This window comes from Pimephales promelas, chromosome 8 (genome assembly GCF_988280905.1).
Source record: "Pimephales promelas chromosome 8, fPimPro1.hap1.1, whole genome shotgun sequence".
NCBI lineage: Eukaryota > Metazoa > Chordata > Actinopteri > Cypriniformes > Leuciscidae > Pimephales > Pimephales promelas.
The window spans coordinates 9,248,626-9,520,211 of NC_142776.1; the positions used below are offsets into that span (position 1 = coordinate 9,248,626).

The window sequence follows — 271,586 nt, forward strand, 5'->3', positions numbered from 1 at the left end:
TGCAAATGACTTCCAGTCTATAATGGACTGACTCTGCTGCTCTGTAAGTGTCAGCACTATCCTCAATGGAAGACTGTAACAGAACTTCATCAGGAATATCTCTCCAATTATATGCTGCACATTCACACATACACAGTGTGTATTAGCTCTTTTGGAAGCAGAGACAAGCAGGACGTGGCTATTTTGAGTCCTTTTGCTGAACATACCCTGGGAAAAAAGATTTAATGTGTTTCAATATAGATATTCTTTTCAATTTTATGCCAAAAAAAGAGTTATAAGGAGAAACATCTTAAAGTGCCCTTATTAAGCTATTTTAAAGGTTCCTAATTTTGTTTCAGAGGTTTCCTACAATAGTTTTACATGCATTCCAGGTTAAAAAACACTTTAATTTTCTCATAATATACATTGCATATCACCTCAATTTTCAAAGAGTCTGAAAATGGTTCGCTTGAAGATTCAGTCTCTCTAAACCATAGATATCTATATAAAGGCTATGTCTCACGGTGGAGTATTTATCGTCATCACCGGCGGCCATCTTGTCACAGACAGGCTTTCTGGTGGGCTCTGTGGTATCTGATGTAAGAAATACTCTTTTCTCGTTGAAATCTTGACGGATTTATAAACGGTTTGGTTTCTTACAAACGTTATTAACGTGGCTATAATTCTGGACAATTATTTATTTATACTCTTATTATTCATAAGTATGCAGTATCATAACTACATCTCTGCCGTTTATAACAAACCAGACCGTTTGAAAATCGGTAGAAAATTGAGCAAGTTACGGTGATTTAAAAAGTACATGCACCATTAAAACAATGTTACCAGTGAGCGAGCTGCCTGTGACAAGATGGCCGCCAGGTGCTGACGTCGACCTCCATTGGCCAGTAGCGCGGACGAGATATCTAGCCTTTATATAGATATCTATGCTATAAACCCCTCGTATTAGAGACCCTACAATGCTCTCATTGGTCAGACGGCCCAGTCTGTTGTGATTAGTCTACCGCTCACAGTGTGTGTCGGAAATTAAACACCTATTACGTTTCTGAATTTCTGCTCTGAAGGCTTTCTCAGCGTTTGACGTCGTTTTTTTACCCATATCAATTCAATTGCCAGTCCCCATCCTTTTAAAGTGCATTCAAATGGTGCTTTTCCACTACACAGTACCAGCTCGACTCGACTCGGCTCGGCTCGCCTTTCTTTGGTTTTCCACTGTGGAAAAGCTGTACCTGTACCTGCTTTCGGGTACCTTTTTTTGTATCACATCCGGCGAGGTTCCGAGCGAGCTAAGGCGAGCTGAGCCGGTCCTAAAATGTGACGTGAAAACAATGCCGACTGCTGATTGGTCAGAGAGAATCGTCACCATTCACTGCGTCATCATAGGACGGCGCCAGATGAAGTATCCAGAATATCCCCGCCATTTTTAAATAGTTTGGCCAGAGATAGTTACTAAACTTACTACTAATTATGGCAACTCGGAAGAATACGCCGTGGTCAAACGAGGAGGTGCAGACTTTCCTTTGTTTGGTTGCCGAAGAGAGCATCCAGCGAGAGCTTGACAGGGCAATGAGGAACGAAAGGCGTCACTATGACGACCGGGTACTATTTGTGGCGGGACTGTCTGCAATGGAAAACGGAGCGAAAAGCGAGCCGAGTCGAGCTGGTACTGTTAATGGAAAAGCGCCAAAAGTGGATTTGCAGCACTGAAAACAGCATCTTCTCAACCAAACTCTTCCAGGCCTCAGCTTCAACTACAGTGTTTGGGGGCAGGGCGAAGCAGGGCAGCCAGTGAAAACCATAAGTGGGCGTTATGCAAATTTATTACATTGTTACGTGGGTATGGTTGGCGGTTTAATCCCTGGTTCCACCTGACCAAGTGTCGAGGTGTCCATGAGCAAGACACCTAACCCCAGCTGCTCCCGACAAGCTGGATGGCGCCTTGTATGGCTGACACCGCCGTCGGTGTATGAATGAGTGTGTGAATGGGTGAATGTGAGGCAATATGTAAAGCGCTTTGGTGGCCATTAGGCCATAATGCAGTCCATTTACCATTTACCATTTAAGATGTAGGTGTCTTTGTTTCCACAGTATTTTCAATTTTGACATTTTTCAGTCAAAACGTTGTTGTCTATCAGTCATACACTGGAGGCTAAGGGGGTCCACCAAAAAGCATGCACAGAGAAGTCAAAATTAAACATGATTTAATGACTCGTAAATGTAAGTACACATTGATGGCCTAAGACACGAAACGAGCGGTTTTTGTGAGAAAACGAACAGTATTTATATCGTTTTTACCTCGTGTAATCACAGTGACGTCCAAGTGATCTGAATCCGTTGTGCAATGTCCAACTGAACCTACGCCGGAAGTGATCGCTTGCGTGTGACGTCACTCAATATTTACACGGAGACTTCGGAAGTTTTACCTTTTACAAAACATATTTAGATATACCGAAATCGTCTTCCATTGCGGTTTCCCGTATATCTAAATATGTTTAGTGAAAGCTAAAACTTCCGAAATCTCTGTATAAACAAAGAGTGATGTAGGCGCGCAAGCGATCACTTCCGGCGCATGCGCAGACCGAAGCGCCCGTGCCGTCAGATCATTTTGTCATGGCTATGATTACAAGAGTTAAAAACGATATAAATACTGTTCGTTTTTTCACACAAACCGCTCGTTTCGTGTCTTAGGCCATCAATGTGTACTTACATTCACGAGTCATTAAATCATGTTTCATTTTGACTTCTCTGTGCATGCTTTTTGGTGGACCCCCAGTGTATGACTGATAGACAACAAAGGTTTGACTGAAAAATGTCAAAATTGAAAATACTGTGGAAGCAAAGACACCTACATCTTGGATGCCCTTGAGGTAAGCTAAAACATATCAAAAATTAATTTCAAAGTGAACTATCCCTTTAACTAAATCCATAACATGATCCTATAATGGGAATCCATAACAGGTTCTATACATATGATGAGCCTGCCAGAACTCTTTAATATAGAACCTATATCCTTCTAAGACTGCATTCTAGTTTAGACTATTATGTTTTCGAATCCAAGCGCACCATTGGTATTCTCTGTTTGTAGTAAAGTATCAGGTTAGTGTAGAACAGGCTTAAGGGTGTCCGCGCCAAGGACGATCCAATACACATGCAAACACCAACGGCATGCTCAGAGCAAACATCAGACACAACATGCACTTGTCTAAACGCTGCAAAAGCACATCCTGACTGTTAGCGTAGCTGCAGCACAACTGCTTCACGCCATACGAGGTTTTCCTTCAAGAAGCTTGCTTCTATGCCTTAATGAGCCACAGAAATAATTACACCGCTGGAGGAGGACTGGCGGAGCATAATGACATGTGATGAAACGTGTCCAGAGACAGCTTCTAATGATGTCAATGGTGTGAATGACATATAACAATTGGAATAATTCGAAAGGAATTTTACCACCACCGGCACTGTCACTAAAAACGCCCTCTCTGACTCTTGAAAGTCTGACTATTTGTTTACAAAATAGATTCATCGGCACAGTGGGAAGCTAATGACAGGTTGGGAAGGTCCAATCAGTAACTGCTATTCCTCTCATGTAATAATCACTAGATGGCAGAGTTCGTCAGAGCGATGCTTTTAAAAGCCCTGACATTAAACATTCTTGTCCCCAGAGATTATTAGAAAGAGAAGCCTGTACCAACAGATAAATATGGCCATCCGACTTGCCTTTTAACTTCCAATAAATAAATCTGAAGCATCTCACACATTTGTGGTTTTAGATCATGTCTTAGCAGAACTGCTCTCAGATATTAAGCAAATTGCTCACCATGATTTTGCCAAGTTAGATAACATTCCTGGATTGATCCTGGAACAACATTCCTGTCAGAAAATGAAGTCCCTAAAATCAGAGGACAATAACAGGTGAATAACACTGGTGTAGAAGCACCTAACTCTAATTGTAAGCCTAAACGTGTCCCTCAAATCTGATTGGTTGATTGGAATGATGTTCCAGGAACAACAAAGATATTGATCCAGGAACATGTTGTACTTAGTGAAATCATGATCGCCGTTACATAAAGATATATTATTTTAAAATGAAAAATATAACTATTCATACTGACAATATACACAACCTGCCTGGTATCCGTGTTAAAATGAAAGACACATTTTAAAATATGCACATGCTTTTAAAGAAAATGGCAATTTTGTTCATAAAAGGAAGATATTACCTTACATCAACGCACAAATTCAAATGTTATTGCCAGATGAGTCATTTCAACATCTACCTGATCAAAATCATTGTAAGGCTGAGCCAATTACATAGATACTTAGCAATCGTTTCAGATTCCTCTTTTGCAATTGTTTCTATCTCTCCTGAGTCTGTCCATATGTCACATTTTTGTACTCTTCCATAGAGCTTATAATCATAATATGAAGAGACGAATATAAATGTCATTGCCAAGAGGAATCGTGCATCATCACGAGGTAAAAAGTGATTTTTCAAAAACGAGTACGTTAATACTATTTTGTTTTTTTCTACTTCACAATGTCATATTTAATTCAATGTTACTTACTGTTTGTAAGTTTGTGAAAATTGTTTCTACAGCAATTTTTAGCTATATTTTTTACTTATAACTGATAAACATCATAAGCTTAAGAATGTATTAAAATAAATTTTGCGTTGTTGTTTTTTTTAATCCTTCAATCGTTTCAGATTTCTCTTTTGGCTCGTTTCAGTCTTTTCTAAATCTCTCCATATGGCAAATTTCTGTACTCTTCCATCTGTAGCTTTTATTCATTATTATGTTACATTACAACTATGAATGCTATTGCCAGATGAGTCATGCATTATACAATGTAAAGAAAAACATGTAAATAAAACAAAGATTATTCAAGTACAATTTACAAGAAAATGCTATTTCCATTTTTCATACTTGCCATTTAATAAAGTTAACATTATTCGACCACATTACTTAAAAATGAACTAACAATAAAAACACTTATTGCAGCATTTATTAATCTTAGTTAACAGGAATCTCAACATTTACTAATACATTTTAAGATCAAAAGTTGAATTAGTTATCGAACTACATTAATGAATGTAAGAATATAGCTAATGTAGTTAACTAATGCTAACAAATGAAACCTTATTGTAAAGTTAGTGAAATTTACTAGGAATTTCTGAGTGAAAATGGTTTCTACTCCAAATAGGTATGATATTTAACATCAACATAAGGTTGAGCTTCTATTAAAATACCCTGACAGTTTGCTTTTTTCATTGGTGAATCTCTCCATGCGTATGACAAATTTCTGTATACTCTTCCATCTGTAGCTTGTTCTACCCATAGCCACCCACACTACTTCTCTCTCTTTCTCTTTTTGCCTCCATCCCCCTCCACCACTGAGGGAAGCAAGCGCTCAGTGAAAGCATTTGAAGAGAGCGCATTTCAATGTGCACAGTAACACCCAGACAGGAATAGCACTATGTCCTGAGAGCTCTCTCTCTCTCTCTCTCTCTCTCTCTCTCTCTCTCTCTCTCTCGGATAGGTCTGATGATTCATATACACATATGGTGATACAGGACAGAGAGGACATGTAAAATAGTACTGCTCAAAACAAAAGGCCCTTGTTTGACGGACTCACTCCATGAGGTGCATTGTGGGATGTGTGTACGTTGCACAGACCCTGTTTACCTGGCTGTTGATTAAAAGGCCAGGTTTGAGAGGATCTAAGCACCCTCTATGATCGATTCTTCCTCCCACCGCTGAATACTTCACAAAAGGGGCTTTTAGGACTTAATTCACCTGATATCTAAGAGCTTTGATGCCTGTAAGTGCATGTTCAAGACACATTTAACCCTGAAAGAGCATGAAATACATGACTAAGATGTGGTGATTTCAAAGCAAAATGAATATAGTTGAAGGACCACTAAATATATATATATATATAGTGTGTAAACAGAAGTATATTAAAAAGATTATCTATAACTGCCACGTTGCAGACACCCACATGGCGTCTAATGGAAATATTGCTCCCATATATTTCCATGGTAATCCTGCTGTTCTATATCCATGTGTTTACATGGACAACACTCATTCCTGAGGGTATGTGTGGTTTCATTAATAATGGATTTCCATTTTAATGTTAAACCCAACTGTGAGCCACAGCATAGTACTTCGAATTGAACCACATTGGGTTGATTGGGTTGTTTAGCTTGATTTTTTGATTAAAATGTGTGAAACGGATCTTGCATAATCAACATGGCTGTAATTATTACACTGTTCCTGCATTACATGTTCCCACAACAGTATAGAGAACAGCCAGTGGGACAGATTTCAAGAGCAACTCTGCCCTCTGCTGCATGTGTGACTGCAGACTAAAAAAAATCGACTCAATTCTGTTTCCAACTAATTATAGTCTTTAGTCATTGGATGCAAATCCATTTAAAAAATAATGAACAACATATTTAATACCTCAAAGCCAAATAAAATAGTACTAATTCAACTAACTAATGCGCCAAGCCATTTCAACATGTGTTCTGACCTAACCAGCATCTAATTTTTAATTACCAGTTAGGGATCTATTAATGATTAGTATTTTTTTTCACTTTCAAATACACTACAAGTGTTGATTAAATAGTTGCAATCACTATTCCAATAAGACAAATGACAATTCCACTGATTCTAATTCCAGTTTTACTATAATGTTATTTTGGGTAAAATTAACTATTCCAATTGTAACACTTTAAAAAAAAAAAAAAAAAGGAAAAGAAAAGATTGCTGCCTTAAAGTCCCCCTGTGGTGAAAAATCAAGCTTTTAATGTTTATGTCTGTGGCGTTTTAATGTGCTTAAAGACAAACCATGTGCAAATTAATAAGTCAACACCATTGCTGAGTATTTTCCCCTTAAAACTGCAGTGAACCAAAGACAGTCTCAAAAACGCAGGTTTGAAGTCACTAGTGTTTCTGACGTCACAAACTACCTTGTAACCAATCATTTCAACATGTGATCGTCAACGAGTGGATCTCTCAGCTGGTGCGAGTGAGTGGAGGTGGGGCTAATTTGCATATTCATAGGACAGCGTAGGCTATAGTAAATGAGCAATGAAGATTTTTTCCAAAGAAAAAAACGTTTAAATGTCATTTTGATTATCAAATATGAGTTTTAATGGATACAGTTATTGACAACAGGGGATTTTTAAGCACCATCAACTTGGATGTTAAAGTCATTAGCCTACAAGTTAAACTATTATCCAAAAATGGTCAAATCTTGAATAACAAAGTTGAACACTAATTTTACAATCTATTCCAGCTTTAGTATTACATGTACGAGAGGGTATTATACAAAATTTCTGTCCCAATTTTTACCAGTAACATTTAGTTATACTAATTGCTTTTTTACTCTTAAAGTCAGAATGTTTTTTTTTTATAGTTTAGTAGTTCAGTTAAAAATCTTACTAACATTAAAAATGTAATAAAAATGCAATATACATCCTTTTGAATATAGTTACAAGTTATAAAAGAGTAGTATAATTATTAGCTTCCAGTTACACTTGGATTACATAACCCATAATGTCTGAATTACATTCATACAATTTACATCATTTGCATTTTGTTCCCATAGTAACAATATAATAGTTAGCTGTCACTACTGGCAAAGTGACTAGTTGCAAAGACATAACTAGTATTAAGTGAATAAGTATTGATTAAATCAATTAACATTCCTCGCTATTTGGAATTAATATAGTTAACTTACTGACAATTAAAAACACAAGCATCTACTAGAAATATTCACCTAATATTTCTGTATGCTTCGTGATTTTAAATGTGGCTGGTAACGGTTAACTTTTCAACTAGTTCATACCGACCTCGGCATCGTTTTCGGATTGTGTCAAAGGGGGCGCAATACGAACGAAAAGCCCTGTAAACACTGAACTTCTCAGGAGACATACCCCTGTCCTCTACACACCAGAGTCCCCAATTACCTCCACAACAGGTCCGAGAACAACCATCCTCTCTACTGCATGTCGGCCCACAAATTCTGTCAAGATCTTGTTTGCTCTTGTGACTTTACAGAACTGAAGGAAACTTCAGCCAGTGTTTTCGTACGCACCTGCTCCTCTCTTCCAGGGGAGACCGGCGAGTAGCCTAGTTCAGAATGAATTCAACAGTTTTCAACGACACGGAGAGTGCTTTGTTTGCCAACAGAAGCAGCGAGAGTTTTCTGTCGTGCTGCAACATGTCTTCAGTGGTAACGGACAGCGGGTTTGTGTCCACGACGCTGGACGAGCGCAGCGTGTTCATCATGCGCGCGGTGCAGATCGCGGTGATGTGCGTGCTCGCGCTCACCGTGGTCTTCGGCATCTTCTTTTTAGGCTGTAACCTGCTTATTAAGTCCGAGGGCATGATCAACTTTCTGGTCACTGACAGAAGACCGTCAAAGGATGTCGAAGCGGTCATCGTTGGATCGTACTAGTGCGTAAAAGTTTGATGGTCAGATGGGACGCAACAAGCTTTGGTAATGTGCGAAACTATCCGTGTTGTCCTCCTGAAACGAAGAGAGGTTCTTCCCTGACGGTAGAAGAAACTGGCACATTGCATTTATGTTTCAGTCTTTACTTTTTTCTCTGGTAAAACTTGAGTGAAAGTGTGCCGTGAGACCTGGTGACTGAAATTAATATATTTTTTAATATTTCTCTAACATGGACAATTTGGCCCACGTTATGGAGCATGATTCATGTGATTATTAATCTTTATAGAACAAACCGCTGTTTTCAGACTGCTAATGTATGTGAACAATGCATGTATTTTGAGTAACAAGTTTGATAACAAATAATAATAATTATTGTGTGTAAAAAAGCACTTCTTAATGCTGGATATTAACGTCTATTTTGTGCAGCATTCAGTGACAGATGTATTTGTTCTACTACAGTATGTTCTCCAATTATTTGCTTTCCAGCAAAACTGATTTACGTTGTGTTTTATGGGTGAATACTGAAATATGTTGAATTAAAAAAAACAAAACTTATGGAACTTTATTACAGTGGCATAAATATGAAACTGATAAATGTAATGCGTCACTGTGAACTCAAAAGTTTTTTTTCTAATGATAATTATATAAAAGACAAGAACAAAACAACTGATTCATTATTACATTGTTGTAATTTTCTGCTGAAGCAAATAAAACTATGAGTGTGTGTCATCAGATGGAGAGGGGAATATGGACTAATGTTTATAGCCTTTGGCAAATAATCTTGTACAAATCAAAAAAATAAATAAATCAATAGCGGTATATCCACCATGGAATAATATGTGATCCAAGGGTCTGAGATCACTAATGTCAATACTTCACTCTCAGAAAAAAAGGTAAAAGCTGTCACTGGGGCGGTACCTTTTCAAAAGGTACACTTTTATACCTAAAGGGTGCATATTGGTACCTTCATGGTACATATTTGGTACCAATATGCACCCTTTAGGTACAAAAGTGTACATATTTGGTACCAATATGCACCGTTTAGGTACAAAAGTGTACCTTTTGGTATCATTAAGGTACCAATATATACCAATAATAACCATTAGGGTATGCACCCTTTATGTACAAAATTGTACCTTTCGAAAAGGTATACCGCCCCAGTGACAGCTTTTGTACCTTTTTTTCGTTCCAATGTGTTCCAATTTCGTTCATCCTTAACCCTTTGATGCGCAAGCTATGGATACCCCTTCTAATGCGCAACATGGGTCTAAAAAGACCCGTATTCATTTCCTATGGTATTTCAGTGATGGCTGAGTGTTTTCTTTGCTGAATCTTTAAAATATATGTATTTTATCATTTGTTATTCCAGGTTTTCATTAAATATCTTGTTTTTGATTTCCACAAATCATTGGGTTTATGTTTCCTTTCTTACTTTATAAACAAACACAGTTTTTGTATTTCTACATCAATTTTACATACATGGGTCTAAAAAGACCCGTATTCATTTCCTATGTTATTTAATGCATGGCTGGACTTTTCTTTTATTTTTATCTTTTGAGATCAATTTATTTAAGCATTTAATATTCCATTATCTATACATTTCATGTTTATAAATATTAAAAAATATATTTTTTTCAATTACCAAAAATATTTTTTTTTCATTTTTTTTCTAGGTTTTGTGTTACAATATCAAATGTACTTATCAAGCATAATAAAAAAAAAAGAATAAAGACAACATTTTGTTAAATTAATCATCTTAGAAGTAATTTAGACAACACATTTAACACTTGAAATGTTTATTTGCCACTTTGTCTCGCATAGCATTCACCATTCACATATCACAGATAACTGATAACTGATAACACTGAAATTGAACTGTGGTGTAGTGTAACTGTATTGAATTGTGGTGAATGTGATAAAAAGAAAAGAAAATAAAACAGAAAAAATAAAATCACACTGGTACAGCGGCATCTCAAATTGCCATCTTAGTGCTTACATGCCTCACAAATGACAACTACATGTTTGTGCTCCTTGCACACAGGCCTGGTGCTCTGGGAACACCAGTTGCTGACTTTTCTGTCTTTAGCAGAGCTGGGCATCATTTCAATCATAGAATGATTTCAGTATAAGAATCATTTCAGCATATGAATGATTATGAACTGTTAGGCCTACTAAATGTAAATAAGCTTTAAAAAACAATCTTTTTTTTTAGTGTATAGTTAACATTAGCTAGCTAGAATATGTCAACAGCTAGCTAGCTAATAGTATTGGACATGTTTCTCCTTCTCACAAGTAATTTCTCACTAGGATTACAAGGTCAAGGTAACCATAGCCTAATATTGAGATATTATGTTGTAATCTTTTACAATATATAAAAAAAAATGTCTGTGGTTAAAATAAAATAAGATTAATAATAATTTTTGACCCATGTATGTAAAATTGATGTAGAAATAAATAAAATAAAAACCTAACATAATGATTTGTGGAAATTAAAAACAAGATATTTAATGAATACCTGGAATAAGAAATGATTAAAAAAAACACATATATTTTAAAGATTCAGCAAAGAAACACTCAGCCATCACTGAAATACCATAGGAAATGAATACGGTCTTTTTAGACCCATGTATGTAAAATTGATGTAGAAATACAAAAACTGTGTTTGTTTATAAAGTAAGAAAGGAAATATAAACCCAATGATTTGTGGAAATCAAAAACAAGATATTTAATGAATACCTGGAATAACAAATGATAAAATACATATATTTTAAAGATTCAGCAAAGAAAACACTCAGCCATCACTGAAATACCATAGGAAATGAATACGGGTCTTTTTAGACCCATGTTGCGCATTAGAGGGGTTGCTAAACAAAAACTATTTTTATTAAAAAAGTAAGAAAGGAAAAATAAAAATAAGGATTTGTGATGATCAAAAACAAGTTAATTGAGGAATACCTGGAATACTGAATGATGAAATTATTTTCTTGCAAAGATATAGAAAATGAAAACTGAGTCGGGTCTATTTAGACCCATGTTGTGCATCAAAGGGTTAAATATATATATATATATATTCATATTAGTAAAATAAAATAATTTAAAATAAGAGAAACAATCTAATTAATAAATTAATCTTAAATATGCATATTAATTTTACACTGAGGTTCTTTAAAAGTTTTCTATATCCTAAAACTTGATCCAAAACAAAACTATTTAAAAAAAATAAATAATCCCAGATATGTAATGCAGTCTGACTTCTGGTCCCTATAGATGCAGACCACACCTCAGTAATACTGCATGCTAACAAGACAATACCTTTCTTTCAAATATATTAATAAAATATCAAATATATAATATCTTACTAACTTTTGAAAAAAAAAAAAAAAACCCTAAAGAATGCATCTGAACTCTTAAGCAACTTGCAGCACAACTCATCATTTACTTAACTTAAACTAAGATGACAATCAGTTTACTTACACGGCACACATCTGTTAACAGTAGATCACCCCATTACCTGAACCTTCTCTGTCCAGAGCAGCGTTTGTATACCGTAGGCATATTTTCACTCCTCTACACACATAAGTGCGTCAAACAGCTGTGCAAATGATAAACACCAGAATGCAAAAAGTGTCCTGAATGGGGCCAGCACTCACTTTATGAGTTTTTACAGAACTCTCATATGAACTAGGAGTTGAAAACTCTCCTTGCCTGTGTTTGCAGAGATGCTGAGCTGCTATAATGGCCTCTCCTTTTGGGGGGGGGGGGGGGGGGGGGGTGCTGAATTCTCTGCAGAATTTGTATGTCCGGTGGGTGGGGTGTGGGGGCAGTTTCAACAAATTTAAAATGTAATATTAAACCAGTGCTGCAGGAATTGGGCTATACAGTATTTGTGCATTTTAATTTCAAAAGTTACTATAAAAAACATTAAAAGATTGGTTGAAAACTGTATGCAATGTGTTATTTTAATTATATTATATTTTTAACATTTTGAATCCATTTTATTTTTTAGATTTGATGCTAATTTTATTTATGAGCTTTGTATTTTGTTTTATTTTTTTAACAATTATTTTACATTTTATTTATTTCCAGTGAATAATTTTAATCCTCTAGCTTAAGCAACATTTCTCATTTAAGTTTTTCGACAAATTTTTATTATTTTATTTATTTAAAATAACAGAAATGTTTAGTCTTAGCTTTAATTAATGACAATAACCCTATTTAGTATTTAATATCTTCTAAATATTAGGGGTGAATGTAAGGCTATATATATATATATATATATATATATATATATATATATAAAAGGCTATTATATATATATATATATATATATATATATATATATATATATATATATATAGACAGCCTAAAACAGGAAATATTATGTGGAGTCTAAACTTACGGCTCTGATTCTAAAATTTGGTTCCACGGAGCTCTTCATGGGGAATCAAACCATGGGTAACATCAGATATTTTTATCTCATTCTAGCCAGTATCCAAGCAACACACACAATCTCTGTTTTCATTCAGCTTGTCCAACTCCATATCCAACACAAAGCCAAAACGAGGCAGATTCTAGGCTATTGTTGATTGGAAAAAAAACAAACAAAAAAATGTGTGCTCTCTCTCTTTGTTTGGTTTGGTTTTGTGATGGCGGAGTTCATGGTGCAAAGACTGAGATGATTGCATTAAAGAAGTCAGGTCTAATGCCATCACCAGATCAGTGGGTAAAGAAAGACAGATGGAAAACACTAAGCGAGGGGGGGAAAGGCCAAACACTGAGCTGGCCCATTAACTGCCTTGATGGATTTGCAGACTAAAACTTGGAAGAGCGTCTGCTGGCTTAATTCGTTCCATGGATTTGTCACCTTATACAAAGCAAGCCAAATTGACTGATATTAAAATTTTCAGCTCGTGCTGTGTTGTCGACGTTGATTTGTCGATTTTTTCCTCTCAGATCTTTGCTTTCTTAGCCAAAGCTATTTTTCTTATTCACTCATCTTTTCCTGTCCTTTATTACAAATAGAGAAAGTGTTATTACTACTATTTTATACTATAATCACACATTTATTGAGGGGACATTATATAAAAGCAGTGTTATTTTAGTGTTATTAAAGGTTTAATTATATAAGCTGCTGCTATAATTAATTAAGTAAACCTAAACTGGGCTCTATGAGTTCAGTGATTCAGGTCAAATAATGATTATGTTAAAACATAAGCAACACCATCAGATCACCTTTTCTATTCGTTCATCTGACTGTTATAACTCACATATTTTAATAAATTAAGGGTCAAGAGCCCAACTAAAAACACACTGATCTCCATAATGGTGACTTTAATGAAGAGTTTCTCCTTCAGTGATTCTGCTTGTTAACATCAGGTGTCTTCAATGATGGCAATAAAAAAAAAAAGTTCTTAATTCATCTTTGACATCAGTCTGGAATTCCGATATTTTTGTTTAGAACAATGTGTAAATTTTACTCCTTTTAAATGGTCAAGTAATTCATTTGGTTAATTATAACTCAATTCTAATTTGTTAAATTTAATTAATAATATTGATTGTAATCTGTTGCCTCAATTTTATTGATTAGATTTTACATATTCAGTCGTATTCATTTTTGCCAGTTTTTTTATTATCCTTTTTTCAAATATTTCCCTTTAGGTTTAAGTTATTTTTATTTCAGTTTTAGTTTTTACTTTAGTTAATAATTTTAATACTTCAACTTATTTCAGGAAACATTTCTAAGAACAATGATATATTAATAATAAAATGATAACCCTGAATAGAATTTAAATCACTGAATATTTCCCAGTGGCCTGTAAACAAATTCAAACATTTGTCAACAGTCTTGCATGCGAACATCAGATAATTCACCATTTTACATAAGCATATCAATAATAATCAACCACCGATATGTTTGTGATGGCATGCTTGCAATTCCATGAGTTTAACCAGGGCTGAAACTACACCTATCCTTTTTTTGCAGGTTTTTTTTTTTTTTGTCCCCGTATGAGCATCAGACAGATCAGGAGTCAATTTTGTTAGATACACATACCGAGCCATGGGTGTAATTTTTATTCCGTAGAATGATTACATGTCTTGCTGCCCTTTCACGAAAACTAGCCTTGAGGTGACAAGTAAAAAGGCGTCAAAGTAAATGCTTTCATATTGACTGTCACTCACATTCACGTCTGCACTCTGAACAGCAGTGCCCTTAGGCCTTAACTGCGATCTTTAGAAGCGCTCACCCGCAAATACAAAACAGACGTTTCTATTAGGTTCATGTCTATGATTTTATTTAGAGGCCTTTTCGCCATTTTACGAGAAAGGATATAGACAAGCACACATAACTGCTAGAATGAAAATTGAAAAACAAATCAGAGAAAGAACAATTTATTATTTAAACTGCAAATTTATTGCTTTTTGCATAAATAAATTCTTCCAATATTCATTTTGCTAAAATTATTTGACACAATATCTCACATATGCAATGAATATTCCAGTGTTGTTTTTACATCCCTGATTATTTAAATGGAAGACAAGCAAGCAAGCAAACCAGTCAACCTCCAAGTAATGTGGTTTCAGGGTGGAATATTGTGCATTGTTTGTAGCACTTGCACTGCACGGCTGAAGGAGATTGGGATGGTTTACTTATGACAGACTGTCACCTCAACAGAAACAGCATTAAGAGAGACACATTATTACAAAGTTATGCGAGAACATGTTTCGTAAATCTAAAAAAAATAAAAAAAAACGCACACGGAAAGAGTGTGGTCAGGCATGCACACACAAAAAAAATCTCTCTTTTACTTTAAAATACCCGACTAAGGTGCAACAGGTCTTGAAGTGGATAAACTACTTCTGGAAATGAATTTAAACAAACAAGAATTAAAGGGATAGTTTAACACCGGAAAACGAATGAAGATCTTTTTATCAGATTAAATCTTTTTGAGCTTTACATCCCTCCGTAGACCGCTATGCAACACAGTTTGACGCTTCAAAAATTTCATAAAGTGATCATATGACAAATCTATATGAATTGAGCGGTTTAGTTCACAATTTTCTGAAGAGATGAACAATTATATGATGAACAGATTGAATTTAGAGGCTTATATTTATACACCCTAAACAATGCTAGGTTGTCTGAACCCAAATTAGGGGAAAATATGGACAAACCCAAAAGTTCGGTTAAAAAAGTAATTTCACATTTTAACCCAACTTAAAGGGTTAGTTCACCCAACAATTAAAATTCTGTCCCTATTTACTCACACTCATGTTGTTCCAAACCTCTATGTGTTTATTTGTTCTGCTGAACACAAAGGAGGATATTTGGAAGAATGTTTTAATCAAACAAATCTCATTCCCCATTGACTAACATGGTGTGTATTTTTCATGGTAGGCAATGGGGAATGAGATCTGTTTGATTAAAACATTCTTCCAAATATCTTCCTTTGTGTTCAGCAGAACAAATAAACACATGGAGGTTTGGAACAACATGAGGGTGAGTAAATACTGACAGAATTTTCATTTTTGGGTGAACGAACCCTTTAAAACTTTCACTTTCAACTGTACATTTTTTAATTGCATTTTTAACCCAACATTTGGGTTTGTACATATTTTACCCAAATGTGGGTACAAACAACCCAGCATTTTTTAGAGTGTATAAACATTCATCAACTCACACATCTGTTGTGGTAAACTGAAATTCAAGCATGTTCGCTTCCCGTGCGAAAACTAATGAGATTCATTCTCATGTTACGCTGCACGTTTGAGCTTCTGCAAGAGGTTTGTTCTCGCGCATCAAGCAGGGTCAGTTAAGCTTCGGTATATGTTTGCTGATCAATGTGTATCTGTACATAAAAGCCTAAATTAAATATTTTCATCATATAAAGCGATCAAGTCTCTTCAGAAAATTTGGACTAAATTTTGAAGCGTCAAAGTGGTAGTTGTGTCGCTGTCAACGGAGGGATGGAAAGCTCTCAGGTTTCATCAAAAAGATCTTCATTTGTGTTCCAAAGTTGATCGAAAGTCTTACAGGTTTGAAACCACATGAGGGCGAGTAATTAATGACAGAATTTTCATTTTTGGGTAAACGATCCATTAAAGGGTTGGTTCACCCAAAAATGAAAAAAAAAAAAGTTTTCAATTACTCACCCTTATGTTGTTCCAACACCATAAGACTTTCGTTCATCTTCAAAACAAAATGAAAACCTTTTAAAAGGAAATCTGAGAATTCAGTCTCTCCATTAAGTCCTTTTAAAAAGTTCAAAAAGAGATTGTAAAACTAGTCCATATGAATTGAGGCGGTTTAGTCAATTTTCTGAAAAGACTCAACCGCTTTATATGGATGGGACAGAAATGGAGGGACAGTAAGCTCTCAGATTTCATTAAAACATCTTCATTTCAAAGAGGAAGGAAAATCGTAAGGGTTTTGGAACGACATGAGGGTGAGTAATTGAAGACAGAATTTTCATTTTTGGGCGTAAATGTACTAAAATGGAGATAGAAATGTCCTGTAAATGAAAACAAATTATCAGAGCCACATACACTCAGAGAGGCGCGGTATATTAATACTCCATATATACAAGTCACAGATCAGTGCATTGGAGCTAGCTGAAAAGAGTCGCTACAGGGCCTGCTAATTCAATGAAGAAGAAAAAAGTAATCATGGCCTGGCAGAGTCTGCATCAAATAATTAAAGTCATAAATTAAATCAACTTCTACACTCTCTGACCTTCTCCCAGGCTCTCAACAAAGCCTCAACACGGTCACTCTCCATCAACCCCAAAACAGCTATTGTATTAATGATTTCCCCCATTAAAACCCTCAATAGAGCAGCAACTTCCAGCTTTAATAAAGCATGACAGCAAAGGGACTCTAGTCTTTGCTAAGAGGAGGTCATAAAATGCCCATTCGATTTATTTAGAAAGATTTAAATGGCATCTACTGTATGTTGTGTTGTCCCACTGAATGAATGACATCAAACGGGCAAAAAGATTTAATGCACTGCTATTATAATGGTAAAAAGCTGCTGCAACAGGATTCTGTAATAAAAGCCTTTTATCAGACAAAATATCTGGGTAACAAAGAGACCCTGACATCCCTAATGTTATTTTACTGAAATATAGTCCATTAAGAAAAATTTGTTATGCGTTTATTGAATGTGTCAAATTAACATATTAAAATATGAGAAAAGCTCAAAAAAAAAAAAAGAGAGCAAAACATTTCGCTGGCTGCAGTATAGCTCAAAAACCCTGCACACTCCTATGTAATAGAATGGGACTTGAACCAAACTTAAAAAAAAAAAAAAAAAAAAAATCCTAATTACACTTCAAATACATTTTTTCCAAAGATGGTTTCTTATCACACTGATGAATCAAGTGTTTGTGTTTTTAAGTTAGGTTTTTTGATGGTATTAAAAATGGGTGTAACGTTATGATTGACAGATGTGCTTGCGATTAAAATTAAAAGGGAGCGATTAAAATTAAATTTACCCCATGATTTACTCACCCTCAAGCCATCCTAGGTGTGTATGACGAGTTAATAATAATAAATGTCCTGGCTCATCCAAGCTTGATAATGGCAGTGGATTGCAACCAACAGATTGAAGCTCAAAAAAAGTGTCCATCTTTTTTTCTTTTTTACAGTCTTTTCTACATGCCTACATCATACTGTTTTATTCAGTGTCTAAACGACTGAGAAATTTAAATTTCATACATTTTTAAACTAGTATTTAGTTTGCTTTTAGCTGTAGTTATATTATATTAGTAACATTATTTCACAGTCCCTCCAGCTATTAAACTTGGACAGTTGAAGTCTCCGCAGTTGAGCAGTAGTTGAGGTGCATCAGGTGAGATACCATATAAAAGTGACAGTAGCCACTATTCCATTGAGTATTGCCATACTGTAGCCCATGTGGAAAGAGTGTCCGGTCATTCTTCTGCAGAAACAAAAAAACACCCAAATGGCATTAGTCCACATCATGACTATAACAAAAATCTTAATTGTTGCTTATTGTCTAGGGCTGTGAAACGATTAATCGCGATTAATCGCATCCAAAATAAAAGTTTGTGTTTACATAATACAGTGATGTGAATAAGTTTGGACACCCATGCTAAAGTTGCCTAAAAAGAGGAATAAAAAAAAAAAAAAACATCTTTTGGATATTGATCTTAATGCCTTAATTACAAAAATGAGGAAAACTCCAACCTTTAAGGACACAAATTTTCTTTGTGAATGAATAATGGATCATAAATAAATAAATGTTTTTCCTTAAAATACAGGGTGCATAAGTCAGGACACCCCTATGTTAATTTCCCATAGAGTCAGGCAGATTTTTATTTTGAAAGCCAGTTATTTCATGGATCCAGGATAATATGCATCCTGATAAAGTTCCCTTGGCCTTTGGAATTAAAATATCCCCACATCATCACACACCATTCACCATGCCTTGAGATTGGCATGGTTTTACTTCAGTTAGCCTATAGCTGGTTTGATTTGCATTGAAAGATGATCTTATGGAAAGTACCCCATGCCAATCTCTAGGTGTGGTGGAAGGTGTGTGATGATGTGGGTCTATTTTAATTCCAAAGGCCAAGGGAACTTTATCAGGATGCATATTATCCTGGATCCATGAAATAACTGGCTTTTAAAAATAAAAATCTGCCTGACTCTATGGGAATTTAACATAGGGGTGTCCTGACTTATGCACCCTGTATTTTAAGGAAAAACATTTATTTATTTATGATACATTATTCATTTACAAAAAAAAAAAAATAAAAAAAAAAATTGTGTCCTTAAAGGTTGGAGTTTCTCATTTTTCTAATTAAGGCATTTAGATCAATATCCAAAAGATGATTTTTAAAGTTGAGTTTTAAAACTAAACATGTCCCTATAACCTTACCCGTATCCCGTCTCAAGCAGCGTGTTTTGCAATACAACTTGAACACAGTAAGTACACAAGCACATATTTTTTATTATATATAATATATGATATATATATATATATATATATATATATATATATGTGTGTGTGTGTGTGTGTGTGTGCTTTTTATCACAAAACTACTATTTACTTATACACAGAATCTCTGAAGCAACATGTAGACATAAATCAACACTCTACTTATCATAACAATAATCATAATCTAAATTATTTATAATTGTTTAGCTACATGATGTATACCCCTTTTTACTTTACCACTCAATCGATCTGCTACCCTCGAGAGGTGTGTGACTAATGCAGGAAGTTGAAAAGCACACGGAACAAACAAAACTGAGGACCATGTATGGAACATGGACAATTGATCATATCAACTGGCCATTACTCTACTCTAGTAAGTGCAGAGGCCCATAAAAATCCCATTATGAGGCATCAAGATGTCCCATGTTAACCACTCCCATGAGTTCTCTTTAATGGCTGATTCAAACATGTTTAGAGTAGAAAATCTACTGCAAGCCAAACTGGCCAACAATAATGTAATGGCCAAGTATAGTTCAGGCTGTAAAATGCCATGCCATACCAAGTCCACATTATATAATTTATTATTAAAAGAAAATAATAATGATATATTAAGAAAGAATGTTACTTTCTACTTGATGGCTACACAACATGACATGTCCTTAAATTGAACATTTCTTGAAAAAGCCCAAATTATTAGCCCATGTGGCATATCTGAGGCACAAGCATTTTTAAAAAGATTTTTTGCCCCCAACCCAAATAGAAATCTCATATTCTCAATAGTAAAAATACGTAAGCAATAAGGTACGAGAGGCTGTGCTGTATCGTGAATAGTAACGGCTGTTGGGCCTGTAACCCCTTCAGCCGTTACTTATTCACGATACAGCACTTGCCTCGAGTACCTTATTGCTTTTATAAAACGGTTGCCACACAATATTAAAGTAAAATCAATGTATTAGTGCAACTTTCTTGAAATAAAATCACTAAAAGCCTTCTTTCCGCTAGCAAAAAATAGTCCCTGAGCGTGAACAGCAACAACGTTCCAATGTGTAAAATGCATGAAAGCTCAAATAAAAACAACATAGAACCACAGTGTTGCGCAGCGGTCAATATAACCGTTGGGTGAAGCGGTCATAGCCATGTTTTATCGTGAATAAAGCACAGCTCTTGACCAATCAGAATCAAGGATTCGAACTAACCGTTTTATAAATATAAATATAATATTGTACACAATCATATGGGTTTTCACTGCTCTTGGTTATTTCTGAATCACATCAGCTTTATTAAATGACTGTGACGTTAATTTTCATTGTAACAATTCTAAACCAGGCATATCACTTGTTGCTCATAGGCCTGTATCAGCTTGTGTCTGTTAAATCTTTTTTTTTTTTTTTAATCAGGAAACATTAAGTTTTATCTATCCGAAAGACACAACAGACTCAATGACACACTTTGGACAGACGGCAGCCTTGACATGGAACATTAGGGAGCCAGACACTTCCCAACATATCAATAGGAAAAACAGATTGGGGGCCATCCATTCAGATAATTTACGGATGTGGGATCTAATCAGGGAACGACTCGACTAAAAATCCAAAGCACTGAAAGAGACTAAACTAATTTCTTTTAGTTAATTCACCACATCAATTGTTGTGGCGTGAACTCCCTGAACCTAACCTACAACGGAGGCAGGAAATGCAAAGCTTATCTGCTGAAGACCGAGCCACCAACTGTGACCAAATGCACCAAATGATTCAAAGGCTGCGTTTCTTTGGAAACAAAGTGATGAGAGCATTATACTAATACGTGTGTGCATATCTGGAAACAACCGAGGAAAGCTTCCATTATCATCCAAGTCATTTGAGGATAATCCTAGGGGCTAATTGCTACAGCAGTGCTGCGACATACAGTGAAAATTGACATGGAGAATGCCAATGGGTCAGGGTCTGTGTCTATTACTGCTGTTGAACTGGAGCTATGCAAGCATGAAGGAACAAGCAGACCCAGTCACAGTTCTGTGAGGGTCAGTCAATACCACCCCATCCGGGGCTAGCTGGTCGATAGCCTGTTTGCGTTTTGAGCCGGCTGTGCAAGTTGGGTTTAGGAAAGAAATCGTCAGAGCACTGCTGTGTGATTAGATAACCCACTCGCTCGGCGATGAAGTGACCCTGGGTTTTATCGCCAAGCCTCCAGACACGATCAATAACGTTCCTCCCAAACAGCCAATCAGAAGCTGGCTTATAAATTCATAAATTGGAACACAGCCTTAAACTCATTTGCAAACACAAAGTTAGCAAAAGGAGACACATTTAGCTGGCTTCAAATGGGGGTCCCTGTCTTTTCATCATCTCAAATGAATAAGCTCAGAGGTGCCATCCAGCATGAATTAAGCATAGTTGAAAAACAACTTCAAAGAGCTCTGCAACAAACTTTGTTCCATAATGAGTTAAGTTTTAGTTCACTACTCAATATTCAAAATATTTGATTTTATCATTTGAGTGTCCTCTGAAGACTTTCAAAGCTTAGGTCTTCAAATGACTGGCTCATTAAACCCTAATTTAGGTCATTTCGAAGTATATCGGCAACAGCTTATCACAGCATTCCCACTCTACACGTGCTTCCTCCTACCTCGTGTACACAAAGCTCCTGGTAGTAAATGTCAGAAGTACTAAGGTCACTGGAAATAAAACTGAATTCATAGTCTGATTGGCTAACAGCAATTCCTCACATCTGACAAACATTTCCTTATATATGCAGTGGGTAAACCACTGAGAAAGTATGACTAATGCTATACATCTTCATGCACCAACGCTCATTTTTACCATGTCATTTTTGGCTTATTTACTAGCCATAGGGATGAATGAGATTCTGTGGTTTTACCAGATCCACTGTGTGCACCCAGCTTCATTTGCCAAGATTACAGATGATGCCAACAATGCATGGACTAACAAGACTGACATTAAATTGTCCTTATTTTGCAATCACTATGATCACAAGATGTATTAATTGCCTTAATAATGCATTGAATGCATGAATTTTGAATGTCTAGCTGCAAATATGGCTTGTGTCATCTTAACAAAAAAAGAAAAAAAAAAGAATAGTAAGCAAATTTTGCATGATGACGCGCGGATTCATGGGAGTTGTCGTCCTCACCTCAACAGCCGATGGAAAGCAATCCGACAGGATTCGCAATTAACCATTAACAATTCATCACTTAAAGCGTCTTTCGAGTTTCAATGGTTTTTTCACAAGTAAAACCAGAAATCGAGGGCATGACACAGGCCGTTGCACTGGATAAAATTGCTGATTTCTCTGGAATTTAACTGTTTTTAAACATTCGGGACAATGAAAGTACACAAGTCAACAAAATACATCACATTTTTAATATTTGAATCCAAAAATATTCCATATTGTGCCTTTAAGGGGCAGTGACATTACCAAACCTTTGGCGAAGGTCCACTGTACATTGACTTCTGTGAGCTGTGATTTATACAGCGCTACACCATTGATAGATCTGTTTAGTGATAGATCTGTTTACTCCAAATGGTCTAAATAGGGATGCACCGATATGAAAATTTTGGGCGATAAACTTAAATCCAAATTTTTACCTAATTTTGAGAGCCTGATTACAAAAACAAAAGTCTCACAATTAAATCCATGTCCATGTTATAGTGTTGTATAGCCGATATGACAGATTTGCGCTGCACATGTTGTACCGAACCGTATTTTCATTTTTTGAAGAGATTTCAATCCTATTTCAAGAAATTCAAAAACCAACAGTGCTCAACAAGTGTCTCAGCTGAAGGGAATAATACATTATTTATCGGCTTTACTATATCGGCCACATTTTCTTACCAGGCCGATAACGATAACATTAAAAATGAACATGTATTGGCCGATATTGATATGCTAGCCGATATATCGTGCATCCCTAGGTTTAAAATACCAAAAAAAGTGCTGTATGATAGCATTCTCATTCCTCTCATATGCAGTCGCTTGACTGGTGTGTGCAACCTTGGCAGTACACAAGCTGCATGATGCCATTTCTTAATTATGTTGTAGCTGATTACTCAAGAGGAAAATAACATCCTATCTAGGGATGCATCAATATTAAAAGCTTATGATTATTTTCATGGCATGACAGATAACTAATAAATGGTCCAAATTAAAATTAAGTACAATTTCTCTCTCTGTCTCAATAAATAAATAAATAAATACTAAGACCTAAAATAAATCATTTTAAATGTCAAAAGTGAACACACAACATTATAACATACACAATAATATTGAATACTAGGGGAAAAAAGCTCCATAAAGCCTTGCTTTGGTGCTCTGAAGTGTAGGTCTGACTGAGTTGGTTGTGTCATTCTTTCTGTGGTTAACACTTCCTGTTAACAGCTCAGATGTAAGTAAAAAAGGGGACACAGTCACGAAGGTTTGCCTTACCATTAGTGAATTAATGTACAAAAAAGAGGTTTGGAGTTGGGATATTTCACCCAAAAATGTACAATTCTGTCATAATTTACTCACCCTTATGTCCAAATCCATTAGACTTTCGTTTATCTTTAAAACACAAAGATATTTTATGCCTTTGTATTCGTCTGAAAAGTGACAGCAGCCTAATATTCCTGCTGCTGTGTTATCTGTCATTAAATGTTAATTAAAACTACAAAAAACAAAGAAATCACGCCCTGCTCTTCACTGAATAATGTATTTGTAACTTTAATAATCATTGACCTTTATATAATGTGTACAGTGAAGATTATATGCAGTGTTATTACATTTGAAAAGGGGTGAATTTGACAAGCTACAATAAATGATCTGGGTGGTATTTTGAGCTGAAATTTCACAGACACATTCTGGGGACACCATACATTTATATTACATCTTGTGAAAATGGGCATAATATGTCACCTTTAAGAATAATAAAGGTTTTACCGCTTCAGAAAGCAAGCAAACTAAAAGTCAATGAGTTTGGAAAGAGCAATACTAAAAAGTCCAGGCAAATTCCCCCCCCTCCTCTCTTCTCTAAGAGCATTAGAAGTTGGGGTAAAGGACATTTAGACATTTGATGGGGCTTTGAGCCACACGAAATCCCTACAGACCAATTCTTGGACAGTTTTTGAATGTTCCGCTTGGTGCAAGTATTCAGGTCTGAAGATGGAAAGCAATTACAGGAAAATTGCTTTTCTGTTCTCCTCTGCGCTCTGTGCTCTCACACGGGTGAGTCGAACCAGCACAAAGTGATAGGAACCATTTTCTATTTTACCAGCTGACAAGCTTCTAAGGCACAGACAGCTAAAAACAAAATAGGAAAAATGGGTGAATAACCTCAGACCGGAGGAACAGCCTCGATAACATGTTCCTATAACTACTCTCTTGGAGTATTACACTACTGAACAGAACTGGCCACGAAAAAACAGACACTTGAAGAGACAATCAGTCATCAGGCCGTCTGAAATAAATGAATAGTGCTCACAGGATCAGTAGGATGCCGGTTGCAGATGCTTGGACAGTAAATTAACTCTCTAGCATGAGTCTAGACTATTAGGCTAAAATTACCAAATGATTACTTCTACTTGGAATTGGAGTTTGTCTTGTTGAAGTGAACTTTTGATTTCCAAGAAGTTTCTTCTGAATTCATTAGTGTGGATACTGTAAGAAATTATAGTCTGCCTAGAAAGTGCTCATACCCAAAATGGCTTAAAAGGGGGGTTGATTGCAATTTCACTTTTTTCATTTTAAATAGTGTGTAATGTTGATGTTGGTGCATGAACAGTATCTGCAAAGTTGCAGCGCTGAAAGTTCAGCATAAGCAGAGATATCATCTTTTAAAAATCAGGTAGTTCAATGCCTACAAAAACGACTCGATTGGGACTACAACAGGTTTTAGACGTCACTAACCCATACATTTGCATCAACCCTCCCTACGAAATATGCAAAAAAGGGCATGGCCATATTTCTGCGGTTCGTCGAGTGTGTTATGTTCTGCCAGCTCAGGTCTTCTGTGTTCAGGCTTCCCACGGACGTTGTAGTTCGTCAACAATGGATACAATTTATTTTTGATTAGTTCCTGAAAATGACGATCGTAATTTAGCTCTCTGAGCTGCGCATTTACGGAAGACAGCGGAAGACACGAATTCAATGGCGGATTCAACAAGAAACTGTTACTAAAACATGAAGCAGTTCCAACTTGCACTGGCTTTATAGCCACTTACGTAGTTATGCTATTTCGTGACAACGACAAACATTTTGGACCTGAATTTGTATATGTACTAATTTTGTAAATGTATTTTTCATGTGTATATATATATATATATATACACACACATACACACACATATATACTGTATATATGAGGTTATTTTTCGATTTGATCAAGAATGTAAACCAATGCCAACGCTGTTTGTGTATATAGTAGCCAGTTAGTTCGATGCTATTTTGTGTAAGACAAACGTGTATAAAAGTTAAAAAAATATAGGCAAAATACCATTCAGAAACGTTTTGTAAGAGCCGTGTGTGGTGAGGTTCTGCTTGGCTCTCTTCATCGCCGCTTTCTGGGTCTGATTCTGGCTCTGATACTGCAGTATCGACACCATTATTTACATTTGACAACACCACATGCAACTTCGCCCGTAAAGGTAATGGGCGTGAATTTTCCAGGCAAAGTGCACTACAATTTAGCCAATTACAACAACGGCCCAAACTAACCAATCTGAGCCCACTGCCCGTTTCTGAGGGAGTGGTTTCATAGAATCAGGAAGTCAACCGGTCGTTCAAATGACAAGAGGAGAAAGCGGCTTACAATTAAGGTGAAATTTATGAAAAGTAAGACATTTTAAAAAAGAAAAACGATGAATTCATGTTATATTGCACCCCATTAACACAATCATGCAAAGAAAAAAAGCAGTAAACCACCCCTTTAGTTATCATAGAGACAGTTTGCTCTGGTCTCACTAATATGAGAATATTACCACCGGTCTGGAATGGTATTTAATCAGTAATAGCGAGAGCAGCAGAACGACATCAAGAACCACCCTGTGACAAAGAGATTGTTTGTGATTACCAATAAAGACAGATGTCTTTCTGAGTATAATTCTTTCACCCGACCCCTTTGGTGATCACACCTGCAGCAACATCAATGATGTGGGAACGGAAGGAAATCACTTCAATTGTTGTCCTTAATTTACATTTAAAATGAAACCTTGTTTACAAAATGAGAGGGATGACTAGTGTAGAAACAGCAAAAAATGTTTGAGCCTGTATTGTTCGGGGTTCATTCCAACTCAGTTGAACCCAAGGTGCTTTGTGTACTTTGTCATTGCTATCATCCTCATCGTTTATTTTCTTACAAGCCCCACAAAAAATACACTAATCCCCCTCCCCATCTGCTGCTTATGAACAGTAAAAAACTTAGCGCCATTTATGGAATATCAGTTTGAATTATTTGGAAAAGGGAAGTTATGCGTTTCCTGAAACTGGCGGTTTGCCACCCAGACATTCAATAACACTGTTTTCATATAAAGGCCATTTCACACCAAGTATGATAACGCAATAAAGATATAGTTCTAAAAATCCTTCTAAATATAAAAGAATACCAGAGTCCACACCAAAACTATAACGATTAAGGCACAGAGGAACTACATTGTTGGAATCACTTTTTAGGAATTTTTTCCCCCCCATGCAATTGATGAACGACAACAACATTGACAGCCAATCAGAATCCATTTTGCTTTAAAGAGCACGAGCATTTAAAGCAGTAGACGACAAACCAGCAGCGCATGCTTAAAATAAACAGAGCGTTAACGTTTGTTGGTGTGGAAACTAATATGGTTATGGATATCTTTAGTTATCGTTCTTGATGTGAATGGGCCTTAAAGGTCTCTCCTACTGGTTTCATATCAGCTTCCAAGGAACCATAAGGTCACATCTAATCAGTTAACAAATTCAAGTGAGCTTTACAGGTAACCAAGCAAATATCTAATGACTACTATTGGACCATCACATACAATCTATGGAATAAATCTATGGTGCCATCAAAAATCAATCACATGGGGATATCTTATACAGGAACTAACCCAAACATTAAATTCAGCCTTAATTGTCAGGTTTCAGGCAGAGCCAACCTTTTAACACAATGGCATAGTCTATTATAGCCGCCACAAAATCAAAATTTACCCCATTTACTTTGTTAGCGCACATTACTAGTCTTGAGAACAATTAATCTGTGCATGTTAATACAGAGGAGAATAAAATGTTTGTCGTGGTAATCTTTAATCAAAATCTGAAAATTTGTTTCCAAATGGCGTTCCTTCTCAGACGGCTTGGGTTGAATATCCTTTACCACTTCCGTGTAACTGTCAGTCTGCTATGAACGAAGGATGGAGAGGAGGTGTGCTAAAGTAAAACCCTGTCCTCTATTCCATATTCTGTGCCACTTGAAGAAAAAAAAATTAAAATAAAAAAAATCACAAAATAAAGTAAAGTCAGTTGCAACTTCTAGGGGACTTTAAAGCATGATCATGGAGCAGCTTCCTGTGGTGTAAAACTATTTTCTGAAGCTATTTTAACTATTTATCCTCTGAATAAAACTTGTCCATTATATAACATCTAATTAATAAAAAAAATGATTTAAAAGTGGAGAAATAAGGAAATAGTGCCTAAAATGTACCATATAGTCATAATATTATATAATAATTATTATATCTTATTATATCATAATAATATCATTTTATCTTGACCTTGAAAAAAATACCCAAGGTATTGTTTTACATCCATATATTGGGAACAGAAGCATACAAAGAAATATGATTGTGCTTTAGTTTAGACTTTAGAGAATATGGCCTGGTGGTGATTTCCTTGGACAATAATTATGATAAACAGGCTCACTTGAGTTTGGCTGAAGAAAGAGGAGTTGGAGGAAACATTCCTGGCTCAAATGAGTCAAAGTAGGTTAGGGTCCAGGAGAAACTGCAACACAGAACTCCAGCCACAGAAGACAGGACCAAAATACTCCAAAAACCTGCAGGAAAAAAGTAGCCTATGTTACCAAAGCTTACACGCGCCTAATATCGTTTTTTTTAGTTTTTTTATATTATGTAACGTTATTTCACTATGTGCAATTTAAACATACCCAGGAGTCTTACTTCTGATCCATCTTCAATGGTTATCCTCTCAGCTCTTAAATCTACAGATCAGATAATTATTAATTATCCATATGCTGTTTAGGTATTGCACATACTGTAACTGCAAGAGAAGAATTCCAAAAAGCAGATATGAACATGTTTACCTTTTAATACGATGTACAAAAATGAGATCAGCACAGCGATAAACGAGACGATGACTATGCTGCATAGCACAGAGAATATACGAGCGGGCCACAGGTGTGTGTCTTTCCAGTACCGCTGGCGTACGGGGAGCCGCCCAGGAGCTGCCCTGCCGTTCACGTTGCTCTCAGGTGAAGCTTCATTTACTTCACCCAAAGGGGTTCTTCTTCTTCCAGTTAATGCGGTATTATCTTCATCTTCAGAATAAATGTCTAAAGACGGGATATCTTTATCTCTGGAAGACCGTAGCATGGTCGTCAGGAGAAACGTTTCTAAAGTTGAAATTGTTGGTTCGTGAGTCACATCCTGCCTCCTAGTTTGCGCGTTTCCGTTTCCTAGACAACACGGAAAACTGGCTATGTACCTAACTTACTTTTCATATTATTAATTACACTCGGTTTGTGTAACGTATAAATGTAATGTGCGTTTTATACAGGTCAACTACAAAAACATTTGATTTGAAGGGGATTTCGATTAAGACAATGTGTATTATTTTAAAAATTTTCAAATGTTATGGAGTTTCAAAACATCGCGGTTTGTGCTTCCGTATTTGTGAAGCACCGCCTTTTTTTTGTCGTGTTGTCCAATCGTAATTGACAATCCATGCTATACGACCATACGATTGGATGTAATGAACGTCATTCAAGAAAATAACCCAACTCACACATCGTGAATCTTTAGCAAAGGATAGGTGTTAATCCTGGTCTGCTTGACTATGATATTTAAAACGTCTTGCTTTATTGCTTCCAGACTCCAGTGTTCTGTTTTATTTGCAAACAAATGTTTAATAGTTGACAGCTATTGCAAAATCATTACAGCAAGGCGAAGCTGTAACTCCTGTACAGCCCAAAATAATCTGAAAGATTTAACACACCTGAAGGCATAATAAGGTCTTTATCTGAAGAGATAACGAGGAAGATCTTTGTTAAACTGATTACTGAAATATTACTTTCACGAACAAACATAAAATTCTTGGCTCGTTTAGACTACTTATAAAAAATAACTGCTGGAAACAGCTATAAATATTTCAAGTTAATTGCCATAGACATTTTTCTTTCAGTAATATTCTGCTATAATAAGCAAAGCCAGTTCATTTTAGATAAATATGTTAAATCAGGGTTTTCAAAGTGGGGCTTTAAGGGGTCCGTAGAAATGTTTAGAGAAAAATTGCATCAAAAATTATAATTCAATTAATATAAGCAAACAAATTAGCAAATAATGCACACATCTATGCAATAATTTACTAACAACATTTTCCAAATAATATTGACATATTTATCATTTTTAATTTTCACAATATAAATAAGAATTAGACCTTTACAGAAGAAACTAAATAGATGGGGTTTTTTTTTTTAATTTTCAGAAAGTGGCCCCTTGCATAACGATGATTATAATATTATATTGGGGGTCGTGGCATCTTAAAGATTGAAAACCCCTGTGCTAAAATATTTATAACTTGACTGCTCTTTTCTGCTAATTTTCAGCAACTATCTATTGTATGCATCATTTCTTGTTTTTTAGTTCTTTCATGGAACACTTTTTCTAAACTCTAAAAGTTTCTGACAGTTGGGAGGTCTGCCCACACGTTCTCCGTAGCGTGAGGAGCTGCCAACTCTGATCTTTCTCCTCTTTACTTCTGCATCATGGCCCGGTCCCCAACATTTTCTGATGTCCATTAACCAGAAGACAGTAGGTATCCCACTGTGACCTGGTGGAACTGTCGAATTGAAGTAATTGAAAATGAGATATATTGCATTATCTAATGTTCTTTATGTACATTACTTTTTTAAATATAGAATAGGAAAGCAGCACATATTTGAAAATAAGGGTCTAAGTTTCAGTGTTAAAGTATTTTGAAGAATTTCATTACTGGCTACATTCTTAAAAATAGTTTTATTTTGAATTCATTGAAATGTGCTGGAGGAGTCTTTACAGAGTGCTGGACTCTTGCGTCGTCAATACAAGATCTTGACCAAAAAAATAATGCACCTCTTGATGTAAATAAATGTCGTGATGTTATTATTTCCATCAAGAGGTGCATCAAATATTGGTCAAGCTCCTGTATTGACAATGCAAGAATCCAGCACTCTTGTAAAGACTTCTCCAAGATTTTCAATGAAGTTAAAGGGATAGTTCACTTTGAAATAATTTTTTAGCTTACCTCAAGGGCATCCAAGATGTAGGCGTCTTAGTTTCCACAGTAGTTTCAATTTTGATATTTTTAGGTCAAACCGTTCATGTCTATCAGTCATATTATGAAGGTCTATGGTCACCACCTCAAAGAGCATGCACAGCAAGTCCAAATTAAACATGATTTAATGACTCGTAAATGTAAGTACACATTGATGGCTTAAGACACGAAACGAGTAGTTTGTTTGAGAAAACAAACAGTTTTTATATCGGTTTTACCAAGTGATCTGAGGACGCGGGCACTTTGTGGCTGTGGTAGCAAGAGGTAAATACTACAAATACTGTTCGTTTTCTCACACAAACCGCTCGTTTCGTGTCTTAGGCCTTCAATGTGTACTTACAATTACGAGTCATTAAACCATGTTTAATTTGGACTTCTCTGTGCATGCTCTTTGAGGTGGTGACCATAGACCTCAATTATATGACTAATAGACAGGAACAGTTTGACCTAAAAATATCAAAATTGAAAATACTGCCGAAACAAAGACACCTACATCTTGGATGCCCTTGAGGTAAGCTAAAACATATCAAAAATGTATTTCAAAGTGAACTATCCCTTTAAGATCTGGACTCAGAGGTGCCAATGCATGTGTGAAAATGATTCTTCATGCAAACCATTCTTTCACAACCTGAGCCTGATAAATCTTGACAATTTCATCCTGGAATATGGCCATGATGCATCTTCTTACATGGTTGTTTAAGAAATGAAAAGCTACACACTCCATGAATTAGGGTTAGAAGAGCTGTTGCCAAACATAATATGCTAGAAACAATCACTGCAATAATGATCAAAAAATAGACCCATTTAAATCCATACAGCCACTCTTTTTCTTTCTTTTTTTTTTTTGGTCGGGCAGTGTTTGTATCACATAACGAAATAGTACTGACATTTTGAGAATTATTTGCATTTTAATTATTGCACACCACAGCAAAGGGTTAATTTTAGTATAAAACCTAAATTTACTCCACATAAATATACTATGATTGTTGACTTTTTCGACAGTGAGCTAAACATCATTTATGGGTTCTTGTTCAAATAAATCAGTAACTGTAATCTGGCCATGTTCCACCGGCCAGGCGACACAAGGGGTTGCTACCACCTTGTGGCAGAATTAGGTTAGGACTGCCCACAACACATTTTATTTTCAAGAAGCTCCATTATCCAGATAAAATTAGCAAGAATTCATGTGAACATTTCACGTCAACCACACAAAAGAACCCGTTTTTTAACGGTGCTGGTGTCTTTGCTTTATTTGCACACAACCACTGATTCCAGTTAAAGAGATCAAAGTAGAAAAACGTTATATGTGCCACTAGTGTCAGTTCAAGCTTTCAAGTGTTACGTGCAACCACAGACATTTACCATATGCAACAATAGTGATGAGAGAGAGCAATTCAGGTCACAGAGTAAGTTGATTCACTGTCTTTACCATCGAATTAAATAATACTGTCATACTAAACAACATAAAAAGTTAATACCATTCCAGTGATATTGCAGGACAAGTTGGTTTGTTTCAACAATATGTACAGCACCACAATGGATGAACAATGTAAAAAATAAGAGGCTCAATTTTGTAGCAAAATATCTGTACATTTAAAAAAAAAAAGACTTTTGTCCAATGATATGTCTTTTCTTTTTTCTTTTTTTTAAAAAAAAACAGCAAACTTTTTTTTTTTCACAGCTCACAAATGCCACATGAGATAAAATCAGTAGGAGAGCAGGTCTGTGATGAAAAATGAGATGTATTGTACATAAAATGTCAAACTGGTTGTGGATGTTTGGTAGTAAACATTTTCTCGACGTTTCATGGGTTTTTAGTCAGTAAAGAAATGCTTCCTCAACAGCAGTTAGAAGTTCTCCTTCGTGTTCTTCATCCACTTTTTTTAAAAAGATCAAAAGTTCAGTCCTAAGATGATCCAGGTTCAATGCTAAAAAAATCAAATAAAAATAAAAAGTGCATCTTGTACATCTTCCCCTCAGAAAAAGCTGCTTAGCTTGGAGTTTTTAAAACAAGAGGTAAAAAAAGACACAAATGGGCCAATCCAGAGTCTTTTCGCCATTTCTGCCGCTCCTTGTATGTAATACACAAATGTCTCAAAGTAAAACAGAGCGAAACAAAATACCGCACTTCCTCATCTTCCTTCACAATGTCCATTTGTAGAACCTTCAATATTTGACTGTAGGTCTGACACATGGCATCCAACCTTACTTTCTTTAAAAGAGATTCCAGGTTCCAGGTAAGCAGAAGTATTTAATGTCACATCCCTCCATTGTCCTAAGTGTGCTCTTATTTCAGTAGTGTCATTGGCCCACCCTCTGTCCTCAAACGCTGGCTAGCAGGTGGTGATCTCCATGTTGCGTAGCTGAAGGTGCTGAACCTCCATGTTCCTTCTCCCACTCCTCCTCAGGGCATCGGCCCGTCGGAAGGGTTGACTGCGCAGGTCTGAAGACAAACAGGTAAACCGTTATACACTGAACACAACTAGAGTCTGGGCCTGCAGATATGGATGAGACGGGTGCAAAACAGACAGGTAAGTGGATGTTTGGTTAGTTTTAGATCAATTTAGTAGGAATGAACAATATACCGGTACCATAACGCTTATTTTCCGGTGTTAAAGTTTTGTTTTTTTATTGATATTGATTGATGATAGATAAAATGGCTGATATCGAAACATATTGAGCATACTTGTATTATTTTAAAATTTACAGACCCAAATTCTAAATTTATTTAGACAAAAATGTGATGGAATTTTCTAATGTTGGCAATTTATTAGTATCAGTTGATATTGGATATAATGGCCAATATTGAATATTTAATTGTCCATACTCATTCCCCTAATTTTACATGATAGTTATGATAAATAAAATGAACTAACTATGAGCAATACATTTATGAATCTTTGTTAATGTTATTCAATAAAAATAGTACTAAATGTTAACAAATCCAACTTTTCATGTTTATCAATGTATTAGTAAATCAAGATGAATAAATCCTGTAGAGATTGTTCTTTCTTAGTTCATGTTAACTTAAGTAGCTAACTAATGTTAACTAATTAAACCTCATTGTAATGTGTTACTGTCTATCTTTACAAAATACTAATAATTTAATAATACCGTTTAATGCTATCTTTAGCAAATAAACATTTTAAATAATATTCATTCTTTATACTGTATATTTTAATGTTGTGGTGTGCCTTGAAGGATTTAAAATTACAGATTTTAGTTTCATTATTTTTACATTTATTTAAACAAAATAGAATATATTATTTTAATATTGGCATTTAATGGTTTCCACCATTTATTGGAATCGGTTAATATTGGATATAATAGCCAATATTAAATATTTAACTGCTATTTTAATTTTACGATAATTTTACATAATTTTACAACACTGTTAAATGTAATCTTTAGCAAATATTAAAAATATTATATAAAATATTAAATATATTAAAATTAAAAATATTAAATATTCATTCTTCATACTGTACATTATAATGTGATGCCGAAATTGGCTTGGAGCATTTAAAATGACCGATTTCACAATTTGGACATTTTCTTTCTCACGCAATTCTGACTTTACAACACAAGTTTATTTCACATTAAAAAGTCAGAATTGCGAGATAAGTCGCAATTGCGAAAGTCAATTTCGGCATCATATTATAAATGTACAGTATGAATATTCAGTATGGGTAATGTACAGTATGAATAACGAATATTCATTTTAATTTTTTATTCTGTGTCGGAAGCTTCCATAGTTATCAACATCCATAGTGCATCCATAGTGCATCCCTACAATTGAGATCTTTCTGTTAAGTCATGATATGTTCCAGGAAGTTTCCAAGACAAAAGTTGTTCAAAATTGTATTACAACTACTCAATGGGAGGGGACATTTTTAAAATCTGTGACAACTTAAATAGTGTACAGAAAACAAAATGCCAAATGGAGGAAGTATTAAAGGCAGGCAGGCAAGCATGCATTTTGGTCCTACTACTATGTACTAACATTGAAATGAATCACTTGATACAATGTGCTCATTGTGTACATATGTTTTAACATTGTATTTTAGGGATGCACCGATATGAAAATTTTGGCCGATACCGATAACCAATAATTCTTTATATTTAAAAGCCGATAACCGATATATCGGCCGATAAATTTAAATCCAAATTTTATCTAATTTTGAGAGCCTGATTACAAAAACAAAAGTCTCACAATTAAATCCATGTCTCAAGCGCACGATTATAATGACGTTCTCATTATAGTGTTGTATAGCCGATATGACAGATTTGCGCTGCACATGTTGTACCGAATCGTATTTTAATTTTTAAAAATCTCTTTTTCAAGAAAATCAAAATCATAAACAGTGCTCAACAAGTGTCTCGGCTGAAGGGAATAATACATTATTTATCGGCTTTAATATGTCGCCCACATTTTCTTACAAGGCCGATTACGATAACATTAAAAATGAACATATGTCGGCCGATACCGATATGCTGGCCGATATATCGTGCATCCCTACTGTACTTATTTAAAAACAATACCTGCATGTAATTGCAGCTGTAATTAATTTATAATTTATATACACAGTTGACCTGGCCCTTTCACATTAACCGACCCTTAAACCTAACCGTACCACCAAACCTATCCAATAGCAGCAACATTTTTGCTCTACAGTAAATTACAGTAAAATGTTGCACTACAATATGGACAATAATTACATTGTACCCAACAATTTTTTTTTTTTAAATGAAAGTACATAGTAGTTAAAGACACCTAATATAAAGTGTGACTGAATTTAATACCCAAATACACCCAGATAAATAGTAAACGAATGAAGAAATAGACAGAAAGAAGGATGGCTATGAGATGAGCGAATAAGAGACGGACTTAAAGGCACCTTGCTGAGGGGAGAGAATTTAGTTTAGTAATGGAAGTCCTCGGAAAGGGCGGGATCACAGAAGAACCGCGAGCCACGTTTGGCTGATCGTGCGGTAAAGGGGACGGTCTTCAGCACTGCAGCAAAATAATAGCCAATCACAACATAGAAACACCAAAAGCAAGAAGCTCTAAAAAAAGCACAGAATCAGACAGAAACTTCAAGCCTAAAGCTAAACAGTTTGGCGTCTACTGCTACAGTACGTCTACTGTTACTATCAAAAAGAGCAAGACCAATACACACTTAGGGAAACAGATTCATTCATCATACGCACAATCAAAGCGTACTTACCCGTAATGATGTCCTCAATGGCTCCGTCTTTGCCTTCGTAGACGAGGCGGCTATCTTTGCCTTGCCTCTTCCTTAACTCTGTGATCAGCTCCTGCTGTTGCCGCTTGCCCTTGTGAGATGGCGACTGGTGATTGAGAAAGTTAATAAGGCAAAGAATATGCAGTCATAGCACACAGCTTTACTGTAATAATCCCACTTAACAATAGAGTGCCGGCGTCACTCTGTAGGCCAAAACGCGGAAGTGAGTTAGCATTTTACCGCTACCGGTTCCCTCACTCTAAAGTCTATGGGATTTTTTAATGGGTTTTTGCTAAATCGCCTGAAATAAGGTCTGTGGTGAACAAAGCCTCGAAATATTTTCACGTTTTGATCTATGACATAGAACACTCAGTTATAACCAGCTTGTGTTTTTTTAAACTTTATTGTGTCTGCTTGTGTTTTTTAAAAACTTTATAAAGGCTTCAAAATTTATAAATTTTGGATTAACTTGAAAAGATTATCTTGATGGACAAAACGTGTAAGGGTCACAGCCATTTTTTGCGATTTTCCAAATGCCTATGGGGTCGATCGAGGGAACCCATGCGCCGGTAGCTTCCGAGTTGTCCCGCAAAGTGACGTCATCACTTCGGCACTCTATATTCCTTTAACATATACATTAGGGCTTACTAGTAAAGCCAAAGTTCATTTTTCATTCATACGCTAGGGTCTGTGTGATGTGAATTTCGTCATCAGCACAGCATTTCCATACAGCCTGATTTTTTTTTTTTTTGCGCTAATTTGTTTGTCCACAAGGTGGCAACAGTGCCCTGGGTATTCACAAGGTAGTCAAAGAAAAAACTAAAATGGAAAACGCGACAGAAACGCGTGCAAGCTACAACAATAATTAATGGATTGAATTCAACTCAAGCTTAAAAGATCATAAAGATGTGCGTATGGGTTTTAACTTGTGGCGAGATATATAAAACATTCTGTTGACAGAGTGCAAGTTGTCATAATGCACATATGACAACTGCCTGTGTACATATACATACGAGGGGTGTAACAATACCCTTATGTCACGATTCGATACATATCACGATACTGAACGCGCGATACGATATTATTGCGATACTCAAAGACATTTGATAAAAGGTTAAAGCTACACTGTGTGATTTTTACCCCCATCTAGCGGTGAATAGGTATATGACCATCCAGTTAATATTAGTTTCTGTTCCTCTCAATTCTGATTTCGTTTGAACTCCTACGGTGGCCAATGTAGTCCAAGATTAACATGGCTTCCAGACTCAGTTCGACCTCGTCCATGAGTGTAAACGTAAACGCAAAAGGCGAAGCTTGAATTAACGGGTATGTCCCTCTTTGGCTAATGTACTTTCAAGATGGAGGGGCAACATGGCGACCGACATTAGAACCCCTTACCCGCATGTATTTTCAATGGCATATTATACACTTACGAGAATACTTTATTACTTGAACAAAGTAACTATACATTAATGAGCACATATATTTTTGAAAGACCTAAGTGTTTTTAGCTAAGAATAAACTAAAAGAGTTACACAGTGTAGCTTTAACAAAGAATGTACTGTTGATTAAAATGCTAACTTTGGTTTAAATGAAAAAGCGTGGACTTGGTGCTTGTAACCCAAGGACAACGGTGACACCAGAATAACAATATTTATAATTCTGAAGCTGAAATTACAAAATTATTTTAGACGAATATTCATGCACTTTTATGACTAGATATATTTTAAATAATGTTGGACACTTTTTACTGGTCAAGTTACATAAGTAATTTGGTATTATCAAATATTCCATTGAACATTATAATAAACATTATATATAGTAGTCTACGATACATTGTCACTATCCACGATACGTATTATTGCATTTTTGTATTGCAATATATTTGTATGGCATGATATATTGTTACACCCCTAATACATGCGTGTCAAAGTTTAAAGCTATGCGAGTATGCGTACAACAGTGCATGTGCACAGTACACTTTGGGCTAATAGCTCTCATTGATGACTTCAACATGACACCTGTTGATGATCTTGCTCCTCCATCAAGGCCTCCTGTTCCAGAAGTTTCTCCATCATCAGCTGCTCCTGCCTCTTCCTTTGCTCATTCTCTTCATTCGCTTGCTGAAAAAAAAGACACAAATTAGATCTGGGCCCTGTGTGAACCAGAAGGAAGTTGGTGCACTGATAGTTAAAGGTCTCACCCTATAGGACTTGATGAAGCGAACAAACACGGGGAAGAACACAGAGGGTGGCATGGTCTTTGGGCTCTCCCCAAAGAACTTGACAACATCGTCATAAGCATCCTGTAAAAGTTACATAATCATGTGGATCCATTTCATTATCCATATCAAACCAACAACCTTACCGTTCCCAGCGCAGATTTTTTTTATTAACCCACAACACCCTATAGAAAGGTTCTTTTATTCCCCTACCTGTGCAATTCTAGCATCATCCAGAAGCTTCTTAAGCCTGGCCTCATTGTGATGGATGAAATCTTTGAGCAGGGAGTTGTGGCCATGCATGCTGAACTCTCTTCTGGTCAGATCCAAACCTCTCTGTAGCTCCTTCACATCCAAGAGAACATTCTCCAGAGAGACTGCAACATGGGATTAATGAGATCCACACTCGACAAACAAACTTACAGACGCTTAATAAGACAACAATTTTTTTTCTTTTTTTTTTTTCTGTATAGTAAGACCTGCATTTATTTTAGTATATTTATATGATAGTATTTAAGATTTTGAATTAGCTTTCATTTTTATACTTTTGGTTTTAATTTTAATTTAATTTATTTCAATTTGTTGTCAAGGCAATTTTATTTATTTTCAATTAATTATTTAGTTTTTTAATAGCTCAGTTTTAATTAGCAACAAGGCTGATTTAGAAGTATAATTACCCTTTTAATTAGTATATTTCAAATATATTTTAAAGGGTTAGTTCACCCAAAAATTTAAATTCTGTCAGTATTTACTCACCCTCATGTTGTTCCAAACCTTTGAATTAGCTTTCATTTTTATACTTTTGGTTTTAATTTTAATTAAAATTAATTTATTTCAATTTGTTGTCAAGGCAATTTTATTTATTTTTCAATTAATTATTTAGTTTTTTAATAGCTCAGTTTTAATTAGCAACAAGGCTGATTTAGAAGTATAATTACCCTTTTTAATTAGTATTTTTCAAATTTATTTTAAAGGTTAGTTCACCCAAAAATGAAAATTCTGTCAGTATTTACTCACCCTCATGTTGTTCCAAACCTCTATGTGTTTATTTTTTCTGCTGAACACAAAGGAAGATATTTGGAAGAATGTTTTAATAAAACAGATCTCATTCCCCATTGACTACCATAGCATGTATTTTTTCCTACTCTGGTAGTCAATGGGGAATGAGATCTGTTCGATTAAATCATTCTTCCAAATATCTTCCTTTGTGTTCAGCAGAACAAATAAACACATGGAGGTTTGGAACAACACAAGGACAGAATTTTCATTTTTGGGTGAACTAACCCTTTAAAGGGGAGAATGACGCTTACCTGCAGCAGCTTTCTCGATATAGTGCAGCTCATTGTAGAAAACGCTCACAACTGGATATTTCTCCTTCACCACATTGGCTATGTAGTGCAAAAGCGTCAGTTTCCTGTCAGTGGACTTAGTCTCCAACAGCTGAAGGCAAGATACATTACAGCATTATAATTATACTGAATAAAGTTTCAGAAAAAAAAGGGCTATGAGATGTAATAAGTTACCAGATCCAAGCTCTGAAGTTTAAAGCCATAAACAGCTCCTCTCTTACTACTGTTCATATAATTCCCCAGGGCCAAAATGATCTGAGATGAGAGAGATCACGTACTTAATTACAAGTAACACTGTAAAATGGCAAGAGACTCTGTGATGTTCAAGTTTTAGTGGCTTACTTCAAGGATTTTCTTTAACTTCTGTGATGATTTTATGGATACGGATGCTGCTATGATAGCATGAAGTTGCTGTGGGAAAAACAGTGACAGCAAAAGACAAATTTATAAATGCATTTCAGATTATCAGAATCATTTTAGATATTGAAAACAGTGACGCATCATTCAGTTTCACCATTTTTTGTTCCACTATTTCTCTATCCACTTTACCGGTGTGAGCATTTGCAGGCTATCACTGTAGTTGCCCATGAAGGCCATGATGGTCATCCGCTGTGGCAGCCTTTCGATCTTGCTGAAGAGCATCATGAACCGGTCCTCATCAGTGAGCCCGTCCATTGGCCGTCGCTCCCGCTCATACTGGCGGAGCACCTTCACCTCAGCTTCAGTGGGCATGAACCGCATCATACACTCCACGAAATCCACAGGCAATGTACGTAGGTCAAACCTGAGTGGATGAGAAACTGATCAGGGGTGCGTTTCCCGAAAGCATCGTTAGCCAACTATGGTCGCAAGTTCCGTCGTTATCAGCATAGTTCGACGATTCGGTGTTTCCCGAAACCATCGTTCCAACGAACATTCGCAAACAGCATCGCAAAGTTGGGTGGTTTGAACTAGAGCCCGACCGATAAAGGATTTTGAAGGCCGATACCGATACAAATATTTTTGGGTTTTAAAATCCGATATTCCGATATATCGGCCGATATATTTTTTTCTCAGAAACGCGCAACAAAACATTAACAGATTTCCCTAACATAGTTATTTGTAGTTATTTATAGTTTTTATAGTTAGTTTTAACTAAAATAATATGATAAAGCATTTTACAAAGAAACTTGTTTCTTTTATTGTCACAACAGAACAGAGAAACATGAAAATATATTAAAGTTCTGATAAAACGCAATAAAATAATAATTAGTCCCTACATTGCCTTTTAATCAGCAGTTGCTGCCTGCCTTCTAAAACCTACGAAGATAGCACGAGATACGTTTGATACTTTTTGTATCAACTCTATGTCTAAATGTTCACTCCTCGCAAGTCGAACTTACATTTTACAATGCAGGGACAGTAACTAGAGATATGCTAGTTATAAATACAGCAATCATTACTTTATTTAGGCAGAAAAAGTTCATTGTGGTTTCCAAGCTCATTAATGTTAACGTTAGCGGTCTTCCACTGATGATAGTTGCATTAGCTAGCTTTGTGGTTAGCTAGTCTATGATGAGCCATAATTTAGCAATGGATAACGTCATACTGCAAATTGTAAAACATACATTTTCAATATAACAGGCCAAGGAGAGATGATTGAAGCGTTTTTCGTCCGTTTTTATTTTATTTTTGAAATATTCATTTATCAGCCATTATAACTGCCGATACCGATAGTTTGGAAAATGCCTAATATCGGCCGATAATATCGGCCGGCCGATATATCGGTCTGGCTCTAGTTTGAACGACAGCTCTCGACCTGTGGTTAGAAGCATCGTTTCTATATTGCATGACATTTGGAGGTAATAAATCCTTATCTTGAGCATAATGAGCAAGCTGGCATTCAGTACAACCGGTGTCTTTTATTTAGAATACATACAAATGGAATTTACGTCTTTTAGTTTGTCAAAAGATTTGGAGTAACGTGTTCGAAGAGTGCGCATGTGCGAACGCGCTCCACTATGTAAGAACGAGCCAAATATTGAGTCTGGTAATAAAGCAAAACAACTCAGAACAATTAGAAATAGTCCTCAGATGACATGTCTGTAATTTATATAAAACAAATCTAGCGTTAATTGGATCTCAAACAGTTTCATTAAAAGCAGTTATTACTCCACCACGTGCGAAACCAACGTGGTTGAACGATACTTTGCGACAGTGGGTTTCGGGAAACAGCCGTGACTAGCTAGTTGATTTTTCCAACGATGCATCGTACTATGGTAGTGAAGCAGTGAACTACGTCGTTGTACGGGAAAAGCAGTATTCAAAAAAACAAATCCCCCAAACCCCAAAAACAATTACCTGTTGTATATAACTGGTTTAAGTTGCTAACCAAGTTTGAGATTAATTTGAGCTAACCCAGGTTTTTCTGGCTCGATAAGGCTAATTGGTTTGTAGCAGGTTTCAGCACCATTGTAATTTACGCTACACGGCTAACCTTTTCCAAAGTAGGTTTTATTCTGGGTTAGAGATCGCAGACCAAAACTGGACCAATCAGCTGTGAGTAAAGCGACATGTATCTGATGCAATTAAGCCACTCCCCCTTATCTCTGTATCTGCTCCAAATTAAATCAGTCGAATTAAATTGCCCATGTTTTGCTTCTAATTATTTATTATATTATGTGAATTGTAATTATGTAAGCACGCTATAAACAGAATGTGTATTCTTTTAAGCTTACATAAATTATAAGGCCTATTTGTTTGATTCACTTTCATTGATCTAGTCAGATATTTTCTTTCAGCTGGCTTCTCAAACTTTCGCTGCAGCAGCATTGTTTATTCCTGCCTTGTAAATGTATTTAATTTCATGATATTTTTCTTAATGATCTCTTAATCTCACCACAGAAGTGAATTGGGCCAGCTCTCTCGGGAGAAGTGAATCAAACTGACGCTCTCCATGTTTTGTGTGATTGGCTTTCAGGTGCACGTGCTTCAGGGTTAAATCGCAAACTCTGGATTAAACCTGAGTTGACAGAGAACGCTTATATTGAGTGTTGTTAACCCGTTGAACCTGATCCAAACGAGGCTGAACAAACTCTAAACTTACTCTGAAACTCAGAGTTTGTGCAACAGGCATTAAATCAAACCACCAAACCAAACACAGCTGATATAAGATGAACTGTGGAATGAACAGAATCAGAACTGACTGCCGTTCTATTAAGCAGATAAAGACGAACAATCCCGCAGTTGTAAACACCATCTCACCGAGAATATGGTTCATCTTTATCTTGAGATTTGAGGCAAAGGGGAACTTACGTCTGGATTGCTTTGCAGATCTCCTCCGGGCTCTTCCCTGCCTTGCGGAGTGTGATGGCGAGGTTTTTGGCTCTGTTAGCCTCCAGAAGAGATACTTTATTGGGGCCCTTTTGAGGAGCCTTCTGCTTTTGCATCGTCATATCAAGAGCAGGGCCCTGGGCTTTGGTCTTAAACATTTCCTCAAACTCATCTACGTTCAAATCCTACAAAGCAAAGCATTCTATTAAAGAGCAATCGACAGCACTCCTTGAACTCAACAGTTTTGTGTTGGATGAACCCACCAAAAATGCAAACCTTATGAAAGTTTACTGTAAGTACGTTCCCTGATTCACTGAGCCAGTTAATAAATTTAAATAAAAATGCTTCAATCTTTTATCAAAATGCACTTGCTCCGCCTCTAAAATGGCTCCTGGCTCTGTCTGGTATGAAATTCTTGTTTTACAAAATAAAATCCCATCCTACATTTTATTTCTCCTTAAACCTACTGTTTCACTTGGAAATTCATCCGATTATTGAAGTACAACAAGTTGCGAAAGAGTTGAAACTAAACTGAGCATCTACCTATTATTTAAAAGTAACTCAAACAGAAACATGATGCATGTGATGAAGTGGTATAATACACGCAGAGTTGATAGAGATCACACTTTGTCCAGGTAAAGTGCTGTAGACAAATACCTCCAGGATCCTCTCATCATCGATTTCATTGAAGACTGTGCCGTTGATCTGATTTGGTTTGAGAGCCACCCAATTGAACACCGGCAAGCGGAACTTGGTTTTGATTGGCTTTTTAATTTTCACAGCTGCCAAAGAAGAAAAGAGGCCTGTGACTACCCAAGCATCTACTAACTACTCAATAAGATTAAAAATGAGCGCAATCACAAGAATGGATGATAACATGTTAAGCAAAGACACAACACACAATATGACTTGGGATGCAGCGAAATGAAAATTCAGGGCCGAAACCGAAAATTTTGGACGCACTTGCCCGAAAAACGAAACTGAAAATGTATTTCTTATTTTAAAGCTGCAGTCAGACGTTTTTCCTCTTTGTCGCCATCTCTGTTCGAAATCTGCAATTGCAGTCATTCACTATCAACTTTACGCAAGTTCGTCAACACCCTCGACACGACACAGCGTGGATGAACACAATGTTTGAGGAGAGGCTGTCAGTCACCGCGCCGGAGTGGATACTGGCATTCAGAATCACAGATTATTCTTTTTGGAAAGTATTGACCAACATAATAAACTTCACTGGATATTGTCATCTGAACTAGTAAGAAACATCCACTTTTGTTTTGGTTCTGACATTGCAGTAAATCACGCAGATTACATCTAACAATCGCTTTATCATCGCTGTGAAAAAAAAAATCGCTTTATCACACATAACCATGCAAATTATACTTTCTTCTCAAATTGTTAATGTTAACAACGTCAGCATTAAAAACATTATTACAAGCTTACTGCTTTGAATCGAGCAACGGCAAGCAGAGCGTTTTGAACACTGACTGGTTATGTATTTTGGATCATTTTTAACCCCAAAAAAAGCTACGGATTGCAGCTTTAAACAATTTTTTTGTATAATTGGATTATTGTCACACTTTTAAATGAATTGCAATCATTTGACTGAAACTACAAGTCAATAAAATAAAATAATTTATTTAAAGGTACAAAATTGAAAGAAGCCTTATATTAAAATAGCCCTATATATCAATATTAATATAAATATTTTATATATATATATATATATATATATATATATATATATATAAAAATAAAATGTAATATTAAAATATATATATATATATATATATATATATATTTAATATTAATATCAATATATTCATATTAAATATCAATATATTCACATATGAATATATTATTCTTAATTCAGTTCTATGCAACATAATCAGATTTTTGACCAATTATCAAAATAAAGTATAGTCCAACAGAGCTATTATTATCATCAGAGCATGTGAACAGATACCAGGGAGCGGATCAGTGAACAAGACGGTAGCGTCATTTTACCAGCGTTGCCCAGCATGTTACAGCATATTATTACTGGGCTACTGCAAACAGAAAGAAATGTATTACAAATTCATGTCGGCACGTTAATTGAGCAAACTTTGTGAGCGTGATCGGTACATGAGTTTGGGCCGTAATCGACAGAGCAGATTGCGCAGCGCAGACACGGAGTGGAACATTGCAGTACATGAGATCCAGGGGGCGGAGTTGGATCCAGATCTAAGGGGTGGAGATGGGTAGGATTAGGGGTGGGGTTAGGGATCAGGGGGCGCAGATGGGTAGGTTTAGGATCCAACTCCTCTACCCTGGATTTCGTGTTCTGCAGTGAGGACCATCTCGAACACTGAGCAGAGAGCACAGCACACAAACACACACGGAAAGTACAAAACATGCTGAGCACTGAACACGGAGGAACGGGGCGGCATATTTAATTTCATATTTTCTCTTTTTGCCAAAAAACCGGAAAGGCCGAAATTTCGGTGCATCCCTAAATACCACTATATCATGACAGCAAATGGTGGCTATGACAAATTTCAGGAAACCTACAGAAGAGCTTGATTGGTCCATCTTTGAGGGCATGAGAAAAAGAGAGTGGATAAAAACAAATGTTTAGAGAATTGTAAATGACAAAAGTCTAGAAAGAGAAAGAGTGCTAAGAAGTGATAAACAAAAATCCACAAAAGATTGGACAATTACACTACCAGTCAAAAGTTTAGAATAATTAAGATTTTTTTATAAATAAAGTATTTTTTAAAGAAGTCTCTAATGCTCACCAAGTCTCATTTGTTTGATCAAAAATACAGTAAAAATAATAAGTTACTGTGAAATATTAATACCATTTAAAATAACAGTGTCCTATTTGGTTCCTATGATGGTAAAGGTGAATTTTCAGCATCAACTCGATCCTTCAGAAATCATTTTAACATGCTGATTAGTTCTAAATTATTATTGGCTCAATTATTATTAAACAGAACACTTTACAATAAGGTTCCATTTGTTAACATTCATAAACTACATACGAATTTAACATGTACTAACAATGAAAAATAGTTATAAATCCTTTATTTATCTCAGTTACTATTATTTTAACATTTACTAATACATTATTAAAATCAAAAGTTTTATCCGTCAATATTATTTAATGAACCTGAGCAGACAAACTAATAATGAACAGTTGTGTTTTTACCTTAACCAAAATTAATAGATACTGTAACATATGTATTGCCCATTGTTAGTTAAAGCACTATCTAATGTTTTAACAAAAAATAAAATTCAAAGCAGACAACAAAAAAAAAAAGAAACACTCACGCACACATACACACATACCTGTCAATCCAGAGTTGAATATGACAGTGGGAGTGCCGCAGCCTGGGAGAGGAGGAGCACAAGGAGGGGGAGGTGGAGGTAAGGGAGCAGAGATCTCGATCGAATGCCCAGGAGGTGGTGGTGGAGGAGGAGGAGGAGGAGGAGGTGGTGGCGGTGCGAGAGCTGCTGATGACTCATTAGAAACTACAGGAAAAGAAGAGACAGTGTTGGCCACTAACAATAAAATAATGAACTGAGGATAACAAGCTTGAGCACGCTTCTGTAACAAAGAATTACTAATTAGAAGAGATTGAATTATAATCGGTTTGGATATTTACACGTTTCTACTCAACGTGTCTTTAATCAAGTGCGCCCTCAAACTAACAATGTTTGCTGGCACAGTCATTATGCAGCTCTGTTGAATCACTGGCTGCAAACACATTGCTCAGTAATATAGTCGGAGCTTTCAACCAAGGAGGACACAACATTAATTGTTCATAAACATAGACTATAAAAAAAGAAAGACGACGTGCGGCAAGTCCACGTTTTGGCTTCACTTTTCAGGATGTGCGTGGCACGCTTGTCCATGAACAATTCATCAAAAAAAATTGGCCTAAGAAAGTGTTTTATTATTATTATTATTATGTTTATATTGTTACTTTTATATAAATGCATATTTATATGGATGCATTAAACTGACCAAAAGTGACATTAAACATAATTCCACCAAATATTGTTTTCTTAACTTTTCTGAAATTTAAATATTACTACTGTGTTTTTTAAGTTTAATATGAACTTTTCTTTGCATTACCTGAGAACTAAAAACATTGCATCTTTTTCATTTTGACCAATTGACATAAATAATTCTTTAAAATTACTATTTTCTTTGGAATTTGGAAGAAATGTCATCAGTAGTTTATTGAATGAATCAAAAATGTTCATTTTAATCAAATACACACCTATGAATAGTAAGTCCAAAGAAACTGACCATTTTGCAGTTGTCTGATGTTTTTCAAGAGCTTTGTTTATATGGTTGTAGCAAAAAAAAAAAAAATAAATAAAAAAAAAAAGCGGTAACACTTTTAAAGTGGTAACAGGGTCCAATTCTTCTCACTATTAACTACTTGCATTTTACTAGGATACTGGCTGTTTATTAGTTCTTATAAAGCACATACCCTAATCCTAAACTTAACTATTGCTTATTAATAGTTAATAATGTAGTTAAGAGTTTATTGAGGCAAAAGTCATTGTTGGTTAATAGTGAGAACTGGACCCTAATCTTAAGTGTGACCAAAAAGCATTCAGAAATTGCATATCAGTTATTGGACACATCAATACAAAAAACGGTCGATCTCTGTTTAATAGTCATTTAAACATTAAGTTCTCAGGAACCGTAAATTTAAGCAACACCGCTGTTTTAACACAGGACCTTTGACCATTAAGGACTTCAGATACACAAACGGTAAACAAAGCAAAGCTTTCTTACCATTTTGAATATCAATCGTGCTGAATCACTTTTTTCATTCTAGTCCTCTCATGTTATTATGAAAATATATCATACATTCAAATGCACAGGTATGATGATGTAAAATTATAACCGCCTTCTGTCTGAAATCACTTTCGATCACTCGCTTTCATCACTTTCGCTTTTATTCTTGTGTCGTTCGCCAATTAGAGTTCTCTCTCTCACCGAGGGCCCAACGTCGATTTAACATGGTGAATCGGCCTAAAAAAAAACTCAGGAGGCATCTGACTAGCAGTGTTGGGCAAGTTACTTTTGAAAAAGTAATTAGTTACAGTTACTAGTTACTAGTTACTTCTTCCAAAAAGTAACTTAATTAGTTACTCATTTAGAAATTTTAAAAATAACTATTACGTTACTTTCAAGTAAAATTAAATTTGAAATGCTCAAATCCCACCTCTATTAACGGAACTTAAAATACATGTGCATGTTCAATTATATTTGATAAATATTATAATGGAATGGACACTTAATACAATACATTATTAACAGAAACATGAAACATTGTACACACATCTAAAAAAAAATGTTGCTGTGGGACAAAGTGAGACTAGCCTCCAATCAAATGCCATGTATGTAGATATTATGTATAGTGGATCAATGCAAATAACACAATAGATGTGTTGGAACTTTTGAACTGGGCAAAATTAAATTAAGCTTGTTAAGCAATATACCAATTAGAGAAGGCTACTTTTGGATTATTTGGGCTCGTCACTATACCTGTCTCTCGTTGACTGACTGGCTTGTATTGTTCCTTGTGTGTCCTGTACGGTCCGACTATAAATTATGATGGGTCGTTCGCAGTTCATGATCGTTAGCAGATGATGGGTCGTTTGCGAATAAGCTTTAGTAATGATGGATCGACTCGTTTGCGAATGAGCTTTTGATGGGTCGTTCGCGATTCGCGAATGACGTTCACCTCTTTTAGGTGAACGTCGGGAGCTGGCTCGCATATCTGAAGAGCCGACTCTATTTTTTACAAATGTAGCCTATAGAAATTGAATAATTATGTAATAAAAACTGAAATATTATAGTCAAAGTCATTTAAAGAGCCGTTTGTGAGCCAAAAGAGCCGTCTCTTTTCAGTGAGCTGAGTCAAAAGAGCCGAATGCCCATCACTCCTATGCGTGTTTTCGAACACCCGCCCAACTCTACCTCTGATTGGCTTACAGTGACATTTTACTCTACCTCAGCCAATCGTCAGCATTTATGCGCTTGTCTCGTGCTCTGCCCACTAACCAAGGAAGAACATTAAAAAAAGTATTTGCCTCTCGCTCAGAGATCAAGTTGGTCTGATGAAAAAAAAACCCCAGCTTCATCAGTTATAGTAACGCGCCGCATTTTTTGGCAGTAATGGTAACGGCGTTATTAAGATGAGAAGAGTAATCAATTAGATTACTCTTTACTGGCTAGACTGAGCCAATGGTGCAGAACACTAAAAAATAAATACTGGCACGAAGGCCGACTGTCGGCTTGGTGTGTCTCGGTCTTTAGGCTACACCATCCCCATTTAAAGGCAATTTTGGCATTCACATTGGGCAAGACTCATATTAATTATCTTTAGTTGAAGAAAGATGTGCTCTGAACTATTACTCACCAGAAGAACATGCCATTGGAGGTGGTGGAGGGGGAGGAGGAGGGGGTGTAGCCATTGCTCGAAGGGTGCCTGTCTGGGAGGTGCTGCCAGAGCTGTATGTTGCACAGGCTCCGGCCAGGGCCATGGCATCAGGGCAGGGAGAGAGAGCCATGGGCTGAGGAGGTGAAGGCAGCGGAGACACGTCTCCTTCCCCATCTCCCTCACCCCTCACCTGGATCTGGAGACTGCCTCTGCGCTCAAGCTCATTGATTTTCTTCTCTAGCGTGGACTGCCTCTGAATGGTCTCGTCCTTCTCACGAACGATCTGCCGGAGCGTGTGAACTTGTGAGCTGGCGTCCCGGTACACAGTCTGGATTGCATGTGCACACATACACACAAACAGTGTGTTAATTAAGTGAGACAAAAAATGTGTTAAAGGAGTAGTTCACTTTTGAAAAAACTTTTGCTGATAATTTACTCACCCCCATGTCATCCAAAATGTTCATGTCTTTCTTTCTTCAGTCGAAAAGAAATTAAGGTTTTTGATGAAAACATTGCAGGATTTTTCTCCATATAAAGGACTTCAGTGGGAACCAAATGGTTCAAGGTCGAAAAGACAGTTTCAGTGCAAACTGTTCAATGGGCTTTAAACGATTCCAGACGTTGAATAAGGGTCTTATCAAGCGAAACGATCGCTCGTTTTATCAATAAATAACAAAGTTTAAGTTTTATAAGCTCAAACGCTTGCCTTGCTCTGTTCTGTAACACACTCCTGTTCGAACTCGTTCATCAAAATGAACAAATCTTTTTCCGAGTCATTTGGTTCATTCGATGAAAGAAACGAACGAATTGATTTGGAAAAAGATTTGTTCATTTTGTTGAACGAGTTCGAACAGGAGAGTCACGAACGTGCATCACAGAACAGAGCAAGGCGAGCGTTTGATCTTATAAAACTTAAAGTTTGTTATTTAAAAAAACATGAGCGATCATTTTGCTTGATAAGACCCTTATTTATCGTCTGGAATCGTTTAAAGCCCTTTGAACAAGTTTGCAGTTTGTATTGAAAGTTTTTTTGGGAACTTGAACCGTTTGGTGCCCAGTAAAGTTCATTATATGGAGAAAAATCCTGGAACGTTTTCATTAAAAACCTTAATTTCTTTTCGACTGAAGAAAGAAACACATGGACATCTTGGATGACATGGGGGTGAGTAAATTATCAGCAAAAGTTTTTTTTATATCCATTATACATAATTACGTCAAATTGTTCAAAGTAACTACTACAGATCTATATTTATGGAATTTAGATGAGTTTGGCTGCTGTGTTGTTTTGCTATTGGTCACCAAAACTAAAACTATATATATAAAAAAAATGTTTTACTCAAATTAAAGCTGAAATAAAATAGAATATAAATTTTAGATGACAAACTTCAAACTTACTACTAAATTAAACTAAAATTAAATAGAATATTTAAAAAAACACTAAAAATGACAAAATTACTAAAACGTGAAAAATGAAAAACTAAAACTAAAAGGTTATTAACATGAACGAACAATGAACAATACATTTGCTACAAATTCATCTTTGTTAATATTAGTTAATAAAAATGTTCATTATCTAATGATAACAAATACAACCTTTGATTTAAAAACGTATTAGTAAATGTTGAAATTAATATGAATAAATGCTGAAGTAGTAGTTCATTCTTAGTTCATGTTAACTAAGGTAGCTAATGAATGTTAACTGATGAACCTTATTGTAAAATGTTACCAAAATTATAATAGTCCATAAATAATACTGATCTAACAGTGACTTGCACTAAACAAATGGTTTAAATTGACAGCCCTGTTCATCTAATTGGTTCATATTATTCAAGTAAAACGTAGTATCATGTTCACAGGTTGTTATAAACCATTTGATGAGATCCAAACTGGTGGTGTGATACTGACCCGGACGGCATCCAACTCCTTGTTCTTCTGCATCAACTGCTTCTCAAGCTCCACGATTTTAGACATGGCCTCATTCTCGGTTTCTAAGAGTTTGTCGCCCATCTTCCATCATGAAAAAGAGACAGAATGAGCTAGAGGAAAGATGCTTCAGCATTCAGACTAAAGTTAGAAGACTTAAATACCAAAAAATATGTGAATGAAGATTCAGTTCTGGAAAAGACAAACAGAAAAGGGTGGTGGTTGTGCTTTCGCTCACATGTGAGAGATTCTCCTCCAGTTCCTCCACACGTTCAAGGGCAGCGTTTTTGGTCTCTGCGTCTTCTAGAAGCGTCCCCACATCAAACAGGTTATCCAAGTACGCCTGGATCTGTACTTTGAGTTTATCACTTTCAGTGTGCTTCAGCCTCTGTGCACAAAAACACACCCCAGATACATGAGTTTCTAAATAAGCGTGAAGAGAATATACTTGAGCACTTTGATTAGTTTTATACCTCTAGATAGTCATCCAAAGCAAGCTTGGTGAAGTCGTACTGGAGGTGAACTCGGAAGTTCATGTCCTCTACTGAGTGCACCACAATATTGATGAACTGCATGCACGCCACCTGAGTCACAAACAGGGAATGATGATGAGATATGACATCAGTAATGGCGAGAGCATGAAAGTTTAAAAGGCACTCCAGAGGACAGAGAAAGGACTCCGTAATATAGACCCACCATGAAATCAATATTGTTGTCTTCATTTTTGAAGTGCTCCATCAATTTCTCAAACCTTTGAGATTCGGAGCAAACCTGAGAAACACAAAACACAAGTTATATTTTATAAAACACAGGAAACAGTGCATTTGAAATTCTGACAGTTCACTAGCTTTGTTTTAAATAGTTTAGCAGAAGTTCCTTCGTAAACCCTATGATTAATTACATCTATAATGTTCATTTTATAATGATCACAGTTATTTCCCATTGTTTTTATTGGGAAAATGCACCTATTGAAGCTCAACAACTGAAATAAATCCATGAGTGAATTACGGTCAATCATATTTTAAAGCAAACTCCAGCAGAGGACTACAAACCAACAGCAAAAGTAAGATTAGATCCATAAAAAGTGGCGATTGTTGTATTGATTATTGCAGATTTTCATATTGCCTTTCCTGTGCTGTTTGTGAATCTGTTTATTTTGGCTTCAGCCAAACCTGAATAATTAAACATTATTTTGTTTTCTTTAAATGAAACGGAATGCATTAACTACATAAAATGCATCAGATTAAGTGATTAAATATTTTATAAAAAAAATATATGGAACTCATACATTATGGTAGAATATCCTTTCTTACCTCTTTGAAATGATCAAAAGCAGCTAGGATAATCTCATGTCCACCTCTGACCAAACACACAGCAGCTAGCAACTCCAGGACCAGGGCTTTGGTCCTGCACAATGAAGACAAAAGGACATTTACATCAAGAAACCAGACCCGCACAAAATACTTGCTACAAACTCTGATTAAAACATTCCAAATACAACCAATCAAGAAATCTCCAAGGGGCAGGCCAAGTGATCCTATTGGTTTTACGGTTGGCAAATTACATCGGAATTAACCCACCAATACAAGGGACTATTCATAGACGTTTCATTTAACGGCTTTGAAGGATTGTGTATCACAGTCTTTGGGAACAGTCTCAGTTTCAAACTGTTATCTCTTATTGACCTTAATCAGCACAAATGACAGACAATTCATCTATTTATAGCTAAAGTTTCCAAAGAACACCCCTTCCAAAAAAAGTATTTGATCAAATGTAATGGATGAAAGCCTTGACAGATAAGAGGGTTCTCATCAACCATTTGAGAGGTTTAAACACAGAAACTGGAGAAATGTTTGAGGGCAATGATGAAGTCTTTAATATACTGGTTAATAGAAACCAGTATTCTGGTGTGTGTGTGTGTGTGTGTGTGTATGTGGTGTTACCTGGGATTTTTGTTGTTAAGGCTCAGAGCAATTTCATTGACAGCATGGGGGTGGGACATGACCATGTTGAAACCATACTTCGGACATAGAGTGTGTGATATAGACAAGGGAAAAACAAAAAGAGATTCAAATAAGTTTGAAAAACCAGCTGAACAAAATTAAATACTTTCATAATCTGCTTACCTGGTAGTTCATAATAGCTCTGAGACACATGATGCAGACATGAACGTCATCTTTTTTACAAACCAAACGGGAGTTCTTCAGAGTTCTGCGACTGGGCAAAGTATTAGACCTGAGATTGCAATAAAACGTTAATGGCTGTCTTGTAAAAAAAATATTTTCCAATTTACAGAGTGAACACAAATGTGTTTGTTTGTGCGCGTCTACCTTAAGGAGTGGCGTGTGGACCGTGGAATGCTGCTGCCGCTAACCGGTGATGGTAGATTACTGTCACCATGGAGATCTTCTATAGACCTGCTCCAGGGGGTATCTACGGAAATCTCACCTGTGGTGCTCTCTGTTACGTCTCCATCAAACCTGAGAGAGAATAAGAGTGTTGTTTAAAGCATAAACCATACACAAACTATGTGTCATTTTGGTTTCTCAAAAGTTCTACAAAACATTATATCCTCTTAACTTGTCGTTGAGAAAGAATGCTTAAAGGAATTATTTGTTACCTGTCGAGGTAACAAATGACTTTTACTTCGAAATTTGTTGCATTCCACTGCTTAAATCACTTGAAGGGGGCATAGGAAAACAACAATGGGCCTAAAATTGAACCTTGAAGCATACCATACTTTACAATTGTTTTGGCAGTTGTTCTTTTACGTACACACACAGGGTCTCAATCTGACAGGTATGAACTGAACTAAACTAAACCAGGCCTGTCTATTGGCGCTTTTCCACTGCATGGTACGGTTCGGTTCGGTTCGGTATGGCACGCTTTGGCGCTTTTCTGCTGCATGGTATGGAATGGTATGGCTTGCTTCGGCTCGCTTTAAATGGTACCTGGTCTGTTGAGGTTCCAAGCGTACCGGTACTAAAATGTGACGTGAAACACTGCAGATCACTGATTGGTCAGACAGAATCGTCACTACCAGCGTCATTGTATTTGCGACCAATAGACATCGACAAGAGAAACCAAACCCGCTAGAAAATAGCCAGTAACAGCCACCGCTGATATCGAACAGTCTGTAATTCAACCCACTTTAAAGAGGTACTAACTGCAGTGGGAAAGCAACCGAGCTAAAGCGAACCGAGCTGTGTCGTGTCGAGCAGAGTCGTACCACGTAGTGGAAAAGCGAAGCGAGCCGAACCATATTGAGCCGTACCAAGCCGTACCAGCAGTGGAAAAGCGCCATATGAGTGCCAACAGGATGCTTAAGAACATTCAAGAGAGTGGTTCCATAGTAACATGGAAGCTAGCCTAGCCTAACCTAACCAGTCTTAATACAGTGACTATGTTTATGTAAGTGGCCCTTAGGCCATGTGTCCACCAACGCGATTTAGCCAGCTGAAAACGCTAGACGCTCTGCTGAAGACGCCGTGCTTTGGGCGATTGAGAGCTTTTTGGCAGCGCAGCGTTTTTTCCGTTTAGACGTTTCGTTGCTATGATACAGAATATATGCAGCAGTTTGAATGTTGTGACAGTTGGTTGGTGTGGTTTAGTCCCGCCCCTCCTCCACTGTGATTGGACAGCTGGGTAAAATGTGACAGTGATGAGTGCTGCGTTTTATCCAAAGTTAAACATTTTTCAACTCCCAGCGACCAGTAAAAACGCTGGGCGCTCAGCGCTTCAGAGTGAAAAAAACACTCAGCGCCTTGTTACGCTCATAGCGTTTAAAAAACGCGGCGCTCCCATTGAAAACAATTGAAAACATATGCCGGGCCGTGGAAAACGCTTTGGTGGACACACCGCCTTAGAGTTGCACAATTACTTCAATTTCTTTTCCCACACCTTAGGACAAGTGTTTCTCAGCTCCAGTGCTAGGAACCTAACTATCACAGTAGCTGCATTTACATAGACCCCCTTTTGTGATCAGACTAGTAGCCCAGTCGTAAAAAAAAGTTATATGTAACCGCAACAATCGGAATAGGTTCGTTTTTCCTGCTTGATAAATATAAGCAGCACAACACACAGGTTCATGTGCACGTCATCTTCAAATTGGGACCTGAAATAGATAATTATGTCTACTTTTAAAAAGAAAGACCAGGGGGATTGTTAGTATGCAACAACAGCGAAAAACTGTTCAGATCAAATCCGATTTGATACTTGTCGCATATATATACACAAGTGCACATCAACCCCATCTCTTTTTCTGGCGTTCATGTAAACACTATGCTCAGATTCATCAATCGGAATGATTTCATGATCTCATAGATAGTGTTTCTGATGTCTCACTAAAAAAAACATCAACTCATCAGTTTCTTAGTGTGTTGAATAAGGAGACATCTAAACCATTTAGGGAGTTGGGTTCTTCTGAGGACTGGAGTTGAGAAACAATGAAAGTAAATGTTAGAGCTTCTAATAAAGAATGGATCAATAGTTCCCAGCCTACAGAATAAACGTAGCAGGATTAGTAGCAGACTATGGGGATTTAAACATAAGCCTGGATAAACAGATGAGTTAAGTCTAGAGTTTGTAGACACTAGGGGTCTAACGATATGTGATATGAAACCGAAATTTCAGAAAATCAAAAATCAGATCAATAAACCTGTGTCAGTGTGAGAAGGCAGAATCGTGACACCCCTTCCAACTCCCAGTTATCCTTCCCATCCAGATCCAATGCTACCATCTCTTTAAATTACTATTATTAGGGCTGTGCCGGTAAACTTGACAACCGCACCACCACCGTGCCCGAGTATCGTTACAGCCCTAGTAGACACCCATGCCACATTTCAGTAGACCCTGTCATGCCTGGATTCAGCCCTGGCTCAGCATCAACCCACACTTGAACTTCAGCAATGATACATTTAAAGGGATACTCCATTTTTTTTGGGAAATAGGCTCATTTTACAACTCCCCCAGAGTTAGACAGTTGAGTTTTACCGTTTTCAAATCCATTCCGCTGATTTTCTGATATTTAGAAGAATATCAGTAATCAGACAGTTTCTGGTCTCATATTGACTTCCATAGTAGGAAAAAAATGTACTATGGAAGTGAATGAGACCAGAAACTGTCTGTATACTAATATTCTTCTAAATATCAGAAAATCGGCTGAATGGATTTGAAAACGGTAAAACCCAACTGTTTAACTTTGGGGGAGTGGTAAAATGAGCCTATTTCCAAAAAAAGTGTAGTATCGCTTTAATTACCGGTACTTATTAACTGGCAAATATTATGAAAAATACTGTGGCAAAATTAACGCTTATATATTTTTAACCTGACATGGCATCTTAAAACTAATATCCCAAGATTCTGAAATTATTCGAATTCTATTCTACCTTGTTTTCACACTGATCTCAAAATTCACCTTACACATTCCCATCCATCAAACTCTCTGTCACTGCTAAAAGAGGCACTCATTTAATTCATCACTCCCATTCATTTGTCAGAAGCAACTGTGACCCAGCAGTGAGGTGAAAGGATTTCAGCAACAACACTCGACTGTTGTGAAAACGCCTATAATTTCAAGGTGTACTGAGATGGTAAGTGAGCAGTAAGCTTACACAGAAAACAAAAGACAGAAGTAAAGACAAAAAATGACTCAAATAAAGATTGACAAGAAAAAGGAACTACTTACGTTACAGCATACTGGGCAAAAGACAGGTACTCCACCAGCACATCAAGGCCTTTGTTCTCCTCATTGAGAAACTCTCTCACCCACCTGTGAAGAACAAAACATTAAATAACCTGCCCTTTTCCCAACTGAATACCTCAAAAGTCTGAAAATGAACTTAATTGACTGGACTCACCCGATGTGATTGGTCCTAAGAGATATCTCCAGCTCTCTGAGCACCTGAGTAGACTCCTGAACTCGCCTCCTAAATTTCTGTGAAGAAATAGGAAGAGATGTCGTTGCAAAAGCCAGTCACAGTGTGAAACAATTTGCATACTTTAAATGTAAGTTTAAATGTGACACTTCTGGACTTTCCAAAAGTTTTGATGCTACAAATACCCCAAATATGATGATCCCCTTTGTGAGGCAACCCCTTCCGAAAATATCAAGGCAGGTACATATTTTCATGTGTAAGACTCACTTGTAATGTGAAAAAATGTTAGCCTGGATGCCAGCTGAATTTAGCCCCGCCCACAACATTTGAGGTCATATTCTGACTAGACTATGAAGATGCTTCAGGCAAGTTAAATATATTTAATTCAGTGTAAATTATTTACTTTGAATTTTTTCTTTTGTAAAATAAAAAAACGCTGCATTCTGAGAGCGAATTAGTTGCATTTTTAAGTAATTAAAAAGATTAAAGCACCAACCTGTTAATAATTCATAAATAAGTAATACATTTTTAATTTCTAAAGGGTTATGTCAGCTTAATGGGAAGTAAATATTTTACATTTATCTATTTTTTTATTGCCTTATTTTATTATATATTTTTTTTACATATTTTCTTGAGCCTGATGATTTTGAAAAGGATATTTTTTACCCACCCAACAGTTACACTTATAGACATTAAAGAAAACGTATCCATTTTTTTTAAAACTAACTTAATTATTATTATTTATTAAAATGTATTCTAGTGATAAAAAACCAAACTATTTTTTCGCCGATTAATCGTGATTAAAAATACGTTTTAAATATATTTTATAATGTAATAATTAATTTAATCTCCAAATTAACGGTAATGTAGAAACAACACAAATACGTACTGTTTTATATACTTGTTTAATGGCATCTTAGGATCCCAGTATTACTGAAATGAATACTGCTACTGACGTCTCGATGAAAATAATTTGTTTTTAAACACTAATTATAGCCATTTAACATAACAGTGTAATTATGCAATACATTACATTATGCAATCCTGGCATCTCAAATGAGTCAAGGCTCATACCTCTTTCCTTGTGATTTCTTGCACAGCATACACAGAAGAGAGAAATATCTCTGATGTGCATTTAAATACATCATTAACAACTTATTGTCCAGTTCGGTTCCATACACACTGCATTGAAATTTTGTATGGCTTCGTCACTGCCTGCATTTTTCAGTTAAATTGGTTGTAGAAAGCAGTTGTCACTCCTGTAAACTACTGAACTGTGTGAACAGAACAGGATTAAAACAGGCCCTTTTAAATTCAATAAGGACTTCTGGATGGGACATTCAAATTAAGAGTTTGGGGTTTCTTCCATTAGATGCAGCTGTAAAATATGCAGGAGACATTTCTCTTTGTAGCTTTTGTCTTTCTACACACACTCAGACGTATTTGCATACATTTTTAATTCAAGGCATCTTTACACATCCACATGTCATACATGCTATTTTACTCAAAAACTTCCAAGTGCCTTGAAGGACACAATGATTATCATCCCTTGCAGAATTTTGGATACCAGGCCTAGATCTTTAAATCTTAGTGGTCTATTAATATGGCAGATGAGAAGACATGGAGTCAGCATGTGTAACATGAAGGAGCTCACCTTCCTGGTAACGGCAGGGTCCAAAAAGCTTCTGAGCTTCTGAATGTATGTATGGGGAGGATTCTTCACTTGGAAGCGCTCCTGTTAAGACACACAAATTATGCTATATTTCTATTATTTATATTTAACACTCCTCATGAAGCAAGTTCAAACCCCTGCCCAACTTCAGCATAAAACATTTACTAAGCAAACCTCCTCTTCTGTTCAGTTATCCTCTGATCTAATTCCCAATCATTCAACTCCTGATGGAGTCTCACTTTCACCCAATCACTTGTGAACCCCATTTCAGCCTTGAAATCATCATGGCAATCACTGAGATATGATCATTCATTATTTAGAAAGCAGGCATTTCACACTCGTTCACCTCAACAAACATTTCCAGAGTCAGCCATACACTCCTCTTACGTCAGTGTAGCCATGGTGACATGATAGGGTGGATGTAGAGAGAATGTATTAATAAAGTATCTGTTTACTTAGAGGTGCTGTTATGATAAAGGAACTTTCCACTGTTTTTATGCACTTCAGGATGATTATACTAGTATATTTTGCACTTAAGCTTGGATCAATTTAAAGTGTTGCAGACTTACAGGAACTGCAACAGAAATTACATTTAGCCCACTTTACAAACATGTACACATTTAAATATGCTTTCTGTTATTTAGTGACAGATCATAAAATAAGATATTTGGCTGATTGGAATCATTTTTGCAGTAAAGTTTGCTAACAGGAGTCAGAACTAAAGAAAATGAGGGGTCTTCTCATGAGGAGAGAAGCAAGAAATCTCAAGTATTCCAGTGGTTGTTTATATAATCGGTTGACCAGATCACAAGTGTCTCTTGTCTTTTTCCATTGACTAAAACCCCAAGAAACCGCAACAGAGCACTTAGGACTAAAAAAGCTCTCGCCACAAAGGGTTCTTGTGATATCAAGATCACATTAAAAATACAATTACACTGAACATTGTATATGGTAACTTGAATTTTGTTATAGACATTATATTTCAAGTCAAAGGGGGTTTAGGGGGTCGTGCACACAGACTGTCATTTTTAAAATGGAACAGTTTATTGAACACTGCCAAAATCTAAAAAAATATGTTTTTTTTTTGATGGCTCATAGAGTATGATATAAGAAATTATATGAAGCTCATGGGGAGGGGGTGTTTGGACGACACTTCAGAGTCCAAAAATGAGCAAATTGGTGCATTTTCTAATATTTGTATGGATCAATTTTCAATCTGTATCTCCAAATAATGTCTCCGTAAGACGGATTCAAATGCTTAGATTTTATTTTCAAAGATCTGTAGTTTTTATTACAGGTGCAAATGTACAAATAAATGTTCCCCAAGACCCTGATGTATCATATTTGATACTCACATAAAAAAAAAAAGTATGGATAATCAAGTAAACCCAGGTTGATGACGTGTTCATTTTGAAATATTACTAACAATATAAAACTTACTCTTAATTTAAAAAAAAAAAAAATCGTAAAGATTTCACAGCAAACCCCTTGAACCACAACCTTGAAAGAGGACTTTTTTTTCACAATTATACCCAAAAAAAATTGTACTTGCTAAAAACAAACAAACAAAAAAAACATCAATCAGATGACAGAAGGCACGGTAGGAGTGTTACAGGTTTTTCAGGAAAGTTTGGCAAACATGTTGATAATTTAGAGGCCATAGAAAGTTGCGTATCAAATATAAGGCAGGATTTATAGGGTTAATATTGGGTGTATTCAAGAACACAATTTTCTGTAGAAAATTTAAAACAGAAGGTTGCAACTATTATTACTGACTATTAAGTAGGGGAGTAACGGATTGTGTACTTGATAAGTGATCCGTACGGACCAGGCCCCACAGTTCAGCTTGCATGAAATCGGAAATTAATTGCAAAGTTTAACCATCATAGAGTGAAAGTTTATCATTTGCAGAGATTTTGTTTGCCAATTTACACATTCAAGTGATTTTAAAACATTCCAGCACAAGAAGCGAAAGAGAACTCAATTCGATATTATCGCTTTTTTTTATTTGTGCGCACAGACGCACAATTGATTCCTCATTCGTTGATCGCCTATATTATTATCTTGGATCTGTGCATTCAGTCTTAAAGTGACAGCAGCCTATTAATACATGCTGCTGTCCATGTCTTTAATGTTAATCACTCAACAAAACAGCTTAACAAATATTGATCTATATTTAATTTACACAGTGAACACTATAGTAGCCTATTATTTTACATTTATTAATTACATTCCTGAACCTGACCTTTATTTGTAACTTAGTTATATTGTATCTATCTATGCTTGTTTTTTTTACTGACTGTTCACTTGTCTTGTCACTAGTAATGTTTGAAATTTAGTTAAGCTGTTAGTTTTGGCTGTGGTATTGAAGTACTTGAGGTGTGCTTTAAGTAATGAATGAAAAGCAAAGTTACACTGCCCCTTCATCCCCATTTTAATGTTTTGCATAGTCGAAAAATGTTGTACCTCAAAAACTGTATGATGTGTTTAGTGATCTGCTACTACAGTACTATTAAGATGTGGTTATATAACGGTTCAGAATGCATGGAAGCAGACTCTCTCACCTGATCACATATCAGCTCCCATTTTTTTTCATTGTCATACTGTCTTAGAAGCCTCACTTTATCCGGAGGAAGGTTCATAGAGTTCTGAGGAAGAAAGAGAGAATAGTTAACATTCTTTCTCATGCATGGAAAGTTATTCTTTGCATACCATGCTCATCAAAAACACAAGTGATGAAAAGCTAACAGCTAGTTTTGAAATTCCTGAGATGCCATGGATTGTTCTTTACAAGTTGTTCAAAAACAAAAAGTCAACAGCAGTGGATAACTCGTTTACAATTTTGTCCAATCCGTCTAAACAGTTTAAATAGGGTGACCATATTTTGATTACCAAAAACCAGGACACTCGGCCCGGCAAACAGATGGGCCTACTCAAATGATACTCAAAGTTTACTCAAAGATACCTTATTAATTTCAATACATTTAAAGTAGGTTATGCCTCCTCTGTATGGATAGAAAATGGTTATATTGTTAATACCATTTAAAGAAAACAGAAAACAGGACAGTTGGTCACCCTAGTTTAAATATCTCCAGAACAGCAACGTCTCTTCTCTGGAACTTCATACAGAATATCATGAGCATGAAAAATGAAAGAATTTAATCAAAATGCCAGAGCCTCCATCGGACATGTAGATTTAAAGGATATCCAGTATGAGAGGGCCTTTCACACCAGGTAGTTATAGGAGCTCAGTTATAAAAACTAGCCACTAGGTCGGTCCCCTGAAAACTAAATTTTCCCAGTTGCATTTGCACCACCAAAAGAATCTCTGAAGTGGTGCAAACCACCAGACGGAGACGTCATTTAAAGGGTTAGTTCACCCAAAAATGAAAATTAAGTCATTAATTACTAACCCCCATGCTGTACCAACCCCGTAAGACCTTCGTTCATCTTCGGAACACAAATGAAGATATTTTTGATTAAATTTGAGAGCTGGATCACTCCTCCATAGACTTCCTAAGGGACTAGCACTTGACGGCCCATAAAGTCATTAAAGAAAATGTTTAAATATTCCATGTGCCTACAGCGGCTCAATTATAAGTTTATCAAGCGACGAGACTACTTTTTATACGAAAAAAACATAAATAACGACTTTATTCGACTATTCCATTACTTCTTTATGGGCCTTGAGACGAGAATTGAAGAGATTTCCAGAATGCATGGGCGAGAACTGAGATGAGGCAGGACGTTCTTCTTCGACTACTTCTTGTTACCGGCTGCTCACCGCTAGTATTACCGCCCCCTAGATGACGTGCTGATATAGCTGGAAGCGCAAAACTTTCTGTTTACAAGCAGAGGAAGACGCGCCCTGTACATACGCGTTTCAATTACCGTATTTTCCGCACTATAAGGACTATAAGCACTTAAATACGACAGTGCTGTGCGCCTTACAATCCGGAGCGCCTTACATATGGATCATCATCTTATACGGTAGGTGGCGGTAATACTCCTAAGCGGTGAGCAGCCGGTAACAAGAAGTAGTCGAAGAAGAACGTCCTCAGCTCAGTTCTCGCGCATGCGTTCTGGAAATCTCTTCAATTCTCGTCTCAAGGCCCATAAGGAAGTAATAGAAATAGTCGAATAAAGTCGTTATTTATGTTTTTTTTTTCGCATAAAAAGTATTCTCGTCGCTTGATAAACTTATAATTGAGCCGCTGTAGGCACATGGAATATTTAAACATTTTCTTTAATGACTTTATAGGCCATCAAGTGCTAGTCCCTTAGGAAGTCTATGGAGGAGTGATCCAGCTCTCAAATTTAATCAAAAATATCTTCATTTGTGTTCCGAAGATGAACGAAGGTCTTACGGGGTTGGTACAGCATGGGGGTGAGTAATTAATGACTTAATTTTCATTTTTGGGTGAACTAACCCTTTAAGCGCGGCCTTAAACAACATCAACATCTGGCGGACAGAGGACTCCATGGTCAGTTGATGTGGGCCTAGACTTTGGGGTTGGTTCAACTATTGCTGATTTCCATGTTTGTGGAGCAAGTATATATAGACTACACAGCTTTTAAAATCGTATGGCATGCGTTTGGACCATAAACGTACACTTACATCACTGGCAGTTCCTATTGTGCTGGGTTATACCCTGTCTTGAGTAGGAGCTATTTTAGTCTCCCGAAAAAATGACATTCCTATAACTAATTTCATTCCCAGTATCCCAAACACTCCAGCTGGTACATCTGCAATATAGGAACTATAAACACCCCTATGTTTTCTGTCCACCATAACAATTTGAGAAAAATGTCTTCTACATGCATGTTACACACTTGGTCCATACACTTATTTTGTACAAATATGAAGTAATAAAATGGATTGATAGCATTAGTTTAATTAATTGCATGAACTTAAAATACATTTAAATTAATTTAATTGAGTCCATCAAAGATAACCAACTGAAACTGTAAGTTCATAATGTTTTTTTTTGGGAAAAATAGCCAAATTTCGACTAGATGATGATGAGAGAATAGCTGATTCCAGTGGAAATCAATGAGTCCGAGCCTCAAATGAAAACACAAGAGCAATGCACAACATCTGGAAGACGGTGAAGAGACTTGGGTGGCAAAAGTCAACTCTATTGGGACAGAATTTGTGATGCAAATCTGTGAAAACGAGGCAGCATTAACCAATTTGCATTCACTCCCCCTGCTCCATTTCTCCTATCACAGACACACCTACACACACAGCAAAAAGCACTATGACTTATGACTTGGACTCTCAATGCACTGATTAGATCTGGACTGTTCTGAGGGAAGGTCTCTAATGTAAGCAAACAACATGTGTCTGTTTGGAAGACAATAAGTATATCAAATCAAGGAGATAAGTAACAGATGACCAATTTCTATTGATTAAAGACCCTCATCACATGTAAAACCTGTCAAAAGAATGCAGTTTTGAGTAGTCACATTAATCAAATCACTGTAGTAACAGACATGAACAGAACCAGCTAATATTAAAGGGAAAACAGGTCATGATCAAAGTTAGCCTACACTTTATTGATCTTAGAGGGGAAATATAGGTGTCTCTGAGGGGAAATGTGTACCACTCCTCCAAATGTTATTTTAATAGACTACAAGCTGGATTCTGATGAGAGAATTAGATCACATAATATCATGCATGTCCCTGAAGACAATATCTTGAAAAGCCATTCATGACAAACTGATTTATTTCAGACTCCATCACAGACAACAATCAGACAGGTTGTGCCAATGGCAATGGATGAAACACCATGTTAACACTGTGGCTCTATCTGTATCTAAATAAGTGCGAGTAGGCCACTTTTCATTCCACACGGGTTCTTGGTCATGTTAAGTCTAGCATTTAAAGAAACCCTATTTAAAAGCAAATGCAGGGAATACGGTGGCCTACAGAGCACGCTGGCTGCGATGACTGGATTACGGGCAGACTCCTTGAAGCATAATCACAGCAATATGAAACAACGAGTCCGAGCTAACAATTCTGATGACGCATAAAACAGACCAAAAAAACCCAAAGGATTCCACAATAAAGGGCCGCGCGCGCCTGTAATTAGTAGCTATCATGCACGCGCAAACAGCATCAAAGCATTGCACACTGCCAAGCGCACACAATAGAGGCGTGTGTGCAGCTGGCGTGAGCTGCCAGCTTCCATACTAGTTGTGCACATGACACAATTACATCGATATATGCCTTTTCTCAATTTCAGGATAGGAAAGAATATTACCAGTGCGATTGCAAATCTCTCCTCCAGTTCGGCCGGGTCCGGCATGGGCAGTTTAGGGGGTTTGTTGCCCCTCGCCCTGAAATCTGAGAGCTGAGCATCCATACTTTCAGCGTTCCCCATGTTTGTTTTTTGTCTGATGCCCAGCGACGGTAAACCCGTTCGAAAAACGTATTCAGCTGCCAAATGTAATAAAGAGGTAAAAAAGCAACCAAAAAAATAAGCAGGCTTATAGGTGACTACACACACTCTCCATCGATGTAAACACGCAGAGCTCAGTATCAGATGAGAGACTTCGACAATAGCATCCCTACATTGTTAATCCGTATCTGTCGGGCCCTTTGCTCTTTTTTTGGGAGCTGTTGAGCATCGTTCACTCAACGGCAGCGGGTCTGAAGCTGGGCGCATTTATCTGTATCATGCACAATAAATGCACCGCTGGAGGTTTGCGGCATGATAACGCGCATGGCTCGGACTCGGGCAGGCCAGTTAATCCGCGCTGTGTGGATGATAACAGACGTACTTCGACCAAACGCAAACTCCCCCATTCAATCCCCGACACAATGAAGCCTTTCAGCACCAATCCCCCGCTGGGGAGTGCCAAAAAGCCATGCTGAGGAGTCGAGGGGGAGGCAATGTTTTGTTCTGTTGCATGCTGGTAGTTGTAGTTTTGAGCAGCGCATGTACAGCTGTGGTAGTCTATTATCTATGGATATCATGGATTTATAGAAAAGCTCTAAAATACGACATGTGTTTTTATTATGTTAGGATTCTGTGCATTTTTCCCATTTATGTTCCCTTTTATTTTATTAGTCTACTAGCTATTTTTCCCTGATAGGCTACATCTTACTTACAGACTATAGGCTAGTTTATACTTTGGCCCTAACCAAGCCCTAACTATATAGTAAGTAAATGCTGTTAAAGCTGTGTAGTAAATGTTGTTAACAGAGTAATATTACTCTACACGTTTGTTTAACAAAGAGCACCTTGAAATAAAGTACTATTTTTATTTTACATTCTTCAAAATAGCCTCAATTTCAGTTCATAACAGATTTTCACATCCTGTAATGGTAAAGAATGAAAAGAAAAAAAGTATGAATTTGCCTTTTAGTTACTGATGTTTTTTTAATTCATTCATTATGTTTTTTGTTTTATATGTAGGCTTTGTTTCAATATGTTTCAATAAAAATATCAATATGCTTTTATAAGTGTTAAATATCACATTTGTTTCAATTTTATTAAAAAAAGTTAGTTTTCTATTTTTGTTATCAGTTACGTATGTTTAAGTTTACACCATTATTTAATGTGGTATTATTTTAATCACCATATGACCATCCATTGTTTCCCTTATGTGATTTTATGGTAACAAACTGATTTTTATAGCTTAAATAATTTGGTATTTATAACGTTTATTGAAATAAATTGCCTCTATCTTCATCTGTTTTTTTCCCTGTAAGTCCTGAAGGACTCCTGATTGCACTCCAATAATTAAGTTAATTAAAAAACATAAGTATGTGGACACCCCCTCGTAATTAAACAAGACAAGTTGAAAAGTGCATGGGATATATCATACAACAGATATTTCCCTAACAAACTAACCAACAGTTACACAAACAAGGCTAGTCCAGGCCTAAAATGCATGTTTGAGCTGTTTTAAATGAAATCAACTTGCTCTGATATCTTAAAATATGTCAGTGCCATTGTTATTGTCCCAAGATGCACACCATGCAGTAAATGTTTATTTTCTAAGGAGAATGTAAGTTTATAAAAGCTACTTAAATGTCCTAATTTAACTAAGGCCTAATCCTGGCTTAATCTTAACCCTGTTTGTGAAACCGGGCCTAGTTGCTCTAAAGCACAAACATAAGATTATTCTATTATAGCTAACATATAAGTATTTCAATGCTAGCAAGTTTTGGTTTATTGTTGGACCTGATCCTTCTTTTACAAGCTGATGATGACCTGGACTATGATTTGGATTATGATTATGATCTGGACTCAATGTCATTCTCGCACGTTATAACAACTAACCAATGTCACTCTCACTCCATATGCGTCAAAGTAGCCAAAGTATCAACTTCTCTACTAATATGCACGAGTCAGTGACGTATACGCAACTTCCTGCGAAAACCATCCACATCTCAAATATAAACACTTATAATAGGTTTACCATAGTGAATAAGGTTAAGACAAAAATACTGGGATTAATGCTGTATTAAAATTTAGTTAACTTGCTACCTTCAAATACTTGTGCCGTGCTTTGAACTGCCTGTATAGAAATTGCAGCACTCCATGTCATTAAACCAGTTTAACTAATTCTGACAAACAAACAAATGTCACAAAAGCACAGAGGGGAAACACTTTATTATGACCAGTGTTCAGATAATCACTGCCAGTTATGCAGAATGAACCTAAACTAACATACAGGGCCATGATTTGTTTCAAGTTATGATATGCTATACTTCTGAAGTGATGGGAAATTAAAAGCATTATATGGTAAGTGAAAAAAGAAAAGACACAACAGGCCCGAGTCTTAATTCTATGATTAATTCATTCTCAGAGAATAGTGCAGACACTCAAAGGCAGCAGAAGCCTGTACAGGGTCATAAATATGTAATGAAGCTTTGTATTGTCGGTTGCGGCACAAAATTCACCCCATTGTTCTGTCATGCAAGTGAATTAGATACAAAATGCTAAATGAACTCAAAGTGGAAACAGCACAGACAGTCCCTTGTATTTGAGGAGTCTAATCCTATCACTTCTATTGCTAGTCACTTTCTTCTATCAACTACAGTTTCTAAATGATTGACTACATTCAATCATTCAGAAACAATAATTCTTATAACTATTAAATAAAACATAGTAATATAATCATTAGAAAAATGCCAAAAAATAAAAAAGTTGATATCTTCATACAGTAAGGTCTCCATTCAGTCTTCATATTGATATTGACACCATATAGACTAGATAAGTGTCATTTTAAAAGCACAGTCGTGTTTTTACCACTAGATTGCACTGCAGTGCAGACTTAAAATGTGCACACATTTGTGTACTGACTCACAAAAAAATGACTGACATAGATGATATCAATGTAATGTGATCAGTCCGATAAAACAAGCCGTTTTTTTTTTTTTTTTTTTTTTTTTTTTGTCCAGGTGTCCCAACATCAAAGGATTGCTTGCTATATATCTAATTTTGCAGTCCCTTTTGGTAAAACAGTTGGGATCATTTTCTGGACAGAAAGACACAAGCAGGAATGTCTTTGATCTCAGCAAACAGTTTTACTCAGAACTATTCTAGGCAGTAAGAAGAAACATAAAGATGGTGTAAAAAAGGAGAATCGAAATTGTATAAATGTTTAAGATATTCATAGTTTCTGTGGTATTAAGCCACTCTCCTCTTTCTCACACCGTCCATCATTTTACACTTCTGTTTCCGTCTTTATTCAGTCCTCCTCTCCTTCACCGTCTCCGTCTCCTTCCTCCTCCTGCATGAACTCCACCAACAGTTCAGCGGTGCAGGAAGCTTCTCCCAGACTGTTGACGGCTTTGCAGGTGTACTTAGCATCATCATCGGGGCAAACCTCTGAGATCACCAGGCTACAGTGGCCGTCCTCTTCATAGTCGATCTGGAAGTGACGAGTCTCCTTAATAGGCTGGTCATCCTTGTACCACACTATCTCTGGGTCTGGGTACCCTTTGAGTTCAGAAAATACAGTAAATCAATATTATTATCATAAACATGCTATCAAAGCCATTGGCCCACCAATGATTAACATAATGGCAGGTGGCCTCTGCAATTCGGAGGCCCGTTGAGAAAAAACACAGACAACCATGTCATGCACTGCAACTGCAAATACTTTATTATCTTATTATATTCAACTATACTATCTCATATATCACTCGTAATATTTATAAATGTATTCTGCCACCACTATCTATGCAGTCTATCTTTTTTAACCCTAATGAAATGATACGTTTAAAAAATTACTAAAAATTACTTAATTAAGAAACTAAACCGCCAGTAGTTGGCGGCAACTCATTGTCATAATGAGTGAGTCATTGAATCATTTATTCAAACGATTAGTTGAAAAAACTCATTCAGGATTCATTGAGTAAAGAAAAACCACTGTGTTGCTCAGAGACGCGCAATGGCTCTGTTGTGATTTGTTTGGAATTATTCTCATTGGCGAAATAGAGCAAAAACAATATTCTGAGTCTAAAATGTAAAGTCACCAAATATAAACTTTATTGAACTGTTTATTTATAAAATCAATATGACATTTGCAAATGTGCTGATATCTGGGAGTATAGCCTATGTATGATATTGCCGAATAGCTATATTCATTATAGATATTAAAAACAAGAATTAATGCGTGATGGCAGGGGCAAGGGTTCAGAGTGCCTGACAACTGTGTGGGGGTGAATTTTTTTCTAACTCGTTAGTTTAGAATCATATATAGATATAAAATGTAGCTATGACAAATAAGTTAACTTTGATTGACAGCGGATAACGGGCTGCGCCAAGTGGAATTTGACGTCTCGGCCATGATCTGACACAACACATCATAGCACCTCTGTATCCTTTCTGAACATTTGTATTTTGCATTTCTCCAAGATTTTCCAGTATGGCGCCGCCCATACCCACCCATAAACAGCCTCAAAACTGTTCTTCAGAAAGTCTATGGGTGACGTCACAGACGCTTTGTTCATATTTTTTACAGTCTATGATCTCCACCCACATCTACCAGCTGCACAGGGAACTACACTGCGACCAAAATGGTCGCATATGCGACCTTTTGAAATCCCATTGCGACCCTAATTTTTAATGGGTCGCAAATGTATCACTGACTATTTTGACGGGTCTGTTTTTTTTTTTTAGTTTCTTTCGGGTTGTATTTAATCTTCTAAAACCTGTCGGATCGTCCGCTTTTTGTCCTGCCAAAGCCTTTTTTGATCGCGGTGAGTGTTGTAGAGTTGAATGACTGATGCGTTTGACAGGGCGCAAACGAGCTGAGAGAGAGAGAGCGCGCCCTGGCCGCGCGCGCACTATCACGTCTTCACACAACACAAGCGCTGTCTTGCTCTCTCTCTCTATCGCGCGCATATTATTCAAATGACATGATAGTAAAAGGTTTGTGTCTTTATAATAGGCATGCTAATCATAATCATAGGCTACCATCTGAGCCTGCATGGCTCTTTGCGAGAGATTTGTGAGATTTGCGGTCTGGTGTTCGGCTGATAAACTCTCCCAATTTGTGCGACCAAATCATGTTTTGCGCTAGTAACTGAAAAAGTTAGTAGCGCAAGTGCCACCAGTGGAAAAGGTTAGTGTAGTTCCCTGCAGCAGCTTTCTCATTGTGTGTTTTCTTTTTCTTTTTCTTTTGAGCACAGAATGTAAAAAGAATCCTGACAATATTGATGATTATGTAGTGGTTAGAGATAGAGATATGACTATTAGGCCTATGTATAACTATTTCCATTTTAGAGACTAAAACAGATTAAAAAATGTTTAGAAAATATACAAAATATTGAATAAAAGACTAAAAAAACCCCTGCTCAAACCAAATGGTTAATATTCCTTTGGAATTTAAACACAACAGAGAACAATCATAACTGATAATGTTAGCACATACAAAAAAAGAAGCAACAATTGTTTATAAAAAAATGCTGATTTACCTTATATGGATATCTCTAAGGACCAAATCATAATGCATATTAGGATGATTTCATAAGGATCATGTGACACTGAAGACTGGAGTTATGGCTGCTGAAAATTCAGCTTTGCCGTCACAGGAATAAATTACATTTTAAAATATATAAAAGAAAACAGTTGTTTTAAATTGTAATAGTATTTGACAATATTAAGGGTGAAGGGCAAAATAATTATAACTAAGCATAAAAGCACAATATCATTTGAGGTCAAAGGTCATTACCCTCAATCTTGCAGTCAAAGCGGGCAGCACTGCCTTCCACCACTTCCACATCCTGAATGACAGAGGAGAAGGTGGGAGCCTCTGGTGTGCGGTTTTCATCCTCCGCAATCTCAAAGAATGGTGCAGGAGGCTCTTCTGAAACCACAGGTTTTTATTACATTTATATGCAAACAATATTTTTACATATATGACACTTAATATGCAATAGAGGACAACAGTCGGATTCCGGAAGTAAAAACTACATTCAGTTTCTCCATATAGAAATTTATTTTTAATTATAACTTGTTACATTTTTTAAGACAACCTTACTATGAGTTACAAGGTTGTTAATCGATGGTATTTGCTTCTGTTGAAGATGTCAGCCACATTACATATATAATGTGGGCTTGTACCATTTCACAAGATGTAAACAACACTGGTCCAGAAGCACTTCCTGTTTCAGTTTTTTAACACTACATAAAAGCTGGGATAAAATACAACCAACAGAACATTTAAAACTGAATCAAAAAGTTAAACAAACATCTTTAAGATGTTTTCTTTACATGTGCAATAAAGAAAACAGTTACAAACTGAAACAGGAAGTTTTTCTGACCAGTGCTGTTTACATCTTGTGAAATGGTCTATATATATATATATATATATATATATATGATATATAAATATACATTTATTTCCAAATAAATATATTTTGCAAACAAGTCAGTCTCCCTATGTCCTCAAAATAGTGAAATATTTGAATAAACATGCATATATAATGAACATTTTCAAATGATATGCTGTTTGCAGTGTTTCAGGGGATTGTAGTTATTTCTATCACTAAAGACTTTTAATCTGGTTTTTAAAAATGTTTTTAATCTGATTTTCAAATATTGTTTTTGCTTCAAATCAAAGTTTATAATGTGTTATGATTCATCTTATTGCTGGTCGGCTTGGTTCATGGTTTATAACAAAGACTCTTTTGAAATCCCATGGGAGAAATGAATGGAAAAAAATACTTCCGGAACAAGCGCTGCTGAAAAAGTGGGCGGACACTGTTGCTCTCAAGCCTATATGCTCCAACAATGTGGAAATTGGTTGCTGAGCCATACCGTCAGTCGGAGAGCTTTTCTTTGGTCCGATGCCTCCTAACATTCCCATAGAGCTGAACCTAGAGATGGCTCGCACTGCATTCCCTGTTTTCTGCACAGACACACACAAACATAAAATCTAAACTCTGCCACTTCCACCAAGCAAACAGTTTCATTTGAATCTCATTCTTTGTTCAACGAATAAATCAAAATAAAATGCAGTGCTCTCACCTGCCAGCGGCGTCTCAGGATGTACTTCTTCATCCTCTCTTTGGACAGCTGTTTAGCCTCCATATTTCTAGTGTCCTGTTTGAGCCAGGAGTGCTCGAAACACTGAGCGCAGGTCAGTCTGGCCCTGCAGTGAGGCATTTAAAGGGTCTCAGAATTCAGATCAAATGAGTGTACTAGCACACATTCAGCGTGTACTAATTCATTTGAGTGCCAATTACACCAATCATTTACAACAATGTCTATGCCAAGAGCTCAAGATGTGTCATTTAAGGAATGTGCTTCCTGTGCATCTACAGAGTGCTCTAAAAGGCATTTAATTCACTTGGAACCGTGTTGGTAATTCATTAAAAGTGATCTTTCATCAAGAGTTTCTTCTGTTAAGCTTTCATCTTACTTCATGTCCTTTTTCAGGAGACTGCTGATGAAGTCTTTGGCCTGATCGGAAATCTCATCAAATGCCTCGTCCTCAAAATCCCAGGTGGCTGAGGTGACATTGGCAAGGGTTTCATTGTCATTATCTCCCATGAATGGCGAGAGACCACTGACACTGAGGGTAAACAAGAGAAAGGGTATCAACATAATCGTTGATTCTGTTACAGCATTTTCACCAAAATGTGATGTAAGGTACAAGGGGATCTAAAAACATTTTTTGAAGGTTCATGTAACACTGAATGATGCATCACAGGAATAAATAACATTTTGAAATAATAATATTATAATAATTTAAAAATATTTTACTGTATTTTTTAATCACATAAATTCAGCCTTGGTGAGCATAAGAGACTTCTTAAAAAAAAAAAAAAAAAAAAAAAAAAAAATCAGACCAAAATTCCCTTTTATGACTACGGACGGTGTAACATGTTCAATGAAGTGTGTATTTTGTAAAAATAAATGCTAAACGTCATATAGTTTAGAGCCAATAATATAGTGATATAGTTTATAAGCAATATTTATAAATATAGATGCAATATTTCCTAGGTGGGGACTTCATTTTCACTTTTTCAACTGAGTTGAAAATTATTGAATCGCTTTCAATACATCTGAAAATCGACAAAAAACAAGTTTTTACTATTATCAAAAAAATATTAGATAGGTTCAGGCATTCTCATTTACAACATTTTAATCAAATTACTTTTAATGAGAAACACAATGCCTTTATGAATCAGCAAAAAACAAGGTGTTTACGAAATTATTGAGGTGTTTTTTTTTAATGATTGCCCAGCAAACAAATTTAGGTTCTGGGAACGTTAGTTTTTGGTTCCCAGAACGTTCCTAGAACTTTCCCTTAAGGTTAAGGGAACGTTCCCGGAACATTCTCCTTACGTTATAAAAATGGAACCTAAAAATAACCTACATGGAAAGTTCCTATAACGTTCTTGTTTGGTACCCAAAAAAATAGCCTCATGGGACCATTCGGGAACAATAGGGGAACGTTCTGTGTTTGCTGGGTGGAATTTAGTGGTTTTTTATTATCAAGAACTGCCTTTTGGAGCCATTAGCCCCAATAAAAGTAACTGACACAAGTCAGTTTAAATATTTATCCTCTACCTCCAAAGTATTAAAATTGTGTTTATAGGATGAATTGAAAAAGCAAGCTTGGAAAGCGGGTTGTCCAAAAACGTATAATGGCCTTAAAAGGAAATGTTTCCAGTCTTCAGCATTGATTACTTTGTCTTTACGTGTCGCAGTTGTTAAGGACGGTTGGATGAGCTGAGATTTGTCACTCACAGAATGTAACAGATGACGCCAATACTCCACATGTCTGTTGGGTAGCTGATAGCCTCATAGTTGATCACCTCAGGAGCTACAAACTCAGGAGTTCCAAACAGGACCTTCAGAGAGCCAGAATCCTCTGAAAACAACAACAAAATATCAACATGCCAAACAAAAACACACTCTGTGCTTGTATTTGCAGTTGTTTACCCTTGTTTACCTAGCCTTCGAGCGAGTCCAAAGTCAATAAGTTTGATCTTGCTTCCCGTCTTGTTGATGCACATGATGTTCTCAGGTTTGAGATCCAAGTGGACAATGCCCTGCTTGTGGATAAACTGCACTCCATCTATGATCTGCAGCATGTACTTGATCACCTCTCGCTCAGTCAGCTCGAAATCCTCATCGACGATTCGCTCAAACAACTCACCTCCAGAGATCCTGCAGCCAATGGGGTACCACAATGACAACATTGTTTAGTGACCCTATCTGTCAGACTCACTGCATTAGAACTGTTTATGCACATTCCATTTAACAACCATATGAACAGTGTCTGCGCCTGCAGAGTTAAATAGTTCTCTTACAGTCAGGGAGATTTAAATCTGGACTATTTTCCTTCATGGCTGCCAAGCCAAGAAAGAGAGCATCCATGCTTTCTCCTCCCCAACTCCCTGTTTCTCCATCTCACTATATAAGGACATATGACACACACTTCTTCAATCACAGGGTGCTGGATTTTACATTCCACCTTCTCCATAAAAAGCAAAACTGAAAACAACAACTACCAAACATCACAGCCTGTTCAAATAGACCAGGACCAGAACACACACTCTCAGAAGAAAAGGTACAAAAGCTGTCACTGTGGCTGAACCTTTTCAAAAGGTAAACTTTTGTCCATTTTAGCGGCCAATATGTACATTTCAGGTGCTAAATATGTACATTTTAGGTGTGAGTACATTTTAGGTGCTAATACTGTATGTACATTTTAGGTGCCAATATTTACATTTTAGGTGCTAATATGTACATTTCAGGTTCTAATATGTACATTTCAGGTGCTAATATTTAGGTGTTAATATGTACATTTTAGGTGTTAATATGTACATTTCAGGTGCTAATATGTACATTTTAATGTGTACATTTTAGGTGTAATATGTACAATTTAGGTGTTACGTAATATGTACATTTTAGGTGTTAATATGTACATTTTAGGTGCTAATATGTACATTTCAGGTGCTAATATGCACATTTTAGGTACTAATATGTACATTTCAGGTGTTAATATGTACATTTCACGTGCTAATATGTACATTTTAGGTACTGATATGTACATTTCAGGTGTTAATATGTACATTTTAGGTGCTAATATGTCAATTTCAGGTTCTAATATGTACATTTCAGGTGCTAAATATGTACATAGGTGTGAGTACATTTTAGGTGCTAATACTATATGTACATTTTAGGTGCCAATATTTACATTTTAGGTGCTTATTTGTACATTTCAGGTTCTAATATGTACATTTTAGGTGTTAATATGTACATTTTAGGTGTTAATATTTACATTTCAGGTGCTAATATGTACAGTTTAATATGTACATTTTAGGTGTAATATGTACAATTTAGGTGTTACGTAATATGTACATTTTAGGTGTTAATATGTACAGTTTAGGTGCTAATATGTACATTTCAGGTGCTAATATGCACATTTTAGGTACTAATATGTACATTTCAGGTGTTAATATGTACATTTTAGGTGCTAATATGTACATTTCAGGTGCTAATATGTACATTTTAGGTACTAATATGTACATTTTAGGTGTAATATGTACATTTTATGTGTTAATATGTACATTTTATGTGTTAATATGTACATTTTAGGTGTTAATACAGTTTAGGTGCTAATATGTACATTTTAGGTGCTAATATGTACCATTAAGGTACCAATATGCAGCCTTTAGGTACAAAAGTGTACCTTTTGAAAGGGTAAAGCCCCAGTGACAGCTTTTGTACCTTTTTTTGAGAGTGTTCACCAATCGGCCCCAACATGAAACATGTTTTATTTAGTTATGATAACCTGCTGAAAAATCCAGCATAAGCCAGCTTGAATTCCATGTTGGTCCAGGCTGGTTTATGCTTGTTAGAGCTGGTATAGTGCTGCTATAACTGGTTGACCAGCATAGTCCTGCTGTTTTCAAGCAAAACTGAGCTGGTGTCACTCCTGCTTCCCATAACGGGGAACCAACAAACCAGGAACCAGCATTCCAAGCTGGTCCCAGCATGCAAACATACTGTATGCTGGATTTTTCAACAGCCTACTTGGATAGCATTCAATAGTTTAGGAACTCACATCTCCAAGACCATGACCAAGTCAGACTTTCCCTCAAAGGCGTCCACACACTGCACCAGCTTGGGGTGGTGAAGGCTGTTCATGATACCAATCTCCTGCCTCACGTTCTCCTTGTCCTTTTGTGAGAATGCCTTGATGAACTTCCCTGCCCATACCTTCTTGGAGGACTTCTCCACTAATTTGAAGACTTGACCAAATTTACCACTTGTAGAGACAAGGGAAAGACCATGAGAATTGGAAAAGGGAGAATAGGGAAGAAAACTCTGGTAAATCTAAAATAGATATAATAGATGCATCTCTTACGTTCCTAAGCGGTCCTCTATATCATAGAAGTCCTTAACGCTACAGTCTTTCTTAATGACCACATCTCTGTATTCTGGTTCTTTCTCCTCATCTGTGAAATGAACAGGATATGTATCATGTGGGAGTCAAGTTAGTAAACTTTGGATTCAGAAGGGGTGGATAATTGCTTGAACTTCATACCATCATCAGACACAGTGGCTCCAACTTCCCCCTCTTCCTTTTTCTCTGGAGAAGAATAGGAATGTTTTAAAACTTTATCGTTTTTTTTTTTAAAGTAGTGCATAAGATCATCACATTTATACAGGTTCAATAGTCTGAGGCCAAATTGAATATCGTTTTTTCAATCTAAACCTGGACAAAAATCGAACATTAGACTTTGAAAAAATGTAAAAAATAAGATCTTGCATCTATATAATTTAATTAGGCCTAATATAAATTAATATGTATCCATTGACATACACAACACTCTCTACATGCTCACATCATGGTAAATAATGTGATCACTGAACGTAGAATTCATGCTCATGCTATTGCCATTAAAGCAAGATCCATTTTGAAAAACAAAATATAGTGGCTCTCTATTGGCTTCAGATTTTTGGAGCCCACTGATTCTTTCTCGATCAATAGAAACAGAACGTATCTCACAATTGAGCAGATGTTCATTCTCACCTGTTATCTCCTCCACTCCCACTTTAATGGGCTCAGATTCTGCGCTGGGCTCTCCAACTCCATACACATTAACAGCTCGAACGCGGAACTTATAGTGACGATCGACGAGAAGGTTCTGGACATGGTATGAGGTGCTGTTACAAGAGGTCAGGTCATTCCATGTGTTGTCTATGGAGTTCCAGATCTCCAGGTTGTATGACTGGACGACGCTGCCTCCATCGTAAGTGGGGCCGTACCAGGAGAGAGTGAGTGAAGACATGCGGATGTCGGAAGCAGCAGGGATGCCGGCTGGGGGATCTGGCTTATCTGGGACACAGATTTACATGGACAGGTCAGCAATAGTCAGCTACTAGTACTATACACCTTCAACAATATTATTGATCTGCCTGCACTGACACAAACTTAACTGAGCTGGACAATGACATCTCTGTTTTCAGATAAATGAACTAAATTAATAACTTTAGCACTTAGCTGCTCTGAAACAATCTGTATTGTAAAAAGATCTATAAAAAGGTGACTGGACTTCACTTGACCAGTAAATGTGCTTTATGTTTTATTAAAATGCTAATGAACTGATAGTGCTGATATTGATTGGAGACAGCAACAAATTAATATTTTTAGAGGGGTTCTATAAATAAGTGACTGAACCCGAAATAACATGCACACAGACTCGCACACACACCCTTACACTAACCCTACCCCTAAACTTACTCATCACAAAACAAATTCAGAATTTTTACATTCAGACAAAAACATCCCTTATGATTTCGATTTATAAGCTGTTTTCCTCATGGGACATTTTGTCACACGCACACACACACATACACACACAGTGATGTGACAGTCAATCATAATCCCATCTGCTTCCTTGCCTTTATGTGTCACTTCCTGTTTTTGTTTGCTCCCATACCTACGATGGTGAGATTGAGTGAGGCCTGCTTGGTGCCAAATTTATTCTGCAGTTCTAGAGTGTAGCAGCCGCAGTGATCCTGGTCGCTCGCTGTGATTGTCAGCTGACTGCTGTTCTCTCTGGTCTCTATGGAAATGCCCCTACTTCCTGGCTGGATCTAAACAAGAGAAGAGCAGATCATGTATCCTAATATAGGTCTTTAGGTCTTTTAGGCTTTCATTTTCGAATTAACTTGACTGCATTTTATATTAAAATTGGGTGTTCGGTGTTCAATGTTTAGATTATTTTACCGCTTAACTAAATTAAAAGCCATGGAATGTATTTACTAAAAAATAAACTATTGAATCTATACTTTTGATATATTACTATTAATAAAATGAATAAAGTAGTTATTTACATTTAACCCCCGGGTTTCACAGACAAGGCTTAAACTAGTACCAGACTAAAATGCACGGTTGAGTTAGTTATAAGGTCTAAGGCCTAATCCCAGCTTAATCTTAGTCCTGTCTACGAAACCAGGCCTAAATGTAATATTTTTAAAGTTTATTTGAATGAATCAAACTTCAGTACTTTGTGTCACTACTTTACAGTTCAGTTAACAATGACTGTAAACCAATACCGATCCCCATAAAAACTGGTAACGGGATCTGTATCGGTTGATCAAGATGTTAAAAAATCAGTGACCGAATCCCCGTGAACCGGAAGTTGCAAACGATTTTTCTCCAGTGCTGTGACGTATTTCCAAGTGAAACGGAATATTGAACAGAGGGCAGGGTTTTACTCTAGCGCTCCTCCTCTCCATCTCTCGCTCATAGCAAACTTCCCCACCCCAGCTGTGAAACCTACGTCATCAGAAAAAGAAACCATTCCAGACCGGAAGTAACTTTTCAGATTTTGATTAAAGATTCCCAAGGTAAATTTTTTTTTAAATATATATTTACTTGCACGGATTAATTGTTCACCACAAGACAATGCGCTAACAACGTAAATAGGTTCAATTTTGATCTCACGGGGACTTTAAAAATCCTGATCAGAGCAAAATGTTGTGCTCCAAAATTTTCTAGCTAAAAGATGCTTATGTGGCAAATGTACTGTATTTATTTTGTTTTTCAGGGTTTGGGGAAAAAAAAAAAATCACAATAAAATGGGGACTTTGTTTCAAAATGTTTGGGAACCAAGGATCTGTCATGTTACAAACTCTCTGTACTTCTCCAACTCTTCCTACCGGCTTTTTAAATTTGAGCCAGGTGCAAGTTATTGGTGCCGATCCTCCAAAGTTGCCCAACAGCTCCACCTTTTCTCCTGCCCTGATCTTCCGATCTCCAGAGAACTGCAGAAACTGAGGCGGAGAACCTGCATGGCATCATAGGCGAACACAAATTCACATTCAACACTCTCATGGTAAATTGTTACTCTGTATTTTTTCTCTCTGCCTGTCTACTATCAGAATTTTGCAAGACAGCTTATAAAGTATACAAGGCATTTAAATATTCCTCAGATTAGTATGATTATGTACATTTCAGTGGGAAGATATTCTTACACTGTTTGGCGGGAGCTGGTTTCTTCTTTATTCTGGCTTCATCTGCAGAAGATATAGAGCATGTATTGATGTAAGACAGATAAACAGTTACACTGTATATCTTTAGGGAGACATATTTACATAATTATTGAAACAAACATTTGATCAAAAGGGATAGTTTGACCAAAAATGATAACCGTTTACTCATCCTCATGCCGGTCCAAACCTCTATTACTGTTCTGAAGAATGACAATATAACCAAACAGTTTTGGTTACCATTGACTTACATCGTCTGGATTTAAAAAAAAGACAGTGACATCTCTCCTAATATCTTATTTTTTGTTCCACAGAAGAAAGAATGTCATACATTTTTGGAACGACTTGAGGGTGTATAAATAATGTCAGAATTTTCAAAAAGCTTTTGCTGATAATTTACTCACCCCATGTCATCCAAGATGTCCATGTCTTTCTTTCTTCAGTCGAAAAGAAATTAAGTTTTATGATGAAAACATTCCAGCATTTTTATCCATATAATGCACTTCAGTGGGAACCAAACGGTTCAAGGTCCGAAAGACAGTTTCAGTGCAAACTGCAAACTGTTCAATGGGCTTTAAACGATTCCAGAGGATGAATAAGGGTCTTATCAAGCGAAACGATCGCTCATTTAATAAATAAATAACAAAGTTTAAGTTTTATAAACTCAAATTGCTCGCCTTGCTCTGTACTGCGAAGCACGCAACTCTTGTGACTCTCCTGTTCGAACTCGTCAATTCATTCGTTTCGTTCGTTAAATGAACCAAATGACTCGGAAAAAGATTCGTTCCTTTTGATGAACGAGTTTGAACAGGAGAGTCACAAACGTGCGTCACAGAACAGAGCAAGGCGACCATTTGAGCTTATAAAACTTAAACTTTGTTATTTATTTATTTATTAAATTAACGATCGTTACCCTTATAAGACCCTTATTCATCGTCTGGAATCGTTTGAACCGTTTGCACTGAAAGTTTTCATCAAAAAACCTTAATTTTTTTTTCAACTGAAGAAAGAATGACATGGACATCTTGGATAACATGGGGGTGAGTAATTTATCAACAAGAGTTGATTTTCAAAAGTGAACTACTCCTTTAAAATTGATAAATGACTTACTCTCCAAACCAATCCACTACATAATCAACCATGTTGACATTACTGATATATCATTGCACCATGTAAAAGGAAATGACTAATCAAGATATTCATCTGTGGGCGATGATCTACGAATTGACAGGAGTTCTAAGGAAACTGCCACTCCCGATCAGCATCCAGGGAAAGAGTGTCTGTGTGGACACTGTCTCGCTGGAATTCCCCTTATATGGGCATGCTAAATATAGGGTCTCCAAGATCCAGGAAGCAGTGTCTCTCTCTCTCCACTATTTATTTAAGGTTTGATCGCCGTCAAGAAACAATGCAACATGTAAACCCCACTAATACTCCAGCACAGTCCAAACAGAGAGAGAGAGAGAGAGAATGGGAGAGGGGGAGAACAGGGCTAAGGAAGACAGAGAGGACAGTCAGATCTTTATGTGTTTCAGCTCACAGAAGTCTACCATTTTAGGCCTTCTCTTCTGTCTCCTATCTTTCATTCCATCTCTTATGCTTGGACACACCTGAGTTTTTTCCACAAGCACTGAATACTTTCAGCTGGATGTCCTGGTATTTGTCTGTTACATGCTTTTTGTTCCATAAATTGTAAATCACGTTGACATTGTTTGTTAAGAACATGACTGTAATGTAAAGGTGGGCTGCTCATGTCTTAAAGGCTGCTATGCTTACGAAATACTAGAGGAACAAATGCAGCACTAAAACGGGTTGCCTAATGTTCCAAAACACTCTCGGCTGAGTTTATTTTTTACTCCACCACAATCACATGGATTAAAACACAGGATCTAGTGTGACAGGGAAACCATTTGAGCAACACACGTTCAATCTGCCATCAGATACGAAAATCCTCCATGGATAGAGTGTGCGTGAGGGCCATTGTCCTGTCTATGGGGTCATCTTCTCAAATTACAAATATTTGTGAAAGGGAAATCTGGACTAAGGTTCATTTCACACAGCGCGGGTTTTCCGAGAATACGGTTTAGGAAATGGTGTTTAATAGTGAATTATTGTGGTTTTTGGAAGGTTACTGAAATATTCACTATGGTCATCCTCAAGAGGGACAAAACAAACACAAGGCCTATTAATAGTATGCCAAGCCTGGATAGTTATTAATGTTTGTTGCAAACAAGATTTTTGAAAAAAAATAAAAAGAAAAAAATTCCTATGCAACCATTCAAACCATGCATGAAGATTAGTCCGCAACAGCAGATATTATTTTTTCTATTGATGATTATGTACAGAACTGTATTACTTTAAAGGGATAGTTCACCCCAAAATGATCCTGTATAATAACCCAAACCTCCATGACGTTATATCTTTTTTGGAACATGAAAGAAGAATTTGTGTAAGCAAACAGTTTCAGTTCCCGCTGACCTCCATTAAATGGACAAAAAAAATACAATGGAAATCAATGGGAACCAAAACAGATTTTTGTCAAAATATATTTGATGTTCTGCAAAAGAAAGAAATGCATTCAGGTTTGGAACAAGATGTGGTGAATGATGAATGTTCATATCAATGAGTCACATGGGCTACTTTTATGAATAATGTTTGGAGCTTGACAATTACTTTTCCCCATATGGAAAAGGGCAGCGTGAACATTCTTCAAAACGTCTGTTTTTACGTTCCAGAAATGGAACAGTTTTTGAAACGATGTAACGGATGAGCAACTTTTCATTTTTGGGTGACCAATCCCTTTAAATAACTAACAGACCAAGTAAACATGCCACAGGTGTCCTTACTCACTTTCTGTTGTGGGAGTTGCACAAGGGCTCTTCCTGTTTTTCTTATCTGCTGATGGGTCTGAAGGATCTAGAAGAATGCAACACAACACATTAATCCTGATTATCAGTTTTGGGAGGAATTCGTTATAGTTGCACCCTCTCTCAATAGCTACTATGTTTCCAATGGATAAAGAGAACTCTTGGATACAAGACACTTACCATCAACAGTGACCATACAGGAACACTCTGCTTTACCACGTGCATTCTCTGCTCTGCATGTGTATCGCCCTTCATCCTCTGGTAGAGCCTTGTCAATTGTAAGGGAACACTTTTCACCTGATGTAAAAACAAGAGGTAGAATTGAACGACAAGTTTTTTGTCCTTGTAAACACGCAGATGTTTACAACTAAATAGTTTTATGACTGAAGCTTTGTTTTCAAGTCAAATTTCTGCTTTTGAATTTAGCTCGGCTATTACCTAATTTATCAAAAAACGTCAAATTCTGAAGTCGTTCTCCATAAACGTAAAAAGTAAATGATTCCACTAGCACAAATGATTCATATGAATATTTCACAAATGTCTGATAAAAATGTAAGAAGATGGTGCTGGTGTTCTTAACTGATATTTTCTAACTTAAAGGGACAGTTCACCCAAAAATAAAAATACACTCATCATGTACTCACTGTCAAGTTGGTCCACACCTTTGTGAATTTCTCTCTACTGCTGAACACAAAAGAAGATCATTTGACAAATGCTGGTAACCTATCAGTGGATGGACCTCATTGACTTCCATAGTATGGGGGGAAAAAATACTATGAAAGTCAATCGGGCAACATATTTTTGTGTCCAGAAGAACGCTTTTTTTTTTTGGGTGAACTATCCCTAAAAATAAAGTTAATAATACTTTAGGTAACACTTTATTTTGATGGTCCACTTGTGACATTAACTACAAGTAACTCGTGCCAACTAACTATAATTAGAGTATTAGTAGACTGTCTGCTAACTCTTTATTGTGATGGTCCCCCAACAGACATTCTATGACTATAAGTCTGTATAAGTCCCAAACTCTAACCTAAGAGTCTACTAATACTCGAATGAGAGTTTGTTGACATGTACAGCAGTTGCAAAGTTACTTATAGTTATTAAAGTATCTAAAGTGGACCATCAAAATAAAATGTAACCATATTTGGACATCTCTTAATAAAGTTCTTAGCTTTTTTCTTAAGATTGTTTGTCAAAACTTCAGAAGAATTTGAATTCCGGAAAATATTGTTCTATAACCTCTTGAAGCTATGATAACCTCCAACTTATCTTAAAGTCCCAAAGGTAAGATGTTCAATGAATTTGTTGGATTGTTATTGCCAAATATAAGGCTTGTCATTTTCTTCTTCAGAAAAGAGAATTTCCCAAGAATTGCATTTGGGAAAATTTCTTTCAAAAAGTGCTTAAGGCCCCTGCTTTATAAACAAATTCCACCAGAACAACAGAGAGCTTAAAGTACTGGCAAATGCATTAGTGTAGGGGACACCCATCACATCCCTGTGCGATTTAGACCCGGAGGGAATCCTTTATTGCTATTTCAGAACTTTCTAATTGTGACCAGATGATCATTCCGTCTCATGTCAGTGAAATGGGATAGAGAGACCTTAAACCCTCAGATCGAATAACCTAAGAGCCAAGATAACACTCACTGTGTGCTCCAGTTGGCCATGAATCAGCCTCAGCTTTAAGATCAAGCCTATCAGTATGTGATTTACAACACAACTCAGAACACTAAAGAAGGAACTTAGGAAGACAGGGTTTAAGCTTGTCCATATAAATAAATACACTTTTTGAAATAAAACATTGACGGTTCCATGACAATGAAATCCTTTAATATCCACAGAACCTTTCCATTGCAGAAAATGTTCTTTTATATTGGAAAAAAAGGTTCTTTAGATAATAGGATTCATTTAAAGGGATATTCCACTTTTTTTTGGAAATAGGCTCTTTTTACCACTCCCCCAGAGTTAAATAGTTTACCATTTTCGAATTCAGACGATTTTCTGATATTTAGAAGAATATCAGTAACCAGACAGTTTCTGGTCTCATTGACTTCCACCAGAAACTGTCTGGTTACTGATATTCTTCTAAATATCATAAAATCGGGTGAATGGATTCAAAAACGGTAAGGCTCAACTGTTTAACTCTGAGGGAGTTGTAAAATGAGCCTATTTCCAAAAAAAGTGGAGTATCCCTTTAAGAAAAGTTCATTGGGGAACCCAAAATAGTTCTTCTATGGCATCTCTGTGAAATCCCCCTTTTGGAATTTTTGTTTTTAAAAGTGTAACTCTATACAGACCCAAGGTTACCACATTACATTGGACTATCAATCAAGACTGTTCAGAAAATACAAGATCAATAGTAATTTTGCATTGTTATTTTAAAATTGTAGTTAACTTTTATACCTTCCTGTGATAAGATGATGAACTTGGATGCCTTCACGATTTTCCCATCAAGTATCCAGGTTATGACAGCTTGGGGGTCAGAGGTCACCTGACACTCTAACCTCAGCTTCTCTCCATCCACCACAGTGATGTCACCGAGAGTCTGTGTGAAAACAGGCGTCTTTCCAGCATCCTTCTCTCCTCCGTTCACCACTTTTGCCTTTTTATCGTTTGTCTCTGTTATTTGTCCATCATTTGTCTTGTTCTTGGGACTGGCTTTTTCCTTGATTTCAGTTGTCCCTACATCATTGCTGCTGTTTTTTTTCTCTGTTGTCGGGTTTTCCTTTACATTCACCTTTTCGCCACCATTTACGCCATTGACACCACTTCGATTTTCCTTCTGGGGTGTCTTGAGTGTTGGTTTTGATGGATTCTGTTCGTTTTCCTCAGTCTTCTCTGGTTCTGGTGCTTGCTTTTTGTTCAGGACAGACCTGAAGCCTGAAGGTGCGCTGCTTGGGGGTGGTGTGGCAGCAGGTGCTTTGGATGAACCATCTTTCTTGTTGAGCAATGATCTGAAGTCAACCTTCGTTGGGGTGCTTGTCTTGATTTCAGACCCCGGCTTAGGCCCCGACCGGGGCTTTAGAGCTGCCCTAAAGTCTGTCATCTGTCTTCCTCCGCTAACCTCTAGAAAATGAAGCTAATTTAAGAAAGTTCCTTTCGTCAATCCCTTTCTTCTCCTTTGGTAGGAGTTCCTTGCGGTCCCACGAGCTGTAAATGGATTTGGGTGTCCAGTTGAATAAACGTTCCTTCAGGATTCCACTGATCTGTGGAGGTCCTGCTCTGTCTGTGGCTTCCAGTCACTGTGCAACTCTCTGTTTTCCCCACTCCAACTACTCTTGGGACAACCCCTCTGGACCAGAATGAAAGAGGGAGGAGAGAACAGAGAGTAGAGAAAGGACAGAGGGAAGGAAAGAGATATGTGAGTATGGGGAGTGTAATCGGATTGTTTAAGAGCTTAGACTCCATTCTATAATAGGTTAATTGGAGACAGGAACACATTTCATGTCTGTGTGGCATCAAACGGGGAAACACCATTGCCTTATTAGGGAAACACTTCCAGTGCATGGGCACCAACACAGCAGAACAGAGCTAGGAGGTAAACAGATGGCAAGATAGCATCTGAATCTGATTCATCATTGTGTTAAGGACAACACAGATAAAAATCTTCAGTCTATCATCATTTCCCTGATTTGGAATTACATCCATTAAACATTTCTTTTTTGATAGCTTAATAATGAGGAAAGGAAAAGAATCTCAGGCTCATCCATGTTTTTTAGACACTGTTACGTTGGTGCTTGGACAGAAACCATAAAAGAAGTATTCTGATTATTACGTGGGTGTTTCTTTGGATGCCTAGCTTTATGACCTCTATAAATGAAGGCCCTCATTGGGCCATTTTGAAGATGCATTTCACCAATCAGGGTTGAGTTGCATGTCTCCAACAGTTTATATTAAAATGTTACATGGGCAGCCTTATATGGAAATGAAACTCACTGTTACTCTTCTAATCGTCGTGCGTGTGTGGAAGATGGACACAACATGGGAATGTATCCTAGATAAAATAGCTTCCTGTGCTGTTTTGCTTCAGTGGTGAGTGAATTTCCATTGCTGCTGGTTTGAAACAGTCAAACTCAAATCTTTAAATTGATCTCCATTTTATTCTGAGGGAGACTGGGAGTCCAATCCTCAATGACAATACAAGTCTTATAGAGATAACCATAATGATGAAATTGGATGTGTTGTCATGAGTCATGATGGATAGAACATAATCTGACCGGGTGCGATAACCGCTGACATCTGATAAAGAAATGTTCCCCTTCATTAGATGTCCACCAAGAGAAACATTTAAATAGTACATTTAAAAATAAAGTCTCATTTTGTGTGCAAAAAGCTGACACGTTACTATTGTGTGGGTTTTAAGCTCTGGTCAGCAAAATCCAGACTCTATTGTTAACAACAAAACAATGGTTCAAGCATATGAAAAGACCCTCACTTCTGCTTCTTTCAGGACAGGAGTATTTGGCTTTGCCGAACAACATTATCCAGACTTATTGGGAACAAACAAAAAGAGTGAGCATCTCATTTTTAACTGCCACTTTACATATTTTCATCAGTCATTCACTGCTTTACTCTGCTGTAAACATCTTTCTTGTCCTGGAATCTAAGCTTACACTTTTAATGAAGTGCGTAGGCCATGACAAAGCCAAATACATGTGGTTGATTTTAAAAACTATCAAAAGTAAAGAAAGAGAACATCACTTTAATTTACCTTTAAACATAATACCTAATTTATCCATTTGAGAAGTGCTAAATTTATAGTCAACTTCTCACACATACTTTTACAGTATTTATTTGCACAGGCCACATACGGGTAAACTGTGACCTTAGCAGTATTTATTGTACTCAGTTTGGCTAAACTTTTTAAAAAAACAACAAAAAATCCATCAATAAGAATTTATTCAAGAGCAAAGCAAAATGTCATTGCTCTTTCCTTCAAGAATGCTTCGATTACTAACACATGACTTCATTTGTTAGGCTGAAAAGAACTAACTGGACTAAAGATGATGCCTGAAGTGAATAAACTTTTTTAGTCACAAAATAAAATATTTTAGATCTTTTGATGCATGTTCTGATTACAAGTCAGCTGTTTCATTGGAGGAACAACTGGATGAAAACAACAGGAGAGAAATTATGATGGCAGGAATATTCCAGAATGAAGAATGGGTTGATATGAGAGCCAGGTATAAGCCAGGCAAAGAGTCGATACCTTTTAAATATAACAGCAGTTCTTGGTTACTCTTTATTTTATAGTGTCCTTGCATACAGTATAATTATTCATTAAAGTGCTGAGTAATAATAATAAATATGTAGGGTTAGGATTAGGGTTTAGTTTAGTGTAAGTTGCATGTAATTATGTATCATTTATAGTTATTACTAGGTGTAACAAGGACAAATACGTTTAGTTCTTCTATCAAAGTCCATGTACAAATATGTTCTGTATTAAAGAAATGAAAAACAATTTCACTGTACACATATTGTCACAGTCTTCGTCTGCACCATCCTGTCTGCGTCTCCAGCACTACACTTCCCATGATCCTCTTGTCTGCACACCTGAACTCACTCCCTCATCAGCCTCCCGTTCAGCGTCCTGTTCATCTGTTTCACCTGTCTTCACCTCATTATGTTTGATTCTTCAGTGTATTTAGTTCCCTCTGTTTTATTCAGTCTTTGTCGATCGTTGTTACTGTTACCCTGTGTTCCGCCTGCCTGTATCCTGTTCTTTATGATTAAAACCTTTTTGTATTGGAGCTTTCTGGACTCTGCCTGTTCCTTCCGCCTGAACCCGCACCGTGACAGAACGATCGACCCCCAAATTGGGATTAAACATGGATTCCTTCGTGGCGGTTCAACTTCTCTGCCTGGAGCAGGAGGACCGGTCCCTGGAGGACCATTTGACGGATTTCCTCTCCCTCATTCCATCCACAACCTTCCCGGACGACAGCCTCCGCAGCTTTCTTTATGCTGGCCTCAACACCGCCACCAGAGCGCAGTTGTCCGGGAACGGTCCCCCGGGGAGTTTCGCAGCATATGTGGAGTGGGTGCTGGTGTCCTGCGGATCTCCCTACACCATCGATGACGGCACCAGCCCCACTCCAACGCTCGAGCCTTCCTCTCCACTGGTTCCGTCCAGCCCCGCCGAGCCGGGGCTCTCCTCTTCGCTGGTTTCGACCAGCCCCGTCCAGACCGTCCAGCCAGCGTCCGAGACCGTCCAGCCAGCGCCAGAGACCGTCCTGCCAGCGCCAGAGACCGTCCAGCCAGAGCCAGAGCCCGAGACCGTCCAGCCAGAGCCAGAGCCCGAGATCGTCCAGCCAGAGCCAGAGCCCGAGACCGTCCAGCCAGAGCCAGAGCCCGAGACCGTCCAGCCAGAGCCAGAGCCCGAGACCGTCCAGCCAGAGCCAGAGCCCGAGATCGTCCAGCCAGAGCCAGAGCCCGAGACCGTCCAGCCAGAGCCAGAGCCCGAGATCGTCCAGCCAGAGCCAGAGCCCGAGACCGTCCAGCCAGAGCCAGAGCCCGAGACCGTCCAGCCAGAGCCAGAGCCCGAGACCGTCCAGCCAGAGCCAGAGCCCGAGACCGTCCAGCCAGAGCCAGAGCCCGAGATCGTCCAGCCAGAGCCCGAGACCAGGATCCCACCCTGCCTCCCTCTCCCGCCTCCTCTCATCTGTCCCCGTTCTTCTCTCCTGCCCTTCAGCTCCCCTCAACCAGCCTGGTCCGTGTTTCCCCGGCCTTCGCTTCACACCTCCTCTATCTGGACACTTCCTCGGCCCCCGGTCCCATCGGCTCCCCCGTGGCTGCTACCTCCCTCAGCTCCTCCATGGTCCCACAGTCCACCAGCTCGGCCAGGCTCCCTCGTCCCTCCGAACTCCCTGCACTCCCTCGTCATCCTCCCTTCACCTTTGGACTTCCTTCCCTTGGCTCCGCCCCGTCATGTCACCCCCCCGGTTCAGTTGGACTCCTCACTCCCTCCAGTCACCCGTCAGCCCTCACGCACTCTGACCTCACCGTGTCCCTCTGTGCCCCTATCAGCACTTCGGTCACCAGAGCCTGCGGTGTCCCCTTGCTCCCTCGGTCCCTCCTCAGCACCCATCATCGTCGGTCCCTCAGCTACACCCTGGTCTCCTCTCCCATCCGCTCCGCCCCTGTCAGTCGGCCCCCTGGTGTTGCCAGCCCCACTACCATCGGCTCCACCAGGGGTCCTCCCTCCAGCTGCTCCGCCCTGGTCTCGCCCTCAGCCTGCTCGGCCCTGGTCTCGCCCTCAGCCTGCTCGGCCCTGGTCTCACCCTCAGCCTGCTCCGCCCTGGTCTCGCCCTCAGCCTGCTCCGCCCTGGCCACGCCCTCAGCCTGCTCCGCCCTGGCCACGCCCTCAGCCTGCTTTGCCCTGGGGACGCCCTCAGCCTGCTCCGCCCTGGGGACGCCCTCAGCCTGCTCCGCCCTGGCCACGCCCTCAGCCTGCTCCGCCCTGGTCTCGCCCTCAGCCTGCTCCACCCTGGCCACGCCCTCAGCCTGCTCCGCCCTGGCCACGCCCTCAGCCTGCTCCGCCCTGGCCACGCCCTCAGCCTGCTCCGCCCTGGCCACGCCCCGCCCAGCCCCCAGTTCGTCCCCCCTCCTTCCTCTGTTATGCGGCGTGAGGTCACGCCTCCCGGGAGGGGGGAGTTCTGTCACAGTCTTCGTCTGCACCATCCTGTCTGCGTCTCCAGCACTACACTTCCCATGATCCTCTTGTCTGCACACCTGAACTCACTCCCTCATCAGCCTCCCGTTCAGCGTCCTGTTCATCTGTTTCACCTGTCTTCAACTCATTATGTTTGATTCTTCAGTGTATTTAGTTCCCTCTGTTTTATTCAGTCTTTGTCGATCGTTGTTACTGTTACCCTGTGTTCCGCCTGCCTGTATCCTGTTCTTTATGATTAAAACCTTTTTGTATTGGAGCTTTCTGGACTCTGCCTGTTCCTTCCGCCTGAACCCGCACCGTGACACATATAACCTAAGATCGAAACAATTTAATAATAAAATGTAATATGTATTTAATTTGAATGTAGCCTACCCTTAATTGTATAATAATGTGCCAAAACCTATGATCAAAACCAGAATCTTAGTCAAGGCTTCAGTTATAGAGCCTCAAGACTATTAGTGCTTACATGTAAACATACTAAACTGCATTTTCTGCCGAGTGTTAACATGATAGATATGCAGTGGTGCTCCTGGATGACCATAAAACACAATAAAAAAAGCCTAAACTGGAGTACACAAGTCATACATTTCACCATTAATAAACATGTTTTTTAATCTCCTCCTTGCATTTGAATTATGACAACGACACGTACGCATAACACATTCTGAAACAGTAAAACAACAGTGGGTGTGACAGAGGGGACCTCCCTTAGTATATGCATGCGGGATATTCAGTGGTGTGGAAGGAACACAACTATGCGTTGTGTCTTAGAATGGAGAGGCTCTCATTTGGGGCAGACAAGCAGGGGACACTGTTTACAGAACAGCTTGTGTGGTCTTCTTCTTTTGAGACCAGAACCTTATATGTCCATGAAGGCTTGAACCTCCAAATCAATCAGCACCTCTCATACTAGTCACGAAGCAGGGCTTCAGCGTAGTTTAAAAATTTTTTATCTTTTCCTATAGGGTGTAGTAATATAGCTTAGTGTTTCAGACTGGTCAAGTTTGCACATTTCACTTTGAAAGATGGTTGTTAGTTTCATCAGCTCAAGATTCGTGGCTTTTACATGTCACAGCTGTAGTATACTGACAATAACAGTTTAACCTTTTTTTGTAAAGCTTGACTTATAAAATGTCTTTTTTTGCAGTTTATTGAATCTATAGACAAAATCCTAAAACAAGTTTGCAAATGTGTTTTAGGATTTTGTCTTAAGGTTAAACTGTTTGCATTTAAACCTCACACTTGCAGCTGGCCTTATTGCAGGATTATAGAACTCTTTCCTTGAGTTTTCTAAAGACTGTTTTGAAAGATTGAATATTTACCTGTTTAGACTTATCTCACCCCACTGTAGCTATTGACACTGCAGAAAGTCGGCGACTTCTGTGCACCTCAGCATACACTGACCCCACTCTGGGTTGCTGTTGTTCCCAATTGCTTCCACTTTGTTATAATACCACTAAGAGTGACTGTGGAATATTTAGTAGTGAGGAAATTTCATAGGTGGCAACCTACAGTACCATGCTTGAATTCACTGAACTCCTGAGAGTGACCCAGTCAGCGGAGGGAAATTTTCAATAAATCAATAAAATGTTCCTAAATGAGCCAAGAAATTATGTGGAATTATTTTTTTCCGTGTTGCATCAAAATGCATGCAGTATATACAGTGATGATTGAGATCAAATAAACATTCTTTAAAAGCATTGATCCTTGCATTTTTAAGCATGATTTTTAGAAATTAATGTATAAATTAATATAATGTATATAATTTATAAATAAATTAATATTTATCAAATGTATTAATATAAATTAATATAATTATATTTATTAGGTTTTAGAAATTGAAGTATAAAATAATTGTAATAATTATTATTAGACGCTTTACATAGAAGGTGGAATCTCCTCAACCACCACCAATGCAGCACCTGGATGATATGAAGGCAGCCATATTGCACCAGAACGGCCACCACACACCAGCTTACTGGTGGAGAGTTGGCAGGGGGATGAAGCCAATTAGTAGCCTACATGGGATGATTAGGAGGCCATGATGGACCGCGGCCATTTATGGTCCAAGGAAAGTATTTTTGTAATTTCTACATAATGGTTACACATTGATTTTTAGAGAATAAACCTAAACACTCATAAATGTATAAACCCAAAATGATTACATTAAATACAATAAATAAATTAAAATAAATGATATCATTTCTAAGAACTTTGTTTGTTTTAAACTAGGCCCAAGGTTTCCTCTTTTCATTATTTCAGACATTCTTAATCACTGCAGGTGCCACTGAAATCATGATTGAAATACGAGAAAGTTGTAAAGAATAGACGGGAGAATCAGGTCTGCCATCTTGTGGTAGATAATTTGAACCATCTTTCCTCATGGAAAATGGGGGTAAGAGACTAGACAAAAAATAAGAACTGTTATCTGTCTGTATGAGAATCATGTGGCCGGATTTGTATTCTGTATTTAATTCTGTTTAATGCTTGTTTGACCTAAATATGGAACATCTGGACGAATCTGTCCATAAGTTGACCCATATCTCCTCTAAACAGTATATTAACCTAAACAGACGACCAGATTGGGCAGAGCAGCAGACACGTCACAATGGGCGGGGTTGCAGTACACTCACTTCCGCATTACTGTATTGAATGGATTTAATAAAACTGGTTATGGAGTCAGTTTCGTGTTGTTAGAAAAACTTGACCCTAGAAGCTGTTTTTTTTTATTATTTATTTCATTAAACAAAATTTGTAATCATTAATTTTCATAAAAAGTTTACATTAAGTAACGTTATTCACATTAAAAAAATCGACGTGATATATAACCAGCGAATTAATTCAGTATTTCGTCTTGAAGAGTGGACTGCATCATAACTGAAAGATGTTAAAAGCGATTATCCTAATTGGGGGGCTTCAAAAAGGTGAGACTTTAGTTATTTTTTGAATGTTATATGAATGGTGAATGCAACAATATCGCATTACGATGACGTGGCGCAATGGACGTGTGATAGCGTCCGATATAGGATAACTGAAATCCTTTTAAGTTACAGTATTAATATGAAAGTAGCAAATACTAGTAAATTCGGAGATTAAAACTTTATAGAAAAAGCTTTTCATTAAAATGTCCTGCGTTCAGGTACCAGGTTCCGCCCCCTGTCATTCGAGGTTCCCAAACCGCTGTTCCCTGTGGCAGGAGTTCCCATGTTACAGCACCACATAGAAGCCTGTGCCAAAGTAAGAAACTGATGAATGTTGATTGTGTTTTTCACATGTAAAGTCTATTAAATTGACGTTACATACCTACAAATAAAGGTTCTTGACATCTATGCCCCATGAAAAACTTTTAGCATTTAATTCCACTGCACCATTTTAGGCCTATAGTGGGAAAAGGTTATTTAGATCATTAAAATGTTCTTCACACTTCTTTTAAGAACTGTTCAATTAAAAGTTATTTGAGAAACCCCAAATGGTTATTATATTATTGAAACCTTTATTCTTAAGAATATATTTACAGTAATCAATATCTATTTTAAAAGTCTTCCATATTTTATTCTCTTACAGGTTCCTGATATGAAAGAGATCATACTAATAGGGTTTTATCAGCCCAATGACGAGCTAAACCGGTTCATTTCTTGTGCTCAGCAGGAGTTTAAAATCCCAATACGGTAGATATGAGTTCAAATCAGTGGACATTTTAAATAAAACAAATTGCTTTTTTTTATTATTATTATATGATTGCTACTATATTAAGATCTGATAATCTTGTAATTTAAAAATATATAGGCTTAATCACTTTTTTGTTTATAAATCTGAAGGTACCTACAGGAGTTTACTGCCTTGGGGACAGGTGGTGGGATCTATCACTTTCGTGACCAGATCCTCTCTGGAGGTCCGGATGCATTTTTCCTCATGAATGCTGATGTATGCTCTGAGTTCCCCTTGCAGGAAATGCTCCGATTCCACCGTCAACATGGCGAGGGTCATTGTGGAGTCTTACTTGGAACTACAGTAGGTTTAACTTTAGTAAATGAGGGAGAGGATAATATGATTTGGGGATTTTAATCCAAACGTCTTACTATGTCTCTTAGGCCAATAGAACACAATCTCTGAACTATGGCTGCATTGTGGAAAATCAAGAGACAAATGAGGTACTATGAATAAAGCTACAAGATTGCTTGCTTATAATAATTCACATGAGGTGTAGGTCAAACATTCAGTTAAATAAATGCCAATAAGAAGATGCTTACGTTCACAATATGCTAATATCACTCATTTTCTTTCAGATGCTCCATTTTGTGGAGAAACCCAGTACTTTTGTAAGTGACATTATCAACTGTGGTATCTATTTGTTCACACCAGATATATTTGCCCATATTGGGAAGGTTTTCCAGAGGAACCAGCAAGAGAGGATCCAGTGAGTGTCACTCACATAATTTAGTCCCTAAACCACATTGCACATTGTATAGTACAAGGTCAGCCTGACCTGTTTGCACTGAAATTAGTTTTATTTTTTTTCCACAGAGAAGAGCTCACTAATGGCAAGCAGATGCCAGAGGTGATTCGGCTGGAACAGGACATCTTTACAACCCTAGCAGGGCAGAAAAAACTCTTTGTATACAAAACTCAGCATTTCTGGAGTCAGATAAAGTCTGCAGGGTAAATCTGTCTTTCTTTTGATTATGTTCTTTCACCCCCACCCCCTTTCTGCCACTGTTACTTATATACAGTAGATGATGTTTTATAATACAATACAGGTCAGCAATATACGCTAGTCGTTTGTACCTCAAGCAGTATCATCAGACACATCCTGAGAGACTGGCCACAAACCAAGACGGAACTCCCAAAATAATAGGTAAGATGCATGAAGTATTCTCTCTGGATTCAGATAATTTTCACTCAGATATTGCTAGTAAATTTCACAATTATTACAAAGAAACAGAATTAAAGTAGAAAGGCTGAAACATATGTGAAATTACTTAAATTACTGACTTTGTAAAGCTACAAAGTCACTTAAAAGTTTTGGTTTTCCACCTTCAGGAGATGTTTATATCCACCCTACAGCAAACATTGATCCCTCTGCTGTGGTGAGTACATGGATAACAGCTTATATAACAATATTTTTATAGTGTACTGAATTTGTTTCTCTTTCTTCAGCTGGGTCCTAACGTGTCTATTGGCAAAGGGGTGACGATTGGAGGAGGCGTAAGAGTGAGGGAGTCCATCATTTTACATGGAGCCGTGTTACAGGTTAAGCGGGTTACTGCTCACATTTACAACAATGGCAATCAGAAATGAAAGGGAAATGACTGAATGATTAAATATCTGATTCTCTGTTTCAGGACCACTGTTGTGTGTTGAGCAGTATTGTTGGGTGGGACTGTACAGTGGGGAAGTGGGCAAGAGTTGAAGGAACGCCAAGTGACCCAAATCCCAACGATCCTTATGCCAAGATTGACAGCGAGACTCTGTTCAGGGATGGAGGTCTAACCCCATCCATCACCATCCTTGGTATGAAGATCTTCCCTCTATTACAAATAATTCTTTTGATGGCAAAGCTGAATTTTCAGTAGCTATTACTGCACTATTCAGTCACATGATCCATCAGAAATCATTATAATATGCTGATTTGGTGCTCAAGAAAATATCTTATTATTATCCATCTTGAAAAAGCTCAAAAGAACAGTACTCTTTTAAAAATATTTTGTATTTACTGCCACTTTTGGTCAATATAATCCATCACTGCTGAATAAGAACTAAAATTGGTAACTACATGTTAAACTAACTACATGTTAACTAACTCTCATTAGATTATTAGTCGACTGCATGCTTAAAGGGATAGTTCACTTTGAAATTAATTTTTGATGTTTTAGCTTACCTCAAGGGCATCCAAGATGTAGGTGTCTTTGTTTCCGCAATATTTTCAATTTTGACATTTTTCGGTCAAACCGTTGTTGTCTGTCAGTCATATAATGCAGGTTTAGGGGGTCCACGTCAAAGAGCATGCACAGAGAAGTCCAAATTAAACATGATTTAATGACTCGTAAATGTAAGTACACATTGATGGGCTAAGACACGAAACGAGCGGTTTGTTTGAGAAAACGAATAGTATTTATATCGTTTTTACCTCGTGTAACCACAGCCATGTCCAACTGATCTGAATCAGTTGTCCAATGTCCACCTGAACCGAACTGAACCATGTCCAACGTTCCAATGGAAGACGATTTCGATATATCGAAATATGTTTAGTAAAAGGTAAAACTTCCGAAATCTCTGTGTAAACAATGAGTGACGTACAAGCGCAAGCGATCACTTCCGGCGTCACGTTGGACGCGGTTCAGTTGGACATTGGACAACTGATTCAGATCAGTTGGACATGGCTGTGGTTTCAAGAGGTAAAAAACCGATATAAATACTGTTCGTTTTCTCACACAAACCACTCGTTTCATGTCTTAGGCCATCAATGTGTACTTACATTTATGAGTCAATAAATCATGTTTAATTTGGACTTCTCTGTGCATGCTCTTTGACGTGGACCCCCTAAACCTGCATTATATGACTGACAGACAACAACGGTTTGATCGAAAAATTTCAAAATTGAAAATACTGTGGATACAAAGACACCTACATCTTGGATGCCCTTGAAGTAAGCTAAAACATATCAAAAATTAATTTCAAATTGAACTATCCCTTTAATATCTGCTAACACTTTATTTTGATGGTCCCCTAACAGACACTCTACTGACTATTAGTAACTTGGCAACTACATGTCGACTTATTACATGTCCTAACCCGAACCGAACAGCCTACTAACTCTCTAATGAAAGTTAGTTGATATGTAGTTGCAAAGTTACTTATAGTTGTATGTCTTAAGTGGACTATTGAAATAAAGTGTAACCCTAAAGTCTTACTGATTATGATCTGAATTGTGTTTTAAAGGGATACTCCTCCGTTTTTTTCATATTAAACTATGTTATTCCTTTTACTAAGATGAGTTGATGCATACCTCTCTCGTCTCAGTGTGTGCACTCAATCGTAACTCAACTCACTCAAAACTAGCCCAGTTTATTCAATATGGGCCAAGCAGAGAAGCGACCAAACACCTCCACGTTTTCCCTATTTAAATACAGTTACTCGAGCAGTGTAACTCGACCTGACGGTGACACAAAATGAAACGTTGCGCTTTTCTAAGCGTGTAAAATTGAGTCCACGCACTGAGACGACAGAGGTACTGTATGTAACTCTTAGTTAAGTGAATAACATAGTTTAATATGAAAAAACAGTGGAGTCTCCCTTTAAACATGTGAATGAGATGTAATGGTAGGGGCAGTCCAGAAGGTGGAGCTGTTCCTTAAAAAATTATAACAATGGATCCTCTTGCTACCTCATTTATGTTGCAACAGGACGCTTGTCTGACAATCTCTCTATGTTTTCCTTGTAGGCTGCAATGTGAATATTCCATCAGAGGTCATCATTCGAAACTCTATCGTCTTGCCTCATAAAGATCTCAACAGGAGCTTCAAAAACCAGATTATTCTATAGAAGACACTTTCCTCATTTGTCTTTCTCAAAACATACAATACTTTGGGTCATGTATAGTATATAGCGTAAAGATTGCACAATGTTTAATGTTCATTGTTATTTCTAATGTTTATGTATTTGGTACTGTTCAGAGAAAATGAGTCCACTTGTGATCAAATTGTACTGCAGTATATATGAATGAATAATATGGTTCAACAATGGGATATTTTCCTGATTATTTCAGGACTGGGAATTTTGTATTTAATGACATTACGCTATGCTGATGTACCAGCCTTATCCACATACAGTAACATAACATTAGCTTTAAATTGTATTATTCCTTAATTACAAATCACATATGTTGCCTTTTTAGCAAATTAAGGAGTGAAGTATTTTTTATAGAAACTGACAGATTTGAAGGCACATAGTTTAGGGGCTTTTGGTAATTATTCCTGATTTTTGCCACAAACATTTATTAAAATCATTTCAACCACAGAAACAAACACCAGAGCATGTCAATATTTGTTATGTCAAAGTAACAAGTCCACTGTGCACAGAATGAGTCGGATGCTTTTATATTTTAAATAAAAACAATAGAATCAATCTTAACGGATTAAACATTACTGAAGTTTACATCATATCAAATTATTCAGCTTTGGAACAGATAAAAACTGATAGGGTGATATGAGTGACCCTTCTGACTGGAGGGAAACAGTAAGAAAAGACTGACATATCTGTGGTTACGTGTTTCTTTGCCATTTACTTTGTGTGTGTGTGTGGTTTTCTGTTAGCTAACGTGAAATGCAGAATTGAAGGCTTATTCAACACATATTTGATATTTTGTTGTTTTTATAAAATGTATTTATTTATTTATGACCAAAGTAGTAATGCTGGAAAGGTGAGATTGTCTGCACTGACATTTTCAAATGAAGTATTTAAAAAATATTTCTCCAGATAACAAAAGAAAATTAAATGACAAATCTTCTTAGCACACATTTCACACAAGTAAAAAAAAAAAAACATTTATCTGGAAGAATGGCATATAATTATGCGGAAACAAAGATAACTGACAGGGTAGGTCCTACAACATTACTATATTAATAAAGCATTACTACATCATTAACATATATTTACAGTACCCCAATATCAGTATTGTCATATACAGTATATCATTACTGGGTTAGGAGGTATTATAACACTATAACATTTTTTAATAGTAATAATAAAGTATTTACAAATCATTTGCAAACTATTAGTTTATATTTAATTCAGGTAATATACTGTAGTCTATTGTTAATATATTAATATACAAATAGTGAGTTATTCATTCATTGTCACTGTAATTAACTAATGCATTATTGTTTAATTAGCTCAAGTTAGTTAATGTTTTTTTATGCTTTGTTAAACATATTAACTGAAAAGCAACATAAACAAAAGCTGTTGATGCATAAGATCAAATCTCTTCTGGAAGCTCAAACGTGCAGCGCAACACGAGAATGAACCTCATTGGTTCTTGCACTCAAGAGTTTCTGTTGTGATGTGTTTGGTGATAAATGTTTGAACAAAAGCCTTAAATCCATTCATCATATGAAGCAATGTGGACTAAATGGCTCAATTCAAATTAATTAGTCTCACAATCTCTTTATGAATTTTTTGAAGTGTCAAAGTGGTAGTTGCGTGGACTGTCAATGGAGGGACAGAAATGTCCTAGATTTCATTAAAATAACTTCATGTGAGGTTTTGAAATGGGGTTGGAAAGACACAAGGGTAAGTAAATGATGACAGAATTTTCATTTTTGGGCAAACTAACCCTTTAATGCATTTGTAAACATTCTCAGGTTCACGAAAAAATTATTGCAATTAATGTCCCATAACGGTTGGTTTAAAGCTAAATTAATGTCATTTTCTGATTTTCCATGATCTAATAACCATTAACAGCTGTTTTACTGGTTTAAAATACTGTACATGATTTAATAAGATTAAAAAACATGATGAAAACCAATTTTATACTCACTATTTGTGTGTATATATATATATATATATATATATATATATATATATATATATATATATTATCAAATAAAAGTTTTTAATGTTGTGATTCACCTTGCTGGCTCTATTTATTTTAAAGCCCTGGAAGAAATTTAATGAGAAATATATAGGTAACACTTTATTTTACCCTGTGAAACATCTTACATACTTACTAGGAGTAAATTATGCATAACAAGCAACTAATCCTAAAACTAGCCCTAATTCAAATTTTATAAAGTATATGTTCTTATACTCAGTACTTATTTGTATGATTACACTGTAACAAGGGAACCTTAAAATAAAGCAAGTTCAAGTTCAAAAAGAAGAGAATTTCTGCCTTTTCTCCACTAACCTCCAAATTCTATGCAAATTTAATAATAAAAATATAGTGGAATTTTTATGGTTCAAAAAATATTATTTTAGGGTCAACTATGGTCTCCTGGAATCTAAGCCAGGTTGTGGCAGTATTGACCATTAGGCTAAGCTTGGATCCAAGGCTGATTTTTTTAGTAATTCTGCACCTGAATTATGTTCAGTCAGGATATATGGAAATAATGACCAAGTAAGACCAATTCTTTTTACATAGGCTTGCGTTAGCTCTGACAGAACACTGGATTCTGCAGTTTTTTAATGCTTTAAACCACAGTTCTGTAATTTGAAATAATGCTTCTTTGCTATACAGATAATATGTAATTCAGAAAGGTGACAACCTCCTCCTTCCTCCGTAAACATGTTGATTATTCACAGAGTGGATCGTGTCAGAGAAGGTTTAATGGCTCCTTTGTGATTGGGTTCTTGCAGCTTTATCTTTGCGCTGACTCTCTTCAGACAGTACACTATTCCAGTTTGGAAATAGAGCTCTGTGTTCTTGTTCAAAGCCTTTTCATGTCAGATTATATATATATATAATAATAGCTTAGTGGTGGTAGTTATGTGTGCATGTTTGTTGAGAAAAACTCCATTGAAAAAAAGAGTGGCTTTAAATGCACAACAACTCAGAGTTAAGTAGCCTATGTTGCAGAGCTAACGAATAGGCCTACCAGGGTGCATGTGTGCAGAGAGTAGCCTATTGAAAACAACAATTTGTTTATTGTTTTCAATAGGCTACTATCTACACATGCACCCTGGTATTCAAACAAATCTATAAATCGACCTGGGGTGCGTTTCCCGAAAGCATCGTTAGCCAACTATGGTCGCAAGTTCCGTCGTTATCAGCATAGTTCAACGAGTCGGTGTTTCCCGAAACAATCGTTCCAACGAACATTCGCAAACAGCATCACAAAGTTGGGTGGTTTGAACAACAGCTCTCGGCCTGTGGTAAGAGGCATCGTTTCTATATTGCATGGCATTTGGAGGTAATAAATCCTTATCTTGAGCAAAATAAGCAAGCTGACATTCAGTTCAACCGGTGCCTTTTATTTAGAATACATACAAATGGAATTTACGTCTTTTAGTTTGTGAAAAGATTTGGAGTAACGTGTTTGAAGAGTGCGCATGTGCGAACGTGCTCTACTATGTAAGAACGAGCCAAATATTGAGTCTGGTAATAAAGCAAAACAACTGAGAACAATTAGAAATAGTCCTCAGATGACATGTCTGTAATTTATATAAAACAAATCTAGCGTTAATTGGATCTCAAACAGTTTCATTAAAAGTAGTTATACTCCACCACGTGCGAAACCAATGTGGTTGAACGATACTTTGCGACAGTGGGTTTCGGGAAACAGTCGTAACTAGCTAGTTGATTTTTCCAACGATGCATCGTACTGGTAGTGAATCAGCGAACTACGTCGTTGTACGGGAAACGCACCCCAGAAGCACTTCTCATATCTGAAAATATAAACAGAAGATAACACTAATTGATGTATACTCAACTGTTCAGGTACTGCATTTGTGATGCGACAATTGACATCATTAAGGTGAATTAAATTAACTATTGTCAAAATGTATTTTCAGATGTAAATGATCCATCTCACTACTCAGATTTTAATTGTAGATATCACAAATTGTCATTCTATCACACCGGTCAAATGAAAACGTTGACTTCACAAGTGTAATTATCTAAAATATAATTAGTTGACAAAAATCTGCAAGCTAAGTCATTCATGATGAAGTTGCTTGCAGTGCACAGACACAATACAGTCAACACACAATCTCAGAAACGTATTGTCCATGCATCAGCTGTTACTGTGGTTTTGAATTTTACAAGGTCATTAAGGTCACTTCTCTTCAATGTACGGAAAGCTGCAATGGCCAAGTGCATTAAGAGTCAAACATTCCACACTTCAGTTCTTTCAGTTAATTTAATGCATCATCCATGTATCGAAAGAGCGCATTTTCATTGTGAACGCACTATTTATAATACAAAACGGCATAGAATAATGCAGATAATACAATTGACAATGTACGCAACCACTTTCAAGCCCCAGAAAAGTAGTTAAAGGGATACTCCACCGTTTTTTCATATAAAACTTTGTTATTCCCTTAAAGGACAACTCCGGCGCAAAATGAACCTTTGGTCTAATTACAGATTGTTACCTAGTCAACCATTATCTGAGATTTGTTTTCATGATTGCCGAATGTAAATAGTTTTATCTCTAAAAACACGCTAGTATAATGCTAGTATATAGGGCATAGAGTAATGACAAATAAAAATCGCTTGTTATTACCACTAACAAGGCTCAAAATAGCCCCACACTAACACGACAGCATAACAAGGGTCCCTACATTCAAACCGAAGCATTGAGAACTTTGTCAGTGTCCATATAGTTTAATAAGAAGATATTTTATACACACAGTAAATTTCGCGAATACAGGAAGAAGCCATCTTGGAAAAATAGTCTCCACCAGTCGATCTACGAACGCCGATCCAAGTGCGCTGGTGAGATGTGAATAAGGTGATAAGGTGAGCGCGAACAGTAGGCTACGTGTACATATTGAAGACAAGTAAACGGTTTGTGTTTGTGTTTCTTCTGGAAACAACGGACCATATGAGATTCTGCACAGTTCTCCAGTTCAGCGCACTTGGATCGGCGCTCGTAGATCGACTGGTAGAGACTATTTTTCAAAGATGGCTTCTTCCTGTATTCGCGAAGTTGACTGTGTGTATAAAATATTTTCTTATTAAACTGTATGGACACTGACAAAGTTCTCAATGCTTCGGTTTGAATGTAGGGACCCTTGTTATGCTGTCGTGTTGGTGTGGGGCTATTTTGAGCCTTGTTAGAGGTAATAACAAGCGATTTTTATTTGTCATCACTCTATGCCCCATGTACTAGCATTAGCGTTATAGGCTAAACTGTTTTTAGAGATAAAACTATTTACATTTGGCAATCATGAAAACAAATCTCAGATAACGGTTGACTAGGTAGCAATGTGTAATTAGACCAAAGGTTCATTTTGCGCCGGAGTTGTCCTTTAACTAAGTCGAGTTGATACATACCTCTGTCATCTCAGTGCGTGCACTCAATCGCTCTGGCGTGTGAGACACTTTGATAGCACTCAACTAGCCATGTTCATTCAATAGGGGTCAAGCAGAGAGTGAGTGTACGCACTGAGATGATCAACTCGACTTAGTTAAGGGAATAACCTAGTTTAATATGAAAAAACGGTGGAGTATCCCTTTAAGGAATTATGTAAGTAATTCATGTGTCTCCAGTAGTTTGAGCTCAATTTTATGAAGCAAGCAAGCAAAGGCTTTGTTTGTGCATTAAAACACCCAAACAATTTATTTACAAAATATTATTTGCAAAATATTAATCTTATTTATTTTATTTTTTTTTGGGTGCAGATTGCCAATAAAAAAAGTTAAACAGGCATATCTGAAACATATTTGAAGAAGAAACATGCATTTGATACATTCATATTTGAAACTTTGTGATGCATGTAATGTGTCCTAAATTATTATACAGTGTTAGAAGAAAAGGCCCTATAGAAACTTAAAGGGTTCTTCTGTCAGGCCCTTTATAGAACATTTTAGAGCTTCCCACAGGAACCATGGGATCATTTTATGGATTTAGCTTTACTGTTTTTCTCGATTGCTTAAACACGTTTCTTGAAATGATGCATCCAACTCTAAAAACAAATCCATAACTTCTCACCCAATTCCCCATACTTCCTATTTTGCAGTTCAAAATGAAGCTCTCCACTCAAAACCACTCAATCTTGCTGAAAAAAACTTTGTATTTCATCAGGAACAAATATCCTTTGACCCCATCCCTTTCATTTGTCTTTTTCTCTTCTTCTCCTCTGCTTCTTTTTTCTTCCTCTTTATAACCCACCATAGGATTGATTTTTCAAAGCACATAATCCCCCATGGCCCTATTTATATTATCCTGAGATTCTAATTGGTGTGTCATCAGTTTTGCTACTTGATGTTTATAAATGTGTGCTATTTCAGTTCACAGTGTGACACCTGAGGTAATTTTATTATGTGTTTGTGTTTTCTGAATGCTTAAACCTGTGCAAAATGAGGGCATTTTTTTTGTGCAGACTTTTGAAGAAAACGTTGAGAATATACGAATGTGTGTGAAAACAGGAAACGTTTTGAGAAATGTGTCTTTGTTTCGAGAAATTAATGAATGGTTTGGGAAATTTGGCCAACTGAACCAATAACTGTGTGTTAGCAATTGAGAAGAGCATTAATTAATTAATTATGAATTAAACAGCCTATTTAGTAAAAAAAAGAAAAGTTAAAAATGAAAGTATTATGCAATCATTTAAGACATTTCTCCATATTAGTACCCCACTGATCCTTTTTAAGAGTGTTTCATGCCATTAAGGCAAACCTTATAAATGTTACATTCATATTAGAATCAATGTAATAACAAGTCAATGTCATTATGCATTATACAAAAGTAAAGTACATAAAGTATAAATTACTGCATGAATCTTGGGAGCTTGGTATGCACATTAAGTATCTTGTACATTACATTAGCATTCTTCCCTTTAGTTTCCCCTTGGAACCAAAAATGATCTGCAACCCAAGTATTGAGGTATCAGCACTCTTCACTCTTTTATTTTTTTGTGGTCATATAAACTAAGTTCACACGAGCTAACATCCTAAGCCTGTGAACTTATTAGCATATGACTAAGTATAGTGGTCCTCATTTGGGTTCACTGTCCTCTTTTGATGAGATAGCTTTTTCTGCCCTTTTAAGCACATTTCTTCACACTCACTTAATCTGACAGCTTCAGGGTGTGGGAAGTTGGGTGGAGAATCTTCCCCCATCAGGATATTTACAATCTCTTTCTCTTTGATTAGAGATCTGACGGTGTCAGGCGTGATTATCATCCCCCCCAATTTCATCAGTGGTCCCTGTCAAAGTTCTGAGTTGTAAGGATTTTACTTTCCATGGCTCAGTCCGAATTTTAATTAGAGTCTCCCGGCTTTGTAGTTTTTCTGGCGAGTTCTATTCATCTATGGTCTTATAATAGTAAGGAAATGCACCATGAGAGGAAATAAATGAAATAATAAGATTTGAAAGAGAATGTGGGGGGTATAACAGTACATTTATAAAATTAGAGGTCTGCAATTTGAAATAAATTGATACTTTTATTAAGAAAGGAGTTAAATTGATCAAAGGTGACATTTAAGTCATTTGTAATGTAGCAAAAGATTTCTATTTCGAACAAATGCTGTTCTTTTGAAATTTCTACTCATCAAAAAAGCCTAAAAAGTTTCAGTTTCCACAAGAATATTAATCAAAAACTGCCATTGTAGAATAGATAATAAGAAATGTTACTTGAGCACCAAATTAGCATATTAGAATGACTTCTTAAAGCTACACTGCAAAAACACTTAGTTCTTTCAAAAATATATGTGCTCATTAATGTATATTTAGTTCGTTCAAGTGATAAAGTATTCTCATGAGTGTACAATATGCCATACATGCGGGTAAGGTGTTCTAATGTCGGTCGCCATGTTGTCCCTCCATCTTGAAAGTATATTAGCCAAAGAGGGACATAACCGTTAATTCAAGCTTCGCCTTTCGCGTTTACGTTTGAGTTAACACTCATGGACGAGGTCGAACTGGAAGCCATGTTAATCTTGGACTACATTGGCCACCTTGGAGGGAATTGAGAGGAACAGAAACTAATATTCACTGGATGGTCATATACCTTTTCACAGCTAGATGGGGGTAAAAATTACACAGTGTAGCTTTAACACTTTAACTATCACCGTCCCGGTACCGGGACACCTAACTTTACTTCACTATATTTCTATTAAATCCTAATCTAATTATGACAAATTATATATCGTTGGAAAGGTCTAAGACTTCTAAGTAGATATTCTACCCCTGTTTTGTGTTAAAAATTATGTAGGAAGAGTAATTGATGAATTTATGACAAGAGTGCACCTCAAAAAAATCTGCATCATAACAGGAGTTTTGACCTTTGTCACAAAAAGTCAATGCACCCACTTTTAATCGTTGAAACTTCTGTTTTTATGCTAAAAGTTCATAATAAAACATATAATCTAGTATTTTTCAATAAAAAATAAAAAAATCATAGTATAATATTATCCTCTAAAAATGTTATATCACATATTTTAGTAGTTATCATAAATTAGGTATCATTTGAAAGCTTATAAACTCAGAATTCATCGTGTGAAAACTGTTTTATAATTGAACGTTGCGTTACCATAGAAACGGTATTTGTTTTATCAGGCTCCTCCCCTTTTGGGCGTATTTCATAATTTATGATCAAAACCTTTTCTAATCTTGACAAAATTGATATTGTCAGAAAGGTCATAGTCTCCAGGTTCCAAATTTTATGACAGAATTTATATTTGGACAGAAATTTATTAATTTGTGAAGGCAGAATGTATACAACTAAATTCAATGGAATTCAATTCAATGGCTATTTCTGGTACTACGCATAAACAAAATCTCATGGGAACTTCAATTTTTGTGATATCAACTTCAAATTGGAACATAAGTTGATAAGATTTATGGCTTTGATTTTATAGAAATTTTAGAGTAAAAAATATTTTGTAAAATATATATTTTATATAAAATAAAAAATATATAGTACAGTATATTTGATTTACTGTAAATTTAAACTTCCATAACTTTTTCATTCTTTCATTTTTTGAAGTGTTTTCACTTCAGCAATATTCTGCTGAGTGTTTTCTTTAAAACAAGACCAAACTTGGGTATATATTCCAAAGCATTCTTAAATTACAACCATTTAAGTTTTGAATAGTGCATTTTAACCCCATTCTCAAAAGGGGGGGTGACAGCTAAGGGGTTAAGGAACATGTGGCACTGAACTGCAGTAATGGCTGCTAAAAAATTAAATATTTCAAAATATTACCTTTTTTATGTACTTTTGATAAAATAAACGTAGCAGCCTTATGTTCTATCTTTTCCCTTTTATTTTTTATGAAGGTTCCGTGGGGTTCGATATTAACAAAATATACACAAATGTCTTCTCCCTCATGTCGCTCCAAACCTTCTTTTTTTCTGCAGAATACAAAAAATATATATATTTTGAAAAATGTCTCAAGAATCTGATGTAGAAGAACTTAGACCTAGACCTGAACTGCATTGAACAACTTTGAATTATTTAGAACAGTGAGTGACCCTATATGATCTTGCGTCTGCACTCGCAACCAGGTTCCAACATGTATTGGAAAGCCTCCCCAGAAGAAGCAAATGCAAGGCCAACTCTATATTAATGCCTGTGGTTGGGTGTGGTGTGTGAGTGTTCACATTTTGGCCATGTAGTGTATAATGAAACTTACAAAAATATAGTAAACAGTTTGAGCACTTGTTGAAGTATCATAGAGTCCTAAATATATTCAAGGGACAATATAAACATGTATATGACCGATTTTGATTTTTTATTTAAGCATTACACAGCAAACACACAAAACACATCACATCTCAGTCTCACCACTCTCATCTATTATCTTTGATACGATTTGTATTTAAACAAAGAAAGAAAAACTGTTTTTCAAGTCAGTGCATCTGTTTTGGACATATTCCTTCATTAATTGTAGTTTTGTGTTAATAAGACTGAGTTCTCTGAGGACATTTCTGCAACGGTGAACACTTTAGTGAGGCCTTTATATTGTCCCACTGGCAGTTTGTTTATCCATCAGCTCTAATCATACATATTCAGTGGTTCATTATGATTAGCAGAAACATAATATCCCTGCCCCTGTGAGCATTTTGATTTAGGTCACAGGCTTCATTTGCTTTATAAGTCACATACTCTGAGCTACAACACATTTTTAAATCAGTGGGCTTTAATTGGTAAAAATACAGCTATAATTGAATGTTATATGAGTCATATACCTTTATATGGAAGCTTGTTTCTGCCACGAAATAAAACATTTTAAAAGATAATGGCGACTTTTTATCTCACAATTGCGAGTTTAAATCTTGCTATTTTGACTTTATTTCTCCGAATTTCGAGATAAAGTCGCAATTGCGTTATAAAATCAGAATTGTGTGTTTATATCTTGCAATGCTGACATCTTTTCTCAGAATTGTGAGATCTAAAGACACAACTGCGAGTTATAAAGTCCAGTTCTAAGGAAAACACACAATCGTGATTTTATATTGCGACCCTTACAAACCGCGTCTATAATAGGAGGCCAAACCTAAAAAACTCCTTACTTCAGTCTGAGCCCGAGTATGGGGACTTCACCTGGTGGGGAACACCGGAGGTACTGTAGGAGAAACTCCATGCATTCCTCCCAGGTCCCAGATGAACCGGAAGAGAGCATTGGTAAGTTCCCTCCTTTTTTCAGATTTAAAAATGTAAACACTTTCATATTTTTATACATGACTAGTATCATCTTTTCAGTTTATAGAACCCTCGTATTGAAATTGTAGAAGGAAACATGTATTAAGATTTTCTCTAAGAATCACCCATTAAATCTGGTCAGTGTGACGTCGACATGTGTGTTCCTTCAACAGGACAATGCAGGTGTTATAAATATTATGGTGCATAAATTATGGTAAATTTTTTTTCGTAAAATTTTGTAATGTTTTAAATGTTTAATATATATGTTATATTGTTTTGGTACATTTTTATTTGAATTCATAATAAAAAATTTAATTTAAACTGTGTTTTTGTTTATTTATCCAGGTCAACACACATGAATTAACATTAATGTTATATAAATGTGCATTTTAAGCCAAAATAGACTATTTCGTCTCCTGTCTCTGAGCTGATTAAATATTAAAAAGAAGCTGCTCACTAAGCCAAAGGACAACATTATAACAATATATATGATATTTTCTACATTTTATGAGCCTTTGTGGACTACCAGTTTAAATGTAGGTAATCCAACTTGATTAAATAATAGACTAAATTTAAATTGTATTTGCTCAGAAAGGTGGTTGAGGTAGGCTTGCCAATCGTTCTGTTTAATATGGAATCGCAGTGTAAAAAACTTAAAGGGGTAGTTCAGGATTTTGGACATCGGACCTCATTACCCTCTCGACCCTATCTTGCACCCGGCGCAATTTACTTTTTTTTCTAATTTACCCAGACGCATGTATCATTCCGATTTTGCACCCGCGCAAAGCGGACTTTTCCCTCCACAGATGCACATCGGTAAACTACGGAATGGACTTGCGCTCCCTGGGCGTGTCGGCGCAAAAAGGAGGCTTGTTTCGGCACAAACAATCCCTGGTGCTATTTTGCAGTTCCAGAAAACAATTGCGCCAATGACCAGAAAAAGCTAGTCTAAAGTCAGTGGCGCTTGCGCATACATTCAGATGCTATTTTAAACGCGCATTTTTGGCCATAATACAGAGAACAGCACGCATACACTGTAGTTGATTCTCTCAATGTAAATGATACATTATTATAAGGAAAAATATTTAAACACGAGGGAAATCATTGTTTTGTCCATGGCGATGAAAAAAAAAATAGGCATAAAGCTTACACATTTACCCAAATTATTATAGGCTATGCATGTTTAACTGAAGCTAATTTGGGTGAGTTTGTCCCATCCCCAATGTCACTTCTCTTTCTTTTATGGCCCTGACGAAAACATCGATCATCTCGGCTGTGAACCGATTGTGGTAAATGCGCCGTTAAAATAGAATTGCGCCATGGAACAAGCGCACCTCGTTCATCACGTTCTTAAAGGGAATGTTATATGACGTTCTTATTGGTTTGTTTCACGTTACGCCCAAACCACACCTATGAATAATGAAGCTACTTCAGACCAACCCTTTTTAGATTTGCGTCGGGCGCAAGAGTCATTTATCCCGCCGGTTAAATAGCAACAGCGCCCAAGACCCGCCCACAAAGTTACTTGAGCTTCGCGCGTTTCAGATCGTTAAAATAGGGCCATATATATCTCACAATTTTGACTTTGTAAGTCGCATTTATCTTTTAAAATTTGTTAAATTTTTACATTTAGAAAATTTCATGGCAGAAACAAGATTCAATTATAGCTGTATTTTAACCAGTTTTTACTTATATCACGCAATTATGAGATAAAATTGCGAGATAAAAACTCGCAGTTGCGAGAAAAAAGTCAGAATTGTGAGTTAAAAAGTCCAATTAACTTTTTTAAATTTGTTTTTAATAAATATTCTGTGGTGGAAACGAGCTTCCATACCTTTGCCACTTGCTTTCTTTGTCTCAAACACACTCAAACAACATGCATACATGTTGTGGGTCAATGAATGTAACAAGATAACTGACAACTGTATGATCACACCCTTGAGACAAATCTTCAACCATCACTTTTGTGTTTTACTTTCAATCAGAGGACTTAAAGCATCTAATAAAGTACTTCAGCAGTAACCCTTAGGAAACTAGCAGGACGAAACAAAGAACTTGTCTTGGCTGTTTCATAACACATAAGCTTTAAAAGATTTTAAATGAAGCATTAACTGTAGTTCCTGCCTCACCCACTCACTGCCCTTTCTAATGGCTCAGTTGGAGGTAGATGGCGAAAAATAAATTGTGTCAGTCTGTCTGCTGACGAGAAAATAATGTGTTTTTAAAGCGGTGACAGCACTTAAAGAGAGAGATGGAGAGAGTGAGTGAGCGGTGATGCGTAAGGGCTTAACTTACAGAGCATCGTCTGCTTTTCTACGGCAGGCAGGACTGCCTAAGGTTAAACTGGCTCATCTAATAGCTTGCATAACATAGAGATTTGCAAATTAGTGACATTCCCTCTACTTTTTGAGAACCGTGCCTATGGTTTATGAAATATTAAATAATCTCCCAATTTAAAAACTCAACCTATCAATAATACATTCATTAGCTCTAAACACACACAACGTGAGCATTACGTTTTTTCCATTTGAATGAGCAATGGATGTAAAATAATATATGAAAGATTGCTGCGATGTTTCGTATTCATGCACGCATATCAACCAATTAGCCTCTAGACTTATCTTGCGTTATAGACTTATCTGACTGTTGCAGTCAGACTCAACAGCAATCCGTGTTAGTGAAAAGCCTAGAGATTCTGCACTCTAAATGCATTTTAACACCCCACTCTACAGACTTGGCATCTTCAGCATAATCTTCTATAACGTTCTTTTCCACCACACTAAAATCCTCTTAATGTACACTTAAAGCATTATTGAGAAGCAGAGAAATAATTTTTGAAATTCTGAAACAGCTAATACTATTTAAAGACTGTCACTCTGCTAACATGTTATCTAACCCATCAGAAAACCTTTTAAGAAAAAAAAAAGAAAAGAAAAGGAAAAAGAAAAAAAGCACATTTTCTGAAATTCTTTTGGTAAATTAAATCCTGAGTGCAGACAGTGTTCATAAAGGTCTGCAGTCTTTAGTTTATCAGATGCTCCTCTGTTGGTGAGAGGAATGATGGGATTGGGATGTTATGTAAAATTATTATTTTTTTTCAAATTTTTCATAAATTATTATGCATGAAGCGGTATTTGAACAAATGTCTCCTCGTAAAATCTGTGAGAACAGGTCGGTTTGTTTAATTAATCCTCTTAGATTGAGATGCATACAATCTGTTTTTTCATGCCTCACCTGTCTTTGTTCGCTCTAAGCTCTCAAACAAACCGAACGCTTTTAACAGACACAAGTCTGCCGACAGATTTGTTAAGGAATGCGTTTAACAATGTGCCTTTGGTGCACATATTAAAATCGGTGTGACATTATTTCTTTCAATTGTTCTTTGACAACCCCTTGTGAAAGTAAAAGCTCAAATTCTTACAGGGGTCAAATCCACAATAAAGTATTTTGTCATTGTCCTGCCTTCTTGTGGAACAATTTACATTCTATTATACCATGGTCTTCGATTCTGATTGGCTAGAAGGCGTGCAATAGAACCGTTTAATGACGATAATGATGATAACAAATATCATGCTGCAAACATCAATAACAGCTTTGAGTTATCAATGACCATGGTATAAGCGAGATAATCCATGGCTATGTGCATCAAACGATTTGAATGTGCTCTGCTTCGCGTCAGATGGTTCTTTGCCTCCTCGTAATGCATTAAAATCTTTTAATATACATCTAGCCATGGATAATCCCTCACATGTCTGATATTCACACTGTGCCAAGAGCTTAGAACTTGTTTAGCCATGCTAGAACTTTAAGTCTTGTCTTTAGTTTGGAATGGGGCCAGTATCAGAGTCGTAGAGCTTTGTCCTGCCATCTTCTCTTTGTTTGGCAGTTTGGCTTGCAAGTCTTGTTCTGGTGGGACTGAATCTGGCTTATTTTAGTGATGGTGTTTCCCTTTACAATTTATCCCTTGATTATGCTACCATATGTTGGTCGGAAAGAATAAATTTCCCTCATAATTACCTGACTGTGTTCCAATATAATACAAATTGTCCCCCCTTTCAGAGCTGCAGACCATTAAGGTAGCTCATTTACAAGACTAGCTTTTCCCTGACTGAACACAATCTACCCTGGGATCTTTCTGACCTTTCGCATAATTTGCTTGGCTTCTACTCCAGGCCACATGCAGATGCATGCTCCCAACCTGTCTTTTAGTTCCTCATGAGACCTGACCTTTAACCTCAGTATTATTTCTTGAGTGATCATATTCACTCTGTGCATTCAATATTACTTTCATGTCTTGAGATAGATTCATCCTTTTCCCTTTGCATATGGAAGTTATTCTATGAAAAGAAGGTTGCCTTTTTCATGTGTTTCTGTAATGGGTATAAAGAGTACATACAGTAGTATCTAATGATGGTACTTTATTTTACAGTCCTGTTCTCCGTATTCATATGATGTACTAATTGCAGAAATTAATAACTCGGTAATAACTAGGTACTAACCCTGAATCTACACCTAAACCTAACTATAACCCCCGTAGTTACCTTATATTACCTAGTATTTTCTTAGGTAAGTACACTGTAATTACACTGTAAAATAAAGTGCAACCCAAATGATTAATCTAAATATTAGTACATAGCAGTTAAAAACATTTATTATTAAGTGGGATCCAAATTCATACACTTTGCAACAAATCCAAATACATAGATACAAATTGTCTTGAGATTGTGTTGGTCTATTTCACCTGTGGTGGTGTGGTCACACAGTGAAAATCTGCTATTTAAATATTTCATAGAGATTGTGCATTGCTGTAATATAAATTTTGTATCAAATTTAAATATCACATGTTATGAAAATCCAATGAAAATTTGAATGTCTCTCTCATTCCTTTTTTTTGTACTCACCTTGCTATCTCCCCCACCAGCCCACTTTTAATATGTTTTTTTTTTTTTTTTACCAGCTGGACAGGAGTAACATTTAGTAATTATAAATATTGCTTGAAAGCTTACAGACCTTACCTGATAAACAAAGGAAACGCATAAATTATATGATGAGGATGCTGAAAAACTGCATGATATGATCTTAGTTTTGAACTTTGACCTTTGGTGTTAGGTGACCGCTCAAAAACAGACTGATAGAACGACTCATGAGAATGCTCTGCAATGCATGCAAAGCATATTTTTAATGATGCATAATGAACCACCATTCAATCAGGGAGAAAAGCTATACATTGCTAGTTGTGAATGCTGTGCTGGCTGAATATAATGCTGACAACATGCAAACTGACCTAAACTATTCAATAACATTCCCAAACCTACAGGAACTCACATGTAGGCAAAAAACTAACTGAAATGTTCATTCTTTGTGAAAAAAAATTCTAAAAGAAATTTCTTTCATTCTAAAAGAAAAAATAAACAGTTCACACTATGGTCAGTTTTCCCTGACAAAAAAACCCCAAAAGCCCTTACAAAATGCTACATTTCATTCCTATACTTAATCAACACATTATTAATCAAAACCATATCAAATTTAAATAACACAATTTCATTCTGATGTACACTCACATAAAGGATTATTAGGAACACCATACTAATACTGTGTTTGACCCCCTTTCAACTGTCTTAAAGGTCCCCTGACATGAAATTTTCACTTTCTGAGGTTTTTTTTTTTTTTACATTAATATTAGTTCCCCTCACCTGTATTTGGTCACCTCGTGTCTAGAATTTTCAATCGGTGTAAAATTTGCTTTGGCTAAAAAATATAGCTTTGGCTATTTTTCTCTTCTCTGCAGCTCAGGCGTGCTGAACTTGAATCTTCTCGTTATTACGTCATAACGAGGAAAGGTTACCTCCCCTTTGCCCGCCCGGAGAATTTGGATCGCCCATGAGAAAATGAGCTAGGAAGTACGAACGTGCGAGCGCGATTTGAGTTTTTCCTAGAGAAATATCTTTGAGATTTGAGTTTTTCCTCAAGAGATATCATGACTTGCAAACGAGCGAAGCATGGCAGTTCCTTCATTCGAGCCTCTGAAGAAACAATGGATTAATTTTATTTTCTCTGGAAATGCGCCGACACAACTTCCCAAAGTTTTGTATGGTCCAAACATTTCACCGACGACGGTTTCCTCAACTCGATGAACATCTGAAATGTGTAGCCTAATTGTTCAAGTTCAGACAGGTAAGTTAATCTTTCTTTCAAAATGTTCAATATTGTTTATGCATTAGTAAGTCAAGCCAGTGACTAAAATATCAACTGCACATCGTTTCTTTTAGTAGGATGAAAATAATCTTATTTAAATTCTGAACAAATTATACAGAAAGAGATCAAAGAACAATCTTTCCACACAGCGCGAGTTTATCTGGACAACTTGTTATGTTGTTACTTGTTATAACTCAATGCACAACGAAGCTCTTACTGTATGTACATCGTCGTGTCTGCATTGGTGAAAGCATTAGAGAGAGCAGAAACTGCGTTGCAATGATAAGATTTTCATTCTCGCGATCAATAAACTATCCTCTGCTTGCTCAATGCTCATCACAGCAACATTTTATGTGATGGGAATAGATCTAAATACTTTAAAAACATCTTATGATTCGTTAATCTTGATAGCTGTAATAGTAAAAACCTATAATAGATGTAGTAAAAATATTTGAGAAAGTTTTGCATTTAATACAGCCATTTCATATGCAAGCTTGTCAGCCAATCACAGCAGTGGCTGGCTACACTGAATCCCACAGCAGACACGCCCTTTCAAACAGAGCATTCAACTCAGACGCTAAAATCAGGCTATAGGGAAATTGCCTTTTATTTCTAAATTATGACTTTTTTTGATCTAAAAACATACTAACATTATAAGGGCAACCCAGGAAACATTATAAAATAATAAAATAACCCCATGTCAGGGGACCTTTAATTCTACATGCCATTGATTCAACAAGGTGCTGAAAGCATCCTCTAGAAATGTTGGCCCATATTGATAGGATAGCATCTTGCAGTTGATGGAGATTTGTGGGATGCACATCCAGAGCACGAAGCTCCCGTTCCACCACTTCCCAAAGATGCTCTATTGGGTTGAGATCTGGTGACTGTGGGTGCCATTTTAGTACAGTGAACTCATTGTCATGTTCAAGAAACCAATTTGAAATAATTCAAGCTTTGTGACATGGTGCATTAACCGGTTGGAAGTAGCCATCAGAGGAAGGGGACATGTGGCCATAAAGGGATGGACATGGTCAGAAACAATGTTCAGGTAGGCTGTGGCATTTAAATGATGCCCAATTGGCACTAAGGGGCCTAAAGTGTGCCAAGAAAACATCCCCCACACCATTACACAACCACCACCAGCCTGCACAGTGGTAACAAGGCATGATGAATCCATGTTCTCATTCTGTTTACGCCAAATTCTGACTCTACCATCTGAATTTCTCAACAGAAATCGAGACTCATCAGACCAAGCAATATTTTTTCGAGTCTTCAACTGTCTAATTTTGGTGAGCTCTTGCAAATTGTAGCCTCTTTTTCCTATTTGTAGTGGAGATGAGTGCTACCTGGTGGGGTCTTCTGCTGTTGTAGCTCAAAGTTGTGCATGTTGTGGCTTCACAAATGCTTCGCTGCATACCTCGGTTGTAACGAGTGGTTATTTCAGTCAAAGTTGCTCTTCTATCAGCTTGAATCAGTCGGCCCATTCTCCTCTGACCTCTAGCATCAACAAGGCATTTTTGCCCACAGGACTGCTGCATACTGCATGTTTTTCCCTTTTCACACCATTCTTTCTTTGTAAACCCTAGAACTAGTTGTGCGTGAAAATCCCAGTGACTGAGCAGATTGTGAAATACTCAGACCGGCCCGTCTGGCACCAACAACCATGCCACACTCAAAATTGCTTAAATCCCATTTCTTTCCCAATCTAACATTCAGTTTGGAGTTCAGGAGATTATCTTGACCAAGACCACACTAAATGCATTGAAACATTGCCATTGCATTGGTTGATTAGATAATGCAATGAGAAATTGAACAGGTGTTCCTAATAATCCTTTAGGTGAGTGTACATATTTTGTTGTTGTTGTTATCTCGGTGTTTTTTGTGATTATCTCTCTTTGAGCAGTGCTGCTGGGCTTCTTGTGTTTTTCTGTAATTAGCTGCGGATGTTTGGCCTTCTTCCCCCTGCAATCATAATCACTAATTAAACGCCTGTGTTCAATTGTGCAATTTGCTGCTTATTGTGACATGATTAGGTTATTTTTTAAATTGAATTGTACCAAGGTCATTTAAAGGTATTTGCATTTTTACTTTGCAAACTTCCTAAAGAAGTTCAAAAAGGCCTCCGGTGCTGATATATATATATAATAAATTATATGGCCAGACTTTAGTTTGGGAACACATCTTCACTATTAACTACTGTTGCCTCAATAAACTACTAATTTACTGCTTATTAGTTAGTAGTTGTAGTGTTAAGCTTAAAGGTACAATATGTAAGAATTTTGTAATAAAATATCCAAAAATCACTTGCACAGTGTGATATACACTCACCGGCCACTTTATTAGGTACACCTGTCCAACTGCTCGTTAACACTTAATTTCTAAGCAGCCAATCACATGGCGGCAACTCAGTGCATTTAAGCATGTAGACATGGTCAAGACAATCTCCTGCAGTTCAAACCGAGTATCAGTATGGGGAAGAAAGGTGATTTGAGTGACTTTGAACGTGGCATGATTGTTGGTGCCAGAAGGGCTGGTCTGAGTATTTCAGAAACTGCTAATCTACTGGGATTTTCACGCACAACCATCTCTAGGGTTTACAGAGAATGGTCCGAAAAAGAAAAAACATCCAGTGAGCGGCAGTTCTGTGGGCGGAAATGCCTTGTTGATGCCAGAGGTCAGAGGAGAATGGCCAGACTGGTTCGAGCTGATAGAAGGGCAACAGTGACTCAAATAACCACCCGTTACAACCAAGGTGGGCAGAAGAGCATCTCTAAACGCACAGTACATCGAACTTTGAGGCAGATGGGCTACAGCAGCAGAAGACCACACCGGGTGCCACTCCTTTCAGCTAAGAACAGGAAACTGAGGCTACAATTTGCACAAGCTCATCGAAATTGGACAATAGAAGATTGGAAAAACGTTGCCTGGTCTGATGAGTCTCGATTTCTGCAGCGACATTCGGATGGTAGGGTCAGAATTTGGCGTCTACAACATGAAAGCATGGATCCATCCTGCCTTGTATCAACGGTTCAGGCTGGTGGTGGTGGTGTCATGGTGTGGGGAATATTTTCTTGGCACTCTTTGGGCCCCTTGGTACCAATTGAGCATCGTTGCAACGCCACAGCCTACCTGAGTATTGTTGCTGACCATGTCCATCCCTTTATGACCACAATGTACCCAACTTCTGATGGCTACTTTCAGCAGGATAATGCGCCATGTCATAAAGCTGGAATCATCTCAGACTGGTTTCTTGAACATGACGATGAGTTCGCTGTACTCAAATGGCCTCCACAGTCACCAGATCTCAATCCAATAGAGCATCTTTGGGATGTGGTGGAACGGGAGATTCGCATCATGGATGTGCAGCCGACAAATCTGCGGCAACTGTGTGATGCCATCATGTCAATATGGACCAAACTCCCTGAGGAATGCTTCCAGCACCTTGTTGAATCTATGCCACGAAGAATTGAGGCAGTTCTGAAGGCAAAAGGGGGTCCAACCCGTTACTAGCATGGGGTACCTAATAAAGTGGCCGGTGAGTGTATTTCTTGCAGTTGTGTACTTAGAATATCTCAAAAGTTCCCAAAGATTTCAAATTTCAGAGAAATCCCAATTTTAAATTAATGGCTGTCCCGGAATTTTCACTTGCCGCCTGTCTCTGACGTAATATCCGCGTTATTCCTGGTCTCCGCTCCTGTAGTACGAGCATAGTAACCATGGCGACAGACGTGGACAACAGCGTTACGTCTAGCTGCAGTTGTTTCCGAGAAGCCGAGAGCTCGACTTGACAGAGCTTTTACATGTACTTATTAGACAGGTAAGCAAATGTACATAGAACTAATCAATGTTAAATCTCAACATGATAAAATGTTAGAATATGATTTGTATGTTATTCTAATGTTGATCTAGCTTACTGCTAGTCTCACAGCCAACAAACAAACACATAGAATGACGTTATAACTTTTAACACACTCGAATGCAGTTTAGTGTGATAGTGTAGACCAAGTGAAAAAGTGCAGTGTTACCTCACAAGCTTCATTCGTCTAATAAACTGTGAGTAATTCAGCAATTGCGGGTTGTTTGGTAGAATTAAATGTCCTTGTTCCTTTATATTCGCGGGTCTCACGTGTGGCGCTGATATCTGTCTCTCAGTAGCAATCGAGCCCTGCTTCATACCACAGTCATGATAAAAACAACAATGTATTCACTCATCCATAAAGATCATTAGATCCATAAGCTTGACGACAAGTTCCATAATTCAACTGTAATTCTGCGTCATCAACCTACACCTTTGTTATTGTAAGAGGTTAGCGACCCATAGCGGCGAAAAAAAAAACATAATTTCACTTCAGGGTTCTGAACTGGTTGCAGTTCCACTCTGGTTCCATATGAGTGCGCTCACAGGACGAGTGCAGAATGAATGGAGGTCTATGGAGATATACCCCTCATATATCAAAATCCACTTTTCTCAGGATATCATTTTTTGTCTAGTAATTTGAATGTTGTTTTCGAAAGTAGATGCAAAGAAATAACTGATTACTGGGTGTTAGATTTTTTAGAGTAATTTTTTAGAGTCATTTACTTACACATCGTATGACCAGAGATACTACTTTACGACAATCATTCAGTCACTTTGGTGCTTTTGTGCTCTGCACTTTCCTCTCTCTCAAGACATCAACAACACAGCTGACACAAGTAAATACACATGCTAGAATAAGTCCGGCTTAATTATTCTGGTTCCACTTCGAATTTCACGATGCCATCAAGCGGTATCTCTGGTCGTAATCAGTCCTTCGCTGACCAATCAGCGTCCATTAGCAGAATGCTAGCATGTTATGGGCAACAACAGCTCAACCTGTAAGAAATCAAAAGGACATACGTACTCGTTCATTTAACTTTCGACCTATAACCCATGTTGAACTTGCAAATCCTACATTCAAATCTGAGATTTCTCAGCGGCAGTCGGGTGATAGAGACAAACGATCGCCCCCAGTGGAATTCTGGTGGAACTACAACCAAAATTCGGTACAGTAGGACTTAATAGGGAGTGGCCAGGCTTTTCGTAGGCTTTGATATGGGGTATGATTAAGGGATGTAGAATACGGTCATGCACCATGGGGTGGGGGGGGGGCTATCACATTACTAAACAAACGTTTTTCTTCAAAACAAGTTGCCCACAATTATTGGCACCCCTAGAATTTTTTTACGGGTAAAATATCTCTGATGTATATTCCCATTTACCCTTTTTAGCACACCAGGGGGACTAGGAACATGAAATTGTCCAGCCATGACTTCTATTTCGGTAGCCTGGAATAATTCTGACATAGTAATGTAGGCCTACTAAATGGCTCCCTAGCCAGAAAGACAACTGTAGCAAGGTTCAGGGAAGAAGGAGGCAGGAACCGGATAATATTCAAAAATAAAATGTTATTTAAACAACGGACGACTGCTGGCTACCGAAAATAAAACATAAATACCGGCCAGCAGCCCCTCGCGGACGACTGCTGGCTTACCAAATAAAATATAAAATACAAACAAAAGCAGGCCTGTTCCTCTCTCCATCATTCACTCCGTTGCTCCCCCTTTATGCCTCCGCTCCTTCATGTCCAGCTCATGCTTATTAGCAATCGCAACACCGGCCTCGCAACTTTCTGTCACGTCCCTCGGTCGTCCTGCTCACCACAACACCTATACTAAAGAGTTTGCTGAGACAAGCCCTCAGCCTCTAAAGTATCCAGTTTTAGAGCAAAAATCAAGCCCCCCGAAAACCTTGAAGATGCTGTTAAAGCAAAACACCTGATATGAGCTTACTAAACATTTGCCTTAGGGCGAGTGTACAACTTGTTATTGGATTAGGAGGATTTACCACCCGTATCTTTACTGGCTTTTTGAATGTTTGTCAAGGCGTGGGAGAACGGCTGCCAACCAAAATCAGGAAAGCAAAATTGAGATAAGGAATTTATGGGTTAGCAAAAGCACTGATGTGAACAAACTTAATATTTCTAACTCTTGAGAGGACTCCTCAAAATCCTGAAATCTGACCTTTTAATTTAAGGAGTTCCATCAGTGTGATATATAATTTTGAAAACACACACGCACGGACACACACGGGCATGTTGCCTTTGCCTATAGGCATACTTTATGAAGGTAATTGCAAGTTATTAAGTGTTTTAACAACCTCTAATTTGCTTGGGGCTTGAAGCCCTGCATTATCATCTTGGGTGAAGATCAGTTTTATTCATGAGAAAATTAATTGAATCTACAGTTGCATTGATATGGATGGTCTGGCTGTGCCCATGTTTGCATAACATTTCAAGGCAAATGTCAATATAGATCAGTTTGCATCGCAGGCATAATGTCAAATTATCATATGTTTGGTGTTTCAGGGGTCTTTAGTAGACAAAAGATTCCTCCTCTAGACACAGTTTGCAGTAACAGGAGAAAATGGTAAATCAGATATCATAATAGTGAGGGGGACACCAAATGATTGAGAAGTTTTACACATCCATTTCTGTGTACCTTTGCGAATGTGTACATACAGGTGTATATAATTCTACACACCAACCTCCGGGCACCCGAGAGCATCCATCAGTCATCAGGGCGTTTAGATGATGCTGTTTGTGTGTTTCTGTGACAGAAAATCAATGGCTTTCTCCCTACAGTGGCTGTTTAACAGTCAGAGCGGCGTGCTGTGAAAACCGGGTGTCTGTTTTAGTCAATGACCCAGCACTGAAGCCCAGCCGCTGAGAATGGAAACACACATAGAGAAGAGGTCAAACCCGTTAGATCAAGAGTTTGTGAAAAATAAGAATAAACTGGCACGAATTCTATGTTGGTTGCAAAACTGAGCTAGCTAGTCCACCAGCACTCCCACTTACTTACCATAATGGTGACCAGCAAATGGGCATCCTATGCTGGTCTCTGCATGCAAAACATACCTTAAAGGGATACTCCACTTTTTTTTGGAAATAGGCTCATTTTACCACTCCCTCAGAGTTAAACAGAGTTTTACCGTTTTTGTACCAATTCAGTCGATTTTCTGATATTTAGAAGAATATCAGTAACCAGACAGTTTCTGGTCTCATTGACTTCCATAGTATATTTTTTTCCTACTATGGAAGTCAATGAGACCAGAAACTGTCTGGTTACTGATCGGCTGAATACATTCGAAAATGGTAACTGTTTAACTCTGGGGGAGTGGTAAAATGAGCCAATTTCCAAAAAAAAAGTGGAGTATCCCTTTAAGCTGGTGACCAGCTGGATTATTCAGCAGGGTTATCCATTAAAAACATCACCATCTATTCACAAAAAAGTGAAGTTCATTGTGGTATGACAAGGCTTTAGCAGTTTGCTAACGGCAATGTGCCTGAATTTTTCAAAGACTCATGAAACGTTCACATTTCAAATAAGAAGAAACAGAACAGAACAGTCTGTTCGAAAATGGAGCACAAAGTGCTCTAAGTACAAATGGACCATGAACAAGTTTAGTTGATTCTGGTCGATAAACGCAACAGTTTAATGACATCTACCACAGGTCTCTACCTCCTTCCAACCTGTCCCTCACTCCTTCTTTTTTATCTTAATAACAGGTCAAGACTATAGCTGCTTTTCTCTGAAAATGATTTTAGGCATGTTTGAGAAGACATTTAACAGTGACAGATATATTGTTGTTCAGGAGCGTTTCAAAACACAGCACTCTGTGTGCTTGATTTAGCATTTGTTTGATTTTCTTGCTTCTGTAACCATTATAGAACTATAGTGGACTATGCTGTTTATTGTCTGGGTTTCACAACCGCTGCGATTGGATTGGTGTTTGACTGAGATGAAGTGCTTGCGCTTGTGTTATGCAATGTCTGCTTTGTGTCTTTGAACCCAATGTCAAAGCCATTACCGGAGAGGACGCTGGGAGAATCTGGGGGCTTGCAGCCAGAATCTCTCTCTTAGAGGTTACAGATCTGGAAACAGTCTTCCTGTGCATATGCTTTCCTCATCATGACCATAGACTGACTTTATGTCAGTGAGATCAGAGCAGGCAGATGACTCACTTAATAACTTACAATTTACAGCACAGGCTGCATAAGTGCGGATGGACTGCGAGTGGGGATGGGTTGTCAGAAGATGTAAGAAGTTGCACCTGGGTACCTGTTAGTGTGCAGGTGTGTGCCATTGTGTTCAAAGCCAAAGCCACATATATAGAGAAACCGATTTTTGGTATTTAATCATACAACTGTATGATCAGGAAGTTACCGGATGAACTACACATTTTCGAACAACAGACATTTTAAGGTTCCAGAGGTTGATTTTTTTCCCCACATTCATTTTTTTGTTGTTATTATGTTTCATTTATATATTATTGTTTTACCCTTACCATTTTATTTTAAAATCCATCGTAAAAATCTATTTTAAAACTATGTTCTAAACAAAGAGTAAAATAAGCACAAAACATTTAAATATTTAAAATGTTAAAATGATTTTTACACAAATTACGGCTGTCCTTCAGGCCTCAAATCCATCATGGCCAACAATCACGCCACTTGTAAAGTTTTATCAGAAGTTAGTGTTGGGTATCAAGGACAAAAAGTGTCAGCAAAGAGCATGCTTGAGATGAAATGTGCTGTCAAACACAATACATAATTTAAAATGTGGTGGAAATGTTCATGACAGAATTCTTCGCATAGCTATGCAATCTGAGAGTTTTGAATTTGGATCTGTCCTCTTTGACGATACCTGATCCGGAAAAAAAGTGCAGTGTCTGTACCGATAATTAATATTGGATCGGTGCATCCATAATTGTTAGTGGACCCATGTGTTTTTTAAAAACAAAAATATTTTCTAAAAATCTACAAAAGTGGACATAGTTGAAACACCCCCCAATACATGCAAAAACAGTGAGGTAAAACTTCAGAGATGTGTGTAGTAAATAGTTCTGAAGCAAAGCCTGTGGCGACATTCCTGCAAAATGATTTTATGTTGCTTCTTGCAGATTTTGCAATTCCTTGAAAGTGAAATAAAAGTGTGGCACAAAAAAGTGTGTTAATTTTCATCTGAAACATGAATCTGAATCTGGCATTGTGAAATAAAATGGCTTAAAAAGGTTGATGCTCTACCACATTTGAAAATAACCATCTTAGCTTGCTTCGAGTCTTTCAGCTCTTTTACCGTGACTCATGTTTCATGGGACTCTGCTGTGTCTTATCAGGTGAGCTATATCGAGCAAACTTACATTTGAAAATTGTGATACAAATGTGAAATGTATTACTTGACAAAAATAATGCGCTATGGCAAAAGCATTTTAAGTCATAACATATCGATTGATTATAAATAATCCCCTGTAATCATAATTCGTGTGAAAAGAAATACAAGTCATTGGTGTTTTACTGCATCTAGTGTTCACTTCAGCTGGAAATGGTAGTGAATTTTATGTATAGGTACAAAGAGGTAATTTTTTAAATGTAGGTAGAGGCACATATTTCCAATGAGCCTATAGCAAATATTATTAATCTAGGGATTTTTAATTTTTTAACAGTAAGTATATTTATCTTGTTTATTTCCATGAAATGTCCAGACAACTTTTATTTAATTTATTTTTATATAGGTTAGTTCACACAGAGCCCGTCTAACGGATAGCCTTGGCACTTCCTATTAGCCCCATTGTGCATCACCTTGGTTGCAGTTCCATTAGAATTCCACTGGAGGTGATCGCGGGCGAGAGCAGAATGAATGGGAGTCTATGGGGCTAAACGGCTAAATGTGTCTCTTTCACCTGCTTGTTGTTAAATCAAAATAGATTTTATTGTTGATTCCGCAAGTTCAATATAGATTATAGGCCAAAAGTTGAATGAACGAGTACTTATGTCCTTTTGATTTCTTACAGGTTAGGCCGTTGTTGGCCGAAACACGCTAGCATTCTGCTATTGTGTGACGTCATCACATTTTTGAACGGATTTTTAGAACAGATAAGTGAACTTAAAAATGCAATTTTCAGATGAGTGTATTTTCTTAGCCCTCCCTTTTGAATGCAACTTTCAAATTACTTGACAAAAAATTACATCCTGAGGTGTGAAACCCCATTGACTCCCATTCATTCTGCACTCGACCGCGAGAGCCCCCGCATGGACAGAGACGCGTTACTGCAGCCAGTCCAGAACCCGGAAGTAACCAGCCAGTGCCAATTCTCTTCAATTAGACATTCTCTGGTTCACCCTAAAATAAAATGTATCCCATATCCCATAACCTCAAGCCATCCTCGGTGTACATGACTATCTCCGGGTTAGAAGTCACTTTTCCGCCAGGAACTATAGACTTTCGTACAGCCATTAATGGAGGCCAGTGATTATAGTTTATAAAGTTAAACCAACCCGATCACACTAAATGCATCTTTATAGCATGCATGTGTATTGTCGTGTAATTTATACGCTTAAGTGTGTTTTTACGTGCATATGATACGCATAGGTGTGGGGTGGGGTGTGTGTGTATTACACGTTTGGGTTAGTGGTGTGGGGTGCGTGTATTGTTACACGCAAATGAACTGCGTATCAAACGCACGCGAAAAACTGCGTCTCATTTGCATGTAAAAACTCGTTTTCGTGTATAAATTACACGACGCATTCAGAGACGCATTTACGTGAGAACAGGCTGGTTATACTTATGGATATTTTTCATAAAAAAGGCATCGCTTTAGAAGGCCTTTATTAACCCCAAATTGGTCGGGTTAATTCAATTTTATTCACTTGTTTTGCATCAATATGATACACACTCTGCTATTTTCCTAAAAAAAAACAAGTTTCTCAACATTATGGAAGACAAAAAATAATGTTGATTCGATAAGTAAAATTCTTGCCGGGTATTCCCAAGGCCAAAAAATATTGCAGTTCAACAGACCACTGCAAAAATACCATTTCATCATCAACTTTGTCCAAAGTCAAATGTCCACTATGCCTGTAGAGTCCACACAAATTAAGTTTGACTATGCGCAGGCTGAAAGAGGAGATAGACAGATATGGACAGATAGATGGAGAGGGGAATACATTTTAACTGACAGTATGCCCGAGGGAAAAGCTTCAGGCCAGCCCTGCACAGGCTTGTATAAATCAAAATGGTTCTGTGTGGCCAAATCATCTTACTCATCTTCTTCTGTAACCCAAAAGATGATGTGATGGTCCCCCCAAGGTGCAGAAAGATTGAGGCTACAGATGCGGCTCCAAAAAAAAAAAAACAGAACTACAGTATTTTGATGAGTGTGAGCAAACATTGCACAATATACCCATGGCATGTTCAGTCAAATGTCCTCCTGGGACCTCTCTATCAAATGCAAGCAGGCAGGAACATACATTCTGGTTTTAACAATTCTAATCATCTCAATTACAGACTGAGAAAAGATGAACACTAATCCCAATAGCTATTGGTCTAGAATCACAAACTTCTCATCATATTCCAGAGCCCTCTGTCACTCTGACAGGAAAAGGCTCGAAGTGTGTTTAGAGCTGAAAGATTTTTTTTCCTAGTTAATATATTCATGTGTTTTCAGCACCTCTTTATTTTTCCTGCATTGCGAGCATCAATAATGGCATTCATCTTCTCATTTAGACATGGTGCCTGAGGCAGTCCGATAAACAGAACTCATTTGCATAAATATGAAACACCTCAGTTTTGGAGTGGCATGGGGTGATCTAATGAACCCTTTTCTCCTGTGTGAGGAAAGAAGGAGATTGATTCCTAAATTAGACAGACAGGTTGTTTTCCATTGCTCTGACCGGGGCGGTCGTAGAGCGTTTCTTAAGTGTGAGAAATATACCGATTTTGCCTGAGCAGAGTTGTGTCTTTATCATTTTCTTTATCTGGAAGGATTCCAAACCAGTGGTCAGACTAGAAAATGCCTTCTTAATCAAACATGCAGTGTTTTAGTCTTGATAACAGACAAATAAAAGCGGCAAGATATTAAACACCACCACTTTAACATACCTCTTGCTGTACACCCTGTACTGCAGTTCCCTACTCTAGTATTCAGGGAGACCAGCAAGCGCCAGACATCCTTCAGCTCACCGCATTTGATGTCTTCGATCTCACCTGGAAATGAGCAGGGAGCAGAGAGCGGTTACAGATAACAGGTACATATAAATCCAGTACCTTTCACTATAGCTGCTTTGTAGTGTGTCTCAGGTGGCATTGACAGTAACTTAATTTCTCTCCCAGGAGACATGAATATCTACTTTCTTAGCATTGCATATTCCCTGATCAAACAATTGGCCAAAGCCTGATACATTTACTATGCGAGCCGTCTCAAGTGATCAAAGTGATTACAATGCCCCCAAATTACCCAGATGATGCAAAAAGGAAGTCAGGTTCTTTCTTACAGCAAGACATCTGCGTAATTGCTCTATAGCCTATTCATGTGTTTTATTAATTATATTTAATATATAGGGCCACAATCCACTCAAGCACTCAGCAGGACACACCATTCTGCTTTCCCCAACACTCATTCATTGCTTTCATAATCCACTGCTTTATTCCCCCTGCCACTCATCTCTTTCCTGTTGCTACTTCCCTCTGAGTCATCACGCTGTTCTTTATGACGGAAAAAGCAAAAATAAAAATAAAGAGAGCAACGATTGAGATCACTTGTCATTCAGATTATCGATAATGATAGGTTGTGGGTATGATGGTTTCAGATATGCACCTCTTTAAAAAAAATAGCTCGTCTGAATATATGCTCTGAATTTAAATTGTATCACATTCAAGCATTGGATACACACATAAATATACCTGTATAAATCCACAAATGCATGCATTACTTCACCTACAATACAGTCCACAAATAGGCTACACAAACAAATTCTTTTCTTAACTTCTGACTACACCTTTGCAATGACCAATTCGTCATTTGCTGTGGGAGTGTTTAGCATGGCTGGCAGCAAATGCTGTAAGGACTTATATATAATGTCTTCTAACTAAAAGAGCCAATCGCTGATTGGTAAACTCGTGTTTAGGACTGCACATGCCCATTGGCTCGTCTTAATGGTATTTGAGCAAATGTTGTTTTAAATTTTATATAAAACAGCATTTATGGGACAGTTCAGGTCAGATTTTGTTGCTGATTTGAGTTCGGCAAGCAGTCTTTGAGATTTCAGGAAATTTGTCCTTGAATGCCCGGAGGCGTTGCAAATATGGCTGCCAAGTGAACAGACTTTTCCTTGAAAGGGACTTAGGTTTCACTAGGCTATTATAAACACAGGGCCTATTAAAAGCGACATGAAACATGAATAAGTGTAATGTGGTAATAGATTATAGTGTATGTGCATGTAGCCTTCGAGCATGAATTTTTCATCCCATCAATTTTCCTGGAAAGCATGCTGTGAACCTAAGCCCGTCCTAGATTCAGTTAATGCTGACAAAAATTATTCATGCAGTTCCAGCACGAATGGTTAAAGTAAACTTTTTATTATTATTTTAAAATTATATCAATTATAAAGTGGATTACTTAACATGCAATGAAGTTGTGACAAAGTGATAAAGAATATTGGTTATTATAATATTGGCAAACGATGCAAATTTTCTTTGAATGTACACTCCTAAAAGATTCAGTTTGAGCTCATCCACATGCCACAGCCGGCATAATTTTATTTAATGTAAACATCTTATTCAGAATATTCACCATAACCAAACATTCATTCATATCTGTGCATGTAAAAAAAAAAGATTCAATATTTGTGGGATGGCGCATTATTCCTGCTGGAAGTAGCCATCAAAGGATGGGTAAATGGTGCCATAAAGGGATGGACATGGTCAGAAACAATGCTCAGGTAGGCCGTGGCATTTAAACGATGCCCAATTGGCACTAAGGGGCCTAAAGTGTGCCAAGGAAACATCCCCCAATCCATTACACCACCACCACCAGCCTGCACAGTGGTAACAAGGCATGATGAATCCATGTTCTCATTCTGTTTACGCCAAATTCTGACTCTACCATCTGAATGTCTCAACAGAAATCGAGACTCATCAGACCAGGCAACATTTTTCCATAGACAGTATAAGAAGTGGACAGAGCCATCTCATTGGAACGCAATTGAGACAAGTAAAGCCCATTTTTTGCGATTTTTTTAGGACTTCCACTCCTGATGCGCAGACTCAAACTGACTCAAACAGAGCTTGACGACATAGGTGTGATGTGCGACGTAGGTCTTCTAGTGGCTGTGGCATGAGAAATCTGAATCATTCCCTTCTGAAACTTGCAGAGGCGGAGAGTGTGAGTAGTAGCTGTCGCGTGGTTATGACGCAATCGTTAGCCTACTTTAACAAAAAACTGCTTCTTTGGGGCCATAACATAAGCTACAAGGTAATGGAGCAATTTATACATTGTTGTGTTTCTTTAGAAATAAATAATGGACAAAAGGAGTCTTCAAACGCCTCAGATGTAAAATTATTCGCTGTCAAGATGACGGCAAAATGAATGGGAGTCAATGGAAATGCTAACTCAAGTGAAGTTCTGATACAAGATGGCGGCACCCAGCCGGCTTCAACTTCCGGTCGATGGATTACCCTCTTGCATTTTTCCACTCTTGAACTGTCCAATTTTGGTGAGCTCTTGGAAATTGTAGCCTCTTTCTTATTTCCAAGGATCAGCATTCTCCCCTAAAAGTGATTGGGCAGACCATCGTCGTAGAGACATGAAACTTTGATGGCTGGAAGTTCACTGGCCTGACGGGCGTGTTGCAGCGGTCAAAAGTACAAAATGGCTTTCACCAAACTCAGCACACCTACAGTATGCAAGAGCTCATTCTGTGGTCGTGTTAAAAAGGACACAGCGGCAAGCCACTTGGTGATGCTATAACAGGGAAAAAAAACATGAGAACAGCTACAACTACTTCACCGTTAGTCCGATTGACATTGCGTACATGAGCGTATCGCAAAAAAACAACAACATGTTGGTGGTGCTATAATGCGAAAAAATAAGCTAAACTAAAAGCAGCTATAACTATGCAACCGTTAGTCCGATTGACTTGTGTCTATGTCCATTGACATATCCGCCATCGGCTAATGAATTACTGTTATCTGTTAAAACACTTTAAATCCATATATTTCCTATGGTGCATTTCCTGTATTGGCTGTTATTGTCATTTCCGTCTGTATGATTGATATAATAACAGGATTGCTAAATAAAAAATGATACCTTTTTACACATGTGCTTAAAGGCTTTTAACCATTTGAACCCTGAAAATTGCTGCTCGCAGCTATATTTCTATTGTAGTTTTCTTGTTAGGACAGGAAGTAGGTACAATACAAGGACGAAGATCAGACTACACCCCAGAGCTGATGTTTTTTCACTCTGTATTTACTAAATATATTTGAGAACAGCTGTTCAGGGAGAGTCATTGCAGAGTAAATCAAGTGTGAGAGTCATTTAAAACTTCTCCTCTGTCACTCTGAGTGGCTTAGAGTGGTTGATGCGTGGAAAGAAGTCAGAAGTGGGGCGTTATCAGAAGGAGAAGTGAAGCAGCACTTATTTTCACCTTAAATCTTTCTCAAGCTGAGTGCGTACATGATTGTGTGTTTGTTGCGGGAGGGGGCGGGGATCACTGTCAGTGATGCTACCTGGGGGGAGATTAATAATTCATGAGATTGTTGGTGAGACTCAAAGATTCGCCTGGTGTGTCAAGACTTCGTTACATGACTTTGAATGTTTCAGTACCACAGTGCAACACGTAACATTCCCTCACAGCAAGGATAAATGATAGACCACTTCTCTTTTGCTCTCAGATGTCTTCATAAATATGAGATGGACTTTCCTACTTTCCTAGGTCCTTCACCACTAAAGTTTTGGAATATTTCATATGATTTAGTGGCCAGAGTTGACAGGCTACTACTCAGTTTTTTTTCCTCAAAGAAAAAGTCAACAACAACAGTAGTTTTAATGTTTAAACGAAACAAAATTGGGACAAGGTCAAAATGTCCTCAGAAATTGACCTTCAAGACCCATGTCAGTGCTTTTCTTTGAATGAAATTCTGTCAGACTAAATTACTTTATGATTTACAGTATCAATTGTGTTCAAAACTCATACCTGCTTTTGAAAGACAGGTCATCAGAAAGCAGACCCCAGCGCCCTCTATTTTTCTAATGCTTTCTCTGTTGAGATGGATTCATTTGTTCAAAATAAAAGTCAGATAGGCAGTTCTGTTGAGTACAGAACTGTATATAATACACATTACACATTTTTCGAAGTATTTTCTTTTAGATGACGGATGACCAGGGCAACTCGTTATTACTCCCTTTTCTTTCTCTTACATGACATTTCATCTTTGAGTTTATGGGTGGGTTCACACTTTGTGGGTTTGGTTAAAGTAAAACCACTTTGGTGCGATAACTCTTGGGGGCTTTCACACTGGCAGTTTAGTTCAGAACGGGGCACGGTTCGCATGAAAAATCGCTAATGTGAGCGCTGTCATGGAACCTGGGTGCGCACTGGGGTACCGAACCCGAGACTACCTGGAGTAGGTGGTCTGAGTTCGGTTGCTTCCAAACCGTGCCGTGGTTCGCTTGAATTTCATTTCATTCATTCATTTTTCATTTTATTGTTTATTTTTACAGGGACAATGCACAATTAAAAGTAATTGCACCAGAATTAGATAATAGCTAGTTTACATCTGCTGTCCCTGTGAAATGTGAAAGCAACACGGATTCGGGCATGATAGTGTTGATGATTTACCTTTGATACGAATGAGAGTGAGTCTACAGTGTATTCGTGCATTGCGCATGGAATCAGAGCAACACATTTGGAAATCTCCTCAAAAGAGTCCGTTTGCAAGCAGCGAAGTCCACCTTATGTGACACACGCACAGTGAACCTGTATTGTTAACTTAACTGCTCATAATAGCAGCAAATTAATAAAAATACACAATATTTACCCACGTTCTGCTTTCTATCATGCGACGCGCACGTTTGCGATGACACAAGATTCACGCAAACGCGCCAGGGTTCGATAGAATCAAGTTGAGTGTGAAACCAGACCAACGCTGCGGGGGGCCAGGCGCCAGGAACAAACGCGCTCGGGCTCGGACCGCAGCAAACGAGCCCAGTGTAAAGGCCAATTTATACTTCTGTGTCGAGGGTACACCGTAGTGTACGGCGTTGGCTACGCACGTAGATGACGCCGTTGTGAGCATTTATACTTCTGCGTTCAGGTCTTGGTTGCTCTGCAGTACTGCTCCGAAACGCTAGTTGGCGGCGGAGGGTTTTAATGTTCCACTGTGTTTGGATTCCTCGCAGCTAGGTTACTACAAGCAATAGCGACTGAAAGAGAGCTGATCATGTTGGAGTTGGAGCTTATTGAGGTGGAAAAACAATTTTTTTGTGAAATTACAAAAACTGAAAGGCAGAAATGAGAGAAGACGTCGGAGGAGATGGTACGTGTGGAAATGCGTGAGGTACATGCAGAAATGCGTAGGAGGAAATGCGATGCTACCAAGCCGACCAATCACCGATCTTGCGGTCCGCGTCGTCGCGACGTGTAGTTACATTTTTGAAGAGGTGCGCGTCAGGCTACGGCGAAGGGTACGCGATATGGGACGCGTCTGTGCATATGCAATGGCGTACCTACCGCGCGCACCCTACGCAGAAGTATAAATTGGCCTTAAAAGCCCCCTTAAGGCCTGTTCACACCGGGACGAATTTCGCACGCGTTATTCGCTGACGTTTAACGCCTCGAGACTTAACAAAGGGCGCCAATGTGAGTGTTCACACCGGCGCATAAAACGGCATGCGTAAAAGCGTCATTTAAAAAAAAAAAACGCCTCAGGTTAGTTTTTTTTAGTTTGACGCACTGCTTCAAAAACTTTCTGACCAATGAAATTGGCGCTTTTGCTCACGTGTTTGAAGCTTCTTAAGTTACAGTAAAACACAACTTGGGGGCGCTCAAACACAAAACGGTCTTGCTGAGCTGCAACGGTGAAGGTGAAGAAGGTGAAGAAGATATACTGCAACGGTGAAGAAGATATACGCGTCACCGTCTACACAGCCAGGAAGAAATAAGACGAGGAAGATGCAAGGCAAGATGAATGTAGAGCTGGTGTTCTCTTTGGTGCTAGAACATAAAGAACTATATGACGAACGCGACAGGGACTACAAACATCTTGAGAAAAGATAACTGTTATGGAGTGGTATTGCTTGGCAAATGGGCGCCATCTAATGTGGAATCAATTTGCATGTTCACTCGGCTCATCATCAGTGAAAATCGCTTGGGTGTGAACAGAAAAAAACACATTGAAAAACGCTGACGAATGACGCGCGCATGCGTCCCGTTGTGTACGGGCCTTTAGAGTGCTTTCACACTTGGTTTCTATTGCCTGGTCCGAACATGAGTACGATTGCTCCCCTCTCCCTCTGTGCCCGCTGGACTGTGTTCACATTATATTATTTGGTTCCTATCCGTGGCGCGTTTCCATATCAACAGCGAACAGTACCTAAGTTCACATGAACCATACCCCAGACCGGAAAACAGCGTTCACATCCATCCAAACAAACCGAACTCTGAATCAATCCATTGAACCCAGTGTGAAATCACTAGTGTAAAAGCGCCCGTTGTGCGTTTCAAATGAAAAAAGTGTGATTGTTGCCATACAAATATTTGTACGCATCAAACAAGCGGACTGAGACCCCTGAAAAGGTGATCCAAACAAACTCTGATGTGGTTTGACTGAAATATGAACGCAACACGGAGCGAAGAACACACCTTAAAAGACTTTATATTTAATGTATTTATGAATATTGCAGTTGTCCTTGTGTTAGGGTTACTGCTTATGAAGACTGTTTCCAAAGGGACTAAGTATGTGCTGCTGAGTTTGGTAGGTGTGTGCGCATGTGTTTGTTTGTGTGTGGTCACACTACTCCTTAATCACTTGTTCTCGCATCTATCTAATCAATTCTCTGTCATTCTCTTTTCCGGCAGGGAGGGAGATTGATCTTCAGGAGTCGCCCCACACTCGTTACAATGTTCTCACTCTTCATTAACACCACCATTAGTCTCACATTGTTACACTTTAACACAACAACACAAACAACACTTCGGCTGCATCACATATGGAGAGAGTGGAATAGACTATAGTATGCCACTTGGGAAGATTGACTCACATGTGCATTCGTAAACAAATAGATATATACAGATAGATACTGTATATGATGGCGAAAAACAGTCAGCACATATACAGTATCTATATATCTATTTGTTTATGAATGCACACACTATAGTCTATTTCACAAAACAGCAGTTTTATTTGACATTTAATTTTTTTTATTTCGCTGACAACTTACAAATGAGGAATATCAAAATTTGTAATAATAAGCAAAAATATGTATAGTACACAATGCAAAGCACAAAGAAATATAAATGAATTAGTACACGAGCAAGAGTGGAACTGAACAAGATTGATTTTTTATTTTTTTTTTGTCTGGGATTTAAAATCTAATTTGTAAAAGTTATGACCTACAATGTTCTATGCCTGTGTGATATCATTAGTAATCATAGGTATTCATGTATAAAGAGTGAAAATCACTGAAACTTAGAATAGAATTTAACATAGAATTTATGGAATGAATAGGTTTTCACTATCAAGTACCCACAACAATGATGAGAATGGGATTATTATGATAAGAACAGGTTGTATGAAATATGGGGTGGGGTGTGAATGTTGAGGTTCTTGACCGTGGAAACTCAGGCCCCGCCCACACTACTGCGTTTTCGCTAAACTAAGACCTAAAACGGAGAAGTTTAAAAACGCTGCAGCTCCGTTTTGCGTTTTAAAATCTCTGCCGGGCGTTTTAGTAAAGACGGGACAAACCCGAAGACTTTAGAAATGATGATGCAGAGGCTCAAGCTCGGCTCTATGATTGGGTGTCATCAGTCGTGACCCGTCCCCATAAAAAAGAAAAAGAAAAATACAAAAACAACCTCGTCGTCGGCACGCGCATGCTCAGTGTTGGTGAATGGTCACGTGATCCGCGTTTTCAGTCGTTTTAATGTGGACAGAGATCAATTCTAATACGCAGATAAAACTCTGGTGTGGACGGAGATCGTATTCGTTTTAATTCTCCGTTTTTAAACGAAAACACAGTAGTGTGGACGGGGCCTCAGAGCGAGGGCATCGTCTCAGGAGGTAGTAAGCCGTGTGGTTTGAAAACCCCCCGATGCAGCCTGTGGAGCAAAGAGAGGATATTTCAAGATAGAAAGTGGGGGAAGGGGTTGAAGGGATGAGTTATGTGTGAAGGGTGGGTGGTTTCAAATATCTAAGACAAAAAGTGTTGTGAAGGTTGGTTTAGTATAAATATGTAATAAGCTAATTAGTTGAGGCGTGGCCTTGCTCCTAGTTAACTTCTTAACAAACTGCATACAATATGCATTTGTGTAACAAACTTGTGGAGTGTACAGACCAACTGCAAAGCAATCTCATATCCTTGGATCCTACAGCATATAGGCACGTTTACACCTGCTGAGTAAAAGATGAAGTAAGAACAAAGAGAGGTAGACAGCTGAGACAGTGAGTGGCCACTGTAAGTGGATGTAACAACCTGCTGCTGTGAGAGAAATAAAAGCTAGTGTGGGTTGGGACGGCTCTTCTCCGCTGAAGGGGAAATAACCCCTGCCTTCTCAGCTCATATAATATTAAATATATCTCCTTTCACTTCTCTCTTTCCCCTCCTCTTTCTTGTAGGGCATATAGAGAGGGCAGCATTCATACACCCTGTCTTTCATATCAGCTCTCTCTCCGGTTCCCTCACTCTCTCCATCGCTCTCTTTCCCGGAGTGTGCGAGAGGAGTTCAGGCAGCAGCTACGTCAGCCGCCAGCGAGCAGCTGAGGAGAGCTGTGGAACTCGCATGTGTGTGTGTGTGTCTCTCTCTCTCTCTCTCTCATCCTTCTCTCAGAGTCTCCAGCTCATACCTCTACTCTCTCTGGAGTCTACGGCTGTGGCACATCCTGGGGCACTGACACGGCGAACGAAGCGCCTCCTCTCACCATCTGCACTCTGCTCCTCAAACAGCAGCAAACCACAGCACAAACCAAGGAGAAAGTAGAAGCAAAGGATGGAAGAGATGAAGAGAGAAATGAGAATCTGAGGGAAAAGTGCAGAGGTAGGAGAGACTAATTGAGAGTAGTTGGGCAGAGTAGAAAAAGTGTGTAAAGAAATAGTATTGGAAGCAAGAAACAGAGATGAAGTGAGGAAAGCAGAGCTGATAGAGAAAAAGATCAGTGGTGACACCTAATGAGATTAATATTTGTTATAAATAGGACGCGGTGGAGAGCATAACAACCTTGGAGGAAGAAGATTTCGGGAAAAATTGCGGCAGAATAGCTGGCGAAACGGAAAAGAGCAAAGGCTCAGGGAAAGATTAGCCATTTTCAAAGGGCTCTTCACACGCCGCCCTGGCCAACCACATGCCCATCGAATTTGTTTGTAAAATAAAGTTTGCTGAGGGCGACGAAGCCAAGGGGGCCTCGACAGACGGAGGCGGAGCCGGCATGCTAGATGAAGGCCTACGGCGGCGAAAAGGAGGCATGGCTGACCTGTCGTCCTTTGCCAGCTCATCTTCGCTACACGGTCTGGCTCGGGTATTGGGGACGTCAGGACGCTTGGGCTTCAGACAGACCCTCTGGGGACTGGCACTGTTGGTCTCACTCTGCCTCTTCCTGTACCAGGCGACATGGAGCGCGGCAGCTTATCTGGAGCATCCCCACCTCGCGTCACTGAGGGAAGAAACCCACCGTGAGCTCACCTTCCCGGCCATCACACTCTGTAACGTCAACCGATTCCGCTTCTCTGCCCTCACAGATGCGGATATCTACCACTTGACTAACCTCACCGGCCTGCCGCCAAAGAGCCGTAGAGGACACCGGCCGAGTGAGCTCCAGTACCCACCCCCAGACATGCTAGACATTTTCCAGCGCACTGGCCACCAGTTGGAGGACATGCTGAAGAGCTGCAATTTCAGCGGGCAGAACTGCTCAAGCGAAGACTTCAGTGTGGTGAGTGGCGCAAGCTGTGTATGGCTACCAGATGTAAAAAACGATAGAATTGTGATGGGATAAGGACATTTGTTTGGCTTGAAAGTCTTCTCTTTGCATGGCTTTCTTTGTTTGGTGACTTTGAGGAATGTTTCACAATGCCTCCTTTAGTCTTTTCAGTATGAGAGACAGCTAACAGCAATGATTTGTGAGGAAAGAGGAAATGAATCCCTATCCGTCTGTGTCTAACCTCCACGCTGGGGCAACAGACATCTCAATTTGAGATCTGCCACTTTCTAGATCCCTTTCTTTTCCAGTTACATCATAGTCTGTCCCATCTGATGCTGAGTCTTATTTTGGCCAAAGAATGGATGAAAAATTCAGGAGAGGGACAAGCGACATGATTCCTGCATTAGCCCAGTCAGCCTCGAGGAGACACGCGCTCAACTCTTAAAAGAAAGTTCCCTTGCTTACATTGACATTTTTTTGTTTGTCAAGATGGTGTGATTCTTTTCGGTTTTGCTTTCGTAGCTGTAATTTCAGTCAGTAATTTCCTCTTGGGCTCATTCTACACAGGATCAGATAAGAGAGATTTTTCGTGATATAGACCATGAGAGTTCTGTCAAGGATATCAGCTCTCTCTGAGTTTGAGCCCTTCTTTACTCTTTTTCTCTGTTCGTCTTGGTTTCTTGTGTATAGTTTTGAAATATAATCATGAAATCATATGATTTTATGATAGTGATGGCTTAGGCAGGTGATTTACTGCATTATCCTGTTCACAAAGTTTGCCAGTATGTATAATGTATGGTTGTGCATGGCTGCATTTTTGTGCTTATTGCTGACAGACAGTCTATTTGGCAGTGATTGACATTGTAACCTGCCCTTATAAAAATATTTTCCCATTTAAAAGACCTACAAATATACAGTTTTTCAAATAAAGTGCAAATTTAACTCTAAATTTTCTAAAGCCATCTAATTTAAAAGTCTATTTTAATTTTAAGTTTTATTATCTTTATGTTTTATTTGTAGCATTATTAGAATATTATTATAAGAAAATGATTATATATGTACCATATTAATCTTGCCTCAAGAATTATGGAAAAAAAGATTTGTGGCTTCCCATCCACATTTTGATGTGAAAGTCTGACAGTTACTGTCAATATGTATTTCTTTGGCTTGATTTGCTCTTGTAGATAAAATAATGCAATGATCATCAGTTCCTACAGAACTTCCCAATTCTGAAGTCATAATTTCGAGCTTGAACACCAGGTTTGTTCTTGGAGGAAAATTATTAAAGCCAGATTGAACATATTTGAATTAAATAATGAAATATACTTTATAGTCGCCAGTAGGAAAATTTAGTGTGGACTTAGTATTCAACATTTCTACATCACACATTACTACCTAGTAGTAAATATGACTTGAGAGGGCAATCATGTCCAATTTCCAAGTAAGAAACTCGTATTTACAATGATTCCGATAGCATGTGAAGGCAGAATTACATTAGTACATTGGGATTTTACCCCTTTATCATGTTGCAATTGCTAAAACTGCTGCCCAGTTGTAGTGTTATTCACTTGCCAAACCCCATTTTTATATGCATTTGGTGTTTGTTAGTTTTCAATTTTGTGCTTCGTTTTATTGTTGACATTCCATTTAGTTAAACGTTTCATGCTCTTTGATATATAAGAAGCCACTGGCAGCTGTGATCTCTCTCTGTGATGTCTTCAGATCTTGAGCCATCCTTATTAGGCTCCTTTGTTGCTCGGTTATGATTTCCTGTTTTGTCAAGAGGTTGTGCAGCAGTGCCAAAATACATTTAGTATTAAGGTACCTGTGAGTTTAACACATCATAGTTTTGACATAAAACCCTTATGTTCTGACATTGCAACAGGATGTTATAGAAGTCTTAAAGTCTGTGGAATTTAAGGTTGCTTGATGCAATAATGCACGTAGACATATAAATTAAGTAGTGCTACAATTGTATATGTTATTTAAAAATATAAATGCATGCTAAATGAATTTTAGTGTCTGTAAATTAGTGCTTTAAAGGGGACATTATCCCTTAGGGTTTGTTCACCCAAAAATGAAAATTCTGTCAGTAATTACTCACCCTCATGTTGTTCCAACCCCGTAAGACCTTTGTTCATCTTCAGAACACAAATTAAGATATTTTTTGATGAAATCTGAGGGCTGGATCACTCCTGCATACTAGAAAATAGGCTTCTTGAGGAATTGAAACTTGCCGTCCTCGAAAAGTTGTTAAAGACATCGTTAAAATAGTCCAAGTGACTTCAGTGGCTCAATCTTAACTTTATCAAGCGACGAGAATACTTTTTGCGTGCAAAAACATCTTTATTTCAACTATTCACTTCCCTCTCTATGCGCCTCTAGATAACGTAGTGTGATAGCGAAGAGCTACATCACATGTAGGCTCACTATTGGCCGACGCTGGTCATGTGTGTGATGCGTGTGACGAACAACAACAGAAGTTTACGTTATTAAACTAGTAACCTGATTCGAGGCAGAGAGAGAAGTAAATGAATAGTTGAAATAAAGTCGTTATTTTTGTTGTTTTTTGCGCACAAAAAGTGTTCTTGTCGTTTGATAAACTTAAGATTGAGCCACTGTAGTCACTTGGACTATTTTAACGATGTCTTTAATAACTTTTCAAGGCCAGCAAGTTTCAATTCATCAAGATGCCTATGGACTAGCATGGAGGAGTGATCCAGCTCTCAGATTTCATCAAAAATATCTTAATTTGTGTTCCGAAGATGAACGAAGGTCTTACTGGGTTGGAACAACATGAGGGTGAGTAATTACTGACAGAATTTTTATTTTTGGGTGAATTAAATGCATTTTGTTGTATATTTGGAGTGTTTATAAGTACAGAAAAGATGAAATTATTCTCTTCAGGTGCTTCGTTTATATCTTTATATTCTGCTTTGGTCATATTTTTCAACCGGTTCCGAGTTTTCTGTTCTCTATGACGTTTTTTTGAACAATTACGTCACAGTATTTGCAGCGGAACTGACAAATAGGACTCCGATTTTGCTGTCTAAGCTCAATGATGCAGAAGTTACGAGAGGGCAAGTCAAAATGTTCGGTTGTTGGATGTAGTGACCTGAAGCACTTTAAGGATTCCCACTTCAACAACCTCCGCCAGTATAAAGAGGGTTTGCCGATCGTCTTCGCCTGAATGAGGGGTCAATTCCTTCTATCTTAGGAGACGACAAACAGAGCATTTCGATAAGCTGTAACTTAAATATTGTTAATAAAAATAAAGTACTTTACTATCTTAAAAACATGGTGGTCATGGTTTAGCAGTACCTTTGTCTTTCTTTGTTTTTGTTTTGAAGTAACGTTACACGTCTGCAGTATAATTGTTCTTGAGTTTCATCAATGGTCATTTAGCTGCTGTATTTTCTGATGCTTTTCTAAACGTATCATATTATCAATACAGATTTTTAGTGGTAAGATTAAACCGTAGTCATTTATCTTGTTAGTGTGCTTGTTTTAACAAGAGAAATAGTCGACTTATAACACTTATAACACAATACAGTTACATCGCACTGCATCCATATGAAGACGTTGTTCTGCAGGTTCGCCGTCGGCTTTTTCAAATCGCTCTCTCTGGATCACACATGTAAGGCTTGAAGGACAAGTCTTCCGTTGTTGACATTTTGTTAACGTGTGAATTAAAATGTTCTTTGAAGCTATAGTATATAATCGTGTATCTCTAATCAAACTACAAAAATGGCCGTTGAACCGACCATGAACTCAGCGATCTGGAGAGTGGGCGGGGAATGACACATCTCCTTTTTATTGAAAGGGACCGCTTAAAAACAGGTTGCTCACAGACGCACATCAGAAAAGGGGTAGAAAAGGGGTCTGGAGCTATAATAATGAGGAATTCAGATCCAAGCATTGCAGTTATGCTTTATATAGACCACCAATGTATGATTTCTATGTAAAAATGAATGATTTAAAAGCATGAAATGGACCCTTTAAATGGAAGGAAGTAACATGTAAGATGAGAAAGACTGAACATAAGTATATTCTGTTGTCAATACAGTCATCTGCTTACGTTGTTGTGCCATTATTGGAATGAGTTAGGCTATGCCAGCCAGTCTCTTTTAAAATGTACCTACCTGTCATGTAAAACATGAACAGTGACTTATGGTTTTGATACAGTGTTTGGTCAGCCTTTTCCTGTCGAAGTGGACAGTTCTCTGTGAGAATAGTACTTAGGTTAGTATATATAGGTAACAATTTTTTTTGATGGTCCACTTTAGATAGTGCACTACTGGAACCCCTCCGATTCTACTCACACCGCCGCTCCAAGTGGGATTCGAAGCGGCTCTTTCTAGCTGTCCCCCGTTACACTTAACCCACTAAACCTCACTCTCATATGGGTTAAAATACGGTTAAAATATAACCCCTTTCGGTTCTACTCGTACTCGCAAGCAGGAACAAGTTTCTGAGATGGTTCATTTCAACCATTGAAACATTTTTCCTTCATTTTTGTAGAGATTTGAGATGGACCTCTCTCTACAAGTCACACACAAGTTACAAGTTTATCTATCTTGTCTCTCCTTTCTCCAGGGATCATAATGGCCCTTTTATGGCTCTAACACAACAATTGAGCCTGTCTAGTTGTCCATCTGAAGCGATTAGAGAACCTCCAAAATCATTATTTTGTTTAAGTACCAAAAATAAGCAGCTACATAGGCTTAAGGGCCACAAGCTGTGTTTTGACTCCCTCACCAATCAATAAAAAAGTGTGTTTAATCAATCCTTCTGCAATCCATCTGGCACAGCTAAAGCACAACCATTAGGCCTATCTCAATATATCAATGAGAAGCTAATAACTATGCGAGTTCAAACAGAATCAGTCTTTAACTTTTTCTTGATTCCATGACATTCATTTTCTTAAAGATTCCAACATTCCAACTGAACAACCAGAAATCTACAGTAGATCCCTTATTGTAGACGTGTTTACATGGACCCTAATAATCAGTGTGTAAGACTAGTAGCCCATTCACAATAAAACTGTCAAATGTAACCAGAAATGTCAATCAGAATGAATTGGTCTAATCTGATTCTGAAATTTTATTTGGATTGGTGAGGGTGGTGGTTAAACCTTTTGAAATACATTCGATACGATATGCAAATACTTGGATTTAAAACTGAAACTTGAACGTTCTGAGCGTGTAGAAATGGCTAAATGAAATGAGCTGTTGTTGAACGTACAGAATTATGAGAAAAATCGCATACTTTATGGTAAGGACTACATTTGGTTTGACTCTTAAAAAAGAATGTTCTACATATAGTATGATTTTTTTTTTGTATAATTCAGATGTACTACATCCCAGCCAACATTTGTATATGGGTATGAATTGTCCGAGGGTTCCATAATGGCCCCATGTTAATTGCCCAGATGGATTTCATACAGGATTGCACCGACCCAAGTGGACAACATGCACAAGACCCATCTCGGTCCCAGCTTTTCCACCATGTTTTCACTGTTATGTGACCTACGGTGTCAATTGTGTTGCTTCACTGCTATTCTCTTGTTCTCCTGTCTCCGGAGATCATAATGGCCCTTTTATGGCTCTAACATAAAAATTATGCCTGTCTAGTTGTCCATCTCATTGGATGAATCTATTAGAGAGCCTTAAAAACCATTATTTTTTTTCAGTAGGCTGCTACATAAGCTTAAAGGCCACAAGCTGTGTATTGACACCCTCACCAACCAATAAAAGAGTGTGTTTGGCCTCGTGGGATTGTAAAGTGTCACACTTTTCACTGTTTTTTTGAATACTATGTCTTCGGACATACAGTACTCTGATGGTGTTTTTCGGATACAATATAGTACTCTCTTAGAAGAAAAGGTTCTATATAGAACCTTAAAAGGTTCTATCAGCGCTACATGTTTGGAACCCTTTTTAAGGGTTCAATAATAAGAACCCTTTAGGGGAAAAAGGTTCTATATGGAACCTTTTGGGTTCATTCATTATCATTTGTTTTGTCCTTTCCGGATTAAATATTTCATATTATTGACAAACATCAAGACCCTAAAATGTATTTATGAAGGCATGTGAATGATCACATTCAATGTATGGGGGTTAGAAAATCTATATATTTCTATTATTTTATGTAGTTCATCAATATCACACGAAGAGTGCCATTTTAGTTTTTCTCCTCCAAAAATCAGCATGATTAAAATGTGATATTAAGTTACTACAACAGTTTAATAAACAATGATTTAATTACAACTACAAAATGTTGCAGAATAATGTAAAATATGAATGAATAATAGCCTATGAAAAACTTTTGTGCCAAAAGGATTCTTTCTTGTCATTATAGAACCCTTTTTTTTAGCATAAAAGGTTCTTTGGAGTTGAGTAAAGAACCCCATGCTTCATATATAGAACCCCAATGAACCCTTTTTTCTAAGAGTGTAGGGAAGTCTTTGATTTCAGAAGCAGCAATAGCGTTATAATTGCCTAATCCTGGCTTAATCTAAGTCTTGTCTGTGTAACCTGTGTAATTAAAAAAAAAAAGAACCAGGATGATGGCAAGTGTGTACATCTTGAAACAGTGTGAAACTCTGTATATTTGCATTGTGTGCAATTTGCACATCATTCTGACCTCTTTAAGCCCCGTTCACAGTACATGCGACCAAGCGACACAATACCATTCATTTTCAATGGTGAGCGGGCGGCTTCCGGCGACATGCGCGGTCGCGACCGGAGGGACGTGTCCAGCGACGCGACAAAGTTGAGAAATTTTTAACTTTATGCAAATGAAGAGCGATTTCTGACTGAGGCAAGTTGAACGAGAAGCTCATTTTAGCAGTCAGAAACTGTCCTATAATGGATGATATATCTCCGTGTACATACAGTGGGGTTCATCGTACTGACTCCGTGACTGAATGGTTTTGGGAACCCAGATAGACCGGTATTTGCACGTTTGCTGCAGTTAAATAGCCGCGATGGCAAAGAGCACTCACTGTTTCTCATTCATCTTTACAGTAATATTATGCATTTTATGTACTGATTCCATTTATGTTTAGACTTTTCCTTCCAAAATATTTGTTTGTAGCGGCAATAAAACACATTTGTTGTCTAACATAGAGTAACATCCGTGAATGTCACTCACAAAAATTACTAGGCAACCAGTAGTGGGGAACGCCCTCCAGCGCAGCCACTGGCGACCTGCAGCGACAAAGTCACGTGTAGTGTGAACGGGGCTTTATTCAGAAATAACTTAGACTAAAGAATCTGCTGAACATAGTGTTTACGTGAACAAAATGTGTCCATATAAAGGTAGCTACTGATGCTCCTGAAATAGATTGTTTTCATATGACATCACGCCACTGCGTTGCCATGGCGCGAAATACAAATGGAGGGCAGGAAGTGATTTGCTGTATTTAGAAAACACTAACAAACTCAAAATGCCTGTTTTGAGTCATTTAGTTACTTGAATCGATCTAACCACAAGGAGTTTTTATCGTACCAAAAGTTCATAAGGGGGGAAAATGCAAGAAATTGATCGAAAAACTGCTTGCAAACCTATGTCTGCGGTCGGGAGGAGCCGAATGGGAAAATACGCGTGTGTGCAACGTTAGTGATCACTTCGTCAAGGGTGAGTTAACACAACTTAAGTGACTGTTTGTGTAACGTGTAACGTTTCCGAACTTTGTAAAGTCAAAGTATGTCTGTAAGACGATTGATAGTATGTCTGTAGTTGCTGATATCTACAGCCTTGATGGCAAGAAAATATTTCAATTCAGTTGAAAAATCGCTCCTCTTCATAACGTAAGGATCACGTCCAACATATGTTTGATTTTTTTTTGGTTACACTTTATTTTGATAGTCACTTTAGATGTTCAACTAATTATAAGTAACTTTTCAACTACATGTCAACTAACTCTCATTAGAGTATTAGTATATTATAGTAGACTGTCAGTAGACTGGTAGGTTATGGTTAGGTGTTAGGCTTTGGGTTAGGAGAATAAGTTGACTTGTAGTCGCCAAGTTACTTGTAGTCAGTTGAATGTCTGTTGGGGGACCAACAAAATAAAGTGTTAGCAGATATTAAGCTGACAGTCTACTAATACTCTAATGACAGTTAGTTGACATGTAGTTGAAAAGTTACTTATAGTTAGTAGAATGTCTAAAGTGGACTATCGAAATAAAGTGTAACCTTTTTTTATTTCTTTTTCTTGTAATAGCGTGTAAAGTAGTACAGTACGGACTTTCCTCCATCTCGTCTATTGCTCTCTTCACTCCCTGCCCTCCATCTGAATTCGGCGTGTCATCATAATCACGTGACTGAAACCCAGCTATACTATATCACTAAATGTCACGAATTTGTTTTCATGTAGCTCTGTACATGGTTGTCGAGAGATGAAAACTTATTATTACATAATTACCCCATATATACAGATACAAATCTCATTTTCATGCACACAACAATAATTAGATGCTTTATAATGGTATAATATTATTCATCCAATAGTGAAAATGCATTATATGCAAACTTATACATAGTCACTCAGAAAACAATTCTGATTTGCATTTCCATTCTATTTCCATTCAAATCAGACTGGTTGAAATTTTTAAGAAGCCAGTGGTTCAGGTGCGAAGGTTGCAACATCCCGGTTGTCAGAGATAAATGTAATTACTATTTTTGGCATACAAGAAAGTCAGCAGTAATCATTTCTGTAAATAATGACCACACAGCGACCTTGGAGGAACAGGAATAAACAAGCTCAGTGGAGGTCAATGGATCAGCTCTCCCCTAGCTTGGTAATGATTTTGCATGCTTGATTTTCCACAATAGAGAGGCATAGATTAGTGAAACTCACATGAAACATTCATCAGACCTCCCTGCCACTGAGATGACAATGGATGGGTCTTTCCTGCCACTCACTGGATTTGGCTAATCACTCTCACACACACGCTTCTGCTCACCATACATTTAAAGCAAGATTCTCACACATTCAAGAAAAATCTCAATGCATGCATGCACAAAAATGGACACACAAAAACAAGCAACTTATAGATGTGGTATACCACAGTTACTTCACATCAGACATTCTCCGTGTTTCTCCTCAAATATATTACTTTATCTATAATGTAGTTTTAAGAAAAAAATAAGAAATCAACAAAATCTCCCAGCAGCAGATATGTCAGCTTTTAGTCTCAGACTGCGGATGACTAATGTTTACGCAGTGGGTGATCAAACTCTTTGGCTTTCACTGAGCTTTTACAGTTCAGTTAGTTCAAACATTAGACATCAAACTGAGAGAATGTTTTTTTTTTTTTTCTTAATTTTCTCACTCAAGAAACAGATTTGACTTAAATTTATTTGTTTTATTTGTCAGGTCAAAAACAGGTTTTACATGGAGGAGTAATTGAGGGCTTCTGGTCTAAGTCCAGGGAATGTGAATAATTTCTTCCGATTAACGTCACGAAAGTGAACTGTGTTGGACTGCTTATCTCTCTAATTCTCTGCTTCTTTGTTGTTGTTTTTTGGCAAAGAAGGTTTAGCATTTGATTTTGAATACTTATGTGTTTCACATAGCAGGATCACTTCTGCTGCTTTTTTATATGAAAAAATGGGGCACTCTTGATAATTTTTACACCACATATGCAATTTGAGATTTAAATATCCATTGGAAGACAAGTCATGGTACATATGCCAGAAATATGTGTATAAAACAACTGATTTGATTAAGAGAAATGTAAGTTTTATTACATGATTCTGGATTATCGACATACATGGCCGTGGAAACATATTTTATCATGGGGGTGCTGGGGGCGGGGCTTAATGGGCGTGGCTTGACAGAGTCGGCGCCAGAGCAGATCTACTGGAGGGGCATTGGGTCATCAGGGGGTTTGCACTGCCGTTTGAGAAATATTTTGACGCAAAAAAACAAACAAACAAAAAAACAAACAAACCAGAAACACCTTTTACTACTATCATAATTATTAATAATTATTATTTGGGAATTTCTCCACCACTTTTTGCCAGGGTCGATATTGTCCCCAGCACTTTTAAACATCTCGCGGCGTGGATGTACCAATACAAATAAATAAAACAAATCCGGTTAACTAGTCTAGCAGAACATTCATTTGTTAAATAAGAGGAGAAATAGCACGCTGAAATGTGTTATTTTTTAAAATCAAGTGATCATAGTAGGCTACTCGTTGACTCAGTGCTGTGCTGATAGTGTTCTCTTGTGGCTCGCGCTGCCACAAGGAACATCTTCACAAGGACACGAGCTTGATCAGTTGCGGAGAAATCTCTATTCGTACCGGTGAAACCACAAAGTAAAATGCATTCAAACATTTTGTCATGTCCCTGCTTGACAACAAATGATAAACATAATCGGTTTTAATGAGGGGGGGAAAAAAACTATGCGAGTGTGGATAGAACTCAGAAACTCTTGCACGTTAGTCTAATGTTCTTCCACTTGACCATTACATTACTACCATTACACCACATACAGGCGAATTTGAGGGAATGCAAGGTCTCGAGGTGCATTTTTGTTGAACTTATTTTAACTTGAGTGCCGAGTTTTGAGAATGAGGTTTCATTTGCGAGACGCGAGGGCAACAGTTGCGTGCGCGTTCACAGTGAAAAGCATTTGGAACAGTAGCAGAGGGTAATGAAAAAACTCGGTCTTTGTGAACAGCCCTTAATGCCAAAGAATGCTTTAATCAAGATATCTGTATTTAGTTTTTTCACATGCATAAAATGAGTGTCAAATCAATTTTGAGATGCTGGACCTCAACCAGTGTCATGCCACTCACTCTTTGCGAGATCGACTTTTGCCTTATGATAGGCAGCCTATATTAATTTCTATACAACTCTTCGACAACATATGGAAATGAAATAATCGTTAGAGTCGTTTTATAAAGGTAGAAGGTGTTCTTAAAAAACATGTTGAAAAACAAAGTTATTTAAAGTCACGTCATATTAAATTTCAATGTAGTGAAACAGCTGTCGCCAGGGGGTGCTGCAGCACCCTCAGCACCCCTAGTTCCCACGGCCCTGTCGACATACGTTTTGCATTCATTTACTTATGTTAAAGTAAATTATTTTATTTGTCATTCTAAAGTGCCACCATCATACATTCAAATAAATTTCTATCTAGGCTAATTATAACATCTTTAATTAGCATTAATAGCAACATAGCAATTAAGTGAAAAATGTGAGCCGAAGAAATGCATAAAGGAAAAAGACTGATTGTCTTTACAGCTCACCATTTATAAAAGAATTAATTCTGGTCCCAGAACCAGATTGCTCCAACAACACTGGCGTTTTACTGTTTGTATCAAAAGTAATCAGGTTACGTCATTACGCCAGAAGTGGCGGCAAGAGTGAGTCACTGAATCGTACATTCAACCAATTCATTTAAAATACTGATTTGTTAAGAAATAAAACAGGTGATTGTGGAAATCCAAATCATTCGTTGGGCGAATTTCGAAGGATGCATCAAGTGCATCCTTTATGTCTTCCAGTCACCCACACCCCTTTTCCACCAAAGCATTTTGAGAGCCGGATTGGAGCCGGTGCCTGTGCGCGAACCAGTTCTTTGTGTTTCGACAGTCAAAGAACCGGTTCTCGGCCAGGAAAACTGGTTCCAAAGTGGCACCAACTCCTTGCTGGACTAGAACCGTTCTTTTACAATATGCATATGTTGGGGGCTGGGGGCTGGTTTAGAGGTGTTCTAAACATCTTTTCTGACCATAATATAGGATCGCAAAGCCAGGAGAAACATTTGCAGAAACATGATGGAGTCCACCTTTGTAATTATTATACTTGAAGTTGGTGCAAGCGTTTCTATTTTTTTTAATTAATTCATTCATTTTTTAAACATTATAAGCAAAGAAAAAAACAGTCACAATATAGAAAAAAATAAATGTAAAGAAAGACAGGGGTACATAACCAATCAGAAAAGATTACATATCAAAGGAAAAGATTAAAAGACTTATATTTAAATTTTCAATTGTTTTCATATTTCATTTGTTTTTAAAGGGGTGATGAACTGAGAAATCAAATTTTCCTTGAGCTTTTGACATTTAAGAGGTCATCATATTATAAGAATATCCTGTAAGTTTCAGAACTGAAAACGTCATTGTTAGTCCAATAAAAGCTTTTATTGACACCAGGCTCAGCAAACGACTCGTTTTTCAAAGTGGGGAGCTATGACGTCAAAGAGGATAAAACACCACCCCCGTAGAAGAAGATCAACGCCTACTTTAACACGGCAGGTTTAGCCCCGCCCACCGATTCACGCATTACACGCATAGCGAAATAACATACCTGTAGGCCTACCTCCTGATGACAAACCGGATCGAGCTACCGAGCAATACAAGGAACGGAGACGTTACGTCGGATGACGGAGAATGGGGGTTTCGCATAGAAAGCCAATCCTCTTCTAGTATTAAAAAACGAGCCAATGGCATGAAAATGCCATGGGTCTGCGGAATTTGCATAGCGTATCTCCACCCCCTCGTGAGTATAAAAGGAGGAAGCGGACGCAACCGCAGTATGTCTTCGCTGAGGAGCCGAGACTGAACTCAGGCGTCTACCCAGCGGTACAGCGGAAATGGCAGGGAGACGTAACGTCTCCGTTCCCTACTCAGGGAACGAGAGTTAAATACGTAACCGAGACGTTCCCTTTCGTAGTCACTCCGAGTTAGGTCGGATGACGGACAATGGGGGTCCCCCGTGTAATCACGCCACCTTCACAGCTGTCTTCCAGTGCCCTGCGAAAGTCTGATACCCTGTCGTGAACTTAGCACGGACGAGGAGTCCTACTTAGCACAGGAATACCAAGGTACACTAGGGAGAATATCCCAGAAGAAATATGCCACAGTACGCCTACCCGTAGGGAGGACTTAAGAATACACATATGGCCCAAGGAGACTTCATATGGAGGAACACTGGAGTCACCAACCCGTAGGGTGGCTAGAATCTTAACTCCAGGGGTGCCAAGGTGGCTTGCCGAGGGAAGACACATGCTCAGAAAGGTTTACAGTGGAGAATACACATGTGGAGGTTACTAGCAGGAACCATGCACACGGAGGCACCTAGCCGACGCCAAGGCAACAGACACTGGCGCCAGCATCAACAGTGCTGGAGGACTTAGGGCTTCAACAGAAGGCTCAGCTGAGGAAAAAATCGCACTTTTCCAGTCCGTGGAGTGGAATGGCGAGCAAGCGAAGACACCTGAGCGGGTCCAGTACTGGCCGGTTGAGCGAGTACAAGAGAGGACATAGGCTCCACTCGGAGATTATAGAATCTCGCGAATGTTTTAGGTGTCGCCCAGCCTGCAGCTCTGCAGATGTCTGCTAGCGAGGCGCCATACGTTAGAGCCCAAGAGGAAGCCACACTCCGGGTGGAGTGGGCGTCACACCAAGGGGGCACGGTCGACCTTGCTGCTGGTAAGCCAAAGCAATGGTGTCATCAATCCAGTGAGACAGCCGCTGCTTTGAGAGAGCCCTTCCCTACTGGCTCCCACCATAACAGACAAAGAGCTGGTCTGAGGTCCTGTAACACCGCATTCTGTCTACATAAGCCCGGAGGGCACGTACTGGACAGAGCAGTGCCAAGGCTGGGTCTGCCTCCTCCAGGGGCAGCGCTTGCAGGTTCACCACCTGGTCCCGGAAGGGAGTGGTAGGAACCTTTTTTGGTGGAAAAGGGGTACCACATCCTTTCCACACCTTCCAATTCATGGCTCATTGACTGCATTGCATTAATAGAAAATCAGATTTAAATACTTTTAATATCAAGTATTTTTTCCAAACTAATTTTTAACAGTATTTTCTGAGGCATTGCCTTTGGATTTACTATTGTCTCATTAGCGTTTAGTACTGAGAATTGTTCTAGCCTAGAAGCATAGGATGGAACGTTTTAGGAAGGAACCTTTCAATTGAGAAATGACTCATAAAATCATTTATTCAAATGATCTGAGCAAAACAAGTGTCTTTATGAACGAGTCACTGAATCACTCACTCAAACGATTTGTTAAAAACTCTGAATGTGTTGCAAAGCACTATTTTCGTTATTATTTTTGTTGGCGAAGAAAACAAAAATCTGAAAATGGTAGGTTACTAAATTATTCTTGAGTTTTGCTTGAGAACAGCATGACTATGCTGGTCCACCAGCTAGACCACTGGTCTAAGACCAGCGCTATACCAGCACTGAATTAACTGGACCAACATGGAATTCATGCTGGTTTTTGCTGGATCTTTCAACAGGGCCGACACAACGGAAACAGTTTTTGTTTCATATCTATTTTACACGATTTGCACAGAACATCACAAGTGTAAACACAGATCATTCAACTAGTTTTGCTACTCATTTTTATATTATAAAAATTTAAATCATTGTCGCATTTGTGTACTGAAGTGAGAATGTCTTTGCACACCTTTGAACTTCATGTTGTTTTCAGAATCTAATCACTGATGTGGTAAATGTTTTGTGTTTTGACTCATTGTGTCTCTGATTGGTTTAGCAGGATCTATGATAAGATTAGTGACAAGGTAAATCCCTGAGACAGGCTTATATTGCATTACAAAGGTATTTTTAGCTTACACCTGTGAGGGAGACACTGATCTCACCTGGTTTTCAGACCCACTTCTTTCCTTTCTAAATTGAGCATTGTGGCAATTTGTGCAATTTTACAACCTTAATTGAGTGGTGGTGGTGTGTGTGTGCGTTAGGGACTAACCGAATAGTTCTGCATGCAATGGGTTCTTCATAAAAAGTGATTTAAATTTAAGATAGAGATAATAAATATAAACTGATCTCGAGAGATGGAGCAATAAAACACAAATTCTCAAGAGGTTAAACACAGGTCAATTTTGCAAAATGCATGCCGTATGACTTTAATAACATAATTGAGATCACGCAGGGGTCATTTCATCTCATGGTAGTTGTGGAATATATATCATGGCAAAAAACACAGAGTACTTATTATAATAGCTCTAGGGCTAAATTCACATAATGTGTGTTTGGCTTTTTTAGTCGCTGCATGCGTCTTGGTTGCAGTAAGAGTAACGGGGCAGCAGTAAATCCCCAATCCCACCCTTTCCATCTCGGACTTATAGGTATTATGATGATTTCTGCGAGATTTTCTTCGTTTGTGACAACTTCAAAGGCAAACTCAGAATAGCAACAGGATTTAGAGATTACATTCTGGGCTTGCACTAAAATCAATTGCGTGTTTGAAGTTGCTTTAGTATGAATGTAACGTTTCCCATTACTCAGCAACATGCAAATTGCGGGGCATCAAGAGGATGAGAGAGAAAGAGATGGATAGATAGATACTAAGCGAGTGTGTGTGTGAGAGAGAGATCTGATGAACTCTACCACTGCCTTTAGATGATTTAAAACACTAATCACATCTCCATCAAAGACTGCTTGAGATAAAAAGGAAATCACTTCGTTTCTATTAACACAATCACTTTCAAATGGCATCTCATTAATATCTAATCATGTTCCATTATGTGAGGTGTCCAGAGATTTTATTCTGTAATGCAACGTTCAAGGCTTTTTTCTGGTACACTGACATTTTTGTTTTTATGGAATATTGACGAAACTGAACACATGATGGTTTTTTTTTTTTTCAAGACTCATCAATGGATTGTTTTTGTGTGTCATCTAAAGTGGTTTATTGACATTCTCTGTGTATACAGTCTGAATGCACAAACTAACTGCCTGAACAAATTTTCTGCTCCTCAATTCTGATTGCTTGTTTGATGAAGCATGTTCAAGCATTTTAACCACACACTTGAAAATAAATGTAATGACAGCAAGATGTATTAGACTTATTAGATAAATATCACACAAACATGCTCATCTGTGCACCAAAGCTGTCAACATCACAAATATCAGACAAAATATGTAACCAAGAACAAAGCAGTACGTGTAATTTTAATTTAACTTGATTTATCATTAGCATGCAAAAATAACATCCTATAAATTCAGACAATTATAGATTAACTTTTTATACAATTATAGATTAATTAGTATAATGCTAATAAAACAACTAAAGATTTATTACAGATATTGATGAAGCATTTTTATGGAGATATAGGATGTACTCTGTTTTTTTCTTTTCTCTCTCACTTGAACCTACCAGTACCAACAAGCATGTTAGGTTAGTTGGAGTCTCTTCTCTATTTTTAATTACCATTCAAAAGTTTGAAAGAAATTAATACTTTTTTAATTTCTTTTAAAAATCTCAGCAAAGACATGTATAGGCCTAATGTTACAAATTATTTTATTTCAAATAAATGCTGTTCTTTTAAACTTTTGATTAATCAAAGAATGAATAAGAGAATTGTATTAGTTTCCACATAAAAACTGTTTAACATTGAAAATAATAGTAAATATTTATTGAGCACCAAATCAGCATATTAGAATGATTTCTAAAGGATTTCTATTTTTCTCAAGACAGAAAATCTCACTGAATGCAGTAAACAGGCTACAGAGAGCTGTTAAATGTTATAATTAAAGGTTAAAAATAACAACTCATATTAAATATAGACTGTGGTGAGCAGGACAGCCGAGGGACGTGAGAGAAAGTCGCGAGGCTGGTGGTGCGATTGCTAATGAGCAGCGACGGAGTGGATGATCGAGAGAGGAACAGGCCTGCCTTTGTTTGTGTTTTATATTTTATTTTGGGTAGCCAGCAGTCGTCCGCGAGGGGCTGCTGGGAGGTAATTTTTAGTTTATTTTGTTTAAATAAAGTTGTATTTTTTTATTGTCATCCCATTCCTGCCTCCTTCTTCCCTGAACCTTGCTACACTGGTGCCGAAACCCGGGAAGAGGGAGGAACGCGCTATCCAAGGGTCCTCGCTGCTGTGGGGAATCCGCGGTGCCATCGAGCATGGTGCGCGAGTCGCCGCCGTGGGCCGGAGCCTGCTGCCGTCCGCCGCATAAGGGGAGGAGCAGGGAGCGGGGGACTCGCGGCCATGGACGCTCGAGGCGGGGCGCTGGGGTGCGTTGCCGTTGGGTCGCCCGAGCTCGCCGCCGACTGCCTGGGAATGGAGGGGCGGCTGCCTTCCGGGAGGGAGAGGAGGAGTCACCGCCGCTTGCCGTGGGCCGGAGCCTGCTGCCATCCGCCAGTTATGGGGAGGAGCAGGGAGCGGGGGACTCCTGACGTCTGCGCAAGGCACCCGAGGAGCCGTCGCCGTCCACCAGGGGCGGGGGAGCGTCGAGGCGTCCACCGAGGGCCATCCAGTGTCGCCGCCGGGCACCGCGGAGAAGATCGCCCAGCTGGTGAGGGACAAGATGGCAGCGCGTTGTGGGAGCCGGACCAATTTTTTTTTCCTCTCTCCCCTCTCTCGTGTCCGTCGCTCCTCGTGCTTCCGTCTCTGTTTCCCTCAGCTCGTCGATCCATACCCCCCAGGGATCGCCGCCGCCGGGGGGGGGAGTAGGCACAGTCTCGGGTGTACCCCCCGGCCTGTGAGGGGTGATGGGGGTATGTGGTGAGCAGGACGGCCGAGGGACGTGAGAGAAAGTCGCGAGGCCGGTAGTGCGATTGCTAATGAGCAGCACCTGTGAAGCACACCAAAATGCTAATTTATACTAACACTAACTATATTATAAAATAAAAAATTTTCTAGACAACTTACGTGCTATGGTCATTAAATGGCTTTCCTGAAGTAAATGTAATGTTATGTGACATTGTAGTCTACTCCAGCTATTTTACTGACCTCCTTCCGCGGTTGAAAACACTGATTGGTTGATATTATGTATGAGGCATACTGGTATTGTACTGTATCTTCCAACATACCTATTGATCAATCGTGTTTATTTACTATTGTCACGTGATGCACACAAGAAAAGGTAAGATCCAAGCGCAGTTTAGGGTAATCCATACTCACAATCCAGCCAGGCAAAAGGTCAAAATCCATAAAAGACAGTCCAAAAAACAAGAAACAACTAGGAGTGGAACAGAGAAGTGCAAAATGAAGAGGAACAGGAACAAGGGGTGACGGCTTAGCCGGCGGCCAGAATGAAACAGAGAGTCCATCGGGCCAGGGTGCAACAGAGAGTCCATAAGGCAACCAGGAACAGACACGGCTCAGGACCAGACACCGGCTCGCCCTCATGGGCAGCATTGGCGTGCTCAGACAGGCTCGAGAGCGACCTCCGGGGTGTGCTCAGTAACCGACTTGGTCTCGGCCTCCGCAACGGTCTCAGGGACAGCTTCCTCCACAGGGGCCTCAGGGACAGGGGCCTCAGGGACAGCTTCCTCCGCAGTGGCCTCAAGGACAGGGGCCTCATGGACAACTTCCTCCGCAGCGGCCTCGGGGACAGCTTCCTGTGCAGCGGCCTCAGGGACAGCTTCCTGTGCAGCAGGGGCCTCAGGGACAGCTTCCTCCGCAGCGGCCTCAAGGACAGGGGCCTCATGGACAGCTTCCTCCGCAGCAGCCTTGGAGACAGCTTCCTCCGCAGCAGCCTCAGAGACCGCTTCCACGGTGACGGTCTCTGATTTGGCAGATGTGACGTGAACCGTCTCTGGACCAGCAGAACCCATGTGCTTCCTCCATGCCTGCAGAACGGCCAATGATTAGAAGGTGAAGACAGCCCTCTTAGCCATGGCAGGACTGATGGTAGAAACAGTAGGCTCAGGAATGGTCTCCATGGACATAGCAGGGAGTTCTGGCACCACAGGACATGAGGGCTCGGGAACTAGTGGAACAGGTGAACGGACAGGCTTCTTTCCTCCTCTGTCTCCGACCACAGAGCAGCTTCAGCAGCCTCATCGGCCACCACTGGAGCCATGACAGAGAGAGTGGACAGCTCTGGGACACCTGAGTCAGAGACCATTGAAGTCAGTTCCCCCTTGACCACTTGGCTTGGGACCACCGAAGTCAGGTCCTCCTGGACCACCGGGCTTGGGACCACTGAAATCGGGTCTTCCGGGACTACTGGGCTTGGGACCACCAAAGTCGGGTCCTCTTGGACCACCGGACTTGAGACTCCCGAACCAGACTCGGAACCGCGTCGGGGTCCGTGTCAGGTATGTCTTCTCCTATGGCCTCCACAGGTCCCAGGGAATATGGCTAGGCGGGTTCCCTCAAAGGATTGTTTGTAGTAAGGAGTGCTAGCTGACCAGGTATCTGTTGTGCTGGCGGAAGGGGGTTCCAGCAGTAGCAGTATCAGACCTTCCTCCTCCCATTTGACATCTGGCAGCTATGTTCTCCTCAGTCCTTCGAGCGCACATAGTAAAAATTTCAAATAATGTCATAGGAGACCCAGATCCTCCTCTCTTCTCCTCCTTGGTAGTAGGGGGAAGGATACGAACATCTATGTGAAAATACACGTCTGACAGGTCGATCGTCACAAACCAATCGTTCTGGTGGATGGATCAACAAAGTGTTTTGTGTGTCAACATTTTTAATGAATTCTTCTGTTTAACACACGGAGATCTAAAATTGGATGCATAGAAGTGCTCCCTTTCTTTGGAATCGCAAAGTAACGGGAGTAAAAACCCTGACAGCTCACTTACTTTGGCACCTTTCTGATGACTCGTTTGTCTAAAAGAGTGTCTTTCTCAGCCGGCAGGACGTGAGCTGATGCTCCCTTGGCCACTGAGATCATCATACCATTGAACCTGGGTGGTTTCATGGCAAATTGAGATCTAAAATTGGACGCAGAGATGTGCTCCCTTTCTTTGGAATCACAAAGTAACAGGAGTAAAAACCCTGACAGCTCATTTACTTTGATACCACTCTGATGACTCGTTTGTCTAAAAGAGTGTCTTTCTCAGCCGGCAGGAAGTGAGCTGATACTCCCTTGGCCACTGAGATCATACCATTGAACCTGGGTGGTTTGATGGCAAATTGAAGTCTTTATCTTGCTCGCTCCATCTTGCTCTGCAGCGAAATTTGGGATGAGGCAGAAATAGAGCGTCGATTCAGATGGAGGTGATAGGCCACTGAAGACACTATCGCTGGGTTTCCAGCCAGCCCCAGATCTCCCATTCCTTGGATCTCCAGCTTAGAACATCCCTTGGTCGGGAGTTTGCTCGACGGGTAGGAGTTGTCTCATTGTGGTTTGAGCAGGTGGTAGGCTTATTCCGTCAAAAAGGTCCCTATCTGCTCCTTCTACATCCTGTGCCGTGGGCCACACTAGGCCCAGTTTAGCCGCAGCTCGCTTGCACACCTCGTGTAGATTACCGTCTGCCTGAGAGCCTGAGTCAGTCGTGCAAGGGGTCTAGACTGTTGGACTGGGAAGAGAGAGTTTTCGAACTTGTCGTTCCAACCACACAACTTTGCGATGACTCGCTGAACTATATGCTGATAACGACGGAACTTGCGACAATAACTGGCAAACTATGCTTTTGAGAAACTGACTCCTGGTCATTTGCTTCCTGGAGTGTCAGAGTTAAAATAGAAAACAGCTATTTTAAATTGTAATTATCTTTCCCAATATTACTGCTTTACTGTATTTTTGATCATCTGCACCCTTGGTGAGCATAACAGTCTTCTTTCAGAAACATTGTAACGACCCCTAATTTTTGAATGGTAGTGAGTGAATAAAGGGATCTTTTTTTATAATGAATGGTTGATGAAGTAGATAAATACAACCAAAAAGCCAGTTATTGTCAATTACAGTAAGTACGATGAGCATCTTGTCTTTTAAAAAGTGTACTTAAAAAGTCTACTTTCTTTCCCTTTACTTTGTTTTATCTGTTTTCTTCGTGCTCTGCTTCTCATCATCTTTTTTATCTCCCCTTCTAAGATATCAGTGTAGATAACCCATTATATCACAGATATGACAGTTCGGGTGCTACGGTATGCTGACATCCTCTGTCACCCAAATGGCTGTAACCAACCACAGCTGTCATAATTACACAGAAATGACCTGTCACCAAGCAGACGCATTATGCACGACACAAACACAAAAGATTCCACACTGTCATTGGGTGCTTTGATCTGTTTCCTGATATGTAGTGGAAAACACTCTTGTTCAGACAGGTTTTAAATTGCTGAAGGAAATCATTTTTAGACCAAAACAAATTCAGACAGTTTTAGTGTTCAGAGCTCTGCAACACAAGAAGGACGTGAGCATGTGATTCACTTCAAGGGGTCGAAGCAATACAGAGCTCTCTTTTTTGTTATCTTCTACACAGACAGCTTTTATGGTTTTATATGTAAGTCCCGATGTGATTCATGCACTCACTCCATATCTCATTCCCTCTTCTCCCAGCAACAGGACAGAAGTGCTGACATTTCTTTTGACTCTAGGCTGATTCTCTGTGTTGTCAGCGCAGTGTCCCGAATGGTTGCTCCCAACAGACAGGACAATACATGTGCAGAATTCTATTTTTTTCCCTTTTCTCGTCTCCACTACAGTGTGTGCAGTAAACATTGAGATGTAACTGACACAATGTTAGGTCTAACCTTTACATCAATCGATGAGGCATTATCTCTTTAATGAAAGGTTTGAGGCTAAGACTGACAGATGAGATGATTGCTGATCTTTGTGGCCAGGAACATGCCGAAAAAAGAGATGGATAGAGAGAAGATGGTAAAAAAGAGAATGAGATCCAGGTGATTTCAAAGTGGAGCACTGACGTGTTTTTGCTCAGTACATCTCACCATCTTTCCAATTGCAGAATAACAAATCACTTGTTTTATACTGCAAATAAAGCCTACTGTGAAAAACCTGCCTGTACCTGCCTGTTTTTGAGTGGTAAAAATGAGCCAAAGACAAGCCCTCCAGCTCTGATGCAACATCTGCCTAGAGTTCCAGGTTGTCTTACATTGCCCAAGGCAAGATGAGAGCACACTTTCAAAACATTCAGCTCTAGGACAGGAGCATGCAGAGAAATTCAGACCCACCATGAGATGAATAAACTACACACACACACGCACAGACAGACACACATGCACGCTTGCTTAACAAACTCATTAACAATCAGACAAGTTTAATCACATGTTGATTATTAGGCGTTTAGACTCAGTTTGAGACATTTGCAACTTGTTATTAAATTGTGATAATCCATCAGTGTTTTGCATCGTCTCATTATAGTTTTTCTATGGGAGTTTATGATTGTCAATTGTTGCAAGCAGGACGAGGCAGAGGGATATGAGGGCGGCGCAAGGCTGGTGGCGTGAATGATAATGAACGACACCTCTCACGTTCTGCTTGCCACATCAATAAACCCAAAAGCACATGCTGTTTGTGTTGTCCAGATGTCAAGTTGAGATGAAAGATCTCTTTACTTTAAGCTGGGCTCAGGCTACAGGAATTTGTAAATCTTAAACGATTGTTAGTTACAAAAAACTGTTTCTACGGGGCCATAACATATAAGCTACAAGATAATGGAGCATTTTATACATTGTCGTGTTTCTTTAGAAATAAATAATGGACAAAAGGGGTCTTCAAATGCCTCAGATCATATGTAAAGTTATTCGCTGTCAAAATTATGCCAATATGAATGGGAGTCAATGGGAATGCAAACGCATGTGAAGTTCTGCTACAAGATGGCAGCTCCCGCAAGGCTTCAACTTCCAGTCGATGGATTACCCCCTTGATCACACACTACAAGATATTCTAAGTCCCCCTGTGGTGAAAATCAATATTTTAATATTGTTTATGTTTTTAAAATGATTTAAGACAAACCATGTGCCAATTCAAGTCAACCGCATTGCTGAATATTTTCACTTTAAAACTGAGGAGAACCAAAAACACGGTTTGAAAACAATGGTGTTTCTGACGTCACAAACTACCTTGTATCCAATCACGTCAACGTTTGATCATCAACAAGTGGATCTATGAGCTGGTGTAAGTGAAGGTGGTGCTAATTTGCATATTCATAGAACCTCAAGGGTGTAGAGTTACATTCAAGCTATTTTAAGGCATGAAGAAGTTTTTTTCCAAGGAAAAAAAAAATGTTTTGGGATGTTTAAGAATTGATCTGTAAACACCTCACATTACCATACAATCTGGGCTGAAACAAAATATTAATCAGCACAGCTGTTTTCAATATTGATAAAAATGCAAATTGTTACCTTAGTTCCAAATCAGCATATCGGAATTATTTCAGAAGGATCATGTGACTGAGTGGTTGCTGAAAATTCAGCTTTGTCATCACAGGAGGATTTTTTTAAATATATTGAAATAGAAAACGCGAAACCCAAACTTTTGAATGGTAGTGATTCTAAAAATAAAAAAAAGCTAAATATACTAAAATCTGTACTTTGTTTAAGACAAAACAACCTCCAGCATCATTAGGAGAATTTTCTGTAGTTGTATTATAATTCATAAAGCGCATACTAAGGCAAGCAGATGCAGTGCTAAACACAGCGTGATGTGTAAGTCAGGATGACAGAGAGACAGAGAGGTTTTAACCTCAGCAGGGGATCAATCAAGCAATCATTAAGTGTGATGTTGTGCATTGATTAACCCCAGCATGAGGTCAAGAAAGCGATGGAATAGATTCCATATAACCTTCAGCTTTGAACGTATACACACAAGTGGAAAATGAAGCAGGTCAATGTTAGCTAACCTGAAGCAATGCAAACACACATATACATCTACAGATTCTCAGGCACATACTTTACAGATGGTGTGTGTGATGGACAGACATGTCTGACAGCCAGCCCACTCAAGCAGAATGAGGCCATACAGAAGGCTTGTGCTGCAGTTGTGTGCTGAAATTGATTACTGGTTTGCTTTGAAGAATTGACTTTAAAAAAAGGTCAAATTAATTGTCCAGAGAAAGGAAGTGTGTGTACACTTTGTTGATTCCTCAACTCTGAATAGCCCTAGAGTTGGGGTCAATTCTAGAACAGGAATGGAATTTGTTGTTGACTCTGTTGCTGTGTCCGAAATCGCTTATGATCAGATGAAGATTGCACAGGGTATGAAGCTTACAGCAGAAAGAATAGAACGGGTTATTACTTGTTTGCTAATTCTCTAGCATGACAGTTGAGTGCACTATATCAGCAAAAAGTGAACAAAATGAAGGAAAGAATTCGGACACTGGGGTATTACCATGCTTCAGAGAGCATGAGATGTCGCAGAGGCAACTTTGTCATTTACAATGATTCGATTTCGACCACGGCTGTTTCTTCTTTATTTTTACCTCTGTAGAATTAGGTATTGTCAGTAAAACGTTGATAACTACTCATGATTTCAGCTTGATTCATGATTCATTTCAGCTTGATACTCATAAATTTGGACAGTCCCACTAAAAGTGGAATTTAAGGGAAAAAAATATAGTGTGATAATGACTGCAGTCGTGTATTATTCCCTACCCTGTTCACAAGTAAAGTAAATGGAGTCGAGGAATCGATTCCATCGACTCATTCGAAAAGCCTGGAATTGAACACACGGAGTGATTTCATCGCAAGGTTGTTCACCTCCAGTCTACTGTATGTTGTTCTCCTCAGCTTTTTCCATCAGAGAGACATTCAAGCTTTAAGCCTAATGGTGTTCATTCATTAAAATAGTCTTTAATTAATCAGATACGCCTAGTAATACATAGACATTTCCTCGCACGTTTCTCTCGTGACTGTCAAATCAAGTGAATGTACAACCCCACTCTGCTTCCACTACAAAACTACCGCATGGCCGAGAACATTCACAAATCTAAACTTTGATTGCAGATCCACATTCATTTTCATCATGGTAAATTGGGTCTGTACCTTAGTGTGCATCCAACTGAGGCTGTGAATGGTGATGAATGCTTTTGTTTTGGTGCCTTCTGGCATCCCCGTGACTCTTATACGTTAGCAGGGGAAAGAGAGAAAGAAAGAAGTTCTTTTAGAATCACAGGGCTTAATAACGTGTCTCTCTCCACAAATTTGTGGGCAGTCAAGCAGTTGGTGAACATATCTCTGTCTGTTGAGGGTTTCAGAGAACACGGAACGGAACTACTATTTCATTACAGTTGTTCAGATCACTGGAGCAGAAAACCTGAGGCAAGACCGCATGGCTGTGGATATGTGTACATCCCTGTGGTTGTTGTTTAACTGTTTTCGGAGGATGTTTGGACCAAGGCTATATGAAATCGCCATTTCTTTGTTTTTCGAATTTTCTTAGTTTCTCGATGTTGGCTAATTAATAAAGGAATGTAATATTTATTTTATTAAACCTGTAAATGAGTGTTTATAAAGACATTGTGAAAGCAGTCCACATGAATCAAGCTGTTTAATTAAAGTCATCTGAAGAAAAAAAGCAACATTTAATGTAGTAGGCTTGGTAAATGGAAAACTCAGCCATACTTGCTTGAACAAACCTTATTTTTTTTTCATGATTTCTTTTACGATATTTTATGCATCAACGTTTTGGACTTTTAATGGAGGGACAGAAATCCCTCATGCAGGTTTCATTAAAAACATCTTCATTTGTGTTTTGAAGATGAAGTCTAATGGTTTTGGAACAGAATGAGAGTGAGTAGCTAAATGATTGCTGAGAATTTTCATTTTTGGATGAACTCCTGCCCTGCATCATGTCCCAAGAAAAGAACACTAAAATGAGCTAATGATGCCTACTGGCAATGTTAGTGCCCTGTGAATCCATGTGTTCACCTTCAAAATCTTTCTTTTTAGTAAATTTTGTGTGCACAAACAAGATAGTCAATGCTCAAGTTCATGTGTAGAGCCCCTGGTGATACTTCGAGCACAGTTTTATGTTGTGTCGGGCCTTCTTAGTGTTTTAAAAATAGCGATTTTAATGCTATCATAGAAGTGCCCCAAGCACTCCCATTCAAAATGCAATTTGACGTACAGTAAAACGAAAATATGGTCAATCTTAAAAGTAGCGTTTCCATTCTAATTATACTTTTACAGGAAAGTTTGACTCGGATAGATTAACAAAAAGAGCCTAGGTTTAATTTTGGCAAGACTATTATTAAACAAGAAACTCTGATCGGCAAATTACTTAGTAGCACAGTAATAGCAAGTAGTTCACTATTAGCTAATCAATTATACAATTTTTTTTTTATCATACCTCCCAGAGAACTACTAAAAATACTACAGGTTAACAATTCATGCGAATAATTCATAATGTATAATTAATTCTAAAGTGAAGATTATAGTAACAGTGACTAAGGTTTTTTTATGTGTGTGTGTGTGTGTGTGTGTGTGTGTGTGTGTGTGTGAATGTTAATATTGTGTTACTCATTTGTTTCTGTGTAGTTATTCATTGACAGTGTTACGCTCACCAGCTGGAGTATCCTTGTGAGCACTCCACAACAGACTGCCATTCCCTTGCAAACTACATCTCCCATAATCCTCTGCCTGGACTCATAAGCACTCATGGTTTTCACCTGTTTCTCATTTTCTCGTTTGCTCACTCTATATAAGCCTGGTTCTTTCTGTCATTCCCTGCGATGTCTTGTTTAGTGTTTATACTGGTATTTCTGAGCAAATCCACAGTTTTCTTTGTTCATGGTTCTTGATATCTGCCTGTGTCCTGGTTTTCCATTTGTTTGTTTGATTGAACTGATTTACTGTGCACTGAACTCTTGTCTGTTTTAGGCTACGATTGTGGATTACCCTTTCAATACGCTGATTTCATACAGCTGCCATTTTGAAATCGAAAGTTAGGCTCCAATATGAGGAATCCCAGAAGTACAGATAGACAACAATGTCTTGGACTACCAACCTGAAGCTGCTGCCACGATTTAAACTATTAGATGTTATAAATTATAGTTATAAATTTCCCCCCTGGGGATTAATAAAGTAATCAAATAAAGTAATCAAATGTTAGGGTATACATATTTTTCGTTCCTGCTTCTTTTTTATGTTCTGAATATATATATATATATATATATATACTATATATATATACACATTTTTTTTATAAATCTATACATTTCACTGTATATAGTCTAAACTATGAAATAAATGTATGTACATTTTTAGAATAACAAATTTCTACATTAAACACAACAATACGCCATTGCATTCGCAACTCTCATATGATTATGAAAGTGACAAGTGTCACTTCCGGTTTTCAAAATGTTTCAAAATGACAGCTGCGTGAAATCAGCGCATTTGGGTCCTCAACCTTCTTGTCTCTAAGCAGTACGTGACAGATAGCAACACTAAGTTGTCATGAAAACAGGACAAAACTTGCTTAAATAAAAATGATCTACAGTCCATAACAGTACTACATATTACAGCATAGTAAATGGTACCAGAGGTTATGGTTACGTTGAAGTTGTGTTTTGGATTTGGATATCTTATCTTACTTCTTTTAATTACGTATATGGCTGACAAACACTGACAAATACGCATAACATCAGGTTTACTAGGCTAGTGGATGGAATGGATGGAACATGCAATTCGATTACATAAATCTTAAATTTAGACCTAAATATTTGTGTTGTTAGGACTCAAAAAACAAGGCAGACTAGGCTTTGGAAGCTGAGGGATTGTTGTGCACTTTGAGGTGTGTAGTGACACGTTTGTGTTGTGATATGTAGTTATCGTCCACAGCACCTTTACAAACACCCGAAAGGAAAATCGCTCAGTAACAATAACAAGCGTTGCCACAGGCACAATTAAAGGCTACACATATCTGCTGTCAGAAAGAATTAATGTAAGAACATATACACACGCATTGTCATGCTCTCTTTCTTAATCTCTCTCTAGTTTTATTTCTCTCTATTTTCTTTGAACATGAACTTTTGGAATACATGCACATGTTACCTCTATCCACTTAGCAGATTACTCATGAAATATTCATCTCACATTCATCTGTGCATAAATGAGAGAGAAAGAGAGAGAGAGAGAGAGAATATCATTTATAAAAGTTTTTTTTTTTTTTTTTTTGCACAGAGGCTCTTTTCCTGACCTTTAGAATAAACCTTAGGTTAAGTTTATCTTTCCTGTCCTTTAAATAACCCTGAAGAAGAACTGTTTATAATGAAAATAAGCTGCAATTTGACAGAAACTTTTTTCAAAGTTCAAAGTAAAAAATTCAAACCTGTGATTCGTCTCATCAAGCTTCTAGTCTTCTTCCAGTCTTCCAGTCGTCTGTCATCTGTCCTCCTGATCCAGATCTCCTGACTTCTTGTTCACTTGTCACCTGCACAGAGAATCCACTTCAGTCTTCATCAGCTAAGCCACCATCATCAGTCAACAAGTCACCATCCTCTCACCATCATCTGGTTCTCGCTGTTTCTCACCACTCATTCACGTGTAAAAAAGTGAATTTCAAGGAACCCATTAAAATTATAATAAAACAATAGATGTCATGACCCCTTTAAATTTGGAGATGGAAAAAAAAACAAAAATTGCTATAATGCCTAATGTGATTATTAAACTTCAAAAGGCTGTCTATCTGTATTTGTTCTTACTGGTCTATTAGTCATGTTCTCTACACACAATGTTTGTGTACATTTACATAATAGTTTTCTTTGGTCATATCAGACTTTTCCACCTCCATGTCTGTTATCAGGATGATTTGTGGGAAGGATTCTGATTTGTTTTTCTGATTTATTTTCTCTAAGGGAGAGGTTTCATGGATTGAAAAAAAAAAAAAAACCTCAAAAACAATAACCAGCATGGCAAAATTGCTGCAAAACTAGGTAGATATAACATAATTGATGTCTTACATCTTTGTTTATCTGAAAATCTGTCCTTGAGTGACAATTTTGTACAATGTAAAAGCTATTTCAAGAGACTAAAGTGGTCTTTTGAAGAAGGAAAGGTGTTCTCTTACATTTACATTCAAAGCATTTAGCAGATGCTGTTCTCTAGGGCAACTTACAATATTGCTTTTACATCGCGTACAAGACCATTGTTATCAACACATGCCATGCATGGAATTTAGAATGCAATCTGTTGGAAAAGAAGTGCTTCTTATACAAATATAAAGAAAAAAATACAAGATAAAAATTGAGTTGTTGGTCTGCATGGATTGGATAAATGAAGGAGCTTGACCTTTGACTGCCTTTATGTTGCTATGTTGTGTACGGCCTTGTTTTGAACTTGATTCTAACAGTTATAGGGAGCCAGAAAAGAAAGTGTAGCAGTGGTGTGATGTGGGAGTACGGAAGTTCACTATTTATTTTTGTCATCAAGAGAGAGAGAGGAAAACGTAGGTGGAGGGTTGAATAAAAGGCGCTGGAGGGATTCCTTGGGGGAGCAGCTTCATAGCTCTTCTTCAAGTTCAGAAAATGAGTCGCAGTAATCTGGAGTTCCCTAATGTGCTATTTGAGCCCTGCTGGTTATCCGGTTTCATTTGAAATCGCAACCATTTCTATATATTTGGCCTTCCGTTCCATTCACATTGCGATGGCGTTTTTGTCCAGCGAAAATTGACGCAGCTGCTTCAATAATGGATACATCATGAGGTTTTGGTATGGTTATGAAATCTGATGAAGATTTTAGTAGCACCTTCAAATGAAGATCTTGGTGGGTGTAAAGAGGGCTAAGCTGAGGAGTGCAGGTATAGAAATGAAATTTCAATAGTGCAAACATGTCTAATACATGTTTGTTTTGTGGTCTACAGGTTTATACACGGTATGGGAAATGTTACACATTTAATGGAAACAAGACATCACCCAAGCGGGTGAGGCAAGGCGGCGCTGGAAACGGCCTCGAGCTGATGCTGGATATTCAACAGGACGAGTATCTGCCCATCTGGAGAGAAACCAGTGAGTGACTAATGCAATTGCTGCTATTTTGCGCCTCAGTTATAGATCACTCTCAAAAGCTGTCACTGGGGCTGTACCTTTTCAAAAGGTACACTTTTATCCCTTAGGGGTGCATATTGGTACCTTAATGGTACATATTAGCACCTAAAATGAACATATCAACACTTAAACTGTACATATTAGTACCTGAAATGTACATATTAGCACCTAAAATGTACTTATCAACACTTAAAATGTACATATTAGTACCTGAAATGTACATATTAGCACCACAAATTTACATATTAGCACATAAAATGTACATATTAACACCTAAAATGTACATATTAGTACCTGAAATGTGCATATTAGCACCTGAAATGTACATATTAGCACCAAAAATGTACATATTAGCACATAAAATGTATATAATAGCACATAAAATGTACAAATTATTACCTAAAATGGACAAAAGTGTACCTTTTGAAAAGGTACAGCCCCAGTGACAGCTTTCGTACCTTTTTTTCTGAGAGTGTAGTGTAAATGACCTTGAATGACTTTAGGAATTATGCTACTGTAATATTGTTTCAAAGAAGACTGTTTTGTATGATTAACCCTCTAAGACCGACGAGAGCGCGTGTCTGTTTAAGAGCCTATAGAAACTGAAACCAAATGGCTAGCTCAATCATTCTTTATGCATACAAAACCAGAGATGTAACATGTTCAGATCAAGCCTCCATTGCCTCCAAGCCTGCGTTGTTTTCACCCTCTAATGAGTCTGTACAAATTACGTAATGTGCATTTTCCAAAAAAGAAACAACACAAAAATGCATTGCAATATATATTTGCACATCACCACATTTTCAATGATTCTCAAGCGACTCGTCAGATAAATCAATCTCTCTAAATCCCTCCTTTCTGCGAGCTACTCTGTTCTGATTGGCTAGACAGCTCAGTCTGTTGTGACTGGTTTGAAAAATGCCCATCAACTCTGCTTTTCTTGAGGCTTCCTACACCGTAAACTAAAAAGACTAACAAACAATGACAATGATTGTACCATATTGTACCGAGAGCGAGTCCAAAGACGGAACATTGGAAGAACTATTCATTAAACCTGAACCTCCATCGCAAGGACAACTTGAGCAGGACGCTTCTCAGTGATATGCTACTCAGTTTGCTACCTCACCGCCAGCATGTCCATCAACAAACCGATTATTTTACTTGTACTTATTTATTTAATGAGTATTTTTCTAATATATTGCGATGAACATGTGGAAACTGTATCAATAACAGTGCATGTATGCAGTGTATAGTGTGTATCTAGCGGTAATGACTGAAGCAACATAAACGTTGGTAAAACAAATCTTGCTCCATGCTTAATCTTTCCGTTAAGTAGTGAGAATGACAGATAATATGCATTAATAGACACAGTTTTAGTTAATAGTGGCCCACAGCTGCTTAGCATAAGTATTTCAGTAAGATATTGATAACAAGAGTTATCTAGTTAGCAGGAGACAATATCAAAATATCAACCTCAAAACTAAGTATTTTGAACACCATCTTTCAAGAGGAAGTGGTTTGTGAATCCTGCATTTAACTCTGAGATTTGAGAAACAGTTATCAGTAAAATAAAGGGAACACAGCAAACGTTAAGGATTTTAATGCTGTGATATTGTGGTAAAGATTCATTTTCACCACTGATACTTCACATGCTCGTCCTTGGGCAGTGAAAAGCACAGGGTCTTCTCGACATGATGCTATCCAGTATCCACAGGAACCAACTGCCGGTTTGCGGTTCAAGTTTTCCCTGGTGTCTGGGCACACAAGTGCGCGGGCAATATTCTAATGTTTAGTCTTGATGTCATGACGAAACAGCTTATGACTCATTTGAAAAACGGTTCATTTCATCGACTCTGAGTCGGCTCTTACTTTTGAAAGACAATAACTAGTGATGCACCGATGTGAAAATTTGTGGCCGATACCGATAACCGATATTAACATTGCTGTTATGGCCGATACCGATATTTACCGATATCGATATCCCTGTATAGAAAACACATAGCGAGGATTAGGGCTGCACGATATTGGTAAAAAATTACATTGTGATATTTTATTTTTCTGCGATATATATTGTGATATAAAAACAATTTCACCAGATTACTTGAATTGCTCTATTTGGAAAGAATGAATCATTCTAGAATGACTGGGGTAGTTTTGTCATGGAGTAAATCCGCAGAAACTAATATTAATAGAATGTTAACAAAATTTGTTAACATTCTATTAATCTTTTAACCTTACACTTTACAATAAGGTTCCATTTATTAAAACCATTTATTAATGGAACCTTATTGTAAAGTGTTTCCGATTTATGTCTCTTGAGCTCAGTGTTGGACAGATCAGTTGTTTTAACCATTTATTAAAGTGAATCGGTTCAAAGGAGTCATTAGTTCGCGAATTGGACGTGTCATTAACGGAACCACGGCACACGTTGTGTGATATCCAGGCAGTTTAGAACATCGTACGAGATTTGTCTCGACCTATTTTTACAGTCTATGGTCTCGACAGTCGACACAGAAAACATTTCATCAACACTATAGATTTTTTTGTTTTTTTTGTTTATTGAAAGTGTGGTTTCACAATTCACAACCAGTAGTTCAGAAGAAAAAAAACTTCGGTCTTCCGACCTTTTACCATCGTGTATTCTCAAAGATATTCAGTCAACTCAATTCATAAACATGCGCGAGGGGGAGAGAGAGCAAGACATTTTGAAGACGGCGGGCGTGACCGGTGCTTTCACTCTTGTTCCCTCCGTTAAACAAGCGAAAGACATTTTGAAGACGGCGCGCGTGACCGGTGCTTTCACTCTTGTTCCCTCAGTTAAACAAGCGAAAGACATTTTGAAGACGGCGCGCGGAACCGGTGCTTTCACTCTCGCTCCCTCAGTTAAACAAGCGCAGCAGTCACTCATCTACATCACTTACCGGTCAAATATGGCTTTGGCGGGACAAAAATACGCATTAGGAAGGCTGGCAGAAAACAGCTCACCAGTTCCAGTCTTCGTGCGCTTGATGTTTAAACGCATTTGCGCTTTTAATACGCGTGCAAAAACAAACATCCCCGCCCCCATGCACGTCAAATACACAGGGAATGATCATCGGCCTGTTCACATCGGCCCTATTTTGACATCGGAACGATACCGATGTGTAAAAAATTGACCAAATCGGCCGATGTAATATCAGCGGCCGATATATCGTGCACCACTAACAATAACTTTATATACGGTGCACTTTCAGATTAAAAACTTTGCAGGATGTTTTCATTCACACTACATGAAAGGTCATCTTCAAAAATCCATAATACGAGCCCTTTAAAGGTCCCATGACATGAAATTTTCACTTTCTGAGGTTTTTTAACATTAATATGATCTTTCTCTGCCTTTGAGAAAATGAAAGCTCAGATGGGCTGATCTTCAATCTTCCCCATATGACATCATACAGGGAAAGGTTACCTCCCCTTTCTCTGCTTTTCCCACACAGAGAATTTCACCTGCCCAAATTAGCTACGAAACGCACAAGTGCGATTTGAGTTTTTCCTCGAGAGACATCATGGCGTGAACGAGCGAAGCATGGCCGTTGCTCAATAATAGAATGTACAAATGAACACAGGAGTATTTTTTTACTTCCTTCAACAAAGCCCAGAGGAACCAGAGGGTTAATTTTATTTTAAAAAGGTACATGTAATAATGGCAGAGATCTGACTAATATACTGGTGCTGGTGTATATATATATATATATATATGCATGCATATGCAGGTGTTGTGTAGAGTTAACTCTTGAGGAGTAAATCATTGGTTATGTGTAACATGACTTCAATTTACGAGGACATGGATTCAACTTGGTCATTAAAAACATAAGCCACATTACAGTCTTATCTAAACTACAAATATTACTAATATAAATGGGTTTAAAACGATAGAAAATCAGAGCAACATGAAAAGGCAACAGTAGGCGAGCATTAGCTACATGATAATAACTAACAGCATACGTAAACCATCCAAATAAAGTAACGTATACAGACTGTATATATCCAATGTAAACATGCATGGTAAGGTTGCTGCAAGATGGTCAAGGCCACACCCACCGTACACCTTGCCCCTCCTTTCTCCTCCTCATTAGCATTTAAAGCTACAGACCCAGAAACGGCACTATAATTCTGTACCAAGGCTGAATTTTGGGAAAAGGATTTCGGATACAATACTAGGGACCACTAAGGCCTATATCAAAGCCTACAAAAAGAAGCATGTCATGGGACCTTTAAAAAAATATTACTGACCCCAAAACTTTTGAAAGGTAGTGTTTAAAATTAGAGGTAACATAATTACGCGTATTTGTTGAGTAGTCATGCAATAAGTAGGATAATGTCCAGCTAGCTGGTTGTAATCGCAAAATAAACCCCAACAGGTTTAACGGGACCCCAAAGCAGAGCGGATTTGCAAACAAATACAGTGTCTGTCAAATGTAATGTTTTACCCATATACAATCTGTCCATCTTCAGACGAGACGACGCTGGAGGCAGGTATTCGGGTTCAGATTCATAGTCCGAACGAACCCCCTTACATCCACCAGCTGGGCTTTGGGGTCTCTCCAGGATTCCAGACATTTGTTTCTTGTCAGGAACAGAGGGTAAGTTTAACTGGAGTTAAAAAAAAGAAAAAACATACTCCTGTTGGCACAAAAATTATAATAGGTCTGAATTCAATACCAAGGCTGTTCTAAACTCTTGAATTTCAGACATTTTTTAATTAGGAGCTATTTCACAAAAAGTCGCAAAGACTTAAAGGCTAACTGGAATGTTTTCTAATTGAGACTGAATGTGTCAAGTATTTCACTGCTAGGGTGCACTCAAGCTGACAAAGAAGCAGAGACAGAGACTCTCTTTTAACGTCTGCTGTTTTTCTAGCTGACGTACCTGCCACAGCCGTGGGGAAACTGCCGGGCTTCATCTGAGCCTGTGATCCCAGGATACGACACTTACAGCGTCAGTGCTTGCAGACTGCACTGTGAGAGCACGCAGGTGCAGAGAGAGTGCAACTGCAGGATGGTGCATATGCCAGGTGCGTGTTGTATATAAGTGGGAGAGTTGTCATAAAATCTGTCTGTATCAGTAAGAACAAATGTGCCGTGTTGGTACTTATCGCGCCACCTCACAGTTCAGCATATAATTCTTCTTAATGCTGCTGACAGATTGGCAGCTGCCAGCTGCATCCTGACATTCCTGGTTTCACTATGGCTTTCTAAACACGCAATTGCGAGTTTATATCTAATTAGGACTTTTTTCTCAGAATTGCATATCTGGAAAATATGCAATTTTCCCTTTCGGACTTGTCTCTCAGCCACGAGATAGTTTTGAGGAAAATTTGGTTGTAGCTCATTGCTACGTTCCTATGATTGGAAATAGGTGTCATTTGCGTCAAAACAACGTTTAGCTCAAGAGTTATTGATCGGGAAAGTTTGAATTTGTGAATATATTGTCAACTTTACTGAACTCCTTGAGTTAAAATCATTGAGTTAAAGGGGTGATGAATTGAAAAATCAAAATTGACAGTGGCTGCATATTCTTCCTCTGGATTCCAATAAGACTGCATTAATAAACTTTATTTTTAATGACGTTCCACTCCCCAGATAGCACAAGTCTATTTGATTTGATTTTTCCTTCTGGAAGATGTATTTTTAAGAGTGTTTGCTCATCTGCAATACGTCGTTTCCTATCAGATGTCAAATAGATGTTTAGAAGATGTCTGTTTAACATGCATTCTAAATCATTACATCTTAAAGACATCTTCTAAACGTCTATTTGACATCTGACTGGAAATGTCAAATAACGTCCGTTTTCAAAACAATTTCCCCCAAGTGCATGGACGGGACTCATTATAATATGCAAAACTGTTATCCACTCACAGCAGAAGGCGTTTATTTACAAGTCTTCAGTGCTAGACGCCCATAAAAACCCAGTGTTTTTCAGGTAGGCTTAAAACTAGGGTACAAAATAGCCTATTACTTTTTCATTTTGATGTTTTTGAATGCAAAAACCAAGCAAACGTCATAAGTTGACCTCAGACAACAACATAATAAAATGTAAAAAGCCAGTTCATGACCCCTTTAAAGGGGTGGTTGATTATGATTTCAATTTTCTAACTTCAGTTAGTGTGTAATGTTGCTGTTTGAGCATAAACAACATCTGCAAAGTTACAACGCTCAAAGTTCAAAGAAATGGAGATATTTGCTTTTAAAGAAATCGTTTTTTTTTTAAGGACTACAACAAACGGCCGGTAGGGACTACACAAGCTTCCTCCTGGGTTAGTGTTTTACTAATAATTACTAATAAAGTTACTAATAAAAACCTAATAAAATTTACATAAACCTTTACATAAGAAAGAGCTGTTGTAGTCAAGCACATTGTGTGAGTCTGCTCAAACTGTAGCATCCGTCTTTTCACATGCAATAGAAAGTCACTCACTCTGTGAGCATCTCACAACAGTTCATATACAAGTGATTTTTAGATTATCCTGACAGAATATGCTAATTGAAGATAGTTACTCTACATCAGGAACATAAATTCATCAACTAACCTTTCAGAGTTCTTCTTAGTCTCACCATCTTTGTCTGACTCTGGTTTAAAGCAGTACAGTTTCGGACATTTTAGCGTGTGCCTGCGTGAGGTAATCGGAGCAGCAGTCTTGAACGCACTATTGAAACTCCGCCCACTGTGTCGGCAGCTGCAGCTCATTTGCATTTAAAGGGGCAAACACAAAACGTGCGTTTTTGCTAACCCTCAAAAAGTGAAAAGTTTAAAATGCTATATAAAAATATCTGTGGGGTATTTTGAGCTAAAACTTCACATACACACTCTGGAGACATCAGAGATTTATTTTACATTTTGTGAAAAGGGAATTATACCACCCCTTTAAGCATTGACCATATTTCATTATATTTTAGTCCAAGTTCAAAATATAACTCTATAAACCACTCCATTGTTAACGTACGGAGCTGTATGAAACACTGCCAGTGGGACATTAAACAGGAAGTGTTTGTCTGAATAAGTTTTGAGAGAATGCAAAGGTTTTGCGATAGAACGCAAATATCTTTGTGATCGAACGCAAAGCTTTTTTCCTCCCATCCCATATTTTTTCCACCATGTCTGGGATGGGAGTAAAAAAATCATTTTCAAATCTTTTGCTTTCTCTCGCAAAGATAATTCCTGTTTAATGTCTCACTGGCAGAATTCAAGGAGTTCAGTAAAGTTGTCAATATATTCACAGATTCGAACTTCCTGGATCAATAACTCATGAGCTAAATGTTGTTAAAACACAAATGGCACCTATATTTCCAAACATAGTAAGACAACGAGCTACCAATGTTCCTCAAAACAAGCTTTATAATATAAATTGATCTCAAGTAGATGGCTGAATTTTGCAGGGAAAGATTTTTGCGTTCTCTCACAAATCCTGTTGTGAACTTTTGTTTTCTCACAATTCCAAGTTTAAATATAAACTCACCGTTGCGAGAAATAAAGTCGAAATTGCAAGTTTTTAACATCACTATTGTGAAATTAAAGGTTGCAATTTTGGTTTTCATTTTTTTATTCCGTGGTGGAAACAAGCTTAGTTCATACTGTAGTTGGTCACATTTTTCACACATCAAATATCTCTCTACAGGTGATGCTGTTATCTGCACACCGAGTAAATTCAAGTGTGTTGACAAGGCGTTAGGTAAGGTCACCCCAGACACATAAAAATACTGATGCTGTTTGATCAAATCAATTAATGCTTTCTTTTTTATTCCCTCATTTCCCAAGTTTATTCCATCATGTTCCTACAAACCTGTATCATTTTCTTTGGTAACACTTTATTTTGATAGTCCACTTTAGACATTCAACTAACTATAAGTAACTTTGCCGCTACATGTCAACTAACTATCATTAGAGTATCAGTAGACTGTCTGCTTAATATCTGCTAACACTTTATTGTTTGTCCCCCAACAGATATTATACTGACTATAAGTAACATAGAAACAAGTCAACTTGTTCTCCTAACCTGAACCCTAACCCCTAACCCCTAACCTAACAGTCTACTGACAGTCTACTGCAGCCTACTAATACTCTAATGACAGTTAGTTGACATGTAGTTGAAAAGTTACTTATAGTTAGTAGAATGTCTTTAGTGACAATCGAAATAGAGTGTAACCTTTTCTTTCATTTGCAGAGGTTATTTTTGAAGAACTGTTTTTTCCAAACTATGAAAGTCATTGGGGTCCAAAACGACACTGGACCCCACTGACTTTCATTGTATGGACAGAAAAAAACTGATAATAAGACAGAGATTTTTTCCATATATATCTTATTGCATTACAGGTTTGAAGCGACATGAGACTGAGTGATTAATGAGTGTATTTACATGCACTTTCTTTCACCGATTATGCTAAATAAACCAACAAGGCCGATAGAGAAAAACGCCACAATTAAGGTCAAATCCAGCTTACAGCTAGATTTTTGCCCATTACCCCGATTTCACCTGGCATGAAAACACCTTAACTTGCATTCTTTGATCTAAATGAAGTGTGCATGTGTATCAGGAAAGCATCCTTACTGCATATTCAAGAGCATGCAACCAGAGTGAGTGTTTCGCTATATATGGGAAGAGCAAATATTTAATTCAGACTCTTTCTTGACCAAGAAATTATAAAAATGTGATCTCATCTCCAAAGGAGAAGTGGTATAGTCATAGAAACTGAAATCATGAGTCTGTACAACCCGGACAATCACCACACATCCACAAACTACATTTCCCATAATCCTTTGCCCAGACTAATCAGCCATGTTCACATTCACCTGTATGTCATTACCTTGTTAAACTCACCCCATATCCACAAGTTTCCTACGCCCCATGAGGCCTTGCGTCAAAAGTGGGTCTTCTGGTTCGAAGTAAACAAAGCGCGACTTGACATGCTTGACACTTGTTCATTCAACAGTTGACGGTCATTCAAGTTATAGCGATCCAAACTAGCTAACGATGTGGGAACACAACCTCAACGAAATTCAAAAGGGTGAAATAACAGTACCTTTACCCTCCGCAGTAGTTGATTGGGAGTATTATAATAACATTATTAATAATCAATACTCATCAAGGCATGGTGACAGACAGTTGTGCGAGCTGACAAACAATTAAAATAAAAAAATACATACTTAGTCATTGTGCTTTGGAGTTTATTCAAAATGATAAATGAATGTGCTACTTAAGTACATTAACTGGCACATTCTGTCAACACAGGCTTTGATCCTGAGTTTAGGTGTAACATCAGTAGCGAACAGTATCACATGCTGATAGAGTTTATAGAATATTAAGAATTTAAACAAATGTACACAGGAAGATTCGTCGTCTTTTGGGAGGTGATGGAAACTACAGTCGTTGGCAGGATCAGAGACGGGCTCTGGTATGATCACTCTGATTTCGTTTTCAGCTTATGTTCAAAACAATCATGTTTAAGCCACTGAATTAGTTTAGTCCGGTTATACATACAACCGCGAACAGCAGATGTTGTCCCTGAGCTCCGTAACGACATCTCTATTAAAGATTTGCCTCTTTAAATAGTAAAATAATTCTAGCCTCTAATTCTAATGCTAACAGCTAGCCTCTTCGCTAACTAACACACAAAATACCATTGGAATGCTACTTCCGCCGCCTCACCGGAAGTTTCACCCACTTTATTTTTTACAGGAGCGCCCCTCGGAAACTTGTAGAAAAGCCTGGTTCTCACATTCATTCCCTGAAAAGTCTTGTTTAGTGTCTCTACTGCAATTCCGAGCATTCTCTCTGTTCTTCCCGTGTTCTTGGTTTTTGATCTTTTCCCGTTTCCCCTTTTCGCCTGTGTCCCCTGCCTTTGAGTTTATGCCTATTATCTGGATTACCCTTTCAAAATAAACACTGCATTTGGATTCCCAAGCTTCGTGTCTCGGAGCAGCTCGGAGCATCTTTATGTTTTGTTGCCGGGTCATTGGTCTGCATGTAAACTGGATTTTTTTTTTCAGTAAACTTCTTATTGGTGTGCATTTATCATGCTCAATGACAAGTTTTAAACAGTGATCATCGACAACTCTATTAATTTCACTTACTTAAGAGTTTAAAACACACTAATGCATTTAAAACTATTGACCAACATAGAGATCTCGATTATTGATGATAACTACAGCACCATTCATTACAGTGGCCCACTTGTCCAAACCAAGTATAATTCATCAATATTTCCTGTACAATTCTCCAGCTTTACTCCAGAAGAGCACGGGTGACTCATGTCCCTGTGAGACACCCTGTAATTTGACTCGGTATGGAAAAGAGCTCTCTATGGTTAAAATCCCCAGCAGGGGCTCCGCTCGCTACCTTTCACGCAAATACCAGAAATCAGAGGAATATATTAGGTAAGTCCAATGCATAAATGTCCACACACACACACACACACACACAACCTCAGGGGTAATTTTTATTCTGCTGCTGGACATTTCAACATTATATAACCCTCAAACAGACCAATGAGGAAACATACCCAGAAACAGTTTTTCACAGAAAACCAAATGCTTCTGCAAGGATACTTGCTCAGCATTTTTGAAAAATGTATTTATTTGCAAAACATGCTTCTTTCACAAATTATATCGGCCTTTTCTAATAACTATAGCAGGAGTTCTATTGTCCAAACTTCAGGCTTGTTTCTGACAGTTATATAATGGGATGACAAAAGTAATTGTGGTCCTCCATTCACTGGCTTAATAATAGAAAAAATAAATATTGAATAGTCTGCTAAAATTACATTCTGTGGTTTCCACTAATTATTATTTTTTTTAACCATTCTTGTGGCTAATCCTTTTCTTTCCATAATACAAATCATAATGGGCTAGTTTCCATACTGTTTCCACTTTTGTTTCAAACTTTTTTTTTTTTTTTAATTGTGCAGAGACAACTTTCTCATCTTGGATATTTTCTTTGAGGCCCTTAACTATGAGACAATAGAACAGAAGAAAGCATACGACATTGCTGGTCTGTTAGGTATGTTTGCAATCCCCACACACTACAACAATTTGTACTATACCTATCTAATAGTCTGGCTTTTTAAAAGTGTGTTACTTTTTTCCCAGTCACTTTGGTTAGCTTTTCAGATCACAACTGAAATTCTGAGAAATACAAAACACAAAATGACCTTCGATGACTACATCTTTCAAATTGCATGAATTACATTTTTCTCAGATACAACCACAACCAAAATATACAGGCCAATTTATATGCTGGCATACTTTCAAAACTGTTCATTTAACTTAATTTCAAAACCTATACAAAACTGAATAAGACAATTTTTACAGTAATACTGTATTGAATTTGATTCATAATCTAAAAAAAATATTAAAGGAGAAGTTCACTTTTAAAAAAACATTTGCTGATAATTTACTCACCCCCATGTCATCCAAGATGTCCATGTCATAATTTCGTCAGTTGAAACGAAATTACGGTTTTTGATGAAAACATTCCAGGATTTTTCTCCATATAATGCACTTTACTGGTAACCAAACGGTTCAAGGTCCAAAAGACACTTTCAGTGCAAACTGCAAACAGTTCAAAGGGCTTTAAATGATTCCAGATGCACGTTCGTGACTCTCCTGTTCAAACTCATTTATCAAAATGAATCTTTTTTCATGTCATTTGGTTCATTCAATGAACGAAATGAACGAGTTGACTCTGGAAAAGATTTGTTCATTTTCATGAACGAGTTCAAAGAGTCACAAACGCGCATCACAGAACAGAGCAAGGCAAGCATTTGAGCTTATAAAACTTAAACTTTGTTATTTTTTTTTTTTAATGAGTGATCGTTTTGCTTGATAAGATCCTCATTCATCGTCTGGAATCGTTTAAAGCCCTTTGAACAGTTTGCAGTTTGCACTGAAACTGCCTTTTGGACCTTGAACCGTTTGGTTCCCATTGAAGTCCATTATATGGAGAAAAATCCTGGAATGTTTTCATCAAAAACCTTCATTTCTTTTCGACTGAAGAAAGAAAGACATGGACATCTTGGATGACATGGGGGTGAGTAAATTATCAGCAAAAGTTTTTTCAAAAGTGAACTACTCCTTTAAATAAATAAAAAAATTATCAATTTCATTACCATCTAAACCAAACGAGACAAATAAGGTTTAATTGTCTACTGCAATGTAAACATTGACCATGTAACATACTGTACAGTACAGTAAAATGCAGTGAGTTTTAGGTGTCATTCTGGTTTTGAACAGAATTTTTTTATTTGGTTTGTTTTATGACTGACAAACTGCATTTTTTGGGTGATTACCACCGCTTGTGTTATAGAAGCGTGACTTGAGACATGATTGAAGTGTTTTGTACATTTTGTATGCAAAATTGACTGCTGTACCAAGCTGAAAATTGGTTAGGAGAATATGAGTTTTGAAAATGTGGCAAAAAACATTTCAATCCAATCTCTAATTTATGTCATTGCTGTTTGGTTTTCATTTCCAGGAGACATCGGTGGACAAATGGGGCTCTTCATTGGAGCCAGTATTCTTACTATCCTGGAAATACTTGACTATATATATGAGGTATGTCTCTTCACTTCATTGCGTGAGGATAGGACAGTCCCCAGACATTCACATAAACACACAAACAACACTTGTCCTTGTCTGCTTTTAATCTTTATCTCTATAGGTGGCCAAACACAAAATCAAGCAACTCCTGAAACCAAAGAAGAGTCAGAAACAACAGAACCAACAGAACTTAATTCAAGAGCAGATCCAGAGAACAAAGAACCTGCGAGAACAGAACCTGCGAGCTCAGCTGGCTGCCGGAACTATAGCTACAGTCAGATTTGAAGAAGTCAAAGTCAAGGTGAGTCACAAAAACAGAGATTATTGAAATGGCTTCTAAACTTTGCACCTATATCTGAAGATCTGCGATATGTTTGTCAACAGGCAGCTAATGACCTGGCTCAACCACACAGTGCACATCCAACTTCAATGTTACCAAATCATCACAACGCACAACCGGTCTTACAGCAGGACTTTGCTTTTTAAGGGACTCCTCTTCTTCTCTCTATTTTATTTTTTCATATATCACTGAACTTAAAATTGGGATTCTGAATGAACCCTGCACTGAATTATACATTTCTGGGGGGTTGTTTTTCACTTATAAAAGCTACAGCCAAAGCCAAATCCGGGACCTCATCATGTGAAATCGGCTCAAACCACTCAAGGCAATATGAGATGAAGAAACCACATGTGCTTTTGTTGATTTGTGTTTTTTTTCCCCTTCTGGATGGACCTATCATGGGCCTAAAAGAAGAAAGATTGTGAAAATATTGCATTCACACATAAATGACTGGACAAACAGGAACTCACGGAAAGTTATAAGGGAAACAGAGAGAAGCAAACGCGCACGTTTTGCTGTGCAGAACACGATTTCTGCGTGGTTCTTCTTGCGGTAATGTACAGTGCTTGTGCCATTTCACCTTTTCACATTTCTTAATAACATAATGAGACTTCTCAGTAGGAGAAAAGCTAAAATATACCACTCATTTTTTCTGTGAGTAGGTGTTATGCTCTTTTTCAGTCTTATGTAACTTTTCCATTGTGCTAGAAACAGTCTGTCGCTAGGTTTGAAACACGGAGAACACCACTAGAACACACTGTTTGCTGAGATCATCTCTAGTAAAAATAAAAAAAATAAATGCATAACTGTAAACACTATTAAATAATATCCTTTGTATGAAAATAGGTGATAGAGTTTTTATTTTGTATTCAAATACAAGCACATTCAAATACAATATACACATTTCAAATTGTAGAAATATTTGAATAGCCATCATTTCCATCTGGTCTAAAAGTGTGAAAAGGACTAGAATACAGTTATACTCACTGCAGCTAAAACAGAAATGTCAGAGTACAACCTTAAAACCACAATGAACTCTTCTTTATTTTATTTATTATATTTGTATGTCTTGAATAATATATTGGATACTGGTCACAAGCCAGAGCCTTCTGATTAAATATGCAAAATACTGTATTTCCACAGATTAACCTTATACATGAAGACAGCATTTCAAGGAGAGAGAAAAAACTGCTTTTACTGCCATCTAGTGGGCTTAATACTAAAACACCAACACCTATCATGTTTCAACACCACTTTATATGACTTTAACATTGGTGGCACCATAATGGAGGACATTCAAGGGTAGAGATGTCATATGGAAACATGCTAATCTGAAAATTACTGTGGAAATATTTAGTGAATAAAAGTTGTTTTTAACTGAATTTCACATGGATACACTGATGATGTTTTTGTGAGCAAACGGGTTGTGATTACACAATAATCATAATAATAATATTAATGACAATTTACATTGTCATACTTGCATTGACACACTTTCTACAAATAGAATTAGAGCCTCTTAGGCTCTTCATCTGAAACCATTTTTGTTAGTAGCAGCACGGCACACACAGTAAACATCTGCAGTGTGATGCATTAACTATAATCTCATTATAGCATGTCAGTTCCACAGAGCCTAACACCTGGTACTCTGCTCACAAACATCCTTTTGATAGAGGAAATATGGAGAAAAAAAAACACAAACCACCAAAACATCATTCTGACATTATAAATATACTTAAATTTTAGGTTCATGTGCAAAACAAAACAACAAAAAAAGTATTTTTTTGTTGATTTGTTGGTTGGTTGCATATTGAGAAATATTCCATGGTGAAGGAACAGGTTTCAAGGCACAGATTTTTACATGGACAATATAGTTAGGTTGCACCAGACAGCCAAAGCTAACGGGAAAAGGAAGTGTGGGTGGCTGGAATGCATTTCTAACATGGGTGGATTCAGAATTCTGGAATAATACAAAATACATTGTTATACATTCGCCCTTTCTTAACTGTCCATTTTTGTTGTGAACATTCTTCATCCTCTCTTCCCTCAGCTGCAGTCACAATAAAAAAATACACTATAATCACTTAAACATTTCTATTCACATTCTCTTTCCCAACTCCGTCACTAGCCAACAGTATACTTCGTTTTTTACATGTACGCTAGTTTATGCGTATGCATGATTTTTTTTCTAAACCAGTTAAGCCGATTCCATTAGTCAACTCAGTCACGTAGTTAACTGTAAAGAAAAGTTCAAACTTCATGAATTCAGTCGAGAGGTCAGAAATATCATCCAATCCTATCACAGCAAACAGTAATAAAAACTGAGGTTATGTTTAGGGGGTTAGTATTTGTTTCAGGGTTAAGTGGTGGACACTTTTTGTTCCATACTTCCAAATGTGCATGCTAAATCATATTAAAACTACTACAGTGTCAAAAAAAAAAATGTAATGCACAGGTCTAGTGACCGCGACTTTACTGTACGTAGGCACTGTGATTGACATGACCAATGAAAACTTTAGAATCTGCTGTGGGTCAAAAATCGTGTTATAAGCACAATGCATGTGACAAATTTCATCATTAGAACACCATGCATAGGCCAACACAGTGCATTCAGTGCACAGCCATATTTTTAACTGTGCATACTCTGCATGCTTGTGCCTTGAATTCTGTTGCAGTTATTAGTTTGTCCACAAGGTGAATAAGGAAACAGGTGAAGTGTACTTTAAAGGTCCCGTTCTTCGCGATTCCATGTTTCAAACTTTAGTTAGTGTGTAATGTTGCTGTTAGAGCATAAATAATACCTGTAAAATTATAAAGCTCAAAGTTCAATGCCTAGCGAGATATTTTATTTAACAGAAGTCCCCTTTCAAAGCCTACAGCGACCGGCATGTTTGGACTACATCCCTCTACTTCCTTAACTAGAACAGTTCTTTGACTAATCTCCGCCCACAAGAATACACAAAAAAGGGGCGTGGTCTTGTTGCGCTCCCCAATTTATGGTAAGAGGCGTGACCTTTCCGGGCAATGTGCGATAAGCTGCTGTCGAATCACAACACAGGAACCGCTGACACAATCAGAACTCGTTAGAAGGAGGGACTTCATAGAACAAGGAAGTCATCGGGCCGTTTTTTGGACAGTGAAAACAGCCGTATACAGATAAGTAAATTTTGTGAAAAATACTGTTTTTTTTTACACGTGAAACATGAACACATGTTATATTCTACCCTATCTCACGACCAATTCGTACGAATTCGTACGAGTGATTCAAAAGTGGCTAATTCGTTCTAATTCATACGACCTCACTCGTACGAATTTGTACGATTTGTCTAAACTCACGTGGCGGTTATGTTTAGGGGCGGGATCAGGGGTAGGTCATTCGTACGAATTCATACAAATTGGCTAATTCGTAAAATATGTACGATTTAGCAAAATCGTACTAATTCGTACGAGTGAGGTCGTACGAATTGTTACGAATTAGCCACCTCGTAAAATTTATACGAATTCCCGTGAGATCGGGTTGGTTATGCACACTGTAAACACAATCAAAGCTTCAAAAATCATGAAGAACGGGACCTTTAAAAGGCTATAACTGCATCAGAAATCTCATGCTTCCCAACTAGTAGACAAAAAACAGTACGTAACAAGAGTAGTATGTCCGAATTCACAGTACTCATAAAAGAGTAGGCAAAAAGTACACAGATGACCCAGATGATACAATAAACGCATTACCCAAGGCCATGGGAGAGGATTTGTGAATGGCAGTGAAGTGACGCAATTGACGCTGGTAGGACACATGACAGTGGCAACTTGGCGAATGTACTACCTCCGGATTACATTCATATTACACACGTACTATATGGAACATACTTTTTTTTTTAGCAAACACAGTTACTACTCAAAATAAGTACTTACTCAGAGATTATGCGATTTCGGACCCAGACTATGAGTTTGGCTATGCGCATATGCTAGCATTTGTGTCAAAACTAAAGTACACATTGGGTTGAACTACACCAGTCTGTAAGGTAAAAACATTTACAAATAAGGAATGCAACATTAAAAACAATCCATCCTAACCAGGCAGCAACATGTGACGTGCTGCAATACAAAATTCTAAAATTGTTCAGAAAAGCACAGTGAAAGAACAGTATAGCTGTTTTGTAGTGCATTAACAGTTGCGAGTCAAGTACTCACAGAAAGATGTCTCGAAATATTTCTTGTTAAATATTCCTATTCAGAACACTTCTCTTTGAATTCAGTAAGATAATCAAACAGCTCTTACTAGAGACAGATGTTAGGAGAAGGAGGAGTATTGCTAGCGGTTAGCCAGTCTACAGTTACCCCACTGTTGCTTCTTTGGAAGCTCCTCAGGTACGGTTTCCCTGCTCTTGTTCAAATATTAGCATGGCGAGCTGGGAACGTGACCCCTGGCCCTCCAGAGAGCTCTGGAGACAGCGGTGGAACATGTCCTCACTTAGCCGAGGATCGCAGGTTTGGTTGCGGAAAGCCTGGCGCAAAGCAGGCTCGACGGCACGGAACACGTGCAGTCCCGAGTACTGCACAAACATGTCATAAAGATCCAGGCTCTCCAGCAGATCTTCACTCTCCTGCAAATCCCCGGACATTCGTGTGCGTGAGGAAATGTAGTCCGAGTTGTAGAAACAGGCCTCACCGAAGGTGTAGCGGTCAAAGTGACCCGCTTCCCGGACCAGGTCGTGTAAGGCAGGGGGAACCTGGTCTGGATAAGCCACACTGGGGTCAAAGTCTTGGAAATGGATGGGAAAGAAAGCCTGCCAGCCACTGATGGTGTTCATGCGGCAGCGATTCAAGAACTCCGAGTTGAGTACTGTGTCAGCTGTGACCAGGAGGAAGAGTGTTTCTACCGGGTGCTTCCTAGAAACAATGTCCAGGATCCGCAGGACACCAGGATTTTCTGTCTTTAAGCTGATCCAAGAAACCTTGACGCTGGGATATCTGCGCTCAACTGCGGTGATCTTAGCCTTGACCTCTGAAAAGACATCATTTGTACTCACTTTTTGGGCCTCAGCGGGTTCATAAGTGAACAGGAAAATAAGAACTGCATTCTCACCAGTCTCAAACAAATTGAATGAAATGTGATCTAAAAAGTGCAGTGCTACATGGGCCTCATAAGTAGTGAGGGGCAAAAGGACGTGAACTCGTGTAGCCTCGGTGACGTAAGGCATGGGGATAATCTCTACCCGGCTGAGGGGTCTCACAAGGTGTACACGGCGTGCGATTGGTTTCTGGTGACCAGACTCAGTCGTGGCCTGAACCTGCAGGTCCAAGGTGTACTCCATCCCTCGAGTCTGGTCCAAGCGCCTGTAACCATTCACTAGCCGTGGAGAGCTCAACCGTACGAAAGGGTTGTATTTTTTATTGAGTTCTTCAACAGCGACCCTGATGACATCAGTCACGTCATCGCGATCAGCACCATTGAGCTGGCATTTAGGGGCACCATCCACACAGGAGAAAAGGTTATCTTCGGTAAAGTAGTCCCAACGCAGTACCTCAAAGCGGCTTTTGGGTTCAAAGGGAGGTGTGATGCCAATGGGCCATAGAGCACTCTTGTTTCCGTCCGCAGCTACTTCACTGACATTCTTTATCTCAGACTGAGGGTGAAAAGTAAGGTGCATGAAAAGTTAAAAAAACCATTATAAAAAATTCAATCAAAATACAATACACTGTATCTTTAGGGGAGAAACAGCTTGTCACTTTCATCTTGAAGGGTTCATATTAGCACCTTAAGGGTATATGTTCATATTGTAAGGTATCGTATCCCTGCTGAAAAATACAGCATAAACCAGCATGAATTCCATGTTGGCCCAGTTAGGTTTATGGTGGTTAGAGCTGGTATAGTGTTGGTCTAGCTTGAGGACCTGCAGAAGCTGGTATTGTTGGTCTCAGCTGGTGTGGTTGGTGCAGCACTCTAGATTACCATTATGGTGATTAGCAAACCAGCAACCAGCATCCCATCCCAGCATGCAAAACATACCTTATACCGTTGACAAGCAATTCTGGATTTTTCAGCAGGGATAGTACCTTATGCTGCGTTCAGTCTGCACAATATTTTTGTCTGACATTTTTGTAGACATGACTAGATGTTACGTGGTACCTACCGAATAGCTACCGAAGCAGCATGTATAGCTTAAAGGAGAACTCTGGTCAATTTTAACAGTGAGCTCATTATTTTGAACATTTGGAGTGCTGTCAGTACAGACAAAAATCGGTGTTGCCGACACCTTGTTAACGTCTTTTTAAAATTCGCACCCTGTTGACTTCAATGGGGCATGTTCTAAACCTGCTTTTAGCCTCTTAACATCCTTGATTTGTCATTACGAGTGCACAGCCATACAAGTCGTGTTATTAAGAGTGACCACGGTCAATCTGACTGCAGTAGATATGAAAGATATGAATAAAAATGATGTTAATTCAGTCAGCGCACATACCTCTCTTTGCTTCCTGTTTTCGGTCGAAGCCCACAGTAGTCGATTGTCGATCTCACGCGCAAGATCATTAGTGAATATCATTTCAAACCTCCGTGTGTTCAACATCTGATTCGGATGAACTATCCATTTGAGCTGATATTCTCAGAACACCACACAGTGGTAGGTTTTAGATGATATTCACCAATGATCTCGTGCGTGAACTCGACAATCGACTACTGTGGGCTTCGACCGAAAACAGGAAGCTAATAGAGGTATGTGAGCTGGCTGAATTAACATAATTTTTATTCATTTCTTTCACATCTACTGCAGTCAGATTGACCGTGGTCACTCTTAAAAACACCACTCACATGGCTGTGCACTCGTAACGACAAATCAAGGATGTTAAGAGGCTAAAAGCAGGTTTAGAACATGCCCCATTGAAGTCAACAGGGTGCGAATTTTAAAAAGACGATAACACGGTGTAGGATTTTTGTCGTTTTTGTCTGTACTGACAGCTTTCCAAATGTACAAAACTCTGTTGAGGTAGTCCTTTGAGGAAACATCATAAAGGTAGGAGTATAGTTGCCATAGCTCCACAAACCTTCTTCCATTGCATAATTTTACCTACAGTAGCAGCACCAATACCATTGTCTCTCTTTCGTTTCGCCATGTTTGAAAGCTGTGTAGGGAAGAGCTTCTGTGCTCCTATTGGTCAAAATCAGAGATGGGACAGAATCCATTGTAAAGGACAGAAAATTTTTTAACATGCTAGTCTTTCTATCGTGACATCATGAAGTGTCACAGGCACGGCATTGGTTATCGTCTACTATGATACACTTTACGTAAAACGGTCGATTCTTTTGTCCCGATGCCATTGTCATTTATGAATCACCATGACGGCCTACGTCAAATCAAAATCGAGCTGATATCATGTAGTCTGAACTCAGCATTAGGGTACTAATATGCCCCCTTTACGGCAGTGTTTATAAACTCCACTCCTGGCCAACCCCCAAATCAGAATGTTTTGATGCTTCACTAATTAACACCTGATTAAACTCATTACTTTTTTAGTTTGTTGAATAGAGAGACATCTAAAACATTCTGGTGGGTGTGTCCAGAGGACTGGAGTTGAGAAACATTGCTTTAGGGCAAAAAAGATGAGAACAACTTATTTAGGGGTAGATCGATTAGAAAGGTGTACCTTTGAGGGTACGGCCTTTTGAGTAAAGTATACAAAATAAAGAGCTAAATAAAACACACACATACATACATGCATTTTTTTAAGTTGTAAAGAATTAAGCACAATCTAACCTGCAGTTTTTTAATCTCCTTATAGGTCCTCTGCAGTTCTATTTCTGTAAAATGTTTGTGCAGACGATACATGAGTTCTGCGCTGGTCACAGGATGAACAGTGAATGCATTCCGGAATTCATCATTCCCCACTCTGGGAAGGTCCATTTGGCTTTCCAATGTAAAATAATTATAATTCAGCCCCTAAGGTAAAGCAAGATTGAAATTAGATCAGAATAATATATTGTATATGCTGTAAATATAATTTACATATATTGTGGGTTTTTTAGGCTTCAACATTTGGCACAATAACAAGAATGTGGTCATAGTTCCATAGACAGCACCTCTAGGTTAATTCTGGTCAGCTTTAGTCAGCAGACCCTTGCAATTTGCAGTAAATCTGTTTAATGTCTTGTAACCATGCTAATTAACTGCACAAATCTCAGCAGGTCTGCAGCTGGCCTGTCGAGAACAGGAAGAAGTACATCATTCCATTCAAGTAATCCTGGTGTCTGGACACTCACTTGTTTTATGCTGGATCCAAAAAGCATGTTCAGGTCTGTGTGAATTACCGATGCTTTATAGTTTTACAGTGATAATAATTTAGCTTTATCTGCTTCCAGCATGTATTTTCCCCCCTAAACCAGTTAAGTGCAAACCATTCTGAATGCCTGCTGAAACAAATACGAACCCCTAAACTTGGTAGAGAACATCCTCATCCTAATATGATACCCTTCCTGTTTGTCAATTAAATTTAAAACCACTATAGATTTTCAATATGATTTCAATGTGATTTTTAAAAAAAACTGTATTAATTAAATTCTCTCAAATACTCTGAATCTACAATGATTTTGCATTAACTTCCCATTTGTTTAAAGTTTTCTTGAAATAGCAAATCCATTTGTAGAGAAACAACCATTTAAAAACTTAAAAAACAAACAAACTCATTTAATAAGTTATGACTGCTTTTGCAGTAGAATTCAAGTAATTTTTGTGTCTCTGTAACATACACCCTGTCTCAGTTATAGATGTATTTTGCAAGAGACATTATGGTTACTCTGACCAAAGCTGCAAAATGCAGTAAAAACAGAAAATATCATTAAATATTATTACAATTTAAAGTAACTGTTTTCTACTTTAATACGTTTTAAAATGCATTTTTTCCCCTGTGATAGCAAATCTGATTTTTACTTCATTCTTGCTGTCACACAATCCTTCAGGATTCATCTTAAAAAGCTAACTTTGGTGCTCAAGAAACATTTTTTTGTAATCAATGTTAAAACCTGTAGTATTGCAACTGTGATGCATTTTTTTTTAAATCGAAAGTTCAAAAGAACAGCATTTATTTAAAATATGAGTGCATTTGATTTATAAAAATAATATTGATTTATAAAAAAATGATTTATAAAAAATGATCAAATTAATGCATCTTTACTAAATGAAAGCATTCCTTTCTTTAGAAAAAACAAACAAACAAAAAACAACTTACTGACCCCAAACTTTTGAACGTTAGTTTAAGTCATGCAGAAATCAGGATATTCAGGAATCAGGCTATTAAGAGTGTGATGGTCTTAATCCCTTCAACTCTATGCCAAAGCACAGGGCATAATCCATTAAGAAACCAGCAGCCATAGTACCCATATCCAATCCCATTTACCACACCAACTCACAACACTAACCTATGTTTTTTTTTTTTTTTTTTTTTGCTATTTTCAGCCCGACGCACTTATTTTCATTTTCACGTCCTGTGCCTCATTGTTTGAATAGCAAATGCAATTGCGTCCATTTGTGCGAGGTGTGTTCAGGCACATTGTTAGCACGTTGGAGGCCACTGAAATAGACTGCACCATTGACCAACTGAAATCTAGTCTAAAGTCAATGGCGCAATATTTTTTAATTTTTTGTTATTTAAAGGGTGTATTAGTAATGTGCGCCTATAGGCGGGTCACAACGCGTGTATACGTTCATTTCACGCAGCTGCCATTTTGAAATCGAAAGCGAGGCTCCAGTAAGAATCCCGAAAGTACAGATAGACAACAATGTCTTGGACTACCAACCTGAAGCTGCTGCCGCGATTTAAACTATTAGATGTTAATATCCAATATAGGATATGTATATACTGTAGTTCATTCCTAATTCTTTTTTTATGTTCTGAATATATACTTAAAAATTGGATTTATAAATTTCACTGTATATAGTCTAAACTATGAGAGAAATGTATGTACATTTTTAGAATAACAAATTTCTTAATTAAACACAACAATACGGCATCGCATTCGCGACTCTTTAGACCAATGCTTAGATCGTTAAAATAGGGCTCATGGCGTTATATATATATATATATATATATATATATATATATATATTACCGAGAATTTACACATGACTGTGAGCTTGTTTGAGTATATCAATGTACCTGCCTCGGAATTTGAAAAATACTGTGAACTATTGAATATTTGGCCTCCCTGGTGCATTGAGCCTCTCAATATATAACAGCGCACCCTCTCAATAAAGCATGGGCCCTTGGGTAATGTGGTTTCCTGTCGAAACTAGAGACCCTATAGGTGGAAAATGTAGTCATTTGTGACCAGCATAAACATTGCCAACTAAGGAAAACCAGCTACATGAAAAGTCTACTTTATCAACACAGGCCTGTTTTTAGAGTTTGCCAGGATGATCTGTACATAGTTCAGGCTCTGAGCCCCCCAATCCCCCCACCCCCTCCCTTCGTTCAGCTCATTCCGGCTCTCTCAGCTACATTTGCCCTGGGATAGATACTATTTTAGCTTGTGATTAATTGGAATCTCATGATGTGAGAAATGTAACTGCCTTTGTGATTACAGGGGGAAAAGCAGATGCTGTCATGATTGCATTGCAACAAAATAGAAACAAAGCTAATGAAATGGAAAGTTGATGGAATATAAACAATGAAAAGTGAATGCAACTTTGATTGTTTTGCTCTGGATCCCATTTTTGTTCTCACGCTAGATTTAAAGGCATGGTTCATCCAAAAAAATGAAATGATGTCATTATTTACTCCCCCCCACATGTGGTTACCAAGGGATAGTTCACTTTGAAATTAATTTTTGATATGTTTTCACAAAAATTAATTTCAAAGTGAACAATCCCTTTAAACTAAAACCATAAAAACACATGTTGTTCCTTGAAATAAAATAAACTAACTGAAAGCTAGTTTTTTAAATTTGAGCTAGTTTCCAAGGCAACATTCTTCAATTTAATTTAGTTTAACTTGATGTACTGAAATAACTAAAACTCAAATAAAAAATAATAAAAGCAATATATACACGTTTTTTTAACAAATAAAAATGACAAAAACACAGCAAAATTATTCAAATGTAAAGGGAATATATAAATTAATTCAAAATATTAATACAAATTTCAATCTGATACACAAATAACCCTGTTACAACCTAGTTTTGCTTTCTTTCTTCTGCGGAATGAAACTTCAATCTGGTCTTTCAGAAAATGGATAAAAACAACTGAAATATTTTTAAAATATTCTTTTCCGCAGAAGAAAACAAGCCAATTCAAGCTTGGAAAGACATGAAGGAGAGTAAACAATAACAGACTTTTTAATTTCTTATTCCAATCTTTGAGTCCCAGTTAATGATTACCTCTTACCTCATATTCCTCCACACAGTTCGTGCCTACATACTCAATGATACAGCGACCGAGCCACTCATCAGGTCTGACGCTTATGATGTCAGTCCTGCATTGCTCCAAGAAAGGCTGGAGCTTCAGAAGTAGTGCACGGGAAAGTAAAAAACCTGGTCCACTGTGGCAGTACCTTCCCTGGGTTTCACCTCCAATGAACTCTCCTGGGTGGCCCATGTAAAGCTGAAGGTCAATGCTGAGGTGGCTTACTAAAGTTTTCAGCCTTTCGGGCTGGGTATAGGTATCATCCTGGACAAGGTAGAACCAATCATACTCAGCAATGCGATGCTCTAGAAGATATCGGACAGACTGGTACATGTTTGGGACTGGACGCTCGTCACCGTGAACGACCACAAACATTCCATTAGGGAGTTTACGACTGCGAGTGCCTGTAAAAAAGATGAGCCGGCCATCCAGGTGGTGGTTGAGGGTCCGGTTGATGGCCACGGCTAACGTGTTTATGGTGGTTTTGGAGGTAAATACTGAAACAAAGAGACGTTCACGAATTCCAAGCTCTGTGCTGGCATACTTGGATCTAAAAAGAAAAAGATGAAGGATGAATTAATAACATGAAGAGTTAAGAAATATGAATTACAGCACAGTTACATTAGGAACTCACAAGCACAGCTGGGTTTGCTGTGTCAGTTGGTCAAATAAACCAACCCAACCATTTATAACATACCACACACAGAAGTCCAAAATAGGCAGTAGTCATTATTTATTCAAACCGGTGACAATCTAAACTTGTCTGCTGTCATTTTTTTCCCCATAAAACACAAAATAATTTTCTGAATGATATTCATTCAACTCTCTCCATAAGGAGGGTTAATAGCAACAAAAAAAAGACAATCCAAAATCTAAAACCATTTGATGCATAGCTTTGTGTGAGAAAAATTTAGGCCAAAGTTATTCTAAGAATATTCTCTATGGTCTCAAACCTCCTTCATTTGAACAAGCATGTCACGTTCAGTTACGAGACAAATGAGAAATAATGTTTTCCACACAAAATGTATTTTTTGACTTCTCAAACAGTAGATACCATGTCCGTGCTGGACAGGCCATCCATCCAGGGTGTTTCCTTGCCTATGGTCCTAGATGCTGGGAAAGTCTCCAGCATTTCCACGATCCTACATAGGACAAGCAGTTTGGAAAAAGGATGGATGGATGCAGATGCCACCATATCTGATATATTCATGTTCAAACACTTTGTACATATTTCACTGCCTGAAATGTTCTTTTAAACTATGTACAGTAGTAACTGAGAATAATACTTAATATTACCTGGAAAAGGGCAAAAATGGTTAGAGAGTCAAACTGGTAACCCGAAGGTTGCGGGTTCGATTCTTCTCAATACCGATTAATGTGCCATTCAGCAAAGGCATCTAACCCCCAATCGTTCTCTAGGTGCCACAGCAAAATAGCTGCCCACTGCTCCGGGTGTGTGTGTGTGTGTGTTTGTGTGTTCACTACTCCTAATGTGTGTGCACTAACTTGGATGGGTTAAAGGAGAACTCCGGCGCAAAATGAACCTTTGGTCTAATTACAGATTGTTACCTAGTCAACCGTTATCTGAGATTTGTTTTCATGATTGCCGAATGTAAATAGTTTTATCTCTAAAAACAGTTTAGCCTATAATGCTAGTATATGGGGCATAGAATAATGACAAATAAAAATCGCTTGTTATTACCACTAACAAGGCTCAAAATAGCCCCACACTAACATGGTAGCATAATAAGGGTCCCTACATTCAAACCGAAGCATTGAGAACTTTGTCAGTGTCCAAACAGGTTAATAAGAAGATATTTTATACACACAGACAACTTCGCGAATACAGGAAGAAGCCATCTTTGAAAAATAGTCTCTACCAGTCGATCTACGAAAGCCGATCCAAATGCGCTGGTGAGATGTGAATAAGGTGATAAGGTGAGCGTGAATAATAGGCTGCGTGTACATATTGAAGAGTAGAAAATGGTTTGTGTTTGTGTTTCTTCCGGAAACAACGGACCATATGAGATTCTGCACAGTTCAGCGCACTTGGATTGGCTTTTGTAGATCGACTGGTAGAGACTATTTTTCAAAGATGGCTTCTTCCTGGACCCTTATTATGCTGTCGTGTTAGAGTGGGGCTATTTTGAGCCTTGTTAGTGGTAATAACAAGCGGTTTTTATTTGTCATTACTCTATGCCCTATATACTAGCGTTATACTAGCGTTATATGCAATCATGAAAACAAATCTCAGATAATGGTTGACTAGGTAACAATGTGTAATTAGAACAAAGGTTCATTTTGCGCCGGAGTTCTCCTTTAAATGCAGAGGACAAATTCTGTGTAGGGTTACCATACTTGGGCTTCACACACCACTTTTGACAATCCCTCAAAGTGTTACTTTTGAAGTTACTAAAATAAGACTGTGGTAACTTTATTAGCAACCACTTTAAATATGAATAAATAAATAAACATTATTGAAGCTTCTTACACTAGTATTTACTAAAAAACTATTGGCCAAATAATTTTTGTCATTTTAGCACAAACTAAAGTAAAACTAAAAGTTTTCTACAATGTGTTGACATCATGAATGTTAAATTTATTTGTGTCTTTAAGAACACTGTTGAGTTGTTGAAGCTGTCATTGTAGTTCAGATTACTGAACTGCTGATCCTTGACTGACAGCACGCTTTATGTGACCTGTGACCAAGATCAGGAGCCTTACTCTATAAATAGACAGAGTCCTAGTCCAGTTCCCCATCCACAAATGTGCACAGGTATCTTTAGTTTAGCAGCAAACTTCTTGCAGAAAAGCTCAAAGAGGAAAAAATGTGCACTGGATGCTGTTTTATTTTAATAGTGTTTCCTTTTTTTAATTTTTTTTTTTAATTACTACCTTTTCATGCATGCATGCTCTAGACCGAACAGGCTCCATTCAGGGTGGGCACTGTATAGCATCACTAGTGGAGCTACACCTACCTGAAAACTTTTTTGGGAGGACCTTCCTGAGCAAGCTTGTTATAAGGCACTATTCTGGGCTCAAAATCCTCTTCGACATTGCCGTTGTTGTCAGTTGTGCCAGAAGATATCGAACTAGGTTTACGGGCCCCTTTCGAGCTCCCAGGCTGCCCTATGAGCATCTCTTCGGCGGGTCCCATCCAGTCAGAGTCGCAGGACTCATCCACCCAGGTGACGCTCAGAAGGCTCAGCGTGAACCCCAGAGAGATGCCCACAATAATCGGCCCGGTCGGCCTGATGAGAGAAACTAACAATGAAATTCTCATGCTTACTGTCGTCGGCAGTAAATAGTGGACTGTCCGCTTCTCAGCACAACGAGGAGATGCTTTTAGGAGAACGAGGCTGAGGAACTGCGTCGCTCTCTCTTCACACCTAAGAGAGACGTGACTGTTGCTTTCTGACGTGTCATCGCTCCGGACTCCGCCCCTTTTAGATGTCAGTCAATGCAAATGTTGGAGCGCTGATGACTGCCATTCGGCAGAGTCATGGACGGGGGAGGAGACCGCAGCAAACCTATTATTATCTGCAGCTATAATTTAGGAGTAAAAGCGAATTCGGTCGTTTGCCTTGGGATAATTCAAGAAAAACACGTTTGACCTGGAAAGTTTAGGCTCTTTTGTTTCACTAGAGGGCGATCATTCTGTTTCAGACTACTAGGCCTACGATTGTAATTCTACATGTTGGCACATAATTATTTTAAACATTTTAATAAAAAATAAGAAAACATTCTAAAAGAGAAAAAAGGTAAATAAGCATTGATCAATTGGTATGGTATGGTAGTTTATTTATATAGCACAATTAAATACAATTTACATTGTCCAATGTGCTTTACAATATTAATAAATATCATAAAAACAGACAACAAAACAACAACAGTAAAGGTGTACATTTAAATAGACTACTGCAAGGTAAGTGCCTTACCAATTTAAAATAATGAGATAGAGTGTAATAATACACTCTCATTATTTTAATTATCAATTGACAAAAACATGAAATATCGGCTAATAATAATAATAATAATAATAGGCTACATGATCAAATGGCTATAAATGTCAAATGTTGACGTTTATAGTAGTTTTGTGTGATGTTTGTGAGTCCAGATTTTTTTTTTCTTTTTTTACATTAAGGGGAGAGTTTTGAGTAAATGTAACATACTGTAAAATTAAACAGTGATGTTCCTGTTCTGCCATCTAACATGCATTAACCTCATCATGTGAATCATATTTTAATCAAGTAGTGAAATATATATTATGAGATACAATCTTGTACGAGATACAAGATACATTTTGAGATTCTTAATTTTCATTGTTCTTGATTGTATTTTCACTGTAATTGACATATTTTGTATTTGAGCATGAGCAGCTATCAATCACATTGATTCCAAGGTATCTTTTTGGATCTTCTTTTGACACACACACACACACACACACACACACACACACACACACACACACACACACACACACACACACACACACACATACTATGCCTTGCACACTCAACTGTTCCAATAAATCAATTATAGGCCTACTCTCAGACTTAAAATGTGGACAGACATGGCAATATACACACAGCTCAGATCTTTCTTTCCCCTCGCCTCCCCCTGAGAATCACATCTGTTCTTAATACTAAGTATACTTCCAGCCAGTGTAATTTAAGTGTGTTAATGATTAGTTATCTTGAAGTGAGCTATTTCGAAACAACCAATTTTGTTCTATTTTAGTTGTAATTTAATTGTAGTAAAGCAAAGTGTAAGTTTAATTGTATTTAGTGTACTTCTGTGTATAAATTAAAAACTTCAAGTACTTTTCATATACTACTACTTTAAGTACAGTATATGCCCGTGACTAATCACATTGATTAGTGATATTACTGTAAATACTAGTACTTTATTTGTGTAAGAAGTACATTATAAATTCATTGTGAGTGTCTTCAAAACGTATATATATATATATATATATATATATATATATATGTGTGTGTGTGCGTGTGTGTGTGTGTGTGTGTGTGTGTGTGTGTGTGGCCTATATTTTTTAAAGATTTATTTTTGCCATTTTTGCCTTTTATTAGGACATGACAGTTGCTACAGGAAGTGATGGGAGAGAGAGAAGGGGGACGGGATCAGGAAAGGAACTCGAGTTGCCCAAAGCACACTTCTATAACAAATAATGCTGCTACTTTGTACAAAATACTATTGTATACTGTAATGTATTTTGAAAGTACTTTCAATGCATTTTTACAATTATTATTTCCAGCACATTGTTTAACTATACCTAAAATATATTTATACTTTTAAAAATTAAACTGAATTTTCCCTTATAAAATACATTTTTAAAAATATATAGTACAATTATTTTAAAGTGTGTTAAAAGTTGTATTTTGAAAATTGGATAAAAGTTTGATGCTAATATAATATAAGATATCATTTTTTGTTAGTAGACTATATTTGCAATGTACTATTGAAAAAGGGAATTTATTTCAAATACAATAAAATATACTTTTTTCCACTAGGGTTACTTTTGGAGTTTAATACTACTTGTTTCCCAGAGTGCCTTTACACTTTTGGAAATATGACATTTGATGTGATTCTATGTGTGTACTTATACCTGCTTTGCCTTAAATATGATAATAAAGATCTTACAAATCCTGCAAACTCAAGATGGAACTCTGGGATACATTTGAGCTGTTAAGGTGAAACTAACATCATCACACAATATTCATTAAAAAATGGACAAGTACAAGAGAACTGTAAAAATATTTTTGAAGTATATGTAGTAGTTTTATTCTACCACTAGGTGGTAGTAAATCCTTAAATTGAGTGCCTTCAAATGGCCCCAGAAATTACTCCAAGTACTAGGTGGAGATGTGCTCATGTTTTGCAACATAGCTGTAAACAGTAACATGAACACAGACACGTGCTGAAATTCAGCTAATAAAATTATATTCCATCTTAAAAATGTTGTAAAATGGAACATTGAAATAAATGTGAAATGTGAGATCAACTGTAGATTCCATCTTGAGGTTTAGTGCACCAACTGAAAAACTTTAACTGCATACTGCAAAGATACTTTCTGAAAATTTTATTCAGTTTCCCCCAAATATCCACTTGTTCATTCAAAAAAAAAGTACAATGAATAAAGTCATACGGGTTGATTTGAAGGTCAAAGGCCTTTCAGATTGTCCAGGCCCACAGTTGTGGTATTCACAGTAGGCTAAGCCATCATAATGTATGGGGCCCTGAGCCAGGCATTGTTCATTCACAGATCACAGTTTTCATCTGAATACTGAGGCTGTTTACTGTCTAAACGCAAGGAATGTATGGCAGAGTTTACTAAATAATGTCGCTATGCCACCGCCTCCGCAGCCTCCCTCGGAAAGCCCAGATCACATGATCGGCGAGGCTTCTGTCTCTTCAACGCACCCAGTGTTATTAGCAGGAAAAGCCATATTGATATACACTCTCAGAAAAAAGGTACAAAAGCTGTCACTGGGGCTGTACCTGTTCAAAAGGTAAACTTTTGTCCATTTTAGGTGCTAATATGTACATTTTAGGTGCTAATATGTACAAATATGGACATTTTATGTGCTAATATGTACATTTCAGGTGCTAATATGTACATTTTAGGTGCTAATAAGTGCATTTTAAGTGTTAATAGGTACATTTTAGGTGCTAATATGTACATTTCAGGTGCTAATATGTACATTTTTGGTGTTAATATGTACATTTTAGGTGCTAATAAGTACATTTTAGGTGCTAATAAGTACATTTTAGGTGTTAATATGTACATTTTAGGTGCTAATATGCGCATTTTAGGTGCTAATATGTGCATTTTTGGTGCTAATATGTACATTTCATGAGCTAATATATCCATTTTAGGTGCTAATATGTACATAGGTGTTAATATGTAAATTTTTTGTGTTAGTATGTACATTTCAGGAGCTAATATGTCTATTTTAGGTCCTAATATGTATATTTTAGGTGCTAATATGTACATTTTAGGTAATAATATGTACCACTAAGGTACCAATATGCAGTCTTTGGGCACAAAAGTGTACCTTTTGAAAAGGTACAGCCCCAGTGACAGCTTTTGTACCTTTTTCTGAGAGTGGAGCCTTTTATTATGGGTTTCCTTCCTGATAATTACCAAGAGCGAGCTGCATGTGTCCAAATAGTATAGAATTTTTATAATTAAATGGAATAAAGGGATTTTATGTAAATTCATCACAAACAAGAAATATACAATAGGCCTAAAGTCGGTTGTTGTTACTGAAAATGTGCAATCAAATTTAAGAAGATAGCATTAAAAAGATAGTATTTTTATGTTTTGTCCTGAAATATTGTATAAAATTTGATAATTAAATAAATATTTAGCAGAATGTTTTCTGTAATGCGTAGCGGTAGGGGATGGAATGGAACATAGTCTGTGCAGTGGAAAAATCATTACGTCTATGGAAAGTCCCCATAAAACATGAAACCCAATGAGTGTGTGTGTGTGTGTGTATTGTATCCAAGCTACTGTCACAGTCTCCCAATTTATGAACTTACTATGCTGTCATTTTCATCATACAAGGATATATCAATGGCCATAAAAGACTTCTCAATTCATCGCAATATTGCCCATGAGAGAAAGATTAGAACTCTTATAAAATGAGTTTTATCCAAATTTGATATTACAAACAAGAAGGAATATTGAAATTTGATGGGAAGATTATTGGACATTTCAAATCTGCCCAGAAAATGTTCTAACAGACTAATTCAAGCTGATAACACAGGATACTGATATAGCTGTAGGGCCAAGAAGACTGCCAAGGTCAACACAGGCAAGAGAACACTTTATGAAAAACATCTCAAAAACGACAGCTGGACATCATAACACTAATTTAAATGTAAGGCCTGATGAAAACGAGAAACAAAACAAAAACATAACGAGGCGAGTTTTCTGCTTGAAATCCATGGGAATCTCTGTTTCCAAAACAAATAAGGGCTGTGCGGGTTTACATCAACATGAGTGTCATGTAGGGTTTCTGCGCCGTTTGTTTACAAACTCTTGAACTTTTTGACTTGACAGGGATTTTTCTGACGCTACGTCAACAGAGGTGGAATGCGCGCGTGCCAATAGATGTTAATAAGATACGATAGACGCGCTGTTCAGAAGTGAGTCGCGCGGCTTCTAGTCGGTGGAAGCTGACTGAAAACTTGCTTGTGTGATGCCAGTTGTTTTATCCCACTAAAGAAGAGGAATATTTGTTAAAAGCAGCAAGGATTTATTTGTCCTGTGCACCGCAGTGTCAAAACTTAGTTTCAATCGTGTCTCAGCGGTACATTTAAAAAGTTTTCATGCTTTTCTCGATCATTGCTGGATATGATGCCAGTTCAAAGATTCGCCGACAAACCAAGGACACATCGTTGGAACAGTTCCAGGTAGATTTGACCTGTTTGTAGATCTAAATCCCTGGATGATGCCCTCAGTGCAAAAACACGTCCTCTTGTTATTGTTTGTCCTCAATACGACTCTCATTCCTCTGCAACTAAGGTAAGCTGTGGTGTCTTTATTCCCGCCTGCTAATATTCTTGTTCTGTTTGCCTTATTGAGCTGCATTAAGTTTTATGAAGACGAATGCAACAAATTCAAAAACTTTCGTTTTGAATCAATTTGATCAAGTTATTTACACCAATAGACGTAAGAATGTATGACTTTGCGCTCAGGTTCAACAGGCCTTTTTAAATAACAAGAGGCAATGAAGGATGTGGGAAAAATGGTTTGTTATTGGGGGAAAAAACTGTGTGGGTCATGACAAAGTATGAAAGGAGGGAGGAAAGAAAAAGTGTGTCAAGTGAAAGAGAAATAATGCTCTTGAGTGAATAAGAATCACATTGCAGTTTTTTTGTATAAAAAAAAAACAGAAAAAAGAAAACAAAACATTCAAGAATTTCTCTTAATTTCTTAGTTTGAGAAGACACTCAAATACTCAGTAGAAATCAGAAATGTGTATTTTGTCTGGATGTGTGTGAGTGTGTCTGTGTGGAAATTGATATATATTTGTACATGCGCTCTAGCTATTCCCATTTCTTTTGCACACAGGGTGGATGGCAACCCTTTAGTCATGGATCCCAATAGTATCTGCCGTAAGACTAGAACTTTGGGAAGCAGACATGCCGACCTGTGCCAGTCTCAGCCTGAGATCGTTCAAGAAGTGGCAAAAGGTGCCCAGTTGGGCATACGAGAATGCCAACATCAGTTCCGCAACCGTCGCTGGAACTGCACCAGCCAGAGCAGAAACCTGGCCAAGATCCTGCAACAAGGTGAGGAACACAGGTGGAGCGAGTGTGGGGTTATGACCTTCCCTTGGCCATCGGTCAAAAATGAACAGGTGCTTTGGGCAAATTCACCAGCACATATATAGTAATAAAGTTAAACCTTTATGCACTATCCGATTATCCATTGCGAATTAGAGGAAAACGTATGTTTTGCTGCATTACACTGTAAGAAATGAATATGCTTTATCTAATCAATAAAATTGTGGCAACAGATTACAAGCAATATTATTTATTAAATTGAACAAATTAGAATTGAGTAATAGTTAATCAAATTAATATTCTAATTAATTCTAATTTGTACAATTTAATTAATAATATTGCTTGTAATATGTTGCCACAATTTTATTGATTAGATAAAGCATATTATTTTTTTCAGTGTAGGTATGGATAAGGCAGGCTATTTATTCGAACTGGCTGCCACGCTAAATCATGCATATGTTTGCCTGTTCAAATTATAGTGGTTTGTGAACATAACCACTTTAATAACAAGAGCGTTTATGCTGTAATGTATAGGTTGTTGAGAGGCGACACGTAACAATTTCTTGACATTCTTAGTCTGTAGAGTTGGTTCACCATGCACCTACGGTGAGGAACAAAATAAAAAAAGCTTCTCATGATATATATGCATTTGGAACTCAAAAATGAAGATAAAATGGATGCAGTCAGCCCTCTTAACTGATTAACCTGTTCAACAAAACTTGTTGCAGATCTAGTGCTCCAATTGGCTTCTATTTGTATTTATCATTTGCATAACAGGAGTTCCTTTTTCCCCCCTTCTATGGGTCATAATTCCCCAGAACAACATTTCGATCCCCCATTGGGTTAAAAATGTAGTTTTAAACAAAAAGCGCACTAATTTCCCATTAATCAAATACGTATTTCCCAGAAAGACAGTTGTTGTTTTTTTGGCATGGGACTTTTTGACATTTCAAACGATGCTTGTGCTGACTTAGTTGATTGCTTAGTCATTGCTGAGTTCTATTTGGCATGTTTGTACATTTGAAAGGAATTTTCTGGCAAGGATGGCTCTTAAAAAGTAAAGGAATGCTTCATTAACACATGTAGTTAGCCTCATGGCCGTTAGAGGGCGTGATTGCACTATGTCAATTTGAACATGATAGGCACATAACATAATTGAAGAAAAAAGCAGCGCAGAGCTAATGCTTTTATTAGTAGCTTGGACCTTGTATATGTCTAAATGAGAACGAGATGAGGATTACACTTTTTTTTTAATCCAAACATGACATGCCGATTGCCAAAGCTCATCAATTTAGACTTGTTTACATGTAAATTTGATACCAAGAGTGAGTGTGTCTTGGAGGAATCCTTTACACTGAGGGAAAAAATTCTCTTTTGGCAGTTCGTGGTGCATTGAGGCAGGTCTAGACAACAGAGATGTGTGAGGAATGTGAATCTGCTAAATGAGTTATTGTTAATGTGGCAATTCCTTAGATTTTTAAGTGATCTTTGAAGTGGGATGGGCTGTTACTCTGAAACAAGAGTTTAGATAGAGATCATAATCAAACGCATAGCAGGATCCACTCGACAGACACAATGCACTTTTTCAGATGTAAGGTTTTGTATTTGGACAAACTTTAGATTTTTCCTCATATGAACTGTTCTCTAGATATCCGGGAAACTGCATTTTTGTATGCCATCACAGCTGCTGGGGTGATGCATGCAGTAACACAAGCCTGCAGCCAGGGGGCGCTGCCACAATGCGGTTGTGTGACCCTTCAGAGTTCCTCTCAAACTCACCAGGACTTCCAGGCAGAGGAGGTACCTATCCAGGCTTCACCTGTCCAAAATGGGCGCTGGGAATGGGGAGGCTGTGGAGATGATGTGGACTTTGGCAATGATAAGTCTCGTCAGTTCATGGACACCAGGCAGAGAAAAGGCAAGAGTGACATCAGGACCCTTATTGACCTGCACAACAATGAGGCAGGAAGACTGGTACGTTTACATTTCTGGGTTTGGAACATGGATAGCATAGGAGATCGTAAATATATTTTTTTGGATTCCCTTGCTTTAATAGAAAAAGAAAAAATAAACACTTTTGGGTTTCCATAATTTTCTAAACGAGTTTTTTGAAGAAAAAACTACTGGGAGATATATGGACTACAGCAGGCAGAAGAGAGAAATTTGTCAAATTTACATTCACTCCCTCAATAACTGAAGTGTTTACTCTTTTTTAATTTTTTAAAATTTATTTAATTGCACCATGAATTCAAAATTGAAAAATCTTTTTTATGCAATATTGCAATTATTATAATAAATGATATATCCTTGCGTGAAACAGAAGTTGCCATAGTCTTTTCTGATCTATTATGGTATATATCGGCTGCTTGAACGAGAAAAAAAATGTAGCCCGGGACTTGATTTTGTCCATCGGGAGTTGATTGGATGGTTGTGACAAGCAATTGCTGTGATGTCAAATGAGTGACAGGTAGCCCCGCCCTCACGCCAGTAAACACCTCATCAGGGAGGGGAAGTTATTTTGATTAAAGATTACAAGGGCACATGAATAAAAAAGATGTCCACGGATAAATAATTTATTATAAATACTTCAATATTCCATACAAAACAAATAATTGTCAGTTTTGATTTCATGGTGACTTTAACTTAAAGGAGTAGTTCACTTTTGAAAAGAACTTTGGCTGATAGTTTACTCACCCCCATGTCATCCAAGATGTCCATGTCATTCTTTCTTCAGTCAAAAAGAAATGAAGGTTTTTGATGAAAACATTCCAGGATTTTTCTCCATATAATGGACTTCAATGGTAACCAAACGGTTCAAGGTCAAAAAGACACTTTCAGTACAAACTGCAAACTGTTCAAAGGGCTTTAAACGATTCCAGACGATATATAAGGGTCTTATCAAGCAAAACGATCGCTCATTTAATAAATAAATATCAAAGTTTAAGTTTTATAAGCTCAAATGGTCGCCTTGCTCTGTTCTGTGACGCACGTTTGTGACTCTCCTGTTCGAACTCGTTCATCAAAATGAACGAATCTTTTTTTGAGTCATTTGGTTCATTCAACGAACGAGCATTATGGTGAGCTTATAGAACTTAAACTTTGTTATTTTTTTTTTATTAAATGAGCGGTCACTTCGCTTGATAAGACCCTTATTCATCGTCTGAAATTGTTTAAAGGCTTTTGAACAGTTTGCAGTTTGCACTGAAACTGTCTTTTGGACCTTGAACCGTTTGGTTCCCACTGAAGTGCATTATATGGAGAAAAATCCTGGAATGTTTTCATCAAAAACCTTCATTTCTTTTCGACTGAAGAAAGAATGACATTGACATCTTGGATGTAAATTATCAGCAAAAGTTTTTTTAAAAGTGAACTACTCCTTTAAGAGACTGCATGAAATGCTGGACAGATGCACGTATGAAGAAAGAAATCACTTTATCACTTTTCTTGTCATGTGTGTGTGCACAGGCCATACAGATACAGATGCGAACAGAGTGTAAATGTCATGGCCTTTCTGGTTCCTGCACTCTTCGCAGCTGCTGGAGGAAGATGCCTCTCTTCCGCCAGGTCGGCGACTACCTCATGCAGAGCTTCCATACGGCCGTTCGCGTGATGGGTGGGAATGACGGTAAATCGCTTGCCCCCATCGATCCGGATAGCCCTCCCCTAGATGCAAACGTCCTCATTTATTCAGCTGAGTCACCTGATTTCTGTCAGGCCAATCAAAGGACCGGTACAGAAGGCACACAGGGCCGTGTGTGTAACAGCACAGAGACAGGTCTGGGAGGCTGTGACAGCCTGTGCTGTGGTAATGGATTTGCAGATTACACACTGGAACACGAGGAAAACTGTCTGTGTCGGTTTCACTGGTGCTGTGAGGTTCAGTGCCAGAGATGTACTGTGAGACAGGACATCAGCCTGTGCTTGTGAAGTCCACTCGAGGAGATTAGATCTGTGAAAGACCTCTTTGAGCTAGACGGGCACTTTTGTTTTCTCTCCTTTACAGAGGAGCATCCTCTGTGCAGAAGGAGGCAGTGACGTGTGAAAACAAGTCTGCTGGTTATTGCAAACAAGACTGAGCATTGTCTAAAAGTCAGTCTGCTTACAAGCACATGTCATGCTGCCACCTGCTGGTCCTTTATTAAGAGAAACAAGTGGATACAGAAATAACTGATTTTCTCCAGAGTTTTCAGAACAATACCTGGGAATAGACTGAGCTTGAAATTTGAGACAAAAACGGCCTCTGATAAACGTTGGCCACATCAAATATCCGTATTTTCTTGGTATTTGAAAATGAACCAATTTCAGCACTGTCCAAGGTGCTGAATCTCTGACTGAATTGTTATCTGGCAAACTTAAACACACAGTCAGTTTTTTTGGGTTTATTTATGAATAATTTGTCTATAATTTTACATTTCCCAGCCATTTCTCTTTTTCCGGCCCATAAATGACCTGCATTTGTTTGTTGCAAGGCACTGAAAGGTAGTCTAAAAAATGTGCTCCACAACTAAACGAATTCATTTGATTCCCATCAAAATGTTATTTAACATTATGAATCAACCTAAATATTACGATACACCAACCAACAAATCTAAATTTGAGGTTATGATCAATGAAATATCGTTCCTTGTTATAATCGCTCTGACATGTTTGTAGAGCCAGAAGGATGCCATTACACGTAGATGAATGAACAGTTTTCCAACTTTATTTACGCCTCATATTCTCCGGTCTTATCCAGGCGACTCACACACGTACAATGTGTATGTGTGGGTGTCGCCTTCTGGCATCTTCACAGACTCAATGTAATGGTTATATGGCTTTATATGGTAACATTTGCAGGTTTACCCTATTTTACAGTGCAACTCTAAACATAATGCACAACGCTAATGTTATAAGACTCTGTTTTATGTTTGTCTACAAATGAATGTCCACAAGGTGGAGCATAAGCATATCAGTGCTGCTCAAATGTCTGAGGCAAGTAATGCACCTGTACCACTAGAGGTTTAAATGACCCTTTATTTGTGTTATGGTGTCTATGCCTATTTAAAAACTTTCTACCATCTGTTTTCCCCTATTTTCTTGTTTTAGCTTTCTCTTTGCTTGACCGTTCTACCGGCTGTGCGACTTTGGGTATTGATTGTGTGTCTGCGTCTGTCAGAGAGATGTACCCTGCAAGGTGACAGGTGGAACACATGCATATAGGCTAATTATGATGTACATGTGTTTCTATTGCTGGTAAAAATCCAGGAATACTCTCTGCACCCCTTGTATAAAAATAGAAATCTGAAAGAGACTGTCTAACCCACATACAGACTCATATAAGATGTGAGTAGATGTATTTTAAGCTTCTCTGGTTGGTGAAAACAGACATCAGTCCTTTCACTTCGCATCAGGATTGGCAGATGGGGAGGCTTATCCCGGTTTACAGGTCTGTACCTTTAGTTTTCTTGCCCGGCTACACATTACAAGTCCTGCCCATTGCTCCCGCTGTCTGAGGCTGCGCGCGCAGTGGGATGCAGAAGGAGTGGCGGAGCGCGCGCGTGTGACTGAAGCTAGCATCGATTATTGCATAGGTACGGTAAACTGATCAACTCAACAGCTGTTTTCCCCCACTGTATACCCAGTGGTCACGCGAAACGTAAATGGACGTGAACCTGTGACTCTGAATTCGCACCTCCCCGAGGCACTCAACGGGACGAAAGGCGAGACAGCGCATTCCGAAGGGCCGGTGGGTGTTGGTCGACAGTTGAAAAGATGGGCACGGTGCTCTCTATTTCTCCCACATCCAGAAAAGGAGGGATTCTGGATGAGAAGACGGATGGAGCTAGCGGCAAGACGGAGAAGAGCCTCAAGCGCCATTCGGTGCTAATATCGGCTCTGACGTGGAAGCGGTTAGTCGCTGCCTCGGCCAAGAAGAAGAGTGCCAAGAAAGTGAACCCGAACCCACCCGTCTCTCAAATCAGTAACCCCGTAGACCAGCTGAACAACGAAAACCTTAAGAAATCTCAATCAGGCTCCGAGCGCAAGACGAAATCTGGGCCACTTGCAGTGCCAGTCCCTACTGTACCGGATAAAAGCCTTCGATCAAATCAAACCCAGAATGCATCCCAGAACGGAAAGCAGCTCCTTTCGGTCCAACGGCAACCGAGCAGTCGTTCCATCATCTCCCCTAGACGAGTCATCGTGCAAGCCTCCACAGGAGAGCTCCTTCGCTGCCTGAGCGAGTTCATGTGCAGGAGGTGCTACAAACTCAAAGAGCTGAGCCAAAACGAGATCATCCTGTGGTTCCGAAACGTCGACCGGTCACTGCTCATCCAAGGTTGGCAAGACCAGGGTTTCATCACTCCTGCCAACTTGGTGTTCGTTTACCTGCTCTGCCGGGAGGCGGTTACCGAGGATATTTCCAGCGAGTATGAGCTGCAGGCCACCTTTCTCACCTGCCTGTACCTGGCTTATTCTTACATGGGCAACGAGATCTCGTACCCGCTCAAGCCCTTCCTGGTGGAGACCAACAAGGAGGTGTTCTGGGAGCGCTCCCTGCGGATCATTGATAAGATGAGTGCCAAAATGCTGCAGATCAACTCCGACCCGCATTTCTTCACCGAGGTCTTCCAAGACCTCAAGAACGAGGGTGGCTCGAGCGATACGAACGGGAGATGGAATAACAATCTGGACCGCTAAATTTGGCTCGCGTTAAAAGGAGAGAGAAGCTCTCTGATACCTCTCCACACCCTTCCTTCAAGGGTGAAATGAATGTAAGGCCCGACTGCTGAAGACGCAAAGAGTGTTTCACTCTATTGCTGGTTTGTGGGAACGGACTGGGGGATTTCGCCTCACCTCCGTGAGAGGGGGTTTACGTTATCACATGTGTAAAATAGGCTACAACCTTCATGACCCAGTGAATGTCACGAGCGCGACCTGGGGTTTCTTCATAGTTTACTTAATGCATGCTTAAAGAATTCTACTCGTATCATCATTGTGGTTTTTGAAGACAAATAATAATCGTAACGAGCTGTTGGTGCCGAGCTAAAAACCGAGAGATGTAAATTATTAGCTTGTGCGTCAGTGCTGGGGTCATATTTTTCTATTAGTTTCAGAAACGATGTTGTCACCGACGCTGAGCTGTCCGGGGTGCTGGCCTGCAACAGACACTCTCCTCCTGTCTCCTGTGGCGCCTGATGCTGTCTATCTGAACGTTGAATGTACTGTTTTACAACAAAACGATTCTCTACAGTCATATGTGCCAATTGTCATAGTATAAAACGTAATGTTTTATATTGTATATTTGAAAATATATGAATACAAATACCCCCAGACTCTCTGCCGCTTCTTTATTTTTTGGCGATGAAAAGAGGACAGTCACGTTGGTTCGTGATTGAAGTGTCATTTTTGATGCGTTTTTAATAGGAGCATAAATGATCAAGGTTTTGCTGACTTTGACAGGAGCTGGCGTAATATCACATGCAGATATACCACATGCTGGCTAGTTTGATTTAGGCTAATTGAAAAGGCTTTGTAATTCCTTTTTTTAACGTTTTAACAAAACTCGTGTTTGATTTAATTGAAAATGCTTAGCATTTCCTTTTTTTTTTTAACGTTTTAACAAAACTCGACCATTGGTAAAAGTTGAATTTCAACCATGCACGAGAATGAGCAACAGTGTAGGGTTTACGTCATTCCTGTGCAGGCAAATGACTGCAGCTTGAGCAAGATAATCAGTCGCGGATAAGGAGCGCGTGCTGTAACTGAAATCAATGCAGTCCCTGAATTCAGGATTTTCAATATTTGTATTGGTGCTAAATCGTTTTATTTGAGTCTGGACAACAAGCACTTAAATTGAATCAATTGCTCTGTGTAAAAATATGTATCGGCCCCTTTTTTATTTAAGAGAGGTCGCTAGCCGTGGTGCTGAAACTTGCCTTCAGTTTCCGCATTAGTTAGGTTAATAGGCATACATAGATATTGGTTGCATGCAAACTATACTTCCATATCTATAAAATATGGGGGGACCTTGACCTTGAACGATTATCTTACAAACGACTCTCATAAATCACGTTTCAGAGGTTACAGTAAATTAAATATTCTACCATTGTAATTGGTCTTTCAATCCTCAATTGGCTGTCACCTAAAAACATCAGACGCCATATATGATTTGATTACCTCGGTAATGTGTGTGTGTGTGTGTGTGTGTGTGTGTGTGTTAGTCCTCAAAAATAGCTTACAAATCATAACTTGTGTTTTTTTGAAAATCTAAAAAGTTTTCTGTGATGGTAGTTTCAGGGCTATTGTGTAAGGGGATATATACAGTTTGTACAGTAGAACAATCGTAATGTCAATGGAAAGTCCACACAAAACAGATAACAACTTGTGTGCGTGTGTGTGTGTGTGTGTGTGTGTGTGTGTATGTGCGTGACACGGCTGGAAACCAACCACTGACATTGCTCAGTTTCTCCTAGTCCTCAAGAGAAACGTCTTCATTGTGAAAATGGCATCGGGGTGCATGAGTCATTGAGAGAGTAAGAAGCAGCTAGTTTGAAACGAGAGAACCCCCAGAATTTGTGAATAAAGCACGTGGTTCGGAGTTCGAACATTTGATTGGCTGGATTTTGGTGCAGTCTGATAGAAGTGTCATTGTGACGGAAGGCTGCAGAACCGGCCACGTGTCGGACATAGGAATTCTGCGGGCGCATTCCGCTCTCTATGGCAACGGCTATATTAGGAAAGGGTCTGATCCAGTTCGAGCGTGGGATGAGAAAAGCTATATCTCGTACAATATCTGTCTATAAATTATGAAACCGGACGCCCAGAGTTAAATGATACAATATAGTGTCCGTAAATGTATAACACCGTATTACTGATGTGTATGGATGTGCAGAGATGCCCCAATATGCAATCAATGTTAGAGAGTGAAAGAGGAGAGGTTGCAGAGTCAGATATGAATGCTAATGAGCTGCAAGAGCCGTAGCTAAAGCCCTTAAAGCGATATGCAATGAAGAAATTCACCAGCAAGCATGAATTAGGCGTTGTTCTTGAATTAACCTTCAATGTGAAGATCATTCTTGTTAAATAAGCCGTTTATGTAAGTGTAATACTCTTGTCTGTTGGATACGGATGCAGCTGTAGGAATGCGGTTGCCGTGGAAACGCCAGCAGCTGGAAGCCAGATCCAAGGACCACATAAGATGAAGCAGACAATTAATAATTTACAATATTTCTTGCGGCTTTCTATTTTACTAAAGATGACTGTCAAACCTTTGGTGGGAATGATTAGTCCCTGGCGAGTGCCAAAGGCTATCCTCTCTGTGCTTAATTGAGCTCTTTTTTGGTAATTAAATCCACACAAAATTATGTCTCTCTTGGCGAGTATTCACGTAAACACAGTCAATTTTTTTAAGACAAGTGAGTGAGATAATTTTATTATGATATAATTTTAAAAATATCTTTATGGAAATGTTATCATGATATCGATATCAAAAATGCTAAGTGGCTAGTAACATTGGAAAACCACAAGCCACAGTGGCTGATGAGCAAAAAAAGTTAAAGGAGTAGTTCACTTTTAAAAACAAATTGCTGATAATTTACTCACCCCCATGTCATCCAAGATGTCCATGTCCTTCTTTCTTTAGTCGAAAAGAAATCAATGTTTTTGATGGAAAACATTCCAGGATTTTTCTCCATATAATGGACTTCAATGGGAACCAAATGGTTCAAGGTCCAAACGAGAGTTTCACTGCAGTTTCAAATGGCTTTAAACGACACCAGACGATGAATAAGGGTCTTATCCACCGCAACAAGCGGCCATTTAAAAAAGAAATAAAAAAGTGTACGTTTTATAAGCACAAATGCTCGCCTTGCTCTGTTCTGTGATGAGCATTCGTGACTCTCCTGTTCAAACTCGTTCATCAAAATGAACAAATCTTTTTTCGAGTCATGACTCGAAAGGTCCTAGAAAGACCCTTATTCATAGTCTGGTGTCATTTAAAGCCCTTTGAAGCTGCACTGAAACTCTCATTTGGACCTTGAACCGTTTGGTTCCCAATGAAGTCCATTAAAAATCCTGGAATGTTTTCATCAAAAACCTTAATTTCTTTTTGACTGAAGAAAGAAAGACGTGGACATCTTGGATGACATGGGGGTGAGTAAATTATCAGAAAAAGTTTTTTTTTTAAAAGTACTCCTTTAATGTCAAGCCTTGCTTTCAACCATTCATGATTCCACTGAAACACAAAATAAATGGATGCAGTTCAGACTACTTACCTGGTTATTATATGATACAGTTTTTGTCAGAGAGATGTTGTTAAACTAAAGGTTAAAAAAGCTTATTAATTTTGGTTTAATGTTCTTCACCTCAATATTCAGCAAATCAAGCACATTAAATGGTACATTGATATATTAGTCAAAGTATGGAATGATAATTTCTGAAGCATAACAACTCATTTAAAATAGAAGCAACTTCAAACTTAATTTTTCTGGACTTAGGATGTTGTTTTTATTTTGTAAAGAGGTCAGGATGATTGCCCGGTCTTTCTCTTTCTATCAAGACACAAGTAAACATTGAAAACATATAAACACACTGACAAAATATATTCATATAACACAGTTAATCTAAGTATACATATCATCATCCCTCTTAACCAATACTAACACTAGATAGTCTGTTTAAATTTGTACTTTATCCATGAGGGGGCTTATGTCTTTCTGTACTACAGGCTATATTGGTATGGGCTAATCTTGGTTATGAGATTATTTTATTCTCCCCGTGCTGCAGTTATAGCCCCTCTGAGACACTCAGCTGAATTCGGAAGACATAATCCACAGCTAGTATGTATGAAAATAACAAAGGGGCCAAGATATAAAACAGAACTAAAATAAACTGACTTGACATTGTATGATAAAATGCCATCAAATTGTGAAATAACAAAATTGTTTACACTTTATTTTGATGGTCCCTTTAACACATTCTGTCGACTAAGTAATCTTGCACCAACATGTCTACTAACTCTCATTAGAGTGTTAGTAGAGGATTGTCATAGAAGATTGTCACAACTTCTGGCAAATTGAGATTTGCTCTGAAAGTTAGTCTGGCAAAGAGCTTTGAAGCAGATTTTATCCACAAGTTTCCTACGCCCCATGAGGCCTTGCGTCAAAAGTGGGCGCGTCTTCCGGTTCGAAGTAAACAAAGCGCGACTTGACATGCTTGACACTCGTTCATTCAACAGTTGACAGTTATTCAAGTTATAGCGATCCAAACTAGCGAACGATGTGGGAACACAACCTCAACGAAATTCAAAAGGGTGAAATAACAGTACCTTTACCCTCCGCAGTCGTTGATTGGGAGTATTATAATAACATTATTAATAATCAATACTCATCAAGGCATGGTGACAGACAGTTGTGTGAGCTGACAAACAATTAAAATAAAAAATACATACTTAGTCATTGTGCTTTGGAGTTTATTCAAAATTATAAATGAATGTGCTACTTAAGTTCATTAACTGGCACATTTGGTATTCTGTCAACACAGGCTTTGATCCTGAGTTTAGGTGCAACACCAGTAGCGAACAGCCAAACACATGCTGATAGAGTTTATAGAATATTAAGATTTTAAACAAATGTACACAGGAAGATTCGTCGTCTTTTGGGAGGTGATGGAAACTACAGTCGTTGGCAGGATCAGAGACGGGCTCTGGCAGGATCACTCTGATTTCGTTTTCGGCTTATGTTCAAAACAATCACGTTTAAGCCACTGAATTAGTTTAGTCCGGTTATATATACAACCGCGAACAGCGCATGTTGTCCCTGAGCTCCGTGACGACATCTCTCATAAAGATTTGCGTCTTTAAATAGTAGAATAATTCTCCGAAAAACAGCTAGCTAACTAACACACAAAATACCATTGGAATGCTACTTCCGCCGCCTCACCGGAAGTTTCACCCACTTTATTTTTTACAGGAGCGCCCCTAGGAAACTTGTGGATAGCCTACATTACAAAGATGGATGCCGCCGTCGAACATCACTCGTTCGAATCAGCTATCGCGTCTGTTTTAAGGGATTTGAACGTTTCCCTTTTGTTAAAAAACGAACAAAATCACTTTACAATACGGGTGTACTAATAAGCATTAATTCATGCTTAACTATAATGCACAGATAAAACTGAATTAATGTATGACTGATGATTATCTAAGCTATTCATTAATGATTACCACATTAGGAACTAATTAAGAGACTGTAAGGTTAATGTATTAGTTCATATATAAATTGTTTTTAATTAAATATTAAATATTAAATTAAATTAATTCCATAATAACTATTTTTTAACCAATAGTGTCAATATGTTAACATATTAATTCTGGTAATTAATATGTTAATTACCAGAATGAGCCAAAGCCTTGAATTTCAACTTACAGATAATATGACAGGTTCACTATTAATACATGATTAATTACTTCATTGTTACTGCAAATTCATGTGCAAATACTACAATTACTAAATGACTAGCTAATAATGATGTGCCTCAACAAGTAAAGTCATAACATAATGATACCTTTGCAAATCATTAGCTAATGATTAATTAAAGCAGACAACTGGAAGTTGAAGTGCATAGCTTTGACTAATCGTGGTAATTAACACATTCATTTACACTATTAGTTAATAAAATATGGTATTAAGGAATTAATATGACACATTGAATTAATAGCAATTCATGTATTCCTTAATCTATTAATCATATAGACTCTTTATTAGTTGCTGATGCAGTAATCATTAATTAATGGTTTATTTATTCATTAGTTATACATTAACTCATGATTATCTGTGCATTAGTTAAGCATGAATTAATGCATATTAGAGCACCCGTATTGTAAAGTGTTACCCAAAATATGTTCAAACCATTCCGATAACCCAATATTCTTGCATTTAAACATTTTGTATGACTATTTGTTTAAATGCAAGTGCTATATGTTTTGGAGTCGGTAAGAGATTTGGCAACACATTATTTAAATAGTCACTTTAGACATTCTACTAACAACAAGTAACTTTGCAACTACTGTACATGTCAACTTAGAGTATTAGTAGACTGTCTGCAACACAGAACCCCAACAGACAGTCTACTGACTATCCTTAACTTTGCAAGTTCATCTCAACTTAATATACTAACTGTTACGATTTACACACGGTAAAAAAATATTGTTGGTTTAACTTAAAATTAAATAACCTGGTTGCCTTAAAATTTTAAGTTCATTGAAATGGAAAAAAAAAGAGTTGATATGAGTTGATACAATGAAGGAGATTAATTTAATCACCAGAAACTCAAAATATTATTTTATCTGAACTAACTAAATTATCTAAGTTGTTTTGACAAAAAAAAAAAAAATGTTGTGATTACATATCATGAAAATATTTTTTTTTTACAAGCGCAGACATGCTTAACACACACACTTTATTATTGGACAAAACTAGTGAAAAAAAAAACCCACGAAGGGGCAAGACATTGACAAGACTAAACATTGACTAAGACTTTGACGAAGACTAAACAAACAGCAGAACTTTCTCTAGACAATACACTCGGTAGGATAATACAGGTAAGGTAACACACAGGTAAGAATCTCAATGAACCGACACAGGACAGCAAACACAAGGGGATGATATGGAGACACTAATGACAAGAACAGTTGAAGCTGACTGGACAATAACAAGAAGAGGATAAGAAGGGGGCGGGGTACGTAACAAGACAACACAAGCCCAAACAAAAGGCCATGTGCTTGCACACAAAACATGGGTCTGTCATGATCCTGCCTCAAGACTAGAGAAAATCAAGGACACGAGGGTAGAATCATGACAATAACCTAACATAACAATCTACTAATAATGAGAGTTAGTTGACATGTAGTTGCAAAGTTATTAATGTCTAAGTGGACTATCAAAATAAAGTGTAATTTTTTTATGCTTTTGAATGAATCGTATGCTCACCCAAACTGGATTAATGCAGCGTCAAAATGTTAAAATGTCAAAATGCAATAAAAATAGTACTTTTGTGAAATATTATTGCAATTTATTATTGATAGCAAATCAAAATTTCCTATTACATTTCAATAATGTATTGTGCCCTTGCTAAATAAAAATATTTATTTATTTGTGTGTGTGTGTGGATTTAAATAAACCCTTGTACCAGACCTGTACAGAATATTTTTGAATATTTCACTTAATTTGTGCTGAGATCTATCCATCTTTTTGACAGTGGTTTATTTGCAAGCTTTTATTAACAACCTATTGTTATGATACAATGGTTCATGCTAAATAAGCATTGATGCAATGATGTATTTTCTTTGCAACAGTAATTTTCATCCCCTGACAACATTCACGAAACTTTGCCAAGGACTTCCAACGAAAACAACTCGCCCACACAATGGTTAGATAATGTGAACGAGGGGGAGTCATCAATGAAGCTTTTGATGATTTCATACAAACATGAATGATGATTACTGTAAGATTGTATCAGAAGACTGACTTGAATCAATAGTTTTCATTACAGATCAGCTACTTTGGAAACTTTTTGGTGGGTGCACTATAGTGCCATTGATCATTGATCATGTCAGTGACACCTAAGGATGCTCTCATCTTACATTGCACATTTTTCACTTCAAATCTGCAATGACAGTTTGTTGTCTCTTACCTGACTGATACTCCTCATCACACTCAACGCATTCCATGGTCTTGCCCCCAACTAATCTAATCTCATCCATACCTACTCCCCAGTTCGCTCACTTATCTTCCGATGCCAATCTGTTGTCGATCCGTTGGCACAAACTATCATCGTTTGGTGGAAGGGCTTTTTGTACTGCTGCCCCAACTCTTTGGAAACACATCCGCGACCTTTCATTATTACACAATTTAAAACCCCACCTTAAAGGGATAGTTCACTTTGAAATTAATTGTTGGTATGTTTTAGCTTACCTCAATGGCATCCAAGTCGTAGGTGTGTTTGTTTCCGTAGTTTCAATTTTGATATTTTTAGGTCAAACCGTTCGTGTCTATCAGTCATATAATGGAGGTCTATGGTCACCACCTCAAAGAGCATGCACAGAGAAGTCCAAATTAAACATGATTTATGACTTGTAAATGTAAGTACACATTTATGGTCCAAGACACAAACGAGAGGTTTGTGTGAGAAAACGAACAGTGTTTATATTGTTTTTACCTCTTGTTTCCAAGTGATCTGAGGGCACGGGCGCTTTGTGGCTGTGGTTACAAGAGGTAAAAACAGCATAAATACTGTTCGTTTTCTCACACAAACCGCTTGTTTCGTGTCTTAGGCCATCAATGTGTACTTACATTTACGAGTTATTAAATCATGTTTAATTTGGACTTCTCTCTGCTTGCTCTTTGAGGTGGTGACCATAGACCTCCATTATATGACTGATAGACACGAATGGTTTGACCTAAAAATATCAAAATTGAAGCTACTGTGGAAAAAAAGACACTAAAACATACCAAAAAGTAATTGTAATTTCAAAGTGAACTATCCCTTTAAAACATATCTTTTACTTGTTCCCCTATGATCTGATGTGTATGTTTATACATCTATCTATTATATTATCCATCAAGTTTTTTGTACTTAAGCGGCCTTGAGGTTTCTGAAAGGCGCTATATAAAATAAACATATTCTGTTCTCTTTCCCCTCATGACAAATGACACTATCCATGCATTTTGTTCTTCCTTGTGGCCTTTCAGATCCCAGGAGAACATTCCTGATGAGACTCAATGGGGATTAAGCTTGTTCCACCCACCTGGCACAATTATGAATAAAGTCTCAGAGCTGAGAGATATATTTATATAAGCCCTGAATATAAGCTCATTCAGCACCTTCAGGATTCAGCTTGTATGTACAGGGCAAGTCAGGGCAGGGCAGAGCAGTGTGTTACATGTGTGTGTAAGTTTTGTGTGAGCTTATCAGAAGGTTCATATAAGGTTCGGGCTGAGGTACATTTCTTTTTGCTGCATGTGTTTACAGAATTTTATTAAGTAAACATTTAAATAACTTTTATGTTGTTAGTAATAGATAAATACTTACTGGAATGAAGCAACTTCGGTTCACTTGATTATCCAGACATATTTGTTTTAGAAAAATCAAGACAAAATGTGATATGATCAGGCTTTTGAAGATCATTTATTTGTACATCTCTCAATTGTCATTGTATTGCATTGTATTACGTATATGTTTTGCCCCCACAATAAAAACTATTTGATCATGAAACAAAGCATTTAAATATCATCTTACTGAGAATACTGAAAGATATAGAGCAAAAACTGATATTTAGTAAACGGTAATACTGGTATAAAGACCTTATTAATCTATATTACAAGCTATCAGAATTTTGGGTCATATACATTTCAGCAACTGCACCAAATGCTCAGTTGGGGCTCTAAACTGTTCCGTTAAAAAAAAATGGTTTTGACTATTATTTCATATGATTGCATATCAGGATTTACAGGATTATGTAAGATTGTAGCTATACCATGAGGCTTTCTGCTATGAAATAAGAAGGGAAAACGGGTATACCTATTATATTTTAGACCACTATTTTTGGGAGAGATGTAAAAAGGATGCACTTAGCAATTATTACATTACAATTATATTATATTATATTTATTATATTATATTATGTAATAGTGTATTATATTATATTATATTATATTATATTATATTATATTATATTATATTATATTATATTATATTATATTATATTATATTATATTATATTATATTTTATTATATTATATTATACTCAATGTCAATTGGTATGTTAATGACAGACTGACACAATCACAACAAGGACTGATTTTTGTGGGGTCATCACTTCCTGTACCTTCTAGAACATCATTGCCAGAGTGTTGCCATGGTAGCCATCAGTAGCTGTAACAGCAGAGCGTGAAAAAAAAAAAGAGTGAGAGATGCTGGCAGCTGGAAAGGAGTGGGAAGAAAGAGGAACGTCTGGTACTGTTCAGAACATAGAATAGAACAGAAAGTAAAATGAGAACATAAATGGGGACAATATAATGATGGGTGAAAATCTGAGAAAAAAAATATACAACTTTTTCCTATTGTAAAATATTTTAAAATGTTTTATTGATGGCAAAGCTGAATTTTCATCATCATTACTGTCATCAGTGTCACATGATCCTTCAGAAATCATTCTAAGTATGCTGGTTTTGTGCTCAAGAAACATTTCTTATTATTAGCACTGATTCTTTGATGAATAGAAAAAACATTTATTTGAAATGATCTATCTATTTTGGATAGATAGATAGATAGATAGATAGATAGATAGATAGATAGATAGATAGATAGATAGATAGATAGATAGATAGATAGATAGATAGATAGATAGATAGATAGATAGATAGATAGATAGATAGATAGATAGATAGATAGATAGATAGATAGATAGATAGATAGATAGATAGATAGATAGATGTACATCTTGGCATGTGATTTTTGGGTGGGTGATGAGCCAGCCCATTCTCACCCCCAAGGCGTCACTTAACTGACGCCTTGGGAAGCATTTGGACATGCTTCAATATCTGACGCTTTAGGCGCCCTTTAGCGTCAGTTAGATGACGCCCTAGGATCGCGTGTACCCTACCCCCACCCCACACCTAAACCTAACCGCGTCCTCTAACAGACGCTTTCCTTTAGCGTCAGTTAGATGACGCCGTAGGATCGCGTCATGTAAGTGACGCTAAAGGGCGCCTAAAACGTCAAATATTGAAGCATGGTCAAAGGTGACGCCTTGGGGTGAGAATGCGTTGGATGAGCATGATTGATGGTAAGCGGGTGATTTGAATTGTGTACAGCTGAACTCTCCTGATGAAGAGACTTGAGTAATTATATGGCTGCTATAATTAGCATAACAACAGGTGCAGGGTTACTTCACGAAAGTGCAGTGGCCCCAAGGCTAAACCAGGTATGAGTTTGCATCAGCATCATTAGAAGTCACCATTAGTTAGGCTATATCCGTACCGCGAGATGTTTCAAAAGTGGTGGGGACATATCAACCCTGGCAAAAAGTGGTGAGGACATGTCCGTCCCATCCGCAAATTACGCCTATGATTCTGATACATCGACTTGTATAATGAACTCTTCCAATTCTTCTTCTTATATGGCTGAATTAAAACATATTTCCACTTGCCATTGTACAGTGTTTACATTAAAGTTGACCTTGTGGATCAGGTATGAGCTGATGTGAGCAGTGAGTGGAGGCGTGGCTAATTAGGCTATTCATGAATCCGCATTTACTAAATTAAACGGTTAGTTCGCCCAAAAATGAAGAAAGGAAGAAATGGAGTAGTCGAATAAAGTCGTTATTTATTTATTTTTTTCGCACAAAAAGTATTCTAGTCGCTTGAGAAATTTATACTTGAGCCACTGTTGTCACATGGAATATTTAAACATTTTCTTCGATGTCTTACTGGGCCGTCAAGTTTCGATCCCTTATGAGCTATGTGTGATCCACCTCTCAAATTTAATCAAAAATATCTTCATTTGTGTTCCGAAGACAAACGAAGGTCTTACGGGGTTGGTGCCGCATATGGGGGTTAATTAGGCCTAGGCTACTTAATTTTCATTTTTGGGTGAACTAACCCTTTAAGTCTAAGGGTGTAGAGTTACAATAAAGTTATTGTATGGCGTAAAAAATGACTTATCTGAATAGCCCTACTTGTAGCTGAATTGATTTTGTTTCATAACGATGAGCTTTGCAACAATAACACATTGATCTGAATTGAAACAGCGTTGAACAGCGCTGAATACCTATAGGCCTGAAATTGAGTTTCTATCTAAATGGATGATTTTCTCTATTTTCTGACAACGTAAAACGCCAGAACGTTTCAATGCAAAAATCAAGGGCGCCATCATGTGGCAACATGAGAGACTAGCTTTTTATCTTCTTCTTTTTTTATCATTCATTATGTATTAGCCACGTAATTTATTAATTCATAAAACAAACAGTAGCCTACTTTATATGTTTATATGTTATAGTAGCCTTTATATGTTTATGTAGGCTATTATATGTTTTTTAATAGAAAAGCAAACATTAGCTACTCATAGCACCTCTATAAATATTTTTTTATTTTATCAATATAAGACTTTTTTCCACTTTTTATCTATTTAAAGTAGCCTATTTTTTTTAATAAAATATACGTTTTAATTAACGTTTTAAAATTATAGGCTATAACTGAGGCCTAAGTTACCTATAATTGTAAAGTAAAAAATTATCCAGCAGAAGGCGCTCTATGATCGTCTATTGATGAGCCTATTTGAACACCTTGCTGATTAAAATACTGTATTAACTGGACCTTTGTAACCGATTGTGTTACAAAGAAACGGACGAAAAGTATACCTTACCAGTAGTTCCACAACTATTAATGCTTGTTAGTCTCTTATTTGCTCTGTTACGCGGTACATATCAGCACCGTGGACAGCTCTCGATGAATTATTTTTTCTTAAAATATATGATCTTAATTTTATCTGACCAAAAAAGATTCCAACCAGCTTTTATGTCGGCTAATATTCAAATAACCAATGCTGAATCGTCGTAATAAACAAATATTTTGAGCTGCAAAACACAATAGATCTGGTAACAATAGCACACAGTAGAAACACTACAGCCATCATCTCGTGCTTTTGTTTATTGAAAATAAAACACAATCCGACAAGAACAATATACATTCTATGTCTGACATTAAGGAAAATAAAAAAATTAAATGAAACAAAAATCTAATCTAAAAATCTCTAATCTGAATTGAAAAAGTTTGTTAACAATATGTTAAATCTTTATAAGTTGGCTATACTTGGTTTCCATCTTGATTTGTTATAAAATAATTACACTCCAGTTTTTTTTAACGATCTAATTGTTTTACTAACAATTTTCTGGCACGGGTTTTATAAAAGGAATGGCACACTTTTTTTTCTGGAGTTTGAAAATCGTTTATTGCCTAACTTCGTCTCATATCATGCTGTCACTTGATTCACAGTAGCCAATAGGAGAAGAGCGGGGGCGGAGTTAGTGCTGAATTCTGCGGATTGATTGGATCTGATTGCTGTGGGCCTGGGTGCCGAACTCATTATAGTTCCTGTATTCTCCCTGACGTCTGTCTCTCTCAAAGATATACTGGTATCCACGGTAACCTGGAAACTGGTAGCCCACCCATCTGCCGTGAGATGAAGAAGAACATATTATTATTGAGATAAATCTGTGTGCAGAGAGAATAATATAAACATAACTTATACTGAGGCAAATGGAGGATGACTTACGCTCCATTGTTGACTTTCATAGAGGGAACCTCCTTACTGCACCAGCCCATGGCTTGAAGAGAAGGATAGTCATCGCACATCTCAAACTTGCGTCCCATCATGTCCTCACACTCATAAAGGGTAATTTTACTATCACTGTGTTTCTGGTTCGAAAGAGCACACACAAAGTATATTTTGAAAGGTTTGCAAGTCAGATGCAAGATATCATGTTCATTTGAATGAAATGCTATAAAATTAAAATGATGTACACATTGCATTTCAGCAGAGTCGATTTTGCTCATTATTTCTATATTCCTATACTATTGGTTTTGTGATATTTCACAAACAAATTTGATGTGTACTCTAAATGAAATGTAAATTAATGAGACTCTTGAATGCATTTAACTCACAGCGCATTTGATGGGTCTGAAGGAGAGCATGTGCTCGGTGCGGTAGCTGCTGTTTCCGCTCCAGGCCTGATAGCAGGGATAATCTCCTTTCTCCAGGATGAACTGCTGACCCTGAAACTCTGGGTACTCATAACCCACCCAGCTGCAAAAATTACGATCAGTGTTTGTATTTTATCACAGGAAAAAAAGGGACTTTTATAACTACATACACACACCCACACGTAATGCCTATATATATATGTGTGTGTGTGTGTGTGTGTGTGTGCTGTCAATTCGGTTATTCACAATTAATCAAATATAACATTAGATACACATACAAACTTTTATGTTATACACGATTGATTGATTTGCCAGCACACACACACACACACACACAAACACATATGTGTATGTATGTATATATTATATTTACAAACTAATTACTATTAGATAGTAAATATATACATATTAATTTGCAAACAAACTAATCACAATTAATTGATGCTGTCAAATTAATTGCAATACACACACACACACACACACACACACACATACTGTATATATATATAGATGATGAGGTTCTTTTTGATATATATATATATATATATATATATAAATATATTATATATATAATATCCCTATCCCTTTATATTTTTAAAGGGATAAAGAAATATTTCTATCCCTTTATATTTTTAAGATATATATATATATATTTATATATCTTAAAAATAGATATGCAAAAACACACACTTACGGGCCATTCTCCACCCTGATAGAGCGGATCTTTTGGAAATTCCTGTCCAGAATGTTCGGGCACTCCAGCATGAACTCGCAGCGCTTGCCCTGGAAGTTCTCCTCTTCCCACACTGTGATCCTCCACTGCCCCCTCTGCTCCATCTGCTCTCTCTGATTCATGATGGCCGCCTGTCTGCTCTCTCCAGCTACCGGCGACAAGGGATAAGGTTAACAATACAACACCACCTGCCCTCACCTGACAGATCGCAAGCACTAATCTCAACAACCTATGACCTCAGGCCATTGTTAGCGTCAAGTTGTCAAAAGCATTCTTCTTTTAGGTCACTTTAGAATAAACACATTTTGTTCTATTCGGCCATTTCAGTGTAGCTGTGCCTATGAGAAATGATTTTAACTGCACTAAAACAACCAGTACATGCAGTCATAGATAATAGGGGCCCCATGAATCCAGCGATGGCTGAAATGTCTCAATTCCAACATTGCTTTGAAAATTCATTTAGCAACCACCAAAAATGGGTGACTTTTCAGTCCATTAAAAGATTCACAAAGGCCTCTATCTCCCATCATTCACGATGGTCCATGATGATTGTGTCCAGTCAGTGCGTTTATCCATTTTCACAGTTAAATCCGCTTTCGTGAGGTTTGCTATGATGTTGATTTTGGCAGCATGACGGCGACCAATACTCACATGCTGTTGTGGGAGAGATTTGGCGTAATAAACGTTGGGGGTCGGTCCAATGCGGGGTGTTTATATAGCCGCTGTCTCTGCAGTTACTGCAGAATGTGCAAAGGGAATGCTAGCTCAGCAAAATCTGTCAAAAGAAAGCTTAAATCCTGTCATTGTCAAACGGGGGGCTTCCATTTCTGACTCATCAGAAAAAAAAACAAGGCCCATCCATACTGTTTAACCATAATGTAGATTCCTGGAGTCCTCAGTGAGAGAGCTAGCAGAGATAGTTTACAGGAAAATGAAAATTCTCTCATCATTTACTGCTTGTTTAATGCTTGAAAAGGCACACGCAATGATCATGAATCAGTGTATGAATCAATGATGTAAAAGCAATAGGCATCTGTAAGAAAAACACGAATATTTTTCTTATACGTAAATGTTTTGTGAGGCTCATACAAAACGTGGCGGTCCTCTGTGCTTCTACGTTACTTCTTGCTTCAGAAGACATTAATTCTTCCACTGGGGTCTTATGGATTACCGTCACAATCTTTGTGTGTGGTTTTTCAGTCATCAAATGAGCGGCACCCATTCACTTGCATTATATGGACTCAAAAAAAATCATTGTTTGTGTTTATTTGAAGACAGAAAGTGATATACATCTGGTATGGCATCAGGATGAGAGACGTATTTTTATTTTCGGGTGATCTATCCCTTTAAGAAATGCTGAAACCGTGTCAGGAAGTTTGCAAAGCTTTTATTTCGTCCATTTTGCTTCTTGTCATTTACTGTCGTGTTTAGGAGAATCTGTAGGTTAAGATATCCACCAAGCAGTCAAGATTTACTGCATCACTGGCTAACATCTTGTTTTAATGCTGTTGTTTATTACAGTGGAACATCCATCCATGATGTGGTGTCCTCTCAGAGTTTCAGGAACATGATGCACTACTGTGTGAGTCCAAACAAAAGGTATTGTTGTTCTATGGCGCCTCATCTTTTGTGCTGGTACAGTCATTGTAGCGCCTACAGATGAACCCTGTTTCTTTTTCCTTTAAGCACATTCTAGCATAGTGTAACATTGCATAAAATGAACTCTCTAAAACAAGCATATAAAGTGCTTAAAATGGAGTTTTCAATAACTTCATCATGAGAGAGTACTGACATTCACTCTAAAATAAGAAAGTAAAGCATCACATTTTTAATAATCTATGTCGTCATCTGTTTATATAATGTGTTGAATTATATTACTGTTTAGCATAGCACAATTTGCTCCTATTATACATCTGTTATAGGTGTTGTTTTTACTTTACGTATGTTTATTTAATAATTAAATATCACAATGAAAGTATCTTAAATACTTTTCAAATGCCTTTTTTATAAATTTTGTTTTACCGTTATCTCGACCCAGACATTCAATAATATGAATATCTCTACAAGGAAAGGAATTTATAATATTTTGTGTGAAAATGATTTCTATTAATAACATTTATCTCACTGCAGTACCACAAGTACAATGTACATAATATAGTATTTTACATTTTTTATTTACAATTCTATTTTACTTTGTTGCCAAGAAGACTAATATGTCAACAAAGAGATGAAATATAAGACATTTTAACTTACCTCAAGGGCATCCAAGATGTAGTTTCGGCAGTAGTTTCAATTTTGATATTTTTAGGTCAAACCGTTCGTGTCTATCTGTCATGTAATGAAGGTCTATGGTCACCATCTCAAAGAGCATCCACAGAGAAGTCCAAATTAAATATGATTTAATGACTCATAAATGTAAGTACACATTGATGGCCTAAGACACGAAACGAGTGGTTTGTGTGAGAAAACGAACAGTATTTATATCGTTACCACAGCCTCAAAGCACCCGCGCCCTCAGATCACTTGGACGTAACGGTGATAAGAGGTTAAACCGATATAAATACTGTTCGTTTTCTCACACAAACCGCTCGTTTCGTGTCTTAGGCCATCAATGTGTTCTTACATTTACGAGTCATTAAATAATGTTTAATTTGGATTTCTCTGTACATGCTCTTTGAGGTGGTGACCATAGACCTCCATTATATGACTGATAGACATGAACGGTTTGACCTAAAAATATCAGAATTGAAACTACGTACTGCGAGAACAAAGACACTGCAACAAGAAGCTAAAACATATCAAAAATTTAATTTCAAAGTGAACTATCCCTTTAAAGGAACTTCAACTACCACTACCATTATTCTAATCAAAAAATTCTACTGAATACTGGTGGGAATTTTCTTTTGTAAAAAAAAAAAACTGTAATGCAAATGTAGGCTATGAGCCATTGTTATGACAGTTAGTCATTATAATAATGCAATTATAATGACTAACCAGACAGGAAGGGTTAAAACACTACTAGTCAAAGTATTAATCACTCAACAATCAAACATTGTGCAAAATAGGACAGTGTAGGCCTACAATTGACATTTGTTTTTAGAAATGTTAGCACACTTCTGTAGATAAACTGATTTCCAATACACATGAGAATCAAAAAGTCAAACGTTTGTTTTCTCATGGATTATAGAAATAAGAGAGAGGTGTTTCTGTGCTTCTATTGGTGTGAGACAGACGAATTGGCGAACTCAGTCAAGGCCGCAGGCTAATCACATCTCTCCTTGCATCACTACAGGGTTCATTTCACAGTAAAATGAGTCCATTTACATCACAGGCCTGCTTACTCTCTCTCTCTCTCTCTCACACACACACAGATAACCATTCAAAGTAGTTCAGTGAGTCAGCCAGGTCTTTATGAACCAGACTAAGATAATAAGCAGGCTATTCTGTAACTAATTTATGGTAAAAATGATTAGTAGTAAAGCATGTATTGTAAACACTGTCTTATTACCGCTGTTTTTTACCGTGAGGATCATACACTCCACCCACTCTTGGAGAAAATCCAAGGCTGTCACATGTAGCTTGAATGTATTATATGGAGCTCAGTGTTCCAGCAGGACCATCACCTGCTTCTCACTTCCCCAGTCATTCAGCCATTACACAGAACAAACAGGTAGTGTTTACACATCTGCCCCCACTCCTGCTGTCTGCGTGCTACACCCTATACCTGTGTGTGTGATGAATGTTTATTAGTGTGTATCTCATTCCGTGTGTGAACGACAGGGTCAGATAGTATGCAAGCGCTGTGTGTGTGTGTGCCTCTTTCATAAATCCATCTGTTCCATGGTAACACTCTTCGTCTCCTGTTCTTTCTGCGTCTCCGTGAGATGGCATTAGCATCTCCATGTTGTCAGGTAGGCTCTGGAAAACAAGAGCTGTCTGGATGACGCACATCTCCAGGAGCTGTCACATGTCCTTGGAACTATATTCGGTAAAGTTTACACACACCTTGAATTTAATATCCTCCATACAGACACGCAGCACAACAGTTACACCAATTTCACTGCCAAATTTCTAATTTGCATTCTTTTTAAAGATTCTATCTCTTATGTAAATGGCATACAACAGACAAAGAAGTTGCAGTATGGATATGTTTACTGGAATGGAAAAATAGTAGAGAAAAAAAATATATATATATAAAATGTAAATCAAATGAAATGTATTCAGTGGTTTTCTCCATACATTTACAGTTGTATAGCACATGCTTCCTTCTCCAAAATGTATAGTTTATTTTAAGACTGTCATGTTAGGATTTCCTCATAGATACAGCTAGTGTCTTTTTCTGCTGGTAGTACAAAGCTGAGGGCAAAAACCACCTGCCACATGTTCACTGCCACCATGGAAACTAATCCTGCTCTGTGTGTGAAAAACGGGTCCTGACAGCTAAAACTCAGACATCTGCAACACCAACAAATATGCCGTGACTCTCACTATGTGTTTCTGTGACATGCTCGCGTTTGAAACAGTTGTTCAAAATGTATTAGTAATAATTATAAATATATAGTGCCGGATAACTGCTTGCATGTAATCTGGATTGTGTAATCAGATTCCAAAAATTAAGTACTTGTAATTAGATTATATTGCATTTTAAAATACTTGCAATCATAACTCTTAATACCAATACTAATATTTATTTTTCACATTTTTTATTTAAACTTGTATTATTTTTTAATTACTTAATGGCCCAGTTTCATAGACAGGGTTTAGATTAAGACAGAATTAGGCCTTTAGTTTAATTAAGACATTTAAGTAGCTTTTATAAACGTGCCTTAGAAAAAAATTTTGTCTTGAGACAAAATGCAAGTTTGAGCTGTATAAACTGAAAGCAGCTAGCACTGATATCTTAAAATATGTCAGTACAAATTGCTTTCAGTTTATACAGCTCAAACATGCATTTTCAGCGGCGTCTCATCCCAAAACGTCATATAATTGACGTCTTGTGACCATACGTCAACATCCGCCTTTTTTAGGGTACCCTTAAACGTCGGTTAGATGATGTTATCGGATCCTAACCCTACCCCAGACCTAAACCCACCTCTAAACCTACCCCGTCACCTTACCAACGTTAAAGGTAAAGCGTCAGTTGTATGACGGCCCGGTATCGTCATGCAACCGACGTTTAAGGGTACCCTAAAAAGGCGGATGTTGACGTATGGTCAAAAGACGTCTCAAGACTATATAGACAAGACATATGACTTCTTGGGATGAGACTGTTATGCTGTGTTAGCATTTTAGTCTGAAACTAGCTTAAACCTTGTCTTTGCAACCAGGAGGAACAGCTTTTGGAAAATATTTTTTTAATTTATCTCTTTATATTAATATGGTACAAGATCCTATTTATGTAAATGTGATTAACGAGTTAGGTAAAAAGTAATCTAAAAGTAATCCAAACGTAGTGAGATTATATTACAATAAAGGGTTAGTTTACCCAAAAATTAAAAAATAAATTCCCATCAGTTACTCACCCTTATGTCATTTTAAACCCGGATGACTTTCGTTCATATTTTAAATGTATAATTTGAGACACTTTTGTCCTTCCAAGTTCATAAAGAGATTGTAAAATATTAATCCATATGAATATATTGGTTTTGTCTGAATTTTCTCGCTTCATATGATGAATGCAGTAGATTTGAAAGTTGAAATTTTCCTTTTATTCACATATAAACATTGATCAGCGAACATAATAAGAAGCTCAACTGAACCTGCTTGACACGAAAATGATGGTTCTCTTCTCGCACGTCAAGAAAGCATGCTTAAGTTTGCGTTTACCATATCTGATGTGTGCGGTGGTGATGAATGTTTATACTGTATGTGAATAAAAGCCTAAATTATAATCAAGTCACATTCATTTATATAGCGTTTTTAAAATATAGATTGTTTCAAAGCAGCTGATAATAGAAAATTAAAGTAGCAGAGATTGTTTTGGCTTTACAGCAGCTCTAGAATAAAGTTATTGTCCAGCTAAAGTTAGTTTTGATGGATTCACTTCTGTCGCAATGATCATCATTAGTTATTAACTTGGGGACGTTTGTACGTAGTGCTTGGTGGATCGAGAACGCAAACCATGAAATAGGTTCCAAGGTACAAGAAAAATGATAAAATGTATAATAAAGAATTGTTTATCGCTTCCGCATAGCCACGTGAACCAGAATTATTCCGACAACGTACAGAGGTAAAGGGAAGGGAAGTAGGTCTTTACAGGGGAGAGACTAGTTGACACTTCAGGACTGCGTTGTTGCCGTGTCCAGGCGCAGGTCCTTCATCAGATCCGGGTATGGCCTGGATCCTGTGGACTGCGTTAAACCTCGGGATAAACAGAGAGACTAATATTAGCGTAGACGCCATCCTTCTTATGAAGTACATCAGGGTTTGTGGGGAGTGTTCCCGGTTCCAGCTGACCTAATCTATGCAGCCTAACATTGAATTCTAAAAGTCTATAATGCGTTATGTGCATGCTAGGTCAAAGAGATCTGTTTGTAATCTAGATTTGAACTGACTAAGTGTGTCTGCTTCTCGGACAATGTTAGACTGTTCCAAAGTTTTGGTGCTAAATAGGAAAAAGATCTACCGCCTGCAGCCGATTTCGATATTCTAGGAATTATCAACTGGATGGAATTCCGAGACCGCAATAGACGTGACGGACTATGGCTATGTTTACACGGAAACGAAACTGAAGAGAAAACGCAAAAGTGGCATTGCGTTATCACTTTTTATTCTGCGTTTAGACGAGCGTTTTGGGTGGGAAATCCGCGTTAATATGCTGAAGCAAAAGTGTGAGAAATTCAATGTAGTATGCACTCCAGGCGGCTAGGAGTGCATACTACAACAACACCAAGTCCGTGCGCCTGCGTACAACCTTCACTGTCAAACAGACTTTTGCGTTTTCACCCTTTTACCGTTTTTAACGCGACGGTGGAGCGTTTTTAAGATTTCCACTCTGGAGGGTGATTTCACTTTTTTGCGTTTTAAGCCCCAAAACGCTGTGTAAACAAAAGGCATATTATCGGATAAAATATTCGTACGTTTTCACTCGCGAGTGTACTCCTGTAATCAGGGCCTAAAATGCGTTAAGAGCTTGCTCAAGTACTGTGGAGCTAAACCATTTAGTGTTTTGTAAGTAATCAGCAATATTTTTAAATTTATACGATTTTTAATATGGTCATACTTCCTGGTTCTGGTAAGAACTCGAGCTGCTGCGTTTTGGACCAGCTGTAGTTTGTTTATTAAGCGTACAGGGCAACCACCCAAAATAGCATTACGATAATCTAGCCTTGATGTCGTGAACGCATGAAATAATTGTTCCGCATTTTTTATTGAAAGCATATGTTGTAATTTAGATATATTTTTAGGATCGAAAAATGCAGTTTTAGACAGTATTCTAGGTTATTATGTGAGGAAGTTTTTTATCCAATAATTAGAATCTCTGGGGTTTTTTTCAGAATGAAGTAGTAGGAAATTACTAGTCATCCAGTTTTTTATATCAGCTATGCATTCCGTTAATTTTGCGAATTGGCAAGTTTCTTCAGGGCGTTAAGAAATGTAGAGCTAAGTAACATTAGCATAACAGTGACAACTGTTGCTTCCTAATGATATCTAAGGGTAGCATGTATAGAGTGAACAGCAAGAGTCCTAGTACTGAGCCTTGTGGTATACCATACTGAAATTTTGATCGATAAGACATCTCTAGGTAGATTCGAGATTCAATTGACTTATTCTGTAGGATCAAGTTGCATTTTTTTAACAAGTGGTTTAACCATAGCCTGCTTAAAAGTTTTTGGTAATGACAAAGATTAATTAATGATATTAAGAAAAGGATCTATGACCTCTGTAAGCATCTCTTTCAATAGCTTAGTTATAGGGTCTAACATACAAGTTGTCGATTTAGATGATTTAACAAGTTTAAAAAAATCTTCCTCTCCTATAGCAATGATAGCCTAAGACTATGTTCATCATAAAAAGTGATTGTGTCTCTTCAGAAAATTTAGACAAAACCAGCCAATTCATATGGATTAGTTTTAAGATCTCTTTATGAACTTTTTGAAGCGACAAATTAGAAATTGCTTGGACTGTCAATGGAGGGACAGAAATCTCAAAATTATCTTCATTTGTGTTTCGAAGATGAACAGAAGTCTTACAGGTTTAGAACAACAAGAGGGTGAGTAAATAATTAAAGAATTTTCATTTTTGGGTTCATTTAAACGATTCCTTTAAATATACTGGATGTTACTAGCTTTATGTAGTGTAATTTGGAATTAGTAACCAACTATAATTTGTCAGTGTACCCAGCACACACACAAATAAAAAATCAATACATTTATTGCAGCTATAGGATGCATTAAGCAAAAGTGGCGGTGAAGATATTTATGTTAGAAAAGATTTCTTTTTAAATAAATGCTGTTCTATTGAATTTTCTATTTATCAAAGAATCCTAAGAAATATATTACAGTTTCCATAAAAATAGTAAGCAGCACAACCGTTGTCAACATTGAATGTTTCTTGACAAATCAGCATAGGCTACTGTATTAGAATGATTTCTGAAGGATCATGTGACACTGAAGACTGGAGTAATTGCTGCTGAAAATTCAGATTCAGAATTGAGAAAATGTGAGTTTTAAAATGTACGTTAAGTCTCCGAATGTTTTGGAGACAATGTACAGAGCCTACTGTAAATGTGTGTGCACGTAGGTGTGTTTAGGTTCGTTTGCCAGATAGAATCAATAAACAGATCGAACAAAACGCTCATCAAAATTGCTTTGGGCACATTAAATGTTGGCCTCAATATTCCTCAGTCTAATCGGTGATATTGAAGATACGACTATGGCCAATCACAGGCTGTGAAGCAGCCCAAAGGCACTTGCATATTTCATTAGTGGTATTGTAATGGTCTTTGGCTGAAACACATGGCCTCTGGAGCCTCTTTAGTTGCAGTGTAGCCTTCAGCATCATCAGAGCAGAACACCAAATTCTGATCTAATAACAGCCCTCTATAACAGATTGCACATCTGCTACGAACCACGTTTCTCTTTCAGCTAAACTGCCTGGTTTTTATTCTTGTGTAGTCTGCAAGCTTTGTGGTAGTGCTTAATAGAAACAACAGATGTGAAATAAAACAATGTACCTCACACTATAACAGTTATTACAATGCAACTATGTTAAATAAAGAAAAAAACACACCAAAGGCGTGTTATAATGATGCACTGCTAACCTAAACACAGCCAGACGTCGAATGGCTTTATGTACGTGTTATCCAGAAGAGTGAGGTAGTAATGTTAATTTATTTGAATGAATTTGACTTGAAAGATATGAGGCCAGGGTGACTCAATCAATGTGAGCCTGTGTGAAACAACCATGAGCAGATGGTCAGGCTGATGGAGAGGGAAGAGAGAGCCCAGGCTCCTCTAGTTAATGTTTTACCTGTTACCTATTAGTGCAGATTACCCATTACCCATTCTGCACATCAAACTCTCCACTGACTTCTAGATTTCCATAGCAATCATATGCTTCCACAGTTACCAGGCTATAGCGTACGTGTGATAACTCAACATACACACACTGAAGGGTTAAGAAGTATTTTATTTTGCCATTACATCACTGCAGCATGTGTGAGAAGAAGTTTACTCGTTTAAAACCAGCACAGAAGAGAGGAAGTGGAGCGCTCGACAAACATTGTGTTGGATAACAGGTGATACTGTAAATCATGGTCATTTCAGAAGGCAGGTGATTAAGCTTACTCATTTTTCTATGGATCTCTCACATTTATGAGGTTTGGGTTCTTATTTTCCATTCCAAAACCATTCCAAACATAGAGCATAGCAGTTATTCATGTTTCTAATCCCACATAATGTCACAGGAGTTTGGCAACTGAAGAAGTTCTGCACTTGCTTAACGCGAGCCGAACGAACAAAACTGAATCCATATGTATTGTGCGTGTGGCTCAACGTAGAGCAAGTGCAGTTTTATCCATCGAAGTTCTGGAGGCACATCGTGATAAACTCCAGAAACTACTGTCTGTCAAAAACTTTGAATCCATATAGATCTATTTTTTCAGGTGTTTCCTGCCATTTACCTGCGAGTAAGAAAAGTAAAATCAGAAACAGTTGAAGTAAATAGGCCAGCATTACATTCTTGGATCTATTGTTTTGATTTCTTAGCAGTAATTACATTCAAACTGGTTGAAACTGCAAATAATGTTTCACTGCATGATGTAATTTTGGCACTGCTTTCAATTTAGGCCTACTTCATAAAAAAAATGTCAGGGTTTTTTCCCCCATAATGCATGTTTCCCTCCCCTTAACTTACTTTTTTTCATTTAGAAAAAAAGGTTATTTTAATAGATGTTGATAATGTAGTTTGTGCGTAGCCTATATTGATATCAAATACCAAATGTGTAAAATAGGCTATATTCTGCAGAATGTAAATAATTAAAAATGCATGTTCCCTAATGCATTTATGTATGGTCTGAAAAAACCCCGTTAAGTTTTTTTTGTTCGTGTAGTTGGGTTTACCTGTCTGTCTCGCCCCTGTAGTTTCATATCCAGGTTGCTCTGATGGAGGGCCTCGGTCGACATGCTCATTCCGTACCTGCGGGTCCTGTGAATCAGCTTGGTCAGTGTCGGGTTTTTATAGTCGACAAAAATCATGCCCCCTCTCCTTTCCCCGCAGCTGTAAAGGTGCTGATCTCTCCACGCACCTGTCGCGCTTTACACAGGTCTAATGTTGACCGAGGGGCGGGGTGTGATTATGATGGTCCTGCTGAAGTGTGGTTTGGGCCTCCAAGGCTTTTGATGCAAATGTCCTTTTAATTCTACGATCTAAGATCTGATATACGGATATTCTATATCCGTGGTCGTAAGCGGTAGGCTACACGTTTTGAATCGGTCGCTGAATCAAGCTGACAATAATGAAGGGCTTGCTCTGTTTCACGTAGGGCGGGTATAATTTGCACAAAATTTACATGACACTTGCAAATGTCTCTTTTTTTCCTGATTTAGATCAGACACTGAAAAAGATAGTTACCCGCTGGACGTCTACCAGCCTACTTCTTTTTGGCTGTGTTTTATATCCAAGAAACTTAGCAGCAGAGAAAGATTAGGTTTCACTTAATACAACGTCACATTAGCTGTCCATTAGGTCTATCACGTAAACAATTGAAGTTTACCCCAGGTTAAATACGTAAGTCTTCTAAATTTTTTTTGATTATGTGTAGGCTAACATTTAAAACCTACATTTTATGTTCTCGCTTCAACAATGATTGTTTCTGCTTGGTTTTTGTTGCAAGAATACAGCGCCATCACGTGGTGAACGATTGAAACGACGCGTGTTTCTGAATGTCCACGTGACACCTGTTTAAATAAAATAAAGACGTTGTGTAATTTTAAGAAACACCATTGTATAGCCTAAAGGAACATTGTTTGTTGGATGTCCATTAAGCCTACTGATATACACTGCCGTTCAAAAGTTTGGGATGTGTACGATTTTTTTAATGTTGCATGTTGCAATAAATGCAGGCTTTGATCAAAAATACAGTAAAAACTGTAATATTTTGAAATAATATTCACAATATTAAAGCTGTGTACATTTTTTCAGGATTATTTGATTCAAAGTTCAAAAGAAATCTTGTGTAACATTATAAATGTCTTTACTTGAATGCCTTGCAATTTAAAGCATAATACATATTAATTATTATTTTAAAAATCTTACTGACCCCAAAATTTTGAACGGTTGTCTATGGTGTTACAAAACCTTTTTATTACCGATCTCAAACTTTTTAATAGCATTGTAGTAGGCTACCTACATGCTCAAGTCTGCGTTCATTTGATTAAAAACAGAAAAAAACAAATATATAGTATTTTATATTATATAGTAACACTGTATATGGTAATATTGTGTATTACATATAAGTTAAAATAAAGGTTTTCTATTTTAATAGCCTACTTAAAAATGTAATTTATTTCTGTGAAAAGGCTGAATTTTCAGCATCATTACTCCAGTCTTTAGTGTCTGATCCTTCAGAAATCATCCTAACATGCTGATTTATTATCAATTTTGGTAAAAGTTAACTGTAAAAACTGTAACTGTTAAAGTGATAGTTCCCCCATAAAAATTCTGTCACAATTTACTTAGCCAGAGGTTTGTTTCAAACCAGTCATCATTCACTTTCATGGCATTATTATTTTTTTTCGTACAGTGAAAGTGAATAGGCTGTCATGCCATTAAGCCTAACATCTTCGTTTGTGTTCTATTTTTGGGTGAACAAATCCATTGTGCAGCTCCCCTGCGTCTCTTTGCCTCACTTACATGCTATAAGCCTTTTCTCCACCAGGTGACAGCAGTGGTGTTGCGCTTTTTTCGTCAAGATGCTCACGTCATTTTTTCCTTCGTCTGTTGGAATGTTTGGCTGTCTGGGAGATTAACCTGTTTAATCCCACCGGTCACAAAAGTGACCGCATCTTTTTTTTCTTATTTATGGAAGCTCTAAAAAATGTTGTTATTGACCTTGGGCAAGAAATTCAACTTTTAAATGACAAAATAGATTGTCTTGATTAAAATCTATAAATGTCATGTGACTAATGTGAAAGGTCACATGACCAGATCAGTTTAATTCCTGCTGCTCGGACACTCGCACATCCAGAAGATGTCTTCCTCAGACTACTACAAAAAATAGTATGTATAACATTTTAATTAACATATAGAGCTAGCCTGTACATATTCTTTAAAGGGTCTACTACTGATATATTTTGAGAATTATACTCGTAAGACTAAATAAATTTGTTAACGGCCCGTGTAACACACTAGTGCTTCAAGATCTTTGATTTCAGTTCATGAGAAATTGGGGGCAAAAACAAAATTGTTGTGTTTATAATTTTGTTCAGTGTAGTTTAGTATCCCAGAAACTTTCAATGCCCCCTCCCCTGATGGCTCAGATAGGGAGTAACTTACCAGGGTGAAACGTCCCATGTGCCAGGTAAATTATTGAATGGTGATGCAGAGGTGAACTATCTGGAGGATTAGGCAGATGTTCATGAGAACCAATTGGTGTGCCCCACACATGACCACGAACAACCCTTTCTACAACGTACGGCCCATATTCAGTGCACGGAATGAGTGTACACTACACATCTCCCTGAAACTGGCCTAGGACAGGGGCCAAGTGTAGTCATGGTCTAGCCCAGGGGTCTAGCCAAACAAGCAGAAGTTCCTCCAGGGTGTAACTTTGTACATGGCAACCTTTTCACCTCACAAAACCTTCACGAAATGACAAAATGTGGTATTGGATGTCTTGGAAGTTGGAATTAATTGTGTCAATAACTTGAAGAATTTTTATGAATTCTGACTATGGTGTTTCCCACCGGTCACTTTTGTGACTGAGTATAAAACCTAAAATTTCTATTACTTAACCAACATAAAATCAAAAAGGGCATAGTGTTTGAGTGTTAGAGAGGTCTAAAGAGTAAAATGCATGTAGGCCTACTCAAATTGAAAGATTTGGGATTAAACAGGTTAATGTGAGACTAACAGTGACATATAATGATATTTATGGTATATAGCCTAATTCAAAGACATGTATTTGATAATGTCTGATGAATGACTAAGTGTAGGCTAGCCTGCTTAGATTTTGAATCCACTCATTTGTGCCAGTAGACATAATTCACAGTAGTCTAAATGAATGTTCCATAAGCTGTATTGTAATGTAGCTTAGTTGTTTTGCATTTATGAGTCTATACGGGTCATTATGAGGACTACTGAACGTGTTGTTTACAGACTCTGATTTACTGGTTTTTATCAGATTTGCACCCAGATACTACCAGCAGCTAGCTTTAGAGTTTCCCATTAATCGAAATGAATCCCAGGGATTTGCGTGCGTCTGTGTTCATTCAAATTCACGATCCTCCACTAGTAGCACTCTCGTGCCCTACATCTTCTCCTGACCCCGCCTGCTCGGGCCAATACGGTCCGCCCCAGACTGAGTAGGCAACAGCAGTATTTATTTATGTGTTTCGGCAATCGGCATCTTTTTGATCAGTGACTGTCATCCCACTGAAGTCACTCCAATGCATACTATACAATATTGTGCTTTATCTGTCTTAGGGTTCACAGATGTTAGGCAATAATAATCAGTGCGTGGACTAATTGGCAGCACCCACGACCAACGAGAATCCGACAGAGTCGAGGGAACATCTCCGGAGCGGTTTGACAGGACAAACAAGTGCTTTATATTCCCTAGCGAGCTCAAGTGTGCGGGGCTTGATCGATAGGACTGGAATGTGGCTGTTTCGGCGGAGATTAGACTGTCGGTCGAGCGTAGCCAAACTGCCAAAGCACGGGACCGGGATCTGGGAGAAGCAGGATGCTGAACCGCGGTCAGGGTGAGTGCATATGGCCACGTCTGGACGCTTTTGTTCATAATAACACGAGAATGCTAAACGCGGTTTGGTTTTAGCATTCAGGCAAGGTCGTCCATGCAACAGACTCGCGTGTTACTTTAAATGTCTGTTCATCAGTAGCATAGGGGGATTTGCTTGCGTGTTATGAATGCGATCATATCAAGAAAATGATGTCGTGGCCTACTTCGAACGAGATGTCTCATCTGCTCCCAGTCCAAATGAATGTGTGCATGAGATTTACAAGATATGACACTCCATAGTGTCTTACGCGTATAGATACCTCTCTATGCATGTGTGTTCATATCTGTGGGTAAAGTGATTATGACTTCTGTTAACATACAGCAGAAAGGGCATTGACGTGCGAGACGCGACAGGACTTGACACTCACACACAGACAAACTTGAATGCGACACCCTCAAGAACTTAGACTTGCTTTTTGTTATGTGTTTGGCTTGTATGTTATGTGTGTTATAGTTTAATTTATATTATTTTAGTTTCGTTTATGTTAAACAATTGTACAATGACAATGTATACATGGAATTGGCTGGGAGATATCGTGTCAAACTATTTCATTGATTTCTTGGAGTACTGAGAACTGTTTTTATTGAAGGCATAACGTTACTTCACCCAAAAAATGATAATTCTCTCATCGTTTACTCACCCTCATGCAGTCCCAGTTGTAGTCTATATGACTTCCTTTATTCTGTGGAACACAAATGGAGATTTTTCGGAAAATGATCCAGTTAATTCATCATGGCTGGAAACCTATTCCTGTAAAATCTGTCACATTTAGCATAGCTATCATGCGACACCAACATATTTGAGTAGTTTGGATAGGAGCTTGTGATAATTGCTTTGTAGGTTACATTAGCAGCTGGTGTATTAGATTATGCCTTGGTCAGGTGTTAGTAAAGTTGACGCTTCAAAAACCAAGCAAAATGGAACACGACTAATCCATATGACCCCAGTTGATTAATCATTCTCGTATGGAAAATTATAGGTGTGTGAGGAAAAATGCAAAAATTTTACTAATACTAAATAATATACAAACTTTTGTCCAACCGTCAGCTTGCTGTGAACGTCAGCAGGTTGTGCAACTCGTGCGAGAAGTGATTTGGAAGCACAGATGACTGTCACTTCTCGTGCGAATTTCACATTGTCAACTTTGTGCGACCTATCTGTATTATATGACCTCACAGAGATGGATTATTTTTGTAAAAATCTCCATTTATGTTCCACAGAAGAAAGTCGTATACAACTCGTAAATGGGGTGGTGATGGCGCAGTGGATAAGACACAAGCCTGTGGTGTGAGAGACCCTGGTTCGAATCTACTGCGAGACAACAATGTGTCCCTGAGCAAGACACTTAAAGGGATAGTTCACTTTGAAATTAATTTTTGATATGTTTTAGCTTACATCAAGGGCATCCAAATAGTAGGTGTCTTTGTTTCCATAGTATTTTCAATTTTGATAATTTTAGGTCAAACCGTTCTTGTCCGTCAGTCATTTAATAAAAAAGTATATGGGGGTCCACCTCAAAGAGCATGCACAGAGAAGTCCAAATTAAACATGATTTTATGACTCGTAAATGTAAGTACACATTGATGGCCTGAGACACGAAACGAGCGGTTTGTGTGAGAAAACAAACACTATTTATACCGTTTTTACCTCTTGTAATCACAATCAAAATTGAAAATACTGTGGAAACAAAGACACCTACATCTTGGATGCTCCTGAGGTAAGCTAAAACACATCAAAAATTAATTTCAAAGTGTACTATCCATTTAACCCAAGTAGCTTAAGAGGCGTGCGACTTCTGAAATAAATAGCAATTGTAAGTCGCTTTGGATAAAAGCGTCAGCTAAATGAAAATGGTAAATAACCTGGGTGGCATGAGGGTGATGTTTGGATGGAGTATCCCTCCAAGAACCGGAACCACTTTTTTAATAAAATCCGCAATTGATTTATTACAATTTTCATAATGAATGGTTTGTTTTCTGCCATACTAATAAATGTTACTACAACACCACAACTAGAGAATATAACAGCTACAGTGCAAAAACATTGTGTGAACAGTGACTCAAACTCATTCTTCTTAGTTCTTTTAGTAAAGCAAAAACAAAGAGCACTAGCAGTGTGGTCCGATTCAAATCACTGTGAGAACCAGTATCATTCAATTATTTCTTTTAGACTTTCTTTGATATTGTTTACAAACCAGTGGTTAGTATAATGTACTATACAAGTAATTTGACTTCTCACAAAACCTCTTGTGTGATCTTCGTTATGTCACCGCTATGATCATGTCGTGATATGTCATGTTTACAGTTTGTGTGCTTCATCTTACTACCATGTTCTTTGTTAGGTCTAACTCTGATCCCATCAGAGTTTCCACACATTGTGGACTTTGTTTGTGTGCATGCTACGAAAAATGTACGTACCATACCAAATCTTTTTCTTTGACAGCAATACACGTACACACTGGAATCTGTCTTTTTAACCCTGTGTTGTGCTGTGTGAATGGCTCCTTACAGACTTACTCCCTTGCAGATTGCTTTAAGGAGTTGGTGACTGTCAGCATGTGCACTGCCAGTTTTATTTGTGTGATGTTGTCACTTGGCCTTTAGCCTGTGCGGACGTTCCCTAGGAACATTTGGTATTGGCACATGTCACCCATCGATTGCAGTGGTACTGTACAGCAGCATTGGCACAGCACAAATGATGCCCCCAGGGCAGTCCCCGTCATTTGTCCTGCATGTCAGCACGCATCGAATCAAAGTTAATTCATCATGGAGACCTATTCCTATAAAATCTCTCACATTTAGCATCATAGCTATCATGAAACCAACATATTTGAGTATTTTGGATGGGAGCTTGTGATAATTGCTTTGGTTAGGTTAGGTATAGGTAGGTTACATTAGCAACTGGTATATTAGATTATGCCTTGGTCTGCTGTCAGGTGTTAGTATAATTAATGTTAATACATTATTAATTTGTATTGATTTGGCTTGTCAATATGGACACCAGATTAGGGATCACACTTAAGTGAGGTAGCATCAATACACACGTGTCATTTCAATCACTGCAGTGGAGTTTCAAGTCACGTTTACTGTTGTTTGGATATTTGTCATCGATTCAGTCATTGAATCCACACTAACTGTGAATTCCTTGGGATGGCCCAGATACATTTCGCAGTGGATTCAAATTGACCACGTGGTGTTGATTTTGGTCATTTGCTGGGTTGATGAATAAAAAAATGGAAGGTTTGAAAGTCACTTTTTGTGCGAGCTGTGCGTCTTAGATCATTACACTTTTGACACCAACCACTAGTTTTTTATGCATTTAAAGGGATAGTTCACTTTGAAATTAATTTTTGATATGATTTAGCTTACCTCAAGGGCATCCAAGATGTGTCTTTGTTTCCACAGCATTTTCAATTTTGCCATTTTTTGGTCAAACCGTTGTTGTCTGTCAGTCATACACTGGAGGTGAAGGGGGTCCTCAATCGGTTCACCTCAAAGAGCATGCACAGAGAAGTCAAAATTAAACAGGCCATCAATGTGTACTTATATGTACGAGTCATTAAATCATAAGACACGAAACGAGCGGTTTGTGAGAAAACGAACAGTATTTATATTGTTTTACCTCTTGTAATCATAGCCATGACAAAATGAGCTGACGGCACGGGCGCTTCGGTCTGCGCGTGTGCTGGAAGTGATCACTTGCGCGCCTACGTCACTCTTTGTTTATACAGAGATTTCTGAACTTTTACCTTTCACTAAACATATTTAGATATACCGAAATTGTCTTCCATTGCGGTTTCCCGTATATCTAAATATGTTTAGTAAAAGGTAAAACTTCCGAAATCTCCGTGTAAATATTGAGTGACGTCACACGCAAGCGATCACTTCCGGCGTAACATTGAACTGATTCAGTTCGGTTCAGTTGGACATTGCACAACTGATTCAGATCACTTGGACGTCACTGTGATTACACGAGGTAAAAACGATATAAATACTGTTCGTTTTCTCACAAAAAACGCTCGTTTCATGTCTTAGGCCATCAATGTGTACTTACATTTGCGAGTCATTAAATCATGTTTAATTTGGACTTCTCTGTGCATGCTTTTTGGTGGACCCCCTTAGCCTCCAGTGTATGACTGATAGACAACAACGGTTTGACTGAAAAATGTCAAAATTGAAAATACTGTGGAAACAAAGACACCTACATCTTGGATGCTCTTGAGGTAAGCTAAAACATATCAAAAATTAATTTCAAAGTGAACTATCCCTTTAACCAAAACATATGTTGCCCATATAATGGATATGTATGCATATTGTTGATGTAAACTGCAGATATTGATGTGGTTTAGCTCGTTTTACGCTGGCTCAACTTGAACACAGAAACAGAGCAAGCTTTTCCCCCGGATGCACTGTATGATAAACAGACCATTCATTGTCCTTCAGGCCTCTAGCTGTTTGGTCGAATCTTTCGTCTTTCGTCCTCACTTGCGTGTGCCACATGGGGATCCTTTTGTTCCATGTCCAAATCACCAAAAGACTTGCATTCTTTTGATGTCCACCAACTCTGACAGATATATGACTCACAGACCTTCTTATGATGGGAGTTTTGTATTATTTTAAGTTAGATGGGAGCATAAAAAGTCTGTGCAGAGGAAAAACATACTCATTGCTTTGTTTTGAGAAGTCCCAATCAGTCTGTATGTTCAACCCCATGTTATGTTACATTTGTATTGGTTGCAGTAATTTTGTGGTAATTTCTGCATGTTAGTGTAATGGGTGTTGGAGGATATGTGTACTAAGTGTTACAGGGTAGTAAGTGATGAGAGTGTAATGGTGTGTACAGGCCATGTCCACACTAATACGTTTTCGTTTGAAAACGTATATTTTTCTCTCTGTTTTGGCCTTCCGTCCACACTGAGACGCCGTTTTAAGTCAACAAAAACGAATCGTTTGGAAAACGCTCTCTAAAGTGGATAAATTTGAAAACGCCGTTTTCGCATTGTAGTGTGGACAGTGAAACCGGAGGTATTTCAAAACGATGACGTAAGTTTAGTCATGTGATCCATGTAGTACCAATAGATATTCATGTTTATCGGTATTGTGCCTGTTGTGTTATTCATTTTTATACTATTGCTAAAATATGTTTAATATGTGCTATTCTTCATAGCACTACAAAGATGACAGATAATGTACTTGCATTTGCTGTCCTGCGGCAAAACAGGAGAGCAGTTGCGCTTTAGACCAAACATAGGGTGACTGAATGCGACTTGGACGCATCAGTAATGGTGAGATATTTTGCTAAATAAAATTATCCTGTTATTGTGCGATAACATTATTATCTCAGTGAGCTTTTGTGAAGTTTCACGCATGCGCAGTAAAGTGAATTTAGAAGTTTCTCATCCACACTGAAACGTCAGAAAACGGCGAAAACGCTAGTGTGGACGGAGAGCGTTTTTAAACGAAAAACCCGTTTTCAAATGTATCCAGATTAATGTGGATGTAACCTAAGTCACAGGTGGTTAGGTGGAGGCATTCCTTAAACCTTGAACGAAGTGAACACAATAGAAGTGACCTGGAAAGAATGAGAGGTGCTATAGGGTTGCCGCTGAAAAAAATACAATGGCGTACAGAAAGGGTGGAGGCGTGAGGTCATAATACTATTAATCCACTCAACACAAGCCACATGTACTGCAGACTCTTTTTAAATTCCAGCATGCACAAGCATTTCATCATTGTGTTATGGAAACAGTTACAGTTAATGAGTGGGACATTTCTGGAACTAGTCTGCACTTTCCAATTAGTTGTTCATGAAAGTCATGGGTAGATTGCATGTTTCATTTGATGCGAATAAAGGCAAGGGTTTATGGGACAAAGTTATTGTTGAGAACCTTAGTGTAGATTGTTCAGCCAACTGGACAATGGAAATTTTCAGTGGCCTTAAAAGGATAGTTCACCCAAAAATTTTAATTCTATCATAATTTATGCACTCTGAGTCCATAATTTATTACAAAACTGTATGTTTTGTTTCTTAGGGTGTATTCACACCAGGAAAGTCCGATAGTTCACTTGCTTTGGTCCGGACCAAATAAATTATTATAATTTTTTTTTTTGGTATGGTTCGCTTTCACACTGCTCTTTTTGCAAGTGAACCAAAATTTGTAAACCAAACCACACGTGTGCTAAGGTCGTTCATTCATTGGACAAGGATTCTCAAGGGAAATCAGGAAGTGCAAAAAAGGCTCAGCATGGAGATATTTCCATATATTTCATACTGCAATATTTGTTCTTTTACTAATTTTGTGTTAATTCTGTACAAACGCAATATGAAGAAACTAATGAGTATCATATGATACAATGTCATCTATACGAAGTTGTAATTCGGATTTTGAGAAGACGACGAGTGTAACGTTTGAGTGGCTCTATAAACGCGGGGAAATACGACAACTCTCGTCTCTCGTGCATCTTTTCATTTGACCACCTTCTGTTTTTTTTTATCTCTGGGCAACATCTCAACTTTGCGTTACAAGTGGCACTGCACAGAAGACGGAGAAGGTATAAAGTTTTCATTCATAGAGAGGGGCTATGTTCACTCATTCAAATAATGAGATTCTTATTGTGTACTAACAAGTGCTGTCAATGTTAACGCTTGCGATTAAGTTTGTCCAGTTTAACGTAAATTAACGCATCATCATCCTTGTATTGTAACTATCCTTACATTAATAATAATAATAATAATTCATTACATTTATATAGAATTTTTCTCGGCACTCGCTTTAAGGGGGAAACTCGTCAACCACCACCAAAAGGTGGTGAACTGCAAATGCTTTATGAACTGCAAACGATATTTTGTTTGCATCTTTGCGCGATTAGACATTCACACACGACGCGCAGAAAGACGTGCAGACGCGCAATATTCTCTTTCGACGCAGTGCTTTCTTGCAATTGGGTCGGTTCATGTTCACACCGTAAACGAACCGTACCAGAGTTCGTTTGGAACCGTACCGAGACCACCTCTTCAGCTGGGTCTCGGTTCGGTTGTTTGGTCCACACCCGAGTTCGATTTCTGTATTCACACCTGCCCAAAAGGTCCGCACCAAGGGGGCAAACGAACTAGAGTTCGATTCAATCGAACCAAACAAGGCAGGTGTGAATACACCCTTATTTGCCTCTCAGGGTTCCCACGGGTCCTTGAAATCATTGAAAGTTTGTGAATCTGAAAAACAAAATTCAAGGCCCTGGAAAGTTTTTGGAAATAGATACAGGTCCTTGAAAGTGCTTGAATTTATTTTGTGCAAAACCTTTTCTGGAAAAAAAATCCCTCCGGTCCGCTAATGTGTTATTTCGCCAACACTTCAGGACACTTGAATATTAGCTTGCTTGATTTACTTCAGTTACTCACATTTACGCGTTACAAGTGTTTCCCGTGTGAGGTACTTTGTTATATGTTGCCATGAGGTTCACGCTTTGCCAAAATAGGCGGCAACCACTGAAACATGATGCCTGGAAAATGCAAGTTTCAAGATATTTGGAATATTTTATAATTTATTTGATCTACACTATGTTTTCCCCACATTTATTCCTTGAATTTGAGGGTGTTGGACCTGGAAAGTCCTTGAATAGTCCTTGAATTTGAAGTTAACCGAGTGAACCCTGTATGTTATTAGTTGTCATGTAATAAAGTTATACAGAATAATATATTTGAGTCTGATTCAGAATTAATGAAACCTTAAATAAACTGAGTCCGCCAGGTATCCGATGTCCACGTGTGTATATTAGACTAGTAACCCCATCTAAGGCCTGTCATTACTGCTCAAGTTTGTTTACTAGAAAGCTCTTCGCTAGCTGGCTGTGATATTCAGTGGTCTGAGCAATGCCATAACTTATTTGTGTTGAGTTATAGTAGAATTGCCACGAAATCTTTTGTTTAGATCTCTGTCAGAGTAAAGCAAGAAATGTAGTGAAATCTGGAGTGGTAGTCTGAGGAAAGCCTGTTGCTTTCTTTTTTCCCCCTGTTTTTTCCCTGGAATTATCCGGTTTAATTTGTTTTAGTATTGTCCCTGGACATTCATTTGTTGACCAGATATAAATTTAACAGAAAATCCATCATTGTTACTTGGGGACAAGTAATCCCCAAACTGGAACTGGACACATTTTTGTGCCTTGATAACCATGCATCAGCATAAAGAAGACGCATACTGTAGATTTATTAACTGCACTCTTACTTGTTGTTATTATTATTATTATTATGAACATCTTTTCAGGGGATTCCTGTAACCGTTTGTTGCACATGAGCCACTGTTGTTTTACAATGATGTGACCTGACTGTATTTGGTCTCATGTGACCAACCCCTGTGGGTACGATTACAGGTCTGACACTTGAGGAACCTCTCAAATTCAATCCAGAAGCTTTCTAGAATAACAGATTGTTTTCATTAAAAATAGTAGTTTGATGAATGATTAGAGTGGTGATAGATCCTGTGAAAGAAAATTATTTACATCTGTTGTTATTGCTTTGAAGTTGATTTTGTTGTTTTTATGCAATGTGTTTCCTGTAGACTGAGCCATGAAGTGCAGAGAGTATGACCTCACTGGAGCCTTGTCGTTCTGGGAGTCGTTTGAAACTATAGCACATGAGGTTCATTTCCTTGTCATTCAGAGAAAAAAAGTTCTTGTTATTAAAATACGTTCTTGTCCACACAAAGTTGTCAAAATGATTCCCGAAAAATGACTAAAAATGTTGTATTATTCTTCAAGGCCAGTAGTTGGCAACGTCATTATTGGCGCTTTTCCACTACACGGTACCAGCTCGACTTGACACTTGACTCGACTCTGCTCGCCTTTGTTTGGTTTTCCATTGTGTAAAATGTGTACCTGTACCTGCTCACCTCATGGCGAGGTTCTGTGCAAGCTAAGGTGAGCTGAGGCGATACTAAAATGTGACGTGAAAACAATGATGACTGCTGATTGGTCAGAGAGAATCGTCACCATTCACTACGTCATCATTGCACGTAGAGTATCCAGAATAACCCCACCATTTTTAAATAGTTTAGCCAGAGATATTATTATGTTATATTATTATCATGGTAACTCGGAAGAATACGGAGTGATCAAACGAGGAGGCGCAGACTTTCCTTTGTTTGGTTGCCGAAGAGAGGATCCAGCGAGAGCTTGATGGGTATCCTGGATATACCCGCCCGAACTCCGCCCACAACATTCTTTGGTCGGAAAGTTCGGCCTGGACTTGACCCATTAAGGAGTAAATGATCAGTCAAAAAATGATCGGGCCAATCAAATTCCCAGGGCGGGCTTTATACGATGATGGACAGGTGATCTTCAGGGACGTAATCATCACGTTATCAAAGAGCGCTTAACTGGTTTCCCTCAAAGATCGGATGACTGCAGCTGGAGAATTGAGATGTATAGATTCCACTGTCGCATCTGTTGTAAAATGAATCGACAGCGCATTAACTTTAATAGACAAACAGAGAACTGCAATCAAGGCATTTTTTTTGCCATCCTTCCTAAATGATTCGGCAAAAACTTATCAGCTGGCTCTGACGGTCGCTAAGAAGATGGGACGTAATGAAAAGCCTGTGGTCGTTGTGGTTTCTCCTTTGGTCGCACTCATGGAGGACCAAGTGAAAGAAGCAACACTCGTTATTTTACTTCTAAAATAAGCAAGTTCTGTAGTTGACAACTTTGCTATGCAAAGTATTTGACTTACTGTGTTGCTCTGATTGGTTGTAGGTCTACCGACTATCCAATTGAGTTCCTGGTTCGGTTAAGACACGCCTCATAATCAAAGCCCTATGGAGCAGTTTCAGACTCATATTCTGACTAGAATACGAGTATGACGAATTCAGGCTACTTGATGGGGCAACGAGGAACGAAAGGAGTCGCTATGACGACCGGGTACTATTTGTGGCGGTACTGTCGGAGCAATGGAAAATGGAGCGAAAAGCTAGCTCTAGTGGAGTTGAGTCGATCTGGTACTGGTAATGGAAAAGCGCCATTTGTAAAGTAAAACTTCATGCCAGTTGACTGAACACGTAATGTTCGCTCAGTCCCCATTTTCAAAAATTCGCGTTTTTGTAGTTTACACAGAGACGAGAAAGGTAAAGGTTTTTTTGTTTTTTTTTTAATTCAGGCCCCCAAAACACAGTTGTCGCGTAAATTAACGACCAAAACCCATAAAAAGTTTTCAGTTTTTAGTTGAAACCGGTCCTTAGTCAGATTTGCTAATCTCAGTCTGAAGAGTTGTGAAATGTTTCATCTGACTCCATTTTCTAGTTTTCTGCATGCACAACCAGGCTGTAGGTTCCTTTCACCCTTCGTCAGCAGATACTGCAGGCGACACATGAACAGAATGAGTGGAGCATGACCGATCCATTATGAAGGAGTTATGTAAGAGAGGGTTCCATTTCTTTCTCCTCTCTTATCAATTCTTCTATTCCTCACATTGTATTCCCCTTCATTCTCTTATACTCCTTAAAACACACCACAGTCTTCTCTCTTTTGTTTTGCTCTTTGCTTTTCATCATTTAATTTTTTCCTCCTTTATTATTCCATCCTCTCTATTCTCTGCCCAAGTTTCTTCCGCTGGCAGTGTTCCAGGTTCACCCACACACACACACACACACACACACAGACACAAATTCACTCACACTGATCTTTTCCGGAGTGGAATTCTGTAACTCCACGCTGGGTGTTTGGCAGTGTCCAAACCGCATTGGGACGAGAGAAAAACAGCCCCTGCAGGGTTTGGCTGAGATGACAGACTATTTTAGTTGCAGCCTGTGCCAAAGAGCACCTTCTGATTCATGAAAATAGGAAAATCTGCTAGTGAAAGATTATCTTTTGGATGGTGGTGTGTTGGGCGCCATCTAGACAATGTGTGAATGAGAGGGTGCTCCATGTCTGTCCAAATATGATATAGAATGTTTGTACATACAGTGTTTTAAATGGGATGAGACAAAGAAAATGTGTAAATGTTTATGTAAGGGAAAGATAGAGTGGTGGGGTGTAGCTTTTGGCACTTGTGGGAGGATATGATTGAGGTTTACTGCTGGACATTTCGCAACACTTGCACACAATACTGGATCAAACCATTGTGTGCGAGTCAAGCAAGTATTGCATTTCATGAGCAAAACTGGATAAAGAGTTGGCAGAGTCTGTAGGCTGGATAAGATATGGAAAGCAATGAGACGACAACACTATGATACACATTGATTTTGTTGCAGGGTGACGCATCAGGCTGGAACCCTGTGCTCGGATGAACATACTGTCCAAATCATGATCCAAATTTTTCAGGAACTGAATGCTTTCCAAACACGACACTGCCTAAAACGCACACAATATCATCTGTAGCCAACGCATGCTGACGGTGCTGTAGGTGGGTTACTTAATGGATGATTGGTGTTGGGTGTGGGTGACTAAGGGAGTCGTGAGAGAACATAGCCCACAGACAAGGCCCTGGTGTTGGGTACGACGGGACAGCTTGTAGGGGGTGTAGCAGGTGGTGCCGGATCTGCTTCTGTGGTCAAATACCACTCCTATAGTGCCACTCATTCAGTACATCATCAAACGCATACAAACAAATTACTGTGTCTGTAGTTATTCATGCATGAATCAGACTTGAATCAGTTGATTTTTTTTTTTTTTGCTCTTCAAAGTAAAATTTGCATTAAGGGGTGCGTTGACTCCGAGGACAAAAATTCTTGGCATTGCTTTATCTTTCAATAAAATATACGTTGAAAATGTGAAGAACAAACCATCAGTTTTCTGTTTAGGCATGTCATTAAAAATAAATTCAATCATGCATTAGTAAAGTTTTTGTTGGTGCAGTTTCTGTACATCCATTGAGAACAATGTCTGAGTTGAACGGTCTCTTAGATTTGTTTTCATGTTAATCGAAAGTAAAGACTTTAATCTCTAAAAACTGTTTAGCGTATAATGCTAGTAATGGGGGCATTTACTAAGTAAAAAGAAATCGCTAGTTAATACCACTAACAAGGCTCAAAATAGCTGTTTTGCATGCAGGGACCCTCATTATGTTACTGCGTTAGTGTGGGGCTATTTTGAGCCTTGTTAGTGGTATAAACTAGCGATTTCTTTTTACTTAGTAAATGCCCCCATTACTAGCATTATACGCTAAACAGTTTTTAGAGATAAAACTCTTTACATTTGATATAGAGCCCGACCGATAAAGGATTTTGAAGGCCGATACAAATATTTGTTGGTTTTAAATCTGATATTCCGATATATCGGCCGATATTATTATTATTTTTTTTTATTTCAGAAACGAGCAACAAAATAGTATCAGATTTCCCTAACATTAGTTATTTGTAGTTAATTATGAGTTTTAACTAAAATAATATGATAATGCATAACTGGTTCTCTCTGCCTGACTGGCTGGATCAGCAGGTGCAGGATGTGTGGCACATTATACACGAGTGTTGCCAACAGGGACAGTGTAGAGTGCCCTCTGGTGGACAAACTATACAACTCCAACACTCATGACATGGTTGAAGCGTGATTCGCCCGTTTTTATTTTATTTTTGAAATATTCATTTATCGGCCATTATAACTGCAGACAGTGATATTTTTGAAAATGCCTAATATCGGCCGATAATATCGGCCTGCCGATATATCGGTCTGGCTCTAATTGGATGATCATGAAAACAAATCTCAGAGAACGATTGACTAGGTACCGATGTTTTATTAGACCAAAGGTTAATTTTGCAATAGAGTTCTCCTTTAAACTAGAGAATTACTCGGGTAAGGAGGACGTTGCAACATCATCTGGCAGTTGTCTATTAGGCAATTTATTAAGTGTTAAGCTGTCTTTGCACCAAATCAGTTTATTTAGCACACAAAGGTGCATCTTTTCAGAGACTTCCATTCAAAAAGAACAACCCCTGATCTCCCTATTGGACATTGCACATTTTTTCAGCTAACCTTGTAGGCTCCCCATAGGAGATTGACTCTGTTGAACAGTAAAGACTGGACTGCATTTCAGTTTATCTGAGGAAATAAGAGAATGGAAAGCGACAATGAACAAAAGCAAGGGATTTAATCTCATTGAGTGCTCCTCATTTATATGCAGTAGTGTAAGGTAAATTGGATGGTGTTTTGAATGTTTCCTGGAATGGGAATGGGCCGGGTGGCTGATGTTGGACCAGCGAGCGATTAATCATATATTGTTTGTCACTAATCTGATTATGTTCTTGCTCTAGAAGACAGATAAACACAAGTGTTGGACATGGAGGCAACTGAGAGTGCGTTTAGGTGAGGAACAGAAGGACAGGTGACCAAATCCATTAAAACTTCTCCAGGGAATAAAGACTGTGAACGCTAAGCTTCTCCGTTTAAATGGAAAGAACTGCAAGTTGAGGTAAAAGGCCTCAGATGGAAGTAATTAATGAGCTTTAGAGCAGAACAACAAGTGAGGAAGAACATAAAAAGTGGGAGGCTAGGAACTGAGCAAAAGGAAGGCAAACTGAAACAATGGGATAAACCAAAGCCAGACAGCTCTAACAGCTGTGTCAGATTAGGTTACCATGGTTACAAGTGTCCACCTCGCTATACAACAACACTCCAAAGACACTCCAGAGGTCATGATACCAATACGTTCAATAAACAGGTGTTGTCTATTTGAACGTGGTTATCCCTGTGACCTCAGGTAACCTCTAGAAAACCTCAGGAAACCGTTTTTGAAAGCATCAGAATCCGCAGCAGTGTAACTGCAGTAACTCATTTCACTGTCCTCAACTAGACTTGTGCTTGTTGTGTACTCAAATGCGATTTTAAACATTCGGGAGAGTATGGTGAACTTTTGTGTTTATAAATGAGGGTATGTGGTCAGTAGTTTTAGTTCTTCAGGTTGTGATGTTGATACTACAGCAACACTTAGAAGAGCCCCACAAGCTAGAATGGCTCTGATTGGATCCTAGTCTGTTGCTATGGAGGGGGAGGCTGCCTTCCTATTGGTCAATGCTGCCTGGCGTAGAGCTGATAATGGTTGCATCTTTTTATTGTTAGGGTCACAGACAGGAAGTGGAAGGCTTCAAGGCCATTGATGTTTGACATCTGTCTGGATAGGGGGATCTATTGATGTAAAATATGTTTTTTATCAAAACCTGTACTCCCCCATGTAGAATATGGCTTTTTTATTTTCTGTGCTGGATTGTAGTTTGGTTTGGCAGGGATTCTCTGCCACATGGGGGTTGACATAAACGGAGCTTTGATTATCCCTATGTTAAAGATAATTACTAAGGCATGTGCTTTGTATAACAGAGAAGGGGAGAAAATAGGAAGGGAGCATAACCGAATGCAGAATTTTCTCACGTTCAACTCAGACTGGCTTGAGGGGAATTATGGGCTAGGGATATGCAGAACTACGTAGTTTCATAATCTACTCCTCAAGTTGGTTTTCTGAATGACTAGTTGACTAGTGGGTCTTAAAGAAGCTCTGTATAATTAGGATTGGTTTCGGGCCATGCCCACCAGACGTGTTTCATATAATGTATATTTGCATTCAGAAGCAACTGTACTGCAGAATGAACGCAGCAAAAGGTTTATAGCTATTGCAGCTTTGCTTTAAAGACGTCAACATTTGATGGATGGCGTGTCTGAACCTTGGTGGTGACAATAGCCAATCACATTACCTTTCCGCTGTTGCATGAACTGATTTGGGTATCGTCTGCGCTAGGGTATTTGCATAGGCGATATGATTGGTTGACACCTGCGTCAGTGCGTAAAAAGTTAAAGTTTTCAACTTCCGCCGTGAGCAACGCCGGAAGTTACATTTGTGTTCCGAAGATGAACGAAGGTCTTACGGGGTTGGTACAGCATGGGGGTGAGTAATTAATGACTTCATTTTCATTTTTGGGTGAACGAACCCTTTAACTTTTAATACATCGGCTAAACAGCCGATGTTGCTATTTTTTTTTTAAACAGATATCTGCAAGATATTTTATCATTGGTTCATAAATAAATGGTAATGTTAAACGTACTATGTTCTTGCCCATCTTTATATTAAATGTGGGATAAATAGTTTATTCTACTTCACCTGCCCTGCACATACTCCCATGATGTAAAGCAATATATATAAATCTTGTAAGATATATCGGCCTTGCCTTGGTGATATATTGGTCGATCACTATTCTGTAGTAAACAGTGCCAGAACAATCACACAACTGTAAGTGACGAAGTGATCATTGATTAGATTGTGATCATTTAAAGTAGGCTTGACGGCTGAACAGTTGGTAGGCATAGGCATTGTTATTCACAAAATGAACCACAACTATGTGACAGAGGAGAAGGGCATGACTGAACAAGACTGGTTGAGGAGGGTAAGGAAGTGAGTGGGGAAAGATATAGAAAAGGGGGGGGGGGGGTATGAAGAACAGTGAAGTAAAGCAGAGAATAAATGAAACAGCAAATATCTTTGAGTGAGTGATGACCTGTATATTAGTAGTGTCGTGGGGTTGTGTAGCTAGCTACATTTTATAAAAGTAAAGTTAGCTTTACGTTATTCAACAACTTTTCCAAACAGCCAGAGACTGGTGGGGGGAAGGTAAAACTAAAGGGGCAGGACGGAGAAAGAGTCAGTGTAATTCGGACCCTGTAAAACTTGAAAAAATGAAAACTTTCTATATTATGACCCAGCATCACCTGCCCTGCATATAAAGGATTCCCATGTAAAGCAATGTACTATATAGCGAAATCTTAGCTGCAAGATTGTCTTCGTAAAATGTAAACTATTATTGCACAGCTCCATTTATAAAGTTATATATCCAACCTTATCCGCATATGTGAAGTACAGTAAAGCTATACACTACTGTATATAGAAAATCTCAACTGCCTGATTTTTTTTTTGTGTGCAAAATGTAACATATTACACTTTATATAACTGCTCTTTATATAAAGTTGGATATATAAGCATGTCCAACTTTATATGCATACTATACAGTATACTTGCATAGGGCTAAATATGCTATATCTGGCATACCTCGTTTGATTGTTATATCGTAGAAAAAATTTAATCTGTCGCCTGACTCTGATCTCCTGAATGTGAATATAAGCAAAGAAATTGTTTAAAATATCTTATAATACATCATGATTTTCTGTCATGATACAAGAAACTATTTATTGTGAACTGCTATAGGAAAAAATTTGTCTTGACTTGGCTGGCTTTGTAACTTCTAGTCTTCTAATCTTCAGATATATATATATATAAACTATATATATTACATAGCTTGACACTAAATTGTTGTAATTTCAGCATAAATACATAAAATTAAACTCTACTGTGCTTCACAGCCAACTCCTTTTTTTTGCCCAGCGTAAAGCAAGGAAAATTACACCTTACCTCAAGGCAACATAATGGATGGCCCTCGTTCATGGAGTTACATAGATTTTTCTCTCTCTTACAGGTAGATTCATGTGGACACGTGGTGTACCCTGATTTCCCAGCCCTCTCCCCTTCCCTCAGTCACCCCTTCCCTTCAACCTGTTCGCTCCGTCCAGTGCACTACCACGGTCACCATGACGTCCACCTTACAGACCCTAGCCTTTAAGCTGGCCCCTCCCTCAAGAGAAGCTGGACCAGAGCAATTGGAGCCTTGTAGCGATGGAGTGGGACGACGTTATGAGGTAGTCCCTTCGGTGGTCTGCTCTATGTGCTGTCTCTTCGGAATCATCTATTGCTTCTTTGGTGAGTTGAGTCTTCATGTTTATGTTGTTTATGTATGCATTACCAAGACACAATATTTGTACATGTTACCAACATACAATGTTAATAATTTTATTACAGGTAACAATCTGTGGATGTCACATGATCTCATGCTTGCAGTCTGTCCCTATTAGAATATATTAATTATGGTGGTGGTTTTAAATTTTTGTTCTGTTTCTGTGTCAAACCCATGTTCTCTTGTTCTGAGTTGTTTTTTGCCCTCTTTCAATATTGATAAGGTTCTAAATAAGGTCACAGCTTATATAACTGTACAGCAGTCTGTCTACTTGAGATGGCTACAGATTTAAAGGGAACATATTCCACTTCTTTTGTACCATTCAATCCACTTATGTTGTTAGTCAACAGCTGTCATATGGAATTGAATGGATGTTCAATGAAAAGTACCACTCATTTTTGTTTTCTTTCAAAGAGGAACAACTGAAGAACAAAAACCTTTGAAACTAGAAATTTATCGTGTTTTTCCTATCAAAGAGTGACACAAATATTCTTTTTCCAAAGGACTGTGTGCCTGCTGTGACTCTAAAAGTATTAAAGACATCTTAATATCCTTCTAGATTCTGTTTCTTAATAAATGTTTCTTTTGTTAATGACCATTTTTAAGGTTCTATTAGGTTTAATCCCAGAGACATGGGGATCTCAAATGAGCTAAGGCAACACATTTGCTATACATACTTAATTTCATTGTGTTCAATCCACTTAAATATATTTAGAATTTAAGTTTACTTAATCTATTTTTGTTGGGGTTACATGAATGTTTTTTGTTGCTATTTGTGGCTAATTTTCCAGCATGGCTTGAATATGGCTGGAAATGGAAGAGTACATGTTTACATTAGGTGTTATTTAATGTGTTTTGGAGTGAAGGGAAATACCTGTTAATGTTCTAGTCAAGAGTTGTGGAATGACCCAATGAAATGTTTATCCATTTTCATAATGTACATTGGTAATGTGATGCCTAAATTAGTTGCCCTGTTATTTTTTAGTATTATACATGAAAGCTATAATCCTGAGTGCTTCAACTTTAAAGTAATTTGTGTCTTGCTGCTAATAAACTGCTATTCTTGAGCTGTAAAATCAGCCACTCTGTACAAACTTCCAGTATTTATCCACTTCGGATTGTCTTTCTCTTCTCCCTAATTTACTCTTTGGCACATGTTTTCACTCATTCAACTCTCACCTCCTGTTCTTTTTTCCTTCTGCAGGTTACCGCTGTTTTAAGGCTGTACTCTTCCTCACGGGTCTGATGTTCGGGTCCGTGATAATCTTCCTGCTCTGTTACAAGGAGCGGGTATTAGACACGCAGCTGAGCATTGAGGCCAGCGTGGGCATCGGGCTGGGCATCGGCACCCTGTGCGGCCTGGTGACTATGCTGGTACGGAGCGTTGGGCTTTTTATGGTGGGGCTGCTCCTGGGCCTGCTGGTGGGCATCGGGACCCTGATAGGCATGGAGGAGCTGTCGTCCAATCCCCCGCGGTCAGTGTGGGTGCCCCTGGGCGTGCTGCTGGGGCTGGGCATGCTGTTCGCCGTCCTCACCCTGCAGTGGCAGAGATGCTTCACCACGCTCTCCACAGCCGTGTTCGGGGCTGCAGTGATCGTCGTGGCCACCGATTATTTCGTGGAGCTCTTTGGACTCGTGAGGTACATTTACGATCGGGTGAAAACGGGCCCCCGGGAGCCGGTGTGCTGGACTACGTGGGTGGTCCTGGGAGCCTGGCCTGCTCTTGCCCTGCTGGGTGTTTTGGTGCAGTGGAGAGTGACGGCAGAGGGCTACTCCCACACGAAGGGTGAGTCAGAGGGAGACGGAGTGTTGTTTGGAGTTTGTGACGCACTGTTCTTGTAGATTTACTGTACCGGAGAGGGAGAGAAGGTTTGTATGAATGTGTGTGGAGAACGGCAGATGGTTTCTGTCTGTCGGTGTGCTCTCAGGCCTGTGTGACTAATGATCACACAAACAATCATGCAGAGCAGAGCATCAGGTCATGGAGAGGTTCTCTGTCTCTCCAAGGCAGTTTCCATTCAAAGTGTGTGTCCACTGAATGGTAATTAATGTCAAATTTCCTAAAGAGTTAGTTTACATGAATGTTCTGGCATTATTTCGCCATCATGTTATTCCAAAACTGCATGATTTTCTTACTTCCATGGAAGACAAGAAGAGATGTTTAGCAGAACGTGCAGAGTGCTCTTTTGGAAGTGAATGGGCACAGATGCTGTCAAACTCTAAAAATAAAAGACCATAAAAGTAGTTTATACTAGGGCTAAATCATTAATCAAAATTAAATTGAAATATGGTTTGTCAATAGAAAAAGCTGCGATTTATTAAATAAAAAGAGAGCAAAATGCGGCACTGTGTTCATTTCCACGTGTGCAGCTCATGATACAGTGTTTTCAGTGTCTCCATGCAGCTTGAAAGCATTTATAAAGAGAAAAGCTTTAAAGTCTTAAAAAAAGTCACCGCCTGCATTTTTTTTTTCTATGTAAATTATCGGTTTTACAAGATGTACGTCACAATATGGAAGAAAAGAGCTGTCTCTAATTCCATTTCATTTTGAATTTAAGAGCTCCCTGCAGTTTTCATCCAAAATAAAAGCTTTATTTGGAAGAAATAAATATCAGAATTGTAATTTTACAGTTACACTGGATAATCATAATAATAATAATCATAATGGTATTTTTTGTTATCTGTTTTTACAGTTAAATAGTATTATTACAATTGTAATAATACTATTATAACCTGGAGCTCTTCGCAATTTTTATCAGAAAAATTCCAACTAGTTCCCCCCTCCCACCCAAATCGTGCAGCCCCCTATACAACTTATCTTGACTTTGACATCATGACTTTTGCGTAAACATACACACCACTTTTTATTTTTTTGAATCAAAAAAATTCATGCGTTATCTCTACACATTTTGAGCTATCCCATTAATCCCATCCCGTTTGTCTATGCCATTAATGTCCGAGTGATTCCGCGTGTCTGTACACGCCGTCAAATGTCCGAGCGAAACGAAGCAAAATGTAGATATACATCTGGGGAGCAATCTTTTTTTTTTCCTAGGATGAAGACTTATAAATGGTATTAACCTCAGTGACGGGTAGGTTAAGGGACGGGGTTGAGGTAGATTATATATATATATATACAGTAATAACGTTAAGTCAACGGCGTTCATAAACACGCTGAAAAGTGATTATGCGTGTTGATAGCACGCCAAAAATGGAAATACGAATTGGCGTGTCATACACACGCTACTTCATGAGATTAGTCTGGGATTGGGAATAATACATCACATGACACACCACATGTGTGCTGTACTAGTACATTTATGGTACTTTTGTGGTGCTTCATTTGCTTGACAATGTTCATTCCCATTTACTTTAGTTGTTTAGAAAATATTAGTTAGTAGAAATAGTTTAAAATTTTGAGTGAACTGGGCCAATTATATACAAAATGTATGCTACTGTTATGTAACACACTTTTTCTCTCTTTCAGTGATGATCAGTCGTCAGCAGCGACGAGTCCAGCTCATGCGTATTCGTCAGAAGGAGGAGAGGAGGGAAAGCAGCAGGAAGAAAAAAAAGAAGCAGAAGCAGGACTCAAGCCACACACATGCCGCCAAAGCCCTGCACCCAGAGCCTGCCTACCGCAGGAAACCCAACCCTATACGACGCTTTGATGGAGATGTACTTTCTCCTGTGAGTCCACACATACACACACCGTCCTATACATGCATGCTTGAGCAAATTATACAGGGCAGGGTTCGGAATTAATGGGGCTTGGGGTCAAAAAATGCCATAATGCTCGTTAATGAATTCTTTGGGGAATTAGTTTTAGCTTTGTTAATTTTGCCAATTATCTGGATGGAGATTTTTTTTTTAACCCTTTGATGCAGACAATCACACCAGTGTATTTAAAACTCTTAGTGCATCATGTGATCAACTAAATTCAAATCTGCTTTGTGCTTTGATTGGCGCTAAGCCAGAGAGAGATTTATCGTACATCACAACTGTTCAGTGTTTTCTTGTTTATTTTAGGTTTCAGACATTTAAATACACATAAGTACTAGCACAAACGTTTATAGTTTGTAAAATAAATCTTGATGTCTATGGAAGCAGAAAATCTATGGGAAATAATTGAACCCCTTTCAAACATAATTTTATGTTAAAAACACATTGGGGAGGTAACTATAATATTTATTTAATTGCTCTCCCAGTTCTCTGGCTACTTACTTTCATGAATTCAGGAGAAGTGAATACATTTATCTGTTGTAAATCTGACAGACTCTGATTCTGTGCACTGCAGAATAAACTAACATGAAGGCACTGGTCATATAGCATGACCTTAAAGGGATACTCCACTTTTTTGGGAAATAGGCTCATTTTACAACTCCCCCAGAGTTAAACAGTCGAGTTTTACCGTTTTCAAATCCATTCAGATGGTTTTCTGATATTTAGAAGAACATCAGTAACCAGACAGTTTCTGGTCCCATTGACTTCCATAGTAGGAAAAATATATACTATGGAAGTCACTGAGACCAGAAACTGTCTGGTTACTGATATTCTTCTAATTATCAAAAAAAAATTGGCTGAATACATTAAAAAACGGTAAAACCCAACTGTTTGACTTTGGGGGAGTGGTAAAATGAGCCTATTTCCAAAAAAAGTGGAGTATCCCTTTAAATGTGTGTGAAAGACAGAATACTTTATTTGAGAAAATCAGAACACAATTTGGTTTACAAGTTTGTGAATATTTTAAATTAAAAGAAAAATAAATAAATAAAACTGATATATCAGTGTTTGACTATATTGTGGCCACGGTGTCGTGTGACAAGCTTGACACATCTTCATGGAAATAGTAATATTATACATTTTGAAATAAGTTCACCCAAACATTAAAAGGAAGTCATCAGTTACTCAACCTCATGTTGTTCCAATCCATAAGACTTTAATTCATCTTTGTAACACAAATTAAGATGTTTTTACTGAGAGATATCCTGTCCCTCCATTGAAAGTCTGTTCACCCTAAGCTTCAAAATGTTGCACGAGTAGTTCACTTTTCAAAAAACTTTTGCTGATAATTTACTCACCCCCATGTCGTCCAAGATGACCATGTCTTTCTTTCTTCAGTCGAAAAGAAATTAAGGTTTTTGATGAAAACATTCGTTCGTGACTGAAAATGAACAAATCATTTTCAGAGTCAATTCGTTCGTTTCGTTCGTTGAATGAACCAAATGACTCGGAAAAATATTCGTTCATTTTGATGAACGAGTTCGAACAGGAGAGTCACAAACATGTGTCACAGAACAGAGCTAGGCGACCATTTGAGCATATAAAACTTAAACTTTGTTATTTATTTATGAAATGAGCGATCGTTTCCCTTGATAAGACCCTTATTCATCGTCTGGAATCGTTTAAAGCCCTTTGAACAAGTTTGCAGTTTGCACTGAAAGTATCTTTTGGACCTTCAACCGTTTGGTTCCCACTGAAGTGCATTATATGGAGAAAAATGCTGGAATGTTTTCATCAAAAACCTTAATTTATTTTCATCTTGGATGACATGGGGGGGTGAGTAAATTAGCAGCAAAAGTTTTTTGAAAAGTGAATTACTCCTTTAAGTAAGGTCGAGCTTCTGTTTATGTTCACTGTATATTGATATAATATTTTGAATCTATACCTATGATATATAGACCTATTGATGTGTTTTTGTCTCTGGCAGAGCTACATCCAGAGTTTTCGGGACAGACAGGTTGATGGACGAGCTTATCCAGTGGGCGGGCTGATGGCTTCAGGTCACACAAGTGTGGATATGGACTATGACTGTGGCTCTACCGTCCCCCTCACTTCTGGGGTTGGACCACATGTTCGGGTCTGACCACACTCACTAATTCACAAATAAACACGTACACAAACACACACACAATTCTGGTGCTGACCTGACCCTTGGTCTCGCACGCACAGAGGCTTGGGTCTCCTCACCATTCAGAACCGAACAATTAAAGCACTTCTAACTATAATACTGGACTCATCCTTCCGAGACCATGATTTTATTAAAGAGCTGCTTTCACACACATAATTACACTAATAGACTTTCCCTGAACATGTGCCTGAGATGTGGCATTCTGTTCACCTAATATTGAAACCATTATGAGGTGGTCAAAAAAAAAAAATCAACCTGGGCTTCATTCATTTTCTAAAAACGTCAGTGTGGTGAATTTAGCGTGTTGCCCGTTCATCAGTGTTTCACAGTATTGCGTCCTCGTCTGTTTGTGACAAATTCGTCAATTGGTGCTGAATCTTGTCTTTGTACAATAACGCTGACTGTCAAAGTCAGCCGCCCTTCCTCTCATAGTGGACTCCACCAGTCAGTGTCTGTACTGTGAGATCGCGCATTCCCGCCCAGGACTGAACCAAATACTGTTGAGCAGGGGTGCCTTCGAGACACCAGTGAGAAACTCTCTCAGGAGAATGCAACTCCTTAGCCTTGTTTCAGAAAGGCTGTGGGGAAAAGAGCCATATTACTGCTGATCAGAGCCACCTGGTCCACTCTGGGATGCAGAGCTGAACACCTGGTGATAAAACGAACGAACAATGGTGGGAAAATAGTGAAGATGTTACTCAGGGACGGCGTGAATGTTATGGAGTATTGGGAGGAGAACTGCAAATGACAAGGACACAGAATGATGATGCAAAAATGATGATATTGTCCCCTCTGAGGCAAGTGCAAAAGGGATGTCACCATGACTGTTCAGTTACTGCTGTGTATAAAACTAGTTTGCAGTGCCATACAAGTGAACATTTATGGTGTCCAAGAGGACCACATCCTTCTTAAAAGACCCCCCCGCAATCCCTTGGGGCAAACTGCATGACATAAACACCCCAATTTTCATTTTACAATGCATTTTCATGTTCATCTACATTAACATTATTGAAATGAGCAGTTTCTGCCATGGTGTCTCTCTCTCTCTCTTAAATTCTGCAAAGTAGAAACGTCTGTTATGTACATAATGCACATTTAGTGTATCCATTTCAACATGGCCTCTCATATTTATTAGATATTGGTTTAATTCTGATTAATTGTTTTTCTTGGGATTTTGAGTCCCGACAGGTGAATGGATGGTGGTATTTATTAGTTTGTTTAATTTGTTTGTCATGTTTTCTTTATTACTTACTTTCTGGTAACGGAGCGTAGTCTTAAAGACTAAAAGTATACATGCAATGAAACCTTTGACAATCTGACATCAACTTTTTTTTAACACTGTACAACAGCATGTGTTTGTATGGGCCTGGTTATAGTAAAGTTTGTGAATTCACTGTCTCTTGTGGTCTATGATTTATTTGTCTAAGTGCTTAAGTGCTTTCTTATATTACGTATAGGTGAACAGACACACAAACAGAAAGATTACGTAATACAATGTGTTGGTTTAGGTATCTTTAGTTTATTTTTTTTTTAATGCTTGGCAGTTGTACCATCACACATTTTCTCCATTTTGCTGGCTTAGTCTGTCTTCCACCTCTCTCCATTTGCTGCACTTTAATATTTCTCTCATTCTTTTTACTTTATTTGAAATTTAAAGATGAATCTACCTTACATCATTACAAATTGACACACTGGACTTTTTTTTTTTTTTTTTTTTTTTTTTAAGTCTCTCGTCCCACTCACGCAGATGTGCTTGTATCAGTTTTAGGATGTAAATGGGAAAGAAAGTACAGAATGATTAACTCTAAAGGTTTTATTTTCGTCTTCTCTTCCGAGGTTTACATGATGTCCTGCTGGTGCTGTGTAGATTCACTCACCACCTGTAGGGGGCAGTAGACTCGTTTAAATTCAAATACACCTCTTCCTGTCAGCAGGCTTCTGCATGAATGTTATTTTATGATTTACAATATTCAAGTACTTTAACCAAATATTTTGATGTTTTATTAGATTATTTTTTAACACAAAAACACAATTTTACTGCATCCAAGGTGAAGCTGTTTTGCATGTGACGTTATGAGGGAGAATGAACTGAAATGTGTGCGCGCATGCATCACACCTCTCCGTCACGCGTCTCAATGGTCTTGATCAGGACCGTTTTCTTTGAGTGCATTTCAGATGCTCTCTGTTGATGCTCTGGACTCGTCTCTGTTGAAAATAATATTAATAAACACATACCATTAAAAAGTTTGGGGTTAGTAGGCTGAAATGTTTCAAAAAGTCTCATGCTCACCGATGCTTAATTTATTTGATCAAAAATACAGGAAAAATAACAGCCCATTGTTAAATGTTATTATAATTTAAAATAAGTTTAAAAATGTTAATTTAAATGTAAAGCTGATTCAGAATTACTCAATCAGCAACAGTCTTCAGTGTCACATGATTCTTCAGAAACCATTAATAAGATGATTTCCTGCTCAATAAATATTCCAGTATCACTCCACAATAAGGTGGTCATTTTAGTTAACATTAGTTAATGAGCACATTAACTCTAGGCCTACATTTGTTACAGTATTTAGTCATCTTTGTTAACGTTAGGTAACAAAAATAGCCTACAACTGTTAGTTCATGATAGCTCCGGTCCATTAATATTAACAGATACAGCATTTGATTTTAATAATGCATTCGTAAAGTAACATTGAATGAGATTAGTAGGCCTACTTTAGAATCAGTTTTCATTGTTATTTCATGTTAACAAATGGAACCTTTATGTAAAATTACCAACATTTCTTCTTATCAATATTGAAATTATATATTACTATTGCTGCTTAATATTTTGTGGTATTCTTTTTCATGATTCTTTGATGAATATAAAAATCATAAGAACAGCATTTATTTGAAATACCAAATGAAAAAAATTGAAGTAAAAATTAAATTATAGGCTACTAAATACATCTAACGCTCACATTCTGTGTAGCCCTCAAACCGTATTCACTTTATAGCCCTTAATCCTGTAATTGTGGACAAATGTGGGCACAGAGGACTCAGGTGTGATCCTAATTTTTATTTATTATAAATGTTATATCACTGTCTTCGATGAAGTTTTGTCTATCCATTTATGGTGTTTTTTTTTTTTTTTTTTTTGGGGGGGGGGGGGGGGTATTTTTGAATTTATTTACTTCAAAAAGTACCATTTTTTTATGTAAATTATTTCATGTAAATGAATTACTATATAGTTTTATTTTTTTACATTTTTTTTAACTAGAACTAAAACCTAAAGATGAAGTGACTTTGTTGTAACCTGGTGTCTTATTTTGGCTTGTTTTAGAATGCTCTAAATTACAGTTTTTCCCATTCATTTCTATGGGTGCCCATTTTTGACCCAAATACAAGATTAAGAAGGTTTTTTTTTTTTTCACCCACATAACATTGTAAAATTGAGTCAAAAAAATTGTGTGTGTTCAGGAGGCAAACTTAGCAAAAGTAGCCAAGTCTTGTACCGCTCAGATCAAGGGAAGTATTTTTTTTTTAAATAAATCAAAACTATTTTGCCCACATTTGTCCAGAATACGGTATTGGGGTTAAATTTGACTGAATATCTTTAAAAAAATCATAAACAAGACATCACAAATTGCATTAAGTCAGGTACAACGCCACCCTGTGGCCTCTGAGGAAACGCACATAAACATCTAGTTAAAGTACAACAAGGTTTTCATCTTACCTCTAAAGCTTATAGTGGAATACGCCTGCATGGGCATCACAATCCTTTACCGTGGGAGAGGAAGAAAAATCCATCAGAATAAGCAGAAATGATGGAGTATGTTAAAAACAACAAGAACACGTCTGTTTGATTTCCTGTCCTTTGTACCTGCTCTCCTCTCCTTCAAGCAGCTTCCTATAGGTGGCGATCTCCACATCCAGGGCCATCTTAATGTTGAGCAAGTCCTGATATTCTCTCAGGTGACGTGCCATCTCATCCTTCAAGTTAGCGATCTCCGCCTCCAGCCTGGCGATGTTGTCCTGGAAAGAGCTGGCCTCACGACCGTGGCGATCCTCCATGTCTCTCATCTGCCTCATGAGAGACTCGTTCTGCAGAGTGAGAGAGAAAAAGATGAATGACACACGAAGAAAGACAAAAGGACAGAGCAATTCATCAGATAGAACAGACAAACATACAGTGCCCTTGAGGGAATCGATCTCACAGGTGTAAGACTGGATCTGGTGTCTGAACTCCATGCTCTCCAGTTTGGATTGTTTGAGAGCCTCGTTGTTCTTGCTCACTGCCTGGTTAAGGTCTGACACCTGATGGTGAAAAAAAAAAATGTCAAAGATCAGCAGGTTATCCTTTCACTTGTCTCTTAATTTCTTCTGTCTCACCTTTGACTTGTACCAGTCCTCGGCTTCTGCGATGTTCTTAGCAGCGATTCCCTCATACTGAGCACGGATGTCCCTCAGGGCAGCAGTCAGGTCTGGTTTGGACATGTCCATCTGAATCTGGACTTGGGTCTCTTGCATCTGGGCTTGCAACTCACGGATTTCCTACACACAGAGGAAGATGTGTTTGCGCTTGTTCTAATAGCATTGTTGACAAAAGGACAGCTGGCAGGACTAATGTCAAACCCTGAAGCAGAGGCCTCTCATGTTGAGGTTCAAAGTCAAAGTTTCATCTTTAGGAACAGATGCAGGTCTAATAGAGCTCTGAGATTCACTCAGTATGAGTAGCTCAGTAGATGCTACTTTGAAACTCCAGCTTCCAAAGCTTTAAGCTAATTTAAAGCTAAAGGATCAACAACGTAAAATGTGCATGGACCTATTTTTTTTACATATGGCATGGAAGCCCATGCATCATGATGATTTAAATTTTTGAACATTTATAATTTAATGTAGGTCCTTTATCTGCTACAGATTAGGTTTATAAAATTTTAAATATTATAAATGTTATATCAATAATGTTATATAAATATAAAAAAAACTACAAAATAAATGTATAATGATGGGTTGTTTTAACCCAAAATTGGGTACAATATGGACAAACCCAAATGTTGGGTTAAAAATGTAATTTAAAATTTTAGCCCAACTTCAACTTTCACTTTCAACTGTACATTTTTAATTACATTTTTAACCCAACATTTGGGTTTGTCCATATTTGACCCAAATTTGGGTTGAAATGTCCCAGCGTTTTTTTAGAGTGTATTTCTTTTTTAAAGAAATAATAACTTCACAGAAAAAAAACATTGGGTTATAAATACAAAACAAAAAATATTGGGTAATTTTTTTTAAATCGTTGGGTAATTTCTAGAAATAGCCCGACTGTTGGGTTAACTAGCCTATTTAACTATTTAACTCAGCTGTTGGGTTATTTAACCCAACTAGAGTTTAACCCAATGCATAACCCACAGTTGGGAAGGTGCTATACCACCCCATAGTTGGGTTATTCGTTGGGTTATAACTTATAAGTGAGTTTTTACAATTAAACTGGTTGAGGGGCAGTAAAGATATTTACAATGTTACAAAATATTTCTTGTTCCAATTAATGCTGTTATTTAGGACTTCGAATACATCTAAGAATCCTGAAAACAAAATATCAAAAATTGACTATAAGAAATGTTTCTTGAGCACCAAATCAGAAGTTTTTGAAAATAATAAGAAAATTAACATGATCTCTGAAGGATCACACTAAAGACTTGAGTGATGATGCTGAAAATTCAGCTTTGCCATCACAGTAATAAATTAGGCTACATTTAAAAAATATATCATTTAAATTGTATTAATATTTCACAAAATTACTGTTTTTACTCTATTTTTGATCAAATAAATCCATCCTTGGTGAGCATTATAACAGACTTGGCTTTTTAAATTGTATTATATTGTTGTCTGAGGTCAACTTATGAGCTCAACTTAAACTTACAAGATATTCTTATAATATGATGACCTCTCAAAAGCTCAAGGAAAATTTGATTTCTCAGTTCATCACCCCTTTAAAAATCATGCAGACCCCAAAGTTTTGAATAGTGTAACAATATTCAATATTAGAGTCTAAACTATAGTGACAAACAGCGGAATTTAACCAAATATTGCACTGCAAAAAAGTTGTAAATGCCAACAAGGGCCTAAATAAAGAGACTCAAATAAATCAGTGAATCATTTTTGAAGAGATTCATCTATGCATGAGGTGTCTGACACACTGATTCACAAACATGAGTTGAGTTTTGAACCAAAAAAATATATAAATATCAGTTTGTATTAGACAAGTGAGTCTTCTTACTTTCCAATACTACATAAATAAGTGAATGCATTTTTTTTTTTAAATGAACATACTGATTGATATAGTTTGTATGAGACAGAGGACACAAAATATTACATTTTAGCTGACTTACTGTACCTGGCTGTGTTTGTGTGACGAACAACGTTTTATTAGTTGTTGTAAAAAGGTTTGCTACTGAAAAAGCTACATTATTAGTTAGTTTGTGTGTGTGCACCACTAAGTCAAAATGGCACACAGACTAACTAAATGAAAAGTCTTTAAATGCGCTGACCTCCTCGTGGATCTTCTTGAGGAAGGCGATCTCTTCCTGGAGAGTCTCTATACGTCTTTCCAGATCCAAGCGGGCCAAAGTGGCAGCATCCACATCCTGAGAGTTGACGTGATACCAAAATAAATCTATGCCACATTTTAATGTTCATTAATAAAACCATTAGGGGACTCACTGCTCTGAAAGCTGACAGCGTATTCTCGGCCTCCTCCCTCAGTGCAATCTCCTCCTGAAGCCTGGCAAGAAGAAAAGGGTGTTATGCATGTCATATTTATTACAACCATCCTCTTTCCTTTCCTTTTATGGACCGAAGGTGCACAACTACCTCACACACATGCTCTTCGCGCTGGAAGGTGGAGTGTGGCCAGCACTTTTAAGCTGACTAACTCCTGAATAGGAATTAAAGCTAGGCTATTGTAAACAACATGTTTGAGAGGACAATAGCTTCCTTCATAAAGGCAGTTTCTTTAAGCCTTTAAAAACCTGATACAGCATTTTATTTAGCTCATAATTAAATGGTAGACCGGATAAAGTCATGGTTAAATGATTTCTGAGCTTTGGTCACTGCAGAGAGGCAATTTGAAACTCTTTTCAGCATTAAATAGAGAACACATAGTCTCTCAGCCTGATTTATCAAACCCATTATATAAATATTCTGCCTGTGTTTTGAGAAGACTGTCATAATAACCCCTCCAACAGTTACATATTCTGGAAAAAAAGTCCTTTCTCCCATTCTAAGCTTATTATAGAGATATTCCATGAGAAAAGCTTTGCAACCTCAATAATAAATTGGTTTAGATATAAACTGACATTCTCAATTGATAAACCAATTTTGATTTTCTTTCCTCCTGTTGTAAAATAGTGCAAGATCTTATGTTATTTTGCTCTGATTTAGTCTTTATGTTGTGTTATGGGGGAATGATGTTTGTATTCCTCTCAGATCATGTTACCTTCAACCTGATCTCATTAGAAAGGTACCAATTTCGTATGAACTGATTTGTACAATGTACGATTATTTTTTTTTTAACTAAGAAAGAAGGTCCACCCCTAAACACATCATCAATTGCTATGAGAGTGTATTGTCTTATGAGTGTTTATAAGATGTTTGTTTCTCTGTTGGCTCTGAAAGACTCTAGATTGTTATGTAAAGCACTGTGTTTCTATGAAGTGTGGATTGATATCTTTACTCCCACAAAGAATACATGAATAAAATGTGCATAATAGTTTGTTGTTTTTTTTTAACAAAAGAGCACGTTTTTCAACTGTATCCTTTCAACAGAAACATCTTTTTTTATTCCATTTTTAAATGTGTAAACCAGGCCAAGCTGGTTTACTGGTCTCAGAAGATTTAAGATGGTCTCCCAGCCTGGCTAAGATGGTCTTCAGCTGGCCTACTCGTAAAAATGATGGTTACTGTATTGTCATCTGTGGTTAGTTCACCCAAAAAATGAAGATTCATTCATTAATTGCTCATATCATGTCGTCCAAACCCCGAAAGACTTTCGTTCATCTTCGAAACACAAATTAATATCTTTTTAATTAAATCTAAGAGCTTTCTGTCCCTCCATTGACAGTATACGCAACTACCACTTTCAAACCCCAAAGGTAGTAAAAGACAGACATGATCCATGTGACTCCAGTGATTTAAACTCAATTTAATAAAGTGAAGTGACTGTTTTATTTACAAAATATGAATCTCCAACGCACATTCACAGGAGCAACTGGTTCCTCACAGCCTCAGCTGAAATCTAAAACCAGCCTGAAGACTGGGAGACTGTTAAACCAACTTAGGCTTGTTTTCCAGTGGAGTATTCATGCATATTACCTGATTTTCAGTTTCTGCAGGTCATCTGCCAAGTTGTCCCGCTCCACCTCCACGCGTGATCTGTGATTGGTCACCACTTCGATCTCTCTCCTCAGCTCCCTCAACTCATCCTCGTACAGGTCGGCGATACGCGTGGGCTCCCTCCCCCTCAAACGCTCCACCTCAACCACCAGCACCTGATTCTGCTGCTCCAGCATGCGAACCTTCTCGATGTAGCTGGCAAATCGGTCGTTCAGGTGCTGAAGCTCAGCCTTCTCATTAGTGCGTGTGTGGAGAAACTCCTGGTTGAGCGCGTCTGCCAGGCTGAAGTCCAGCGTCTCGCCCATCCCGCCATAGGAGCGGGTATAGCCCGCAGATAAGTTGGGCATACTGTAGGAGGAGGCTCGATAATTGGAGAATCCAGGAGAAGAAGTGGAGGACTTGGAGAGCTCGTAGACTCTGGAGCTGACCCTTGAGTTGCCGGACCCCCCCGTGGAGGCTCGGCCAAACATAGAGCGGGACATTGGTGGCGTCAGGTAGCCGGGACCGCCGAACATGCGACGGTATGAAGAGGCTGAGGAGGAGGCATAAGAGTGGCTCATGTTGGAGCACAAGAAGGACAGACAAGATGAATACAAAAGGCCTCCGGAGAGGACAGAGACAGAATGAGCGCATGATATGATCATATGTGGCTATTTGTAGGCTTCAGCCCCCTCCCTCCCTCCCCAACTACCCCAAACTCCTTCAGCCCCACTCTCACTCTCCCATCCTACCTCTTAATCATCTCTATACCTCTTTCACTTACTGTCCAGCTGTCCCAACTCTTGGAACAAGAATATTGAGTATGAAGTTAGAGAACCAACTATGCCCCTCACCACAGTTGTGGACTTGTGGTCCAAACCTGCAATCTTCAGAAATGACTAAATGACAAGCACATTCAACTAAAGAGATAGATCAACCAAAATTAAAATGGTTTCATTATTTACTCACCCCCTTCTTGTACTTTTAAACCTGTATGACTTATCTTATGTCAAATACTTGTTGTTTTGGACCCCATTAACTTTCATTGTATGTGCCAAACCATAAAAAAATCCATTCCTTGAAATAGAATAAACTTTAACTAAAAAAACAAAACAATGAATTTAATTTTAGTTAGTTGCGCTGACAGCATTATCATTTTCGATTTCCAAACTAAAACTGAAATCAAAATCAAAAATCTATTTTAAAACTATTAAAATAAAAATAAAAAACTAATAAAAATGTCAGAACACATAACAAAAATACCAAAACTTGAACTAAAAATAAAATGAAAAATATGTTTAAAATAAAAATGTCAAAATATTAATAAAACTATAATAGCAATGAAACAACACTTATTTTCTTTTCCAAAAAGTAGCCAATACATGTAGGCTTGGAATGAGAGAACTGTTCCTTTAAGCTCAAAAGCAAAGGGCGATGTTAAGAATAAAATCATTCCTCAAATGTGTACCATTTATTGATTGGAAAAAAAAAATTAAAGAGCGTTTACATTGGGATTCCATAAATTGCCACAATGATGTCACTGTATTGCTCTGCCCTTTGCAAATGCCCTGATAACATCTTGAGAAAATGTCACATTATAAGATTGTTGGGTGCAGCACTGGTAAACAGATGAGCACAGATCGAGCAGAAGGTTTATCTAAGCTGCCTTAAAAAGGAAAGGAATGAACTGGAGAGCAGTGGATGTACGACTGTGAAGCTTCTCTGGAAATGGAAGAAGAGATGACCCTGTCCTCCTGCATTGGTAAATGCATTGTGTCATTATTGGATAATGTCATTTGCCATGTCACTACTGAAGAATAGCATGTTGGACATGTTGGGTGAATTTGGTTAAAGTGGCCATTATTAATACCAAGGGTAGGCTAAGCTATTTCGTCTTTGTCAATGCCATGTAATCTCAATGCCATGCAATGCAATGCCTCCTTAGAGAATGAGAGTGAGTGCAGGGATTCCCTACTACTGTATAAAATTGAGAGTTGCATTTAAAGTCTTTCTCATATTCACAGTATCGTATCAATGCATTTAAATTATTCATAGCCTACATTGCAAAGCCATTCAAATAAGCATTAGTATAATAATCACAGTAATTTTAGTTTTACTTAGCCTAAACGTCTACTTAGTGTTAACGTCTACTAACTTCGTGAGCTTAGAATTATAAGGTTCTATCTCCACTTTTGGTCAAAATTGAGTTTTTGACATAATCTGATCCATTGGTGTTTATTAATGCCTGTGTGGTGTTATTTTTGTAAAAAAAAAAAAAGATTAATAGATAAAGCTATAATAGAAGATTATAATAACAGTTTTGCCAGCTGGGATGTAAAAACTTTGATGCTCAACATTTCAGAACTACCCTAAACGGAGATAGAACCTTATAATTCTAAGCTCACGTGTTGTATTTTTCCCCTCACATTTTCATAATTCCACAAAATAAAAGTCCCCCTAAGTGTTGTGGACACTAAAGACCCCTGTTTTAGACCTGCATCAAGCAGAATTAATAATGAAATAACCATGTAATGACAGACAATTCCTTATATACAATCTCATATATTTTAAATTGTGCAATTTCAGATATTTTGGGCTGAGGGATCAAATAAGGCATATCAATTGTTACAAGCCTCTGGTGGCTTTCAATGTTTTTGTCAAACCTATTTATAGAGAGTGTAAGAGGACTGGAATTCTATCATTACAAAAGCTTCTGGAAGGCTTCAACTGGCAGGAGAGAGAGACCACAGGTGACAGAGAATATAAACATCTTTTCGTACTCTTCCACTGTCCTCATGTTTATTCCCCTGTTCTCTCTTTATAAGGTGCACAAGTATAATGAAGTAAAATGATGACGATATATGTTATATTTAAAGCTGCATTCAAAAAGTTTGACACACACAAAATATGAATAGAGCATAATTGCACCTGAAACATTTGGAATTTATTGGGTCATGTTACATTCACGACGATAGGTGTCAGTGTATGTCCAAAAATACTTATGTTACACATATTCACTAGTGGGTGACCAATTTATTTTCAATGAAAACTGCAAATGTAAACCAATTAATCAACCTAATCAAATAATTTGGTCTATTGTTTACATTTTCTCAATTTAATGTGTAATTCTGAATACATCAAAACAATAAATGCAAAACAAATACAAATAAATACATTTAAATATAAACAATTGCTGTCCAGAACAGATCAAATTGTGACAAACTCGGAGTAGAGTCTTTAAATCCTTCCTTGGCAACAGGACAAGTTCCTGTTTTCCATTAAACTGCTTTAATTAGAGTGTGACCTTTCACTATCAGATGTTGCCATGGTATTATTCACGGTCCGAAGCTGTGACATTTCATTTTTGTTTTGTGACTGAATAGAAATATGCTGTGCTCGAAAACATCACACCCTAAAAGTTCAGGGATGTTGCTGCCAAATATCACTCAGATAGACTTGCAATTCCTGGATGAGATAAAATATTTGATTTGTTTCTTAGAACGGGATAGGAAAAACACCCACACACAGCTGAAAATGTATAGGCCTAGAAGTTTTCAAATAAACGTTACAGGATAACTCCAAGCAACATGACGATTTGTACAACTGTGAAAAATGCTGTATGTTGTAATGAAGTTTTGTGAATACCAACTTAACTTCATGGTTCAGGGCTGTGTGTGTGCTCTTGTGATGGGAAGCGGGGAAGATCATGTTTCTAAATATTGTATTGCAACCAGGCTACAGTACAAAACATAGGCTAGACAAGTGTATTTAAATGTATCTTTTGATGTACTCACATAGGCATTCAAATTATTTTGATATGTATTGAGTGAACACGTCTCCTTGATTTCCTTACTTTCCCATGACTGAATTTCATATTATATTATATTATATTATATTATATTGTATTATATTATATTATATTATATTATATTATATTATATTATATTATATTATATTATATTATATTATATTATATTATATTATATTATATTATATTATATTAGCCATTATATTATATTAGCCATTATATTATATTGACCAGGACAATAAGCTATTTAATTTCTCAAAAACCAAATCATACAATGATTCTGAACAAGACACACATTTGTCTGACACTAGGTGGCGCTATAATAAGACCATATACATTTTAGTTCTGAACCCTGAAACGAGAAGGGCCAGAAACCAAATTCTTCTGAATCATTCAAGTCAAACCCTGCAAAATATCCATTTTGAATTTCCTGAAAAATCAATGTTTTCTAGCCTCCTATTGCATGGAATTCATACATCATCTCAATGAAGCAAATTCAATTTTGG

The 271,586-nt window shown here is 37.9% G+C and overlaps 12 protein-coding genes across 21 annotated transcripts; 6 read left to right on the top strand and 6 right to left on the bottom strand.

Moving 5' to 3' along the window:
• Window positions 1-7,815: 7,815 nt before the first annotated feature.
• rprmb (reprimo, TP53 dependent G2 arrest mediator candidate b) lies at window positions 7,816-9,207 on the top strand. The gene has a single exon (XM_039689062.2). The coding sequence runs from the start codon at window positions 8,146-8,148 to the stop codon at window positions 8,461-8,463; it is 318 nt and encodes a 105-aa protein (XP_039544996.1). The 5' UTR covers window positions 7,816-8,145; the 3' UTR covers window positions 8,464-9,207.
• A 6,645-nt stretch (window positions 9,208-15,852) lies between these two features.
• arl6ip6 (ARF like GTPase 6 interacting protein 6) lies at window positions 15,853-29,068 on the bottom strand. 2 transcript variants are annotated; one of them, XM_039689266.2, is made up of 4 exons: window positions 28,707-29,067; window positions 28,551-28,604; window positions 28,307-28,439; window positions 15,853-18,397 (listed from the first exon to the last, which is right to left on the bottom strand). In XM_039689266.2, exons 1-4 carry the CDS (start codon window positions 28,993-28,995, stop codon window positions 18,304-18,306), a joined length of 570 nt encoding a protein of 189 aa, XP_039545200.2. In that variant the 5' UTR covers window positions 28,996-29,067; the 3' UTR covers window positions 15,853-18,303. The 2 variants fall into 2 exon arrangements, with proteins under 2 accessions (XP_039545200.2, XP_088990005.1); XM_089133879.1 differs by lacking the exon at window positions 15,853-18,397 and adding an exon at window positions 26,128-27,854 and having other exon boundaries at window positions 28,707-29,068.
• Window positions 29,069-32,151: 3,083 nt separating this feature from the next.
• Window positions 32,152-65,854, bottom strand: fmnl2b (formin like 2b). Of its 4 annotated transcripts, XM_089133881.1 has the most exons (28): window positions 65,249-65,854; window positions 61,547-61,630; window positions 58,965-59,045; window positions 57,293-57,369; window positions 57,121-57,204; window positions 53,765-53,914; window positions 53,561-53,669; window positions 53,378-53,454; window positions 52,748-52,841; window positions 52,131-52,205; window positions 51,908-52,018; window positions 51,673-51,822; window positions 51,417-51,518; window positions 49,491-49,839; window positions 46,393-46,575; window positions 45,613-45,633; window positions 43,720-43,844; window positions 43,045-43,247; window positions 40,300-40,534; window positions 40,093-40,161; window positions 39,925-40,005; window positions 39,712-39,841; window positions 38,615-38,778; window positions 38,384-38,485; window positions 38,202-38,303; window positions 36,163-36,286; window positions 35,833-35,948; window positions 32,152-33,377 (listed from the first exon to the last, which is right to left on the bottom strand). In XM_089133881.1, exons 1-27 carry the CDS (start codon window positions 65,366-65,368, stop codon window positions 35,857-35,859), a joined length of 3,294 nt encoding a protein of 1,097 aa, XP_088990007.1. In that variant the 5' UTR covers window positions 65,369-65,854; the 3' UTR covers window positions 32,152-33,377; window positions 35,833-35,856. The 4 variants fall into 4 exon arrangements, with proteins under 4 accessions (XP_088990007.1, XP_088990009.1, XP_088990006.1 ...); XM_089133883.1 differs by lacking the exon at window positions 45,613-45,633; XM_089133880.1 differs by lacking the exon at window positions 35,833-35,948.
• A 1,736-nt stretch (window positions 65,855-67,590) lies between these two features.
• Window positions 67,591-127,067, bottom strand: mylkb (myosin light chain kinase b). Of its 2 annotated transcripts, none has more exons than XM_039689078.2 (18): window positions 126,982-127,067; window positions 85,245-86,133; window positions 83,017-83,133; window positions 82,820-82,885; window positions 79,955-79,996; window positions 79,640-79,767; window positions 78,415-78,571; window positions 77,505-77,810; window positions 77,016-77,060; window positions 76,836-76,926; window positions 76,533-76,736; window positions 74,412-74,629; window positions 74,207-74,330; window positions 72,873-73,025; window positions 72,479-72,602; window positions 72,269-72,359; window positions 71,181-71,312; window positions 67,591-68,941 (listed from the first exon to the last, which is right to left on the bottom strand). In XM_039689078.2, the coding sequence occupies exons 2-18, from the start codon at window positions 85,885-85,887 to the stop codon at window positions 68,691-68,693; spliced, it is 2,892 nt and encodes a 963-aa protein (XP_039545012.2). In that variant the 5' UTR covers window positions 85,888-86,133; window positions 126,982-127,067; the 3' UTR covers window positions 67,591-68,690. The 2 variants fall into 2 exon arrangements, with proteins under 2 accessions (XP_039545012.2, XP_039545011.2); XM_039689077.2 differs by having other exon boundaries at window positions 71,181-71,315; window positions 126,982-127,066.
• Window positions 93,134-98,637, top strand: gmppab (GDP-mannose pyrophosphorylase Ab). The gene is made up of 12 exons (XM_039689080.2): window positions 93,134-93,437; window positions 93,653-93,750; window positions 94,078-94,181; window positions 94,332-94,524; window positions 94,605-94,664; window positions 94,800-94,930; window positions 95,038-95,172; window positions 95,271-95,368; window positions 95,554-95,600; window positions 95,671-95,763; window positions 95,856-96,024; window positions 97,955-98,637. The coding sequence occupies exons 1-12, from the start codon at window positions 93,398-93,400 to the stop codon at window positions 98,053-98,055; spliced, it is 1,269 nt and encodes a 422-aa protein (XP_039545014.2). The 5' UTR covers window positions 93,134-93,397; the 3' UTR covers window positions 98,056-98,637.
• On the top strand, window positions 127,032-181,000 carry asic4b (acid sensing ion channel subunit family member 4b). Of its 3 annotated transcripts, none has more exons than XM_089133885.1 (11): window positions 127,032-127,127; window positions 135,718-137,028; window positions 166,525-166,669; window positions 171,203-171,330; window positions 171,608-171,761; window positions 174,363-174,416; window positions 176,965-177,118; window positions 177,649-177,740; window positions 179,214-179,293; window positions 179,400-179,579; window positions 179,663-181,000. In XM_089133885.1, the coding sequence occupies exons 2-11, from the start codon at window positions 136,441-136,443 to the stop codon at window positions 179,762-179,764; spliced, it is 1,677 nt and encodes a 558-aa protein (XP_088990011.1). In that variant the 5' UTR covers window positions 127,032-127,127; window positions 135,718-136,440; the 3' UTR covers window positions 179,765-181,000. The 3 variants fall into 3 exon arrangements, with proteins under 3 accessions (XP_088990011.1, XP_039545013.2, XP_088990010.1); XM_039689079.2 differs by lacking the exon at window positions 127,032-127,127 and having other exon boundaries at window positions 134,586-136,136; window positions 136,294-137,028; XM_089133884.1 differs by lacking the exon at window positions 127,032-127,127 and having other exon boundaries at window positions 134,586-137,028.
• chpfb (chondroitin polymerizing factor b) lies at window positions 179,982-194,433 on the bottom strand. The gene is made up of 4 exons (XM_039689076.2): window positions 193,990-194,433; window positions 190,994-191,561; window positions 187,373-187,555; window positions 179,982-185,245 (listed from the first exon to the last, which is right to left on the bottom strand). Exons 1-4 carry the CDS (start codon window positions 194,292-194,294, stop codon window positions 183,983-183,985), a joined length of 2,319 nt encoding a protein of 772 aa, XP_039545010.2. The 5' UTR covers window positions 194,295-194,433; the 3' UTR covers window positions 179,982-183,982.
• A 4,479-nt stretch (window positions 194,434-198,912) lies between these two features.
• On the top strand, window positions 198,913-205,627 carry wnt6a (wingless-type MMTV integration site family, member 6a). Of its 2 annotated transcripts, none has more exons than XM_039689695.2 (4): window positions 198,913-199,562; window positions 200,112-200,332; window positions 202,011-202,300; window positions 203,792-205,627. In XM_039689695.2, the coding sequence occupies exons 1-4, from the start codon at window positions 199,486-199,488 to the stop codon at window positions 204,251-204,253; spliced, it is 1,050 nt and encodes a 349-aa protein (XP_039545629.2). In that variant the 5' UTR covers window positions 198,913-199,485; the 3' UTR covers window positions 204,254-205,627. The 2 variants fall into 2 exon arrangements, with proteins under 2 accessions (XP_039545629.2, XP_039545628.2); XM_039689694.2 differs by having other exon boundaries at window positions 198,916-199,562; window positions 201,975-202,300.
• Window positions 205,628-205,822: 195 nt separating this feature from the next.
• cdk5r2a (cyclin dependent kinase 5, regulatory subunit 2a (p39)) lies at window positions 205,823-207,633 on the top strand. Its single transcript, XM_039689696.2, has one exon. The coding sequence runs from the start codon at window positions 206,078-206,080 to the stop codon at window positions 207,002-207,004; it is 927 nt and encodes a 308-aa protein (XP_039545630.1). The 5' UTR covers window positions 205,823-206,077; the 3' UTR covers window positions 207,005-207,633.
• A 12,426-nt stretch (window positions 207,634-220,059) lies between these two features.
• On the bottom strand, window positions 220,060-221,949 carry cryba2a (crystallin, beta A2a). The gene is made up of 4 exons (XM_039689059.2): window positions 221,756-221,949; window positions 221,023-221,164; window positions 220,634-220,776; window positions 220,060-220,530 (listed from the first exon to the last, which is right to left on the bottom strand). Exons 1-4 carry the CDS (start codon window positions 221,914-221,916, stop codon window positions 220,383-220,385), a joined length of 594 nt encoding a protein of 197 aa, XP_039544993.1. The 5' UTR covers window positions 221,917-221,949; the 3' UTR covers window positions 220,060-220,382.
• A 12,429-nt stretch (window positions 221,950-234,378) lies between these two features.
• tmem198ab (transmembrane protein 198ab) lies at window positions 234,379-260,315 on the top strand. Of its 2 annotated transcripts, XM_039689322.2 has the most exons (6): window positions 234,379-234,514; window positions 235,940-236,217; window positions 252,692-252,972; window positions 254,211-254,792; window positions 256,494-256,696; window positions 258,717-260,315. In XM_039689322.2, exons 3-6 carry the CDS (start codon window positions 252,804-252,806, stop codon window positions 258,870-258,872), a joined length of 1,110 nt encoding a protein of 369 aa, XP_039545256.2. In that variant the 5' UTR covers window positions 234,379-234,514; window positions 235,940-236,217; window positions 252,692-252,803; the 3' UTR covers window positions 258,873-260,315. The 2 variants fall into 2 exon arrangements, with proteins under 2 accessions (XP_039545256.2, XP_039545257.2); XM_039689323.2 differs by lacking the exon at window positions 235,940-236,217 and having other exon boundaries at window positions 234,429-234,514.
• Window positions 260,316-260,646: 331 nt separating this feature from the next.
• Window positions 260,647-267,938, bottom strand: desmb (desmin b). Its single transcript, XM_039689320.2, has 9 exons — window positions 267,273-267,938; window positions 265,623-265,683; window positions 265,451-265,546; window positions 263,292-263,453; window positions 263,091-263,216; window positions 262,783-263,003; window positions 262,636-262,679; window positions 261,034-261,122; window positions 260,647-260,797 (listed from the first exon to the last, which is right to left on the bottom strand). Exons 1-9 carry the CDS (start codon window positions 267,935-267,937, stop codon window positions 260,756-260,758), a joined length of 1,506 nt encoding a protein of 501 aa, XP_039545254.2. The 5' UTR covers window position 267,938; the 3' UTR covers window positions 260,647-260,755.
• Between the last annotated feature and the right edge of the window lie 3,648 nt (window positions 267,939-271,586).

Coding starts and splice junctions, on each gene's coding strand:
- chpfb (XM_039689076.2), bottom strand. CDS start 194,294: ATGAGAATTTCATTGTTAGTTTCTCTCATCAGGCCGACCGGGCCGATT. Junction 191,562..193,989: donor CCTCCCAAAAAAGTTTTCAG/GTAGGTGTAGCT, acceptor TTTTCTTTTTAG/ATCCAAGTATGCCAGCACAG. Junction 185,246..187,372: donor AGGAGATTAAAAAACTGCAG/GTTAGATTGTGC, acceptor TTTCACCCTCAG/TCTGAGATAAAGAATGTCAG.
- mylkb (XM_039689077.2), bottom strand. CDS start 85,887: ATGACAGACTTTAGGGCAGCTCTAAAGCCCCGGTCGGGGCCTAAGCCG. Junction 78,572..79,639: donor GGCTCAAATTTAAAAAGCCG/GTAGGAAGAGTT, acceptor TCTCTTGTTTAG/ATCCAGCCAGGAAGTAGGGG. Junction 74,331..74,411: donor TGGACTCGCTCGAAGGCTAG/GTAAACAAGGGT, acceptor TGTTGTTTTCAG/AGGATTCTGGCTCTCTGAAG.
- arl6ip6 (XM_039689266.2), bottom strand. CDS start 28,995: ATGCTACGGTCTTCCAGAGATAAAGATATCCCGTCTTTAGACATTTAT. Junction 28,605..28,706: donor TTTGTACATCGTATTAAAAG/GTAAACATGTTC, acceptor TCTGATCTGTAG/ATTTAAGAGCTGAGAGGATA. Junction 28,440..28,550: donor ATCAGAAGTAAGACTCCTGG/GTATGTTTAAAT, acceptor TTTTTCCTGCAG/GTTTTTGGAGTATTTTGGTC.
- cryba2a (XM_039689059.2), bottom strand. CDS start 221,916: ATGAATCAGAGAGAGCAGATGGAGCAGAGGGGGCAGTGGAGGATCACA. Junction 221,165..221,755: donor ATCAGGGTGGAGAATGGCCC/GTAAGTGTGTGT, acceptor TAATTTTTGCAG/CTGGGTGGGTTATGAGTACC. Junction 220,777..221,022: donor TCAGACCCATCAAATGCGCT/GTGAGTTAAATG, acceptor CTTTCGAACCAG/AAACACAGTGATAGTAAAAT.
- desmb (XM_039689320.2), bottom strand. CDS start 267,937: ATGATCATATCATGCGCTCATTCTGTCTCTGTCCTCTCCGGAGGCCTT. Junction 262,680..262,782: donor CTTGAAGGAGAGGAGAGCAG/GTACAAAGGACA, acceptor CCCACGGTAAAG/GATTGTGATGCCCATGCAGG. Junction 261,123..262,635: donor TTCCACTATAAGCTTTAGAG/GTAAGATGAAAA, acceptor TATTTTCAACAG/AGACGAGTCCAGAGCATCAA.
- rprmb (XM_039689062.2), top strand. CDS start 8,146: ATGAATTCAACAGTTTTCAACGACACGGAGAGTGCTTTGTTTGCCAAC.
- cdk5r2a (XM_039689696.2), top strand. CDS start 206,078: ATGGGCACGGTGCTCTCTATTTCTCCCACATCCAGAAAAGGAGGGATT.
- gmppab (XM_039689080.2), top strand. CDS start 93,398: ATGTTAAAAGCGATTATCCTAATTGGGGGGCTTCAAAAAG. Junction 93,751..94,077: donor ACATAGAAGCCTGTGCCAAA/GTAAGAAACTGA, acceptor ATTCTCTTACAG/GTTCCTGATATGAAAGAGAT. Junction 96,025..97,954: donor CCCATCCATCACCATCCTTG/GTATGAAGATCT, acceptor TTTTCCTTGTAG/GCTGCAATGTGAATATTCCA.
- asic4b (XM_089133885.1), top strand. CDS start 136,441: ATGCCCATCGAATTTGTTTGTAAAATAAAGTTTGCTGAGGGCGACGAA. Junction 137,029..166,524: donor CAAGCGAAGACTTCAGTGTG/GTGAGTGGCGCA, acceptor TGTGGTCTACAG/GTTTATACACGGTATGGGAA. Junction 179,294..179,399: donor TACTTGACTATATATATGAG/GTATGTCTCTTC, acceptor TTATCTCTATAG/GTGGCCAAACACAAAATCAA.
- wnt6a (XM_039689694.2), top strand. CDS start 199,486: ATGATGCCCTCAGTGCAAAAACACGTCCTCTTGTTATTGTTTGTCCTC. Junction 199,563..200,111: donor CTCATTCCTCTGCAACTAAG/GTAAGCTGTGGT, acceptor TTTTGCACACAG/GGTGGATGGCAACCCTTTAG. Junction 202,301..203,791: donor ACAATGAGGCAGGAAGACTG/GTACGTTTACAT, acceptor GTGTGTGCACAG/GCCATACAGATACAGATGCG.
- tmem198ab (XM_039689322.2), top strand. CDS start 252,804: ATGACGTCCACCTTACAGACCCTAGCCTTTAAGCTGGCCCCTCCCTCA. Junction 252,973..254,210: donor AATCATCTATTGCTTCTTTG/GTGAGTTGAGTC, acceptor TTCCTTCTGCAG/GTTACCGCTGTTTTAAGGCT. Junction 256,697..258,716: donor ATGGAGATGTACTTTCTCCT/GTGAGTCCACAC, acceptor TGTCTCTGGCAG/AGCTACATCCAGAGTTTTCG.
- fmnl2b (XM_089133880.1), bottom strand. CDS start 65,368: ATGGGGAACGCTGAAAGTATGGATGCTCAGCTCTCAGATTTCAGGGCG. Junction 49,840..51,416: donor AGGAGTTGGATGCCGTCCGG/GTCAGTATCACA, acceptor CATGCAATCCAG/ACTGTGTACCGGGACGCCAG. Junction 40,162..40,299: donor GCCTGCAAATGCTCACACCG/GTAAAGTGGATA, acceptor TTTTTCCCACAG/CAACTTCATGCTATCATAGC.